This window comes from Oncorhynchus mykiss, chromosome 3, assembly GCF_057628025.1.
Source record: "Oncorhynchus mykiss isolate SJ-2025 chromosome 3, ASM5762802v1, whole genome shotgun sequence".
Taxonomy (NCBI): Eukaryota; Metazoa; Chordata; class Actinopteri; order Salmoniformes; family Salmonidae; genus Oncorhynchus; species Oncorhynchus mykiss.
The window spans coordinates 26,799,270-27,087,627 of NC_143024.1; the positions used below are offsets into that span (position 1 = coordinate 26,799,270).

Sequence of the window (288,358 nt, forward strand, 5' to 3'; positions counted from 1 at the left end):
TGGTATCGTAAATGTTAGTAACTCCTCCTCCTTTGCGGGATGCGTGAGGGATATGGTCACTAGTGTAACCAGGAGGAGAAGCCTCGTTTAACACAGTAAATTCATCAGGCCTAAGACATGTTTCAGTCAGGCCAATCACATCAAGATTATAGTTCATTGACTATAACTGCCTTGGAAGTGAGGGATTAAGTAGCACTATTTTGAGATGTGAGATATCACAATTTCTTTCAATAATGACAGGAATGAAGGAGGTCTTTATTCCAGTGAGATTGCTAAGGCGAACACCGCCATGTTTAGTTTTGCCCAAACTAGATCAAGGCACAGACACAGTCTCAATGGGGATAGATGAGCTGACTACACTGACTGTGCTAGTGGCAAACTACACTAAGCTGATTTATTAATTTTCCACTGATGGATATAATTAACTGAAGCAAAATAAAATGTACCTGGCAGGGAGAGTAGAGTTAACATAGATAACTAGACTGTACTGACAGTGCATAGTGGCTTTAGCCCTGTAGGAAAAAGAGTTGTATTCCAGAAAATATATCATCAATACAATCTTTGATCCAAGAACGTAGTACCAACATCTCTGCTGTGTTATCTGACCAGCAGTGGCTGGGCAAATTATTCTTATTGAAGACTGGAAGGTTGTGGAGAAGTACCGATGTCAACATAAAACATCTATTTTGCTGAAATTTCTGTCAAACTTCTGCTTTTTGGAGAGAAAAAAATTCAAACGGCCACAACAATATAATAGCTTAACCATCAAACTGATTTCTGTTATTTTGCAATATGACCCACTGGCAAAAACCTATTGAATCGATGTTGTTTCCATGTCATTTCCACCCCCCAAAATCAATACTATGACATTGAATCAACGTGAAGAACAGATTGGATTTGCAAAAAGTAATCAATGTAAGGGGATTGTCTTTTTTCACCAAACTTTTAACCTAAATCCAATGACATGGTGACGTGTTGTTGATTTCACGTTGAATTCAAATCAGTTGACAACTCAATACCTCGCAAGTAATAATTCAAAACTAGATGTTGAACTGACATCTGTGCCCTGTGGGCAGAGGCAGTATATAATATGGCATGGCATATACAAGATTAATATACTCAACCGTTTTGTTTGAATGAATTACTTGAGAGGTTTTGAGTTATCTGACTAAATCAAAACTGTTGTATTTCCAACTAAATGCTTGATAAACAGATGACACAGACTCATTTAGCTGCAATATGTTTATTATTAGGCTTTTGAAAGTTGTAAAGGATAGACAGAGATACACGCGTACAGAGATCATCTCAGTTTTAGTAATACACAACTCTGGGATTATATTTGAATTTTAATGAATATAGAGTTCAATAACAATTTCATGCATGAATACTCATAATCCCTCACAACATTATATAGTTTGGAATATGTTATCAAATACAGAAGGTCATTTTAAGGTACTTTTACGATTTTATGTCGAAATGCTCTAGCCTACAACCAGGACATGGAAGGAACATTTGAATTTTTAAAGGATATTTTGGAGCCATGAGAGTTTAGTTGAAAATTAAGCCTCCAAACTTGATATGTACAGGTTTTACATATTTGTTCAGGAGTTTTTCATTCAGCCACACCCTGACACCTTGATGACACATTGTTCACCACTGAGCATGTAACCCTTGTTGCACTGGCAGCCCTCCACACAGACTTTGGAACAGATCTCTGGGACATTGAGATCGGCACAGGTAGCAGGGCAGGCTGTGCCACATAGCTCATAGTGGCTGTGGTATGGGCAGTCCAGGGCTGTTCACGTTAAGAATAAACAAACATCACAAATGTAGTCCTAATACATTCTGCAAATGCACAAGTGGTTATATCGTGTCATTATACACATTTGAGGATGTCTGAGTTCCTAAATGTGATGTTTTGTTATAGCTGAGTACTAACGGCAGTTGGAGGCCTTTCTCCACAGTGGTGAGACAACAGCCCCAGCCTGCTGACATTCGGCCACGTAGTTAGCCAAGGCCTCACACAACACCTCCTGTCGACCCTCATTCAGACACACATCATAGAGGCATTTTGAGGCAAACTCCTTCACCGGCACATTCTTATGACACTGTTCCAATGCCCCCCCTCTGTCTGTCATCAAACCACAGTACTTTGGTCCAGTATAAAGTGCCCGGTCTGAATCTGAGCATGTGGGGCAGTTGCTGTTACAGACGTGCCAGCAGAATGGGTCACCGTCGGCAACACTCCAGGATGCCACCCACGCCGTGGCATTTGATGAAAGCACACCTGTGGGAGTGGTGAAGTCATCTGCTTTGTTACCATTGTAGTTGCCACAGATGCCACCGAGGTTGTCGTAGTAACTGCTGCTGATGGTCACCATGAAGAAGGCTGTCCAGTCAAAAGTGATCTTCAGGCCGACATCTGTCTGGATGGTCCCTTGGATACCAGACTCTGTGATTCTGATGCTGTCAGACTCCAAACTCAAAGGGAGGGCAGACCTAATGCCATCAATCTGAGACGATAGAGAGATGAGGATTTAAAGAGGACTTAAAGTGGATGGAGAGCATACAGGATTCTTACATTCAACTTCAACATGGAAAATCTGTATCAAGTATAACTGGAAGCCACCCACCTCCACTGTCCCTCTTTGGCCACTGAGAATGGTGATCCTGTGACCACTCAGGTCTATGTTGGCTGACTTGAGGAAGGAGCCTTTGGAGTTGACGCGCAGCTCGTTCTTAGTCTGGATGCTGAACTGAGGTAGGGTGGGATCTTTGCCAGTCGTATTCACCAGAATGTAGGAGCAGGTGCCCATGAAGGAGAATGGCTGGCCGTCGAACGTGCTGTAATGAGGGTCACCGAACAACCAGCAGCTGGCCTTGGACTGGGCCACACATACCGCCTTATTGTTCATCACCGCACAGTTTTCCTTCTCACGGCACTCGGTATCCTCACAGGGGTCTAACAAAATGTGCATTAGAGACATTAGCAAATCCTGATCATAGTAATATTAAAATAAGAACATTGACAAAGTTCATAATTCCACATCCAAATTCACTAACACAAAGCCATATCTGTTTGGTTGCATTATTATTAATGTTTTTTACCTGTGCTGTAGCAGTCCATGACTCCATTCTTCAACGCACATTTCTGACCCTCTTTGCACTGTGAGTTCTTGCAGGTGAATACTCCTGCTGCACAGCTGCAGGTCTCAGAACAGTTGCGCAGCATCACAGACTGGCCAGACTGAAAACCAGCAAGACATGTAAATGATATCATTGAGTTTACACTATGGTGGAAACCATAGGACGACTGTAAACAATAAATATTTAGGATAGTGATTGATTATATTATTTGCACTTTATATTTGAAGATGGCGTAGAACAGATGCAGGCCTTTAATTGTAATAATCACTTTAGGATACCATTGAATTTTTGAGATATGAAAAAACAATTTACTTGTCAATACACAATAAATCAGTAATCACCTTGTAATAGTGTCCATCAACCACACAGCCACAGTTCTCCCGTAGGACACACTTGCCACCATCAAACACAAAGCCGTCATCACACTGGCAGCCCTCCTGGCATAGTGGGCATTTGGGAGACTCACTCAGAGAGTCACAGGTGGAAGAACAGGTGTCGGCACACAACTCATAATGACTGTTAGCTGGACACGTCAGAGCTAGAGGACAGATGAAAATGGGAGGAAATGCATGTTATCAAAAAACTTAAATCAGCTTCAGCTTCAATTGTTTTTCAGCAGAGCATTAGGTCAGATAAATATTACACACTAAGATAAACCAGGATAAGGTAAATCAACTTTCAATATCAAAATTTACTCACAACAAAACTGGTCAGATCTCCAGCTGCTGACAAGGCCACCGGATGCCTGACAGAAAGTCACATACGTCTGTAAGTGGCGGCACAGGGCATCCCCACCCTCTCCCTCCTTCGTGCACTCCTCAAAGTGCTCTTGTGGTGGCACAACAGCATGGCATTGGGCAAATGGACCCTTGGTTGACTTTATGATGCTACAAGCCGGCGGGGGTCCACTGGTGGGAGGACACTTCAAGCCACCGTCACATCCTGTCTGACATTTGACCCCTTCCTGAACCACCAACCACCCCGCTGCAAACTTCTCCACAGACGGCTCCTGCAGCCCACTGGGCAGCAGGAAGTCATCCTCCTTCTTGTCATTATAGTTGCCACAGAGACCACCGGTAACACCTTTGTAAGTGGATGGAAGCTGTATGATGGCGCCAGCAACGGTGTCGTAGGTCACCATCAAGCCAAAGTCTGTTACCACGACGATGTTAATGCCGTTCTGGTAGGCCCTGACCTTTCCATCTCCGAGTGACAGTGGGAGATTTGTTGCAACGTCATCCACCTGTGAAAGGAGGAAAAATTGAAAACATCCGTTTTTCGAAGTGTTACTTTTTAATACTGAATTGAGTAGATCAAGACAGAAAACTACCGTTATTTCCCATATAACTCTGGGAGACATAGATATCTTGTATTTGTAGGCCTGTATTTCAACCCTCCTGGTGACCATTGCATCATCCATCTTGGTCAACTGCTGCACTGACACAACAAACGGAGCCATCGATCTGTCTTTCTCCACAACCTCCGACATTTTGTACACACAGTCCCCGTGTAGGCTGAAGCAGCTGCCATCGAATGAGTGGAATCTCCTGGCCCCGCTCACATGGCAGGTGCCCGTACTCATGGGTATACAAGCCTGCACCCCGTCTTGGACCTGGCACTTCTCATTGGGACCGCAGGCAAACTTCACATTACACTCCACGTGTCCATCCTTTTTACACACACAGCGCTCTTTGCACTGGCCGCTGGGGAAGAACACCTGGCCCATCTGGTAGTATTGGCCTTGGTGAATGCAGCCACATTCAGCCAGCGGCACACACTCGCTGTCGCTCTGTATGAAGCCGTCGTCACAGACACAGCCCTCGGTGCACAGGGAGTTCCAACAGCTCTCAGGCTCATCGAGGCCACTGCAGGTCTGTGGGCAGCCTGAGGCACACACCTCATAGTGGCTGTTGACCTTGCAGGAAGATGCTACAACACATTAGGTCAAATTTAGAATTACATTTTGGTACCAGGAGCTGCTAGCTAGACAAACCACTTCTGACTTATTGTAATGATCATAATTGTTAGTCATTGTTTTGAAACACACATCTGATGAGATGTGTCTGTGCACTACTTACGACAGAAGCTGTCCGACCTCCACTGTTCCACCTTGGCAGGGGCATCCTGGCAGGCAGTGGTGTAGGTGCTGAGGGCGTTACATAGGGCAGAGGCATGGCCACGGTACATACACATGTCAAACACACAGTCCTCATAGTACTCTGTGGGGTTCACCTTGGCGTGGCAGTGCTTGAACGGACCGTTTTTGTCTGTGATCCTGCCGCAGTACTTCCCTGTTTGGTAATCAAGCATCAGGCTGTGGTCACAGGTGGGGCACTTCTTGCCGTTGCAGTCGCTGGAGCAGCCAGGATCGTTCCCAACTTTCCAGCTGTCCCCAAATACTGTTGGAGTGTTGGCAGGGCTCTTGTCTGGTTTGAGGAGGTCATCGTTCCGTTGGCCGTTCCAGTTTCCGCAGAGCCCTCCGATGAGGTCTGAGTAGGTGCTGGGGAGGGTTAGGGAGACGTGGCTGTTCCAGTTGAACTTCAGTGTCAGGCCAAATTTGGTCTTCACCACCCCGAAATACCCACTGCGGAAGATGGACAGTTGGCCATCTTCTACATCAAATGGCAAGTTCACATACTGGTTGTTGACCTGGGAAGATATAAAGAAATGTTGATGAAACACGAAGGATGATACTGTCCTGATATTTCCTCTTACATTAAGTAGTATAATCATAAAAGCTCATTGACCAAGTAAACCCAGAATGCAATTATGTCATTCATTTGGAATGGATAACATTTTAAGGTAGCTTACCAATACTTTGCCAGGGTTGTCCCTACTCATGGTGATGATGTTTTTGAAGACAATGATGGTGACTGTCTTTGTGTAAGACACTGCCGTGTTCCTCCCCCTATTCTGATTCTTTACAAGCACCTCAAAAGGCGCCAGAGACTTGTCATCTTTGCTGACCGATTTGGAGAGAACGTAAGTACACGTTCCCTGGAAGTCGAACCTCTTGCCATCAAATGTGCGGTAGTGGGGGTCGCCTGAACCTTGGCAAGAGGCATATGATGTTGGGTAGCACTCTCTCTTACCGCTCTGCAGGCCACACACCTCTGATTTCTTGCATGCTGTTGCTTTGCATTCAACCTTGGCTGTTCCTGGATTGCATTCACACTGCTTTGTGCATTTGTCATCTTCCCAGAACTTCATTCCAGACGGGTAGTATCGTCCTTCATAAGAGCAGCCACAGCTCTCCTTGGAGACGCATTTGTCTCCACTGAGGACAAAGCCCTTGTTGCATTGACAAGTCTCCACACAGGGTTCCTTGCACTTTGCTTCGGCATCTAGATCTGAACAAGAGGCAGGGCAAGCTGTGCCACACGCCTCGTAGTAGCTGTTTGACGGACATTCCAGTGCTGCAAATGTGAAATGGGAAAATATATTTCAATAATTGTGAAATGTACAATCTAAAAATCTTTATGAAATGTCTGGAAAGAAGAAAACTCACAGCATCCAGTGATTGTCCTCCACTCAGGGCTAATTTTGACCCCCTCGGCCAAACAGGCATCATTGTAGCTTTTCATGTTCTCACAGAGGAACTGATAGATGCCTTTATTGATGCAGACGTCATAGACACAGTTGTCCATGAACATGCCTGGGTCCAGGACCTTGTGGCAGCTGGCGAATGGGCCGTCTTTTTTGGCCAAGAGACCACATAACTTCTCTCCCTTGTATTTCTGTTGGAGAGCCGGAGTGCAGCTAGGACATTCCCCTTGGCAGTCATCATGACAGAACAAGTCACCGTCTTCAGTTCTCCAGCTCTGGGCAAACTTCACCACTGTGGGTTCCTTGTTACCTTTGGGGTTAGTGAACTCGTCATTGTGATCCCCGTTGTAGTTCCCACAGAGCCCACCCAGGGTGCGGAAGTAGCTGCTGGGGACAGTGATGTAGAACTTCATGTTCCAGTCGTACATAACCTTCAGGCCAAAGTTTGTCTTCAGAACAGCATAGCTGCCACTATACACCACCGTTAGGTTTCCTCCGGCCAGGGTCACAGGCAGGTAGACATTCTCACCATTCACCTAAGAAAATATCAATAAGCATATGGAAAAACCATTCAGTTCACGTCCTGGGTTCACCAAATTTACCATGGAACCGACCCCAGTCCTGATAATATCTCTCTGGTCTCTTGTTACTTACCTCAACCTTCCCTTTATGCGTGCTCATCACCACAGTCAGCCCATAGACCGTGACTGAGACTTTCCTTACGAAAGACACCCTCTTGTTCCCTCTGTGGTTGTTCTTGGTCAGGACAGTGAACGGGATGAGGCCAGGTTCAGATTTAACAACCGTGGCCATGACGTAAGAGCAGGTGCCCTGGAAGTCAAATCGCTCCCCATCAAAGGTGAGGTAGTGGGGATCGCCCACGGCCCTGCAGATTGCTTTGGAGATGTGGGCACAAACCCCCTTTGTACATTCTTCCTTTTCTCTGCATTTGACTTTCTCACAGGGGTCTGGTGGTGGAGTGGGTGGTGCAGTGCCTGAGGGAGTACAGAAGCAACATTCAAGACTAACACTAGTTTTCATGCAGTGCATTTGTTGTGTTTTGTTTAATTGTGTTGCGTAGAATTGCGATGTGTTGCGTTGCATTGGGGTTGTTGAAGAGTTGTCCTCTTTAACAGGAGGTATTGAGGGGCAGTTGATAGGCCATTTAAGTGTATGTGTCAATTAAACAGCGTACCTTTGGAACATACTCCTGTTGTTGCGTAGCCGTCTCTTGGCATGCCACCATAAACGTAAACAGCCATGAGGCAGTCGCCTTTGATGGAGAAATGTTGTTGCTGCTCTCCCAATGGAACATTTACCCACATGTACCTAGGGTCTGAGTTGAATGATGTCCATTGGAGAGATTTCACACAATTATTTTTTTCACAGACTTTAACGGTTTTGATCCCTTCCCCCTCGGAGACAATGACCAATGTGCTCTCGAATTTGCTCTGCGTGTCCACCGACCACTCTTTGGCTAGATCAGACGTTGGGAGGATGTTGGTGAGGAATGGATCATAGGGCTTGTTGTTGCTGAAGTACATCACCATGACCTTCTTATCGCTTTTGATGATCAGCGGATATTTGGGTTGGACAGATATCACATACGCCTGCCCCTCATTCAGCTCTTTAGCAGTGGATACCTTTCCCTCAAAGATCTTCACTAGAGTGTTGTCCTCTGAGGCCACAATGTTGACAAAGTCTGTTGATTGGGTCATGTGCATGGAAGGAACCAGGTAATTGGTGGAGAGGCTCTGTACCGGTAGCAGTTGTTCGTATACGTGATTGCAGCGGCCTCCATCTGCAATGCACTCGTGTCCCCCGAGGACTGCCACAGGGTGCTTAGCTTTTACCCTGGTCCCAGTGAAAGTGGTGTAGCTTTGGTAGAGGTAGACCTGGTATGGTTCCATGGTAACAATCATCGCCTGTCTTTGCTTCCAGGAATCCACGCCACTGACATTCATGTTGGAGACAGGGATGATCGTGATCTTGTTGGGCTCTTTGCCATTGATAATAGACATAAGCTTGTGCATGTTGCTTGGACCCCCTACAGGGGTGAAGGCCACATAGTCAGTACCCAGCTGGTCAGTTGGGAAGACCACACTGCCGTCTCCGGTCGAGAACTTGTAGTTGAAGGCCACCACCGAGATGTCAGAGTTAGAGGTGACCTGCACTGTTTTGGTGGAAGCTCCTGGACCCCCAATTTCAGCGGTACCAGGTATGCTGATCCATTTGGTGTTCTGTTTCTCTATTTTCACAGAGGTCGAGAAGCCGATTGCATTGACCTGAATTTGAACAATGGCTGGATAATCCTGTGTGGTTATGGCCAGTTTAAGACTCTGATCATCTTGGTAGCTCAGCAAATAGTTAGGCATAAAGGCAGTAATGAACTCCCGCCCCACTGGGCATGATCCACTGACCACTAAACATAAAGGAAGAAAGACAATTTTACAGATGAGCACCTGCATTCTTTTCGCAACCATTTGACTAATGTAATATCAGTTTAATAAGGAAACATATACTATAGCTTAATTAAGTACAGTACAATTGTCTTGCTCCGACTGCTCTTGCTGAATTCATTGACTGTCAAGTGTCATTTTAGTAAGGCACAAAATAATTTGTTTTTGCTTGAATGACATGACCTTATACAAATGTTTGTGTACATAACAATACACATGCTGTCGCTTCCCCCTGCATAGCTTTATAACCAGTATTACATGTCTATATAGTGTGCCTTGCAGAACAAACTACATGAATGTACTTTCAAATTAGAGGAGTCTAGAAATATTTAATTTGCCAAGCTACGGTACAGTATTTGTTTACCCATAATGTTAGACAATAATAAATGATCAACTTGCTAAATTCTGGTAGTGATTACATGACATGTAATATTGAAAGGTAAACTGTGATTCTTACCTATGAATAGGGTGACAGCCACACAAAGCAGGAAAGTTGTCCCCATGGCTACTGACAGGAGAGAAGACAAGTGTAATTAATAGTAAAGGCATTTACTTTCATTAATTAATATCCATCAATAAATTACATTCACAAAAATAATGAGATTACTATGCATTAGTACATTGTACATGCATCTACGAAGACAGGAAATAGTTTATTTCAAATCACTTTCAGCTCCATAATAATTTGGTCTTCAACTGATACTTTTCACCAATATTTCTAATGCAAAATACTGACTTAATGTCCATACTTTACCTGTTGGTGGGACCATGAAGGATATAACAGACAGACAGGGATGAGAGGGTGTCTTATATTGTGAAGACGATGGATAAAAAATAACACATCCTTGCCAAAATATTTAATTACCGTACTTATTAAGTCAACATAGCGTATATATGACTGTAATGCATATATTGACAACTTTGCATCTTTAGATTCCATCTAACCAAAACATTTACATAGGCTTTGTCACTTCTACTCCCACTCCTTCCCTCTGGCGTTTGAAGTCGCCAGTATACTAACCACTGGTCCTGGGATCCTTCATTATGCACACCTGGCATCCATCATTATGTGCACCTCCAGATCATTAGGATACTCACCTGGACACATTGTTCCTGTGTTCATGCTTTATTGACACTGTTATGCTGTCTCATTTCATGTTTCTTGTTTTATTAAATGTTTCACCTGCACCTGCTTCTCGACTCACAACGTCTACTTTTGTCGCACACACCCTGATCTGTTTCACCTGTCTTTGTGCTTGTCTCCACTCCCATCCAAGGGTCACCCATCTTCCCTGTTATCCCCAGTGTATTTATACATATGTTCGTTTGTTGCCCATTTTTTTGGTTTCGTGAAACCAGCGTTTTTCCCCTTGCTCCTATCTGTTCTAGTTCCGGTTTTCACGGTTTGGCTTTTCTGCCTGCCCTGACCCTGAGCCTACCTGCCGTTCTGTACCTTTCCACACCACACTGGATTACTGATCCCTGCCTACTCTGATCCTGAGACTGCCGTTGTGGATCTTTTGCACCCTGTCTGGATTACTGACCTATGCCTGCCCCTGTACTAGTAATACACTTTTTTTTCTGACAATGTCTGCATCTGGGTCTTACCTGAAACATGATAGTACCAACTGGCCATGACCGTCCCAGCAGACTCAGACCAGCTCCACAATACTGTCTCCCTGCAAGGAGCCACCATTGGACGACACGAGAAGTTACTGCAATGTCTTTTGGAGGGACTCCATACCCTGGCAGAATGCCATGACCAGGCAATCAATACTTTGCTGGAGCAATTCCGCGGGTCACACACATAATAAACAAGCAAGCATTGTTCCTTCACGGATTATCGGAGGTGGTCAAAGATGAGTTTGCAGCCCGGGAGCTGCCCATGCACCTTGACTCCCTCATAGCCTTGACCATCCTGTGACCTGTCGCTCTCGATTCCCACCTCGCCTCCGAAGAATCCCGGAGACCCCCAAATTCTATATGTCCGAGTGAACCCGACGTCACCTGAGTTCTCTCGGGACTCACCATGGGCTAAAGACTCGCCTACTTTGGAGTCCAAGCACCCGAGCAGGGCGAGATTAACTCCGGCTGAGCGCATACGCCGACTCAACACCCAGAGCTGTCCATATTGTGGAGCTACAGGACATTTCGTAGCTACCTGCCCATTAAAAAAACAGACTCATCAAGAAGGAGCGAGTACTCTGGTGGGCCTTATGGAGAACTTTTCCTATCCCCTTACTCGCAGTCCTTTCCATGCCATCCTGCTGTTGGGGAACCAGTCTAAATCTCTCCGGGTACACATCGACTCTGGGGCCGATGAGAGTTTTTTGGACGCTACCCTGGCATCTGAGCTGGGCATCCCCACTCAGCCCTCTCCATTTCCATAGACGTTAGAGCACTGGACGGGTACTCTATAGGCCACAATACCACCCCCATCAAACTACGTGTGTCAGGGAACCACAGCGAGACAATCCAATTCCTGCTCATTAAGTTTCCTCAGGTTCCCGTGGTATTGGGATTGTCCTGGTTCCAGTGACCCAATCCCCTCATTGACTGGTCTGCTGGTGCCATCATGGGCTGGAGCCCATTCTGCCACGCCCATTGCCTGAAGTCAGCGCAGCCTGCCCCAGGACGTCTTCCTGAGGGCTCGGAAGTTGCCCCAGACCTCTCAGCCATTCCTGCGGAGTACCAGGACCTCTGGGAGGTGTTCAGAAAGGCCCTGGCCACTTCGCTTCCACCGCACCGACCATATGACTGTAGGATTGACCTTCTCCCAGGCACCACTCAGCCCCGGGAACGACTGTACTCTCTGTTGGGTCCAGAGACAAAGACTATGGAGACCTACATTGAGGACTCCCTAGATGCAGGGTTCATCCGTCAACGACATCACGGTGAAGAACCGCTACCCACTACCCTTCATCTTCTTGGCCTTCAAGATGCTCCAGGGGGCCACTGTGTTCTCCAAGCTGGACCTACGGAATGCCTACCACCTGGTGCAGATACGGGAAGGGGACGAGTGGAAGACTTCAACACGGCCAGCGGTCACTAAGAGTATGTGGTCAAGCCATTTGGCCTTACCCACGCCCCTGCTGTGTTCCAGGCTCTGGTTAATGATGTTTTCCGCAACATGTTGAACTGGTTCGTCTTCGTCTACCTCGATGACATCCTCGTCTTCTCCACCCAAGAACACATGCTCTACGTCCAACAGGTTCTCCAACGCGTCCTGGAGAACCAGCTTTTTGTAAAGGCAGAGAAGTGCGAATTCCATCACTCCACCATCCCCTTCCTGTGTTACACCATCACTGCATGTAGTGTACAGATGGATCCCAGGAAGGTCAAAGCAGTGATGGATTGGCCCCAGCCTAAGTCCAGGGTACAGCTGCAACATTTCCTGGGATTCACCAACTTTTATTGTTGCTGTTGCCGGGGCTACAGCAGCCTGGCTTCCCCCTTGTCTGCACTCACCTCTCCCAAGGTTCCATTCATATGGTCCCCAGCTGCAGACCGGGATCTCAAACACCACTTCACCACAGCTCCCATCTTGGTTTATCCTGACACGTCCCACAAGTTCGTGGTGGAGGCTGATGCTTTGGATGTTGGTGTGGGGGCTGTCCTGTCCCAGCGTTCTGGCTTGGACCTCAAGTTACATCCCTGCGGTTTCTTCTCCCACCACCTCAACGCCATGGAGAGGACCTACAATGTGGGGAATCGTGAGGTTCTCGCGGTGATGGTGTTGGTGGAGTGGAGGCACTGGCTGGAGGGGCCGGAACATCTGTTCATTGTGTGGACAGAGCCCGCACCACCAAGCGCCTCAATTCCAGGAAAGCTAGGTGGGCCCTGCTGTTCACTCGGTTCAACTTCTCCCTCTCATACCGGCCGGGATCCAATGTCAAGCAGGATGCGCTGTCACGCCGCTATATCCCCACGGCTACATCTCCAGAAACCGAGACCATCCTTCCCAGTTCGTGTCTGAAGACGGCACTCAGCTGGTGAATAGGGAAGCAGGTTCGTGAGGCGCAGCGTTCCCAGCCGAACCCTGGTGGGTGCCCAGATAATCGGATGTTTGTTCCTGACACGGGTCACCCCTCGTTCCTGGAGTGGGCCCACTTGTTTTCAACCCGGGCTCCTGTCGGACCCTTGTCTTTGTGTGACAACACTTTTGGTGCCTACCGTGGTTCCTGACATCTCCGCATTCGTCGCCACATGCACAATCTGTGCACAGAACAAGGCTCCTCGGCAAGCTCCGGCTGGCCTCTTTCAACTTCTACCTGTCCCTCACCATCCCTGGTCTCACATATCCCTGGACTTTGTCACATGTCTCCCTTGTCTGATGGCAACACCACCATCCTGACCTTAGTGGATCGGTTTTCCAAAGCCGCCCACTTAATTTCTCTCCCCAAGCTACCCTTCTGGAAGGCGTTCTGCTCACTCATTGGGCCGTCGGCCAGCCTGTCCTCCGGTTTCCACCCCAGTCCAACGGCAAGTCGGAGCGAGCCAACCAAGACCCGGAGACGACTCTGCTCTGTCTGGTCTCCGCCAATCCCACCACCTGGCGCTAGCAACTGGTTTGGGTCGAAAACACCCGCAACACCCTTCCTTGCTCTGCCACGCCGCTGTCATTGTACCTGGATGAGAGCCCGGTCGGCCCTTCTCAAGACCTCCTCCAGGTATCGATGACAAGCGGTATCGTCTCGGGCAGAAGGTATACCTTCAGTGATTCTGAACACTCGGAATCAGAGCCTGAACCCATGGAGGTAGGGGTCACACAGAACGAAATATGTTCAATAGGAAACCGATTTTAGCAGGTGCGTAATGTCTTCATGGCGTGCGCAAACACGAATTTCCAAGACTGTGTCCCTCTACTAAAACTGATATTTCTTATTCGTTTTTGAAGTTACAAGCCTGAAACCTTGAACATAGACTGCTGACACCCTGTGGAAGCCATAGGAATTGCATCCAGGGAGCTCATTTTCAATATGACCTTTCTCTTGCATTTTTAAGAGGATGGTCGCTCCAAAAAAAAAACATTCTGGTTGATTTGTCTTTGGATTTTCTCCTACCATATCTATTGTGTTATATTCTCCTACATTATTTTATCATTTATATAAACTTCAAAGTGTTTTCTTTCCAATGGTACCAATTATATGCATATCCTGGCTTCAGGGCCTGAGCTACAGGCAGTTTACTTTGGACACGTCATTCAGACAGGAAGTGGAGAAAAAAGGGGCCTAACCCTTCCTCTGTCCTCTCCTTTTCCGGTTCAAGTCCATGAAAGTCGGCCCTTAGGATCCAGAACCATCACCCACATCACTCAACCACTCACACTCACCGTGGAGTCCACTCATCAGGAGAACATCCCCTTCTTCATTACTAGTGAACCAGTCCACAAGATCATCCTTGGTTGATTGGTCACCCGAATGCTGGAGGACCTGATTCCATGTCCCCTGTGGTTCCACGACGGTTGAGAGGCCTGTGGATGCCCTTCAGCCCAACATCCCAGAAGTATACCAGGAACTCCTCCTGGTAGACAATAGCTGGAGGGCGCCAAGGAGTCATTCGTCATTCTCACCTACCATCGGAACCTGGAGTACATACTGACAGCGAGGAGGCTGAATACGCTCCAAGCTAGGTTTTCTTCATAAGGTTTGACTTCACGCTGATCTATCGTCCAGGTTCAAAGAACACCAAGGCCGATGCCCTGTCCCATCTCTACGATTTGGGAGAAGGTCCAGAACGCGCCTATAATCCCATCTTCCTGAGTCGTAGCTCCTGTGGTCTGGGATGTAGATGTGGACATCCGCCAGGCTCTGGAGAGGGAGCCCGCACCCATTAACTGTTCTCCCGAGCGTATTTACATTCCCACAGAGATAAGGGACCGACTGCTGACCTGGGCGCACTCAGCTGTCGTCACTGGACATCCATGTATTTCTCGCACTACCCAATCAATCTCTGGGAAATACTGGTGGCCCACATTAACGCAGGATGTCACTTGTTACATCAACACCTGTTCCATATGTGCCCAAACCAAATCCCCCCAGAACGCTCCAGCAGGGAAGCTCCTCCCACTTCCCGTGCCTCAGCGACCATGGTCACATCTATCCATTGACTTTGTAACTGATCTCCCCTCCTCTGACGGTTTCACAACCATTTTGGTGGTTTCAGATAGATTTTTAAAGTCCTGTCGAATCCCTCTTTCTGGTCTCCCTACTGCTATCCAGGTCACTGAGGCACTCTTCGGGCAGGTCTTCCAGCATTATGGCCTTCCGGGGGACATAGTTTCCGACAGTGCCCCTAAATTCACATCATGCGTATGGAAGTCCTTAATCGAAAAGCTCGGGGTAACGGTCAGCCTCACTTCCGGGTACCGGCCTCAGTCCAATGGGCAGGTAAAGAGGATGAACCTGGAGCTGGGGAGGTTCCTGATGAGTCACTACTGTCAGGACCGGCAGGGAGAGTGGGCGCAATTCCTTCCATGGGCAGAGTGCGCCCAGAACTCGCTACATCACTCCTCCACTGGGTTGACCCCCTTCCAGTGTGTTCAGAAGCTCCTGTGGTGGATGAGTGGTTCCAGCGCGCAGAAGAGGTGTGGAGCGATGCTCACGTGAGACTCCAGTGCGCCGTACACCGGCAAAAGGAGCAAACAGACTGCTCGTAGTGCGACCGTAGTGCGACCCCTGTGTTAAACCCTGGAGATTGCATCTGGCTTTCTACCAGAAACCTCCCACTCTGCCTGCCCTGCAAGAGTCCCTAGTTTGTGGGTCCATTCAAGGTTCTCCGGAGGGTCAACGAGGTGACGTATAGGTTGCAGCTTCCCAGTCACTATTGTTTCTCACCTTCTTTTCATGTCTCCCTTCTCAGGTTGGTGGTTCCTTGTCCACTAGCTGATGCTGTCCCCACGACCATTGAGGGGAATCCAGCATATGCTGTCAGATCCCTACTGGACTCCCGGCATCATGGGGGTCTGCTCTAGTACCTGGTGGACTGGGAAGGGTATGGCCCAGAGGAGCGGTGTTGGGTTCCGGTGGAGGACATTCTGGATCCCAACATCATCCGTGATTTCCACCTTCACTGCCCAAACCAGCCCGCTCCTCATCCTCTGGTCGGTGAAGTCCTGCGGCGTGAGCCTCGTGTCTGAGGGGGTGTACTGTCACGTCTAATCCCGCTCCTCCCCTCCGGCGTTCAACGTCGCCAGTACACTAACCACTGGTCCTGGGATACTTCATCACGCACACCTGGCTTCCATCATTACGTGCACAGGCAGATCATTAGGATGCTCACCTGGACTCCATTGTATTCCTGATTACCTCCCCTGTATCTGTCACTCCCTTAGGTTCCTTCCTCAGTTGGTATTGTTCATGCCTTATCGCCACTGTTATGCTGTCTCATCTCATGTTTGTTATTTTATTAATTCTTTCACCTGCACCTGCTTCTCGACTCACAGCATCTCAGTTAGAGGGTAGTGAGGTCTGCACAACGCATCACCGGGGGCAAACTACCTGCCCTCCAGGACACCTACACCACCCGATGTCACAGGAAGGCCATAAAGATCATCAAGGACATCAACCACCCGAGCCACTGCCTGTTCACCCCGCTATCATCCAGAAGGCGAGGTCAGTACAGGTGCATCAAAGCTGGGACCGAGAGACTGAAAAACAGCTTCTATCTCAAGGCCATCAGACTGTTAAACAGCCACCACTAACACTCAGTGTTAGTGGTGGCTGTTTAACAGTTGGCTGCTGCCAACACACTGACACTGACTCAACTCCAGCCACTTTAATAATGGGAATTGATGGGAAATGACGTAAATATATCACTAGCCACTTTAAACAATGCTACCTTATATAAATGTTACTTACCCTACATTATTCATCTCATATGCATACGTATATACTGTACTCTATATCATCGACGGTATCCTTATGTAATACATGTATCACTAGCCACTTTATACTATACTATGCCACTTTGTTTACATACTCATCTCATTTGTACATACTGTACTCGATACCATCTACTGTATCTTGCCTATGCTGCTCTGTACCATCACTCATTCATATATCCTTATGTACATATTCTTTATCCCCTTACACTGTGTACAAGACAGTAGTTTTGGAATTGTTAGTTAGATTACTTGTTATTACTGCATTGTCGGAACTAGAAGCACAAGCATTTCGCTACACTCGCACTAACATCTGCTAACCATGTGTATGTGACAAAATAAAATTCGATTTGATTTGATTTGATTAGAGGTTTTTTCCTTACACAAACAAAGCCAACCATGGATACCATTACAGAAACATTGATCTTGAAACAGGATATGAGAGCCACATCCCAGTTAACAAAGAAAACTCTCTTTATTTACTGTCAGCCCAATCAAGAATAGGGTGACAGAGGTCAGAACAAGAATTGACTATGGATCCTTATGATGATTTTGGGGGTGTGACGAGAGGGGTGAGGTGAGGATTTATTTGTCTTAAATACACATCATGTCATGGGTGTGTGTGTATAGGTTAAGAGGGAGGTGAGTATGTGAAACGCATTACAGAGCTGCCAACATACTTACAACCAACAGTAGGCATACATGGCACTGCAACTCACAAACAAAACACTCCTCCTGCTTAGTTTCTTTGACACTTTGAAATGATGGGCACAGGCAGGCCTCATCCCTGTCAACAATATAAGTAAAGGGCAAATTATTAATATGCATGTATGGTTTCACAGTCTAGCTCTGAGGGTGACGTGTCAGAGGGCACCTTTTTGAACTGCTATCACTAGGGTCGAATGTCATTCTTTATCTAAGTGACAGTGCAAATTCCTCCCATAAAATGAAAGTTCCTATTAGTAACCTTTTCCTGGTGGGTCAATGTATGGATTTACAAAACTATTATACTTAAGGTGGTGATGGAGGAGTAGGTGTGTTGTATTTGTACGTTGTGTGGGTGGCTCAAGGTTAGTCGAGCATGTCTTGTAATGTAATGAACTGTCTCACAGAGTGACACCAAGTACCATGTAATAACGTGAAATATTTCTGTAATATGCCCCAGAAGTTGCAGTTACATCCACAACGTCATGTAGCATCAACTTTACAACCAGCCCAACTGTAAGGTGGATAGTACTTTTCCCACAGTTGTTGGGAACCCTTTGACAATAACATTGGGCAAAATGTCCATAAATATTGATTAGAGTAAACATGCTCTACATTTCAGTTATGTAAAAACATTATGTGATCTGACTGCTTACTGTTCGCTAAGATACTGTAGTTGTTATGGGGTTGCAGGCCTACATCTCTCCAAATGGTGAAGTTTTACTGGCAGCAGCATCCTTGCCTGTGAAGCCCTTTTTGTGCAAAGCAATGACGGCATGCTTTTCCTTGTAGGTAACCATGGTTGACAAAGGAAGAACAATGATTCCAAGCACCACCCTCCTTTTGAAACTTCCAATCTATTATTCAAACTCAATCAGCATGACAGAGTGATCTCCAGCCTTGTCCTCGTTAACACTCACACCTGTGTTAACGAGAGAATCACTGACATGATGTCAGCTGGTCCTTTTGTGGCAAGGCTGAAATGCAGTGGAAATGTTTTTGGGGATTCAGTTCATTTGCATGGCAAAGCGGGACTTATCCCTAATAATATCAAAGCAGGTCTGCCCCCGGTTGCAAGAGGCAGCTCACAGCATTCTGTTGAAGAGGAGGAGAAGAGAGAAAGAGACAGGCTTTCAGCTTCACATCCCAAAGACCTGTTTCCTCTAGTAGTACTGCCTGGTCACTGAACCTTTCATTGAGGGCATTGTAAACAGTTCCTGTCATGGAAAGTTGCACTCTGCAATGGTGTTATTCTTGCATGAAGTACATCTATACACAATGCTCATGACTCATTTGCCCTCAAAGTGAAATGTCAAATCCATATTTAGGATGAATCCGTCCACCACACATCAGGCTGGGAGAAACCCTGGGAGGAGTTGAGGGTGATGATGAAGCTGTCACGGGATGACTGTACTCAACAAATACAGGTGTGCGAAGCTTGTAGCGTCATACGCAAGAAGACTCGAGGCTGTAATCGCTGTCAAATGTGCTTCAACAAAGTACTGAGTAAAGAGTCTGAATACTTATGGAAATATTATATTTTAGTTGATTTATTTTTTAACATTTGCACAAATGTGTAAAAAAAAGTTTTTGCTTTGTCATTATGGGATATTGTTTGTAGTTTGATGAGGGGGAAAAAACGATTTAATCAATTTTAGAATAAGGCTGTAATGTAGCAATATGTGGTCTATACTTGGCATGAAGGTTTCTCACTCATGGGTGGCACAAATTGGAATATTGGGGAGGGAAATGGGCGGAGTATACACAAACAAAATATTAGTATATACATTTATGTGGGTGACCATCCAGCTAGGCCAGACAAGTTTATGTGTGGTGTGCAGCTCCCATTCATATGATTTTGAGTTAGTCCGAGTCCTGTAAGGAATCAGTCAACTGTATTGTGTTGAACTTTGTGTATAATGTATTGTCCATGAAAATGGACTTTGGTGTAAAAGTTTGTCCTCCCTTTATGTTTTCTCTGTAAACAAGCAATGATAGTTGCTCTGGCATAAAGCCTGTTGACTGAAGGTCATTCTGGGGAGGTAGCCTAGTGGTTAGAGTGTTGGACTAGTAACCGGAAGGTTGCAAGTTCAAACGCCTGAGCTGACTAGGTACAAATATGTCGTTCTGCCCCTGAACAGGCAGTTAACCCACTGTTCCTAGGCCGTCATTGAAAATAAGAATTTGTTCTTAACTGAAGATTGTTGTTTTAACATGCCTGGTTAAAAATGGTGTTTTCTTATCCTTTTTGGTCTCCTGCTCAGACCTCTTCCAACAGCATTAGCAGCAGTGGATACATCAACAATCTTCTCCTCTGCTCAGCAGGCATCACACAGCACACTGTGGAAGGGAGGAGAGAAGAAAGGAGCACTCAACCTCAGTCACTGAAATAGACAACATTTCCCTCTATATCTGACTAGTACTTGATCATGAACTGTAGTATAGTATTGTGAACAACACAATCACATCTTGCTTTGGAGAAGGACATGGTTAAAGGGGGTGGATGTGGTGGTGGAGCCAGCTGCAGGCAGCTTAGCTTCGCACATAACATCACCTTCTGAGACCTGCAGCTCCCTCTAAACACTATGTGCAAGTATGGTATCACATCTCGATGGACTGTGTTAGGTACATACAGCACCAAAAGAATAAAACAAATGAATGATGAAAAAGATCAAATCGCAAAAAGAACTGTAAATTAAGTATCTGAAAACAACACTGAGTCAACGAACAAACCTTGGAACCCTGATATTGTACCTGGTGGTGGGTGGAGTGTGAGAGACTTAGTAAAACTCTGGTCCAGAACCCTCAGTCTCAGCTTGGCTGTAACAGTCAGAGTGCTGTTCAGCCTCAGGGTCACCTCACTCTCCAGGTCATAGCGCCCCCTGCTGTCCAACTCCATAGTGGTGATGTCATTGCCCATCACACCTTCCCATGGTACCTCTGGCTGGGGATACCGCTGAGAGGCAGGGAGAGTGACAATGAAGCCATCACAAGTGGCTTAGACGGATAGCCTGGTATCATCATAAGGGGCTGGATTGAGATATTATAAATACTTTTGTAAGGTCAGTTGTCACCATTTAAGTTTCATTATAAAGATGCAGCAACAAAATTAGGTTTCTGAATTTTTTTTATCTACATGTTCGTGTGTTATATGCTAACACTGTTGCTATGGTGTCTACTAATGGCATACACTCAAGTCTGTTCCCTATTTTTCAGGGGTGTAGACAAGGTGATGGTCTATCCCCAACATTATTCATTCTGTCACTAGAGCCTTTAGCCAAACATCTAAGGCAGAATGTAATTTCTTCTCCTATACTGCTTAAATTATCCACTCATATAATATCACTATATGCGGATGATATCCTGTCACTTCCCTCAACAATTCCTATGAAAACTCAGTTCACTTATTTGAGTATTAGTATACAAACATCTCTGCACTGTCTGCTGAATTGGAATTGTGATCAAATTTAACGAGATCTAACCATTTGGGAGGAGTTGCATGCTTCCTTATAAACTAGGGTTGCTTCCATAAAGATGAATGTGCTGCCACATATTAGTTTCCTGAGCATGATGATCCCACTCCCTCCATCACTAGGTTATTGGGGAATGATTGATACATTTATACGTGAATCCCTTTGGAATGGCAAGCATCCAAAGATCAGGTTTGAGGTGTTACAATGAAAGAAGTGTAATGGTGGACTTGCATTACCAAATTTGAGTATTGACCACCAGTTACGCCCACTTAGATCATGGTTTGATCAGTCTGCATCAGTCTCCTGGAGAGCTATTGAGGAAGAACTTGTTTCACCTATTAGACTGCAGGATGCGTTCATTTCTGGTATATCTAACAAGAATATTGTATTTTGGTCCTATTATTTCTAATTCAATTGAGAATTTTAGGAAGGTTGAGAAGGGTTCTAGGTGGTAACTGGAAATGGCATCTCCATACACCTCTGTGGCATAACAAGGCTATTACTTCCAGTAGTAAACCAATTGAGCCTGGTCTGCAAAAGGGGTCAATAACCTAGGGGATATATTCAACTCAGAGGGTGTCCTTACGTTTTGATTTACCAGGGTCGTCATTCTTTCTATATCTTAGACTGCGGTCAGCACTTGTGCCTATGGGGTCCCATTGGGTACAAGTTTGGGAAGGCACCCGATGATAGTGTGGATTTTTACATTCTTGTCCAGAGGTTGTGTATTTACTGTCATCTTCAATTACTAAAAGGATAAACATTTTTCAAATGTTTAAAGCATTAAAACATGGGTATAGGATTCGCTGTCAATGATAAGACTATTGATTGAGCGAATGTCTGGGAGAAAATATTTCATTAATCAAAGAACACAAACAGCTAATTCATTTTAAACATTGTCATCGATCGTAATGGACACCACTTGTAAGATTTGATGCAAAACAGGCTCCAAGTCCATACAGTGACCTATGTAACCTCAATACATTTGGCACATACAAATATATGGTATGGGATTGTCCTGAGGTTTATGAGTTGGAGGAAAGTGTCATCTATTCTCTCTGACATGATTGATAAAACTGTACCGCTTGAACCAATTCTGCAGTTGCTTAACGATAATACTGGCATGCAGCTGAATGAGAAACAGCGAAAGGTTTGGCTGGCTGGGTTGACTGCTGCCAAAAGTTGTTGTTCAGTGCTGGTTGTCTCCACATGGCTGGCATATTTTCAAGATGTAGTTACAGTGCCTTGCGAAAGTATTCGGCCCCCTTGAACTTTGCGACCTTTTGCCACATTTCAGGCTTCAAACATAAAGATATAAAACTGTATTTTTTTGTGAAGAATCAACAACAAGTGGGACACAATCATGAAGTGGAACGACATTTATTGGATATTTCAAACTTTTTTAACAAATCAAAAACTGAAAAATTGGGCGTGCAAAATTATTCAGCCCCTTTACTTTCAGTGCAGCAAACTCTCTCCAGAAGTTCAGTGAGGATCTCTGAATGATGCAATGTTGACCTAAATGACTAATGATGATAAATAGAATCCACCTGTGTGTAATCAAGTCTTCATAGAAATGCACCTGCACTGTGATAGTCTCAGAGGTCCGTTAAAAGCGCAGAGAGCATCATGAAGAACAAGGAACACACCAGGCAGGTCCGAGATACTGTTGTGAAGAAGTTTAAAGCCGGATTTGGATACAAAAATATTTCCCAAGCTTTAAACATCCCAAGGAGCACTGTGCAAGCGATAATATTGAAATGGAAGGAGTATCAGACCACTGCAAATCTACCAAGACCTGGCCGTCCCTCTAAACTTTCAGCTCATACAAGGAGAAGACTGATCAGAGATGCAGTCAAGAGGCCCATGATCACTCTGGATGAACTGCAGAGATCTACAGCGGAGGTGGGAGACTCTGTCCACAGGACAACAATCAGTCGTATATTGCACAAATCTGGCCTTTATGGAAGAGTGGCAAGAAGAAAGCCATTTCTTAAAGATATCCATAAAAAGTGTTGTTTAAAGTTTGCCACAAGCCACTTGAGAGACACACCAAACACGTGGAAGAAGGTGCTCTGGTCAGATGAAACCAAAATTGAACTTTTTGGCAACAATGCAAAACGTTATGTTTGGCGTATAAGCAACACAGCTGAACACACCATCCCCACTGTCAAACATGGTGGTGGCAGCATCATGGTTTGGGCCTTCTTTTCTTCATCAGGGACAGGGAAGATGGTTAAAATTGATGGGAAGATGGATGGAGCCAAATACAGGACCATTCTGGAAGAAAATCTGATGGAGTCTGCAAAAGACCTGAGACTGGGAGGGAGATTTGTCTTCCAACAAGACAATGATCCAAAACATAAAGCAAAATCTACAATGGAATGGTTCAAAAATAAACATATTGAGGTGTTAGAATGGCCAAGTCAAAGTCCAGACCTGAATCCAATCGAGAATCTGTGGAAAGAACTGAAAACTGCTGTTCACAAATGCTCTCCATCCAACCTCACTGAGCTCGAGCTGTTTTGCAAGGAGGAATGGGAAAAAATTTCAGTCTCTCGATGTGCAAAACTGATAGAGACATACCCCAAGCGACTTACAGCTGTAATCGCAGCAAAAGGTGGCGCTACAAAGTATTAACTTAAGGGGGCTGAATAATTTTGCACGTCCAATTTTTCAGTTTTTGATTTGTTAAAAAAAGTTTGAAATATCCAATAAATGTCGTTCCACTTCATGATTGTGTCCCACTTGTTGTTGATTCTTCACAAAAAAATAGTTTTATATCTTTATGTTTGAAGCCTGAAATGTGGCAAAAGGTTGCAAAGTTCAAGGGGGCCGAAAACTTTCGCAAGGCACTGTATGTGGAGTTATCCACTGCCGTGTGAATAAAGCCAGACTTTGTAAACGTGGAAAGTAGCTGCCTCAGAAAACTCTGAATTGCAGTAGATGATGCAGGTGTGTGGTGTAAAATGTGTTATATTGGCAAACATCTTTTCTGTTTATAATTTGTACTCTTGTGTAGTGTGTGTTGTTTATTTATATTTTATTATAACTTCAGTTTTTAGTTTAATATAATGGGTTGTCCAAATTTGGGGATAGGCTGTGGCTGCCAGGGGTATGCTTGGGATGGATGGGATGGGAGGGTGTGTTTGTTCAAAAAAGGGGGAGGTGTAATGTTCTTTGATGATTGTATTGATCTTGTGACCCAATAAAAACCATTGTTCAGGGCCTCCCGAGTGGTGCAGAGGTCTAAGGCACGCAGTGCTAGAGGCGTCACTACAGACCCGGGTTTGATCCCGGGTTGTATCACAACCGGCCGTGATCGAGTGTCCCATAGGGTGCCGCATAATTGGCCCAGGAGTCATCCGGGTTAGGATGCGTTTGGCTGAGGGGCCATTACTTGCCTCTTATGCTCTTGTGACTCCTTGTGGCGGACCAGGAGCCTGCAGGCTGACCTCGGTCGTCAGGTGAACACCCGTCAGGGCGGGTGTTAAGAAGCAAGGTGTGGTGGGTCATGTTTCGGGGGACGCATGACTCGACGTTTGCCTCCCAAGCCCGTTAGGGAGTTGCAGCAATGAGACAAGATCGAAATTGGCGAGAAAAAAGGGGTGAAATACAAAAAAATATATAAAGAATAAATAAATAAAATTGTTCACCAAAAGAAACACGCAGCAACAATGGAACTTAACTGCAACTAAAACTAGCAGCTTTTCCTGGGTGCTAGCCTGTTCATCTGTCACATCACAGGTGTATTGGCCCTAGTCACTCAGTCTAAGTGAGGCATTTCCCACAGCGAGCTGGTCTTCAAACAGATGAGTCCCTTGTAAACAACACTGTCTTTCTAGCTGACCTCTCCCTTGTTAATAGCTGTGGACCACCTCGGATTCTTCACGCTGCCAGTTGATGACCAGGTGGTTGAGATTCAGGTTTTTAGATGAAGGGAAAGAGCAGCTAAGGGTGAAGTCACTGCCCGGAGCTGCCACTTCTCTGGGTTGTAGACTGGTTGTAGTTAGCACCGATGATATCACTTGTATATGGAATAGGTGGAAAGAGAGAAGGATGATGTGGAAGAGAGAATGGTATTGGTAATAATTAATAAAAGATCATTAAATTGTTGCAATTTAGCTAGCAACAGCAAGCTAGCTAGCTAAATTGCCATAAATGTTTGCTCATCGACCTGTCTCCAAATTAATATAATTGGTTAGGAGTTCGTTTTGATATTTCAACCTGCGTGTCTTGATCGCGTCTGGTGTGGGGGGAAAAAAATCAACATGCGCACGCAGACGCTCGCACGCGGTCTGGTCAGCATGTAAGGTACCTCTGTCAAGTATTGAATTTCAAGCACAGATTAAACTACAAAGACCAGGGAGCTTTTCAAAAGCCTCCTAAAGAAGGGCAGTGATTAGTAGATGGTTAACAATAACACATAAGAGAATAAATATATCTTTAAGCATGGTTAAGTTAATAATTATGCTTTAGATTATGTATTAAACCACCCAGACAAAGATACAGTCATACTTCTGAACTGATCTGCAGGACAGGAAGGAAACTGCTTAGGGATGTTAGTGAAGAAAAAAATATATACAGCAACAAGGCACTAAAGTAATACTGCAGCAAATCACAACAAAGGAATACACTTTTTGGCCTCAATGTTTGGGGCAAATATAAAACATCACTGTATAACGGCTTCCTTATTTTCAAGCATGGTGGTGGCTGCATCATGGTATGGGTATGCTTGACATCGGGAAATACTGGGGAGTTTTTCAGGATGCAAAGAAACGGGATGGAGCTATGCACAGGCAAAAATCCTAGAGGAAAACCTGCATCAGTCCACTAGACACTGGGAGAGGAATTCACCTTTCAGCAGGTGTTACAGTTTTCTTCTATCTCCTCCTCTGAAGAGGTGTAGCAAGGATCGGACCAAAATGCAGCGTGGTAATTTTGATACATGTTTAATAAACGAATAAACACGAACAATACAAAACAAGAACCGTGAAAACCTAAACAGCCTTATCTGGTGCAAACAAACAGAGACAGGAACAATCACCCATGAAACACTCAACAAATATGGCTGCCTAAATATGGTTCCCAATCAGAGACAACGATAAACACCTGCCTCTGATTGAGAACCACTCCAGACAGCCATAGACTATTCTAGATAACCCCACCATATCACAATCCCAATACCTACAAAAACCCCAAGACAAAACACACCACATAATAAACCCATGTCACACCCTGGCCTGACCAAAATAATAAAGAAAACACAAAATACTAAGACCAGGGTGTGACAGCAGGACAATAACCTACAACACGATGCCAAATATATACTGGAGTTGCTTACCAAGAAGACAGTGAATGGTACTGAGTGGCCAAGTTACAGTTTTGACTTAATCTGCTCTTATGATACTTACCCAAGAAGAGTCACAGCTGTACTGACTCCAAAGGTGTTTCTAACATGTAGACTCAGAGGGGTGAATACTTATCTAATGAAGGTATATTACTATCATATTTTTCATTCATCTTTAAAAAATGTTTGAATTTTCCTTTCACTTTGACAAAGCAATTTGTGTAGATCATTGACAAAAAAAGGCATTTAAATAAATTTTCATTCCACTTTGTAACACAATAAAATGTGAAGCAATCCAAGGAGTGTGTAGACTTTCTATAAGCACATATGTTTACCTGGGCTTGTTAAGGCTTTTATTATTTGTTTTCATCAAAAAATGTGGAATATGTGGTTCATTTTTTAAAATTTGAGGCACACTAATGCACTAATCAAGCCCTGTGATCATTGATGAGGGATGCCATTTATTTAAAGGGTATTTGTAAAAGTTGTAGGACCTACTACCGGTACTAGTCCATACAAACCATATGGTAACACTTTTTTACTTACTGATAATAAGAGGTATGGAGACCACGTGCAACCTGAAAGACAAAGACAGAGAGACATACACTCTTTGAAATCGGCTTCTACAAATCCATGGACTTGTTGAACATTTGTGGAATGCTATGTTAACACGTACCCCATTTTCTGAGAACAAGGAACAAAAAGTCCCATTCTTTTCTTCAGTGGATTGATATTGCGGTCGGAACCAACTTAAAGGTGCGTTACTGCCACCAACTGGACGGAAGTGTGGACTAGGGTTTAATATTTTCCAGGTATTTTACAAATGTTCCATCCCGAGAAGAAATCACTTTTCTCCAAGTTATACAGTATTTCCCTCCAAAGCCGGAAGTGTAATTCAAAAGCATATAAATAGGCCTATGTCTTGATTTGATTAGAGATTTAATCTAATATTCAAGCCTGATGCTACCTAAGCCTGATGAGCCATACATTAAATACATTTTATGAGCACTAAATGAAAGAAATTTTATGAGCCCAAGTTAAAAAATACCAAATGATTGTGATGTTATCCAATACATATATGACATATAGGCTACTGCGCATTACGCATGCTGCTCATGCTCCCAGATGATTTTATTATAACAACGTTTTGACCCTTAGCTCTCCATCAGGCATTAATATCCCAGGTGGAGGTAGAAGGTCCTATAGGGGCAGTACTCAGTGACATCACTTCCTGAAGCAGGAGTGTTACAAATTCAAGGAGGCTTGTTGTGCAATTAAACTGAACGTTTTTACTTCAGATCAACATGTTAACTACTCTACAACACTCACTCATCCTATCCTTTTACGCACAACCTCCTTTTGCGCACAACGCGCCTGATTGTCACGAGAATTATGTTCTCAATGTTCATAACCCAATTCAATTAAACGACTCGGACTGCAACCCATAATTTGTAAGATACTGGTTGAATGAAACAGACAGAGGCCCAGCTAAAATAGTCTAAATGTTTATTCACGAGAGCGCTGGTTCGTTGTACAAAACATTCATTTTATACTAGCTCCTTACACACATTCTTTTGCACACAAACAGACTCCTTATGCACATACTTTCACACACAAACAGAAGGTATCCTATGCACATACTGTCTCCCTACCCAGCCGACATAGATTATGGAGACCGTGAGAAACACTCCCTGTCCTCTCTCAAGGTTAGGGAGTACTCACTGCCCTCTCCCAAATGTCTCAGAAGCCCCTAGCAAGGTCGGCACCGAATTTTGCTCAGACAGTCTGTGTTTAAGATACTATAAAGATATATTGTACAGATATATTGTTTTACCCTAATTCTGACTAAAACTACACACATCATTAATAATAATTTTATGATTATACTCAATTTCATACAATGATATGGTTTCAGGGTGGAATATTGTAATCATTCATTTAAACATGAATTCCATTAACACTGATACATTTTTAAAGCAACAGTACTCAATACTGAACTAGGCTACGACACCATATTACTGAACACGACATTCAGACGGTCTGAAAAGCCATAGAGGCTTGTGTCCAGAACCCTGTGAGGCCAGCAGTGCTGTGAGGGCTTGATGGTCTGTGCAGAGTTTGAATGGTCTGCCGTACAAGTACAAGTGCCAGTGCTCGCTCTCCCACAGAGTATTTTTGTTCAGTCAGAGACAAGACCCATGAGGCAAAAGCCACTGGCCGATCCACGCCTTCATGCAGTTGAGACAAATCGCTCCAAGGGCGAGTGCAGAGGCATCACAGGTGACAATCGTTGGTGCTGATGTGTTTCGAAGTGAGCCAGTGTTGGGGTCGGTGTGAGCTGCACCTTGAGCTCCTGCACAGCATCCTGGCAGTCCATCTCCATGATGAGTCTTTTTTCAGAAGCCGTCGAAGAGGAGCAGTTGTCTCAGCGTAATTTGGAAGAAACCGTAAGTAGTATGTTGCCATGCCGAAGAATGACGCTAGCTGTGCTGTGGGTTGAGGCCCAGGGAATGTGAGAATGGCATCCACATGGGACAAGATGGGGGTGATGCCCTGGCTGGAGAGCCTGTATCCAAGAAACTCAACGTCTGACACCCTGAACATACACTTTTCAGTGTTGAGTCTGGCCCCGTTCTCAAAGAGCTGACAAAACATCTGCTGTGTGTTATAAATGCAGTGAGATCTCGACTCTCATGTGCTAGGGCAACCTGCGTTTGCTGAATAACGTGGATCCATAAAAATGGGTTGTGAGCTCCTCAGCAGTTGGTAGCGGGTACTTGTCGACAATAATAGCTTTGTTCACGGCCCTGAGGTTCATGCATATCCGAAGATCGCCGAAGGACCCTATTCCAACTAATCTACTGAAAGAGCTGCTTCCTGTGCATAATAAACGGCTCTCTATCCACCGGATGTGTACCAAACTCACTAAAAGTGGCAGTAATAAAGCCTCTCTTGAAAAAGCCAAACCTTGACCCAGAAAATATAAAAAACTATCGGCCTATATCAAATCTTCCATTCCTCTCAAAACATTTTAAAAAGGCTGTTACGCAGCAACTCACTGCCTTCCTGAAGACAAACAATGTATACGAAATGATTCAGTCTGGTTTTAGACCCCATCATAGCACTGAGACGGCACTTGTGAAGGTGGTAAATTACATTTTAATGGCATCGGACCAAGGCTCTGCATCTGTCCTCGTGCTCCTAGACCTTAGTGCTGCTTTTGATACCATCGATCACCACATTCTTTTGGAGAGATTGGAAACCCAAATTGGTCTACACGAACAAGTTCTGGCCTGGTTTAGATCTTATCTGTTGGAAAGATATCAATTTGTCTCTGTGAATGGTTTGTCCTCTGACAAATCAACTGTAAATGTTGGTGTTCCTCAAGGTTCCGTTTTAGGACCACTATTGTTTTCACTATATATTTTACCTCTTGGGGATGTCATTCGAAAACATAATGTTAACTTTCACTGCTATGCGGATGATACACAGCTGTACATTTCAATGAAACATGGTGAAGCCCCAAAATTGCCCTTGCTAGAAGCATGTGTTTCAGACATAAGGAAGTGGATGGCTGCAAACGTTCTACTTTTAAACTCGGACAAAACAGAGATGCTTGTTCTAGGTCCCAAGAAACAAATAGATCTTCTGTTGAATCTGACAATTAATCTTAATGGTTGTACAGTCGTCTCAAATAAAACTGTGAAGGACCTCGGCGTTACTCTGGACCCTGATCTCTCTTTTGAAGAACATATCAAGACCATTTCAAGGACAGCTTTTTTCCATCTACGTAACATTGCAAAAATCAGAAACTTTCTGTCCAAAAATGATGCAGAAAAATTAATCCATGCTTTTGTCACTTCTAGGTTAGACTACTGCAATGCTCTACTTTCCGGCTACCCGGATAAAGCACTAAATAAACTTCAGTTAGTGCTAAATACGGCTGCTAGAATCCTGACTAGAACCAACAAATTTGATCATATTACTCCAGTGCTAGCCTCTCTACACTGGCTTCCTGTCAAAGCAAGGGCTGATTTCAAGGTTTTACTGCTAACCTACAAAGCATTACATGGGCTTGCTCCTACCTATCTCTCTGATTTGGTCCTGCCGTACATACCTACACGTACGCTACGGTCACAAGACGCAGGCCTCCTAATTGTCCCTAGAATTTCTAAGCAAACAGCTGGAGGCAGGGCTTTCTCCTATAGAGCTCCATTTTTATGGAACGGTCTGCCTACCCATGTCAGAGACGCAAACTCGGTCTCAACCTTTAAGTCTTTACTGAAGACTCATCTCTTCAGTGGGTCATATGATTGAGTGTAGTCTGGCCCAGGAGTGGGAAGGTGAACGGAAAGGCTCTGGAGCAACGAACCGCCCTTGCTGTCTCTGCCTGGCCGGTTCCCCTCTTTCCACTGGGATTCTCTGCCTCTAACCCTATTACAGGGGCTGAGTCACTGGCTTACTGGGGCTCTCTCATGCCGTCCCTGGAAGGGGTGCGTCACCTGAGTGTGTTGATTCACTGATGTGGTCATCCCCCCCCGGGTTTTGCCGTTGCGGAGGTCTTTGTGGGCTATACTCAGCCTTGTCTCAGGAGGGTAAGTTGGTGGTTGAAGATATTCCTTTAGTGGTGTGGGGGCTGTGCTTTGGCAAAGTGGGTGGGGTTATATCCTTCCTGTTTGGCCCTGTCAGGGGGTGTCCTCGGATGGGGCCACAGTGTCTCCTGACCCCTCCTGTCTCAGCCTCCAGTATTTATGCTGCAGTAGTTTATGTGTCGGGGGGCTAGTGTCAGTTTGTTATATCTGGAGTACTTCTCCTGTCCTATTCGGTGTCCTGTGTGAATCTAAGTGTGCGTTCTCTAATTCTCTCCTTCTCTCTTTCTTTCTCTCTCTCGGAGGACCTGAGCCCTAGGACCATGCCCCAGGACTACCTGACATGATGACTCCTTGCTGTCCCCAGTCCACCTGGCCGTGCTGCTGCTCCAGTTTCAACTGTTCTGCCTTATTATTATTTGACCATGCTGGTCATTTATGAACATTTGAACATCTTGGCCATGTTCTGTTATAATCTCCACCCGGCACAGCCAGAAGAGGACTGGCCACCCCACATAGCCTGGTTCCTCTCTAGGTTTCTTCCTAGGTTTTGGCCTTTCTAGGGAGTTTTTCCTAGCCACCGTGCTTCTACACCTGCATTGCTTGCTGTTTGGTGTTTTAGGCTGGGTTTCTGTACAGCACTTTGAGATATCAGCTGATGTACGAAGGGCTATATAAATAAATTTGATTTGATTTGATGAACACCACTGGAGGCAGGAGTAGAGGGGGCAGAGGTAGAGCGGGCAGCTTGGCACCAGGGCTCCCAGTCTGAGTCTGGGACGACGAGACAGCCGATAGGGAAGAGGTCAGAGACCTGGCCGTGTGGTGCCAGGACAACAACCTCTCCCTCGTGTGATCAAGACAAAGGAGATGTTTGTGGACTACAGGAAAAAGAGGACCGAGCACGCCCCCATTCTCATCGACGGGGCTGTAGTTGAGCAGGTTGAGAGCTTCAAGTTCCTTGGTGTCCACATCGACAACAAACGAAAATGGTCCAAGCACACCAAGACAGTTGTGAAGAGGGCATGACCGAACCCATTCCCCTTCAGGAGAATGAAAAGATTTGGCATTAGTCCCTAGATCCTCAAACAGTTCTACAGCAGCACCATCCGAGAGCAACCTGACTGGTTGCATCACTGCCTGGTATGGCAACTGCTCGGCATCTGACTGCAAGGCACTGCAAAGGGTAGTGCGTACGGCCCAGTACATCACTGAAGTCATGCTTCTTGCCATCCAGGATATCCATACCAGGCGTGTCAGTGGAAGGCCCTAAAAATGGTCAAAGACTCCAGCCACCCTAGTCATAGACGGTTCTATCTACTACTGCACGGCAAGCGGTACCGGTGAACTAAGTCTAGGTCCAAGAGGCTTCTAAACAGCTTCCAGCCCCAAGCCATAATACTCCTGAACATCTAATCAAATGGCCACCCAGACTATTTGCCCGCCCTCTCTTTTACACCGCTGCAGTGCTCTGTTGTTATCATCTTTACATAGTCACTTTAATATCTCTACCTACATGTACATATTACCTCAACTAACCGGTGCACCCGCACATTGACTTTGTACCGGTACCCCGCTGTATATAGGTTCACTATTTTTTACCTGGTCATGCCCTTTGGCCTCACCAACGCCCCTGCTGTGTTCCAGGCTCTGGTAAATTATGTCCTCCGCGACATGTTGAACCGGTTCATCTTCGTCTACATTGACATCCTCATCTTCTCCCGCTCCCCTCAAGAACATGTGCTCCACGTCCGGCAGGTCCTTCAACGCCTTCTTGTGAAGGCGGAGAAGTGCAAGTTCCATCGCTCCACCATCCCCGTTCTGGTTTACATCATCTCTGCTGGAAGTGTCCAGATGGATCCCGGGAAGGTGAGAGCAGTGATGGATTGGCCTCAGCCTACATCCAGGGTGGATCTGCAATGTTTCCTGGGGTTCACTAACTTCTATCGCCACTTTATACGTACCCTGGTTTCCCCCCTGTCAGCACTCACCTCGCCCAAGGTTCCGTTCATGTGTACTCCACCTGCTGACCGGGCATTCTGGGACCTCAAAGATCGCTTCATCACAGCTTCCATCCTGGTTCATCCTGACCCATCTCATTAGTTCATGGTGTAGGCCGACGCTTCGGATGTCGGAGTGGGGGCTGTCCTGTCCCAGCTTTCTGACATTGACCTCAAGCTACATCCCTGCGTCTTCTTCTCCCATCTTCACAATGCCACGGAATGGAACTACGATGCAGGGAATCGTGAGCTTCCCGTGGTGAAGATGATGTTGGAGGAATGGAGGCACTGGCTAGAGGGGACGGAACATCCGTTCATCGTGTGGACTGACCACAAGAACCTGGAATATCTCCGCACCGCCAAGTGCCTCAACTCCAGTCAAGCCAGATGAATCCTGCTGTTCACACGGTTCAACTTCTCCCTCTCATACTGGCTGGGATCCAAGAATGCCAAGCCAGATGCACTGTCCCGCCGCTGTAGCCCTATGACTACTACCCCAGAACCCGAGACCATCCATCTGGCACTCAGCTGGGAAATAGGGAAGCAGGTCCGTGAGATGCATCGTCCCCAGCTGAACCCCGGGGGGAGCCTTGATAACCGGATGTTCATTCCTGAAGCCGTCCGTTCCACGGTCCCACTCCTCCAGGCTTGCCTGCCACCCGGGCGCCCGTGGGACTCTGGTCTTTGTGCGACAGTGCTTTTGGTGGCCTGGTGTTCCTGATGTGTCCGCATTTGTTGCTGCTTGCACGGTGTGTTTACAGAACAAGACTCCTTGGCAAGCTCCGGCTGGTCCCCTCCAACCTCTACCTGTCCCCCACTGTCCCTGGTCTCACATCTCCCTGGACTTTGTCACGGGTCTTCCCCCGTCTGATGTCAACACCGTCTTCCTGAACGTGGTGGATTCCGGCCAACAATGTCCAGTTGAAGCAAGCCATCCAGAACCTCAAAACTATGCTGCACTGCCTGGTCTCTGCCAACCCCACCACCCGGAGCCAGCAGTTGGTGTGGGTCGAATATGCCCGCAACACCCATCCCTGCTCTGCCACGGGCAATGTTTCCTGGGGTTCACTAACTTCTATCGCCACTTTATACGTACCCTGGTTTCCCCCCTGTCAGCACCCACCTCACCATGTTCTTTGGGGTATCAGCCCCCGCTCTTCCCTGAGCAGGAAGAGGAGGTCGGCATACCTTCTGCCTTGATGTTTGGTCAGCCGCTGTCGTCGTACCAGTAGGATTGCCCGGTCGGCTCTCTTCAAGACCACCTCCAGGTACCGACAACAAGCGGATTGCCATCAGACCCCGGCTCTCCAGTATCATCTCGGGCAGAAGGTATGGCTGTCCACCCAGGATCTGCCCCTTTGGGTGAAATCTCGCAAACTGTCCCACTGGTTTATCTGCCCTTTCCCCATCTGCAAGATTATTAGCCCCTCTGCTGTCCACCTTCTGTTGCCCCATACCCTTCATATTCATCCTATATTCCATGTGTCTAGAATTAAGCCCGTGTCTCACAGCCCTTTATCTTCTATTTCCAGGCCCACCCCTCCACCCCATGCCATCGATGGCCATCCGACGTACACAGTGTGATACCTCCTGAGGGTTTGACCACGGGGCAGGGGTTGCCAGTACCTGGATGACTTGGAGGGTTATGGCCCAGTCAACATTGTGATACCTTGCCTGGTAAAAATACGCCCCAAATAACTTGCCATGAAGACGGAAACGCCTTTTGTGACCCGGGGGTATAAAACATGTGAGTTAAGAATGTGGCGTACTGCATTAGCATCAAATAGCCCCCACGATATATGCAACTTTTCAGGGAAGATAGGAACCAATAGACACAGGCAGTTAGGAAAGCAAAGGCTAGCTTTTTCAAGCAGAAATGTGCATCCTGTAGCACAAACTCCACAAAATTCTGGGACAGTGTAAAGTCCATGGAGATTAAGAGCACCTCCTCCCAGCTGCCCACTGCACTGAGGCTAGTAAACACTGTCACCACCAATAAATCCATGATAATTGAGAATTTCAATAAGCATTTATCTACGGCTGGCCATGCTTTCCACCTTGGCTACCCCTACCCCGGTCAACAGCCCTGCACAACCCACAGCAACTTTGGGCAAGTTGCAAGCCTCCCCATTTCTCCTTCCAAATCCAGATTGCTGATGTTCTTAAAGAGTTGCAAATTCTGGACCCCTACAAATCAGCTGGGCTAGACAATCTGGACCTTCTCTTTCTAAAAATGATCTGCTGCAATTGTTGCAACCCCTATTCCTAGCCTGTTCAACCTCTCTTTCGTATCGTCTGAGATCCCGAAAGATTAAAATGCTGCCACCGTCATCCCCCTCTTCAAAGGGGGAGACACTCTACACCCAAACTGTTACAGACCTTTATCTATCCTACCTTGCCTTTATAAGGTCTTCGAAAGCCAAGTTAAACAGATCACCGACCATTTCGAATCCCACCGTACCTTCTCCGCTATGGAATTTGTTTTCTGAGCTGGTCATGGGTGCACCTCAGCCACACTCAAGGTCGTAAATTATATCATAACCGCCATCAATAAAATACAATACTGTGCAGCTGTATTCATCGACCTGGCAAAGGCTTTTGACTCTGTTAATCACCACATTCTTATCGGCAGACTCAACATCCTTGGTTTCTCAAATGACTGCCTCGCCTGGTTCACCAACTACTTCTCAGACAGAGTTCAGTGTGTCAAATCGGAGGGCATGTTGTCCAGACCTCTGGCAGTCTTTATGGGGGTGCCACAGGGTTCAATCAATTCTCCGGCCAACTCTTTTCTCTGTATACATCAATGATGTCGCTCTCGCTGCTGGTGATTCTTTGATCCACCTCTACGCAGACGACACCATTCTGTATACATCTGGCCCTTCTTTGGGCACTGTGTTGACTAACCCTCCAGACGAGCTTCAATGCCATACAACTCTCCTTCCGTGGCCTTCAACTGCTCTTAAATACAAGTCAAACTAAATGCATGCTCTTCAAACGATCGCTGCCCGAACCTGCCCGCCCGTCCAGCATCACTACTCTGGACGGTTCTGACTTAGAATTTGTGGACAACTACAAATACCTAGGTGTCTGGTTAGACTGTAAACTCTCCTTCCAGACTCACAATAAGCATCTCCAATCCAAAATTAAATCTAGAATCGGCTTCCTATTTCGCAACAAAGCATCCTTCACTCATGCTGCCAACATACCCTCGTAAAACTGACTATCCTACCGATCCTTGACTTCGGCGGTGTCATTTACAAAATAGCCTCCAACACTCTACTCAGCAAATAGGATGCAGTCTATCACAGTGCCATCCGTTTTGTCACCAAAGCCCCACATACTACCTACCACTGCGACCTGTATGCTCTCGTTGGCTGTCCCTCGCTTCATATTCGTCGCCAGACCCACTGGCTCCAGGTCATCTATAAGTCTTTGCTAGGTAAAGCCCCGCCTTATCTCAGCTCACGGGTCCCCATAGCAGCACTCACCCATAGCACACGCTCCATCAGGTGTATTTCACTGTTCACCACCAAAGCCAATTCCTCCTTTGGCCGCCTTTCCTTCCAGTTCTCTGCTGCCAATGACTGGAAGAAATTGAAAAAAATCACTGAAGCTGGAGGCTCATGTCTCCCTCACTAATTCTAAGCATCAGCTGTCAGAGCAGCTCACAGATCATTGCACCTGTACACAGCCCATTGGTAAATAGAAATATCACTCCAGTGTTTAATTGCTAAATTGTAATTACTTCGCCACTACGGCCTATTTATTGCCTGTATATAGATTTTTTTCTATTGTGTTAATGACTGTACGTTTGTTTATTGCATGTGTAACTCTGTGTTGTTGTTTGTGTCACACTGCTTTGTTTTATCTTGACCAGGTTGCAGTTGTAAATGAGAACTTGCGCTCAACTGGCCTACCTGGTTAAATAAAGGTGAAAAAAACAATAAAAAACATAACAGACTTAAACAGACCACAGCTGCAGCGTGATCTAAGATAGTCACAACCCCACAAACGCAACACGAGGAAGAAGACAAAGTAACCTCTTAACAATTATGGCTACGGTTGTCATCGGTTGTCTACACGGCTGGGAGCTTCGATATGCAGAGACGTAGACCCGTTAACGAATGAGACGCGGTCATCAAAATAAAATTTGTCAGTGTTGTAATAACATATTAAAACATGTAATGACGCATTCACTGACTGTTGTCTGCCTGGGCTTAACCATACAATTGTGTCTTGTACTCTGTGTTATACCCTCCCTCTCTCTCTGTTTCTCAATATACTAACTGCACGGGAAACCCCCACCAGGGTGGGGGTTTATGTAACGATTCTCTTGTTGTGAAGTTGAGGCGGACCAAAACGCAGCGTGGTGGTTGTTCATTGTAATTTAATGAAGACACTATACATGAACAAACTAACGAAAACAAGAAACGTGAGAACTCAAAACAGCCCTATCTGGTGCAAACACAAAGACAGGAACAATCACCCACAAACACACAGTGAAACCCAGGCTACCTAAATATGGTTCCCAATCAGAGACAATGACGAACACCTGCCTCTGATTGAGAACCATATCAGGCCGAACATAGAACTAGACAAACTAGACATGAAACATAGAATGCCCACTCAGATCACACCCTGACCAACCACAACATAGAAATATACAAAGTAAACTATGGTCAGGGTGTGACAGTACCCCCCCCCCAAGGTGCGGACTCCGGCCGCAAAACCTGAACCTATAGGGGAGGGTCTGGGTGGGCATCTGTCCGCGGAGGCGGCTCTGGCGCTGGACGTGGACCCCACTCCATAATAGTCTTTGTCCACCTCCTTAGCGTCCCTAGATAGGTGACCCTCCTAAGAGACAGCTCGGGACAGAGGGACAGCTGCTCGGGACAGAGGGACAGCTGCTCGGGACAGAGGGACAGCTGCTCGGGACAGAGGGACAGCTGCTCGGGACAGAGGGACAGCTGCTCGGGACAGAGGGACAGCTGCTCCGGGCGGAGGGGCTCTAGCGGCCCCTGGCTGACTGGCGGCACTGGCGGCCCCTGGCTGACTGGCGGCCCCTGGCTGACTGGCGGCACTGGCGGCCCCTGGTTGACTGGCGGCGCTGGCGCTGGGCTGACTGGCGGCACTGGCGGCCCCTGGCTGACTGGCGGCACTGGCGGCCCCTGGCTGACGGGCGGCACTGGCGGCCCCTGGCTGACGGGCGGCACTGGCAGACGGGCGGCATTGGCTGCCCCTGGCAGACGGGCGGCACTGGCGGCGCTGGGCAGACGGGCGGCACTGGCGGCGCTGGGCAGACGGGCGGCACTGGCGGCGCTGGGCAGACGGGCGGCGCTGGGCAGACGGGCGGCGCTGGGCAGACGGGCGGCGCTGGGCAGACGGGCGGCGCTGGCGGCGTTGGGCAGACGGGAAGCTCCGGCAGAGGCGCCGGACAGGCGGGAGGCTCCGGCAGAGGCGCCGGACAGGCGGGAGGCTCCGGCAGAGGCGCCGGACAGGCGGGAGGCTCCGGCAGAGGCGCCGGACAGGCGGGAAGCTCCGGCAGAGGCGCCGGACAGGCGGGAGGCTCCGGCAGAGGCGCCGGACAGGCGGGAGGCTCCGGCAGAGGCGCCGGACAGGCGGGAGGCTCCGGCAGAGGCGCCGGACAGGCGGGAGGCTCCGGCAGAGGCGCCGGACAGGCGGGAGGCTCCGGCAGAGGCGCCGGACAGGCGGGAGGCTCCGGCAGAGGCGCCGGACAGACGGGAGGCTCCGGCAGCGCTGGAGAGGAGGAAGGCTCTGGACGGATGGGCCGGAGAGACAGCCTGGTACGGGGAGCTGCCACCGGAGGGCTGGGGTGTGGAGGTGGTGACGGATAGACCGGGCCGTGCAGGCGCACTGGAGCTCTTGAGCACCGAGCCTGCCCAACCTTACCCGGTTGAATGGTCCCGGTCGCCCTGCCAGTGCGGCGAGGTGGAATAGCCCGCACTGGGCTATGCAGGCGAACCGGGGACACCGTGCGCAAGGCTGGTGCCATGTAAGCCGGCCCAAGGAGACGCACTAGGGACCAGCTGCGTAGAGCCGGCTTCATGGCATTAGGCTCGACGCTCAATCTAGCCCGGCCGACACGCGGAGCTGGAATATACCGCACCGGGCTATGCACCCGCACTGGAGACACCGTGCGCACCACTGCATAACACGGTGCCTGCCCGGTCTCTCTAGCCCCCCGGTAAGCACAGGGAGTCTGCCCAGGTCTCCTACCTGGCGTAGCCATACTCCCTGTTAGCCCCCCCCCAAGAATTTTTTGGGGCTGCCTCTCGGGCTTCCTTCTGCGCCGCCGTGCCTGCTTCGCCAACTCCATTCTCTGATAGCCTTCCGCGCACTGCTCCATCGAATCCCAGGCGGGCTCCGGCACTCTCCCTGGGTCGGCCGCCCACCTGTCGATCTCCTCCCAAGTAGTATAACCCATGCCATTGCTGTCCATAACGTCCTCCCATGTCCATACCTCCTCGCGCTGCTCCTGCTGCTGCTTTCTCCGTTGCCCATTACCACACCGCTTGGTCCTGTTGTGGTGGGTGATTCTGTAACGGCGTTCGTCTGTAGGAGGAGGAGAAGCGGACCAAAACGCAGCGTGGTGGTTGTTCATTGTAATTTAATGAAGACACTATACATGAACAAACTAACGAAAACAAGAAACGTGAGAACTCAAAACAGCCCTATCTGGTACAAAGACAGGAACAATCACCCACAAACACACAGTGAAACCCAGGCTACCTAAATATGGTTCCCAATCAGAGACAATGACGAACACCTGCCTCTGATTGAGAACCATATCAGGCCGAACATAGAACTAGACAAACTAGACATGAAACATAGAATGCCCACTCAGATCACACCCTGACCAACCACAACATAGAAATATACAAAGTAAACTATGGTCAGGGTGTGACAGTTTAAGATAAAACACACTGACAACCCATAAATATACACTGCTCAAAACCCTTTGGGATGGGCTCCAAAGACAAAGAACTCTGTCGAGAACCAATGGGATACTGACGCCAGGCTGGAGAGGACTGTCTATCACCTACGAACAACCAACCAGGAGCCAGGACTACTAGAATCTACCTACATCATTTCAATGTATAAATGTACTGCCCAAATATGTCGTACCTCCTCTTTTTCCGAAAGCTCCCTAAGGGTTGGACGAATAGGAGCCGTGCTGCACGTTTGCCAGATATTATTATGCTTGATTAAAGGCCTCTAATATACCGTATCCGCCTTGTCCAGAGTCTCATCTTGGTCTTGTTTCTCCAATAACTAATAATTTACAAATTGGTAGCTAGAGGATGGTAGAAATCCATGAATTCGGTCCATAGATTTGATGAGAGAAAAGACAAGTTGACGACAGATTCTAGAAGGACGGGCGACCTGTCTACAGGAGCCATCGGGGATTCAACTCGCCTCAGGAAACTGACCAAAGAGCTCGACACTATAAAGGTAAGCAGAACCTGTTTAATCGAAATCTGCATATTATAGTATAATCAGTATCCAAATTATGGTCAGAAGTACTGAGTGCGTGAGTATGAATTGCCGTTAAATTTATGAAAAATGTTCCGATAACCAAAGGCATTTGCATAATAATATCTGTGTAAATATATTGTTCAAATCTGATTCAAATAGTCCAGCAACAGTAATATGTAAATTTGCTGGGTGTCATGGTGAGGAATTGGAGGACAGAATGTGATATATTGTTTAAAATCTAATCCATATAGGCTGGCAGTAGTTGATATGTAAATCGACTAGGTGTTACGGTGAAGGATTTGATAACAGAATTTGATGGAATGTGATGCACTGTTTTAATCGGGTCCAAATAGTCTGGCAATTTTCGATGTGGCAATCGTTTAGGTGTTACGGTGAGGGATTCGATAACTCAGTGAAATGAAATATGAATGAGATGATGAAATGTTTTGTTAATTGATCGAGACGTATATTTAAGACTGTAACTAGTGGAGTAGCATCCCACTAGGAGCATCAGTTAATAAGCTAAATAATTGGACTAGGAGTGAAGGAATTAAACCTGATCTCTCCTGATTAATGTCACTGATTCACCGTTCCATGAGACCGAGGGATACTGACCACCGGCTCTAAATTTGACCGCCGAGTCAAAAGTTTGGGCGGGGTTGTGCGGCCGCCGTGCCGAGTAACGAATTGATTTCTGTTCTCTTTGTGCTGTTGGGGTTGCCTAGATTTAATTTGACAAATATTATAGAAGGCATCTGAATGTATTGACATCGACCCAAAAGTAGGCGTTTGGGACACTAACATTTCGCCAGGCAGTAGAAATGTGTGAACCTGTAAAATTACTCCAGTAAAATACCCTAGACGCATAATTATCTCGCGAATATCCCTTTGCGATATTATAGTACAGTAATTCTACAAAACTCTGTGTGCACGAGGGTGAGACACGAGAGATAAGTCTGTGTGGGCACCAGGGATACATCGCTGGTTTCGACCAAGTGACGGGCTAAGTGCACATAGTTGCGGAGGGCCATAGTGCAATGTCTTGTTAGCACATTTAGTTGTTTTTAATTGTTTTACATAATTTTTTATCGGACCCAGACATAGTGAATCGTCAATATGGCCTCAATTACCGTTCCCAAACTCAAATTCAATGAATATTTAGATCAGAGAATACAGGAAAGGCCAGGAGGAAAACAGGAATATAAATCAATAAAGAAGATATGGGGGGAAATTAGGCTAAGATGGACCCAGGCAGGTTACACTAGTGGAGTTGCCCCATCAAGGGAACAACTCAGCACTATGGAAAGAGAGTGAGGCAGAAAAGAATAGCAGCCATTTTTTCAAGAAAAAAGGAACGAAGGAGAGAGAGAGAGCGGAGGCGGAGCTGAGAATAGGGACATGGGCAATAGAGGAGACAAAAAGGACACGCCCACAAAATAAACCTGATATGATGGGGGTGCTTGCTGGGGCCTCAGATGACGTCAGAGAAGGCACAATCAACAACCACAACACACCACCGCCCACCGTGACCACCCCATCGGCCCCGCTCTCTCTATACCCGCCACTGACACAGGAAGAGAAGACTGAAGTGCCACCTCCCTATTCACAAAATCCATTCGCATACCTCCCACACAACCCATTTAAAAACCCACACCACACCAGCAGCCATACAGGCCCCGGTCTTCATGGTGCAGGGAGGACAGCTAAAAGGGAACATGACTGTGGGGATTCAAGAAGGCCACCTCGTCTGTGAAGAAAGGCCCGATTGCTCAAGCCCCACAGCACTACAAGGCCCAGGTGGGTCCCTGCTGAACTACCCACAAGGAAGGGAAGGTGGATCTCAACCGGGCCTCCTAAAGAGAGAAGGTCACGATCTTATTCAGTTCTCCTCTACTCCAAACACAGACAATTAGCTGAAATCATAGGCTTGACACAAGCACTGAAAGGAGCAGGAAGGGGCCTGCCAACTTCCCCTACGCCCAGCAGCTGATCCATGCTTCGTTGAGTACCAGCCTTGGAAGACCGCTTTGATGGGACAGATGCCCAGCCTACATGGAGGAGCCTCTACATGGCTACACCAACTGCAATGAAAACACTACTACCCAAAGCCACGAACACAGGATGAGGAGGGGGAAGAGGACCCCCTCCTCTACAATACAACCACCCAGGGCCCAGCCACATGCAGCAGCAACAGCAAGATTACAACCAACCACAGTTTCAAGGTATGGCAGGGAACACCATGCCCTGGCCATAAAAGATGCCCACACTGTCTGAAACCCCAGAAGTGTACTGGCCAAAATGCCTGAAACATCAACAGCCATAGCACTCCTGAAAACAGATCTATCAGCGGCAGCAGCTCTGACTGCACCTGACTACAAGAACAAGTTCCATTTGGATGTTTCTGAAAGGGAAGGATTTACCTCATCCGTCCTATTCCAGAAACAAGAGGGGGAGAGAAGGGTCTTGATGTACTACTCTTCCAAACTTAACCACATTGAGGTAGAACAGACAACATGCTCCAGATACGTTGCTGCAGTAGCAAAAGCTATTGAAAAAAAAACAGCTCACCTCGTGATGTCACCCTTCAATCAGCCATCATCCCTCAACCAGCATCGGCCCAATTAGCTGAAATCATCGGATTGACGCAGGCCCTCATCAGAGGAAAAGGAAAGACTGTGAATATCTATAGAGACTCAGCCCATGCCCATGAAGCAGTCCACACTGATGGACCCAGAACTTTTATGAGAAGCACATGGCCCCACACACACGAAGGCAAACTAAAGACCCTCCAAAAGGCCCTCACATAAAAAATATGACTGACTTATTTATTTTATGATTTATTTTGTGACGAATGCAATGTTTGTGACAGACACAACCCAAAGAAACCATATCGAACACCAATGGGCTCATACCCATTACCTAATGCATGATTTCAGGATATTAGCATAGAATACACAGACATGGGGGCGGATAAGGTGGTTAATGGGAAACAATACCTATTAGTGATGGTGGATAGGTTTTCCAAATGGGTAGAGGCAATTCCAGCGGCGGGGGAGGATGCGAAGTCAGTTATAGGCCACAATCCCAAGATCTCATGGAACGCGCAAGTCAAACGTATGTGCCGGGTCGAAGTTGAAATGGGTCGAAGCCCTGCCCCTGGCGTTGATGGCCATGAGAGCCTCACCAGGATCAGGCACCCATCTCTCTCCTCATGAGATAATGACTGGTAGAGTCATGCCTGGCCCACCAAGGGAGGGAGGTCATATGCCCGCCCTTGATGTGCAATAAATTGTAATGTCTAATTATGTGAAAAAACTGACGGTTCTCTCTGCAGCACTCTCTACCCAGGTTCACAAGGTCCAGGAGGGGGAGCTGCCGGGGGACACGCCACCACTGAAGGTAAAACTTGGAGACTGTGTAAGGGGAAAGGTCCACAAGAGAAAGTGGCTGGAACCCAGGAGGACTGGTCCGTACGAAGTGAAGGAGGTTACTTCACACTCAGTCCAGGTCAAAGGTAAATTGGGCGCACCTTGGCACCACCTCACACATTGTACACCAGCTCCAACCCCTTCCCGCACACTGACGGAAGTCAGAACCGACCTAAGTGGTCTACATTCGGCCCCAAATCTTGCACCTCCTTAGTCAGGGAAAATGGGAGGTTCAGCCCCATATTCACTGACTAAGTCACACCGTACTCCTTGGGAACGGTTGGGGATCTCCGGACCCCTGTTTGTTATTTTTCTTCTCATGGGAGGAGTCGCTGTATGTACACTCACATGGCTTATAGACCAACAGATGCACCCACTACAGACTCACACACTGAATTCTACTCTGCCAGGTGAAACTAACTCTCTCTCTTTTCCCTCTTATCTACCACAAGACCATACCGTTTCTAGGCGTGAGGTGGGGGTCACTAAGTGCACCCCCCAGGAGTTGAAGAGCACCACCTTGTGTTTGCCTTTCAATGCCACCACCACCGTTTACCTGCCTTGGGGCCTTTTGGGTCATGCGCAAAATAGTTTGGGGCTACCTGCCTGGACCTATTCCAGTTTTAACTGGTATATAACCAAAGGGGGATATGGTGAGTGGTCTTGGAAAAACCTGGTGGCGGAAACAGGGCATGACTGGTCCAGCTATTCCAAGGGACGGGTTGTTCTTGCCTGGCGCAAACGGCTTACATTTTCACGCACTGGTTTTCAACTAAAGCTGATTGTACGACCTGGGACCACTATGGGTTGTCAGGTTTTTACGTTGGCCCCATATGTAGATACCGACAGGGCTGAAGTCCATTTCACACTATATATCTGTGTTACGCCGCAACCACAGCCTACTTCTGTGACGGTGCGTGACGATATGGCAAAGCCACATACCCTACCCCAGCACAGGGATGGGTGGGGTTCTGCTGTTTTAGTGGTCACCACCCCTACCCCGGATGAGAACATTCGGGTTGCTACAGGTATCTCAGGTTTGTCTAACAATTGGCTATTATTGACCGAACAAGCAGCCAATACAACCCCCAATAGTTGTGTAGTTTGCATGGGTGCCCGACCATTGCTCCGCATTGTCCCGGCTACTGTCGAGATCGGATGTTTAATGCCCCTTATGGACCAAGACAATCCGACTGGTAATTGTTTCTTGTGGGATGCAGTTTACCCTGTTGTCTCCGCTACGGACAGGGCACCAGTATTTTCCTCTGATGTTGCCAGGGCCGAATTCTCCTGTATCAACATGACAGGGGGTATACTACAGTTAGGTTTGCTCCCTGTTGGTTGGTGTACTAATACTATCGTAGTAGTTGGTGTTTTTAAGCCAGTGATCAGGGCTGACATCTGGTGGTGGTGTGGGGGACCTCGGCTTTTTGACAGACCTCCCAATAAGGCTACGGGTACTTGTGCGCTTGTAACACTTCTACTGCCTATCTCTGTTTACCCTATAGGTGTGGGTGATTTGGTGACCCGGATACAGGCTGTGGACCCACAGTTTCTGCCTACCAGAACCAAGCGGGAAGCAGCCCTGACTGTTGGGGATCCCACATATATTGATGCTATAGGTGTTCCTAGGGGGGTCCCTGATGAGTACAAGCTGGTGGACCAGGTCGCCGCAGGTTTTGAATCATCTCTCTGCTGGTGGTGCACTGTGAATAAAAATGTTGACCGCATTAACTATATACATTTCAATGTCCAAAAATTAGGAAACTGGACTCAACAAGGTTTTGAGGCCGTACATGGTCAACTGGCGGCTACCTCCCTTATGGCTTTTCAAAATCGCATTGCCGTTGACATGTTGCTGGCTGAGAAGGGTGGGATATGTTTTATGTTTGGGGAGCAATGTTGCACATTTATCCCCAATAACACAGCCTCTGATGGCAGTCTCACTGTTGCGTTAGAAGGACTACGTACCCTGAATGGTAAAATGAAATCCCACTCTAGGGTTGATACCAGCACGTGGGACTCCTGGATGGATGCATTTGGTAAATATAAGGTCCTGGTCTCTTCTATTCTGGTCTCTATCTCTGTGTTTGTTGCAATATTAACCCTCTGTGGCTGTTGTTGCATCCCATGTGCCCGCTCCCTGCTTTCTCGAGTTATTACTTCTGCTATTGCACCAAATAATGCACCAAATAATGACCCTGCACTGATGTTCCCCCTCCTACAACAGGAGGATCCTCTGGTGGAGTTTGAAACATGCACATATGAGTAATTTTCACGTCTCTTTGGAGACGTGAAGAGGGGGACTACAAATTTCCTAAAATTGACTATTCTATTTTTCTTACTTTTAGTTTTTGTCACGTCTAATAGACGTGAAGAGGAGGTGTTGTAATAACATATTAAAACATGTAATGACGCATTCACTGACTGTTGTCTGCCTGGGCTTAACCATACAATTTTGTCTTGTACTCTGTGTTATACCCTCCCTCTCTCTCTGTTTCTCAATATACTAACTGCACGGGAAACCCCCACCAGGGTGGGGGTTTAAGATAAAACACACTGACAACCCATAAATATACACTGCTCAAAACCCTTTGGGATGGGCTCCAAAGACAAAGAACTCTGTCGAGAACCAATGGGATACTGACGCCAGGCTGGAGAGGACTGTCTATCACCTACGAACAACCAACCAGGAGCCAGGACTACTAGAATCTACCTACGTCATTTCAATGTATAAATGTACTGCCCAAATATGTCGTACCTCCTCTTTTTCCGAAAGCTCCCTAAGGGTTGGACGAATAGGAGCCGTGCTGCACGTTTGCCAGATATTATTATGCTTGATTAAAGGCCTCTAATATACCGTATCCGCCTTGTCCAGAGTCTCATCTTGGTCTTGTTTCTCCAATAACTAATCATTTACATCAGCCAAATCTTTTCCACTAAGCGGAACTCGGTCCAAGAGATACTTAACGGAGACCTTCAACAAGTAATTACATCATTATAATTCTGAACCATAAGAGCAGCAGTTTGGGGCAAGATGTTGGGGCTAAACTAAGCGTAGTTTATAAATGTATCCAAGTGTGCTTTTCTCTCATGCGCTCTCTTTCTAAATCCCCATCTCGTGTAACACCTGTCACATTGTGTTGGTCTGCTAGGAGCCTGTTTCATTGTATGATGTTCTAATCAATAGCCTAGACTGTGTGTTCGTGTATGTGTATCTTATATTATCATTTAGATTGTTAGTAAATAAATAATCAACTCAATTGGTGTGGTACGGTATGATTAATTAGACCCGGGTTTGTGCAGTTTTACGAATTATGCAACGTTCAGGATGAGACTGTAGAGCAGCATTTCTTAAAATATGGTGGGTCGCGACGTGTCAGTAAATGTATAACTATTTCATTAATTACTGGAATTGATTTGTCCAAGTGCATCTGCACCCTCTGTTCAGTGCACTCTCTGCTTAGCAGCGGTTTCTGCTCAGTTTGGCAGCTGCGCAAGTGTGAGAGGGAGATGCCCGTTTGCTTCGCAGTTTACCTGATATTTTTGAAGGCAGTTTTCTTGAAGATCACTCCGCGACACACACGATGCAGTGCTGTCGTTCAAGCCACTGACTTGATATTCCCACTCGCCATTACTCACCCCTGTCATGAAATGGACTCATGCTAGCCACAAGTTCTGACTGAGCTCAATTGTCATGAAACGCATGTACAGTGATGAGTTTCTCTCTCTTTCATACAAACTTATAACGAGGAGCGCCCACAATGTGTATTATGCTGGGAAGTGCTTTGTAATGAGTCTCTCATAACGAACAAATTGATAAAACGACACATCCTGACCAAACATCCACTGCATGATGGTAAACCCAGGGAGTTCTTTCAGAACAGGGCAGAATGCTTCAGTTGACAGTGCTTTGACAGTTGGAAAGTAAGTCAGCTAGCAAGGCATTGCTGTCATTTTATAACAGGTGATGGATGATAAGCAGAAAAAAGGGAGTACTAACTCTCATAGTAATGTTAGTAGATGTAAGTTTCTATTTCAAAGAATCCCCTGGCCTTGTACACAGATAATAGCTAACATTCGCCAAAGCAAGCTAGTAACAGTACAGATGAAGATGAAAAGTGATCAGGCCTACTTTACATCTTACTGTAGAAATTATTGTTGAAAACTGGTCTAGTTTGGAACTGTCGCTGTTAAAATACAATAATCATTTTTATTCTTAACTTTCAACAATATAACAATAATTTATCCAGTAAGATGTACAGTAGGCCTGATAATTTTTCATCTGTACTGTTACTTAGGGTTACACTATCAAAAAGCATGTGGGTGTGTTCTGTTATTCATCTGTGTGATGTGATCAATCAGTTTATTCCAATTCAGAATAAAATATTGATTGTATTTTAACAGCAACAGTTCTGACATAGACCGATATGTACAGTGCCTTGCGAAAGTATTCGGCCCCCTTGAACTTTGCGACCTTTTGCCACATTTCAGGCTTCAAACATAAAGATATAAAACTGTATTTTTTTGTGAAGAATCAACAACAAGTGGGACACAATCATGAAGTGGAACGACATTTATTGGATACTTCAAACTTTTTTAACAAATCAAAAACTGAAAAATTGGGCGTGCAAAATTATTCAGCCCCCTTAAGTTAATACTTTGTAGCTCCACCTTTTGCTGCGATTACAGCTGTAAGTCGCTTGGAGTATGTCTCTATCAGTTTTGCACATCGAGAGACTGACATTTTTTCCCATTCCTCCTTGCAAAACAGCTCGAGCTCAGTGAGGTTGGATGGAGAGCATTTGTGAACAGCAGTTTTCAGTTCTTTCCACAGATTCTCGATTGGATTCAGGTCTGGACTTTGACTTGGCCATTCTAACACCTGGATATGTTTATTTTTGAACCATTCCATTGTAGATTTTGCTTTATGTTTTGGATCATTGTCTTGTTGGAAGACAAATCTCCGTCCCAGTCTCAGGTCTTTTGCAGACTCCATCAGGTTTTCTTCCAGAATGGTCCTGTATTTGGCTCCATCCATCTTCCCATCAATTTTAACCATCTTCCCTGTCCCTGCTGAAGAAAAGCAGGCCCAAACCATGATGCTGCCACCACCATGTTTGACAGTGGGGATGGTGTGTTCAGCTGTGTTGCTTTTACGCCAAACATAACGTTTTGCATTGTTGCCAAAAAGTTCAATTTTGGTTTCATCTGACCAGAGCACCTTCTTCCACATGTTTGGTGTGTCTCCCAGGTGGCTTGTGGCAAACTTTAAACAACACTTTTTATGGATATCTTTAAGAAATGGCTTTCTTCTTGCCACTCTTCCATAAAGGCCAGATTTGTGCAATATACGACTGATTGTTGTCCTATGGACAGAGTCTCCCACCTCAGCTGTAGATCTCTGCAGTTCATCCAGAGTGATCATGGGCCTCTTGGCTGCATCTCTGATCAGTCTTCTCCTTGTATGAGCTGAAAGTTTAGAGGGACGGCCAGGTCTTGGTAGATTTGCAGTGGTCTGATACTCCTTCCATTTCAATATTATCGCTTGCACAGTGCTCCTTGGGATGTTTAAAGCTTGGGAAATCTTTTTGTATCCAAATCCGGCTTTAAACTTCTTCACAACAGTATCTCGGACCTGCCTGGTGTGTTCCTTGTTCTTCATGATGCTCTCTGCGCTTTTAACAGACCTCTGAGACTATCACAGTTCAGGTGCATTTATACGGAGACTTGATTACACACAGGTGGATTGTATTTATCATCATTAGTCATTTAGGTCAACATTGGATCATTCAGAGATCCTCACTGAACTTCTGGAGAGAGTTTGCTGCACTGAAAGTAAAGGGGCTGAATAATTTTGCACGGCCAATTTTTCAGTTTTTGATTTGTTAAAAAAGTTTGAAATATCCAATAAATGTCGTTCCACTTCATGATTGTGTCCCACTTGTTGTTGATTCTTCACAAAAAAATACAGTTTTATATCTTTATGTTTGAAGCCTGAAATGTGGCAAAAGGTCGCAAAGTTCAAGGGGGCCGAATACTTTCGCAAGGCACTGTAGGCCCAACTATTTGGGAGCCACGTCCACTCACTGGGGAGCCAAGCCCAGCCAATCACAAAATAATTTTTTAAAGACAGAAATACTCCTCAGGACCCCCCTCTCCCCCCTCCTCAGCTGATCCGCACAGATGAAGAAGCCATATGTGGAGGTCCTGGGCTGGTGTGGCTACATGTGGTCTGCGGTTGTGAGGCTGGCTGTATGTACTGTCAAATTCTCTTAAACAACGTTAGAGGCGGATTATGGTAGAGAAATGAACATTCAATTCTCTGGCTATACAGATCTGTTGGACTTTTCTGCAGTCAGAATGCCAATTGCACACTCCCTCAAAACTTGTGGCATATTATTGTAACTTGAAGAGCTTTCACACTGTTTGTGTCAGGTGAAGGGTGAAGATAATATTTTTGTTAAGATATGAACATTATTTTTTGTTTTCTAACGAGATCATGGTTTTGTTGATGCTTTGCCTCATAACTAGCCATGCCCGAGAGCTCAGAGAGAGTTTCACTATGATGAAAAAGCCCCTCTTTTTACCCGAGTGTTTAGGTCTACATTGGTTACGACCCAGAAAATCAACACGAGGTGAAGACGACAAAGTAGCCTCTAACAATCAATGTTACGGTTGAGTAGCTACACTGCTCTCATCGCCCCTCTGGGGGACATCAAGCCTGTAGACAGTGTATTTTCATTTGTATACACAGCTAAAGAGGGAGGGGAATGGAATTATGTACATTTCTAAAGAAGATAGGGGAGAGGGGGCCCTTCAGTGCACTATAATATATGTTTAGTTCTTTGTTACGCATTTTCAAAACACTCACCTTTTTATGTAAATGTTGAGCACCACAATCACCGCTGTGACAAGGAAGAGAGCCCCAAATGCTGCCAGGACCACCATTAAATGGGCTGATTCTGGAACACAAGAGAAAATACACTACTAAAACTGATCAGACTATGGTTTTGTATATAAAATATTCACTCCAAAGATATTCCACAGATGACATGCAACATCATATACTGTAACTTCATATCCCTGTCTGCATGCCATTGTTTTGTTGAGATACACAGGACAGACATAACAACAGCGTGACATAAAATAAGTGCAGAAGTGTTGCAGTACCTTTAACTTTCACCTCCAGGTCTGTGATCCAAGGGCTTTCTGGGCCATACAGAAGTACAGTCCACTGTCATCAGAATCGATTTTGTTGAAGGTGTGTTCTTTCCCCGTCCCTAATCTTAGTGTAGTTAGTGCTTAGTGCCGTCCTGACCTCTGAAACCAGGTGTAGGTCTCTGCTGCAGGGTTGGCATTATTGCTGCCGGTCATAGTCAGATGACTGCCTTTCACTACCTCGGGGCTCGGGCTGACCTTAACAGAAATGCCCCTTGGAGCATCTGGAAGCAGATGTACATTGTGCTTTGTGTATTAATTTGACTGTATATTAATAGTACTGTGTTTATACGTAAATACAGACAATGAATCAACCAAGCCAACTGAAATTTACATTGGCCACTGCGAAGAGAATGCAACAACTTGAAGATAGCTGACTACTGAAAAAATCGCTTCAAACCAACATTTATTGCTGACTTACATCTCACATCCAGCAGTATTGGTGTAGATATGCCTTACCCCAGACCACAGGAGTAGCACCCAGTGTCATTAGGGGAAAGTGGACCTAGGAAATACTGCCCACCAGGGACACCAGGGAGTGGGCGGCCTTCTTTAAACCAGAGGAACTCCATTTGAGGAAGTTTACAGGTGGAGGTGCAGGCCAGGGTGACGTTGTCTCTCTCCTTAACAGGACCATTTTCATTTAACTTTAGGGATAAGACTGACATGAAGAAGAAACATTTCTAACAAATATAGGACATGTTGAAGGGTTATTAACTGGCCACCCTACTGTACATTAGGTAATACCTTAATTGTTTAGTATGATGACATGTACAGTAGGGTGACCAGACGTCACCGTTTCCCGGGGACAGTCCCCGTTTTTGGCGGCCTGTCCCCGGCTGGAGCTGTCCCCGGAAATGTCCCCGTTTTTAACTGTGCAATAAAAACAGACCGCAAAGTGAAATATTTTACTTGGCAAGAAAGACCGGGCAGCAGAGCCTATGGGTTGACGTCTCAATCGCGTTGTGCTTGTTTAGGCCAACAGAGGGGGCTGCTCTCTATAGCAGCTTCATTCACTCTTCTTCTTCTACTAACTTCTTGCTCGCGATAGTTTTAGAGAAAACTGCTGTGGAAAACTTGGCCAGAAGCTAGCAAGTATCAAGTGAATCCACAACATCACCACAAACGTCTTTTCAAGCCAGGTAAATTACAATCGTTTGAGATACTAGGTAGTGATGTTATAATGTCACAATTTATTATATAGATAGATTATCTGCTCTATAAGGTTTTAAATAGGTTATGCTAGCTAACGTTAGCTATGTAGACTAAGTTAGCTAGCTAGGTTATACTTTGGTTATCTAATAGTATGCTATTTATTAATACAGATTGGAGAGGAAGGAGAAGGAAAAATGAAGGGAGTAAAAAGAGTGAAGCAATGAGTGTAGAAGAGTGAGGTGGAAAGGTGAAGAGAAGGAAAGGAAGACGAGTGAAGAAAAGAGGAGGAGAAAGATTGGAGGAGAATAAAAAGCCAAGAGAGTAATTAAGAGTGGCACAAGGAGAGCATGATAAACATGATGAGAGGATTTCCATTTAATACGCTCAGGTCAAGACGATCGAATGGTTCACTGCATCCTCTCTTTCAACTGGCAGCCGGGGAAGAACAGCAGTGGTAGAACATCAGCAGACGAAAAGCATAAAGCCTCTCTGATTGCCCGTGTTGGTATGTTCTCTGTCACCACATTCTTCAAGAAGGTAGAGCCTTCCCAAGAAGAAAATGGTTTAGCTGTGCAGGAGGGTATCTTTGCATACCACACTATGAGACACAATCATAGTTACAGCTCTATTCGCTGCACAGCACAACTTACAAGGAAGCTTTATGAACCAGGACAAACTAGGACAAAATGTGACGCCATAGTGAGTAACATGGGCAACTACTTTGGTAACACAGGACCTAGACCAGGTTGAATTTGTGTCCCTGTCCATTGATGCGTCCAATCATGGACATGTAAAGCTGCTGCCAATAGTAGTCAGATATTGTAAGATAGATGATGGCAGCACACCTGTGGAAACAAAACTGCTTTGTTTTGTTGAATTGAATGGAGAAACAGCAGAGGAAATTGCAGCTGAGGTCCTGGTGGTCATCCAAAAATGTAAGCTGGAAAACATTCTCTGCCGACAACAAATACCAACTTTGGAGGGCTGAATAGGCTGGGAGGGTCAATGTCCATACCAAAGTTAAAAATGCTCTGCAGCGGGAGGTGATTGGTTTTCCTACACAAATCATTCATAACACGGTCAGAACAGCTTTGGATATGATGTTGAGTACCTGCTCACAAAGATATTTGAATATGTTCATATTTTCACTTTCAGAGTAGAAAGACTGAAGGGCTTTTGTGAGTTTGTTGGCCAGGATTACCATAACATGTTAGGACACAGCGATGTTCGCTGGATGTCCTCGCTCCCTGCTCTATAAAGAGTGCTGAAAATGTATGTGCCATTGAAATCCTTTTTTATTTCTGAAGACAAATGCCCTGTTGTCCTGCGAACAATGTTCGAAGATCCTCTGATTGACCTTTGGCTGGACTTTGTCCATGGAAACTTGACTGTATTCAGTGACATGCTCAAGATGCTTGGAGGCTAGGACCACTGTGCTGTGGACTCCGCTGCAATTCTGAGAAACGTTGAGGCAAAATTGACTGCAAGACGTGATGACAACTTAATTTCAGTTTTGGTCAGAGGACTTCTGAGAGATCTAGAGGAAAATGGAGCCATGTCTAAAGAGAGCTTTCTCAAAACATCCCAATCATTCTTCACTATGGCTGTGAACTACTTGCAAGCATGGGGAAAGCACAAAGATAATCCAGTGTCTTCACAAGGTCCTTTTCTGTTGTTCTGGGATTGATTTGCACTTTTCACACCAAATTACGTTAATCTCTAGGAGACAGAACGCTTCTCCTTCTTGAGCGGTATGGCGGCTATGTGGTTCCATGGTGTTTATACTTGCGTACTATTGTTTGTACAGATGAACGTGGTACCTTCAGGCGTTTGGAAATTGCTCCCAAGGATGAACCAGACTTGTGGAGGTCTACAAATTTTTTTCTGAGTTCTTGGCTGATTTCTTTTGATTTCCCATCATGTCAAGCAAAGAGGCACTGAGTTTGAAGGTAGGCCTTGAAATACATCCACAGGTACACCTCCAATTGAATCAAATGATGTCAATTAGCCTAACAGAAGCTTCTAAAGCTATGACATCATTTTCTGGAATTTTCCAAGCTGTTTAAAGGCACAGCCAACTTCGTGTATGTAAACTTCTGACCCACTGGAATTGTGATACAGTGAATTGTAAGTGAAATAATCTGTCTGTAAACAATTGCTGGAAAAATTACTTGTGTCATGCACAAAGTAGATGTCCTAACTGACTTGCCAAAACTATAGTTTGTTAACAAGAAATTTGTCGAGTGGTTGAAAAACAAGTTTTAATGACTCCAACCTAGTGTATGTAAACTTCCGACTTCAACTGTACATAAATCTAGATTTACCTGATATTTTCAGGTGCACACCCAATGATCCTGTAAATCCTTGAGGGGTGTGATTACTTGTATTTGACTTAAATCTGAAGAAAAATCGTCCACTGTCATCTTCAGTCACATTGTTGAGTTTCAGTGTGAAGTTATTGTCTTGATCATAAAACTGTTCTTCCATTCTATCTTGTCTTAATCAGTCCAGATGTGTTATACACTCCATCTCCTTGCTGTGAGCTGTCTAGTTTTGTATTGCCTCTCAGAGTGAACCATATCCTTCTTCTAACTATCGGTTAGCTGGGTAGCTTTGGTTGTGGAATTGTTGTGGCTGTTGCAATTTTTTCTCTCTCCAAAAAGCAGAAGTTTGACAGTCATTTCAGCTAAATCAATGTTTTATGTTGACATCAGTACTCCTACACCATTCCCCAGTACTCAATAAGAATAATTTGCCCAGCCACTGCTGTGCAGATAACACAGCAGAGATGTTGGTACTACGTTCTTGGATCAAAGATTGTATTGATGATATATTTTCTGGAATACAACTCTCCTTCCTACAGGCTAAAGCCACTATGCACTGTCAGTACAGTCTAGTTATCTATGTTAACTCTACTCTCCCTGCCAGGTACATTTTATCTTTGTTTCAGTTAATAATATCCATCAGTGTTTTTTCTCATCACAAGGTCAATGACGTTTTCAATCGCGGTTTTCAGGCACACTGGCCCAGAACTGGTCTGTTTGGTACCATGACAGGGACAGGACTACCGTTATCTGTGCATCAAAAGGCTCATCAGTGGTATTTGACTGTACATACAAACTGATTTGAGTTATTTTGCATTAACACCCACTGGGCAAAACCTGGTTGAATCAACGTTGTTTCCATGTCATTTCTACCCCCCAAAATACATATTATGACATTGAATCAACGTGAAAAACTAATTGGATTTGCAAAAAGGCATCAATATAAGGAAATTGTCTTTTTTCACCAAACTTTTAACCTAAATCCAATGACATATGGTGACGTGTTGTTGATTTCACATTGAATTCACATCAACTCAATACCTCGCAATACCTCGCAAGTAATAATTCAAAACTAGATGTTGGCATGGCATAGAATACTAGAATATGGCATGGCATATACAAGATTAATATACTCAACCGTTTTGTTTGAATTAATTACTTGAGAGTTTGTTTTTTTTTTCCCTTTTTTTCCCCAATTTCATGGTGTCCAATTGTTGTAGTAGCTACTATCTTGTCTCATCGCTATAACTCCCGTACGAGCTCGGGAGAGACGAAGGTTGAAAGTCATGCGTCCTCCGATACACAACCCAACCAAGCCGCACTGCTTCTTAACACAGCACACATCCAACCCGGAAGCCAGCCGCACCAATGCGCCGGAGGAAACACCTGGCCACCTTGGTTAGCGCCCAGCCCGCCACAGGAGTCGCTGGTGCGCTGAGACAAGGACACCCCTACCGACCAAGCCCTCCCTAACCCGGGCGACGCTAGGCCAATTGTGCGTCACCCCACGGACCTCCCGGTCGCGGCCGGTTACGACAGAGCCTGGGCGCGAACCCAGGAACTCTGATGGCACAGCTGGCGCTGCAGTACAGCGCCCTTAACCACTGCGCCACCCGGGAGGCCCCTACTTGAGAGGTTTTGAGTTATCTGACTAAACCAAAACTGTAGTAATTCCACCATTACTACTAAATGCTGGATAAACAGATGACAGACTCATTTTGCTGCAATATGTTTATTATTAGGCTTTTGAAAGTTGTAAAGGATAGACAGAGATAATCTCAGTTTTAGTAATACACAGCTCTGGGATTATATTTGGATTATAATGAATACAGTTCAATAACAATTCCATGCATGAATACTCATAATCCCTCACAACATTATATGGTTCGGAATATGTTATCACATACAGAAGGTAATATTAAGGTAATTTTGCGATTTTATGTTGAAATGCTTTAGCCTACAACCTGGACATGAAAGGAATGTTTTTAAAGGATATTTTAGATCGATGAGATCTTATTTGAAAATTAAAATGTTCTAGCCTCCAAACTTGATATGTACAGGTTTTACATATTTGTTAAGAAGTTTTTCGATCCATGACTGGTTGTTTGAATCTTTGCTGTTGATAATGTAACAGCCCCTGACCCCCTTCACCACCGCACACGTGGTCTTCGGACCGCAGGGCGCCACCTCACAGGCCATCTCGCCGGAGTTACAGCTGCAGCGGTGGTGGCAGTTCTCCTTATAGAAGACCTCACCGGACACAAAGTAGCGACCCTTGTGGTGACAGCCACAGTTCTTCATGTGGACACACTTGTTATCACTCAGCAGGAAACCAGGTTTGCATTGACAGCCCTCCCCTGGAGGAGTGGTGCATCCTGGGGCGGAGGTCATGGAATAGCATGTGGCCGGGCACCCGGAGGCCGAGAGGCTGTAGACACTGTTCTCTGGACAGGGGAGGTCTGAAATCACACAGGGAGAAAGAGAGGTCTGTGGAATCAGTTACAATTTTAAAGTTTCAGGATTTCATTTAAAATGTAGGGTTTAGAATTTGCAGTCTTATTTTACTGTCAGATTCCTGTTTTAAATAATTTATGAATTGCGACTCATCATAAACCTGAAGATTAGTGATACAAAAAGCAGAGGACTTACGGCAGAAGTCTTTACTCCTCCAGACCTCAATTTTCCCTCCCTTCTCCTGACACTCTTCTACATAGTTGGTGATGATGTCACAGGCTGCCGTCAGTAGGCCGTTGTTGAGGATCATGTCATAGATGCAGTCTTCTTTGTACTCATCAGAGTCCACTCTACCAATACAGTCTCTGAGGGGACCACTCTTATCCACAATGACATCACAGGCGCTGACATATTTGGGCTTTATAAGGGGGATGTCTACAACGGCACAATCTTTGCACTCGTGGGAGCAGCCCGGTACGTCAGCTACCCAGTAACTGTTTCCAAACTCCTTGGGACTCATGGGCTTTTTCCCGTTGGGCAGAAGCAGGTCGTCATCAGGGTTGTCATTGAGGTTGCCACAGAGACCACAGATGGCGTTGTGGTAGGTGCTCGGGACCTTTACCCTCACCTCGCTGGACCAGTCGAAGGAGACCTTGAGACCGAAATGAGTCTCCAGAACAGCAAAACGTCTGTTTCTGTAGATCTGAACCTCAGTGTTGTTGGAGTAGTACGGCAGAGATGTCAGGACATCATCCACCTAAAATACAGTCCAGTGAAAAAAGAGAGTGGAATTCCATTAGAGCAATTTTTTTCAAAACAATATATTATACAAAATAGTTAATAACAACAACTAGTAAAGGACCTGTACTACTCACCAGGACTTTGCCGTGATAATCACCTGTGACGGTGTAACTACTTCCCAACACAATGACAGTCACCACCTTGGCGTAGGAGACTCTGGTGCTGCCCCTGTTGTTGTTCTCCAGAGTCACCTCAAAGCTCTCCAGATCGGGATCTTTGGAGCAGACCCCCGCCAGCTTGTAGATACAGTTTCCCTGGAAGTCGAAGCGCTTCCCATCAAAGGTGCGGAAGTGGGGGTCCCCCTGTGCTGAGCAGGTCTTGAAGCTGAGGGGGTAGCAGTCCTGAACCCCATTGACCACTGCACAGTGCTCACTAGCCTTGCACTTCCTAGGCATACACACCACCTTCTGTGTGGCTCCATCGCACACACACTTACTCTGACACGTGTTGCCCTCCCAGAAGGTTTCTTCGGGCAGGTAGTAGTGGTCATTGTGTGTACAGCCACACCCTGTCTCCTTGACGACACAGTGTTCACCACTGAGCACGTAACCCTTGTCGCACTGGCAGCCCTCCACACAGACTTTGGAACAGATCTCTGGGACATTGAGATCGGCACAGGTAGCAGGGCAGGCAGTGCCACATAGCTCATAGTGGCTGTGGTATGGGCAGTCCAGGGCTGTTCACATTAAGAATAAACAAACATCACAAATGTAGTCCTAATACATTCTGCAAATGCACAAGTGGTTATATCGTGTCATTATACACATTTGAGGATGTCTGAGTTCCTAAATGTGATGTTTTGTTATAGCTGAGTACTTACGGCAGTTGGAGGCCTTTCTCCACAGTGGTGAGACAACAGCCCCAGCCTGCTGACATTCGGCCACGTAGTTAGCCAAGGCCTCACACAACACCTCCTGTCGACCCTCATTCAGACACACATCATAGAGGCAGTTTGAGGCAAACTCCTTCACCGGCACATTCTTATGACACTGTTCCAATGGCCCCCCTCTGTCTGTCATCAAACCACAGTACTGCGGTCCAGTGTAAAGTGCCCGGTCTGCATCTGAGCACGTGGGGCAGTTGCTGTTACAGACGTGCCAGCAGAATGGGTCACCGTCGGCAACACTCCAGGATGCCACCCACACCGTGGCATTTGATGAAAGCACACCTGTGGGAGTGGTGAAGTCATCTGATTTGTTACCATTGTAGTTGCCACAGATGCCACCGAGGTTGTTGTAGTAACTGCTGCTGATGGTCACCATGAAGAGGCTGGTCCAGTCAAAAGTTATCTCCAGGCCAACAGCTGACTGGATGGTCCCTCGTATACCAGACTCTGTGATTCTGATGCTGTCAGACTCCAAACTCAAAGGGAGGGCAGACCTAATGCCATCAATCTGAGACGATAGAGAGATGAGGATTTAAAGAGGACTTAAAGTGGATGGAGAGCATACAGGATTCTTACATTCAATTTCAACATGGAAAATCTGAATCAAGTATAACTGGAAGCCACCCACCTCCACTGTCCCTCTTTGGCCACTGAGAATGGTGATCCTGTGACCACTCAGGTCTATGTTGGCTGATTTGATGAAGGAGCCCTCGGAGTTGCCGCGCAGCTCATTCTTGGTCAGGATGCTGAACTGAGGCAGGGAGGGATCTTTGCCGGTCGTATTCACCAGAATGTAGGAGCAGGTGCCCATGAAGGAGAATGGCTGGCCGTCGAACGTGCTGTAATGAGGGTCACCGAAAGCCCAGCAGTAGGCCTTGGACTGGGCCACACATACCGCCTTATTGTTCTTCACCACACAGTTTTCCTTCTCACGGCACTCGGTATCCTCACAGGGGTCTGACAAAATGGGTATTAGAGATGTTAACATATCTTGCTCATTGCAATATCAAAATAGAAACATCAACAAAGTTCATAATTCCACATCCAAATTCACTAACGCAAAGCCATATCTGTTTGGTAGCATTATTATTCATGGTTTTTACCTGTGCTGTAGCAGTCCATGACTCCATTCTTCAACGCACATTTCTGACCCTCTTTGCACTGTGAGTTCTTGCAGGTGAATACTCCTGCTGCACAGTTGCAGGTCTCAGAACAGTTGCCAAGCCTCACAGACTGGCCAGACTGAAAACCAGCAAAACATGTCAGTGATATCATTGAGTGTTTATACTATGGTGGAAACCATAGGATGATTGTAAAACAATAAATATTGACCAAGAATAGAGATTGATTATATTTTTTTTGCATTTAGAATAGAACAGATATAGGCCTATAATTGTAAAAATGACTTTAGTATATTATTGTATTTTTGGGATATGAAACGGCAATTTTTGTCAATAAATCAGTAATCACCTTGTAATAGTGTCCATCAACCACACAGCCACAGTTCTCAAGTAGGACACACTTGCCACCATCAAACACAAAGCCGTCATCACACTGGCAACCCTCCTGGCATAGTGGGCATTTGGGAGACTCACTCAGAGAGTCACAGGTGGAAGAACAGGTGTCGGCACACAACTCATAGTGACTGTTAGCTGGACACGTCAGAGCTAGAGGACAGATGGAAATGGGAGGAGATGCATGTTATCAAAAAACTTAAATCAGTTTCAGCTTCAATTGTTTTTCAGCAGAGCATTAGGTCAGAGAAATATTACACACTAAGATAAACCAGGATAAGGTAAATCAACTTTCAATATCAAAATGTACTCACGACAAAACTGGTCAGATCTCCAGCTGCTGACAAGGCCACCGGATGCCTGACAGAAAGTCACATACGTCTGTAAGTGGCGGCACAGGGCATCCCCACCCTCTCCCTCCTTCGTGCACTCCTCAAAGTGCTCTTGTGGTGGCACAATAGCATGGCATTGGGCAAATGGACCCTTGGTTGACTTTATGATGCTACAAGCCGGCGGGGGTCCACTGGTGGGAGGACACTTCAAGCCACCGTCACATCCTGTCTGACATTTGACCCCTTCCTGAACCACCAACCACCCCGCTGCAAACTTCTCCACAGACGGCTCCTGTAGCCCACTGGGCAGCAGGAAGTCATCCTCCTTCTTGTCATTATAGTTGCCACAGAGACCACCGGTAACACCTTTGTAAGTGGATGGAAGCTGTATGATGGCGCCAGCAACGGTGTCGTAGGTCACCATCAAGCCAAAGTCTGTTACCACGACGATGTTAATGCCGTTCTGGTAGGCCCTGACCTTTCCATCTCCGAGTGACAGTGGGAGATTTGTTGCAACGTCATCCACCTGTGAAAGGAGGAAAGATCACAAAACATCAGTTTTTCTAATCAAGTGTTGCTTTTTAATACTGAAATGAGTAGATCAAGACAGAAAACTACCGTTATTTCCCATATAACTCTGGGAGACATAGATATCTTGTATTTGTAGGCCTGTATTTCAACCCTCCTGGTGACCATTGCATCATCAATCTTGGTCAACTGCTGCACTGACACAACAAACGGAGCCATCGATCCGTCTTTCTCCACAACCTCCAACATTTTGTACACACAGTCCCCGTGTAGGCTGAAGCAGCTGCCATCGAATGAGTGGAATCTCCTGGCCCCGCTCACATGGCAGGTGCCCAGCATGGGTATACAAGCCTGCACCCCGTCTTGGACCTGGCACTTCTCATTGGGACCGCAGGCAAACTTCACATTACACTCCATGTGTCCATCCTTTTTACACACACAGCGCTCTTTGCACTGGCCGCTGGGGAAGAACACCTGGCCCATCTGGTAGTATTGGCCTTGGTGAATGCAGCCACATTCAGCCAGCGGCACACACTCGCTGTCGCTCTGTATGAAGCCGTCGTCACAGACACAGCCCTCGGTGCACAGGGAGTTCCAACAGCTCTCAGGCTCATCGAGGCCACTGCAGGTCTGGGGGCAGCCTGAGGCACACACCTCATAGTGGCTGTTGACCTTGCAGGAAGATGCTACAACACATTAGGTCAAACATGATACAATTGAATAATGTCGGAACCAGGAGCTGTTAGCTAGACAAGCCACTTCTGACTAATTGTAATGACCATAATTGTTAAAGTCGTTGTTTTGAAATACACATCTGATGAGGTGTGTCTGTGCACTACTTACGACAGAAGCTGTCCGACCTCCACTGTTCCACCTTGGCAGGGGCATCCTGGCAGGCAGTGGTGTAGGTGCTGAGGGCGTTACAGAGGGCAGAGGCATGGCCACGGTACAGACACATATCAAACACACAGTCCTCATAGTACTCTGTGGGGTCCACCTTGGCGTGGCAGTGCTTGAACGGACCGTTTTTGTCTGTGATCCTGCCGCAGTACTTCCCTGTTTGGTAATCAAGCATCAGGCTGTGGTCACAGGTGGGGCACTTCTTGCCGTTGCAGTCGCTGGAGCAGCCAGGATCGTTCCCCACTTTCCAGCTGTCCCCAAATACTGTTGGGGTGTTGGCAGGGCTCTTGTCTGGTTTGAGGAGGTCGTCGTTCCGTTGGCCGTTCCAGTTTCCGCAGAGCCCTCCGATGAGGTCTGAGTAGGTGCTGGGGAGGGTTAGGGAGACGTGGCTGTTCCAGTTGAACTTCAGTGTCAGGCCAAATTTGGTTTTCACCACCCCAAAATACCCACTGCGGAAGATGGACAGTTGGCCATCTTCTACATCAAATGGCAAGTTCACGTACTGGTTGTTGACCTGAGAAGAGAGAAAGAAACGTTGATGAAACACGAAGGATGATACTGTCCTGATATTTCCTCTTACATTAAGTAGTATAATCATAAAAGCTCATTAACCAAGTAAACCCAGAATGCAATTATGTCATTCATTTGGAATGGATAACATTTTAAGGTAGCTTACCAATACTTTGCCAGGGTTGTCCCTACTCATGGTGATGATGTTTTTGAAGACAATGACGGTGACTGTCTTTGTGTAAGACACTGCCATGTTCCTCCCCCTATTCTGATTCTTTACAAGCACCTCAAAAGACGCCAGAGACTTGTCATCTTTGCTGACCAATTTGGAGAGAACGTAAGTACACGTTCCCTGGAAGTCGAACCTCTTGCCATCAAACGTGCGGTAGTGGGGGTCGCCTGAACCTTGGCAAGTGGCATAAGATGTTGGGTAGCAATCTCTCTTACCACTCTGCAGGCCACACATCTCTGACTTCTTGCATGCTGTTGCTTTGCATTCAACCTTGGCTGTTCCTGGATTGCATTCACACTGCTTTGTGCATTTGTCATCTTCCCAGAACTTCATTCCAGACGGGTAGTATCGTCCTTCATAAGAGCAGCCACAGCTCTCCTTGGAGACGCATTTGTTTCCACTGAGGACAAAGCCCTTGTTGCATTGACAAGTCTCCACACAGGGTTCCTTGCACTTTGCTTCGGCATCTAGATCTGAACAAGAGGCAGGGCAAGCTGTGCCACACGCCTCGTAGTAGCTGTTTGAAGGACATTCCAGTGCTGCAAATGTGAAATGAGAAATAGATTTTAATAATAGTGAAAATTGCAATCTAAAAATCTGCATGAAATGTCTGGAAAGAGGACAACTCACAGCATCCAGTGATTGTCCTCCACTCAGGGCTAATTTTGACCCCCTCGGCCAAACAGGCATCATTGTAGCTTTTCATGTTCTCACAGAGGAACTGATAGATGCCTTTATTGATGCAGACGTCATAGACACAGTTGTCCATGAACATGCCTGGGTCCAGGACCTTGTGGCAGCTGGCGAATGGGCCGTCGTTTTTGGCCAAGAGACCACATAACTTCTCTCCCTTGTATTTCTGTTGGAGAGCCGGAAGGCAGCTAGGACATTCCCCTTGGCAGTCATCATGACAGAACAAGTCGCCGTCTTCAGTTCTCCAGCTCTGGGCAAACTTCACCACTGTGGGTTCCTTGTTACCTTTGGGGTTAGTGAACTCGTCATTGCGATCCCCGTTGTAGCTCCCACAGAGCCCACCCAGGGTGCGGAAGTAGCTGCTGGGGACAGTGATGTAGAACTTCATGTTCCAGTCGTACATAACCTTCAGGCCAAAGTTTGTCTTCAGAACAGCATAGCTGCCACTATACACCACCGTTAGGTTTCCTCCGGCCAGGGTCACAGGCAGGTAGACATTCTCACCATTCACCTAAGAAAATATCAATAAGCATATGGAAAAACCACTCAGTTCACCTCCTGGGTTGACCAAATTTACCATGGAACCGACCCCAACTCGGATAATTTCCCTCTGGTCTCTTGTTACTTACCTCAACCTTCCCTTTATGCGTGCTGATCACAACAGTCAGCCCATAGACCGTGACTGAGACTTTCCTTACGAAAGACACCCTCGTGTTCCCTCTGTGGTTGTTCTTGGTCAGGACAGTGAACGGGATGAGGCCAGGATCAGATTTAACAACCGTGGCCATGACATAAGAGCAGGTGCCCTGGAAGTCAAATCGCTCCCCATCAAAGGTGAGGTAGTGGGGGTCGCCCACAGCCCTGCAGGTGGCCTTGGACTGAGCCACACATACCACCTTATTGTTCTTCACCACACAGTTTTCCTTCTCACGGCACTCAGTATCCTTACAGGGGTCTGACAAAATGGGTATTAACATATCTTGCTCATTGCAATATCAAAATAGAAACATCAACAAAGTCCATAATTCCACATCCAAATGTACTAACACAAAGCTATATCTGTTTGGTAGCATTATTATTCATGTTTTTTTACCTGTGCTGTAGCAGTCCATGACTCCATTCTTCAACGCACATTTCTGACCCTCTTTGCACTGTGAGTTCTTGCAGGTGAATACTCCTGCTGCACAGCTGCAGGTCTCAGAACAGTTGCCAAGCCTCACAGACTGGCCAGACTGAAAACCAGCAAAACATGTCAGTGATATCATTGAGTGTTTATACTATGGTGGAAACCATAGGATGATTGTAAACAATAAATATTGACCAAGAATAGAGATTGATTATATATTTTTGCATTTAGCGTAGAACAGATATAGGCCTATAATTGTAAAAATGACTTTAGTATATTATTGTATTTTTGGGATATGAAATGGCAATTTTTGTCAATAAATCAGTAATCACCTTGTAATAGTGTCCATCAACCACACAGCCACAGTTCTCAAGTAGGACACACTTGCCACCATCAAACACAAAGCCGTCATCACACTGGCAACCCTCCTGGCATAGTGGGCATTTGGGAGACTCACTCAGAGAGTCACAGGTGGAAGAACAGGTGTCGGCACACAACTCATAGTGACTGTTAGCTGGACACGTCAGAGCTAGAGGACAGATGGAAATGGGAGGAGATGCATGTTATCAAAAAACTTAAATCAGTTTCAGCTTCAATTGTTTTTCAGCAGAGCATTAGGTCAGAGAAATATTACACACTAAGATAAACCAGGATAAGGTAAATCAACTTTCAATATCAAAATGTACTCACGACAAAACTGGTCAGATCTCCAGCTGCTGACAAGGCCACCGGATGCCTGACAGAAAGTCACATACGTCTGTAAGTGGCGGCACAGGGCATCCCCACCCTCTCCCTCCTTCGTGCACTCCTCAAAGTGCTCTTGTGGTGGTACAACAGCATGGCATTGGGCAAATGGACCCTTGGTTGACTTTATGATGCTACAAGCCGGCGGGGGTCCACTGGTGGGAGGACACTTCAAGCCACCGTCACATCCTGTCTGACATTTGACCCCTTCCTGAACCACCAACCACCCCGCTGCAAACTTCTCCACAGACGGCTCCTGTAGCCCACTGGGCAGCAGGAAGTCATCCTCCTTCTTGTCATTATAGTTGCCACAGAGACCACCGGTAACACCTTTGTAAGTGGATGGAAGCTGTATGATGGCGCCAGCAACGGTGTCGTAGGTCACCATCAAGCCAAAGTCTGTTACCACGACGATGTTAATGCCGTTCTGGTAGGCCCTGACCTTTCCATCTCCGAGTGACAGTGGGAGATTTGTTGCAACGTCATCCACCTGTGAAAGGAGGAAAGATTGAAAACATCAGTTTTTCTAATCAAGTGTTGCTTTTTAATACTGAAATGAGTAGATCAAGACAGAAAACTACCGTTATTTCCCATATAACTCTGGGAGACATAGATATCTTGTATTTGTAGGCCTGTATTTCAACCCTCCTGGTGACCATTGCATCATCAATCTTGGTCAACTGCTGCACTGACACAACAAACGGAGCCATCGATCCGTCTTTCTCCACAACCTCCAACATTTTGTACACACAGTCCCCGTGTAGGCTGAAGCAGCTGCCATCGAATGAGTGGAATCTCCTGGCCCCGCTCACATGGCAGGTGCCCAGCATGGGTATACAAGCCTGCACCCCGTCTTGGACCTGGCACTTCTCATTGGGACCGCAGGCAAACTTCACATTACACTCCATGTGTCCATCCTTTTTACACACACAGCGCTCTTTGCACTGGCCGCTGGGGAAGAACACCTGGCCCATCTGGTAGTATTGGCCTTGGTGAATGCAGCCACATTCAGCCAGCGGCACACACTCGCTGTCGCTCTGTATGAAGCCGTCGTCACAGACACAGCCCTCGGTGCACAGGGAGTTCCAACAGCTCTCAGGCTCATCGAGGCCACTGCAGGTCTGGGGGCAGCCTGAGGCACACACCTCATAGTGGCTGTTGACCTTGCAGGAAGATGCTACAACACATTAGGTCAAACATGATACAATTGAATAATGTCGGAACCAGGAGCTGTTAGCTAGACAAGCCACTTCTGACTAATTGTAATGACCATAATTGTTAAAGTCGTTGTTTTGAAATACACATCTGATGAGGTGTGTCTGTGCACTACTTACGACAGAAGCTGTCCGACCTCCACTGTTCCACCTTGGCAGGGGCATCCTGGCAGGCAGTGGTGTAGGTGCTGAGGGCGTTACAGAGGGCAGAGGCATGGCCACGGTACAGACACATATCAAACACACAGTCCTCATAGTACTCTGTGGGGTCCACCTTGGCGTGGCAGTGCTTGAACGGACCGTTTTTGTCTGTGATCCTGCCGCAGTACTTCCCTGTTTGGTAATCAAGCATCAGGCTGTGGTCACAGGTGGGGCACTTCTTGCCGTTGCAGTCGCTGGAGCAGCCAGGATCGTTCCCCACTTTCCAGCTGTCCCCAAATACTGTTGGGGTGTTGGCAGGGCTCTTGTCTGGTTTGAGGAGGTCGTCGTTCCGTTGGCCGTTCCAGTTTCCGCAGAGCCCTCCGATGAGGTCTGAGTAGGTGCTGGGGAGGGTTAGGGAGACGTGGCTGTTCCAGTTGAACTTCAGTGTCAGGCCAAATTTGGTTTTCACCACCCCAAAATACCCACTGCGGAAGATGGACAGTTGGCCATCTTCTACATCAAATGGCAAGTTCACGTACTGGTTGTTGACCTGAGAAGAGAGAAAGAAACGTTGATGAAACACGAAGGATGATACTGTCCTGATATTTCCTCTTACATTAAGTAGTATAATCATAAAAGCTCATTAACCAAGTAAACCCAGAATGCAATTATGTCATTCATTTGGAATGGATAACATTTTAAAGTAGCTTACCAATACTTTGCCAGGGTTGTCCCTACTCATGGTGATGATGTTTTTGAAGACAATGACGGTGACTGTCTTTGTGTAAGACACTGCCATGTTCCTCCCCCTATTCTGATTCTTTACAAGCACCTCAAAAGACGCCAGAGACTTGTCATCTTTGCTGACCAATTTGGAGAGAACGTAAGTACACGTTCCCTGGAAGTCGAACCTCTTGCCATCAAACGTGCGGTAGTGGGGGTCGCCTGAACCTTGGCAAGTGGCATAAGATGTTGGGTAGCAATCTCTCTTACCACTCTGCAGGCCACACATCTCTGACTTCTTGCATGCTGTTGCTTTGCATTCAACCTTGGCTGTTCCTGGATTGCATTCACACTGCTTTGTGCATTTGTCATCTTCCCAGAACTTCATTCCAGACGGGTAGTATCGTCCTTCATAAGAGCAGCCACAGCTCTCCTTGGAGACGCATTTGTTTCCACTGAGGACAAAGCCCTTGTTGCATTGACAAGTCTCCACACAGGGTTCCTTGCACTTTGCTTCGGCATCTAGATCTGAACAAGAGGCAGGGCAAGCTGTGCCACACGCCTCGTAGTAGCTGTTTGAAGGACATTCCAGTGCTGCAAATGTGAAATGAGAAATAGATTTTAATAATAGTGAAAATTGCAATCTAAAAATCTGCATGAAATGTCTGGAAAGAGGACAACTCACAGCATCCAGTGATTGTCCTCCACTCAGGGCTAATTTTGACCCCCTCGGCCAAACAGGCATCATTGTAGCTTTTCATGTTCTCACAGAGGAACTGATAGATGCCTTTATTGATGCAGACGTCATAGACACAGTTGTCCATGAACATGCCTGGGTCCAGGACCTTGTGGCAGCTGGCGAATGGGCCGTCGTTTTTGGCCAAGAGACCACATAACTTCTCTCCCTTGTATTTCTGTTGGAGAGCCGGAAGGCAGCTAGGACATTCCCCTTGGCAGTCATCATGACAGAACAAGTCGCCGTCTTCAGTTCTCCAGCTCTGGGCAAACTTCACCACTGTGGGTTCCTTGTTACCTTTGGGGTTAGTGAACTCGTCATTGCGATCCCCGTTGTAGCTCCCACAGAGCCCACCCAGGGTGCGGAAGTAGCTGCTGGGGACAGTGATGTAGAACTTCATGTTCCAGTCGTACATAACCTTCAGGCCAAAGTTTGTCTTCAGAACAGCATAGCTGCCACTATACACCACCGTTAGGTTTCCTCCGGCCAGGGTCACAGGCAGGTAGACATTCTCACCATTCACCTAAGAAAATATCAATAAGCATATGGAAAAACCACTCAGTTCACCTCCTGGGTTGACCAAATTTACCATGGAACCGACCCCAACTCGGATCATTTCCCTCTGGTCTCTTGTTACTTACCTCAACCTTCCCTTTATGCGTGCTGATCACAACAGTCAGCCCATAGACCGTGACTGAGACTTTCCTTACGAAAGACACCCTCTTGTTCCCTCTGTGGTTGTTCTTGGTCAGGACAGTGAACGGGATGAGGCCAGGATCAGATTTAACAACCGTGGCCATGACATAAGAGCAGGTGCCCTGGAAGTCAAATCGCTCCCCATCAAAGGTGAGGTAGTGGGGGTCGCCCACAGCCCTGCAGGTGGCCTTGGACTGAGCCACACATACCACCTTATTGTTCTTCACCACACAGTTTTCCTTCTCACGGCACTCAGTATCCTTACAGGGGTCTGACAAAATGGGTATTAACATATCTTGCTCATTGCAATATCAAAATAGAAACATCAACAAAGTCCATAATTCCACATCCAAATGTACTAACACAAAGCTATATCTGTTTGGTAGCATTATTATTCATGTTTTTTTACCTGTGCTGTAGCAGTCCATGACTCCATTCTTCAACGCACATTTCTGACCCTCTTTGCACTGTGAGTTCTTGCAGGTGAATACTCCTGCTGCACAGCTGCAGGTCTCAGAACAGTTGCCAAGCCTCACAGACTGGCCAGACTGAAAACCAGCAAAACATGTCAGTGATATCATTGAGTGTTTATACTATGGTGGAAACCATAGGATGATTGTAAACAATAAATATTGACCAAGAATAGAGATTGATTATATATTTTTGCATTTAGCGTAGAACAGATATAGGCCTATAATTGTAAAAATGACTTTAGTATATTATTGTATTTTTGGGATATGAAATGGCAATTTTTGTCAATAAATCAGTAATCACCTTGTAATAGTGTCCATCAACCACACAGCCACAGTTCTCAAGTAGGACACACTTGCCACCATCAAACACAAAGCCGTCATCACACTGGCAACCCTCCTGGCATAGTGGGCATTTGGGAGACTCACTCAGAGAGTCACAGGTGGAAGAACAGGTGTCGGCACACAACTCATAGTGACTGTTAGCTGGACACGTCAGAGCTAGAGGACAGATGGAAATGGGAGGAGATGCATGTTATCAAAAAACTTAAATCAGTTTCAGCTTCAATTGTTTTTCAGCAGAGCATTAGGTCAGAGAAATATTACACACTAAGATAAACCAGGATAAGGTAAATCAACTTTCAATATCAAAATGTACTCACGACAAAACTGGTCAGATCTCCAGCTGCTGACAAGGCCACCGGATGCCTGACAGAAAGTCACATACGTCTGTAAGTGGCGGCACAGGGCATCCCCACCCTCTCCCTCCTTCGTGCACTCCTCAAAGTGCTCTTGTGGTGGTACAACAGCATGGCATTGGGCAAATGGACCCTTGGTTGACTTTATGATGCTACAAGCCGGCGGGGGTCCACTGGTGGGAGGACACTTCAAGCCACCGTCACATCCTGTCTGACATTGGACCCCTTCCTGAACCACCAACCACCCCGCTGCAAACTTCTCCACAGACGGCTCCTGTAGCCCACTGGGCAGCAGGAAGTCATCCTCCTTCTTGTCATTATAGTTGCCACAGAGACCACCGGTAACACCTTTGTAAGTGGATGGAAGCTGTATGATGGCGCCAGCAACGGTGTCGTAGGTCACCATCAAGCCAAAGTCTGTTACCACGACGATGTTAATGCCGTTCTGGTAGGCCCTGACCTTTCCATCTCCGAGTGACAGTGGGAGATTTGTTGCAACGTCATCCACCTGTGAAAGGAGGAAAAATTGAAAACATCCGTTTTTCGAAGTGTTACTTTTTAATACTGAATTGAGTAGATCAAGACAGAAAACTACCGTTATTTCCCATATAACTCTGGGAGACATAGATATCTTGTATTTGTAGGCCTGTATTTCAACCCTCCTGGTGACCATTGCATCATCCATCTTGGTCAACTGCTGCACTGACACAACAAACGGAGCCATCGATCCGTCTTTCTCCACAACCTCCGACATTTTGTACACACAGTCCCCGTGTAGGCTGAAGCAGCTGCCATCGAATGAGTGGAATCTCCTGGCCCCGCTCACATGGCAGGTGCCCGTACTCATGGGTATACAAGCCTGCACCCCGTCTTGGACCTGGCACTTCTCATTGGGACCGCAGGCAAACTTCACATTACACTCCACGTGTCCATCCTTTTTACACACACAGCGCTCTTTGCACTGGCCGCTGGGGAAGAACACCTGGCCCATCTGGTAGTATTGGCCTTGGTGAATGCAGCCACATTCAGCCAGCGGCACACACTCGCTGTCGCTCTGTATGAAGCCGTCGTCACAGACACAGCCCTCGGTGCACAGGGAGTTCCAACAGCTCTCAGGCTCATCGAGGCCACTGCAGGTCTGTGGGCAGCCTGAGGCACACACCTCATAGTGGCTGTTGACCTTGCAGGAAGATGCTACAACACATTAGGTCAAATTTAGAATTACATTTTGGTACCAGGAGCTGCTAGCTAGACAAACCACTTCTGACTTATTGTAATGATCATAATTGTTAGTCATTGTTTTGAAACACACATCTGATGAGGTGTGTCTGTGCACTACTTACGACAGAAGCTGTCCGACCTCCACTGTTCCACCTTGGCAGGGGCATCCTGGCAGGCAGTGGTGTAGGTGCTGAGGGCGTTACATAGGGCAGAGGCATGGCCACGGTACATACACATGTCAAACACACAGTCCTCATAGTACTCTGTGGGGTTCACCTTGGCGTGGCAGTGCTTGAACGGACCGTTTTTGTCTGTGATCCTGCCGCAGTACTTCCCTGTTTGGTAATCAAGCATCAGGCTGTGGTCACAGGTGGGGCACTTCTTGCCGTCGCAGTCGCTGGAGCAGCCAGGGTCGTTCCCAACTTTCCAGCTGTCCCCAAATACTGTTGGAGTGTTGGCAGGGCTCTTGTCTGGTTTGAGGAGGTCATCGTTCCGTTGGCCGTTCCAGTTTCCGCAGAGCCCTCCGATGAGGTCTGAGTAGGTGCTGGGGAGGGTTAGGGAGACGTGGCTGTTCCAGTTGAACTTCAGTGTCAGGCCAAATTTGGTCTTCACCACCCCGAAATACCCACTGCGGAAGATGGACAGTTGGCCATCTTCTACATCAAATGGCAAGTTCACATACTGGTTGTTGACCTGGGAAGATATAAAGAAATGTTGATGAAACACAAAGGATGATACTGTCCTGATATTTCCTCTTACATTAAGTAGTATAATCATAAAAGCTCATTGACCAAGTAAACCCAGAATGCAATTATGTCATTCATTTGGAATGGATAACATTTTAAGGTAGCTTACCAATACTTTGCCAGGGTTGTCCCTACTCATGGTGATGATGTTTTTGAAGACAATGATGGTGACTGTCTTTGTGTAAGACACTGCCGTGTTCCTCCCCCTATTCTGATTCTTTACAAGCACCTCAAAAGGCGCCAGAGACTTGTCATCTTTGCTGACCGATTTGGAGAGAACGTAAGTACACGTTCCCTGGAAGTCGAACCTCTTGCCATCAAACGTGCGGTAGTGGGGGTCGCCTGAACCTTGGCAAGAGGCATAAGATGTTGGGTAGCACTCTCTCTTACCGCTCTGCAGGCCACACACCTCTGATTTCTTGCATGCTGTTGCTTTGCATTCAACCTTGGCTGTTCCTGGATTGCATTCACACTGCTTTGTGCATTTGTCATCTTCCCAGAACTTCATTCCAGACGGGTAGTATCGTCCTTCATAAGAGCAGCCACAGCTCTCCTTGGAGACGCATTTGTCTCCACTGAGGACAAAGCCCTTGTTGCATTGACAAGTCTCCACACAGGGTTCCTTGCACTTTGCTTCGGCATCTAGATCTGAACAAGAGGCAGGGCAAGCTGTGCCACACGCCTCGTAGTAGCTGTTTGACGGACATTCCAGTGCTGCAAATGTGAAATGGGAAAATATATTTCAATAATTGTGAAATGTACAATATAAAAATCTTTATGAAATGTCTGGAAAGAAGAAAACTCACAGCATCCAGTGATTGTCCTCCACTCAGGGCTAATTTTGACCCCCTCGGCCAAACAGGCATCATTGTAGCTTTTCATGTTCTCACAGAGGAACTGATAGATGCCTTTATTGATGCAGACGTCATAGACACAGTTGTCCATGAACATGCCTGGGTCCAGGACCTTGTGGCAGCTGGCGAATGGGCCGTCTTTTTTGGCCAAGAGACCACATAACTTCTCTCCCTTGTATTTCTGTTGGAGAGCCGGAGTGCAGCTAGGACATTCCCCTTGGCAGTCATCATGACAGAACAAGTCACCGTCTTCAGTTCTCCAGCTCTGGGCAAACTTCACCACTGTGGGTTCCTTGTTACCTTTGGGGTTAGTGAACTCGTCATTGTGATCCCCGTTGTAGTTCCCACAGAGCCCACCCAGGGTGCGGAAGTAGCTGCTGGGGACAGTGATGTAGAACTTCATGTTCCAGTCGTACATAACCTTCAGGCCAAAGTTTGTCTTCAGAACAGCATAGCTGCCACTATACACCACCGTTAGGTTTCCTCCGGCCAGGGTCACAGGCAGGTAGACATTCTCACCATTCACCTAAGAAAATATCAATAAGCATATGGAAAAACCATTCAGTTCACCTCCTGGGTTCACCAAATTTACCATGGAACCGACCCCAGTCCTGATAATATCTCTCTGGTCTCTTGTTACTTACCTCAACCTTCCCTTTATGCGTGCTCATCACCACAGTCAGCCCATAGACCGTGACTGAGACTTTCCTTACGAAAGACACCCTCTTGTTCCCTCTGTGGTTGTTCTTGGTCAGGACAGTGAACGGGATGAGGCCAGGTTCAGATTTAACAACCGTGGCCATGACGTAAGAGCAGGTGCCCTGGAAGTCAAATCGCTCCCCATCAAAGGTGAGGTAGTGGGGATCGCCCACGGCCCTGCAGATTGCTTTGGAGATGTGGGCACAAACCCCCTTTGTACATTCTTCCTTTTCTCTGCATTTGACTTTCTCACAGGGGTCTGGTGGTGGAGTGGGTGGTGCAGTGCCTGAGGGAGTACAGAAGCAACATTCAAGACTAACACTAGTTTTCATGCAGTGCATTTGTTGTGTTTTGTTTAATTGTGTTGCGTAGAATTGCGATGTGTTGCGTTGCATTGGGGTTGTTGAAGAGTTGTCCTCTTTAACAGGAGGTATTGAGGGGCAGTTGATAGGCCAGTTAAGTGTATGTGTCAATTAAACAGCGTACCTTTGGAACATACTCCTGTTGTTGCGTAGCCGTCTCTTGGCATGCCACCATAAACGTAAACAGCCATGAGTGAGTCGCCTTTGATGGAGAAATGTTGTTGCTGCTCTCCCAATGGAACATTTACCCACATGTACTTAGGGTCTGAGTTGAATGATGTCCATCCGAGAGATTTCACACAATTATTTTTCTCACAGACTTTAACAGTGTTGATCCCTTCCCCCTCGGAGACAATGACCAATGTGCTCTCGAATTTGCTCTGCGTGTCCACCGACCACTCTTTGGCTAGATCAGACGTTGGGAGGATGTTGGTGAGGAACGGATCGTAGGGCTTGTTGTTGCTGAAGTACATCACCATGACCTTCTTATCGCTTTTGATGATCAGCGGATATTTGGGTTGGACAGATATCACATACGCCTGCCCCTCATTCAGCTCTTTAGCAGTGGATACCTTTCCCTCAAAGATCTTCACAAGAGTGTTGTCCTCTGAGGCCACAATGTTGACAAAGTCTGTTGAATGGGTCATGTGCATGGAAGGAACCAAGTAATTGGTGGAGAGGCTCTGTACCGGTAGCAGTTGTTCGTATACGTGATTGCAGCGGCCTCCATCTGCAATGCACTCGTGTCCCCCCAGGACTGCCACAGGGTGCTTAGCTTTTACCCTGGTCCCAGTGAAAGTGGTGTAGCTTTGGTAGAGGTAGACCTGGTATGGTTCCATGGTAACAATTATAGCCTGTCTTTGCTTCCAGGAATCCACGCCACTGAGATTCATGTTGGAGACAGGGATGATCGTGATCTTGTTGGGCTCTTTGCCATTGATAATAGACATAAGCTTGTGCATGTTTCTTGGACCCTCATTGGGGGAGAAGACCACATAGTCAGTACCCAGCTGGTCAGTTGGGAAGACCACACTGCTGTCTCCGGTCGAGAACTTGTAGTTGAAGGCCACCACCGAGATGTCAGAGTTAGAGGTGACCTGCACTGTTTTGGTGGAAGCTCCTGGACCCCCAATTTCCGCGGTACCAGGTATGCCGATCCATTTGGTGTTCTGTTTCTCTATTTTCACTGAGGTGGAGAAGCCGATTGCATTGACCTGAATTTGAACAATGGCTGGATAATCCTGTGTGGTTATGGCCAGTTGAAGACTCTGATCATCTTGGTAGCTCAGCAAATAGTTAGGCATAAAGGCAGTAATGAACTCCCGCCCTACTGGGCATGATCCACTGACCACTAAAACATAAAGGAAGAAAGACAATTTTACAGATGAGCACCTGCATTCTTTTCACAACCATTTGGGTATTGCATTATACATTTAATAATGAAACATATACTATAGTTTAAGTACAGTACAATTGTCTTGCTCCGACTGCTCTTGCCGAATTCACTGACTGTCAAGTGTTAATTTAGTAAGGCACAAAATCATTTGTTTTTGCTTGAATTACATAATCGTCTAGAATAAATTTTTGTGTACATAACAATACTCATGCTGTCGCTTCCCTCTGCATAGCTTTATAACCAGTATTACATGTCTATATAGTGTGCCCTGCAGAACAAACAACATAAATGTACTATCTAATTAGAGGAGGCTAGAAAGATTTCATTTGCCAAGCTACTGTATGTTTATGTTTCCCCATCATGTTAGATAATAATAAATGATCAACTTGTTCAATTCTGGTAGTGATTACATGACATGTAATATTGAAAAGTAAACTGTGATTCTTACCTCTGAATAGGGTGACAGCCACACAAAGCAGGAAAGTTGTCCCCATGGCTACTGACAGGAGAGAAGACAAGTGTAATTAATAGTAATTAATAGTAAAGGCATTTTGGCTGGAAACTAAAATGCACAGTCAACAAATTATATGGAAAAAATGGAAAATGGATGTAAAAACTAAATCAGTTTTGTTTTAGTTTAGATTATAGAGTAGCTACTGACAGGGGAGAAAACATATATAATTATTTTTATATCCATCAATAAATTACATAAATATTTTGTAAATATAAATGAGCTTGCATTAATACATTGTACATGTATCTACAAAGACAGGAAATAGTTTATTTCAATTCACTTTCATCTCCGTAATAATTTGGTCTTCAACTGATTTTATTCACCAATATTTCTAATCCAAAAGACTGATCTGATGTCCATACATTACCTGTTGGTGGGACCATGAAGGATATGACAGACAGGGAGGGATGAGAGGGTGTTTTATATTGTGAAGAGGATGGATTTTAAAAAACACATCCTTGACAAAATATTGAATTACCGTGCTTATTAAGTCAACATATCGTATGCATGACTGTAATGTATATATTGACAACTGTGTGTCTAAAGTTTCCATCTAACCAAACCATTTACATAGTGTTTTTCCTTATAAGCAATACTTTTAAAAGAAATTGGAAACAAACATCTGTTTCATAAAATGTTACCTCAATCTACCTCAATATATATAAAATAAAACATGTATTTAAGCAGGTTTAGCCCGTTTAGATTTTGTAAGAGAGACCTGGTAAATAATATTGCCAAACATTTTTCCTAGACTCATTGAATATGGCCTACTGACCAGAAACAGTTATTTATTTTTTTGCAATAGAATATAACTTTAAAAAAGGTCCCACTTTATTATTACGTATTACATAATGTTAATATAGCAGCATAATGTAACTAGTGTGGGTAGTTGTGACATGGTACTGTAAACTATTTTACCTCTGTCATGTATTGTCATGTTGTGTCCTGTTCCTGTTCTTTCTCTTCACCCTGTCTCCCTCTGCTGGTCGTATTAGGTTACCTTTTCTTCCCCTCTTTCCCCCAGCTGTTCCTTGTCTTCTCTAACTACCTCGTTCACCCCTTTTCCCACCTGTTCCCTTTTTCCCTCTGATTAGGTCTCTATATCTCTCTCTGTTTCTGCTTCTGTCTTTGTCGGATTCTTGTTTGTGTTTTTCATGCCTGAACCAGACTATCGTCATGTTTGCTGCAACCTTGTCCTGTCCTGTCGGAATCTGCCGGTCCATCTGAGCCTACCTATGTTTTGTTATTAAAGAAGTTCTGTTTACGTTAATTCGCTTTTGGGTCCTCATTCTCGCACCGTAACAACCTCTTATAATGTATGTAAACCATGTAATTATTATATGGTTTTTAGCATCACTATGAAGTGATGTTAATAATAATTTGTTCTTAAGTAACTTGGCCGGTTAAATAAAGGTTAGATAAAAACGTAATAAAAATTGGGACCATATAAAATAACAATGTATTTTAAAATTACTAAAAATATCATGGGCATTTAATTCATTGTTTTATGGAATTATTTAAACATGGATTACAAGAAGTGCTCATTACATACACGTGGATGTTTTAAGTGTATGTCAACAGAACCTGGCTTAAGTGTATGTCATTAGGAGACGGGCGAGGAGAGCTTACACAAACCATGGATACCATTACAGAACATTTTTTATTGAAACAGGATATGAGAGCCAGATCTTATTTACTGTTAGCTCAATAAACAATAGGGTGACAGAGGTCTGAACAAGAATTGACTATAGAACCTCATGAGGATTTTGGGGGTGTGACGAGAGGTGTGAGGATTTATTTTACTTAAATACACATGTCATGGGCGTGTTTGTATAGTTTAAGGGGGGGGGGGGTGAGTAACTGAAATGCATTACAGAGCTGCTAACATATTTATTCAACTTTAAAATGTCTTGTAACCAACAACTATTGGTTGATATCCTGGTTGAATAGTTGCTTTTCAAAATGCCTGTGTTGCAGCAACGGTATATCATTAATGTAATGAACTGTCTCACAGAGTGACTCCAAGCACCATGTAATAACGTGAAATATTTCTGTAATATGCCCCAGACGTTGCAGTTACATCCACAACGTCATGTAGCATCAACTTTTACAACCAGCCCAACTGTAAGGTGAATAGTACTTTTCCCAGTTGTTGTTACCAGGCCACATTTGACAGTAACATTGGACAAAATGTACAGTACCAGTCAAATGTTTGGACACACCAACTCATTCAAAGGTTTTTCTTTATTTGTACTATTTTCTACATTGTAGCATAATAGTGAAGACATCAAAACTATGAAATAACACTTTATGAAATCATGCCGTAATCAAAAAAGAGTTAAACAAATCTAAATGTATATTTGAGACTCTTCAAAGCAGCCACTCTTCGCCTTCATGACAGCTCTGCATCCCCAAAGAAAACAAAATAGTCTGGATTACATAGGGCTGCAGAGAGTAGCAAAGTCTACTGCTAGCAGTACTCTATAATACATTACCAATAGGGAGTGGAAATATTTCAGAAGGCAGCAACACACACACCTATATTTGTGACATTGAAACAGTCCTGTAAGCTTAGACTTTTATAACTAATTTTTGTTCATGATGTATCAAGTCTCTGTTTCATGAGCTTCATCTTGTCCTGTTGTATAGTCATGTGGGATCAGCTGGTGTTGGTGTGTTTCAGACGTCTGAAGCTGCTAAGAGAACTATCCCTAATAATACCAAAGCCGGTCTGCCCCCGGTTGCAAGAGGCAGCTCACAGCATTCTGTTGAAGAGGAGGAGAAGAGAGAAAGAGACCGGCTTTCAGCTTCACATCCCAAAGACCTGTTCCTCTAGTAGTACTGCCTGGTCACTGAACCTTTCATTGAGGGCATTGTAAACAGCTCCTGTCATGGAAAGTTGCACTCTGCAATGGTGTTATTCTTGCATGAAGTACATCTATACACAATGCTCATATGACTCATTTGCCCTCAAAGTGAAATGTCAAATCCATATTTACGATGAGTGTTTGACTACAAATTTTGTCTAGAATTCATACATTGCAGAATTTGTGTAAGAGTAATCTCTATTCAGGGGTTAGCCATTAGTGATTATGAAATGGTTTAATATTTCATCACTAAATCAGTGATCCATGCTTGGTCACATTGCTCTACCCTTAAACCTGTTGGTAGGTCGCACCTTTACCTGGGAGTGGGTGGAGGGTGAGCAAGCGGGTGAAGCTTTGATTGAGATCCTCCAGTCTCATTTCAGCAATGATGGTGAGTGTACTGTTTGGCCTGACCTCCATGGAGCTGTGGACCTCATAGCGCCCCCTGCTGTCCAGACCGATACGGCCGTGGCTCTAATTGTAGATGTCTCCTCCAATGGAGTCTGTCCACCACACATCAGGCTGGGGGAAACCCTGGGAGGAGGTGAGGGTGATGATGAAGCTGTCACAGGATGACTGTATAGACAGCTGAGCTGTGGATTCTTGAAGGGGGCCAGGGGTAAACAGAAACAACAATACTCATATTCAACTCTTAACAAAGGAGAATTCTGACTGCAAAGGGCTTTAGGCAAGTAGATAACTAAGTTGATTTTGTGCAGATAGTTTAATACTTTTATGTCTATTTATCCCCCATACATGCAAGATTCCTAAAAGATCTGAACGGACAAAAATACATACTTTCTAACATCTCACTAAAAGTATTAGGTTTTCCAGGGTGCTAGCCTGTTCATCTGTCACATCACAAGTGTTTTTGCCCTGGTCACTCGGCTGCACACCACTCAGTCTAAGTGAGACATTTCCCACAGCGAGCTGGTCTTCAAACAGATGAGTGCATCCTTTGTAAACAACACTCTGTCCAGCTGATCTCTTCCATGGTAATAGCTGTGGACCACCACTGATTCTGCATGCTGCCAGTTGACAATCAGGTGGTTGAGGTTCAGGTTTTTAGAAGAAGAGAAAGAGCATCTAAGGGTGATGTCACTGCCCGGAGCTGCCACTCCCATAAGTGAAATAGGCAACTGAACCTCAATAATGACTAAGGAAGGAGACAGACAATACAGCCATAGATTAGGGAGAAACTTAAATTATCTTGTATTTGATCACCAAAGATACTGTGATACTTTTTTGCTTCATAGTGACGGCATTCTAAATGATGCTTTACATTCGACTCTAAATACAACATTGTGATAGCTTCTAGCCTACCTACATCTTTTTTATTTAACCCCCTTTTTCTCCCCAATTTCATGATATCCAATTGCAATCCAATTATGATCTTGTCTCATCGCTGCAACTCCCCAGCGATGAGACAAGATCATAATTGGATTGCAATTGGATATCATGAAATTGGAGAGAAAAAGGGGGTTAAATAAAAAAGAAGCTGTAGGTAGGCTAGAAGCTATCACAATGTGTCCCCCGAAACATGACCCACCAAACCGTGCTTCTTAAAACCCGCCCGCTTAATCCAGAAGCCAACCGCACCAATGTGTCGGAGGAAACAGTGTTCAACTGACGACTGAAGTCACCCTGCAGGTGCCCGGCCCGTCACAAGGAGTCACTAGATTGAGATGAGCCAAGTAAAGGCATAGTAAGTAAAGGCATAGCAGTCAGACGTCCTTTGTCCTCGTCTTGTCGTGTCCCGTATATGGATAAATATATTTACAACTTTCTTGCATACCTTTTTATATATACATTTTTTTTCTCCATAAACTGAACTTCAAAACACTCTCCTGCAACCCGCCTCACCAATTTATTTTTACAAAAAAGAAAGTATTATTTACCTCAAGAAGCTAACCAGAAGCTAGCCAGAAGCTAGCCTGAAGCTAACCAGAAGCTAATCAGAAGCTAGTCAGAAGCTAGTTAGCTTCTTTACTGGCTAATTGTTAGTATTCAGCTAACTATGGTTTGTGGTCATCAGGTATCCTTTAGCTATAAAATCTATCGCCAGTTTTGTAAGTCGCGGCTCGGACCGGAACATACCTGACCTATTTTTCTCTCCATGTCCCCGGATTTCAACCGCAAGCTCTGGACATTTATACCTGGATCTCGCAGCTAGCTAGCGGCTATCCGTGTGACTATCGGCTTACGTCGATCCCGGAGCAAACATCAATTATTCCAGAGCTTGCCAGCTGAAGAGTTCCATCAGCCACTCCTGGGCTACAATCACCTATCCGGACCCGTTTTACTGCCAATGCGGAGCCCCACCGGGCCTTCACAACTGGACTACCGACGTTATCTGCCCGAGGGAGTTATCCAGCTGGCTCCTCTGTCGTGACGTTACCTGAACGCCCATCTGCGGCCCGCTAATCGTTAGCTGACTTATCGGCTGCTATCTGAATAGATCTATCGGACAATTTTTTTTCTTGGGCCTCTACAACTATATCTTGTTTTTGGCGAATTGGATTGATCCCCTCTACCACACGGAACCCCACTAATCCTACCAATGGAAAGCACAAGGTGGCTAAAAACAGACCTCCATCCTATGCTAGCTTGCTACTGATGGCCCGGCTAGCTGTCTGAATCGCCGTGACCCCAACCAACCTCACTACTCACTGGACCCTTTTGATCACTCGACTAAGCATGCCTCTCCTTAATGTCAATATGCCTTGTCCCTTGCTGTTCTGGTTAGTGTTTATTGGCTTATTTCACTGTAGAGCCTCTAGTCCTGCTCACTATACCTTATCCAACCTATTAGTTCCACCACCCACACATGCAATGACATCTCCTGGTTTCAATGATGTTTCTAGAGACAATACAGTGCCTTGCGAAAGTATTCGGCCCCCTTTGCGACCTTTTGCCATATTTCAGGCTTCAAACATAAAGATATAAAACTGTATTTTTTTGTGAAGAATCAACAACAAGTGGGACACAATCATGAAGTGGAACGACATTTATTGGATATTTCAAACTTTTTTAACAAATCAAAAACTGAAAAATTGGGCGTGCAAAGTTATTCAGCCCCTTTAACTTAATACTTTGTAGCGCCACCTTTTGCTGCGATTACAGCTGTAAGTCGCTTGGGGTATGTCTCCATCAGTTTTACACATCGAGAGACTGACATTTTTTCCCATTCCTCCTTGCAAAACAGCTCGAGCTCAGTGAGGTTGGATGGAGAGCATTTGTGAACAGCAGTTTTCAGTTCTTTCCACAGATTCTCGATTGGATTCAGGTCTGGACTTTGACTTGGCCATTCTAACACCTGGATATGTTTATTATTTAACCATTCCATTGTAGATTTTGCTTTATGTTTTGGATCATTGTCTTGTTGGAAGACAAATCTCCGTCCCAGTCTCAGGTCTTTTGCAGACTCCATCAGGTTTTCTTCCAGAATGGTCCTGTATTTGGCTCCATCCATCTTCCCATCAATTTTAACCATCTTCCCTGTCCCTGCTGAAGAAAAGCAGGCCCAAACCATGATGCTGCCACCACCATGTTTGACAGTGGGGATGGTGTGAGCTGTGTTGCTTTACGCCAAACATAACGTTTTGCATTGTTGCCAAAAAGTTCCATTTTGGTTTCATCTGACCAGAGCACCTTCTTCCACATGTTTGGTGTGTCTCCCAGGTGGCTTGTGGCAAACTTTAAACAACACTTTTTATGGATATCTTTAAGAAATGGCTTTCTTCTTGCCACTCTTCCATAAAGGCCAGATTTGTGCAATATACGACTGATTGTTGTCCTATGGACAGAGTCTCCCACCTCAGCTGTAGATCTCTGCAGTTCATCCAGAATGATCATGGGCCTCTTGGCTGCATCTCTGATCAGTCTTCTCCTTGTATGAGCTGAAAGTTTAGAGGGACGGCCAGGTCTTGGTAGATTTGCAGTGGTCTGATACTCCTTCCATTTCAATATTATCGCTCGCCCAGTGCTCTTTGGGATGTTTAAAGCTTGGGAAATCTTTTTGTATCCAAATCCGGCTTTAAACTACTTCACAACAGTATCTCGGACCTGCCTGGTGTGTTCCTTGTTTTTCATGATGCTCTCTGCGCTTTTAACAGACCTCTGAGACTATCACAGTGCAGGTGCATTTATACGGAGACTTAATTACACACAGGTGCATTGTATTTATCATCATTAGTCATTTAGGTCAACATTGGATCATTCAGAGATCCTCACTGAACTTCTGGAGAGAGTTTGCTGCACTGAAGGTAAATGGGCTGAATAATTTTGCACGCCCAATTTTTCAGTTTTTGATTTGTTAAAAAAGTTTGAAATATCCAATAAATGTCGTTCCACTTCATGATTGTGTCCCACTTGTTGTTGATTCTTCACAAAAAAATACAGTTTTATATCTTTATGTTTGAAGCCTGAAATGTGGCAAAAGGTCGCAAAGTTCAAGGGGGCCGAATACTTTCGCAAGGCACTGTATTTCTCTCATCATCAATCAATACCTAGGTTTACCTCCACTGTATTCACATCCTACCACACCTTTGTCTGTACATTATACCTTGAAGCTATTTCATCGCCCCCAGAAACCTCCTTTTACTCTCTGTTCCAGACGTTCTAGACGACCAATTCTCATTGCATTTAGCCGTACCCTTATCATACTCCTCCTCTTTTCCTCTGGTAATGTAGAGGTGAATCCAGGCCCTGCAGTGCCTAGCTCCACTCCTATTCCCCAGGCGCTATCTTTTGATGACTTCTGTAACCGTAATAGCCTTGGTTTCGTGCATGTTAACATTGGAAGCCTCCTCCCTAAGTTTGTTTTATTCACTGCTTTAGCACAATCTGCCAACCCGGATGTTCTAGCTGTGTCTGAATCCTGGCTTAGGAAGACCACCAAAAATTCTGAAATGTTCATCATCATTAACTACAACATTTTCAGACAAGATAGAACTGCCAAAGGGGGCGGTGTTGCAATCTACTGCAAAGATAGCCTGCAGAGTTCTGTCCTACTATCCAAGTCTGTACCCAAACAATTTGAACTTCTACTTTTAAAAATCCACCTCTCTAAAAACAAGTCTCTCACCGTTTCCGCCTGCTATAGACCACCCTCTGCCCCCAGCTGTGCTCTGGACACCATATTTGAACTGATTGCACCCCATCTATCTTCAGAGCTCGTGCTGCTAGGCGACCTAAACTGAAACATGCTTAACACCCCAGCCATCCTACAATCTAAGCTTGATGCCCTCAATCTCACACAAATGATCAATGAACCTACCAGGTACCTCCCCAAAGCCGTAAACAAGGGAACCCTCATAGATATCCTCCTAACCAACTTAATACACCTCTGCTGTCTTCAACCAAGATCTCAGCGATCACTGCCTCATTGCCTGCATCCGTAATAGGTCAGCTGTCAAACGACCTCGACTCATCTCTGTCAAACGTTTCCTGAAACACTTCAGCGAGCAGGTCTTTCTAATCGACCTGGCCGGGGTATCCTGGAAGGATATTGAGGATGCCTGTTTTTTTTATGCCTTCCAAACAATCTTAAATAAGCATGCCCCATTCAAGAAATTTAGAACCAGGAACAGATATAGCCCTTGGTTCTCCCCAGACCTGACTGTCCTTAACCAACACAAAAACATCCTATGGCGTTCTGCATTAGCATCAAACAGCCCCCGTGATATGCAGCTTTTCAGGGAAGCTAGAAACCAATATACACAGGCAGTTAGAAAAGCCAAGGCTAGCTTTTTCAAGCAGAAATTTGCTTCCTGCAACACTAACTCAAAAAAGTTCTGGGACACTGTAAAGTCCATGGAGAATAAGAACACCTCCTCCCAGCTGCCCACTGCACTGAGGATAGGAAACACTGTCACCACTGATAAATCCACTATAATTGAGAATTTCAATAAGCATTTTTCTACGGCTGGCCATGCTTTCCACCTGGCTACCCCTACCCCGGGCAACAGCACTGCAAACCCCACAGCAACTCGCCCAAGCCTTCCCCATATCTCCTTCTCCCAAATCCAGTCAGCTGATGTTCTGAAAGAGCTGCAAAATTTGGACCCCTACAAATCAGCCGGGCTAGATAATCTGGACCCTTTCTTTCTAAAATGATCTGCCGAAGTTGTTGCCACCCCTATTACTAGCCTGTTCAACCTCTCTTTCGTGTCGTCTGAGATTCCCAAAGATTGGAAAGCAGCTGCGGTCATCCCCCTCGCCAAACTGCTACAGACCGATATCTATCCTACCCTGCCTTTCCAAGGTCTTCAAAAGCCAAGTCAACAAACAGATTACCGACCATTTCGAATCTCACCATACCCTCTCCGCTATGCAATCTGGTTTCAGAGCTGGTCATGGGTGCACTTCAGCCACGCTCAAGGTCCTAAACGATATCTTAACCGCCATTGATAAGAAACCTTACTGTGCAGCCGTATTCATTGATCTGGCCAAGGCTTTCGACTCTGTCAATCACCACATCCTCATCGGCAGACTCGACAGCCTTGGTTTCTCAAATGATTTCCTCGCCTGGTTCACCAACTACTTATCTGATAGAGTTCAGTGTGTCAAATTGGAGGGTCTGTTGTCCAGACCCCTAGCAGTCTCTATGGGGGTGCCACAGGGTTCAATTATTGGACTGACTCTCTTCTCTGTATACATCAATGATGTCGCTCTTGCTGCTGGTGAGTCTATGATCCATCTCTACGCAGACGACACCATTCTGTATACTTCTGGCCCATCTTTGGACACTGAGTTAACAACCCTCCAGGCAAGCTTCAATGCCATACAACTCTCCTTCTGTGGCCTCCAATTGCTCTTAAATACAAGTAAAACTAAATGCATGCTCTTCAACCGATCGCTGCCTGGACCTGCACGCCTGTCCAACATCACTACTCTGGACGGCTCTGACTTAGAATACGTGGACAACTACAAATACCTAGGTGTCTGGTTAGACTGTAAACTCTCCTTCCAGACCCACATCAAACATCTCCAATCCGAAGTTAAATCTAGAATTGGCTTCCTATTTCGCAACAAAGCATCCTTCACTCATGCTGCCAAACAAACCCTTGTAAAACTGACCATCCTACCAATCCTCGACTTCGGTGATGTCATTTACAAAATAGCCTACAATACCCTACTCAACAAATTGGATGCAGTCTATCACAGTGCCATCCGTTTTGTCACCAAAGCCCCATATACTACCCACCACTGCGACCTGTACGCTCTCATTGGCTGGCCCTCGCTTCATACTCGTCGCCAAACCCACTGGCTCCAGGTCATCTACAAGACCCTGCTAGGTAAAGTCCCCCTTATCTCAGCTCGCTGGTCACCATAGCATCACCCACCTGTAGCACGCGCTCCAGCAGGTATATCTCTCTGGTCACCCCCAAAACCAATTCTTTCTTTGGCCGCCTCTCCTTCCAGTTCTCTGCTGCCAATGACTGGAATGAACCACACAAATCTCTGAAACTGGAAACACTTATCTCCCTCACTAGCTTTAAGCACCAGCTGTCAGAGCAGCTCACAGATTACTGCACCTGTACATAGCCCATCTATAATTTATTTATTTATTTTGCTCCTTTGCACCCCATTATTTTTATTTCTACTTTGCACATTCTTCCACTGCAAATCTACCATTCCAGTGTTTTATTTATAGTATGTGTCAAACTGCTTTGTTTATCTTGGCCAGGTCGCAATTGTAAATGAGAACTTGTTCTCAACTTGCCTACCTGGTTAAATAAAGGTTAAATAAAATAAAATAAATAAATAATTCCCCACAGAAATGTTGAGGAACTTGCAGGTGCCTTGGTGGAAGAGTGGGGTAACATCTCACAGCAAGAACTGGCAGAAGAATCTGGTGCAGTCCATGAGGAGGAGATGCACTGCTGTTCTTAATAATGCAGCTGGTGGCCACACCAGATACGGACTGTTACTTTTGACAACCCCTTTGTTCAGGGACACATTATTCAATTTCTGTTAGTCACATGTCTGTGGAACTTGTTCAGTTTATGTCTGTTGTTGAATCTTATTATGTTCATACAAATATTTACACGTTAAGTTTGCTGAAAATAAACTAATATGACAGTGAGAGGACGTTTCTTTTTTTGCTGAGTTTATATGCTTTGAGTTAAACTTGTCTCAGGCAGACATCAATTTCATGATAACTTCATTTCATTGATAAAGTATTAGTTTGCGTTGTGGGTGAAATTTAACAATGTTACAAAGAGATTGGCTAACTAACTACAACAAGAAGAAACCCCACAAAGGTTAAAAATTATTAAGGTATACATTTTAATATACTACTTACGTTTTGTAGACTCGCAGGTCGATTAAGACCTGTGATTAGCTGAATTTTGAGAAAAACAACAACATCCCCACTACTAAGGGGACCCAAGTAAATCTTATCTGTATACCCATCTGTCTAATCCTGTCATGGGTTTGTAACACCTCAAACAGCAGGCCTTGTCTGCTTAGCAAGCTAAATGAATGTAGACTCATTAACACTGCACATGAATCAGAGCAAATAACTACTGTGTCTGGCTTGATTCCTCCACCCACTGAAAGGCCAACAGTATGGCCATCAGCTCTGCCGTAAATACAGCCAGATGGTCTGTAATACGTTTCCTGACACCCACCCCAAATGTGGTGTTCCGTTATCCACTAGGTTGCCTGATGAGACTTCCCCACCCTCACCTGGATAGACCTTCCAAACAGGAAATCCTTTATCCAGCTGTACGTTTTTCCTCCTATCCCCATAATATCAATCTTGATTAACAACCCCTCCTTCCGCATCATATCATACGCCTTCTCCACATCAAAAAGACAGCAACAACAGTCTCCTTGTTCACCTGAGCCTTCCTGACCTCTGCTTCTAAGCAGAGCCCTGGGTCCATAGTTCCCCTACCTTTCCTGAACCCACTCTGATGTGCCGATACTAGCAGCCTGCTCTCCAGGAAGAAATGTAGCTTCTCCGTAACAATACGTTCCATAATCTTACGTACAGTTGAAGTCGGAAGTTTACATACACTTAGGTTGGAGTCATTAAAACTCGTTTTTCAACCACTCCACAAATTTCTTGTTGTCACGCCCTGACCATAGTAAGCTGTTTATTCTCTATGTTGGTTGGGGTGTGATAGTGACTAGGGTGAGTCATCTAGGATTTTTGTATATCTATGTTGGCTTGATATGGTTCTCAAATCAGAGACAGCTGTGTATCGTTGTCTCTGATTGGGGATCATATTTAGGTAGCCATTTCCTAATTTGTGTTTGTGGGATCTTGTCTACATGTAGTTGCCTGAGTGCACACCAGTAGCTTCACGTTTTGTTTGTGCTTTATTGTTTTTGTTTTGGTGAGTTTCAGTTTTATTAAAATATGTGGAACTCTATTCACGCTACGCTTTGGTCTAATCATTACGACGAACGTACAGAAGATCCAACCACCAACGGACCAAGCAGCGTGATCAGGAGGACTGGATCTGGGAGGAGATCCTGGATGGAAAAGGATCCTGGACGCAGGCCGGGGAGTATCGCTGTCCAAAGGAGGAGATAGAGGCAGCGAAAGCAGAACGGCGACGTTAGGAGGAGTTATACCAACAAAGCAAGCACGAGAGGCAGCCCCCCCAAAAAATGTGGGGGACACATGAGGAGATTCAGCTGGCACACGGAAAGCTGGCACACGGGGGTTCAGACCTGAGCCAACTCCTCGTGCTTACCGTGGGGAGTGTGTGACCAGTCAGGCACGGTGTCTCCAGTGCGCATTCACATCCCGGTGCGCTCTGTTCCAGCTTCAGGACGGATCGGCTCAGCCGAGGTCTCCAGTACGTCTCCTCGGTTCAGGATATCCTGTGCAGATTCTACGCACTGTGTCACCAGTGCGCCTTCACAGCCCAGTGTGTCCTGTGCCAGCTTCCCGCACTTGCCGGGCTGGAGTGAGCATCCAGGGTTGTGCCAGCTCTGCACTCTAGACCTCCAGTGCGCCTCCACAGTCCAGTACGTCCTGTGCCTCTTCCCCGCACTCACACTGAGGTGCGTGCCATCAGCCCAGTACCACCAGTGCCGGCACCACGCATCAGGCCTCCAGTTCGCCTCCACAGTCCAGTACGTCCTGTGCCTCGTCCCCGTACTCGCCCTGAGGTGCGTGTCACCAGCTCGGTACCACCAATGCCGGCACCACACATCAGGCATCCAGTGCGCCTCCACAGTCCAGAGCTTCCGCTGACAGTTCCCAGTCCAGAGCTTCCGCCGACAGTTCCCGGTCCGGAACCTCCAACGACGGTCCGCGGTCCGGAGCCTCCAGCGAGACGGTCCGCGGTCCGGAGCCTCCAGCGAGACGGTCCGCGGTCCGGAGCCTCCAGCGAGACGGTCCGCGGTCCGGAGCCTCCAGCGAGACGGTCCGCGGTCCGGAGCCAACAGCAGGGGTTCTCAGTCCAGTTCTCACTCCAGCGACGGTCCGCGGTCCGGAGCCTCCAGCGACGGTCCGGAACCTCCAGCGACGGTCTGCGGTCCGGAGCCTCCAGTGGCGGTCCAGAGCCAACAGCAGGGGTTCTCAGTCCAGTTCTCACTCCAGCGACGGTCCGCTGTCCGGAGCCTCCAGCGACGGTCTGCTGTCCGGAGCCTCCAGCAACGGTCCGGAGCCTCCAGCGACGGTCTGCTGTCCGGAGCCTCCAGCAACGGTCCGGAACCTCCAGCGATGGTCTGCGGTCCGGAGCCTTCAGTGGCGGTCCAGAGCCAACAGCAGGGGTTCTCAGTCCAGAGCCAACAGCAGGGGTTCTCAGTCCAAAGCCAACAGCAGGGGTTCTCAGTCCAGAGCCTCCTGCGACGATATACGGTCCGGTTCCTCCGGCGACGATCCACGGTCCGGTGCCTCCAGCGATGATCTCCGCACCAGAGCCACCATGGAGGAAGACGTCGGATCTGCGAGCGGAGTGGGTACTTTGTCCTGCACCGGAACTGCCCCCGACAGTAGATGCCTACCCGGACCCTCCCCTATTGAGTCAGGTTTTGGGGTCGGAGTCCGCACCTTTGAAGGGGTGGGGGGGGGGGGGGGGGTACTGTCACGCCCTGACTTGACTGTAAGCTGTTTATTCTCTGTTGGTTGGGGCGTGATTGTGACTAGGGTGGGTCATCTAGGTTTTTTGTATATCTATGTTGGCCTGATATGGCTCCCAATCAGAGACAGCTGTTTATCATTGTCTCTGATTGGGGATCATATTTAGGTAGCCATTTCCTCATTTTTGCTTGTGTGATCTTGTCTACATGTAGTTGCCTGAGTGCACACCAGTAGCTTCATGTTTCGTTTGTGCTTTATTGTTTTTGTTTTGGTGAGTTTCAGTTTTATTAAAATATGTGGAACTATATTCACGCTGCGCCTTGGTCTAATCATTATGACAAACGTGACACTTGTTAATTAACAAACTATAGTTTTGGCAAGTCTGTTAGGACATCTACTTTGTGCATGACACAAGTCATTTTTCCAACAATTGTTTACAGACACTTCACTGTATCACAATTCCAGTGGGTCCGACGTTTACATACACTATGTTGATTGTGCCTTTATACATCTTGGAAAATTCCAGAAAATGATGTCATGGCTTTAGAAGCTTCTGATAGGCTAATTGACATCATTTGAGTCAATTTGAGGTGTACCTGTGGATGTATTTCAAGGCCTACCTTCAAACTCAGTGCCTCTTTGCTTGACATGTGAAAATAAAAAAAAATCAGTCAAGAACTCAGAAAAAAAAATTGTAGACCTCCAAGTCTGGTTCATCCTTTGGAGCAATTTCCAAATGCCTCAAGGTACCACGTTCATCTGTACAAACAATAGTATGGAGGTATAAACACCATGGGATCCCGCAGCCATCATACCGCTCAGGATGGAGACGCGTTCTGTCTCCTAGAGTGAAACGTGCTTTGGTGCGAAAAGTGCAAATCAATCCCAGAACAACAGCAAAGTACCTTGTGAAGCTACTGGAGGAAACAGGTACAAAAGTACAGTATCTATATCCACAGTAAAACAAGTCTTATATCGACATAGCCTGAAAGGCAACTCAGGCAGGAAGAAGCCACTGCTCTAAAACCGCCATAAAAAACCCAGACTGCGGTTTGCAACTGCACATCGGAACAAAGATCATACTTTTTGGAGAAATGTCCTCTGGTCTGATGAAACAAAAATAGAACTGTTTGGCCATAATGGAAAAAGGGAGAGGCTTGCAAGCCGAAGAACACCATCCCAACCGTGAAGCACGGGGATGGCAGCATCATGTTGTGTGGGTGCTTTGCTGCAGGAGGGACTTGTGCACTTCACAAAATAGATGGCAAAATGAGGGTGGAAAATTATATTGAAGCAACATCTCAAGACATCAGTCAAGAAGTTAAAGCTTGGTCACAAAATGGGTCTTCCAAATGGACAATGACCCCAAGCATACTTCCAAAGTTGTGGCAAAATGTCATAAGGACAACAAAGTCAAGGTATTGGAGTGACCATCACAAGCCCTGACCTCAATCCTATAGAAGATTTGTGGGCAGAACTGAAAAAGCGTGTGTGCAAGCTAGGAGGCCTACAAACCTGACTCAGTTACACCAGCTCTGTCAGGAGGAATGGGACAAAATTCACCCAACTTATTGTGGGAAGGTTACTCGAAACATTTGACCCAAGTTAAACAATTTAAAGACAACACTACCAAATACTTATTGAGTGTATGTAAACTTCTGACCCACTGGGAATGTGATGAAAGAAATACAAGCTGAAATAAATAATTCTCTCTACTATTATTCTGACATTTAACATTCTTAAAATAAAGTGGTGATCCTAACTGACCTAAAGCAGGGAATTTTACTAGGATTAAATGTCAGGAATTGTGAAAAATGAGTTTAAACCTATTAGGCTAAGTTGTAAACTTCCGACTTCATCTGTCCATATGTTAAACCTGCTGGCCGATAGCTTGTTGGTCTCATTGGGTTCTTCCCTGGATTCCGGATTGGGTACCTCTACTGCTTCCTTCCTACTCCTCACCAACGCTCCACACTCCTCCATCCAGCATGGGACTGCTTTCTTACTCCCTGAACTCTTAGGATTAGCAACAGTAGCTGCCCCCACTAATGCTGTTCTCATCCAGTTATTCAAACTATCCACATCTCCTCTCATATCCACCTGAGTCATCACCATCAAACTGATCCCACTTTGCCCTTCCAAACACCCACCTGCCTACTCCATCCTTAGACACTTCCTCCTCCCTCCGGCCTATTGTATATACTATGGGGTAATGTTCACTCCCTACTGTCGACTCTGGTCGCGATGGTCCGGAACTCCAGGACAGTCCTAGATCCCTGGTGTACTCGTAGTAGGCGCTCACCCTCTTCTCGGTCCTCCACAGGATGATCGAACACCAAACGGAAGAGGAGGGTGAAGTGCTCATAGGATTCGACTTCGGGTCCGCCCGTCTCCCAGACCGTGGCACCACAGTTCAGGGCCCATCTGGTCAGTGCCGAGATGATGTGGCAACCCTGTCTCTCTCGGAGATAGCATCGGCGTAGCGAGCGAGGTAGAGGTCGATGACGCGCCGTCAAATTGCTCTGGGAGGGACAGGGGTATTCCACAAACCGGCTTAGATGGAACGAAGGCAGGTAGTGGTGGTGTGGAGGCTGGTGTCTGGGTTCACAGTCTAGCTCTGAGGGTGATGTGTCAGAGGGTATCCTTTTGAACTGCTATCACCAGGGTTGTATTCTTTATCTAAGTTACAATGCAAATTCCCATAAAATTAAAAGTTCCTATTGGTAACCTTTTCCTGTTGGGTCAACATACGGCTTTATAAAACAAATATACTTAAGGTGGTGATGAAGGAGTAAGTGTGTTGTATTTGTATATGTACCTTCTGTGGGTGGCTCAAGGTTAGTCAAACATGTCTTGTTCCAACAGCTTGTAACAACTATTGGTTGATATGCTGGTGAATAGTTGCTTTTCAAAATGCCTGTGTTGCAGCAACGGTATATCATTAATGTAATGAACTGTCTCACAGAGTGACTCCAAGCACCATGTAATAACGTGAAATATTTCTGTAATATGCCCCAGACGTTGCAGTTACATCCACAACGTCATGTAGCATCAACTTTTACAACCAGCCCAACTGTAAGGTGGATAGTACTTTTCCCAGTTGTTGTTACCAGGCCACATTTGACAGTAACATTGGACAAAATGTACAGTACCAGTCAAATGTTTGGACACACCAACTCATTCAAAGGTTTTTCTTTATTTGTACTATTTTCTACATTGTAGCATAATAGTGAAGACATCAAAACTATGAAATAACACTTTATGAAATCATGCCGTAATCAAAAAAAGTGTTAAACAAATCTAAATGTATATTTGAGACTCTTCAAAGCAGCCACTCTTCACCTTCATGACAGCTCTGCATCCCCAAAGAAAACAAAATAGTCTGGATTACATAGGGCTGCAGAGAGTAGCAAAGTCTACTGCTAGCAGTACTCTATAATACATTACCAATAGGGAGTGGAAATATTTCAGAAGGCAGCAACACACACACCTATATTTGTGACATTGAAACAGTCCTGTAAGCTTAGACTTTTATAACTAATTTTTGTTCATGATGTATCAAGTCTCTGTTTCATGAGCCTCATCTTGTCCTGTTGTATAGTCATGTGGGATCAGCTGGTGTTGGTGTGTTTCAGACGTCTGAAGCTGCTAAGAGAACTATCCCTAATAATACCAAAGCCGGTCTGCCCCCGGTTGCAAGAGGCAGCTCACAGCATTCTGTTGAAGAGGAGGAGAAGAGAGAAAGAGACCGGCTTTCAGCTTCACATCCCAAAGACCTGTTCCTCTAGTAGTACTGCCTGGTCACTGAACCTTTCATTGAGGGCATTGTAAACAGCTCCTGTCATGGAAAGTTGCACTCTGCAATGGTGTTATTCTTGCATGCAGTACATCTATACACAATGCTCATATGACTCATTTGCCCTCAAAGTGAAATGTCAAATCCATATTTAGTTAGGATGGGTGTTTGACTACAAATTTTGTCTAGAATTCATACATTGCAGAATTTGTGTAAGAGTAATCTCTATTCAGGGGTTAGCCATTAGTGATTATGAAATGGTTTAATATTTCATCACTAAATCAGTGAACCATGCTTGGTCACATTGCTCTACCCTTAAACTTGTTGGTAGGTCGCACCTTTACCTGGGAGTGGGTGGAGGGTGAGCGAGCGGGTGAAGCTTTGATTGAGATCCTCCAGTCTCATTTCAGCAATGATGGTGAGTGTACTGTTTGGCCTGACCTCCATGGAGCTGTGGACCTCATAGCGCCCCCTGCTTTCCAGACCGATTTAGCAGTGGCTCTAATTGTAGATGTCTCCTCCAATGGAGTCTGTCCACCACACATCAGGCTGGGGGAAACCCTGGGAGGAGGTGAGGGTGATGATGAAGCTGTCACAGGATGACTGTATAGACAGCTGAGCTGTGGATTCTTGAAGGGGGCCAGGGGTAAACAGAAACAACAATACTCATATTCAACTCTTAACAAAGGAGAATTCTGACTGCAAAGGGCTTTAGGCAAGTAGATAACTAAGTTGATTTTGTGCAGATAGTTTAATACTTTTATGTCTATTTATCCCCCATACATGCAAGATTCCTAAAAAATCTGAACGGACAAAAATACATACTTTCTAACATCTCACTAAAAGTATTAGGTTTTCCAGGGTGTTCACAAGTGTTTTTGCCCTGGTCACTCGGCTGCACACCACTCAGTCTAAGTGAGACATTTCCCACAGCGAGCTGGTCTTCAAACAGATGAGTGCATCCTTTGTAAACAACACTCTGTCCAGCTGATCTCTTCCATGGTAATAGCTGTGGACCACCACTGATTCTGCATGCTGCCAGTTGACAATCAGGTGGTTGAGGTTCAGGTTTTTAGAAGAAGAGAAAGAGCATCTAAGGGTGATGTCACTGCCCGGAGCTGCCACTCCCATAAGTGAAATAGGCAACTGAACCTCAATAATGACTAAGGAAGGAGACAGACAATACAGCCATAGATTAGGGAGAAACTTAAATTATCTTGTATTTGATCACCAAAGATACTGTGATACTTTTTTGCTTCATAGTGACGGCATTCTAAATGATGCTTTACATTCGACTCTAAATACAACATTGTGATAGCTTCTAGCCTACCTACATCTTCTTTTTTATTTAACCCCCTTTTTCTCCCCAATTTCATGATATCCAATTGCAATCCAATTATGATCTTGTCTCATCGCTGCAACTCCCCAGCGATGAGACAAGATTGGATTGCAATTGGATATCATGAAATTGGAGAGAAAAAGGGGGTTAAATAAAAAAGAAGCTGTAGGTAGGCTAGAAGCTATCACAATGTGTCCCCCGAAACATGACCCACCAAGCCGTGCTTCTTTAAACCCGCCCGCTTAATCCAGAAGCCAACCGCACCAATGTGTCGGAGGAAACAGTGTTCAACTGACGACTGAAGTCACCCTGCAGGTGCCCGGCCCGTCACAAGGAGTCACTAGATTGAGATGAGCCAAGTAAAGGCATAGTAAGTAAAGGCATAGCAGTCAGACGTCCTTTGTCCTCGTCTTGTCGTGTCCCGTATATGGATAAATATATTTACAACTTTCTTGCATACCTTTTTATATATACATTTTTTTTCTCCATAAACTGAACTTCAAAACACTCTCCTGCAACCCGCCTCACCAATTTATTTTTACAAAAAAGAAAGTATTATTTACCTCAAGAAGCTAACCAGAAGCTAGCCAGAAGCTAGCCTGAAGCTAACCAGAAGCTAATCAGAAGCTAGTCAGAAGCTAGCCAGAAGCTAGTTAGCTTCTTTACTGGCTAATTGTTAGTATTCAGCTAACTATGGTTTGTGGTCATCAGGTATCCTTTAGCTATAAAATCTATCGCCAGTTTTGTACGTCGCGGCTCGGACCGGAACATACCTGACCTATTTTTCTCTCCATGTCCCCGGATTTCAACCGCAAGCTCTGGACATTTATACCTGGATCTCGCAGCTAGCTAGCGGCTATCCGTGTGACTATCGGCTTACGTCGATCCCGGAGCAAACATCAATTATTCCAGAGCTTGCCAGCTGAAGAGTTCCATCAGCCACTCCTGGGCTACAATCACCTATCCGGACCCGTTTTACTGCCAATGCGGAGCCCCACCGGGCCTTCACAACTGGACTACCGACATTATCTGCCCGAGGGAGTTATCCAGCTGGCTCCTCTGTCGTGACGTTACCTGAACGCCCATCTGCGGCCCGCTAATCGTTAGCTGACTTATCGGCTGCTATCTGAATAGATCTATCGGACAATTTTTTTTCTTGGGCCTCTACAACTATATCTTGTTTTTGGCGAATTGGATTGATCCCCTCTACCACACGGAACCCCACTAATCCTACCAATGGAAAGCACAAGGTGGCTAAAAACAGACCTCCATCCTATGCTAGCTTGCTACTGATGGCCCGGCTAGCTGTCTGAATCGCCGTGACCCCAACCAACCTCACTACTCACTGGACCCTTTTGATCACTCGACTAAGCATGCCTCTCCTTAATGTCAATATGCCTTGTCCCTTGCTGTTCTGGTTAGTGTTTATTGGCTTATTTCACTGTAGAGCCTCTAGTCCTGCTCACTATACCTTATCCAACCTATTAGTTCCACCACCCACACATGCAATGACATCTCCTGGTTTCAATGATGTTTCTAGAGACAATACAGTGCCTTGCGAAAGTATTCGGCCCCCTTTGCGACCTTTTGCCATATTTCAGGCTTCAAACATAAAGATATAAAACTGTATTTTTTTGTGAAGAATCAACAACAAGTGGGACACAATCATGAAGTGGAACGACATTTATTGGATATTTCAAACTTTTTTTAACAAATCAAAAACTGAAAAATTGGGCGTGCAAAGTTATTCAGCCCCCTTAACTTAATACTTTGTAGCGCCACCTTTTGCTGCGATTACAGCTGTAAGTCGCTTGGGGTATGTCTCCATCAGTTTTACACATCGAGAGACTGACATTTTTTCCCATTCCTCCTTACAAAACAGCTCGAGCTCAGTGAGGTTGGATGGAGAGCATTTGTGAACAGCAGTTTTCAGTTCTTTCCACAGATTCTCGATTGGATTCAGGTCTGGACTTTGACTTGGCCATTCTAACACCTGGATATGTTTATTATTTAACCATTCCATTGTAGATTTTGCTTTATGTTTTGGATCATTGTCTTGTTGGAAGACAAATCTCCGTCCCAGTCTCAGGTCTTTTGCAGACTCCATCAGGTTTTCTTCCAGAATGGTCCTGTATTTGGCTCCATCCATCTTCCCATCAATTTTAACCATCTTCCCTGTCCCTGCTGAAGAAAAGCAGGCCCAAACCATGATGCTGCCACCACCATGTTTGACAGTGGGGATGGTGTGAGCTGTGTTGCTTTACGCCAAACATAACGTTTTGCATTGTTGCCAAAAAGTTCCATTTTGGTTTCATCTGACCAGAGCACCTTCTTCCACATGTTTGGTGTGTCTCCCAGGTGGCTTGTGGCAAACTTTAAACAACACTTTTTATGGATATCTTTAAGAAATGGCTTTCTTCTTGCCACTCTTCCATAAAGGCCAGATTTGTGCAATATACGACTGATTGTTGTCCTATGGACAGAGTCTCCCACCTCAGCTGTAGATCTCTGCAGTTCATCCAGAATGATCATGGGCCTCTTGGCTGCATCTCTGATCAGTCTTCTCCTTGTATGAGCTGAAAGTTTAGAGGGACGGCCAGGTCTTGGTAGATTTGCAGTGGTCTGATACTCCTTCCATTTCAATATTATCGCTCGCCCAGTGCTCTTTGGGATGTTTAAAGCTTGGGAAATCTTTTTGTATCCAAATCCGGCTTTAAACTACTTCACAACAGTATCTCGGACCTGCCTGGTGTGTTCCTTGTTCTTCATGATGCTCTCTGCGCTTTTAACAGACCTCTGAGACTATCACAGTGCAGGTGCATTTATACGGAGACTTAATTACACACAGGTGCATTGTATTTATCATCATTAGTCATTTAGGTCAACATTGGATCATTCAGAGATCCTCACTGAACTTCTGGAGAGAGTTTGCTGCACTGAAGGTAAAGGGGCTGAATAATTTTGCACGCCCAATTTTTCAGTTTTTGATTTGTTAAAAAAGTTTGAAATATCCAATAAATGTCGTTCCACTTCATGATTGTGTCCCACTTGTTGTTGATTCTTCACAAAAAAATACAGTTTTATATCTTTATGTTTGAAGCCTGAAATGTGGCAAAAGGTCGCAAAGTTCAAGGGGGCCGAATACTTTCGCAAGGCACTGTATCTCTCTCATCATCAATCAATACCTAGGTTTACCTCCACTGTATTCACATCCTACCACACCTTTGTCTGTACATTATACCTTGAAGCTATTTCATCGCCCCCAGAAACCTCCTTTTACTCTCTGTTCCAGACGTTCTAGACGACCAATTCTCATTGCATTTAGCCGTACCCTTATCATACTCCTCCTCTTTTCCTCTGGTAATGTAGAGGTGAATCCAGGCCCTGCAGTGCCTAGCTCCACTCCTATTCCCCAGGCGCTATCTTTTGATGACTTCTGTAACCGTAATAGCCTTGGTTTCGTGCATGTTAACATTGGAAGCCTCCTCCCTAAGTTTGTTTTATTCACTGCTTTAGCACAATCTGCCAACCCGGATGTTCTAGCTGTGTCTGAATCCTGGCTTAGGAAGACCACCAAAAATTCTGAAATGTTCATCATCATTAACTACAACATTTTCAGACAAGATAGAACTGCCAAAGGGGGCGGTGTTGCAATCTACTGCAAAGATAGCCTGCAGAGTTCTGTCCTACTATCCAAGTCTGTACCCAAACAATTTGAACTTCTACTTTTAAAAATCCACCTCTCTAAAAACAAGTCTCTCACCGTTTCCGCCTGCTATAGACCACCCTCTGCCCCCAGCTGTGCTCTGGACACCATATTTGAACTGATTGCACCCCATCTATCTTCAGAGCTCGTGCTGCTAGGCGACCTAAACTGAAACATGCTTAACACCCCAGCCATCCTACAATCTAAGCTTGATGCCCTCAATCTCACACAAATGATCAATGAACCTACCAGGTACCTCCCCAAAGCCGTAAACAAGGGAACCCTCATAGATATCCTCCTAACCAACTTAATACACCTCTGCTGTCTTCAACCAAGATCTCAGCGATCACTGCCTCATTGCCTGCATCCGTAATAGGTCAGCTGTCAAACGACCTCGACTCATCTCTGTCAAACGTTTCCTGAAACACTTCAGCGAGCAGGTCTTTCTAATCGACCTGGCCGGGGTATCCTGGAAGGATATTGAGGATGCCTGTTTTTTTTTATGCCTTCCAAACAATCTTAAATAAGCATGCCCCATTCAAGAAATTTAGAACCAGGAACAGATATAGCCCTTGGTTCTCCCCAGACCTGACTGTCCTTAACCAACACAAAAACATCCTATGGCGTTCTGCATTAGCATCAAACAGCCCCCGTGATATGCAGCTTTTCAGGGAAGCTAGAAACCAATATACACAGGCAGTTAGAAAAGCCAAGGCTAGCTTTTTCAAGCAGAAATTTGCTTCCTGCAACACTAACTCAAAAAAGTTCTGGGACACTGTAAAGTCCATGGAGAATAAGAACACCTCCTCCCAGCTGCCCACTGCACTGAGGATAGGAAACACTGTCACCACTGATAAATCCACTATAATTGAGAATTTCAATAAGCATTTTTCTACGGCTGGCCATGCTTTCCACCTGGCTACCCCTACCCCGGGCAACAGCACTGCAAACCCCACAGCAACTCGCCCAAGCCTTCCCCATATCTCCTTCTCCCAAATCCAGTCAGCTGATGTTCTGAAAGAGCTGCAAAATTTGGACCCCTACAAATCAGCCGGGCTAGATAATCTGGACCCTTTCTTTCTAAAATGATCTGCCGAAGTTGTTGCCACCCCTATTACTAGCCTGTTCAACCTCTCTTTCGTGTCGTCTGAGATTCCCAAAGATTGGAAAGCAGCTGCGGTCATCCCCCTCGCCAAACTGCTACAGACCGATATCTATCCTACCCTGCCTTTCCAAGGTCTTCAAAAGCCAAGTCAACAAACAGATTACCGACCATTTCGAATCTCACCATACCCTCTCCGCTATGCAATCTGGTTTCAGAGCTGGTCATGGGTGCACTTCAGCCACGCTCAAGGTCCTAAACGATATCTTAACCGCCATTGATAAGAAACCTTACTGTGCAGCCGTATTCATTGATCTGGCCAAGGCTTTCGACTCTGTCAATCACCACATCCTCATCGGCAGACTCGACAGCCTTGGTTTCTCAAATGATTTCCTCGCCTGGTTCACCAACTACTTATCTGATAGAGTTCAGTGTGTCAAATTGGAGGGTCTGTTGTCCGGACCCCTAGCAGTCTCTATGGGGGTGCCACAGGGTTCAATTATTGGACTGACTCTCTTCTCTGTATACATCAATGATGTCGCTCTTGCTGCTGGTGAGTCTATGATCCATCTCTACGCAGACGACACCATTCTGTATACTTCTGGCCCATCTTTGGACACTGAGTTAACAACCCTCCAGGCAAGCTTCAATGCCATACAACTCTCCTTCTGTGGCCTCCAATTGCTCTTAAATACAAGTAAAACTAAATGCATGCTCTTCAACCGATCGCTGCCTGGACCTGCACGCCTGTCCAACATCACTACTCTGGACGGCTCTGACTTAGAATACGTGGACAACTACAAATACCTAGGTGTCTGGTTAGACTGTAAACTCTCCTTCCAGACCCACATCAAACATATCCAATCCGAAGTTAAATCTAGAATTGGCTTCCTATTTCGCAACAAAGCATCCTTCACTCATGCTGCCAAACAAACCCTTGTAAAACTGACCATCCTACCAATCCTCGACTTCGGTGATGTCATTTACAAAATAGCCTACAATACCCTACTCAACAAATTGGATGCAGTCTATCACAGTGCCATCCGTTTTGTCACCAAAGCCCCATATACTACCCACCACTGCGACCTGTACGCTCTCATTGGCTGGCCCTCGCTTCATACTCGTCGCCAAACCCACTGGCTCCAGGTCATCTACAAGACCCTGCTAGGTAAAGTCCCCCTTATCTCAGCTCGCTGGTCACCATAGCATCACCCACCTGTAGCACGCGCTCCAGCAGGTATATCTCTCTGGTCACCCCCAAAACCAATTCTTTCTTTGGCCGCCTCTCCTTCCAGTTCTCTGCTGCCAATGACTGGAATGAACCACACAAATCTCTGAAACTGGAAACACTTATCTCCCTCACTAGCTTTAAGCACCAGCTGTCAGAGCAGCTCACAGATTACTGCACCTGTACATAGCCCATCTATAATTTATTTATTTATTTTGCTCCGTTGCACCCCATTATTTTTATTTCTACTTTGCACATTCTTCCACTGCAAATCTACCATTCCAGTGTTTTATTTATAGTATGTGTCGAACTGCTTTGTTTATCTTGGCCAGGTCGCAATTGTAAATGAGAACTTGTTCTCAACTTGCCTACCTGGTTAAATAAAGGTTAAATAAAATAAAATAAATAAATAATTCCCCACAGAAATGTCGAGGAACTTGCAGGTGCCTTGGTGGAAGAGTGGGGTAACATCTCACAGCAAGAACTGGCAGAAGAATCTGGTGCAGTCCATGAGGAGGAGATGCACTGCTGTTCTTAATAATGCAGCTGGTGGCCACACCAGATACGGACTGTTACTTTTGACAACCCCTTTGTTCAGGGACACATTATTCAATTTCTGTTAGTCACATGTCTGTGGAACTTGTTCAGTTTATGTCTGTTGTTGAATCTTATTATGTTCATACAAATATTTACACGTTAAGTTTGCTGAAAATAAACTAATATGACAGTGAGAGGACGTTTCTTTTTTTGCTGAGTTTATATGCTTTGAGTTAAACTTGTCTCAGGCAGACATCAATTTCATGATAACTTCATTTCATTGATAAAGTATTAGTTTGCGTTGTGGGTGAAATTTAACAATGTTACAAAGAGATTGGCTAACTAACTACAACAAGAAGAAACCCCACAAAGGTTAAAAATTATTAAGGTATACATTTTAATATACTACTTACGTTTTGTAGACTCGCAGGTCGATTAAGACCTGTGATTAGCTGAATTTTGAGAAAAACAACAACATCCCCACTACTAAGGGGACCCAAGTAAATCTTATCTGTATACCCATCTGTCTAATCCTGTCATGGGTTTGTAACACCTCAAACAGCAGGCCTTGTCTGCTTAGCAAGCTAAATGAATGTAGACTCATTAACACTGCACATGAATCAGAGCAAATAACTACTGTGTCTGGCTTGATTCCTCCACCCACTGAAAGGCCAACAGTATGGCCATCAGCTCTGCCGTAAATACAGCCAGATGGTCTGTAATACGTTTCCTGACACCCACCCCAAATGTGGTGTTCCGTTATCCACTAGGTTGCCTGATGAGACTTCCCCACCCTCACCTGGATAGACCTTCCAAACAGGAAATCCTTTATCCAGCTGTACGTTTTTCCTCCTATCCCCATAATATCAATCTTGATTAACAACCCCTCCTTCCGCATCATATCATACGCCTTCTCCACATCAAAAAGACAGCAACAACAGTCTCCTTGTTCACCTGAGCCTTCCTGACCTCTGCTTCTAAGCAGAGCCCTGGGTCCATAGTTCCCCTACCTTTCCTGAACCCACTCTGATGTGCCGATACTAGCAGCCTGCTCTCCAGGAAGAAATGTAGCTTCTCCGTAACAATACGTTCCATAATCTTACGTACAGTTGAAGTCGGAAGTTTACATACACTTAGGTTGGAGTCATTAAAACTCGTTTTTCAACCACTCCACAAATTTCTTGTTGTCAAGCCCTGACCATAGTAAGCTGTTTATTCTCTATGTTGGTTGGGGTGTGATAGTGACTAGGGTGAGTCATCTAGGATTTTTGTATATCTATGTTGGCTTGATATGGTTCTCAAATCAGAGACAGCTGTGTATCGTTGTCTCTGATTGGGGATCATATTTAGGTAGCCATTTCCTAATTTGTGTTTGTGGGATCTTGTCTACATGTAGTTGCCTGAGTGCACACCAGTAGCTTCACGTTTTGTTTGTGCTTTATTGTTTTTGTTTTGGTGAGTTTCAGTTTTATTAAAATATGTGGAACTCTATTCACGCTACGCTTTGGTCTAATCATTACGACGAACGTACAGAAGATCCAACCACCAACGGACCAAGCAGCGTGATCAGGAGGACTGGATCTGGGAGGAGATCCTGGATGGAAAAGGATCCTGGACGCAGGCCGGGGAGTATCGCTGTCCAAAGGAGGAGATAGAGGCAGCGAAAGCAGAACGGCGACGTTAGGAGGAGTTATACCAACAAAGCAAGCACGAGAGGCAGCCCCCCCAAAAAATGTGGGGGACACATGAGGAGATTCAGCTGGCACACGGAAAGCTGGCACACGGGGGTTCAGACCTGAGCCAACTCCTCGTGCTTACCGTGGGGAGTGTGTGACCAGTCAGGCACGGTGTCTCCAGTGCGCATTCACATCCCGGTGCGCTCTGTTCCAGCTTCAGGACGGATCGGCTCAGCCGAGGTCTCCAGTACGTCTCCTCGGTTCAGGATATCCTGTGCAGATTCTACGCACTGTGTCACCAGTGCGCCTTCACAGCCCAGTGTGTCCTGTGCCAGCTTCCCGCACTTGCCGGGCTGGAGTGAGCATCCAGGGTTGTGCCAGCTCTGCACTCTAGACCTCCAGTGCGCATCCACAGTCCAGTACGTCCTGTGCCTCTTCCCCGCACTCACACTGAGGTGCGTGCCATCAGCCCAGTACCACCAGTGCCGGCACCACGCATCAGGCCTCCAGTTCGCCTCCACAGTCCAGTACGTCCTGTGCCTCGTCCCCGTACTCGCCCTGAGGTGCGTGTCACCAGCTCGGTACCACCAATGCCGGCACCACACATCAGGCATCCAGTGCGCCTCCACAGTCCAGAGCTTCCGCTGACAGTTCCCAGTCCAGAGCTTCCGCCGACAGTTCCCGGTCCGGAACCTCCAACGACGGTCCGCGGTCCGGAGCCTCCAGCGAGACGGTCCGCGGTCCGGAGCCTCCAGCGAGACGGTCCGCGGTCCGGAGCCTCCAGCGAGACGGTCCGCGGTCCGGAGCCAACAGCAGGGGTTCTCAGTCCAGTTCTCACTCCAGCGACGGTCCGCGGTCCGGAGCCTCCAGCGACGGTCCGGAACCTCCAGCGACGGTCTGCGGTCCGGAGCCTCCAGTGGCGGTCCAGAGCCAACAGCAGGGGTTCTCAGTCCAGTTCTCACTCCAGCGACGGTCCGCTGTCCGGAGCCTCCAGCGACGGTCTGCTGTCCGGAGCCTCCAGCAACGGTCCGGAGCCTCCAGCGACGGTCTGCTGTCCGGAGCCTCCAGCAACGGTCCGGAACCTCCAGCGATGGTCTGCGGTCCGGAGCCTTCAGTGGCGGTCCAGAGCCAACAGCAGGGGTTCTCAGTCCAGAGCCAACAGCAGGGGTTCTCAGTCCAAAGCCAACAGCAGGGGTTCTCAGTCCAGAGCCTCCTGCGACGATATACGGTCCGGTTCCTCCGGCGACGATCCACGGTCCGGTGCCTCCAGCGATGATCTCCGCACCAGAGCCACCATGGAGGAAGACGTCGGATCTGCGAGCGGAGTGGGTACTTTGTCCTGCACCGGAACTGCCCCCGACAGTAGATGCCTACCCGGACCCTCCCCTATTGAGTCAGGTTTTGGGGTCGGAGTCCGCACCTTTGAAGGGGTGGGGGGGGGGGGGGGTACTGTCACGCCCTGACTTGACTGTAAGCTGTTTATTCTCTGTTGGTTGGGGCGTGATTGTGACTAGGGTGGGTCATCTAGGTTTTTTGTATATCTATGTTGGCCTGATATGGCTCCCAATCAGAGACAGCTGTTTATCATTGTCTCTGATTGGGGATCATATTTAGGTAGCCATTTCCTCATTTTTGCTTGTGTGATCTTGTCTACATGTAGTTGCCTGAGTGCACACCAGTAGCTTCATGTTTCGTTTGTGCTTTATTGTTTTTGTTTTGGTGAGTTTCAGTTTTATTAAAATATGTGGAACTATATTCACGCTGCGCCTTGGTCTAATCATTATGACAAACGTGACACTTGTTAATTAACAAACTATAGTTTTGGCAAGTCTGTTAGGACATCTACTTTGTGCATGACACAAGTCATTTTTCCAACAATTGTTTACAGACACTTCACTGTATCACAATTCCAGTGGGTCCGACGTTTACATACACTATGTTGATTGTGCCTTTATACATCTTGGAAAATTCCAGAAAATGATGTCATGGCTTTAGAAGCTTCTGATAGGCTAATTGACATCATTTGAGTCAATTTGAGGTGTACCTGTGGATGTATTTCAAGGCCTACCTTCAAACTCAGTGCCTCTTTGCTTGACATGTGAAAATAAAAAAAAATCAGTCAAGAACTCAGAAAAAAAAATTGTAGACCTCCAAGTCTGGTTCATCCTTTGGAGCAATTTCCAAATGCCTCAAGGTACCACGTTCATCTGTACAAACAATAGTATGGAGGTATAAACACCATGGGATCCCGCAGCCATCATACCGCTCAGGATGGAGACGCGTTCTGTCTCCTAGAGTGAAACGTGCTTTGGTGCGAAAAGTGCAAATCAATCCCAGAACAACAGCAAAGTACCTTGTGAAGCTACTGGAGGAAACAGGTACAAAAGTACAGTATCTATATCCACAGTAAAACAAGTCTTATATCGACATAGCCTGAAAGGCAACTCAGGCAGGAAGAAGCCACTGCTCTAAAACCGCCATAAAAAACCCAGACTGCGGTTTGCAACTGCACATCGGAACAAAGATCATACTTTTTGGAGAAATGTCCTCTGGTCTGATGAAACAAAAATAGAACTGTTTGGCCATAATGGAAAAAGGGAGAGGCTTGCAAGCCGAAGAACACCATCCCAACCGTGAAGCACGGGGATGGCAGCATCATGTTGTGTGGGTGCTTTGCTGCAGGAGGGACTTGTGCACTTCACAAAATAGATGGCAAAATGAGGGTGGAAAATTATATTGAAGCAACATCTCAAGACATCAGTCAAGAAGTTAAAGCTTGGTCACAAAATGGGTCTTCCAAATGGACAATGACCCCAAGCATACTTCCAAAGTTGTGGCAAAATGTCATAAGGACAACAAAGTCAAGGTATTGGAGTGACCATCACAAGCCCTGACCTCAATCCTATAGAAGATTTGTGGGCAGAACTGAAAAAGCGTGTGTGCAAGCTAGGAGGCCTACAAACCTGACTCAGTTACACCAGCTCTGTCAGGAGGAATGGGACAAAATTCACCCAACTTATTGTGGGAAGGTTACTCGAAACATTTGACCCAAGTTAAACAATTTAAAGACAACACTACCAAATACTTATTGAGTGTATGTAAACTTCTGACCCACTGGGAATGTGATGAAAGAAATACAAGCTGAAATAAATAATTCTCTCTACTATTATTCTGACATTTAACATTCTTAAAATAAAGTGGTGATCCTAACTGACCTAAAGCAGGGAATTTTACTAGGATTAAATGTCAGGAATTGTGAAAAATGAGTTTAAACCTATTAGGCTAAGTTGTAAACTTCCGACTTCATCTGTCCATATGTTAAACCTGCTGGCCGATAGCTTGTTGGTCTCATTGGGTTCTTCCCTGGATTCCGGATTGGGTACCTCTACTGCTTCCTTCCTACTCCTCACCAACGCTCCACACTCCTCCATCCAGCATGGGACTGCTTTCTTACTCCCTGAACTCTTAGGATTAGCAACAGTAGCTGCCCCCACTAATGCTGTTCTCATCCAGTTATTCAAACTATCCACATCTCCTCTCATATCCACCTGAGTCATCACCATCAAACTGATCCCACTTTGCCCTTCCAAACACCCACCTGCCTACTCCATCCTTAGACACTTCCTCCTCCCTCCGGCCTATTGTATATACTATGGGGTAATGTTCACTCCCTACTGTCGACTCTGGTCGCGATGGTCCGGAACTCCAGGACAGTCCTAGATCCCTGGTGTACTCGTAGTAGGCGCTCACCCTCTTCTCGGTCCTCCACAGGATGATCGAACACCAAACGGAAGAGGAGGGTGAAGTGCTCATAGGATTCGACTTCGGGTCCGCCCGTCTCCCAGACCGTGGCACCACAGTTCAGGGCCCATCTGGTCAGTGCCGAGATGATGTGGCAACCCTGTCTCTCTCGGAGATAGCATCGGCGTAGCGAGCGAGGTAGAGGTCGATGACGCGCCGTCAAATTGCTCTGGGAGGGACAGGGGTATTCCACAAACCGGCTTAGATGGAACGAAGGCAGGTAGTGGTGGTGTGGAGGCTGGTGTCTGGGTTCACAGTCTAGCTCTGAGGGTGATGTGTCAGAGGGTATCCTTTTGAACTGCTATCACCAGGGTTGTATTCTTTATCTAAGTTACAATGCAAATTCCCATAAAATTAAAAGTTCCTATTGGTAACCTTTTCCTGTTGGGTCAACATACGGCTTTATAAAACAAATATACTTAAGGTGGTGATGAAGGAGTAAGTGTGTTGTATTTGTATATGTACCTTCTGTGGGTGGCTCAAGGTTAGTCAAACATGTCTTGTTCCAACAGCTTGTAACAACTATTGGTTGATATGCTGGTGAATAGTTGCTTTTCAAAATGCCTGTGTTGCAGCAACGGTATATCATTAATGTAATGAACTGTCTCACAGAGTGACTCCAAGTACCATGTAATAACGTGAAATATTTCTGTAATATGCCCCAGACGTTGCAGTTACATCCACAACGTCATGTAGCATCAACTTTTACAACCAGCCCAACTGTAAGGTGGATAGTACTTTTCCCAGTTGTTGTTACCAGGCCACATTTGACAGTAACATTGGACAAAATGTACAGTACCAGTCAAATGTTTGGACACACCAACTCATTCAAAGGTTTTTCTTTATTTGTACTATTTTCTACATTGTAGCATAATAGTGAAGACATCAAAACTATGAAATAACACTTTATGAAATCATGCCGTAATCAAAAAAGAGTTAAACAAATCTAAATGTATATTTGAGACTCTTCAAAGCAGCCACTCTTCGCCTTCATGACAGCTCTGCATCCCCAAAGAAAACAAAATAGTCTGGATTACATAGGGCTGCAGAGAGTAGCAAAGTCTACTGCTAGCAGTACTCTATAATACATTACCAATAGGGAGTGGAAATATTTCAGAAGGCAGCAACACACACACCTATATTTGTGACATTGAAACAGTCCTGTAAGCTTAGACTTTTATAACTAATTTTTGTTCATGATGTATCAAGTCTCTGTTTCATGAGCCTCATCTTGTCCTGTTGTATAGTCATGTGGGATCAGCTGGTGTTGGTGTGTTTCAGACGTCTGAAGCTGCTAAGAGAACTATCCCTAATAATACCAAAGCCGGTCTGCCCCCGGTTGCAAGAGGCAGCTCACAGCATTCTGTTGAAGAGGAGGAGAAGAGAGAAAGAGACCGGCTTTCAGCTTCACATCCCAAAGACCTGTTCCTCTAGTAGTACTGCCTGGTCACTGAACCTTTCATTGAGGGCATTGTAAACAGCTCCTGTCATGGAAAGTTGCACTCTGCAATGGTGTTATTCTTGCATGCAGTACATCTATACACAATGCTCATATGACTCATTTGCCCTCAAAGTGAAATGTCAAATCCATATTTAGTTAGGATGGGTGTTTGACTACAAATTTTGTCTAGAATTCATACATTGCAGAATTTGTGTAAGAGTAATCTCTATTCAGGGGTTAGCCATTAGTGATTATGAAATGGTTTAATATTTCATCACTAAATCAGTGAACCATGCTTGGTCACATTGCTCTACCCTTAAACCTGTTGGTAGGTCGCACCTTTACCTGGGAGTGGGTGGAGGGTGAGCGAGCGGGTGAAGCTTTGATTGAGATCCTCCAGTCTCATTTCAGCAATGATGGTGAGTGTACTGTTTGGCCTGACCTCCATGGAGCTGTGGACCTCATAGCGCCCCCTGCTTTCCAGACCGATTTAGCAGTGGCTCTAATTGTAGATGTCTCCTCCAATGGAGTCTGTCCACCACACATCAGGCTGGGGGAAACCCTGGGAGGAGGTGAGGGTGATGATGAAGCTGTCACAGGATGACTGTATAGACAGCTGAGCTGTGGATTCTTGAAGGGGGCCAGGGGTAAACAGAAACAACAATACTCATATTCAACTCTTAACAAAGGAGAATTCTGACTGCAAAGGGCTTTAGGCAAGTAGATAACTAAGTTGATTTTGTGCAGATAGTTTAATACTTTTATGTCTATTTATCCCCCATACATGCAAGATTCCTAAAAAATCTGAAAGGACAAAAATACATACTTTCTAACATCTCACTAAAAGTATTAGGTTTTCCAGGGTGCTAGCCTGTTCATCTGTCACATCACAAGTGTTTTTGCCCTGGTCACTCGGCTGCACACCACTCAGTCTAAGTGAGACATTTCCCACAGCGAGCTGGTCTTCAAACAGATGAGTCCATCCTTTGTAAACAACACTCTGTCCAGCTGATCTCTTCCATGGTAATAGCTGTGGACCACCACTGATTCTGCATGCTGCCAGTTGACAATCAGGTGGTTGAGGTTCAGGTTTTTAGAAGAAGACAAAGAGCATCTAAGGGTGATGTCACTGCCCGGAGCTGCCGCTCCCATAAGTGAAATAGGCAACTGAACCTCAATAATGACTAAGGAAGGAGACAGACAATACAGCCATAGATTAGGGAGAAACTTAAATTATCTTGTATTTGATCACCAAAGATACTGTGATACTTTTGTGCTTCATAGTGACGGATGTTGTAAAACCAGCATTCTAAATGATGCTTTACTAAATGTTAGTATACAAATGAACACATGATAAGAAGATGATATATGATAAGTAGCTACCTGAGAAAAGCAATGAAGTCAGAAGAAGCTGTGAGATGACAATTGTCTTTTCATCCCACATGCTTTTGAGTGGACCTGTAAAAAGAAAGCTTATATGTGGAAAAACAATGGGGATCACATCCATATATTGAAAATACTATATGCCTTGTGTTACAACATGCAAGTATATACTTGTCTCGGCCAGATGTACCAAGAGTCATGATAACTGATGAAGTAGGCCTAGTTCCACTTTATCAGTTATATGTGGGTGAAACGTGTCAAGAGGTGGGTTAACTACAGCCTTTTTCACATTGGCAGTTTGAAGTGACTCAAATCCAATTTTTTTGCATATCCAATTAGAACCTGCGCTTTTTTATGCAGTCTGAACTGCCTTAAAGCACATGCAATCAGATATGTCAAGCCACATTTCAAACCAGCATCGTAGATTGTTTGAAGTCAGATACAAATCTGATTCCTGGCCATTCGACTCTAAATACAACATTGTGATAGCTTCTAGCCTACCTACATCTTTTTTATTTAACCCCCTTTTTCTCCCCAATTTCATGATATCCAATTGCAATCCAATTATGATCTTGTCTCATCGCTGCAACTCCCCAACGGGCTCGGAGAGGCAATGGTCGAGTAATGTGTCCCCCGAAACATGACCCACCAAGCCGTGCTTCTTTAAACCCGCCCGCTTAATCCAGAAGCCAACCGCACCAATGTGTCGGAGGAAAAAGTGTTCAACTGACGACCGAAGTCACCCTGCAGGTGCCCGGCCCATCACAAGGAGTCACTAGATTGAGATGAGCCACGTAAAGCCCCCCCCCCTGGCCAAACCCTCCACCAACCCAGATGACGCCAATATCCAGCAACTTCGCACAGCCATTGAAGAGGAGTGGGACAACATTCCACAGGCCACAATAAACAACCTGATCAGCTCTATGCGAAGGAGATGTGTCGCGCTGCATTAGGTAAATGGTGGTCACACAAGATATGACTGGTTTTCTGATCAACGCCCCTACCTTTCTTTTTAGTTGTCTGACCAACATATGCATATCAGTATTCCCAGTCAAGTGAAATCCATACATTAGGTCCTAATGCATTTATTTCAATTAACTGATTTCCTTATATGAACTGTAACTCAGTACAATCTTTGAAATTGTGGCATTTATATTTTTGTTCAGTATAATTTGTATCCCAGATTTACTTTCACTATGTTACGTCTAGTCTATGACACCAGGCTGCATGGTGGCCTAACACCATATTAAGACACTTTATAATGGTCTTTCCATTATTCCGGCAGTTACCTGTATCCAAACTTTGGGTTTTGTAACTTAACTTTATCTTTAAAATATCATCACTGAGTGCAATCAGAGCCCATGTGAACTGAATTAAAATGGAATAGCATGGCTTACTTAAAGAGATTAAATATATCATTTAAAGATGGATATATACTAGTGTGGGCATCATCCCGTTATAATGATGTCAGATGAGTTTACCTAAACTGCAGCGCAATATCTGACACACCCTGCATGTTTACACTTGATACAATTATGGAATATGATAGCTATAGCTACCTGAGAAATTCGGTGAAGCCAAACAAAGCTTTGAGATGACTTGTCTTCATCCTACATGCTTTTGAGTAGACCTGTAAAAAGAAAGCTTCAATGTGAAAAACAATGTGAGGGATCACATCCATATTTTCAACTAAATACTATATGCTTTGAGTTAAACATGACTACTTGTCTCAGGCTGACATCAATTTCATGATAACTTCATTTCATTGATAAATCGATTGCGCAACCAGGGGAGGAAAGACCTTGGACCATTGTTACTCTAACTTCCGCGACGCATATAAGGCCCTGCCCCGCCCCCCTTTCGGAAAAGCTGACCACGACTCCATTTTGTTGATCCCTGCCTACAGACAGAAACTAAAACAAGAGGCTCCCACGCTGAGGTCTGTCCAACGCTGGTCCGACCAAGCTGACTCCACACTCCAAGACTGCTTCCATCACGTGGACTGGGAGATGTTTCGTATTGCGTCAGATAACAACATTGACGAATACGCTGATTCGGTGTGCGAGTTCATTAGAACGTGCGTTGAAGATGTCGTTCCCATAGCAACGATTAAAACATTCCCTAACCAGAAACCGTGGATTGATGGCAGCATTCGTGTGAAACTGAAAGCGCGAACCACTGCTTTTAATCAGGGCAAGGTGTCTGGTAACATGACCGAATACAAACAGTGCAGCTATTCCCTCCGCAAGGCTATCAAACAAGCTAAGCGCCAGTACAGAGACAAAGTAGAATCTCAATTCAATGGCTCAGACACAAGAGGCATGTGGCAGGGTCTACAGTCAATCACGGACTACAGGAAGAAACCCAGCCCAGTCACGGACCAGGATGTCTTGCTCCCAGGCAGACTAAATAACTTTTTTGCCCGCTTTGAGGACAATACAGTGCCACTGACACGGCCTGCAACGAAAACATGCGGTCTCTCCTTCACTGCAGCCGAGGTGAGTAAGACATTTAAACGTGTTAACCCTCGCAAGGCTGCAGGCCCAGATGGCATCCCCAGCCGCGCCCTCAGAGCATGCGCAGACCAGCTGGCCGGTGTGTTTACGGACATATTCAATCAATCCCTATACCAGTCTGCTGTTCCCACATGCTTCAAGAGGGCCACCATTGTTCCTGTTCCCAAGAAAGCTAAGGTAACTGAGCTAAATGACTACCGCCCCGTAGCACTCACATCCGTCATCATGAAGTGCTTTGAGAGACTAGTCAAGGACCATATCACCTCCACCCTACCTGACACCCTAGACCCACTCCAATTTGCTTACCGCCCAAATAGGTCCACAGACGATGCAATCTCAACCACACTGCACACTGCCCTAACCCATCTGGACAAGAGGAATACCTATGTGAGAATGCTGTTCATCGACTACAGCTCGGCATTCAACACCATAGTACCCTCCAAGCTCGTCATCAAGCTCGAGACCCTGGGTCTCGACCCCGCCCTGTGCAACTGGGTACTGGACTTCCTGACGGGCCGCCCCCAGGTGGTGAGGGTAGGCAACAACATCTCCTCCCCGCTGATCCTCAACACTGGGGCCCCACAAGGTTGCGTTCTGAGCCCTCTCCTGTACTCCCTGTTCACCCACGACTGCGTGGCCACGCACGCCTCCAACTCAATCACCAAGTTTGCGGACGACACAACAGTGGTAGGCTTGATTACCAACAACGATGAGACGGCCTACAGGGAGGAGGTGAGGGCCCTCGGAGTGTGGTGTCAGGAAAACAACCTCACACTCAACGTCAACAAAACTAAGGAGATGATTGTGGACTTCAGGAAACAGCAGAGGGAACACCCCCCTATCCACATCGATGGAACAGTAGTGGAGAGGGTAGCAAGTTTTAAGTTCCTCGGCATACACATCACAGACAAACTGAATTGGTCCACTCACACAGACAGCATCGTGAAGAAGGCGCAGCAGCGCCTCTTCAACCTCAGGAGGCTGAAGAAATTCGGCTTGTCACCAAAAGCACTCACAAACTTCTACAGATGCACAATCGAGAGCATCCTGGCGGGCTGTATCACCGCCTGGTATGGCAACTGCACCGCCCTCAACCGTAAGGCTCTCCAGAGGGTAGTGAGGTCTGCACAACGCATCACCGGGGGCAAACTACCTGCCCTCCAGGACACCTACACCACCCGATGTCACAGGAAGGCCATAAAGATCATCAAGGACATCAACCACCCGAGCCACTGCCTGTTCACCCCGCTATCATCCAGAAGGCGAGGTCAGTACAGGTGCATCAAAGCTGGGACCGAGAGACTGAAAAACAGCTTCTATCTCAAGGCCATCAGACTGTTAAACAGCCACCACTAACACTGAGTGGCTGCTGCCAACACACTGACACTGACTCAACTCCAGCCACTTTAATAATGGGAATTGATGGGAAATGATGTAAATATATCACTAGCCACTTTAAACAATGCTACCTTATATAAATGTTACTTACCCTACATTATTCATCTCATATGCATACGTATATACTGTACTCTATATCATCGATGGTATCCTTATGTAATACATGTATCACTAGCCACTTTATACTATACTATGCCACTTTGTTTACATACTCATCTCATTTGTACATACTGTACCCGATACCATCTACTGTATCTTGCCTATGCTGCTCTGTACCATCACTCATTCATATATCCTTATGTACATATTCTTTATCCCCTTACACTGTGTACAAGACAGTAGTTTTGGAATTGTTAGTTAGATTACTTGTTATTACTGCATTGTCGGAACTAGAAGCACAAGCATTTCGCTACACTCGCATTAACATCTGCTAACCATGTGTATGTGACAAATAAAATTTGATTTGATTTGATTTTATTAGTTTGCGTTGCGGGTGAAATGAAATAATGTTACAAAGACATTGGCTAACTAACTACAAGAAGCAGAAACCCCACAAAGGTTAAATATGATCATGATATACATTTTAATGCCTTTCATACGCGCATAGACTACATCATCCAGTACATATATATAACATAGAGGACAGGTGATTTTCGAGAAAAAATGTATTGTGTTCGCATTCTTCATTGCTCTTCATTGGGCTGCTTCTTCTTCGGTGGGGTTTATCGACAGTTGGCATCCAACGTTATGGTGCATTATTGCCACCTACCTAAATCCTACCTGCCAGCCCTGTTGCTCTTAAAAAAAGATAACAAAATATTTGCGACGATATCCAATAACGTTCTACTCAATATACTCTTTAAACTAATTGCCTGTATCCCCTTCTCCCTCATACTAGATCTCCACCTCTCGTTTCCGAGTGGCGCAGCAATCTAAGGCACTGCATCTCTGTGCTAGAGGCATCACTACAGACCCTGGTTTGATCCCGGGCTGTATCACAACCGGCCGTGATCGGGAGTCCCATAGGGCTGTGCACAATTAGGGGAGGATTTGGCCATCATTGTAAAATAAGAATTGGTTCTTAACTGACTTGCCAAGTTAAATAAATACAAATAAATACTCCAAAGTCTCTGTTTCCTGGCAATAATCACACTTTCCTAACACATTTAAGGTCTTATTCAACTGGCTGTGTCCCATCCTTAATCTTGTAAAAAAAAAGCCTCCTCTCTTCTGTCCCTTCCTTTCTGTCCCTTCCCACCCCCGACTTTCCTCTGTCCTTGAAATAAATGCCTGCCCTTAATATCTCTATTCCACTGATCCTGTAATTTTCATCATAGGTACACATCAACTATGACAGACAAAATGAGAAAAAAAATCCAGAAAATCACATTGTATAATTTTTTTAATGAATTTATTTGCAAATTATGGTGGAAAATAAGTATTTGGTCAATAACAAAAGTTTATCTCAATACTTTGTTATATACCCTTTTTTGGCAATGACAGAGGTCAAACGTTTTCTGTAAGTCTTCACAAGGTTTTCACACACTTTTACTGGTATTTTGGCCCATTCCTCCATGCAGATTTCCTCTAGAGCAGTGATGTTTTGGGGCTGTTGCTGGGCAACACGGACTTTCAACTCCCTCCAAAGGTTTTCTATGGGGTTGAGATCTGGAGACTGGCTAGGCCACTACAGGACCTTGAAATGCTTCTTACGAAGCCACTCCTTTGTTGCCCGGGCGGTGTGTTTGGGATCATTGTCATGCTGAAAGACCAAGCCACGTTTCATCTTCAATGCCCTTGCTGATGGAAGGAGGTTTTCACTCAAAATCTCACGATACATGGCCCCATTCATTCTTTCCTTTACACGGATCAGTCGTCCTGGTCCCTTTGCAGAAAAACAGCCCCAAAGCATGATGTTTCCACCCCCATGCTTCACAGTAGGTATGGTGTTCTTTGGATGCAACTCAGCATTCTTTGTCCTCCAAACACGACGAGTTGAGTTTTTACCAAAAAGTTATATTTTGGATTCATCTGACCATTTGACATTCTCCCAATCTTCTTCTGGATCATCCAAATGCTCTCTAGCAAACTTCAGACGGGCCTGGACATGTACTGGCTTAAGCAGGGGGACACGTCTGGCACTGCAGGATTTGAGTCCCTGGCGGCGTAGTGTGTTACTGATGGTAGGCTTTGTTACTTTGGTCCCAGCTCTCTGCAGGTCATCCACTAGGTCCTCCCGTGTGGTTCTGGGATTTTTGTGATCATTTTGACCCCACGGGGTGAGATCTTGCGTGGAGCCCCAGATCGAGGGAGATTATCAGTGGTCTTGTATGTCTTCCATTTCCTAATAATTGCTCCCACAGTTGATTTCTTCAAACCAAGCTGCTTACCTATTGCAGATTCAGTCTTCCCAGCCTGGTGCAGGTCTACAATTTTGTTTCTGGTGTCCTTTGACAGCTCTTTGGTCTTGGCCATAGGGGAGTTTGGAGTGTGACTGTTTGAGGTTGTGGACAGGTGTCTTTTATACTGATAACAAGTTCAAACAGGTGTCATTAATACAGGTAACGAGTGGAGGACAGAGGAGCCTCTTAAAACCTCTTGCGGATAGGGAGACGCTAGCATCTCAACTGGCCAATTGCCTGGGGAAATGCGGAGCTCCAGATTCAAATAAAACGCTATAAAATTCAAACTTTCATTAATTCACACATGTAAGATACTCAATTAAAGCTACACTTGTTGTGAATCCAGCCAACATGTCAGATTTTAAAAATGCTTTTCGGCGAAAGCATAAGAAGCTATTATCTGATAGCATGCACCCATCTGAACCAGTAGTAAACAAAAGAGCTAGCGTAGCAGTCGCTACACAAAACGCTGAAATAAAATATAAAATATGCATTACCTTTGAGCTTCTTTTGTTGGCACTCCAATATGTCCCATAAACATCACAATTGGTCCTTTTGTACGATTAATTCCTTCCATATATGTTGAAAATGTCCATTGATAAAGCCTGTTTGATCCAGAAAAAAACAGCTTAGAAAAACGCAAATTCACTACAAAATATTTCAAAAGTTGCCTATAAACTTTGCCAAAATATTTCAAACTACTTTTGTAATACAACATTGGGTATTTTTAAACGTTAATAAATTGATCAAATTGTAGACGGGGCAATCTGTATTCAATACATGAACGAAAAGAAAAAAGCTCTGCTCTACACATCTTGTGCAACTCACAAAAGGGTCCCCCGTTCCGAGTTGGCCTACTTCCTGCTAAGACAAATAAATAACCTCAGCCATATTCCAAACACTGGCAATATCGTGTGGAAGATATAGGAACTGAAAGTATATTTCTATTAAATTTCCAATGGCAAAGACAATATAGGGAAGAGAGATGGGAGGAAAAAAAAATTCTGAACAGTTAGTCCTCTGGGTTTTGCCTGCTAGATAAGTTCTGTTATACTCACAGACATGATTCAAACAGTTTTAGAAACGTCAGAGTGTTTTCTATCAAAATCTATGAATAATGTGCATATCTTATATTCTTGGCACGAGTAGCAGGAAGTTGAAATTGGGCATGCTATTTATCCAAAAGTGAAAATGCTGCCCCCTATCCCAAAGAGGTTAAAGAAGAAGTTACAGGTCTGTGAGAGCCAGAAATATTGCTTGTTTGTAGGTGACCAAATACTTATTTTCCACCATAATTTGCAAATACATTCATTAAAAATCCTACAATGTGATTTTTTTTCTCATTTGTCTGTTATAGTTGAAGTGTACCTATGGTGAAAATTACAGGCCTCTCTCATCTTTTTTAAGTGGGAGAACTTGCACAATTGGTGGCTGACTAAATACTTTTTTGCCCCACTGTAAGTAAAGAAATAAAAAACAACAGTAAATAGACAGTGAAAAATAACAGTAGCAAATTGCTGTGTCCTCACATCCTCCACCCACTCTGCAGCCAAGAGTATGGCCAGCAACTCCATTGTGTATACACTATTTACCAAGAGTTTTTATCTATATTTTCCATGGCTGTCTATTTACCACCACAAACCGATGCTGGCACTAAGACGGCACTCAACGAGCTGTATAGGGCCATAAGCAAACAGGAAAATGCTCATCCAGAGGCGGCACTCCTAGTGGCTGGGGACTTGGATGCAGGGAAACTTAAATCCATTTTACATCATTTCTACCAGCATGTTCAATGTGCAACCAGAGGGGAAAAAATCTAGACCACCTTTACTCCACACACAGAGATGCGTACAAAGCTCTCCCTTGCCCTACATTTGGAAAATCTGACCATAACTCTATCCTCTTTTCCTGCTTACAACCAAAAACTAAAGCAGGAAGTACCAGTGATTCACTCAATAAGGAAGTGGTCAGAGGACGCAGGTGCTAAGCTACAGGACTGTTTTACCAGCACAGCCTTGAATATGTTCCGGGATTCTTCCGATGGCATTGAGGAGTACATCACATCAGTCACTGGTTTCATCAATAAGTGCATCGATGACGTCGTCCCCACAGTGACCATACGTACATACCCAAACCAGAAGCCATGGATTACAGGTAACACCCACACTGAACTAAAGGGTAGAGCTGCCGCTTTCAAGGAGCGGCAGCTCTAACCTGGACGCTTATAAGAAATCCTGCTATCCCCTCCGACAAACCATTAAAAAGACAAAGCATCAAAACAGGACTAAGATTGAATTGTACTGCTCGATGCTCGTAGGATGTGGCATGGCTTGCAAACTATTACGGACTACAAAGGGAAGCACAGCCACCTGCTGCCCAGTGACACAAGCTTACCAGACGAGCTAAATAACTTCTATGCTCACTTCGAGGCAAGCAACACTAAAGCATACATGAGAGCACCAGCTGTTCCGGACGACTGTGTGATCACACTCTCCGTAGCCGATGTAATTAAGACCTTTAAACAGGTTGCAGAGCCAGACGGATTACCAGGACGTGTACTCCGAGCATGCGCTGACCAACTGGCAAGTGTCTTCACTGATATTTTCAACCTGTTCCTGACCAAATCCGTAATGCCAACATGTTTCAAGCAGACCACCATAGTCCCTGTGTCCAAGAACACCAAGGTAACCTGCCTAAATTACTACCGACCCATAGCTTCAGGCATATTTCCTCCCCAAACTTCCTTCTATAAAGTCTTCATTGTGCTTTCTCAATGGAGAACTTGAAGACCCACCTGAGGCACCAATGATCAACTTGTCATATCGCTCCTTGAACTCTCCATGCTATATCGGGAATATTTCTCCCTCTCTTCCACAGTGCCCCATCATCGGCAAACAAAGACCTCCCATTGTCATGACTTCTACCGAAGTCGGTCCCTCTCCTTGTTCAGGCGGTGTTCGGCGGTCGACGTCACCGACCTTCTAGCCATCACTGATCCATTTTTCATTTTCCATTGGTTTTGTCTTGTCTTCCTTCACACCTGGTTCCAATCCCATCAATTACATCTTGTGTGTTTCCCCTCATGTCCTTGTTGGAGATTTTTTGTTTGTATGTGATGTGCTACTTAGTGTTGGTGTGCGACGGGTTTTGTACCCACTTTGTTATTTTGTACATTTTGGTTGTTTTGGAGATTGGTCAGCATTTATTAAACAACTCCATTTATACCAAGTTCGTTCTCCTGCGCCTGACTTCCCTGCCACCAACACGCACCCCTTACAGAATCTCCAACCACCTATGGAGTCATCAGGAGAAGGTACCCCGGCCATGGAGGTGGAGGAACGCGTCCAGGAGCCTGCGGTAATGATTTACCATCTGGGTGCCACCATGGATCGCGTTGTCCAGACAATGGACCGCTGGGAGAGACAGGGAGTTCTTCCAGCGCCACCACCAGCACAACCGGGGTCTATCCTGAGCGCCCCTTTCCCGCCTGAACCCAGTGGGATCCGTCTCTCCATGCCACAGGAGTACGACGGGAGTGCTGGCAACTGCCAGGGTTTCCTCCTCCAACTAAACCTCTATCTGGCCACGGTCCAACCAGCTCCATCGGACCGTGAGAGGGTGTCCGCCCTCGTCTCGTGCCTCACTGGGAAACTCCTGGAGTGGGCAAACGCTGTGTGGAGAGAGGGAGATGCGTTGTTGGACCATTTGAGGAGTTCACCCGCCATTTCCGGGCAGTCTTCGACCACCCGCCCGAGGGCAGAACAGCGGGCAAGCGCCTCTACCGCGCAGTCTGCGCGGGGATGTCCGTCGGGAGCTGGCCTGCAGAGACACCACCCTCACTTTCGACCAACTGGTGGACCTGTCCATCCGGCTGGACAACCTGCTGGCTACTTGCGGACGTCCAGATCGGGGTCTGGTGGTTCCATCCTCCCACACCCCCTCTCCGATACCCATGGAGCTGGGAGGGGCGGTGCGCAGGGAGACCGGAGGGGGTTTCTGCTCGTGCACCATTTGTGGCCGCAGAGGTCACACTGCGGGTCGGTGCCAGGTTGGTTCCTCTGGGAATCGAGGCAGCAGGCCGGGCAATCTGGCGCCATCCCAGGTGAGCTGGCACCATTCTCACCCAGAGTCCTCTGTTGCACATATGTTTGTGTCTGTCACTTTTCCTGAGTTTTCCCCACATTCCCAGAATAAGGAGCTTGTAGATTCAGGCGAGGCTGGGAATTTTATTGATAGAGTGTTAGCTCACAGTTTAGGGAGCCCCATTGTTCCCGTGGATGTTCCCTTCCCCGTCCATGCCTTAAATAGTCGACCATTAGGGTCAGGGTTAATTAGGGAGGTCACCGCTCCTTTGGGCATGGTGACGCAGGGGAGTCAAAATTAGTATTTTCCTTATTGACTCTCCTGCGTTTCCCGTGGTGCTGGGCCTACCCTGGTTAGCTTGTCATAACCCCACTGTTTCTTGGCCACAGAGGACTCTCACAGGGTGGTCGCGAAAGTGCTCAGATAGGTGTTTAGGGGTTTCCGTTGGTGCTACAATGGTGGAGAGTCCAGACCAGGTCTCCACCGTGCGCATTCCCCCTGAATATGCCGATTTGGCTCTCTCCTTCCCTAATAAGAAGGCGGCTCAATTACCACCTCGTCGACGGGGCAATTGTGTGATAGATCTCCTGGTGGATGCTGCACTTCCCAGGAGTCACGTGTATCACCTCTCACAGGCAGAGACAGAGGCTATGGAAACATATGTCTCCGAATCCCTGCCTCAGGGGTACATTCGGTTCTCCACTTCACCAGTCCCCTCAAGATTATTTTTTGTGAAGAAGAAGGAGGGAGGTCTGTGTCCATGTATTGACTACCGGGGTCTAAATCAGATCACGGTGAGATATAGTTACCCGCTACCGCTCATAGCCACAGCGATAGAGTCAATGCACGGGGTGCGCTTCTTCACCAAACTAGATCTCAGGAGCGCTAACAACCTGGTGCGTATCCGAGAGGGAGACGAGTGGAAGACGGCTTTCAGTACCACCTCTGGGCACTATGAGTACCTCGTCATGCCATACGGGTTGATGAATGCGACATCAGCCTTCCAAGCCTTTGTAGATTAGATTTTCAGGGACCTGCATGGGCAGGGTGTAGTGGTGTATATTGATGAAATTTTTATATACTCCGCTACACGCGCCGAGCATGTGTCCCTGGTGCGCAAAGTGCTTGGTCGCCTATTGGAGCATGACCTGTAGGTCAAGGCTGAGAAATGCCTGTTCTTCCAACAGTCCATCTCCTTCCTAGGGTATCGCATTTCCACGTCAGGGGTAGAGATGGAGAGTGACCGCATTGCAGCCATGCGTAATTGGCCGACTCCCACCATGGTTAAGGAGGTGCAGCGATTCTTAGGGTTTGCCAACTACTACCGGAGGTTTATCCGGGGTTTTGGTCAGGTAGCGGCTCCCATTACTTCAATGCAGAAGGGGGGCCCGGTGCGCTGGCAGTGGACAGCTGAGGCGGACAGGGCTTTCAGTCACCAGAGGGCTCCATTTACCTCGGCTCCCGTGCTGGCCCAACCGGATCCCTCTTTGGCGTTCATAGTGGAGGTGGACGCGTCCGAGGCTGGGATAGGAGCGGTGCTCTCTCAGCGCTCGGGTACGCCACCGAAGCTCCGCCCTTGTGTCTTCTTCTCGAAGAAGCTCAGCCTGGCGGAGCGAAACTATGATGTGGGGGACCGGGAGTTGTTGGCTGTCGTCAGGGCCCTGAAGGCGTGGAGACATTGGCTTGAGGGGGCTAGACACCTTTTTCTCATTTGGACTGACCACCACAATCTGGAGTATATCTAGGCGGCGAGGAGACTGAACCCTCGCCATGCAAGGTGGGCCATGTTTTTCACCCGTTTTGTTTTACCCTTTCTTACAGAACAGGCTCCCAGAACGTTAGGGCAGACGCATTGTCCCGGCTGTATGACACAGAGGAGCGGCCCATGGATCCCACTCACATACTCTCCCATTGTTTGGTGGTGCCGGTAGTGTGGAAGCTGGACGCGGACATTGAGCGGGCATCAAATGCAGAGCCCGGTCCCCCTCAGTGTCCAGCTGGGCGTCTGTACGTTCCGTCTGCTGTTCGCGTCCGGCTGATCTATTGGGCCCATACGTTACCCTCCTCTGGTCATCCTGGGATCGGTCGGACGGTGCGCTGTCTTAGTGGGAAGTACTGGTGGCCCACGTCAGCTAAGGACGTGAGGGTTAATGCTTCCTCCTGCTCGGTGTGCGCCCAGTGCAAGGCTCCTAGACACCTGCCCAGAGGTAAGTTACAACCCTTACCCATTCCACAACGGCCGTGGTCGCACCTGTCAGTGGATTTCCTAACCGATCTTCCACCTTCACAGGGAAACGTAGTTTTTCTAAGTCCTGTCGTCTCCTCCCTTTGCCCTGTTTACACACATCTTCCGGCACTACGGGGTGCCTGAGGATATAGTGTTTGATCAGGGTCCCCAGTTCACGTCAAGGGTCTGGAAGGCGTTCATGGAACGTTTGGGGGTCTCGGTCAGCCTTACCTCAGGTTTTCACCCCGAGAGTAACGGGCAGGTGGAGAGAGTTAACCAGGATGAGGGTAGGTTTCTGAGGTCTTATTGCCAGGACCGGCCGGGGAAGTGGGCGGCAAAGAACTCGCTCCGCCACTCCTCCACTAATCTTTCTCCCTTCCAGTGTGTATTGGGGTATCAGCCGGTTCTGGCTCCTTGGCATCAGAGTAAGACCGAGGCTCCTGCGGTGGACGACTTTTTCTGGCGCGCAGAAGAAACATGGGACGCCGCCCATGTCCACCTTCAGCATGCCATACTGCACCAGAAAGTTGGTGCAGACTGTCACCGCAGTAAACACCGGGGGACCAGGTCTGGCTCTCGACTCGAAACCTGTCCCTCCGCCTACCCTATCGGAAGCTGGGTCCGCAGTTTGTGGGGCCATTTAAAGTCCTGAAGAGAGTGAATGAGGAATGTTACAGGTTACAGCTTCCCCCCGATTACCTCATTAACTCCTCGTTCCATGTGTCTCTCCTCAGGCCGGTGGGGGCTGGCCCACTCCAGGAGTGGTGAGGTGTGGGAGGTGCGGGAGGTTCCTCCACCCCCTCTGGATCGAGGGGGCCCCGGCGTACTGGCGAGGGGCCTTCAGTCCCTTGTGGACTGGGAGGGGTATGGTCCGGAGGAGAGATGCTGGGTTCTGGTGGAGGACGTGTTGGATCCTTCCATGCTGCGAGATTTCCACCATCTCCATCCGGATCGCGTTGTGCCTCGCCCTCCGGGTCGTCCCCGAGGTCGGTGCCGACGAGCTGATGGAGCCGCATGTCGGGGGGTTGGGGGGGGTTACTGTCACGACTGTCACGCCAAAGTCGGCCCCTCTCCTTGTTCTTGTGTATTAAACCCTCCGTTTCCCCTCATGTCCTTGTCGGACATTGTTTTGTTTGTATGTGATGTGCTATTTAGTGTTGGTGTGCGACGGGTTTTGTACCCACTTTGTTATTTTGTACATTTTGGTTGTTTTGGAGTTTGTTCAGCATTTATTAAATGTTTATACCAAGTTCGTTCTCCTGCGCCTAACTTCCCTGCCACCAACACACACCCCTTACACCCACTATTTGGTCTAACCTTGGAGAATACATTGTCTATAATAATGGAGAACAGAAAAGGCCTATTGACACTTCCCTGGGGGATACCATTATCCACCTCATACCTTTCTGACATAGAGCTCCCCACCCTCACTTGTATTGATTGTCCAAAAAGAAAGGCCTTTATCCAGTTAACACTTTTCCTCCAAGCCACATGATTTCCAGTTTGATAAGCAGACCTTCCTTCCACATCATATCATAGTCCTTCCGTATGTCCGACTCTAAGGACAGTACAGGATCCACCGTTCCCCTGCCTTTTCTGAACCAACTTTGGTCTGGTGACAATAGGCCTCTACTCTCCGGGAAGTAAGTTAGCCTTTCTGTTATTATCCTTTCCATACATTTACAGACAAGAGATGTTAACACTATCAGCCTATAGCTTGATGGATTAGTAGGGTCTTTCCCTGGTGTCCGTATCGGCACCACCACAGCCTGGCCCGTTCCTGACACACACAATATTTTCCCCAATTACAGTGCCACTGTGATGAGCCATCATGATGTAACACATCTCATCCTTCCCAGGAGATGTTAGACCAGCTTCAACTATCGCTCTCTTCATCTCAGCCAATGTAAAAGGGGCAGGCAATGCCTCCTCCACCACCTCTCTGATCCAGGACCCCCAGATGTTCTCTTCTGACCCTCTTTCTCTCTCACACAAACTGTCCCTTCTCTGCCAAATGATTTGATCTGTGCACCTTCACAAATGCCTGGGCTAAAATCTCTGCCTTCTCCATGTTTCTCAATGCAACAGTTTTCCCCACTTGTCAGCACAGGGAGATTCCAATATCGTCTGTCCCCTCCCCACTTTTAATTATCCCCAATACCTCTCCCACTGGGGTAGTCCTGCCTATGTTTCATCAGAACTGGTGCCAATACTCCCTCTTTTCTGTCCTAATGGTCCTCCTTACTACTGCTTGTGCTAGCTATATCAGGTGCTAGTAGTTATTGGACCTTTTCAATATCTTGAAAGAACCATTCCTACTCTTTGCAGCTTCTCTGCACTCTTCAGTCCACCAGGAACTGCCTTTCTCCTTCTCCCCCTGTACCTGTGGGTATCACCTGCCTTGAGGCCTCTACTATTGCTCGTCTTACTACATCATTCACTGTTTCTATATCTGCACTGAGATCAACCACAGACCACAACCTGTTCACTCAACTCCTGAAACTGACCACACTCCACTTTTTGTCAAATATCCATCTCCTCAATCAATTTCCTGTTGTATCTCCCACCCTCATTCCTACAGTACATTAATGATAGGGTAGTGATGAATACTCCCTGTAGATTCCTCCCGTACCTCCCAACTACATCTGCCTGCCATTGAACTTGAGATCAGAGTAAGATCCAGAGCAGATTCAATTCCAGTTACTGGGTCAATCCTGGTTCCCCAGCCATCATTAAGGCACATAAGCCCTTTCTCATCCAGGAGTTCCTCAAACACTTGTCCATTTACATCAGTCCGAAATCCCCACATCACATCACCCATCTCATATCTTGATCTTTTACACTCCCAATGGCCATCAACTCTTACGTGGGTTGTAAAAGTTCACTATTAACAGATTCCCCTCTCCCGACCACACTTCTACCACTACATACTGCTGCTCAACTCTTTCTCCCACAAGCCTATATGGGATCCCCCACTTTATAAAAGGTAGCACACCCTGCCCCTCCCGCTGCCAGCCCATCTCTATGGACTGAAATTTAACCAAAATCTAGGGCCGTTTTAATCCCTGTCTACGGGACACATATCACATATGGTTTATCTGGTAAATCCTCAAGAAACTGTTTGAAATTTTGCCCATTGGCTATCAAACTTCTCACATTCGATTGGAGGATAACACCATTATAAAACTAACCAAGACATGATTCATAGGTGGACTGATTCTCAATCTCATTGAGGTCATCCTGTACATTTTCCCATGTCAGTCCTGTGATCACAAGATATTTCACAGCCTCATCCACAATGATCTGTATCTCAGTCTTAGATGGCCCTTTTCTGTGCAATTGATAGCTGCTGTTACAAATGTAACAACCTTTTGCATATCTACCATTCTTGTGATATCCCCCATTCTGCTCGCTACATCACACCCAAACTGCTCTATCCTGGAGGTGCCACACCCTATCATATCACTTTATGTTGGTGTTTCCTTTATTTTGGCAGTTACCTATTGCCGGGCAGGTCAAACAGGCTGTTGACATTTATCAATGCACAATTTATTTTTATTTTTTTTGGGGGGGGGGGGGTGTAATGCAATTACGTCCAACTGTTCTTATAGACAAGACAGTTCAATGGAAATGCACCGTGAACAGGCAATTCTCGCATCTACTAGCCATGCAAACTTTCTAAATATCGACAAACATCACTGGATAAATTTATGGAAACCTAGCTTATAAGGTCATTTTGATGTAGTGAACTACTTTTTCAAAGTAACTAGTTAAATAAAACTATATTTTTCTTAAAGACTTGCTCTGGTACTTTGGGACTAAGAAAGTATTTTTTAAACCTGCCGCTTTGGGCTGGATGTGTCAATGTGTACATACATTCATTATCTATGAGAAGACTTACTGTCTAACTTCACGAAATCCCTAGTTTGAAAGCGACTGAGGCCAGATGAGGCGCATGACAGGTGTGCGCAATAATCAGCAGCCTGGTGACCGAGAGCGCAGGAGAGGGAGCATGTGACAGGACCCCCTCCCCAACGCAGGACGGCGACCAAAGGGATGATCCCGAGGATCAGGAGCGGACAGGTCACTTCTGCTGAGGCTGTCGAACCGGCTGAGGCGCAGGAGCCTGGCGACCTAGAGCGCCGGAAAGGGAGCATGCGTGACAGTACCCCTCCCTGGCATGTGGCTCCAGCCGCAGGACGCCGACCAAGAGGACGATCCCGGGGATCAGGAGTGGACCGGTTGTCTCCGCTGAGGCGCGGAAACCAGACGAACCGGCTGAGGCGTGAGAGCCTGGCGAGATGTAGGAGCCCAATGAGCCAGCTGATGCGGGAGAGTCCGACGAACCAACTGCGGCGTGAGAGTCCGATGAACCAACTGAGGCTTGAGAGTCCAACGAGCCGGCTGAGGACTCCCCGGGAGATCCGGTACTGACACCCGGACCCAACGTCCCTTCCAACACCAAAAAAAAACACTCCCTGGTGCTTCCCTTAGGTGAGGCGTTATTCTCTAACGTGTGCGCTGGGAATCAAGTTCAAGGAGTGAATAATTGAATAAATTAACGAAACATAATACAAACCGTGAACAACGCACAAACCAGAAACAATAACACCGGTGGAAGGAACCAAATGGATTTACATAAATAGGGCAGGTAATCAAGGAGGTGATGAAGTTCAGGTATGTGTTATTAGGTGCTGATGCGCGTTACGAAGGTGACAGGTGTGCGCAATAATAATCAGCAGCCTGGTGACCTAAAGGCTGGAGAGGGAGCACACGTGACAGTCCTAGGGATAATAATCAACTAATCATCAAGCATTGATTATTTGAACCAGCTCTGTAGTGCTAGGGCAAAAAACAAAACCTGGGAAATATTGGTGTAGCTTAACTTCCTCCAGTGATAAGTAATTGGTAGCCTGTTCAACTATAGAGTAGCTGTTGGAGGCTATGTTGGACTATCGTTCTGCTTTTTAGATGATGGGTACTGTACATCATGCTGCTACAGTGGAAAATAAATCCAGGCATCCCTACATGAATTCTGGAATTCTGTGCAGTCTAAGCACATGAGAATGAGAAATCCCCTGGCTTTGATCAATGTTGCCCCCTGCATCCCACTGGAACACCAAAACAAATCTAGTTGCTCTGGGTATAATGAAATAAAACTATAGTTTCATGTCATTATTTGACCAAGAGGACTCTACTAAAATAAGAAATGTTACAGGAGAAAATTACACTCTCCCTGTGCTGCTGGTATACTGCCAACATGCCAGTTCTTTTCTGTAAAATAGATTTAGCAAAAAGACATCACAATTGGGGTTTCATCTCCTTGTATTACAAAATAACAAATTCTGGAAAGTATGATACACTGACTGGAACACACATGTAACAACTTTCATTAGACGCTATAGCTGCCATAATTTCAATCAATATATACATGTAATTTATAAAGCCCAGTAAGACATCTGCAGATGTAAAAGGTGATTTACACAGTAACCTGGGCTAAATCCCTGAGCAAGTAGCAGTAAGCAAAAACTCGCTACATGGAAGAAACCTTAAGAGAAAGTAGATTAGGAGTAGAGGTGCATATGACCATCTAGTGGTGTGGTGTGCAACTCCCATTGTCTATCTTTAGTGAGTGTGTCGTCTGTATTGTTTGACAATACAAAGTGTCAACTCTATCATGTTGAACTTTGTGTATAAAGTATTGTAGTGTAATTCAGATTTTACCAAATGACTTCCCATGAAAATTGACTTTAGTAAACAAGGCTGTCCTCCCTTTATGTTTTCTCTGTAAACAAGCAATGATAATTGCTCTGGCATGATGCCTGTTGAGTGACCATGGACTGAAGGTCATTCTATTCTTGTGTTTTCTTATCCTTTTTGGTCTCCTGCTCAGACCTCTTCCAGGACAACAGGAGCACTAATCCCAGCAGCATAAGCAGCAGGGGATACATAAAAAATCTGCTCCTCTTCTCGGCAGGCAACACACAGCACACTGTGAGAAGAAAGGAACACTCAACCTCAGTCACTGAAATAAGCAACATTCCCCTCTATATCTGACAAGGGTTTTATCATGAACTGTAACAAAGTATTGTGAAAACCACTCACAAATATTTGGAGAGACACATACTGTTTGAAGCCCATGGTCAACGGCCATTGTGCAAGTATGGTATCATCATTCATCACATCCCAATGGACTAGGTAAAAACTACACCAGAAGAATGATAATAAGAACACATGTACTGTATGATCAATAATCCAAAATACCCAATTCCAAAAGAACTGTAAACAATTGTTAAAAGTATCTGAAAACAACATTGAGTCAAGGAACAAACTCTGGAACCCTGATATTTTACCTGGTGGTGGGTGGAGTGTGAGAGACTTGGTGAAACTCTGGTCCAGAACCCTCAGTCTCAGCTCGGCTGTAACAGTCAGAGTGCTGTTCAACCACAGTGTCACCTCACTCTTCAGCTCATAGTGCCCCCTGCTGTCCAATTCCATAGTGGTGTTACTGTCCATCACACCTTTCCACACTAACTCTGGCTGGGGAAACCCCTGAGAGGCATGGAGGGTGACAATGAAGCCATCACAAGTGGCTTGGGCGGATATCCTGGGCTCATCATAAGGGGCTGGTTTGAAATATTATAAATAATTTTGTAGAGGCAGTTGTCATAATTTAATCTATACAAAAAAGATGCAGCACCAATGGAATTTACCTGCCACTAGAAGTTGTAGCTTTTCCAGGGTGCCTCCCTGTTCATCTGTCACGTCACAGGTGTATTGGCCCTGGTCACTCGGCTGCACACCACTCAGTCTAAGTGAGGCATTTCCCACAGTGAGCTGGTCTTCAAACAGATGAGTGCGTCCCTTGTAAACACCACTCTGTCTTTCCAGCTGATCTCTCCCATGGTAATAGCTGTGAACCACCTCTGATTCTCCACGCTGCCAGTTGATGACCAGTTGGTTGAGGTTCAGATTTTTAGACGAAGGGAAAGAGCAGTTAAGGGTGAAGTCACTGCCCGGAGCTGCCACTTCTCGGGGTTGTAGACTTGTTGTAGTTACCACTGATGATATCACTGATATATGGAATAGGTGGAAAGAGAGGTTTGAGAGGGAGAGTGGTATTGGTAATGTAATGCGCTGTTTGGAGGATTCAGAGTGGAAGGTCAACTATAATGAAAGTTAAGACTAGCTATCTATCCGAGTTGAGTGGCGACTAGTGTGGGCAGACTGGAGTGCCGACGACACATAAAATAGTTTTTTTTAATAAAAAAAACAACTGATTTCAGTACCCAAAGAATAGCCCACAATTACACAGACAAATGTTGTGTGTAATTGCGGCATGTTTTTGGGGTCCTGAAATCAGTCTTTTGATAAAAAAGTAATTTTATGTGACATCGAGCTCCAGTCTTCCCACACTAATCTCAGCTCAACTCCATCGTAAATCATGGAGTTGAGTTTAATCGACTAAATTAAGACCAGCTCTACAAAATGGGTCTTATTCTCTAGAAGCAACCACCATCTCAATCATTTCCGTGAAAGACAAGAATTCATAGACAAATGCCAGGCATTAGCCTACTAATTAACTGTTCCTTACCTACAATTCTCGCTCTTATTAATAGAGCTGGGACGATCAACTGTAGGCCTACTTATGTTACTTTTCTGAGTCAATTCAGAAGGCATCATTAAATGTCTGTTTTTTTAAGAAACACAATTTATTTCAATCTCTAGAGACTAAGTTTGGGAAACCCCAGTCTATAGGCCTACTTGGTGAGTGGCAGTGACTCCTGCTATTAAAGTACTTGCCCAGGAGGCAGTCGGCGGCTGTCCTTTATCTGCCACATTTATCTGGTGAATCTGGATCCTATTTTGATAGGTTGAACATCAAAATATCATGCATTCCCTGGATATTTTAGATGAAACAGATTACTTTATAAATTCTAGACTACCATCTGAGTTGATTTAGCCTACTGTACTTGGCACTCTGAAAAAAAATGTCTAGAGCCTTGCCGCTAATAATATAATGTAAAGTAACTGTCCATTAAAAAGTGATTTCATCATTGTAGGCCATTTATTGTTATCGAACAAATTAGTTAGATTTATCACAAAATTACTTTTTGCACAGCCATTCTTATTACAGTAATATTTGCAGAAAATCAATCATTGTTACAATATTGTATCCCTACTTCTTTGCTGTGTAACCAAGAAAGGACAGAATGGTTTAAATGACACAATTCATGATATCGGTTGTCCTGGGCTTGTTTATGCATGTATTATTTGTTTTCATCAAACAGTGTTGAATATGTTGTAAATAAATAACAGACTTGAGTACTGCACACTAACGTACTAATCACTGTACACGTGGTCGTCGATGAGGGATGCCATTTACCAACACATAAAAATACGTAGTTTTTACTTACTGGTAATAAACAGTACTGAGACCACATGCAGCCTGAAAAACAAATATATACAGAGAGACACATACTGTTTGAAACTGGCTTCTAATAATCCCTGTACTGACTATTCTTTATTTTCTTTCAACTTTGTGGTGAAGGAATGACATTTTAGCTCATACCCCATGTGCCGAGAAGGAAGCATAAAGGAAGTACTGCAGTGGGTGAGTTCGTTTTACTCCGGGTGGGCGGGTTTATCACATTTTAAACCATTCCATTGGCCCTTAAGTAAAACCTCAAGAGAGAAGAACTGAACCATAAACCTATGTACCGTGAACAGCCAGTGGTGTAAAGTACTTAAGTAAAAAATACTTTAAAGTACTACTTAAGTAGTTTTTGACAACTTTTACTTTACTACATTCCTAAATAAAATGGTGTACTTTTTACTCCATACATTTTCCCTGACACCCAAAAGTACTCGTTACATTTTGAATGCTTAGCAGGTCAGGAAAGTGGTTTAATTCACACACTCATCAAGAGAACCTCCCTGGTCATCACTGCCTGTAGATCACCTCAAGATAAAAACGCAATATCGGTAAATTAGACTAAATAGTAGCACTTCACAAACTGGTGGGCTATAACCTTCAATCTGGATAACAACACAAATCATAAGACTAGTGAAATGTATCGACAAATATTACAAAAACAAGCAACACCCAAACATGACGTAGAGTAAAACAGTGGAACCAATCCCAAAACGTGACTCTTCTACAGACACGGACGATTTATTATTTTCACCACCGGGAATGGTAAAGGTCGAACCCGAGCTGTTAAAATCAAAACATGACAAACTGGGCATACTTTAATGAATTAGTAAATATATAAAGGAGTTGAAGGCAAGCCTCAAGATGAGTGACGAAAAAGCTGCGACATTGGAGTTGAAGGCAAGCTAAAAGGGACAGTCAATAAGATTTAAACCGATATAAATGCATTTAAAAAGGGGTGGGTATAATTTGTGGAACGTTCCAACAGGAATCCGTTCCAAAAATTTCGGAAATAACAAGGTTGCCAACAAACAACGCATACAAAGTCGTATAGCGGTAGAATGAGATTCCGGATAGGGAGTGGGCTATGTAATTCAGTGTAACCACGTTTATTCCGAAAAATATCTGTCTTCATTCTGGTAGCCTCCACCATTTCTCGTTCGTTGTTTTAGTTATTTCCGGTGTGTCGGCATTCGGCGGATGAACTCTACTGCGCCTCAATTAGGCTATCGCTATGGTTAACATGTAACTTAACTAATGACTGCTAGCGCCAATATTTTACTAGTTAGGTTGTTTGAAAACAATTGTTACCGATGATACTGTATATATCAGCCCACTCGTAATACATAAACATGCATTGTATTTTGCCAAGTTCTCCCTGTGTTAAACCTGTTCCCCATTTAGCAGGTAACGTTAACTTGTGTCTCTGTCCTCAAGATGCTTGACTCACTACAGCTGCTTTTGAAGAACTTTGAGGTCGTTTGTGCTTTACATTCCGAATTTTGAATGTCTGTTTATTGAACATATATATTAGTGTGTAATAAAAAATAGCAATGTATGTAAAGCATCCCCTCTGTTTTAAGGTTAGTGTGTGTGGTGTAGTCTCTCTTGATGTCCACTAGGTGTCAGCAGTTTCAATAATGCTACACCAGGTTCACATGTTTCCATGTGTAACAAATCAAATTGTATTGGTCACATGCGTCGAATTCCACAGGTGTAGACCTTACAGTGAAATGCTTACTTACACGCCCTTAACCAACAATTGAGAGCTAAAAAAAAATCTGTGTTAATTAAAAAATAAGAAATAAAAGTAACAAATAATTAAAGAGCAGCAGTAAAATAACAATAGCGAGGCTATATACAGGGGGTACAGGTACAGAGTCAATGTGCGGGGGCACCGGTTATTCGAGATAATTGAGGTGTTCCTTTCAAGTCCAGTGGTGTAAATTACTTAACAAAAATGTATTTAAAGTACTCCAATACATTCCGTTTATATATATATATATATATATATAATGCAGAAAAATACCGTGTGTATGTATATACAGTATATACATACTGTATTTTTTGGCAGTTTTCATTTCACAAATATTTCATCTAGATGAAATATCAAATAATTTCATACTGTGTGTGTGTATGTATATATATATATATATATATATATATATATATATATATATATATATATATATATATATATACACACAGATTCAGATGGGTCATATACATTCAAGGACATTAACATTTTTACATTGCTAGATGGAAATGCTTCTCAACTACTGGCCTTGGGAATCCACTACATTCCTAAAGAAAATGTACTTTTTACCTTTATTTAACTAGGCAAGTCAGTTAAGAACAAATTCTTATTTTCAATGACGGCCTGTTCAGGGGTAGAAGGACAGATTTGTACCTTGTCAGCTTGGGGGTTTGAACTTGCAACCTTCCGGTTACTCTAACCACTAGGCTACCCTGCCACCCTACAGCTTCCATGATGTAATAATACTTGAAAGTACTACTTAAGTCGTTTTTTTTGTATCTGTACTTTACTTTTTCTATTTTTTTACAACTTTTAATTTTACTTCACTACATTTCTAAAAATAATAATGTATTTTTTTACTCCATACAGTTTCCCTGACACCCAAAAGCACTTGTTACATGTCGAATGCTTAGCCGGACAGGAAAATGTTCCAATTCACACACTTATCAAGAGAACATCCCTGGTCATCCCTACTGCCTCTGATCTAGCGGACTCACTAAACACATGCTTCGTTTGTAAATTATTTCTGAGTGTTGGAGTGTTCCCATGGCTATTTCTTAAATAAAAAAACAAGAAAATCGTGCCATCTGGTTTGCTTAATATAAGGAATGTCCAATAATTTATACTTTTACCACTGATACTTAAGTATATTTTAGCAATGATGTTTACTTTTGATACTTAAGTATATTTAAAAACAAATACTTTTAGACTTTTTCTAATGTAGTATTTTACTGGGTGACTTTCACTTTTACTTGAGTCATTTTCTAGTAAGGTATCTTTACTTTTACTCAAGTTTGACAATTGGGTACTTTTTCAACCACTGTTCAAGACATTTAGCACCCCAGACCCAACGTTCACTTGGTGGCTTGAAGTAGGAGTGCTGAACTAGGATCTGTTTAGCATTTCTAGGCATAGAAATCCATCAACCATTCCATAGTCTTCTTCTGATGACTACAAGTATATATTATGAACCTTCAAAACCTACACTATAGGATGGATGTGTTTAGGAATGGGGGACGCAATTCGAAAGTTTCATGTTTCCAATTACCAGCAAATAGACGCAATAAATATTATACCATCATCATAATATTGTACCTTTTTCCCTTCATTTGGCTACTACTGTTTCTAAGCTATCATAACATGTGGGATTCTTCACGGGGACCAGGAATCGGAACACCTTTGAATGGTCTACAAAGCATCCCCCCAGGTAAAAGTAGGCTTTTGCAGAGAAGGGTTATATTGTTACTCTACGACATAATATGTTACCACAACTCTATTAAAAGGACATTCTATACATCATTCGTGCTATTTGATGGGAACTAGCCCCTGTCCCCCTACACACCTCAGGTTTGCTCTTTCAGGCCCCACAAAGACAAGAAAAATGTTGCCCCATAAATTGCTCCTCTGGGATTTAAACGCTCAAACCCTCCTTTGGAGATCAACCAACATAACCACTACTCTACCAGTCAGACAGATTTAACTTAGAGAATTTGGATGTATTTAGACTCCTTCCCTGTCTTACAGATGTATTTTAAAATAGATTACATTTAAATTTTCTCTCTATCTACACACAATAGACAAAGTGAAAATCAGGTTTTTACATTATAGCTAATTTATTACAAATAAAAAACAGAAATACCTAATTTACATAATGATTCATACCCTTTGCTATGAGACTTAAATTGAGCTCAGGTGCCTCCTGTTTCCATTGATCATCCTAGAGATGTTTCTACAACTTGTTTGGAGTACAGCTGTGGTAAATTCAATTGATTTGACATGATTTGGAAAGGCACACACCTGTCTATATAAGGTCCCACAGTTGACAGTGCATGCCAGAGAAAAAAACCAAGCCAAAATAACTAAAATTGTATCGGTCACATGAGCCGAATACAACAGCTGTGGACCTTACCGTGAAGTGCTTACTTACAAGCCCTTAAAATTAATAAATCCTCTTAGGGATAGGCGGGATGCAAATGTCTCAACTGGCCAATTGCCAGGGAAAATGCAGAGCGCCAGATTCAAATAAAATACTATAAAATCAAACTTTCATTAAATCACACATGTAAGATACTCAATTAAAGCTACACTCGTTGTGAATCCAGCCAACATGTCAGATTTTAAAAATGCTTTTCGGCGAAAGCAGAAGAAGCTATTATCTGATAGCCTGCACCATCTGCACCAGCAGTAAATAAAGGAGTTAGCATATTTCAACCCTGCAGGCGCTACACAAAACGCTGAAATAAAATATAAAGCATGCATTACCTTTGACGAGCTTCTTTTGTTGGCACTCCAATATGTCCCATAAACATCACAATTGGTCCTTTTGGTAGATTAATTCCGTCCATATATATCCAAAATGTCCATTTATAAAGCGCATTTGATCCAGAAAAAAACAGCTTACAAAAATCGCAACGTCACTACAAAATATTTCAAAAGTTGCCTATAAACTTTGCCAAAATATTTCAAAATACTTTTGTAATACAACTTTAGGTATTTTAAAACGTTAATAATCGATCAAATTGTAGACGGGGCAATCTGTATTCAATTACAGGAAAGAAAACAAACCAGCGCTGCTTTTCACGTCTTGCGCAACTCACAAAAGTGTCCCCAGTTCCTAGTTTGCCTACTTCTTCATGGCACAAAGGAATAACCTCAAACAAATTCCAAAGACTGGTGACATCCAGTGGAAGCGGTAGGAACTGAAAACAGGTTCCTATGAAATATCCCTTGACAGCTCAGGGAACAGAGAGGGGAATAAAATAAAATAAATTCTGAACAGTTAGTCCTCTGGGTTTTGCCTGCTACATAAGTTCTGTTATACTCACAGACATGATTCAAACAGTTTTAGAAACTTCAGATTGTTTTCTATCCAAATCTATGAATATGCATATCTTATATTCTTGGCATGAGTAGCAGGAAGTTGAAATTGGGCACGCTATTTATCCAAAAGTGAAAATTCTGCCCCCTAGCCCTAAGAGGAACAATGCAGGTCAAGAAATAGAGTTAAGAAAATATTTCCTAAATAGTATAAAGTAAAAAAAAAAAATGTATTCATAAGTAACACAATAAAATGACGTAACAATAACGAGGCTATATACATGGGGTACCAGTACCGAGTCAATGTGCGGGGTACAGGTTAGTTGAGGTCATTTGTAAAGTGACTATGCATAGATATTAATGTCAATAGTGTGGGTTGCAATTTGATTAAATGTTCAGCAGTCTTATGGCTTGGCGGTAGAAGCTGTTAAGGAGCCTTTTGGTCCTAGACTTGGTGCTCCTGTACCACTTGTCGTGCGGTAGCAGAGAAAACAGTCTATGACTTGGGTGACTGGAGTCTTTCCTCTGACACCGCCTATTATATAGGTCCTGGATGGCAGGAAGCTTGGCCCCAGTGATGTACTGGGCCGTATGCACTATCCTCTGTAGCGCCTTATGGTCAGATGCCAAGCAGTTGCCATACCAGGCAGTGATACAACCTCTCAGGATGCTCTCGATGGTGCAGCTGTAGAAGCTTTTGAGGATCTGGGGACCCATGCTAAATATTGTCAGTCTCCTGGGGGGAAAAGATTTTGTCGTGCCCTCTTCACAACTGTGTTGGTGTGTTGTGACCATGATAGTTCATTGGTGATGTGGACACCAAGGAACTTGAAACTCTCGACTTGCTTCACTTCAGCCCCATTGATGTTAATGGTGGCCACATCGCTATATTTGTTCATGTAGACATACTTTGAATATGTTTAATATCTGGGTGAAGCATTTCATTTAGTCTTTTTAATTTGTCGTTTTGAGTGGCCTGCAAATATTTTAACATCATTTGGAGGGATGTCTGTAAGAAATCACTTATGATGATCATTATTTAATTGTTTTAATGACATCACTCACTTCTCCTGAAGGGCGCACATAATATGATTCACTATTCGCCACGAATGTAAAAGCATCAGATTGGCATATGCATGGCCCAAAAGGAGTTTCCACCATATTTCCTGTTCATGCAGAGAATTGAAAGGGGGCACTTTGGAAGAACTGAGATGTTTGGTACAAATTACTGCAACTCCTTTCTCCCTCCTTGAAGTAAAACCAAGGCCTCCACTACACGGCTTTAACCTGTCTAGTCATTTCTAATCAGTGATTACTTCTAGGCAGGAAGAAAGGAGGGAAAACATGTAAAAGATTGAGCAAGCCACTATTGTCAGCTGCACAACCCAATCCTGTTATTTGCATGTAATATACTTTTGACCTCTCACCTGTATATTGTCTGCAACCATTCCACAGATATCTCGTACAGTGGAAACACTTGCACCTCGTCCACGTCGGCAATAACTCATCACTCCTACAGCATACCACCCTGCATACCACTGCTGGCTTGCTTCTGAAGCTAAGCAGGGTTGGTCCTGGTCAGTCCTTGGATGGGAGACCAGATGCTGCTGGAAGTGGTGTTGGAGGGCCAGTAGGAGGCACAACATTTTGCTGCACCTGCGATAACATATGTGTATGTGACAAACTTTTATTTGCTAACCAACTGCTGTTGCACAACCAAATCTCTAAATTTCACCTTGTGTATTTTACTATTGTAACACAACAGTAACTGACTGTTGTTAAAAATTAAATAAATTATAGTAATAGTCAGTGGCCACCTAGCTACTGCCTGCAGCCCGCTGTGGTTATGTGTCATAGTGCAATTTCATCCTCCCTGGAAGTAATCATTGCTTAGACACGATTGGGCAAGTCATGTATTTAGAAATGATCATTGATTACAGGGGGGATTTTTTTTTTAACTAACATAATTCACTTTCAATCCATGTTCTTTACATTCAATGTCAAATTCTGCACACTGATTATTTCCATTCAAAATTAAGTAACTGATGTAGAATGTAACAGGTCTCAATTTAATTCTGAATGGACCCCAATCTGGCTTGGTAAACTATTTGAAGCACTAGGAGACATTTTTCAATGTACTGTAACATTTCATATAGTTAGCCTATAACTGTCTGGAAAACTTGTCCTCTCCATACTTATCCTAATGTAATTTCCCTTATCAGAATACCAAAAAGGAAGAGGGCCCCAACTGTTGATGACATTGCCTCAGTTGTTAAAAGGCTAGGCCTCTCACCAGACGAAGTTACAGCAGCGGGCTACCATCAAGAACACTTAGTATTTTCTGTGCTTGTCATTGAACTGGAAAGGTTGAACACCCTCTGCTATCGTTGTCAACTCTACAACATGTGGAGTAAGGGAAGGATAGCCAATGCACCACCCCCCTCCATCTCACAGATTGCCCCATCTCTACCCCCAGGTCCCCCAATCAATACCCCAGCAAGTATACACCACACGCCTGCTGCCTTTAACACCAGCACAAGCAGCTGAAATGTTTGAAATGGTTGATCCTGATAACGTATCCCACCTTCCACCACTCCACCCCAAGCCTGGAGACATTTTTATGTTTGCGGGTAGTTCCTTGTCATGTGAGTACCGGAAGACGGACCAAAAGCGATGGATTCAGAAGGGATCCCACAGCCTTCCTCGCCGATCACCAAAACGAAGGTACTATGCAGGGAAGGAAGCACCAGGGCTTCGTAAAGGGAGTACGAGTTGCTGCATCAGCCTCATACTGTGCTCATTCACTACTTTGATGAGGAGGCACACTCCGCTGTCCCCCACGCCAACAGCAGCAAGCAAGGGATTTCATCTGATCGGCTCCCTCAATTATGAAATGTCCAAGCGAAAGACAGAAACATCTGGCAAAGTACACTCGGAAATGACCAATAACCCACCACCACCCCCAAATGCATCATTCATGACAGAGTACCAACCTCACAACTTGGCACAAGTGAAGAACACAATTCGTCATGCAATGGAGGTCACTGTTTTGGACCGGGATGAGTTGGTGGCAACACATATGAGGGGTGACATTCTCCTCGGATTTGTCACCCATATGGAGACTCGACCCACAAACCTCCTGGTGGTGGCAGCACCAGAAATGATTGAAAAGGCCAAGGCAGTCATTAAAAGCAAACACCAAGGAGCACACATTTTTCACTATGACACCACATTTTACCTGGGCAATTTGTTTCACCCCTTTTCCATCATGTACTGTTTCAAGAGACACCTGTCCTTCCCCTGGCCTTCCTCATTCACATCACCCGGCACATGGAAAACCACGAACAGTTCTTTCGCACCATCCTTTCACTCCTTCCTCAACTATCAACAGCAATCTTCTGCACAGACCGTGAGGTGGCTATTGAGGAAGCAATCCAGTCTGTGATTCCGCAAGCCAGGATTGTCAATTGCTGGAACCACATCTCAAACAATGTGAAGCACAAGATGGGGTCAGAGGGTGCCCAAACTTTGGCCGATTACCAGCAGACCATCAAAAAGCTCTTGGCATCGAAATCAAGGAGTGACTCCAAATGCACACTGGAGAGTGTGTGTCCACTGGAGCCCTGACCTCAGGGCTTATTTCCATCAGTCGTTGTCCGACGCCATGGACAAGAGCGCACAATATGTGCTAAACAGCTTGGGCATCCAGTCAGACGGCATTACAAACAACTGCTCAGAGAGCTTCAATGCTGTCCTCAAGGCAAAGGTTGGATGGAAGAAGTTCAGAGTAGATCAATTGGGTTATCTACTCTACCAACTCCAAACCAATGCCTTGAGGGAAGTGCTGCGGGGCTACTGTAACCTAGGGAATTTCCACCTGACCTCTGAGTGCCATGAACAATTTTCCAGGTGAATGCCCACCACCAGTTTCCCCTACCACATGTTGGAGGATGACAGGGTTTCCTTTGCTGAAGGCATCCAGTCCTGTGTGGCACAGGAAGAATATGACATGGCAGAAACTGGAGCGGAGGCCTTGGCCAGGATGATTGTGGCAAAGGGACGATGACTCCTGGTGCCAAGCACCCAATCATTCCTCTACCAGGGCTTCTCAGACAAGCAGCACGGCGTTACTCTGTTACCAATGGAGACGTGCTCCTGCTCTGCATCGGAGAGTGCCCAGAGGAGTGTCCACCGACTGGCAGCTGTACTGGCCATTGGCGGAAGTGTGGACAGTCCTATGCCAATAAAGCTAAGGACAAGGCATCTGAGCGCAAAACGCTCTGGCCATAAGTGTGCCACCAAGGAGCATGTCCAGATGGCCGCCAAACGCCAGGAAGAACAATCAACCGTTGATCAATAGGTCTGTCTTATTTGTTCCTAGATTTTGTCTTATTTGGGTACATCACAAAATGTTGACCAAAATGCAGGCCTGTCCCAAACTGAACTGTCAACATTATTCAATAGGGTGACCAATTCCAACGGTCTCTGAAACACCCCAGCAGGGATGACGAATAGAGTAAGTGGAATGTGACTGTTTTGGTTACATTCTGCATGTTTTCCTATTGCATGTTGATTGCATCTGTACAGTCTGGCAGTTTGGACACAATTTTTATGACCATAATCTGTTTGTATAGGTGAAGAAACTGTGGGAAATGTCGTCGGATGGCGTGGACAGGGCAAACGCAAGGATTTTGTTGGAGGGATCCATTGCCATCCTGCACCTCCATGACTTCCTTATGTTGAAGCCCAATGAGTGGCTTAGTGGGGAGGTATGTTCAGGTTGCCTACATGTTATGGTTGAATTGTATGACATTTCCATGGGTGCAGTTGGTATAAAGTACAATTAGACTGTATTGCCTGGGAATCATGTCAACTTTGACCGACCATATGCCATTCTGCTTTAGGTCATTGACTTCTACCTCCAACTGAAGAGGATTGCCTTTCAAGTGGAGAGGGATGTTTTTATTTTGGATCACCTTCTGGCAGGGAATATCCTGCATGAGGATAAGATGGTGATGCGCAAGAACACCTTGTCAAAGGTAAATGCATGTCTGCAGAGTTGCTTTTGTGTCATGGTTCTAAATAAGAGGCTAGAGGGGTCAATGTGTGGAGAGGTGCCACCTTCCTGACAAAAAATGGCCTGCCACACTATATAAATGTATCTTCATTCCTCTTCCTGTAGACCAGTCTGGAGCAGCGCAGTTGCTTGATTGGAGCTTGCAACGTGGCAAACTACCACTGAATACTCTTGGTAAGCTGCACACGATGGACCATCTACTGTACTGTGAGAGATTGGACAGTACTATACTTGAATATGTTATGATTGAGGCCATTTTGATATACTGACTTGGTATTACTGCTTGCGTTTAGTATGCCAATCACAAGGACCCACTCTGCCATTGTCCTGGACCCCTAACGCGGAGCGCCATATGAGCGAGAACCTGGTCAAGCACATCAGGTTTGGTAAATCCAGTTGTGTAAAAATACTTGAAAGTAGTTTTTTGGAGTATTTGTACTTTACTATTTATATTTTTGACAACTTTTACTACATTCATAAAGAAAATAATGCAGTTTTTACTCCATACATTTTCCTTGACACCCAAAAGTGGTTGTTACATCCTGCTTAGCAGGACAGGAAAATGTTAGAACATCCCTGGTCATCGCTACTGCCTTTGATCTGGGGGACTCACTACACACAAATTCTTTGTTTGTAAATTATTTTGGAGTGTTTGAATGTGCTTCTGGCTATCTGTAAATTTAAAAAACAAGAATCTTTCCTTCTGGTTTGCTTAATCTGAAGAATTTGAAATTATTTATCCTTTAACTTTTACATTTGTTACTTAAGTATATTTTACTAATTACATTTGCTGTTGATACCTAAGTATATTTAAAACCAAACACTTTTGGACTTTTACTCAAGTAGTATTTTATGCATATTAATGCCTCAATTAGCCTGTGTATTCATGTTAGGAATGTTGTAGGCTATGAAGAGATAATTATGCCTCAATTAGCCTGTGTATTCATGTTAGGAATGTTGTAGGCTATGAAGAGATAATTATGCCTCAATTAGCCTGTGTATTCATGTTAGGAATGTTGTAGGCTATGAAGAGATAATTATGCCTCAATTAGCCTGTGTATTCATGTTAGGAATGTTGTAGGCTATGAAGAGATAATTATGCCTCAATTAGCCTGTGTATTCATGTTAGGAATGTTGTAGGCTATGAAGAGATAATTATGCCTCAATTAGCCTGTGTATTCATGTTAGGAATGTTGTAGGCTATGAAGAGATCATTATGACACATTATGTATTTCTGTTCAAGCATCCCGTCTCAATCCTGAGCAGCCATTCATGTGTTATGCGACTCTATGCAGGTGTATGAATGTTGTTGGAACTATAACAGTGAGAAGAGAATGTCATAGCCTATGTATAAACAAACATCTTGGCCATGTACTGTTATAATCTCCACCGACACAGCCAGAAGAGGACTGGCCACCCCTCAGAGCCTGGTTCCTCTCGGTTTCTTCCTAGGTTCCTGCCTTTCTAGGGAATTTTTCCTAGCCACCATGCTTCTACATCTGCACTGCTTGCTGTTTTAGGTTGGGTTTCTGCTCTTTGTGACATTGGCTGATGTAAAAATGGCTTTATAAATACATTTTATTTTTTTACCCCTTTTTCTCCCCAATTTCGTGGTATCCAATTGTTTAGTAGCTACTATCTTGTCTCATCGCTACAACTCCCGTACGGGCTCGGGAGAGCACCCTCCAACCCGGAAGCCAGCCGCACCAATGTGTCGGAGGAAACACCGTGCACCTGGTTAGCGCACACTGCGCCCGACCCGCCACAGGAGTCGCTGGTGCGCAATGAGACAAGGATTTCCCTACCGGCCAACCCCTCCCTAACCCGGACGACGCTAGGCCAATTGTGCGTCGCCCCACGGACCTCACGGTCGCAGCCGTTTACGACAGAGCCTGGGCGCGAACTCAGAGTGCCCTTAACCACTGCGCCACCCGGGAGGCTATTTGATTGATGTTTTAGGGCTGTCACCGACAGAAAAAAATATTGGTCGACTGAGTCCTGTTCTTTCGACCAATCAATTGGTCGCAATGTTTAAATGTATTTAAACACGCCTTATGTGTTTGAAGAAACCCACTACAAATGCTTTGAGCTTGTCTGATGCTTAAGCACCCTGTTTGATTAAATAATTTGGCTGTTGCATGAGGCTTGGCGCTCACGGAGTCAGTTGGCTATTAAACACAAACAGCCAACAGAAGCCGGAACTGTCTTTCTGTAGAGATGTAACAGTTAGGCTATTGATTATATAACTAATTAAGTGTGTTTGCGCTCTCCTCAATTTTCTTAGAGAATTAGGCTTAGCAATGTTGGCACAGGACTAGTATTACTAGAGAACATTGGTTATGTAATTATTACCCCAAAATGTCCCTTATTCCAGAGGATGATTGGGACTGGATTTGTTTTTTCCAAACTGCCCCCTTTAATTCGTATTTTAATCTTTTAAAATGAATACTTATGATGGAAGCCTGAAGTTTTTTTTGATCTTCACGGCTAGAAGGGAAAAATAACTTGGGAATCGGTTGAAGTTCAACTTTGTTGTTCATGCAATTGAAATTGTATTACTTTGGATTTGTCAAATGTACTATTAACATTCAGAGTTTTTTTGGACACACAGATGTGCCTTTGTTGCAACAAATTGAATTACTTCCTACAGCACATTTGTTACTTGTCGCGTAAAGTTTATGTGTGGAAAAGGTCATGTGTGACAACGTTCAGGTAACAGAAAAATTGGGAAAATATCAATGTCCATGTTTGATTTTAAAAAGTAACTATTTTTACTCAGTACTTTTGTAAATTAGATACTTTCCACTTTTACTTGTAGTTTTTTTACCACAGTAAAATGTAATTAAAGTAACAGTACGATAATGTCATAATATTGCAATACTCCACGGTTTATGGTTGAGCTGGCCTAAACGAATGATTGTGGATTTCAGTGGTTTCGTTTTAAGTTGTCTCACTGAAATTTACCTCCAGGTTCTTAGAGAAGTGCATAATATATTAGTTTAATTTGGATTTTTTTTAAACTACACTACCGTTCAAAAGTTTGGGGTCACTTAGAAATGTCCTTGTTTTTAAAACTAAACTTTTTTTTGTTCATTACAATAACATCAAATTGATCAGAAATACAGTGTAGACATTGTTAATGTTGTAAATGACTATTGTAGCTGGAAACGACAGATTTTCTAAAGGAGGCTATCTACGTAGGCGTACAGAGGCCCATTATCAGCAACCATCACTCCTGTGTTCCAATAGCACATTGTGTTAGCTAATCCAAGTTTATCATTTATAAAGGCTAATTGATCATTCGAAAACCTTTTTGCAATTGTTAGCAGAGCTGAAAACTGTTGTCCTGATTAAAGAAGCAATAAAACTGTCCCTCTTTAGACTAGTTGAGTATCTTGAGCATTAGCATTTGTGGTTTTGATTACAGGCTCAAAATGACCAGAAACGAAGCACTTTCTTCTGAAACTCATCAGTGTATTCTTGATCTGAGAAATGAAGGCTATTCCATGTGAGAAATTGCCAAGAAACTGAAGATCTCGTACAATGCTGTGTACAGAACAGCGCAAACTGTCTCTAACCAGAATAGAAAGGAGTGGGAGGCCCCGGTGCACAACTGAGCAAGAGGAAAAGTACATTAGAATGTCTAGTTTGAGAAACAGTACCTGCAAAACACCAGTCTCAACGTCAACAGTGAAGAGTTGACTCAGGGATGATGGCCTTCTAGGCAGAGTTGCAAGGAAAAAGCTATATCTCAGACTGGCCAATAAAAATAAAATATTAAGATGGGCAAACGAACACAGACAGAGGAAGATTGGAAAAAAGTGTTATGGACAGACAAATCTAAGTTTGAGGTGTTTGGATATGTCTGTTGCCCAAAATAAATTAAGCATTGGGTGAATAAATAAATAAAGCATTGTGTGAAATCTCTTAAGATTATCCCAACAAATTTACAACTAGAATGCCAAAGGTCTGCAAGATTGTGATTGCTGCAAATGGAGGATTCTTTGACGAAAGCATAGTTTGAAAGAAACAATTATTATTTCAATTAAAATCATTATTTAGAACCTTGTCAACGTCTTGACTATATTTCCTATCATTTTGCAACTAATTTCATGTATGTTTTCATGGAAAACAAGGACATTTCTAGGTGACCTCAAACTTTTGAACGGAAGTGTACGTATTCAGTTTTTTTCTTTTGAGTGACAACAGATAGCCTGCATAGCTACAGTAGGTATTTTAGTTTCTGCAACTTCTACAGAGAATGTTAATCATGATATTGATGAAAAAGGAATTTGGACAAAAAGTTGGTGTTTATCGGTGGCCTTATAAAGCCTTACTCTGCAACTTTTCCTGAGGTAATAGCAGTGAGGTAATGGCAGTTTCAATTACCATAATGGTATAAAGTCAATGACTCTTGATTAATCTAATGTATTGGAACAATTTGCTAAATGTCTTAAGTCTTAGGTATGATAGGATACATTATACTATCCTAACTGTATTAGTCTCAACTTACCATTCCAGAATGTCTATGATAAAATTTAAAAAAGTGACTTATCAATCAATATACAGTGCATTTGGAAAGTATTCAGACCCTTTGACTTTTTCCAAATGTTGTTACGTTACAGCCTTATTTGTACAATTGATTACATAGGTTTTCTCTCATCAATCTACAAACAATAGCCCACAATGACAAAGCAAAAACAGGATTAGAAATGATTGCACATTAATTGTATAAAACTCTGATGCTACAAGGTTGGCACACCTGTATTTGGGGAGTTTCTCCCATTCTTCTCTGTCGATCCTCTCAAACTCTGTCAAGTTCTATGGGGAGTGTGGCTGCACAGCTATTTTCAGCTATTTAAGTCTCTCCAGAGATGTTTGATCGGCTTCAAGTCCTGGTTCTGGCTGGGACCAGGGGCGGAGCCTGAGGGGTGTCCGGGGTAGCACTGAACACCCCTGACATCTGATTGGCCACCCCGGGTGCCACCCCAAAATTTCATTCACTACTGGCAGTATGATGCTGATTGACATCTCATTTCACCTCTTTTTGAAAGAAGCATTTATTTTGATGTTCGGCGGAGCATTTTTCAAATTGAGGACGAGGAAGAGAGAATATTAACGTTGGAGCTCCACAAGCTCTTTTCGCAATTGGCGAAAGCATCATATTTCAAGTAAGTTTTAAGGTTTAGTATCGGGTTTAGGTTATCCTGAACAACTTTTACGAAAGTTGAGTTGCTATGTAAGTTAAATGTTAGACCATTGGCTCCATTAACAGACAGTTAATCAGATAAGAGAGATCGGTTCCCAATTTAGCCTCACATTGTTTAGATCTGTCCTAGTAATACACGAATATACAGTGCAGTGTCGTAAATTACAGTATATGAATGTTTAACTAATGTGGGGTTACTAGTAGGCTACAGCTGTCAGTGTTCAGCAAGTTAACATTCAGAAATTTCAAATCCATTAACTCAGTTATATTTTCGTACTTGAACTCAAAACAAGCAATTGTTATTATCAATCTGTTAATGTTACTCAAAAGATTACCACAATTTGCAGATAGCCTGTTTGCTATCGTAACGGTGTAAGAAATAATAGCTAGCTAGCTAAGTTACTTACTGCAGAGTAGGGCTAGCCATGATCTAACTAGTAACTTGTAGTTGATTTTAAGGTACAGTTATGATAATGGGGATTTGTAATTAAGATTGAGATTGGACTAAAATGAGGGTAATTGGATGCATAGAATGTCTTATTTTTGCATAGGGTCAATTAAACATGAAAAGAAAGGGAGAGATATCAGACTTCTTTTTAAAGAAGCACAAACAGGCAGATCAGGTGCAAAAGGACCCCAGGCCTTGCATCACCACCGGACTCCAGAGCAGCTCCCTACATGAGGCTTGTCAGAGTCAGTGTGGTCAGACTTCACAAGGACCCAGTCTACCACCACCAGGTCAGAGCATCTTTCAGACAGTCACATGCCCAGTTCAGAATTTAAGGTTAGCTTCTGCTTGTAATAGATGATTTTGTCAGATTAAGCCTCACTTAAAATTTATGAAACCAATGTCTTTAGGTGTGGGATACTATTACAGCGGGGACATCCACGAAAGCTTTTACACTTTCAGTCAGCTGAAGCTGAGATGCAGCAGGTCTCACAAAAATGATAATTGATTGCCTTGAAAAACATGGTCTGGACTTCTGAAAGAATCTTGTGGGGCAAGGCTATGACGGTGCATCTGTCATGAGTGGAAAGTATTCTGGTGTGTGTGCACGGATTAAAAACAGTGCAAGATTTGCATTTTATGTGCACAGTAATGCACACTGTTTGAATTTGGTTCTTGTCGATGCTGTAAAATCAGTGCCTGAGGCAGTTAACTTTGCTCTACTGCAGAAGATTTATAACTTGGTATCTGGTTCGTACGTTCATCTTGAGTAGCTTGCAGTTCAGAAAGAGCTGTATCAACAGCAGCAGCCCAGGGAACAACAGAGACTTACGGATGTAAGGTGGGCACGCAGATACAATTGAAGTTGGAAGTTTACATGCACCTTAGCCAAAAACATTTAAACTCAGTTTTTCACACTTCCTTAATTTAATCCTAGTAAAAATTCCCTGTTTTAGCTCAGTTAGGATCACCACTTTATTTTAAGAATGTGAAATGTCAGAATAATAGTAGAGAGAATTATTTATTTCCGCTTTTATTTCTTTCATCACATTCCCAGTGGGTCAGAAGTTTACATACACTCAATTAGTATTTGGTAGCATTGCCTTTAAATTGTTTAACTTGGGTCAAACATTTCAGGTAGCCTTCCACAAGCTTCCCACAATAAGTTGTTTAATTTTGGCCCATTCCTCCTAACAGAGCTGGTGTAACTGAGACAGATTTGTAGGCCTCCTTGCTCGCACACACCTTTTCAGTTCTGGCCACAAATGTTCTATAAGATTGAGGTCAGGGCTTTGTGATGGCCACTCCAATACCTTGTATTTGTTGTCCTTAAGCCATTTTCCCACAACTTTGTAAGTATGCTTGAGGTCATTGTCCATTTGGAAGACCCATTTGCGACCAAGCTTTATCTTCCTGACTTGTGTCTTGAGATGTTGCTTCAATATATCCGCATAATTTTCCTGCCTCATGATGCCATCTATTTTGTGAAGTGCACCAGTCCCTCCTGCAGCAAAGCACCCCCACAACGTGATGCTCCCACCCCCGTGCTTCACGGTTGGGATGGTGTTCTTCGGCTTGCAAGCCTCCCCATTTTCCCTCCAAACATAATGATGGTCATTATGGCCAAACAGTTCTTTTTTTGTTTCATCAGACCAGAGGGAATTTCTCCAAAAAGTATGATCTTTGTTCCGATGTGCAGTTGCAAACCGTAGTCGGGCTTTTTTATGGCAGTTTTGGAGCAGTGGCTTCTTCCTTGCTGAGCGACCTTTCAGGTTATGTTGATATAGGACTCGTTTTACTGTGGATATACAGTGCCTTGCGAAAGTATTCGGCCCCCTTGAACTTTGCGACCTTTTGCCACATTTCAGGCTTCAAACATAAAGATATAAAACTGTATTTTTGTGAAGAATCAACAACAAGTGGGACACAATCATGAAGTGGAACGACATTTATTGGATATTTCAAACTTTTTTAACAAATCAAAAACTGAAAAATTGGGCGTGCAAAATTATTCAGCCCCCTTAAGTTAATACTTTGTAGCGCCACCTTTTGCTGCGATTACAGCTGTAAGTCGCTTGGGGTATGTCAGTTTTGCACATCGAGAGACTGAAATGTTTTCCCATTCCTCCTTGCAAAACAGCTCGAGCTCAGTGAGGTTGGATGGAGAGCATTTGTGAACAGCAGTTTTCAGTTCTTTCCACAGATTCTCGATTGGATTCAGGTCTGGACTTTGACTTGGCCATTCTAACACCTCAATATGTTTATTTTTGAACCATTCCATTGTAGATTTTGCTTTATGTTTTGGATCATTGTCTTGTTGGAAGACAAATCTCCCTCCCAGTCTCAGGTCTTTTGCAGACTCCATCAGGTTTTCTTCCAGAATGGTCCTGTATTTGGCTCCATCCATCTTCCCATCAATTTTAACCATCTTCCCTGTCCCTGCTGAAGAAAAGCAGGCCCAAACCATGATGCTGCCACCACCATGTTTGACAGTGGGGATGGTGTTCAGGGTGATGAGCTGTGTTGCTTTTACGCCAAACATAACGTTTTGCATTGTTGCGAAAAAGTTTAATTTTGGTTTCATCTGACCAGAGCACCTTCTTCCACATGTTTGGTGTGTCTCCCTGGTGGCTTGTGGCAAACTTTAAACAACACTTTTTATGGATATCTTTAAGAAATGGCTTTCTTCTTGCCACTCTTCCATAAAGGCCAGATTTGTGCAATATACGACTGATTGTTGTCCTATGGACAGAGTCTCCCACCTCAGCTGTAGATCTCTGCAGTTCATCCAGAGTGATCATGGGCCTCTTGGCTGCATCTCTGATCAGTCTTGTCCTTGTATGAGCTGAAAGTTTAGAGGGACGGCCAGGTCTTGGTAGATTTGCAGTGGTCTGATACTCCTTCCATTTCAATATTATCGCTTGCACAGTGCTCCTTGGGATGTTTAAAGCTTGGGAAATATTTTTGTATCCAAATCAGGCTTTAAACTTCTTCACAACAGTATCTCGGACCTGCCTGGTGTGTTCCCTGTTCTTCATGATGCTCTCTGCGCTTTTAACGGACCTCTGAGACTATCACAGTGCAGGTGCATTTATACAGAGACTTGATTACACACAGGTGGATTGTATTTATCATCATTAGTCATTTAGGTCAACATTGGATCATTCAGAGATCCTCACTGAACTTCTGGAGAGAGTTTGCTGCACTGAAAGTAAAGGGGCTGAATAATTTTGCACGCCCAATTTTTCAGTTTTTGATTTGTTCAAAAAGTTTGAAATATCCAATAAATGTCGTTCCACTTCATGATTGTGTCCCACTTGTTGTTGATTCTTCACAAAAAAATACAGTTTTATATCTTTATGTTTGAAGCCTTAAATGTGGCAAAAGGTCGCAAAGTTCAAGGGGGGCGAATACTTTCGCAAGGCACTGTAGATTCTTTTGTACCGGTTTCCTCCAGCATCTTCACAAGGTCCTTTGCTGTTGTTCTGGGATTGATTTGCACTTTCGCACCAAAGTACGTTCATCTCTAGGGAACAGAACGCGTCTCCTTCCTGAACGGTATGACGGTTGCGTGGTCCCATGGTGTTTATACTTGCATACTATTGTTTGTACAGATGAACGTGGTACCTTCAGGTGTTTGGAAATGGCTCCCAAGGATGAACCAGACTTGTGGAGGTCTCCAATTTATTTTCAGAGGACTTGGCTGATTTCTTTAGAATTTCCCATGATGTCAAGCAAAGAGGCAGTGAGTTTGAAGGTAGGCCTTGAAATACTAGAATAAAAAGAAATGCACACCTATTAAGACGAGGTGCTGGCTAGCGGAGTAGAAACTTGAAAATAAAATAAAAGAGAGCCGCACACTCTAGGAGCTCAGATGCAAAAATGTAATACCAACGTTTCAACAGCCAAGCTGTCTTCATCAGGGTATAAATACATGGCCCCGCCATACATCCACAGGTACACCTCCAATTGACTCAAATTATGTCAATTAGCCTAACAGAAGCTTCTAAAGCCATGACATCATTTTCGGGAATTTTCCAAGCTGTTTAAAGGCACAGTCAACTTTGTGTATGTAAACTTCTGACCCACTGGAATTGTGATACAGTGAAATAATCTGTCTGTAAACAATTGTTGGAAAAATTGCTTGTGTCATGCACAAAGTAGATGTCCTAACCAACTTGCCAAAACTATAGTTTAACACTAGTTTTAATGACTCCAACCTAAGTGTATGTAAACCTCTGACTTTAACATGCTGTAATCTGAAGGACAGGCTTCCATCAGTTCTGAGAGTGTTACAGGATAACACACTTGAAAATAGTGGTGATAGATCAGTGGAGGCAAGGGGCCTTCTTTCTCAGATTTACATTTCATAGGGCTTTTGGTGACCTTTTGTAAAGTGCTTGGTGATGCCAAATGTTTTTCTGACATGCTCCAATCAAGCTTACTTGACCTAATAAGAGCTGTGGACCTAGTAGGTGCCCATACAGACACATTACAGGACTACAGAAGTGAGGATTACTTTGGAGAACTATGGAACGAGGTTGAAGAGATTGCAGAGCACTGCAAAATAAGTGTACAAACAGTGTGTAAAAGAGCCTAAAACAAGCTTAAAATTTCACAACTCATTGATGATGAGCAATGTAGGACAGAAAAATAGTGACCAAAGTGGTAGTGAGATCATCCAAAGAGCTATCTTTTATCAGGTGCTTCCAGACTAGTTTCTCATGGTATGAGAGTCCTTTAGGTGCCTTCTGGCAAACTCCAAGCGGGCTGTTGTGCATTTTACTAAGGAGTGGCTTCTGTCTGGCCACTACCATAAAGCCTGATTGATGGAGTACTGCAGAGATGGTTGTCCTTCTGGAAAGTTCTCCAATTTCCACAGAGGAGCTCTGTTAGAGTGACCAACGGGTTCTTGGTCACCTCCCTGACCAAGGCTCTTCTCCCCCAATTGCTCAGTTTGGCCTGGCAGCCCGCAGAATGATGGAGGCCACTATCTTCTTGGGGACATTCAATGCTGCAAAACTTTTGACCTACCCTTCCCCAGATCTGTGCAGATTCTTGCCAAAGTGTCAATACAGGACTAAGATTGAATCCTACTATACCGGCTCTGATGCTCGTTGGATGTGGCAGGGCTTGGAAAATATTATCGACTACAAAGGGAAACCAAGCTGCCCAGTGACGAAAGCCTACCAGACGAGCTAAATGCCTTTTATGCTTGCTAAGAGGCAAGCAACTCTGAAGCATGCATGAGAGCACCAGCTGTTCTGGACAAATGTGTGATCACGCTCTCCGTAGCCGATGTGAGCAAGACCTTTTAAACAGGTAAACATTCACAAAGCAGCGGGGCCAGACGGATTACCAGGACGTGTACTCAAATCGCACTCCACACTGCCCTTTCCCACCTGGACTAAAGGAACACGTATGTGTGAAACCTGTTCATTGACTACAGCTCACTAAGCTAAGGACCCTGGGACTAAACACCTCCCTCTGCAACTGGTTCCTGGACTTCCTGGCGGGCCGCCACCAGGTGGTAAGGGTAGGCAACAACACATATGCCACGCTGATCGTCACGATCGCCACGCTGATCGTCAACACTGGGGCCACCAAGGGGTGTGTGCTTAGGCCCCTCCTGTACTCCCTGTTCACTCACAACTGCGTGGCCAAGCACGACTCCAACACCATCAATAAGTTTGCTGACGACACAACAGTGGTAGGCCTGATCACCGACAACGATGAGACCGCCAATAGGGAGGAGGTCAGAGCACTGGCAGTGTGGTGCCAGGACAACAACCTCTCCCTTGATGTGAGCAAGACAAAGGGGCTGATCATGGACTATAGGAAAAGGAGGGCCGAACAGGCCCCCATTATAATCGACTAGGCTGAAGTGGAGCAAGTCGAGAGTTTCAAGTTCCTTGGTGTCCACATTACCAACTAACTATCATCGTCAAAACACACCAGCACAGTTGTGAGGAGGGCACGACAAAACCTTTTCCCCTCAGGAGACTGACATTCAGCATGGGTCCCCAGATCCTCAAAAAGTTCTACAGCCGTACCATCGAGAGCATCCTTAGAGGTTTTGTCACCGCCTGGTATGGTAACTGCTTGGCATCTGACCATAAAGCGCTACAGAGGGTAGTGCGTGCGGCCCAGTACATTACTGGGATCAAGCTTCCTGACATCCAGGACCTATATACTAAGCGGTGACAGAAGAAGGGCCAAGAAATTGTCAGGGAGCACCAAGTCTAGTACCAAAAGGCTCCTTAACAGCTTCTACCGCCAAGCCATAAGACCCCTGAACAATTAATCAAATGGCAACCCAGACTACTGACATTAATGTCTATGTGGCCGATGTGAAATGGCTAGCTAGTTAGCGGTGGTGCGCGCTAATAGTGTTTCAGTCGGTGACGTCACTCGCTCTGAGACCTAGAAGTAGTTGATCCCCTTGCTCTGCAAGGGCTGTGGCTTTTGTGGTGCGATAGGTAACGTTGCTTCGTGAGTGACTGTGGTTGATGTGTGGAGAGGGTCCCTGGTTTGAGCCCAGGTTGAGGAGAGGGACGGAAGCTTTACTGTTACACAAAGTCACTTTACAAATTACCTCAACTAACCTGTACCCCGCACATTGACTCGGTACCGGTACCCCATGTATATAGCCTCGTTATTGTTACGTCATTTTCTTGTGTTACTTATGAATTTACTTCTTTTTTTTTTACTTTAGACTATTTAGGAAATATTTTCTTAACTCTATTTCTTGACCTGCATTGTTGGTTAAGGGCTTGTAAGTAAGCACTTCACGGTAAGGTCCACAGCTGTTGTATTCGGTGCATGTGACAAATAAAATGTTATTTGATTTGGCTTGATTTTTGCTGTGGGGTGCACTGTCAACTGTAGACAGGTGTGTGCCTTTCCAAATCATGTCAAATCAATTGAATTTACCACAGCTGTACTCCAAACAAGTTGTAGAAACATCTCTAGGATGATCAATGGAAACAGGAGGCACCTGAGCTCAATTTGAGTCTCATAGCAAAGGGTATGAATCATTATGTAAATTAGGTATTTCTGTTTTTTATTTGTAATGAATTAGCTATAATGTAAAAACCTGATTTTCACTTTGTCTATTGTGTGTAGATTGAGAGAAAATTAAAATGTAATCTATTTTAAAATACGTCTGTAAGGTAATAAATAGCGTGTGAAAACAGGGAAGGAGTCTCAATACATCCAAATTCTCTAAGTTAAATCTGTCTGACTGGTAGAGTAGTGGTTATGTTGGTTGATCTCCAAAGGAGAGTTTGAGAGTTTAAATCCCAGATGAGTAATTAATGGGGCAACATTTTTCTTGTTGCCTTTGTGGGCCCGAAAGAGCAAACTTGAGGTGTGTAGGGGGACAGGGGCTAGTTCCCATCAAATAGCACGAATTACGTGACACCTTGTACAGCGTATAACCAGCCAGCTGTATGTTGATAGTGTCGTCGTTCAGCCACGAATCCGTGAAGCATAAGATATTCGTTTTAATCTTCCGCATAAATTAGTTTAATCTTCTGCGTAAGTAATTTATTTTATTCTCCAAAGATTGCAGGTTTGCTAGCAGAATGTAAGGAAGTTGGTGTTTATTCGATTCCTAACAAATTCTCAGAAGGCAGTCCGCCCTTCGGCCCCTTTTTCTCCATCTCCTCTTCACGCAAATCACGGGGATCTGGGCCTGTACCCCAGAAAGCAGTATATCTTTGGCGTCTTGCTTGTCGGACTCGTGAAAGGAAAAAAAGGATTCTACTAGTCTGTGGTGAGTAATCGCAGTCCTTGGTCCAGAAGTTATTTTCAGTTATAAGAGATGGTAGCGGCAACATTATCTACAAAATAAGTAAAATAATAAGTTACAAACAACGAAAATAAACAAACAAAAAAACACAATTGGTTTTGCGGGTACTATTTAATGAGGCTGCCAGTTGAGGACTTGTGAGGTGTCTGTTTCTCAAACTAGACACTCTAATGTACTTGTCCTCTTGCTCAGTTGTGCACCAGGGCCTCCCACTCCTCTTTATATTCTGGTTAGAGCCAGTTTCAGCTGTTTTGTGAAGGGAGTAGTACACAGCGTTGTACAAGATTTTCAGTTTCTTGGCAATTTCTCGCATGAAATAGCCTTCATTTCTCAGAACAAGAATAGACTGACAAGTTTCAGAAGAAAGTTATTTAATCTGTAATTTAACCCACAAATGCTGATTCTCCAGATACTCAACTAGTTTAAAGAAGGCCAGTTGTACTGCTTCTTTAATCAGGACAACAGTTTTCAGCTGTGCTAACATAATTGCAAAAGTGTTTTCTAATGATCAATTAGCCTTTTAAAATTATAAACTTGGATTAGCTAACACAACGTTCCATTGGAACACAAGAGTGATGGTTGCTGATAATGGGCCTCTGTATGCCTATGTGGATATTCCTTTAGAAATCAGCCGATTCCAGCTACAATAGTCATTTACAACATTAACAATGTCTACACTGTATTTCTGATAAATGTTATGTTATTTTAATGGACAAAAAAATGTGCTGTTCTTTCAAAAACAAGGACATTTCTAAGTTACCCCAAACTTTTGAACGGTAGTGTATGTGAAAAATTGGATCAGGTGGTTGGTGCACACCGATTGACCCGCATGGTGGAAGGAAACAGGAATCCCACTCCATCCATTCTCCCTTCTCACGTGTATTTGGGTTTTATGAGATACCCTGTGAGAGCTTTTGTACCCAAACCCATGCAGTGTGATAAATGCAAAATATTTGTCCGTGTGTCAAGTGTATGTAGACAGGAGGACTATCATATGCCAGCTGAGCCTAAATGCTGCAATTGTGGTGATGATCACGTGCCCGAATCCCTGAAGTTCCCTGTTAGTGTGAAGGAGACAGAGGTGGCAAGAATAAGGGCTGTCCAGCATGTCTCCTATCCGGAGGCGGTGAGAAAAGTAGAAGAAAGGAGTGATGTTGAAGAAATAATGGTAGTAGGAGTACTGACACCAGAAAATATTCCTTGTCAATAGAGGGACCCTGACATGTTGCATGTTAAAGAAGATGGACGTAGTAACGTTGATTACATTGGTTATCATCAACTGCACAACTGCACAATCGGATAGGAAATCTGAGGAAATATGCATTGTTGTGAGTGTGGCTGAACGTTTTGTGGGACTCTGGGATTTTACAGAAGGAATCGTGGCGATGAATGCTCCATCCTCACAGGCCCCGGAGCCTGTATAGGAATGTATTTAACTTCTGGCTTCCCAAGGACTGTTTTTTGTGCAACCCAATACAATAGGGAGCAACGCTAGTTTATGTATACACCCGCAACATGTACTTCAGTTTGATGTTTCATTGATTGCCATGTGGATATCAATACATCTTGAACTTGACAGCTTTTTGTGTGATTATCAGACCCCCTGGAAAAAGTTGTGTCTAGACATGGACAGCTTGAGGTGGAGTTGGAGCAAGCTAGCTAGTGGACTTGCGGGAAGATGGAGAATGGCGAGATGACACGAGGCAGAAAAAAGAGTGAGATGACGTGAGGCAGAAAGAAGGGGGCGAGGTTCAAACCCAAGACGACATCTGCTAAATACAAGCCGAGTACTTTCTCCTTTGACTCAAGTACAGGAGAGATAATTACATGTTACACTCCTGAAACTGTGAGCAGTCTAATTGAACCTGACAGAAGTGAAGAGGAAGAACCTGCACCGTTAGGTGAACGCTTTTGAGACTCATTCCAATGATCAGGAAAATGCCTAAGATGACTCTGGCCCAGTGGGGGTATGATTCATTTAGAAAGTGGATCTATGCCTTTAGGCCGATCCGTTTGTGGTATCTGGCTGGGTGAAGAAGTCAAAATATCCAGAAGTGGACTTGTGTTGATTTTTGTGTGTGTCTGCTGCCCAGAGGGAGAGGGCCTGCGCACTGAAAGGAGCGCTAATGGCGTTTCAATTGGTGACGTCACTCGCTCTGAGACCTTGAAGTAGCAAGGGGAACAATCCATCGCTTTTTGTGGAGCGATGGGTAACGATGCTTCGTGGGTGGCTGTTTATGTGTGCAGAGGGTCCCTGGTTCGAGCTCAGGTAGAGGAGAGGGATGGAAGCTATACTGTTACATTGGGGCCGTGACCCGGCTCACTGGTTGCTGTGGAAAAGGGGGGTGAGTGTAACCGATATGAAATGGTTAGCTGGGTGCGCGCTAATAGCGTTTCAATTGGTGACGTCACTCGCTCTGAGACCTTGAAGTAGTGGTTCCCTTTGCTCTGCAAGGGCCATGGCTTTTGTGGAGCGATGGGTAACGATGCTTTGAGGGTGGCGGTTGTCTATGTGTGCAGAGGATCCCTGGTTCGGGGCGAGGAGAGGGACTGAAGCTATACTGTTACAAGAGCAGTGCAGAAAGCGTTATGCTGAGGCAGTGAGTAAAGTAGAGGATGGTGGACAAAGCATGAGGGAGAGGATCCCTGTGAGTAGTAGGCCTGTACAGAATGACTTGAACAGTTCTCTGCACCAGCAGAGAAGTTTTGGGGTGTCAGAGATTTTACTGCAGAAGAACCACAGGGTTTTTTTAGAGAAGGGGACACAGGCTCCCTGGCCAACGGCATGGTGTAGGATCTGTGAGGGCCAAAGTAGTGGGGAGGGGTGGTGTGGTGCGTTGAGGATAGTGGTATATATTTAAGCAATGAGGCAGGAGGGGCTGTGGTATTTGGCCAATATACCACAGCTAAGGGATGTTCTTGGATATGGCCATATACCACAAACCCCTGAGGTGCCTTATCTGTATTTTAAACTGGTTACTAACATAGTTAGAGCAGTAAAAATACATGTTTTGTCATACCCGTGGTATACGGTCTGATATAACATGGCTGTGGTCAATCAGCATTCAGGGCTCAAACCACCCAGTTTATAAATAGGGTTAGATGGTGGTGCAATTTATCCTTTTTTTTGTGAACAAATGTGCAATGCACTTTCCGAACTGTGAAAGGCAACAATATTCAACAGTGTCTTGTCTGCCGGAAAACCACACGAAGAAGATCAGACACCCTGGAACAGACCCAACCACACCGTCGGAATGGAACGCAACCAAGACACTCACGTCATAATAATGCGACTAGCTATTTTGGACAACGTTGGCCTCGGTTTGTAGGGACGGACAAATACAACAATTCATGCTTTATTTAAATAGCTAGTTAAGATTCAAGAGTTTTGGAACGTCACGATTTAGGGTAATAACGTTTTGTATGTATACGTTCTGTACTAACTTGTTGAATTTTAAATTGACATCCTGGTTAACGTTAGCCAGACAACTAGCGATAACTATTAGCAAACAGTTCACGTTACTAGCCAATACAGTAGTTATAACGTAAACAAGCCAACTATCAATGCCTTTGGTGTTAGCCAAACGATGACTGTACACATTTTCAGTAGCTCTCTAGATGTGTTTAACACCAAATAATGGACTACCAACAAAACGTTTGTCTTTGCAGTAAGTATGGCGATGAAATCCGGAGAGGAGCGGTTGAAGGAGATGGAGGCTGAAATGGCTCTGTGAGTACAAGAGTTCAGGCATGACACTTCGGTTACCTTCAATAAGATTGCAATGACGTGTGTGGTAACTATGCCAAAACAACCCCTACGAAATTGTCTTTCTTCTCTGTCAGGACAGGCAAACAATAGCTCATGACAATCGTCATCTATTGGTAACTCTTGTGTTGGTTCTGATCCAGGTTTGAGCAGGAGGTCCTGGGGGGTCAAGTGGCAATGACTGCAGGAGACCCTGTAGTGATGGAGGTGCTCCCTATGGGTGTTCCTATGGCTGTTCCTATGATCCGGCCCATCATCGGCACCAACACCTACCGACAGGTACAGAGATCTTGAGGAAAGATAGATTGAACATTATATAGGAAAGATCAATCGTAGAATGAACGAACTCAAACCTATCTTCTGCTAAAAGCAAGCAAAATGTGGTGTTAGCCGGATGCATCCAACTCCTTCAAATCCCCTTTCTCTCTCAGGTCCAGCAAACCTTGGATGCAAGGGCTGCCACTTTCGTGGGACCTCCACCCCCTGCATTTGTAGGCCCAGGTGACATGGTTTGATTCAGGTTTATTAACATAATACTTTGCATTCGGAATGTATTCAGACCTCTTCCCTTTTTCCAAATTTTGTTACAGCCCTATTCTAAAATTGCTTTAAAACTTTTTGCCCCTCATCAATATACACACAATACCCCATAATGACAAAATGAAAACAGGTTTGTAAGTTTAGCAAATTTAAGTAGAAAAAAAACTGGTACCTTATTTACTTAAACATTCAGACCCTTTGCTATGAGACTCGGAATTTAGCTCAGGTGCATCCTGTTTCCATTGATCGTCCTTGATGTTTCTACAACTTTATTGGAGTTCACCTGTGGTAAATTCAATTGATTGGACATGATTTGGAAAGGCACACACTTGTCAATATAAGGTCTCACAGTTGACAGTGCATGTCAGAGCAAAAACCAAGCCGTGAGGTTGATGGAATTGTCCGTAGAGCTCTGAAACAGGATTGTGTCAAGGACATGTCTGGGGAAGGGTACGAAAAATTTCTGCAGCATTGAAGGTCAAAGAACACAGTGGCCTCCATCATTCTTAAATCGGGGGAGAAGGGCCTTGGTCAGGGAGGTGACAAAGAACCCAATGGTCACTCTGACAGAGCTCCAGTTCCTCTATGGAGATGGGAGAACCTTCCAGAAGGATAACCATCTTTGCAGCATTCCACCCATCAGGCCTTTATGGTAAAGTGGCCAGATGGAAGTAAAAGGCACATGATAGCCCACTTGGAGTTTGCCAAAAGCCACCTAAAGACTCAAACCATGAGAAACAAGATTATCTGGTCTGATAAAACCGAGACTGAACTCTTTGGCCTGAATTTTTTATTTATTTATTTTGTACCTTTTATTTAACTAGGCAAGTCAGTTAAGAACAAATTCTTATTTTCAATGACGACCTAGGAACAGTGGGTTAACTGCCTTGTTCAGCATCACTTCTGGAGGAAACCTGGCAACATCCCTACGGAGAAGCATGGTGGTAGCAGCATCATGCTGTGGGTATGCTTTTCAGCGGCAGGGACTGGGAGAGTAGTCAGGATTGAGGAAAGATGAATGGCGCAAAGTAGAGATCCTTGATGAAAACCTGCTCCAAAGAGCTCAGGACTTCAGACTGGGGTGAAGGTTCACCTTCCAACAGGACAACTACCCTAAGCTCACAGCCAAGACAATGCAGGAGTAGCTTCGGGACAAGTCTCTGAATGTCCTTGAGTGCCCAGCCAGAACCCGAACTTGAACCCAATCGAACATCTCTGGAGAGACCTGAAAATAGCTGTGCAGCAATGCTCCCCATCCAACCTGACAGAGCTTGAGAGGATCTGCAGAGAAGAACATGAGAAACTCCCCAAATAGAGGTGTGCCAAGCTTGAAGTGTCATACCCAAGAAGACTCAAGGCTGTAATCACTGCCAAAGGTGCTTCAACAAAGTACTGAGTGAACGGTCTGAATACTTATGTAAATGTGATATTTCAGTTTTTATATTTTTATATACATTTGCAAAAAATGTGTAACCTGTTTTTCCTTTCATTATGGGGTATTGTGTGTAGATTGAGGATTTATTTTTAATCAATTTTAGAATAAGGCTGTAACGTAACAAAATGTGTAAAAAGTCAAGGAGTCTGAATACTTTCCGAATGCACTGTATATGCCATTTAGCAGACGCATTTATCCAAAGCGACTTAGTCATGCGTGAATACATTTTTCATTATGGGTGGTCCCGGGAATCAAACCCACTATCCTGGCATTGCCAGCACCTTGCTCTACCAACTGAGCTACAGAGGACCACATAGTACATTACTAGACGTACTTAAAATACCTATTTTACCCAAAAACAATGTTGATCATTTACACCACCACGTCTACAGGTCTCTTCAGTTTATGCTGGTCTTTTTCTTCTGCTCTTCAGCTGTAACCCCAGGTGTCAGACCACCGCCAATGATGAGACCAGCGTTTATGCCGCACATCCTGCAGAGACCAGGTCATTTATCTCTACTGTTGCTGACTTCACCTCAGTGCTAGCTAAATGAAATAAGAAATATGATCAAATCTCTACGGCAATTTAGTCTTCAAATTAAAAACAATGTATTGGGAAGCTAATTTGAAATCTCTCTGTCAGGGGGTCCAAGGATGCCTATGATGCGTGGTCCCCCTCCACAGGGTATGATGGCTCCCCCACTGCCACGCCCTCCTCCTCCCCCGCCCATGATGATGGCACCCCCCATGCAAGGACCCCCTCAGCATCCCATGGACCCAATGGGGCATATGAGCTCAGGAGGACCCCCGGTTAGTTGCTACAGTGCCTTTTTCTTCCTCCGAGGCTTTTAGGACAACGAATATCAATGTTCTCCATAAAGGCCCACACAGACTGTACGATTTTAGCCATCTTATGCCACGATTTGGCCCTCCCAGACAACATTTCCATGTTGTTGGAAAATTCTTAGGTCGTAGACGATTTTCTTTGCTCGTTCAGTGTGACATGGTCTAGGTCTGCCGATTTTAAGTACCACTACATGCAGTCATAGGCTCAGACAAAGTTCTGGCGGTGTCAGAAATGTTGAGCCTTTATCGTGTAGTGTGGCTGGTGTCACGAGCCGATCCCGGTGACTTACCAATAGGAACACGGCCGGCACTGAGTATGCACACAACAGTACGATTATTGTGAATAGTCAGATTAATATACAGTGAGTGCCCATGAATGTGGATGCTACCATGATTACAGAAAGTCCTGAATTGTGAATAAGAAGTGAGAGAGAAATGCTAACCTCCCGTTATTGTAAAGGTGAGAGGTTAGTCTTGGAAGTATGGTATTTGTGCATCTAACTTTCTCACTCATCATTATTCACGATTAATTTTTTATTCATTTTTTATTTCACCTTTATTTAACCAGGTAGGCTAGTTGAGAACAAGTTCTCATTTGCAACTGCGACCTGGCCAAGATAAAGCATAGCAGTGTGAACAGACAACAGAGTTACACATGGAGTAAACAATTAACAAGTCAATAACACAGTAGAGAAAAAAAAGAGTCTATATACATTGTGTGCAAAAGGCATGAGGAGGTAGGCGAATAATTACAATTTTGCAGATTAACACTGGAGTGATAAATTATCAGATGGTCATGTACAGGTAGAGATATTGGTGTGCAAAAGAGCAGAAAAGTAAATAAATAAAAACAGTATGGGGATGAAGTAGGTAAAACTGGGTGGGCTATTTACCGATAGACTATGTACAGCTGCATCGATCGGTTAGCTGCTCAGATAGCAGATGTTTGAAGTTGGTGAGGGAGATAAAAGTCTCCAACTTCAGCGATTTTTGCAATTTGTTCCAGTCACAGGCAGCAGAGAACTGGAACGAAAGGCAGCCAAATGAGGTGTTGGCTTTAGGGATGATCAGTGCGATACACCTGCTGGAGCGTGTGCTACGGGTGGGTGTTGCCATCGTGACCAGTGAACTGAGATAAGGTGGAGCTTTACCTAGCATCAGGATGATTCGTAATCATGGTAGCATCCACATTAAAGAATGTAGAAACATTCTATTCTTATTTATAATAAACGTGACTCTAAAATGACACACTACATATTTACCATAAATGTTTATTGGGCACAACCTAATCTGAAACAACCAAAACAAAGACCAAATGCATCCAACAAATTTTTAATAACTGACAATCAATAGCTCTGACCTATCCCCGAGATCTGTAAGACCATGGGTTTAATAATAATTAGTCAAAGACTCAGCTTATGCAAAAAGATAGTACAGTTTATTCAGAGAACGTTCAACAGCCTATTATACAAAGACATCCACTTTATAGCTACGCACATACTTCCATACAAACAGTAGGTATCCTACGCACATACTTCCATACAAACAGTAGGTGAGTTGTATCCTTCTCCGGAGTTCTCACCACTGTGTATCACTACCCAGCCGACAGTTCCATTCCCCCGAGATTAGGGAAACCTTGAGAAGTACTCCCTATGCCCTCATAAATTCCTCAGAGGCCTAGCCAGGTCGGTCCAAACACAGTTTAACTGTTCTCTGTTTTTTTCTTTGGCACACGCATACAAGTTCAAATCCTAAACTACGCCTTGCTCAGACAGTCTGTGTTTTTCCACTATACAGATACATTGCTTAATCTAATTCTGACTAAAACTACACACATCATCAGATTAGAATTTTATGATTCTAATCAATTTCATACAGTTATAAGGTTTCAGAGTGGAATTATTTTATCATTATCTTTCAACATATACATTGTTTTATCACAGACATATCAAGTTTGCATATAAAACTATTTCTAAGATGCATACCTTCAGTTTTTTCCGAACTCACTTCACTCACTCATAAGCAGAGGGACACTCGTGCTGGCTCAGGTGCAGATCAAATACACTGCTGCAGTTGACATAGCATACATCGGCTGACGTAGCCTCGCAAGCCAATCACAGAATGTGTCGGCAGTACTGAAGCAAATCGTACAATCTAGCCAGGTTGATAAAGATTTAAATTCGGTAAGATCGCACAGTGTGACATGTAATAATCGGAGAAGACTGAATCCGACGTACAGTGTGGGAAGGCCTTTAAGGAAATTCAGCGTTAACTGTGTCTTCAATTAGGAATGTGAACAAGCTTGGTCAATCTTACCCCGTTCTGTTGTGCTTCATTATCTCCATTTCTCTATATGCTGTTACCATATCTTACCATCTACAGGTGGGATCGACACATGGTACACCCATGGGACACTCCATGGTGTCTGCACCCTCAAGGTCTGTGACCCAGGCCCCTCCCAAGCTCACCCCCTCCATCATCTCTGCGGCCCCCACTGTCTACACGGCTCCCTCCGGACCAAAGATACCAGACATCCATGCCCAGAGAAAGGCTCGCATGGTAAGTACACTCACTTCTACTCTTTTTAGTTGAATGCCCTTTGTATTCAAAAGAAATTCAGCGACTACTTAAAATTTGCATTCTACATACTTTCCAAGTCTGCTGCTGTTTGCTGCAAATTCACACTGAATCTCATCTATCATCATATCTCTGATTTGTTTTTTTTCTCTCTCTGTTCTCCCTCTGACTTCATCAGGAGGAGCTGGCAGCGTCTGTAGCAGAACAGCAGGCAGCGGTGATGGCCGCCGGACTGCTGGAGGCTAAGAAGGAGGCCAGCCTAGCCGCCTCAGATGACAACGTTATCGGACCCAGCATGCCAGAGCCCGAGCCCGTCCACACTGAGGTACAGAACACTCTGCCTTGTTTATCAGCCCTAGCCCTAGTTAAAGGGTTTAAACTTTTCTGCATTCAAAATGCTTGTACAATTCAGTTGGTGTATTGTACAATTTAGTTGGTATAGACTTGACCCAAACCTTACAAAGGGCCAGTATTGCAGCAATCTCTAGAATATGTCTGACTCTAGAATCTTGTGTTTCTCTGCAGCCAGTGGATAGCACAGCAGAGGAGAAGAAGAAGGGTAAGCAAGAGAAGGCGAAGAAGTGTATCCGTACAGCCGCAGGCACCAGCTGGGAGGACCAGAGTCTACTGGAGTGGGACTCGGGTAAGATAGCTAATGATTTCAGATTACACTGAGATGATTAATTAATTCCTAGTTCAATTTCTTTTTTAGCAACTCTAGTATTTACACACTAGCGTTGCTGGGAAGTAGCGTGCAAAAAAACTGAATAGCCCGCCGAATTCCAGAAGTTCAATCAACTTCAATTTCAACTTACTCTGTCAATTGTCCATAGGGTTGGTCCTTATGCAAGGGGGAAATTGAGAAAAAACATCTAATAGAACATAAATGAAAGACTTTCCAAATGTTGGTCTGTTGTAGACCCGCTTACTTCATGTCAAAATAAAAGTCCTGCATGTGCGCCATACCTGCAACAAAAAAAGCAAGATCTTGTGGGGGACTTATTTTGACATGAGGTAAGTAGAGGAACTGACCTCTTATTTAATTATTTAATCAGGTAGGCTAGTTGAGAACAAGTTCTCATTTACAACGGCGACCTGGCCAAGATAAAGCAAAGCAGTTCGACACATACAACAACAGAGTTGCACATGGAATAAACAAACATACAGTCAATAATACAGTAGAAAAAGTATATATACAGTGTGTGCAAAGGAGGTAGGATAAGGGAGGTAAGGCAATAAATAGGCCATGGTGGCGAAGTAATTACAATATAGCAATTAAACACTGGAATGGTAGATGTGCAGAAGATGAATGTGCAAGTAGAGATACTGGGGTGCAAAGGAGCAAGATAAATAAATACATACAGTATGGGGATGAGGTAGTTCGATGGGCTATTTACAGATGGGCTATGTACAGGTGCAGTTATCTGTGAGCTGCTCTGACAACTGTTGCTTAAAGCTAGTGAGGGAGATATGAGTCCAGCTTCAGTGATTTTTGCAGTTCGTTCCAGTCATTGGCAGCAGAGAACTGAAAGGAAAGGCGGCAAAGGAGGAATTGGCTTTGGGGGTGACAGTGAGATATACCTGCTGGAGCGCGTGCTATGGGTGGGTGCTGCTATGGTGACCAGTGAGCTGAGATGAGGCGGGGCTTTACCTAGCAGAGACTTGTAGATGACGTGGAGCCAATGGGTTTGGCGGCAAGTATGAAGCGAGGGCCAGCCAACGAGAGCGTATAGGTCGCAGTGGTGGGTAGTATATGAGGCTTTGGTGACAAAACGGATGGCACTGTGATAGACTGCATCCAATTTGTTGAGTAGAGTGTTGGAGGCTATTTTGTAAATGACATCACCGAAGTCGAGGATCGGTAGGATGGTCAGTTTTACGAGGGTATGTTTGGCAGCATGAGTGAAGGATGCTTTTTTGCGAAATAGGAAGCCAATTCTAGATTTAATTTTTGATTGGCGATGCTTAATGCGAGTCTGGAAGGAGAGTTTACAGTCTAACCAGACATCTAGGTATTTGTAGTTGTCCACATATTCCAAGTCAGAACCGTCCAGAGTAGTGATGCTGGACAGGCGGGCAGGTTCGGGCAGCGATTGTTTGAAGAGCATGCATTTAGTTTGACTTGTATTTAAGAGCAGTTGGAGGCCACGGAAGGAGAGTTGTATGGCATTGAAACTCGTCTGGAGGTTAGTTAACACGGTGTCCAAAGAAGGGCCAGAGGTATACAGAATGGTGTCGTCTGCGTAGAGGTGGATCAGAGAATCACCAGCAGCAAGAGCGACATCATTGATGTATACAGAGAAGAGAGTCGGCCCGAGAATTGAACCCTGTGGCACCCCCATAGAGACTGCCAGAGGTCTGGACAACAGGCCCTCCGATTTGACACACTGAACTCTATCAGATAAGTAGTTGGTGAACCAGGCGAGGAAATCATTTGAGAAACCAAGGCTGTCGAGTCTGCCGATGAGGATGTGGTGATTGACAGAGTCGAAAGCCTTGGCCAGGTCGATGAATACGACTGCACAGTAATGTCTCTAATCGATGGCGGTTATATCGTTTAGGACTTTGAGCGTGGCTGAGGTGCACCCATGACCAGCCCTGAAACCAGATTGCATAGCGGAGAAGGTACGGTGGGATTCGAAATGGTCGGTAATCTGTTTGTTAACTTGGCTTTCGAAGACCTTAGAAAGGCAGGGTAGGATATACGTCTATAGCAGTTTGGGTCTAGAGTGTCTCCCACGTTGAAGAGGGGGATGATCGAGGCAGCTTTCCAATCTTTGGGGATCTCAGACGATACGAAAGAGCGGTTGAACAGGCTAGTAATAGGGGTTGCAACAATTTCTGCAGATAATTTTAGAAAGAGAGGGTCCAAATTGTCTAGCCCGGCTGAGTTGTAGGGGTCCAGGTTTTGCAGCTCTTTCAGAACATCAGCTATCTGGATTTATGTGAAGGAGAAATGGGGAGGCTTGGGCGAGTTGCTGTGGTGCATGCAGGTCAGTTGATCGGGGTAGCCAGGTGGGAAAATGCTTATTGAAATTCTCAATTATAGTGTTTTGATCGGTGTTGACAGTGTTTCCTAGCCTCAGTGCAGTGGGCAGCTAGGAGGAGGTGCTCTTATTCTCCATGGACTTTACAGTGTCCCAGAACTTTTTTGAGTTTGTGCTACAGGATGAACATTTCTGCTTAGGAAAGCTAAGGCTAGCTTTTTCAACTGCCTGTGTATATTGGTTCCTAAGTTACCTGAAAAGTTGCATGTCACTGGGTTTATTCGATGCTAATGAAGAACGGCACAGAATGTTTTTGTGCTGGTCAAGGGCAGTCAGGTCTGGAGAGAACCAAGGGCTATATCTCTTCCTGGTTCTAAATGTTTTGAATGTGGCATGCTTATGGAAGATGGTGAGGAAGGCACTTTTAAAGAATAACCAGTCATCCTCTACTGACGGGATGAGGTCGATATCCTTCCAGGATACCCGGGCCAGGTCGATTAGAAAGGCCTGCTCGCTGAAGTGTTTTAGAGAGCTTTTGACAGTGATGAGGGGTGGGCGTTTGACCACAGACCCATTACGGATGCAGGCAATGAGGCCTCTGAGGAACTGCAGGGTCTACAACAGACCCACGTTTGGAATCCTGTTTAATTATATCTTCCATTAACATCTAAAGGAATGTATAGTTCGACAGAATTTCGATAGGTGGATCAGTTAAATAAGTCCCTGCTTTTTTTTATTCTTCAAATTCCCCCCTGCATAAGGACCATAAGGACAATTAACAGAGTACGTTGAATTGTATTTCTTTTGCAAGCTAATTCCCAGCAACACTAGTGTGTAAAATACTAGCATTGCTAAAAGCAGCTACCTGCTTACCTGTATATAGAATAGTATAATTTTTGTTTTCACTACAAACAGGCGACTGTCCCATTCCCTTTTTGTCCCTCCCTCTTTGCTCAGCATCACACCTCATCTGACTTTCCTCCTCCATCCAGATGATTTCAGAATCTTCTGTGGAGACCTTGGCAATGAGGTGAACGACGACATCCTGGCAAGGGCATTCAGCCGCTACCCCTCCTATCTGAAAGCCAAGGTGGTGCGTGACAAACGCACTGGCAAGACCAAGGGCTATGGCTTTGTCAGCTTCAAGGACCCCAATGACTACGTCCGCGCCATGAGGGAGATGAACGGTGAGCAATAGTATGTGTGAAAGGGCCAACAAGTTTTGTGTCCAACCCCAAGATGTCATTTTAAAATGGGGAGTAACTCCTGATCTGGATCTTTTAATTCTGAGGCTCTGTAGTAAGTAATATCTTGTGGGAACATGGCCTTTTCTTTTTTCATGCAAACACAGGATTAGCTGCATAATTTAGCAAGAAAGTATAGGTAGAAAGCTAAGGAAGGTGACAAATGCACGACCAAGGGCTACAGCTTTGTCAGCTTCAAGGACCCTAATGATTACATCCACACCATGAGAGAGATGAATGGTGAGCAGTTGTGTGTTGAGAATGACTTCTCCTTTCCTAACACCTACCTGTGTGGTGGCACCAGTCCAATTCTAAACTGATCATAAACTGTTTTTTTTCACAGGGAAGTATGTGGGCAGCAGACCCATCAAACTGAGAAAGAGCATGTGGAAGGACAGGAACATGGAAGTTGTACGCAAGAAACAGAAGGAGAAAAAGAAACTGGGACTGAGATAGACAATGTTTCCCTTGTGTATGTATGTGCAAGTGTTTTTTGACTGGGAGTGTGTGAGAATCACACTGATGGCCTAATACAGTTGCCAGGCCACTCATCCAACTATCTGACATGTTTTCAATTACCACATAGTAGGGATGTCATTTTACTCATGGAACATGGTTAAACTAGGCTACGAAACACTGTACATGGCACTGGCCCTGGTTGCAATGGTTAGACATGAACCATGCCCGTATGAAGTTTAGAATTTACTGATTTCCAATTTTTTTTATTTTAACATTTTAATTTGTAAATAATTTCTGAACATCACTCAGATTTCCTTAGTTGGTATGGCTCCTATGCATCTCAGATGTCTGAAATGTGAGATTGGTGATCTCATGTATGTATATGCTATTGTGGAAACTACTTCCAATGGCAATTATGTATTTCCGGGTAGCCTCTGTTATTCATACAGCAAACCATTATTTTTTTTTAAATATAAAATCTAAATGTTTGTACATTAAAGTGGCTTATTTTGAAGCAGTGGATTCAAACCAATGCAACGTTTTTAAAATAAACCAAATAGCTTGACATATTTGCCTGGCACTCACCTTTCCTGTCCTCCAGCCCAGGCAATGAAAGCGTTTACTGAGGTGAGGTGGGATAGTTCATAAATTGGTCACAAGATGGGGCTCCAATACCATCTTGATTCTTTAATAAACCGACCGTTGAAAGGTAGGGTTGCTATACCTTGCTTTAAATTGTAACGGTATACAAAATGGACGAGAAGGTCAGCTTTTAAGATAACTGATATTGAATATTTTGTCCAACTACCATTTGGAGTATTCAACGTTACCATAGCCTGAGGCATAAGGCATTCTCAATTATGCCATACATTGGGGAGAATATAGGATAATACTGTTGGATTCTATTTGAGATTAGAAGTATTGTGGAACTAAAACCTTTTGCCCTCCGTGCACAATTTCTAGGAAATAGCAATGTGTTAAAGCAGATTAGGATGTCTGTCTTGGGAAGTAATTGGATGATAAAGAATGCTTGTATCAAGTCTCACCAATCTAAATATAATGCGAGGAAAAAGACAGCTAGCTGAATATATTTAGATTTAACTTGAAAGCATAAATAAAGGATAGCCAGTCTGCTTCTTACGCCTTTGTCCGATCAGGGGCATCAACTGGACCTCAGCATTTACACAAAATAGGGGAGCTCTGTTTAAACGAGTCTTTTTGCCTGATCAATGAAGATACAAAAATTGTTTATCATTGTTGGCGTTAAAATAATGTTATCTTATTTACGATTAACTAGAGCCTTACACTCAATCTTTACGTTTCCATAAAATACACATCACTTTGAGATTTGGTATCGGCGGATAGACACTGCTTATCCACATTTCAACCACACGTGTGTAGAAACATCTCATTGCCTGAACTGAGGCAATGAATGCAGCCTACTAACGATGTAGAAAGGACGATTTTGCATGAACCGAGAACTTCTTCAGATTTCTAACTAGCAAATTATGTCGTCTATAATATGGAGACAGTTGTCTACATTTTCATCAGGATCTCGCTGAAAATTTGTTTTTTGCCAAGGCAACGAACTAGATTTCGCCACCCCCTCGTTGTTCCAGTCACTCCTCACAGTCCTGTCTTGGAGGGCTGGTTAGGAGGTTCTTTTTCGTGTTAGATTCACAACTAGCAATGATGCTTCAATATTTTCTAAATGTGAGGTAAACTGTTGGCATAGTTTGCTAACGTTATATATCAAGAAGCGGAGGGCCACTTTAACGAATGCACCAATCAAACATTAATATACACCAGTGAGATTGGAATTTGAAGACGGAGCCCATCCGACCCTTTTCCCCCGAACCTGGATATCGGAATGGTGGTAAGTCATCATTTTTGTCTTAGTTCAGGCTGCATGTGAACATGACATGACATGACATGAGGCAAGTGAAAAAAACGTTTTTTTAAGTTTGGCAACAAAACATGTGATAGCTAGTTTGTCGTACCATGTCTGTCACATATGGCTAGTCTGTGTGGCAAACAAACAGAAGATGCTGTCCAGTCCGTTGTTGCCATTAGTTACAGGGACACTGCTGAACCTTGGCCTGTCACTGCTTCGCTCAAGTCATTTGATATGGTTGTCTTTATCTGACTAACTAAATCTTATAGCTAATGCTATAAAGCCAAATCCCATGTGGCTATGCCGTTTATTAGCTCAATTTAGCTAACTAACTAGTTACGTTATTTATTTAATCTAGTGTGTTAGCTAGCTCAAGTTAGCCACATCGCGCGCCCCTCCCTTGAAATGCAAGCATGAATGGCGGTGTTGTCTGTCAGCCAGACAGGGTGATTCGGTTTTACTGGGCATTCATCACTTGCCTTAATTCGAATATTTACGTGCTGTACGGCGTGTCATCGTTTAACACAATCTAGCAAAGCTAGCTAATACTATTATGATTGCCTTGTTCGTTGCTAGATTGGCAGCTCAAAACAGTTTTGAAAACGGACAGTCTTTTGTCTACTCCGGCTGGGGCTTCCATTTCATTAATTGCGCGCAAGCCACAGTGATGAACAAACGTCATTCTCATAACAAAGGCACGGGATACTAATGTAGCTAATATCATTTTAAATGAGTTAGTACTAAAGAAACGAATGTTATATGCGCAACATAATACAACTAATCTGTTTCCCATTGTTGGGCTGCAACGTTTTCAGATATAATATTGTTAATGTCCCTCTCAGGCGTGTAGATACAATCGGTTCCAGGTAACTGTGTCAGCGTGATGAAGTAACACTTCAAACCGTTCCAACGCTATGCTGTCGTCTCGCGCTATAACATCACTTCACTGACTTCATGTTTTCTTAATGTAAAAGCGCTTTAGACTTGATGGTTAATCATAGCTGTGCAACTTGAAATGGTCTTTCATTGAATGGAGTGATTGGCCTGCCAACTCCATTTTGATATATTGTCTACTCCCCTGGAGTTTTGCCGCGTTCATGTGCTAGTCAGATCTAGGAAACTCGGAAATGTCTGACTTCCTATATCTGACTAGCACATGAACGTGTCATTATTCTTACATACAGCTGTGTTTGCAATAGACATGGGTTTTGCATACCAGTGGAACAGGTCGTTCTACCAGAGAATATGGTGGTTTATGATCAGAGGATACAAATCCCCTCCATCCACTAGTCTCCTGCTCTCAAGACTGGCAATTACTAATCTGGGTTAGGTCCCAAGACTGGCTCTTTGCCACAGCATAGGGTATTTCTGTCATTAATGATCAATCCATCATTAATCTACCCAACCGCAGTGGACCCAGTATGTTACAGCTGAAACAGGCTGAACTAGTGCTTAGCTTCAGATTATGTCACCTATGTTTATTCTCAGACTGTTTTCCCTTGGAAAATTAGGAATAGCAAGGCCTATTTTATGCTTCTGTATTCTCTAATGCCTGGCCAAACAAGGCATGTGTGTCATTACTGCTTTTTTCTTTATGGAACTCAATCTTATGGTCTTCATTCTGGCTCTGTTGGATTGACTCACTTGCTTCAGATAGATAGTTGGTTCCATGTTCTAGAGAAGCATTACTGTGTTGTCAGTCCTGAGTCTAAAACTTCACTCAAGGCTATAGTTTAGCCTCCATCTCACAATCTCAAGACCCATTGGTTACGTTGACCTCCCTGGTCTGAACCCTTTCTAAGTATCCTTGTATGTTGTCATTCAGATTCCATGTCCAGCTGGTGTAGCGTATCTTGGCCTGCTCTCCCCAATAGTCAGTTTGAGGATTAGCTCTGCCTCCAGTGTGAGCAGCAGTGGGCGATCAAGGTGTTTAATTACAAACCCAGCATCTTCATAACTCTGTCTGGCAGGAGCTGTGTGTTTCAGAGATTGAATGAGACTAAGACTGAGGGCATGTGTGTCTGTGTGTATACCATACAGAGACTGAGCGACTGAGACCGAGTGTGTGTGTCTGTGTGTATACTGTACAGAGAATGAGGCGGAGACAGAAAAATACTGTGTGTCTTTGTTTCGGACAGACTGTTTATTTACAGCTGTTGGATGGACTCACTGGCTACATACCTAATTGATTTCCATTTAATCGTCTCATGTACGGTCACTTGCAATGTTCGGTAAGAGGAAAATCAATGCAGACTGATGGTAATGTTGTGTTAAGAGCCTTTTACGCTTGGACATTACATTTGCCGAACAAGAGTTATTCTGCTTCCTTTGCGTTGTTGGCGCAGTGTGCAGCCGGCTGCAGTTCAATGTGTGTGTGTGTAGTTTTTCTGTACACATTTGGATTTGTAGTAAGACTATTATAAAGATTAGGCTTCCGTTGCAGCACAAATTAGCCTATCCCAGCCCCAACTGAACTCAAATGCTAGTTGTTTTCAACACACTTGATTTAATGTAAATGCTCCCCTAGGATGCTCACTTGCCGACAGGAGAATGAAATGCTTGGCCTGTGGCTGCCAACAGCTGAATGATAGGGGGCTCTTACTGTACAGAAAGGAACTCTCTAATAATACATCCTTTTTATTTATGCATCATGCCCTGATGTGCTCTGGTTAATTTAATCCTATTGAAGCTTGTTCCCAGCTGTTGTCCCTTCTTGCTACCATTGATGACCTGAGGAGTTCGTGGTAAGGGAAGTGCCTCAGTACACACACACACACACTCCCTCCCTGTCCTCGGTGCACCAGCGTTATTATCGCAAGAAAACATGAGAGGAATGGTTGATTTTGATGTTTGTCAGAATCAGCACTGCTGTTGTTACATAACCTCACATTCTATTCCACTATTCCCTCCCCCCCTCTGCCACTTGGGCTGCACAAATTACATAAAGATGTCCTCAATGTACAAATTTGGTAGGGATAGAGAGAGACCCTAGACAGGAAGATGGAGAGAAAGGTAAAAAGCAAAGAGTTGGCACAGCAGGGCCACGCCCACCAATAATCCTCTCCATCGCTTCCTGTTTACTGTGAGGCCCTCCTACTCCCTTCCTCTCTACCCTCATATCTTGCTCACTCTATCTTCCCTAGATATAGACACCTGTGTGGATCTGCCTGTAATGGAGAACAAACACAATATACACACAAATCAATGGCTGCTTACGGACTCTGTAACACTGGCGTTCTGGCCACACCACCTCTGTCATTGGCCACTGGTTTGGTTCTTCACTGACCGATCATTATTTTATCACATACCGTATAATGAGAAACGAAACAAGCCTGGCTGCATTAACAACAACGTTCAGCCACCAAGCAAGCGGTTTATGTTTGAGCTGAAATGAGGATGTGGAGAGTGGCACGGGGGGACTGGTTTAGGCAGCGCACAGCTCGTTGTCAGGGGTGACGGTCAGACAGTCCCCCTGTGTGCTCAGTGCTGCTCTCTGCTCGTCTCTACTTCCCCCTGCATGTGGACTCACCGTGAGGACAGATGTTTAGAAAGATCTAGTTTGACCACCTCGGAGCACTACTACGCCTATTGTTTGTCCTGTGTGCTTTATTCCGTGGGATATTATTCAAGCAGATCGCCAAAATGTGCGTCCTCCATGTAGCCTAGTGTAGGCTATGTTATGGACTCATAACCCTAACCGACACGCAACACATGTCATCACCTCAACTAGCTGTCTGCTAGTTTTATTTATTAAATGAAAATGATTTTTTCCTACAGTGATAATGGTGAATTGAATTACCTCTAGGCTACAGCCAGGGGGCTGTTTAGCTGAGCATGTTAACATGTTGAGCATCTTTCAAGCTGCTCTCAAAGCAGGCCCTTTAGAGAGGTGCTGCGTCTCATGTGAGCCATCACTATGTTATTACCAGGCACTTTCTGCTGTACCTCATGCCATGTGAATAGTAAAGGGATATTTGATCCCTGGTAGGTCTAGAGGTGAGCTATAAGCTGAGCTAAAGAGGCCTGACTGGGGACACCAGCCCTGTCCCTGACCCTTTTCCCAGGGCCTAAAGCTGGAACTGGGCTCACAGGGCTGCTGCTGACAGCTTGGGGGCAAGGGGCGTCACAGAGTCCCGCCTCAGGCCAGAGAAGGTCTGGGCGAGGGCACTGCCTCACGCCCTGTCACCCATCATCTCCTCTAACGCCCTCATAGAGGAGAAGCCAGCCGGCACCAGCCACGCCCAACGTGCGCACACACACACACTACTCACCCTGGAGACTCTTTAATGGGTGCTTAACATTAGATCTCTGTGCTAATACTGCGTACGATCAGATATGGTTTATTTACAGTACATTAACCTGTATACAAACCTACGACTTTCTTCCCTTCCCCCTCTTACTACTCCCCTCTCTCTGTCTGTTTTGGCCTGGAGGCTGGAATGTGTGATATGCCAATATCTGTTTTGCCTCATGGGTCACCCTTCTATCCATGACTTACAGTACAGTCAGTGCCTTCAAACCGGTTTTGCATTATGATTCATATCCTGGTTGTCCAAGCCCATATACAGCAGCTTGAAGAGACACTGACTAAACAGACAGCAAACCTGCCTATGCAGTACAGCCACCAAGTCACTATCCTGGAGTGTAGCCCTCTGTCCATATACTATACATGCTAGCTCTCTAGTTTAAAATCTTTCATGTTGCCTTGACATCCTCCAACTTGTTGAAGTAAGTCTTCAGAACCCCTCCCCTTTACTGTGGCTAGCGACCTTGTTTCCCCCCACCAGACCTAGGCTCCACATATGGATAGTTTTTCTCCTGTTAGTGTTTTCATTCAGCCATTCTCTCTTTCCCTTTATGGTTTTTCTCTCTCTCCGCTGCAGTCAGATGCTCTGGGTGCCAGCTGTCTGCCCCTATAGAAACATCTGTTCTGAAGCCATGCCCACATTGTTCCGTACCAACACAAACGGCCCCCTCGTCCACTGTCCCTCATGTCTCGCTACACACACACCACACACTTGTTCACAACAGTCAGGCTTCTGACGAATTCACCCTCTCTTTCTTTCCTCTACTTCTTTCTTCCCCCACCTCTCTTTTTTCTTCTTTTTAGTCTTTTCTCTCCCTCTCTTGTGTGTCTCTATCTCACGTGGCTGCAGCTGGGATGAGGGCAGTGTTTGGTGTTTAGTATGCTGCCGGTGGCTCTGTGTCTTTCCTGTCGCATGGAAGAAAGAGGACAGGGCTCCCAGAGGCGCTTTTTGGGTAACGGGCGGTGGGGGGTGACAGGGGGACTGTCTGTTTCCCAGGGACCCTCTTCTGGAATGTCCATGATAGAGCCCACCTTGCTCCATTCTTACACAGCCTAGACCCTCCCCAGTCTTCCATCTCAGCTATCCTTCGCTATGGCTTCCCATGCTTACTCGGGGAGATGGGAGAAGATTTGGGGGGCAGTGTTTGTTGCATTAGCCTGAAGGAGTACAGGGAGGGAGGGATGGGTGAGTGCGGTTCCTTTTTTGGGGTGTCGTTGGGGGTTGGGTGGGATCTATAGGAGGTGAGGGGATGGTGGGGCATGGCTGAATGGGAAGGCCTGTTTTGTTCTGTGAAAGGGGGAGCTAACGGAGCTCATGCGTTAGAAACACACTCCCAGTAAAAGTTGTTTTGAGGCTGGGAGACAGAAGCACCCCTCTGGTACACCTCTACAGTGTTAGTGATGGCATACTACATCAATAACCAAGGGGCCTAATGTTGCGTGAAACATGAAAAGTAATCATGTGCAGTCTAGTGTTGTGGTGACTATCTAACTGTACCTCACTGAGTGTGTTTACATGTGCCATTGGGCTGCCAACCTGCTGAATGACTTGACCCCTGGCCTCTCGTGTCTGGATCCAGGCTGATGCTTCTCCCCCATGTCCAGTCCCCAAGCTCCTGTCACCGTAGTAGCCCCTGGATTTGAACCACACAGTCCCTGTCTGTCTGTCACCTCCTCCCCCCCATATGTGTGCAGTGTGTCCGGCGTGACAGATCAACACTTGTAGCCACGACTACTTGCCCCAAACTGGCCCATTCACGTCACATTAGCCCAGCCGCGACCACTTGCAGATGATGACAATAAGGAAAAGAGCAGATTTGTAATGCCGTTCCTCCTCACCCCGCCTCCCCCGAATTCTCCCAAGATCCGTCTCCCAACATTACCCACTTATTCAGTCCTCAGCCCCTCTTTCTCTGACACTTCTATTACACTGGGTCGCTACGAAAGAGAGGAGGAGCGAGAGAGTGAGCATGAAAGGACACTCTTTGAACCTATTGTTCCCCCTGGAGAAAGAGGGAAGGAAGGAACGAAGGGTGGAGAAGTGTAGGGGATTCTCATTGTCTTCTTTCATACAGAAAGTGAGTGAAATGGAGGAGTGAGAGAAGCAGGGGATGGGGCATGGAGGAGTAGCAGGGGGAGTTCTAGACAACGAGCAAAACTGTTGGAGCAGCTGGGTTACACAAACAGACATTTACCTTTTGGGCTGTAGTATTCTCTGTTGGTAAGCCTGTTGGCAAGCCAGACCCACCCAACCAACCCAAGCCAACGTTGTGCTGTGACCTGAAGAGGACAGACCCAAGACTCCTTGACTGTGAAGACAGCGTCGCTTGGAGTGGGGCGGTTTACTGACCGTGGGAGAAAAGGGACAATAACAAATGGCTCTTCTTCTACTTGACTGACCCTCTATCCTATTGTCTTCTTTTGGGGTCAAGATCCAGGACACCTGCTGAGCCTCAGAGAGCAGAGAGGCAGAGACAAAACAATCATCGTAATAATAGCCAGCCAGAGATTTAGTTATGAGAGATTTGTCAGGATTGATTTATGCAGAGTGGTTTTGAGCTTGTTTTTCAGTCGTCATATATATGTCATATATGTGTGTGTGAGACCCACTTCACTCAACACACCTACAGGCATGACGGAGTTGCTTGCCACTGTCGCTACACCAACGTCTGTGTCAAGTTCAGAGTCTGTAGAGGAATGAGAGAAGCTCACACACCCCTGCACACACACCGTCCAGTTCACCCCACATAGTCAAGCACATTTGAGCCTTCTTTTAAACCCTCTCAATCGCACAAGCATAGAAGTAGTTGAATCAGACTCTCACACCATTATTTTTCATTCCCTGTGACACACTCTAGCATGCACATCCACACACACACACTCTAGCATAGACATCCACACACACTCTTATCCTACTCTGACATCCTGTCCACCTAAATCTTATCCATGCAGTCCTTTTATAAGCTCGAGAAAGCACACAATCTCCCTCTCATGGCCTGACATGCAAAAACACGCTGCGTTACCATAGCGACGCTGCCCACATGACGGAAGATCTCGGCAACTGTTGGTAAGGCTCTGGCTGACTAGAAAGCATGGAGCCTCACTTCCCACATCACAAACACCAACGTCTGCTCTGCACAGACCAACAGGCTGCCCACTGACTCTAGTCAACATTTTAAGCACACCCGATGCCTGTGACTTAGTAAGGTTAGTAAGGAACAGTCTCACTCTTGTGATTCATAGGGTGGAGTAGGCCTAGCCGAACTCCCTACATTTACGAAGCCTAACCATGTGACTTGGGACTGTTGTAGGAGTTGAATGGCAGAGGCTATAATATAATGATCATTGGGCAGATTCACTTGCAGAGAATTCCCTCCTACACACACATTCAAATCAATGGCATTGTTTTTGCATTGTTACATAGCAGCAGAATACTCCCCCTCCCAGAGAAAGCTTCACTGATACTCTTTGATACTTTTCTAATGTGCCTTGAACCTCAAGCCCCCCCCCCCCCTCACACACACACACGCAAACACGCAGCATAGGCACGCCAAATCTTATACACACACACACGACTTAGGCATACTCTAGTCTAGAAGGAACAAAACTGTCACATTTAACCCATTTCCTCAGCGTGTTGACCCCTGTGTGTGACCCATGTCTGTCTGCTCCTCTCCCACCTCCAACTAACTAGATTAGCCAACTCCCCTGAGACAGACAGACAGTGTGACAACACTTCACTCTGCTGTAATACTGGGAAGCCCAAGCACAATGATGCTGTCCGTGCTGGCAATCTCACAGGTTATACTGTTAGAAATGGTATGCGACTGACTTATCAAATACCAAGGGTTGTTGTCAACAAAGAGTATTCAAAACCAGCATAGGTATTTGAGATACGTTTCTCTCTGTGGGTTATGGGTTAGATGGCGCTATTATAGGGATGGTTCTGTATGGGAATCAAGTGACCTTTTAATTGTGTCAGAGTTGAGAAGGCTTTCAGAGCAGTGGTGTTGATGCATGGCCTTGTTACGTTAAATCAGAGCTGGTTGGTTAAGGTTTGGCTCTTTCTGATGGAGCGTGAACAGTCAGCCAAGTCCTCTCGCTCCAGCTCTCAACACAGGCCACTTCGTGTTACAGCAAAGCTCAATAGAATTGTTTTTATTTATTTATTCATGTTTTTATTTTATTTTTTACCCTCAAACAATTAGGCTAAACAAAAGTCTGACCTTCTCTCCAGAATCAACTTTGAACTCAACTTACTCAAATCCCTCAAGGAAGCAGTCTAGAGTGTATTGTCTCTTGACTACACACAATAAGCCTCTTGTATGAAGGGACGGAAATGAAATGTGCTTCCTTCGTTTTCTTTTTCTGTGTGAAGTGTCGTGACCCCAGTGGGTTGGGAAATGCACCATGTTTATACGCGCTATGAGCTGGACAGTCATGTCTGGTAAGTCTCCGTCTACCCAAACTGTCTGTATGCACCTCTTTATGTCTGTGGGTACGTATTGTGCCTGTCTATGCATGGTATGGTGGTCTGTCTGCACATGTGTGTAAATATACATACTTGTGCATGCGGTCAACAATTATTACAAGTATTGTCTACCTCTGTATGTCGTCAGCGCGATAAATTATCATATCAAAATCTGAAATGTCATTGACTACAATTTGTTAAAGCAGATCTCTCTGAAGTAAGATAACAGAATGTGCATATTAAACACAAACTGTCTTTCAAATGAGAATTAGGGGAAGAGCTGATAGGAAATTCTTGTCTACTTCAGCCATATCTTTTCTATTTGCAAGAAGAGTAGTGTATAGTTCCAGTAGTTAGCTACACTGCTACATGGCAACAAAAAAAATAAAAAATAAACTATGTACTAAAACACTACTAAGATTGGAATTTAGTCAACTACATTTTGAAGGTGGTGGTAGTTTCAGTTACTTGTTGAACTACATGTAGTTCACTACTCCCCAACACTGGGTAGACTCTGGGTAGATGCTGGGTAGAGCTGGTGCTGAACAACTGCAGCCGCTCTTCCCAAACAAGATCAGAGTTCCTGTTTTCCCGGTCCCTAAAGAGAGGAAGGAATACCAGGCATGCATTATATGGACTGTTGTTGGATCAGGGCACAAACATTCAAACTATGAGGTGAGATCTGGTGACAGCGGCCTTACTGAGAACCAGGGCTTATCATTTAAAGATGTCTAAACTGAGAGGGGGTTTATATAGCATGCTGGATCCTCTAGACTCAACAGAACATGGTTTCTAGGTCAGCCTACTATACAGTTCTTCTCTGTACCACCAAGACTCCCTCCTCTTGGTCTTGTCGAAGCATTAAACGTGACACCTTTTTATTGCCCCCTTATGTGGTTTCGCTATGATGTGGAGGTTGTGTTGCCCTGTGTAACTGGCAGTTGTCACCAGATAGATTAGGAAGGAAACCAAGCGTTTATATAAAGCGACCGACCGCCCGTCAGTCTGTCTCCTGCCCCTCTCACAGAACAGCTGAGAAGCCTGAGCTCTGGCAATGGCCCAGGGTTCAGATCGCTGTGTGTGTTCACACCATGAAATATTCAACAGTCAAGTATGTGTCTGTGCACACGCACACAGACGTAACCGCCAGGTATGCTAGGTCCACTTACCTGTCCTTCTGAGCAGAATGCACTGAGAAGGGACAGTGATGGCTTGGCGGAGGTAACCATGGGAGACCGATGGTGACAGACAGATGGATGGACAGAGGAGATACATAGCACTGGAGATGGACTACACCAACATCTAAAAAGAACCCCCGCCCCCCTTGAAAGGGGTCCTCAATATGTTCAAGAAGAGGAGGATGCAAAAGGTAGAGAACAGGAGGTGGAGAGAAAGTGGGCTGCTGTGGAATCAATGAGGGGGGTGAGAGTGAATGCCTGCAGGGGTTATTACCCTGCCTTAATGCCATTAGGATTCTCATGTCTTTGGTTTTGGTCTGAAGAAGACCTGTCTGCGTTGTTGCTGTACAACAATACCTACTAGAGCCTAGTCTCTTAGGATTAACTCCTGCTATTGTCCCTGACTGTTGTGTGTGGATACTGCCCTGCTCTGACCGCCTGCCTGTGTCTCTGACCGTCTAGCTAACTGTTGTTTGGAAGCGGTGGCTTCCATGGCAGATCCAGTTTCAGGTGTCTATTGTGCCATACCGGCTGCCCGTGAAACTCTAGCCTGGTGTAGAGTGAAGAGGGGTGTGGAGTTACTGGAAGGGCAACGACATGACGTGGTCCGCTAATGACCTTTAGCATCCATTAATGTACCAGTCACGTGGTGATCTAAGGTTTTACAATGTTGGAGATGGAATGAATGCATGTTGCAGACAGTCAGTTCAGACTGGATACAGGCCAGGGTTCTTGTCTATAAATACCTTATCCCCTGCTTTGTAATGATGGACTCTCAGCTCGTTGAGTTTCTCTGCTGTTGCCACGTTGTCAGAGGGATTGAGTCGAGACTAAGGGGCCGGCCTGTACTGAGGGCTGAACAGACACATCTTGGTGTGTGATACGCTCAATGCTGAAGTGATGCAGCGCTGATGTATTCTGGTTAAGCCTAGCTGTGCCCAGTTTAGCCCCAGTGCTTTCAGCCTCTATGGGCCCCGCTGAGTGCGTACACACACACACACACACACACACACCAGGTGGAGGCAGGTTTGTCCAGGCTTACTGTTAACAGTCAATTTACCACAGCAAGCCTATGCCAGGTGCTCGCTCGCCCACTCTCCCACTCACTCACCCAGGAACGGTGAGGGTGTCAGTTGTCCCTAAGCGATTGACCAGGACCAGTTTGGGTTTGTGTGGGTAAGGTCAATCCCGGGAGGAGTAGTACTGATCCTAGGCCAATACTCTGAGTAGTAATGTTTTTCCCTGGAGCTGCAGTACTCTATCCAGCTCTGCATCCTCTGCTTCTGCTGAGGAATAACCTGTGAACAGACACGCTGTCCCCAATCACAAGTGATTCACAACTGGGAAGGTTTTAAAAGCCCAGGTGTTTTCATTGCTGTATCCTTTAAAGGTGTTGCAGGAGCCCATGACAGGCCGAGTAGTGGAGAATCTGATCTTCAACCTGGCTTGCACCCTTCCAAACTGTATCCAGTCTGCTATTGTCACAGTTGCTGTTGGCATGTGAGAGTGAGACATTGTAAGATAGTACAACTCTCTAAGGAAGCGGTAGATTCTCTTACACTTGTTCAGGTAGAGGCCTTTAGCATCTGAACATGGGGTTTTGATATTTGATCCCATTTGAGTATTTGAAGGAGATTCGGGAGTCACTCATCCACATACTTTTAGCCTAATTTCCATCTCATCCTCCCTCCATCTGGGCAAAACCATTTCTCACTGTCTATGTTGTGAATGGAGATGGTTGTCACCAATTCATCTCATGGGGGTTACAACCCTGCCTATTTTACTTATTTATTTTTATTTAACTAGGCAAGTCAGTTAATAACAAATTCTTATTTACAATGACGGCCTACCAGGGAACAGTGGGTTAACTGCCTTGTTCAGGGGCAGAATTACAGATTTTTACCTTGTCAGCTCGGGGATTCGATCCAGCAACCTTTTGGTTACAACGCTCTAACCACTAGGCTACCTGCTGCCTCTGAGTCTATTTGGGACATATTTCCCTGACAACAGACAAATTACTTCAGTTAGCCTCTACCAAAGCCTTATGGGTGTAATATACACTGGTCATGTGTGAAAAATGGCTTGTTTACGTACACACACACAGTAAGTGATTGATGTTCGTTCCCTCTGGTGGTTGACAGCTCATCATTGCTGCTACCTGTTTGTGTAGGAGTGGGTGTGTTGTGTGTTGGTTTGCATTCATCAGCTGGATAATATGGAAAGGAGGTGGATATTGACATTGAGAGAGGGAGAGCAAGAGAGGTATGAATGAAAAGAGGGACAAATATTTGTCTTTTGTTCATTTGTGATAACGATTACATGGCTGTATGCTGGTTTTAGAGATGAGTGAAGGCAGACCTAAAGCCAGAGGGAGAGGAGGGGTGTGTGTCTGGCTTGCCGTAGGGCCTGTGAAGGTGTGAACCGTGTGATGGTTAGAGCTGTGTTTCCACCTGCTGTTGAGTCAGTATGAGTCAGTGCGCATTCAGCTCCGCTGTTTGACGGCTGCTGCATCGTCATGCAGATCCTGACAGGAAGGACTGGATACGCGCAGGGGACAGGGATTTACTAACTAACAGCTTATATATGCTACAGCATGTGAAGTAGAATCAAACACAGCTACCACTACTACAGTTTGCTCTGTCCTCTGCAGTGGTGTTAGTTGTGCTGTGTTTGTGTAAGTATCTTCTGCATGTTCTGTACTGTAGTCAGGAGTGACATCATGGGGCTGAGGAAGTTGCTTTGACCAAGTCAAATCACTGTCAAGAAGGAAGAGATTTTGTAGATGGTGTAGCCTATAAACCATACTTTGACGATAGTAGATATCTAGATATCTCCTGGTTGATGTCCTCCCAATCTCCCTTTGAGGTACAGTCTTGACCACCACCCCTGGAGACACAGACACCATGTAACGTGGCCTGTTGACTATTGTTTTTACTAACCATCTTTTTCCTCTTTCTCCCTCCCAAAGGCTTGGAGCACCGATAATCTGGACACTTCCGGGGAGCCCACTACCCGCTCCGTGGGCACCACTGCCAACTTGAAGGGGAAGATGAGCAAGAGGTGAGACTGCCACTTAGACTGGCACACTGCCCTCCGGGTCTTAATCGTTTCACTGAGGATGGATTGGAACAGTTAAAGATCATTTTAAAGAGGGTGGAACAAGTACACTGCTGACCTGCACAAGGGAAATGTGACTGCAGTGTAGTTACAGGACGCAGAAGTGGTGTGAAAGGTGACTGCAGTGTAGTTACAGGACGCAGAAGTGGTGTGAAATGTGACTGCAGTGTAGTTACAGGACGCAGAAGTGGTGTGAAATGTGACTGCAGTGTAGTTACAGGACGCAGAAGTGGTGTGAAATGTGAACCATTAGGCACCGATGGAACTTTGGTGCCAGACAAGGGATGCCAAGCATAGACTGAGAGGAAGGGTGTATATTATATATATTGTAGTATTTCAGGTTAACTATACTTTGTAGCTGTGCTCTGTGATGAATGCCCTTGTATGGACATCCCTGTCAGGTATTAAACCACTTCTGTGGAGACACGGTCGGAGAGAAGTTTATACACAAACACATACAGGGAACCTCAGAACTTCCCTTACAGACCACGCAGTGCTGTGAAACAGGACGTTCCCCAGTTTCATTTCCCCCTGGCTGTGGTGAGATTATGTGGTAGTTGATAGTGGGAGGTTGATGTGATGTGAAGCTTAGAGGAGTGAGTGGTGTCACTGATGAAGTCTGGCCCTGGTCACCGCAGGTTGGCATGAAACCTAACCTTAACAACACCGCTAAACCTAATGCCTAACCTTAAATTTAAGACCAAAAGCACATTTTTGTTTTCATACATTTTTACAATATAGCCAAATTTGACTTTGCAGCTGGCCCATCTAGCAGAAGTCGCTCACTTTTGCCTGCAGGGCAAGATTCATGACAAACATCGAGCTGCAAAAATCACCATGCAATGGACCTGCCACAGTCAGTGTGTGCATTTGAGAGTAGGGACATGCAAAGCAGTCTGCTCAGGGTTGTTTCTGTTCACACGAGAACCACTGTCACTGTCAAGCTCCCATAGCTACAGCTTTGTTTGTCCTGGAGCTTCTCCTAACCTAAGTGTATGTCTACTAATTCACCCAAACATAGACCGACTGTATACAGGGCTTCTACTGCTGCACTAACGTTAGAACAGTGTTGGTCTGCTGCTGTTCAAGACAAATACATTCTCTGTATTGTGACTCTCACTCTGTGACTGTATAATGCTGTTATTTCATCTAATCTGACTGCTGTGTGTGTTTCTATCTCAGGCTGTCTGTTGTGAAAGGTCACTTCCCTAAGCTCGTTGACTGTGCCCACTTCCACTATGACAATGTGGAGTTTGGCTCCATCGAGGTAGGTTTCGACGCAATCAATCAATCAAATGTATTTATAAAGCCCTTCTTACATCAGCTGATGTCACAAAGTGCTGTACAGAAACCCAGCCTAAAACCCCAAACAGCAAGCAATACAGGTGTAGAAGCACGGTGGCTAGGAAAAACTCCCTAGAAAGGCCAGAACCTAGGAAGAAACCTAGAGAGGAACCAGGCTATGAGGGGTGGTCAATCCTCTTCTGGCTGTGCCGGGTGGAGATTATAACAGAACATGGCCAAGATGTTCAAATGTTCATAGATTACCAGCAGGGTCAAATAATAATAATCACAGTGGTTATTGAGGGTGCAACAGGTCAGCACCTCAGGAGATTAATGTCAGTTGGCTTTTCATAGCTGATCATTCAGAGTATCTCTTCTGCTCCTGCTGTCTCTAGAGAGTTGAAAACAGCAGGTCTGGGACAGGTAACTAGACTGGACACAAGACTGTGCGTGCGGGCTAAAATGCCCATTTTAGAAATGTAAACTACAAAGATGTCCTGCTTGGCTGACTGTAAATTAAGTGTGTTTTAACTATGTCTATTACTAACGTCATAGGTCCTCATGGATGTTCCAGTGGCCTGCATTAGAATCCCAGCCTCATGTTGTAATGTTACTGCAGTGACGACAACCCCAGCCTCATGTTGTAATGTTACTGTAGTGACGACAACCCCAGCCTCATGCTGTAATGTTACTGTAGTGACGACAACCCCAGCCTCATGTTGTAATGTTACTGTAGTGACGACAACCCCAGCCTCATGTTGTAATGTTACTGTAGTGACGACAACCCCAGCCTCATGCTGTAATGTTACTGTAGTGACGACAACCCCAGCCTCATGCTGTAATGTTACTGTAGTGACGACAACCCCAGCCTCATGTTGTAATGTTACTGTAGTGACGACAACCCCAGCCTCATGCTGTAATGTTACTGTAGTGACGACAACCCCAGCCTCATGTTGTAATGTTACTGTAGTGACGACAACCCCAGCCTCATGTTGTAATGTTACTGTAGTGACGACAACCCCAGCCTCATGTTGTAATGTTACTGTAGTGACGACAACCCCAGCCTCATGCTGTAATGTTACTGTAGTGACGACAACCCCAGCCTCATGCTGTAATGTTACTGTAGTGACGACAACCCCAGCCTCATGCTGTAATGTTACTGTAGTGACGACAACCCCAGCCTCATGTTGTAATGTTACTGTAGTGACGACAACCCCAGCCTCATGCTGTAATGTTACTGTAGTGACGACAACCCCAGCCTCATGTTGTAATGTTACTGTAGTTACTACAACCCCAGCCTCATGTTGTAATGTTACTGTAGTGACGACAACCCCAGCCTCATGTTGTAATGTTACTGCAGTGACGACAACCCCAGCCTCATGTTGTAATGTTACTGTAGTGACGACAACCCCAGCCTCATGCTGTAATGTTACTGTAGTGACGACAACCCCAGCCTCATGTTGTAATGTTACTGTAGTTACTACAACCCCAGCCTCATGCTGTAATGTTACTGTAGTGACGACAACCCCAGCCTCATGCTGTAATGTTACTGTAGTGACGACAACCCCAGCCTCATGTTGTAATGTTACTGTAGTTACTACAACCCCAGCCTCATGCCTGTAATGTTACTGTAGTGACGACAACCCCAGCCTCATGCTGTAATGTTACTGTAGTGACGACAACCCCAGCCTCATGTTGTAATGTTACTGTAGTGACGACAACCCCAGCCTCATGTTGTATTGTTACTGTAGTTACTACAACCCCAGCCTCATGTTGTAATGTTACTGTAGTGACGACAACCCCAGCCTCATGTTGTAATGTTACTGTAGTTACTACAACCCCAGCCTCATGTTGTAATGTTACTGTAGTGACGACAACCCCAGCCTCATGTTGTAATGTTACTGTAGTGACGACAACCCCAGCCTCATGTTGTAATGTTACTGTAGTGACGACAACCCCAGCCTCATGTTGTAATGTTACTGTAGTGACGACAACCCCAGCCTCATGTTGTAATGCTACTGTAGTGACGACAACCCCAGCCTCATGCTGTAATGTTACTGTAGTGACGACAACCCCAGCCTCATGTTGTAATGTTACTGTAGTGACGACAACCCCAGCCTCATGTTGTAATGTTACTGTAGTTACTACAACCCCAGCCTCATGCTGTAATGTTACTGTAGTGACGACAACCCCAGCCTCATGCTGTAATGTTACTGTAGTTACTACAACCCCAGCCTCATGTTGTAATGTTACTGTAGTGATGACAACCCCAGCCTCATGCCTGTAATATTACTGTAGTGACGACAACCCCAGCCTCATGCTGTAATGTTACTGTAGTAATTATCACATGTGAACAGGACTGACAGACTCTCCTAATGACCTCACAATACAGGTCTCACTGGGTTACGCTGTGTGTTACTGCATGTCTGTACTGTGTGTGTGTGTGTGTTCCTGCATGTCTGCACTGTGGGTGTTTCAGTCAGTATGCATCAGGACTGTGGGCTTGATGTGGAAGGGGGTGGGCACAGTGGCGAGATGAGAGCAGCAACATCTCCAGGGCTGAGGCTGGCTCTCTTTCTTTGTGCATGACCTACACACTCAGTCACTCACTCGCACGCACACACGCGCTCACTCACTCACTACTGGGCACACAACCACAACTGGACTCACAAATACAAACTCAGTCAGATTTTCTGTCCATGGGCATCGGAGTGGAAGAGCAGCAGTACTCTCCCTTTTCTCTGACATTCACACTGAGCACATTCTCATACCTCTCTAGATACTGTTCATTGTAACGTAGTTGGTTAATTCATATTCACATTCTTATGTTCATAAACTTGTCGTTTACTTATACAAGCACACACATTGTACAATTCCACCCCCCCTAAAAAAAAATCTAAATGCACACTGTTAAACATACGCTACTTCAACAGAAATCATATAACATCATCCTATAACAAGGATTTTGTAACTAATGCCATTTTAAACACGGTCATGATGATTAACTCCATATACCTGATGTTGTGAGTGACATCATCACCTCCATGTCTCTCCCCACCCAGCACAGCTGTTAGTGCTCTCTTTCTCTGTGCTGGAGCGTGTGTGTGTGTGTGTTGAGCAGAGGGAGCACTGCTCATTAGTGTCTGAAGCCCCTGAAGAAAAGAGATCTCACTGTCCTTGCTCTCTGAGTCAGAAACAAACACACGTCAAAACCCTCTCTATTCTTCCTCTTTCTTGCATTTGCTTTCTTTTTTAAGCCTCTCTGGCTACTTTCTCTTTACCTCTCCTTCTCTTCCTACCTCCCTCCTCTTAGTCTCTCCTCTTTATCCCTCGCCCCCTCTTTCCACCTCTCTCCATTGTCTGTCCTCTCTATCCCTCTCCTCCTCTTTATCCCTCTCCTCCTATTTCTACCTCTCTCCACTGTCTCTCCTCTTTATCCCTCTCCTCCTCTTTATCCCTCTCTCCACTCTCTCCTCTTTATCCCTCTCCTCCTCTTTCTACCTCTCTCCACTCTCTCCTCTTTCTACCTCTCTCCACTGTCTCTCCTCTTTATCCCTCTCCTCCTCTTTATCCCTCTCTCCACTCTCTCCTCTTTATCCCTCTCCTCCTCTTTCTACCTCTCTCCACTCTCTCCTCTTTCTACCTCTCTCCACTGTCTCTCCTCTTTATCCCTCCTCCTCTTTCTTCCTCTCTCCACTGTCTCTCCTCTTTATCCCTCTCCTCCTCTTTCTACCTCTCTCCACTGTCTCTGCTCTTTATCCCTCTCTCCACTGAGTCTCTCTCCTCTTTATCCCTCTCCTCCTCTTTCTACCTCTCTCCAATGAGTCTCTCTCCTCTTTATCCCTCTCCCCCTCTTTCTACCTCTCTCCAATGAGTCTCTCTCCTCTTTATCCCTCTCCTCCTCTTTATCCCTCTCTCCACTGTCTCTCCTCTTTATCCCTCTCTCCACTGAGTCTCTCTCCTCTTTATCCCTCTCCTCCTCTTTCTACCTCTCTCCACTGAGTCTCTCCTCTTTATCCCTCTCCCCCTCTTTCTACCTCTCTCCAATGAGTCTCTCTCCTCTTTATCCCTCTCCCCCTCTTTCTACCTCTCTCCAATGAGTCTCTCTCCTCTTTATCCCTCTCCCCCTCTTTCTACCTCTCTCCACTGAGTCTCTCTCCTCTTTATCCCTCTCCCCCTCTTTCTACCTCTCCACTGAGTCTCTCTCCTCTTTATCCCTCACTCTCTGTCTCTCTGTGTATCCCTCTCTGAGGCGTTAGTCATAGTGGATGTGATGTGAAGGTCCGAGGTCCACAACACTGCCTGTCTCATTTCAGATGAAAGTATTTTCTCTTTTAATCTGCCTGGAGCCTCAACACCGCCCTCACTTCTTCCTCCTCTTCCCCAAAAAGAGAAAAGACAAAAAAAACACACCGTTTTCCTTTTGTGCTTGTTTGTAGGAGCCCATTTTGTTTGTTAATCCGGGTCATCAGAACCCCATGGGTGTCCTACGGCTCCACCCGAGGCTTTCTATTAGCTACACATGGCTCTGATGTCACTAGTTTAGCAGGTGTATCTTTTCACAGCTTTCTCTGCATTAAGTCCATTAAACGTTAATACTGTTTGTTGGCTGAGATGTTGTCGGCCATTTTGAAAGATCTCCTCTGATTTAGTTGGCTGCTTTATTAGAAGATGCAGAATTTGGGCGACTAGGAGGGAGGTTGCGTAAAAGGTACCAGGCAAGGATTGCAATTTCCCTGGATATAATGTATCCTGATCGTGTGTGTAGGTATAGGAGAGTGCTTTGTAGTATCCTTGTATGTGTGTTTGCTTATTCTGTGTGCAGTAGGCTGTATGTTTTGTATAGTTACATATAGTTGCTCCTCCTGTTCCTCTGACCCATGCTTGAGTATGTGTGTGTTTCTGTTCCTCAGTTGCAGTTTGCGAACGAGCAGAGCGATGCCAGCTGGATCTCGGGCTCTGCCAAAGACCTGGTTTTCCTGGTGCAGGTGTCCTGCCAGGTGAGTGGTCACGGCCACATACCCTCGCCAAACACGTGCACACACACTCACACATCTCCTTGCCAGGGCTATATCTAACCCAGACACATTCACACCAATACGTACACTTCGACAGAGTGGGAATATATTTCCCCCTCTCTCTTCCTCTCTCCTCCTGTCTGACTTATCCCCCCCCCCTTCCTTGCTCTCCTCCTCACATGAATATTTCTGTCCCCTCTTCTTTCCCTCTCGCTGTCTCGCGTGCTCTCTCTCTCCGTCTGTCTGTGTGATGTAGGCTAAGACGTGGATGGTTCGGCGCTCCTATGAGGAGTTCCGTACTCTGGACGCTCACCTTCACCAGTGTATCTACGACCGGCGTTACTCCCAGCTGCTGCCCCTGCCACCCCTCAGCGAGATCGGGGACAGGGTAGAGGTGAGTGGGGACTGTGGGAGAGCTTATTTGTTGATGTGGTTATGTAGCATTCTGGCTGAATTAGCTGTAGAATGTTTTTCTGTACTGTATGGAGGTCAATGGTACCGCTGTAGGTTAGCATGACAGCTCTGAGAATGACATGAAATTACCTTCATCGAGGTGATGTAGTCATGGTTGTCTGTGACCTGTCTGTCTCTGCACATTTGTTCTCTGATTCTAGCAGGTGTTGATATTTGGGTCACCTGTCTTCATCTATGGTATCTGGGAGTAGATGTATGTAAATGGCTGTCGGCTCCTACAGTAGCTGTGTGTTAAAAGTCCTGTGTCAGTTGTTTTTGTTGTTTATCAGATCTTCACCCCGCTGCTGTCGGAGTACCTGAGCCGCCTCTCCATGATCGTGGACAACAAGCTCAACTGTGGGCCTGTGCTCACCTGGATGGAGGTGAGACTAAGTATCTTTAGAAAACATGGCCTGTGTGGTCCAGTGGTTACAGCCGCTGACCCCGGCTCACATATATGCCAGAGTCAGCATGGGTTCGAATCTGGCCCACTGCCTTTTGATTCTCCCTCCCCATCTTTCACACGGTAGTACGATCTCTTCAATAAAGATAAAAAACAAAACATAGTGGGACTGGTTTTTACTTTTTTTTTGAAAGAGTGGGGCTGCCCCTCCCCCCAAAGAAGTTGAAAGAAAGAGTGAAGGTGAGAATAAGCTGTAAAGACACGGAAACATAAGAAATTGGCCAGAGAAAGAAGACAATTGTTGGGGAAGACCAAAGAAGAGTGGGAGAGAGAAAGACAGCTAGAGAGACAGGCTTTATCTTACCACCTGTGCATTAGCCCTACTACTATAATTAAGGGATATTGAGAGAATGGTGTAATTATTTGCCTGTCTATTCCTTAAACAACAGAGGTTTGTGTTTGCTGTTCCTCCCAGATTGACAACCGTGGGAATCGGTTCCTCCTGAAAGAGGAAGCTTCGCTCAACGTTCCCGCCATCGCCGCTGCTCATGTCATCAAGCGCTACACGGCGCAGGCCAGCGACGAGATCTCCATTGAGGTATGGAGCTGCTGCAGGGATACACAGAACCAAATGAGATTTACATTAGTGGCAGTCATAGTTTTCAGATTTCTATGTCACCTCTGTCTGGGCCTTAGTCTCTCTGTTTGGCTGTCACCTTCCTTTTCCTTCTCTTTTTCCTCCATCTTCCTGTTCTGTCTATTCCTGTCCTCTTCTCCTCCTACTGCTCTACATACTGCTCCTCTTTCTGTTTCTGGGCCACAGCACCCCGGAATGGGGTGACCCAAACACAGAGGCACATTTTAGCGCTTCTCCGTCTCTCTCTTTCCGTCTCTCTCATTTTCTCTCTCGTGCTCTCCATCTCTCTTTCCGTCTCACTCTCTCGCGCTCTCTCTCTTTCTGTGTCTGTTTCTCTCTCTCTCTCTCTCTCATCTCCTCTCTGTCCTGTCCTCCTTGCAGTGAGCAATGGCAACTGTTTCTCATCTGTTATCTGAAATAAGTGTGAGTGGAGTTCAGCCAAATCAGGCAGGACTACATTATGCCCTGATCCAGCTTGTTGTGTCTGGATAATGTTTAATTTTGGGGCTGGTGTTTTGACTGCTGAGGCTGTATTATGTGTGTTGATTTTTTTTTTGGGGGGGGGGGGTGATGTTAAATGTAGTCATCTGGCTTGTTTGCCTGTAGAATTTGTCTGAAGTCGGAGGTTGTTTAATGTCTTTGTCTAATGTGTGTGTGTGTGTGTGTGTGTGTGTGTGTGTGTGTGTGTCTCTCCAGGTGGGAGATATCCTGTCTGTAATTGATATGCCACCCAAAGAGGACTCCAACTGGTGGAGGGGGAAGCATGGCTTCCAGGTACACAACACAATCACAGGAGAATTCCACCACTGGCTGTCTCTCACACACACGCCTGTCTTTCTCACACACACGCCTGTCTTTCTCATACACACGCCCGTCTTTCTCATGCACACGCCCGTCTTTCTCATACACACGCCCGTCTTTCTCATACACACGCCCGTCTTTCTCATACACACGCCCGTCTTTCTCATACACACGCCTGTCTTTCTCATACACACGCCTGTCTTTCTCATACACACGCCTGTCTTTCTCATACACACGCCTGTCTTTCTCATACACACGCCTGTCTTTCTCATACACACGCCTGTCTTTCTCATACACACGCCTGTCTTTCTCATACACACGCCCGTCTTTCTCATACACACGCCCGTCTTTCTCATACACACGCCTGTCTTTCTCATACACACGCCTGTCTTTCTCATACACACGCCTGTCTTTCTCATACACACGCCTGTCTTTCTCATACACACGCCTGTCTTTCTCATACACACGCCTGTCTTTCTCATACACACGCCTGTCTTTCTCATACACACGCCTGTCTTTCTCATACACACGCCTGTCTTTCTCATACACACGCCTGTCTTTCTCATACACACGCCTGTCTTTCTCATACACACGCCTGTCTTTCTCATACACACGCCTGTCTTTCTCATGCACACGCCCGTCTTTCTCATGCACACGCCCGTCTTTCTCATGCACACGCCCGTCTTTCTCATGCACACGCCCGTCTTTCTCATGCACACGCCCGTCTTTCTCATGCACACGCCCGTCTTTCTCATGCACACGCCCGTCTTTCTCATGCACACGCCCGTCTTTCTCATGCACACGCCCGTCTTTCTCACGCACACGCCCGTCTTTCTCACGCACACGCCCGTCTTTCTCACGCACACGCCCGTCTTTCTCACGCACACGCCCGTCTTTCTCACGCACACGCCCGTCTTTCTCACGCACACGCCCGTCTTTCTCACGCACACGCCTGTCTTTCTCACGCACACGCCTGTCTTTCTCACGCACACGCCTGTCTCCCTCACGCACACGCCTGTCTCTCTCACGCACACGCCTGTCTCCCTCACGCACACGCCTGTCTCCCTCACGCACACGCCTGTCTTCCCCACCCACTCTGAAGGGACCCGCTGCAGAACAACAGTTCTCCAGATGGCTACATTCACTACCTCACGTCTCCATGTTTCTGTACTTCCTTTTCCCTTCTCATTTTGTTCCCTCTATTTCTTTCTTTCACTGTTCTCTATTTTCACTGAGCTTTTACTTTTCTTTTAACTCATTTGTTCTTGTTTTTTAACATATGTGTAAGCTATTGTGTGTGTGTGTCCATGCTTGTCATCCTCAGTTACTTTGGTCTTTCCAAACTTTAGGTGGGCTTCTTCCCCAGTGAGTGTGTGGAGCTCATCAACGAGAAGCCTCAGTCCGCCGCTAAAATAGGTGGCTTACACACACACACACACACACACACACACACGTTATGACACCAACATACTAAATCCCACTTACTGTACATTATCACATACAGTGCCTTCGGAAAGTACTCGGACCCCTTGACTTTTTCCACATTTTGTTACGTTATTCAAAAATTGATAAAATACATGTTTTTCCTCATCAATCTACAGACAATATACCCCATAATGACAAGGCAAAAACAGGTTAAAAAATACAGAAATACCTTATTTACATAAGTATTCAGACCCTTTGCTATGAGACTTGAAATTGAGCTCCGGTGCATCCTGTTTCCATTAATCATCCGTGCGATGTTTCTACAACTTTATTTGGAAAGGCACACTGTCTATATGAAGGTCCCACAGTTGACAGTGCGTGTTAGAGCAAAAACCAAGCCATGAGGTCGAAGGAATTGTCCATAGAGCTCTGAGGCAGGATTGTGTCGAGGCACAGATCTGGAGAAGGGTACCAAAGAACACAGTGGCCTTCATCATTCTTAGATGGAAGAGATTTGGCACCACCAAGACTCATCCAAGAGCTGGCCCACCCGGAGAAGGGCCTTCATCAGGGAGGTGACCAAGAACCAGATAGTCACTTTGACAGGGCTCTATAGTTCCTCTGTGGAGATGATTGTCCTTCTGGAACGTTCTCCCATCTCTGCAGCACTCCATCAATCAGGCCTTTATGGTAAAGTGGCCAGATGCAAGCCACTCTTCAGTAAAAGGCACATGACAGCCCGATTGGAGTTTGCCAAAAGGCACCTAAAGACTCAGCCCATGAGAAACAAGATTCTCTGGTCTGATAAAACCAGGATTGAACTCTTTGGCCTTAATGCCAAGCGTCAGGTCTGGAGGAAACCTGACACCATCCCTACGGTGAAGCATGGTGGTGGCAGCATCTTGCTGTGGGGATGTTTTTCAGTGGCGGGGACTGGGAGACTAGTCAGGATCGAGGGAAAGATGAACAGAGCAAAGTACAGAGAGAACCTTGGTGAAAACCTACTCCAGAGCGCTCAGGCATGACCTCAGACTGGGGCAAAGGTTCTTCTTCCAACAGGACAAAGACCCTAAGCACACAGCCAAGACAACGCAGGAGTGGCTTCGGGACAAGTCTCTGAATGTCCTTGAGTGACCCAGCCAGAGCCCGAACTTGAACCCTTGAAATAGCTGTGCAGCAATGCTCCCCATCCAACCTGACAGAGCTTGAGAGGATCTGCAGAGAAGAATGGGAGAAACTCCCCAAATACAGGTTTGCCAAGCTTGTAGCATCATACCCAAGACTCGGCTGTAATCACTGCCAAAGGTGTTTCAACAAAGCACTGAGTAAACGGTCGGAATACTTATGTAAATGTGAGATTTCATATTTTTTTTGTCTTAATACATTTGTAAACATTTATGAAAAGCTGTTTTTGCTTTGTTATTATGGGGTACTGTGTGTAGTTTGAGGGATATATATTTGTTTTAAATCCATTTTAGAATCAGGCTGTACCGTAACAATGTGGGAAAAAGGTCAAGGGGTATGAATACTTTCCGAATGTCCTGTACACCTGCACTGTGTCCCCCGATCAATGTCAGATGTATTGAGTGACGTTTGTGTTTCCAGATGGAGATCCAGCCAACTCCAACGCACCAGGACCTCCCTCTCCTACATCCGGTAAACAGACGCAATCAACCAATCACTGCTGTATGAGTATTTAGTCTCCACAGAGTGTGTCGAAGGTGTTGCAGGAGCTTGAAATGAGGTTGACAACATGCAGTACTAACTGTCATGGTTACTTTTTTTCTTTCTGGCATGCAGCATATATCGCTTATTATATTTAATTGAACTGTATATAACAGCCACTTTTCCTCCCTGTCCCTTGTATCTTCGTCTTGTAAACATTCAAAAATGGTATCTTTCTCTCAAAATGTTTTTATTTAAGGATACATGACCTTGTGGTGTTAACCAGATGCACACAGCAGATCACGTGACATTACATAGTTTCAGAATTACTCAGCCCATAGGTTGTTTTTCTTGCTTAATGTGGTCACCACAACATCTTTGCAATCTTCATATTTGTATCTCTGACCACAGTATATCTTTGTTGTTCTGTACTTCGCATTCCCAAAACAATGTATTTAGCTGGTGTTCCAACCGCCTTCCTGTTGTATCTATTGCCTTTCTCTCTTTCTCTCTCTCTCAGTTCCTCAGCCTTGGTACCTAAGACTTGCTGGTAACAACAACTGAAATGGAATTACTCTCATTAATCCATTTGTCATCTAATCAGAGTCCTTCCACCGTCGTTATCTTTCCTAACGCCTCATCTCTCCCCTTAATGCAAGGCCTGTATAACACACATTTCCCCTTAAGCCAACCAGGAAACTTACAATAGCCATTTATACAACTAGCCAAGCCTAGGGCTGTTCACATGCAGCATGGCAGGAGTGGCGAGGATGTTTTTAGAGTAGAATTAGTGTACATGTATTTTAGAGTCACCCATAAATCATAGGAACACAATGGAGCTTGTTGTATAAATGAGAAGCAAGTCGTTGTTTTAGAGGAAGACGATACAGGTTTATTATGACCAATGACAATCGTTATTTCCTTGTTCTTAATCCTAGTCTTCACCATGCGTCCAAGTAATCTGCTGCTGCTTATTGTTCTAATGATGTTGGTGGTCGTGGCTCATTGGTCTAGAACACGACCCAGCCTCCTACTAGTGTCCATGCTCCAGCTCCCACTAAACTCTCCTATTTTCTGATGTCTTTTCACCCGTTTTATATTCGATGACGATGATGACATTCATGTTAAACATTCACGCCCCTCACAGAGATGGACCCCTCACCCACCACAATAGTCTCCCTTTCCCACTGTAGTGTCAATACTCAGCAGCTCTCTGTCGCCCCCCTCTGACAGTTTCTAAGAAGCACGGCAAGCTGATGGGATTCCTGCGCAACTTTATGAAGTCCAGACCCACCAAGCAGAAGCTCAAACAGAAAGGAATTCTTAAGGAGAGGGTGTTCGGCTGCGACCTGGGAGAGCACCTCCTCAACTCAGGACTGGACGGTACATAAAACACACACTTATCCTCACGTAACCATTTGGGGATGTAAAGGAGTTGTCAGTATCTTTGGCCTTGTGATTGTTATAGTAACATAAGAGTGAGTTGCTGGCTGCAGAGAGTGAGCGGTTTTGATGTGTCAAGTGAACTCAGTACAATATTAAAATCAATCATGCCATTTTAGGATCACATTAGTGCTTCGGAGTTGATGAAATGGGCCAATTGCCCTAGTTAGAGTTCTACAGTTCTAATTCTAGAGTCTCAGGGAGTCATCTCTGTGTGTCCTTGAGAGCATGGTCTGGTTTGGTGTACTACTGTAACATGTGACATGGATCTTTGTGTGCTTCTCCAGTTCCACAGGTTCTGAAGAGCTGCTCAGAGTTCATAGAGAAGCATGGTGTGGTGGACGGCATCTACAGGCACTCTGGAGTCTCCTCCAACATTCAGAAACTCCGGTACCACTCCTCATGCTAACCCTAACCCTGCATGTCAGGCCCTGAACCTGTAAAGACTTAAGACTACATAGATCATTGACTGCGTGCATGAAATACAGTGGGGCAAAAAAGTATTTAGTCAGCCACCAATTGTGCAAGTTCTCCCACTTAAAAAGATGAGAGAGGCCTGTAATTTTCATCATAGGTACACTTCAACTATGACAGACAAAATTAGAAGAAAAAAATCCAGAAAATCACATTGTAGGATTTTTAGTGAATTTATTTGCAAATTATGGTGGAAAATAAGTATTTGGTCAATAAAAGTTTATCTCAATACTTTGTTATATACCCTTTGTTGGCAATGACAGAGGTCAAATGTTCTCTGTAAGTCTTGACAAGGTTTTCACACACTTTTTCTGGTATTTTGGCCCATTCCTCCATGCAGATCTCCTCTAGAGCAGTGACGTTTTGGGGCTGTTGCTGGGCAACACGGACTTTCAACTCCCTCCAAAGATTTTCTATGGGGTTGAGATCTGGAGACTGGCTAGGCCACTCCAGGACCTTGAAATGCTTCTTACGAAGCCACTCCTTCGTTGCCCCGTGCGGTGTGTTTGGGATCATTGTCATGCTGAAAGACCAAGCCACGTTTCATCTTCAATGCCCTTGCTGATGGAAGGAAGTTATCACTACAAATTCTCACGATACATGGCCCCATTCATTCTTTCCTTTACGCGGATCAGTCGTCCTGGTCCCTTTGCAGAAAAACAGCCCCAAAGCATGATGTTTCCACCCCCATGTTTCACAGTAGGTATGGTGTTCTTTGGATGCAACTCAGCATTCTTTGTCCTCCAAACACGACGAGTTGAGTTTTTACTAAAAAGTTATATTTTGGTTTGATCTGACCATATGACATTCTCCCAATCTTCTTCTGGATCATCCAAATGCTCTCTAGCAAACTTCAGACGGGCCTGGACATGTATTGGCTTAAGCAGGGGGACACATCTGGCACTGCAGGATTTGAGTCCCTGGCGGCGTAGTGTGTTACTGATGGTAGGCTTTGTTACTTTGGTCCCAGCTCTCTGCAGGTCATTCACTAGGTCCCCCCGTGTGGTTCTGGGATTTTTGCTCACCGTTCTTGTGATCATTTTGACCCCACGGGGTGAGATCTTGCGTGGAGCCCCAGATCGAGGGAGATTATCAGTGGTCTTGTATGTCTTCCATTTCCTAATAATTGCACCCACAGTTGATTTCTTCAAACCAAGCTGCTTACCTATTACAGATTCAGTCTTCCCAGCCTGGTGCAGGTCTACAATTTTGTTTCTGGTGTCCTTTGACAGCTCTTTGGTCTTGGCCATAGTGGAGTTTGGAGTGTGACTGTTTGAGGTTGTGGACAGGTGTCTTTTATACTGATAACAAGTTCAAACAGGTGCCGTTAATACAGGTAACGAGTGAAGGACAGAGGAGCCTCTTAAAGAAGAAGTTACAGGTCTGTGAGAGCCAGAAATCTTGCTTGTTTGTAGGTGACCAAATACTTATTTTCCACCATAATTTGCAAATAAATTCATTAAAAATCCTACAATGTGATTTTCTGGATTTTTTTTTTCATTTTATCTGTCATAGTTGAAGTGTACCTATAATGAAAATTGCAGGCCTCATCTTTTTAAGTGGGAGAACTTGCACAATTGGTGGCTGACTAAATACTTTTTTGCCCCACTGTACATATAGGCAAATATGCAATACTTTTTTGGCATTCAACCCTATTTGACACTCTCTCTCCCCACCAGACATGAGTTTGACAGTGAGAATGTTCCAGACCTGACCAAGGATATGTACATGCAGGACATCCACTGTGTGGGGTCCCTGTGTAAACTCTACTTCAGAGAGCTGCCCAACCCCCTGCTCACCTACCAGCTCTACGACAAGTTTGCTGTGAGTACATGGCCGTAACCCAACACAACTCCCTCCAACTGAAAGTGCTGTCCATTGTCAAAGGCTAAACTTGCCATCTGTTTTTTTCCCTGGTCTTCCTCCGTAGGACTGTATGGGAGAGATGACGGACGACGAGCGCATGGTGAAAGTACATGATGTCATCCAGCAGCTCCCACCACCGCACTACAGGTATACACAGCCATGGAGACAGAGACTACAGGTATACACAGCCATGGAGACAGAGACTACAGGTATACACAGCCATGGAGACAGAGACTACAGGTATACACAGCCATGGAGACAGAGACTACAGGTATACACAGCCATGGAGACAGAGACTACTGGTATACACATAACACAGCCATGGAGACAGAGACTACAGGTATACACAGCCATGGAGACAGAGACTACAGGTATACACAGCCATCCCAGATTGTGGACTAATGTTGTCTTTCTCTCTCTCTCAGGACCCTGGAGTACCTCATTAGACACCTGGCTGGTCTGGCCACCTGCAGCGGAGAGACCAGCATGCACATCAAGAACCTGGCCATTGTCTGGGCCCCCAACCTGCTCAGGTGTGTGTCTATGCCTACCTACTGTACCTACATGTGTGCGTTGTGGATCGTTCATATAGAAATATATCGTTTAGAACAGGTGTGCCTCTGACATGTACAGTAAGGAATCATGTCAGCTCTATTCATGACATTCCTGTCTGCAAAACCATCCTGGAGGTGACCCTGGTGTGGCTGTGTGTTGTCTCCGTGGCAGGTCTATGGAGATCGAGGCGGTGGGTCTGAGTGGTGCTGACCCGTTTAAGGAGGTGCGGATCCAGTCTGTGGTGGTGGAGTTTCTCCTCGGTCACGTGGACGTGCTCTTCAGTGACTCCTTCACCTCTGTAGGACGCTTCACAGGCACAGGTATGTACATCACCATAACCCAAACGCTGGCTTCTTTAACGCTCACTGGACACAATCCTCCGAACTTGAGTTCCATTTGTGTGGATACACACATTCCCCATTAAAATCAATGCATGATTTGCATCAGTCGGCAATCGTCAGTGACATGTGTTGATTTCAAGTTAGGATTCGACTGAAAATGTCTTCTCTCCTTCAGAGTGCTCCCTCTGTCCTCTCTCCCTCTGTATCAGCTCTGTGGTTTTGTGTTATCAATGCCACACACAGAGCATTTACCTCAGAGCCTCAAAGCCTCTTTTTAGTACCTACAGTAACTAGGTTTACTACTCAGCCAGCCAGGCTTCCTCTATCCTCTACTTAAGGCTTTTAGGTGTCTGGTTAAATGGAGAGCTTTGGTTAAAGCCCTGTATATAATGGATGACACTTCTACCGCCATTACAATTGTCACCACCGCCCGCTGTCCTCCGCTTTTTACCCCGCAAATGCTGTAAGTCTGGGAAAGCAACTCTACTTGAATGACTCTGTGATACTAATATTTCATTGCACTCTTTGTCTTGCCTCGCAGCACAGTATAACATGTGTATGAATAGTCTAAAATGGCAGTTATGTAAGTGAATTAAGCATGGAAAGATTTTTCCACTGTATCCATTTGCTCCAAAAAGTAGTACAATATTTGGCAACATTTTGTTCTTTACTCTTGATTAACATCTGTATTAAATATGGAATAAAACTGTGAGCACTGAAAGTGAGCACTGATGATGTAGCCATCCCACTGGGCACAGACTTCAATTCAACGTCTATTCCACGTTGGTTCAATGTAATTTAATTGAAATGATGTGGAAACAAATGTTGATTCAACCAGTGTATGCCAAGTGGAATGGAAGCAGCAGCAGACAGTGAGCGAGAGCTGTGTGTCTCCGTAGCAACGGGCAAGCTGGAGTGTAAGGTCTCTCTGCAGCACCAGAGAACCAGGCTGCAGGAGGCCAGGGGTGAGGAGGTGGAGGAGGCCAGGGGTGAGGAGGTCCCTAAGGCCCCCAGGCATCCTCTTTTGGAAGTCACCGTAGCGAGGCGACACTACTCCATGTTCTGACCGTCCGTGCCTTCTCTCTCTCTCAATGTAGGATGCTTACAAGCGCTCTATAGCGTTGATTGGTTTAGTTTAGGCTTGGTCTACTTTTGGCTTCTGTGTGACCCATTTGTCCTGAGATCTCTGTACGATATGCACAAGAAAGAGTTCATGAGGAATGTGTCTCATCCTATTGGGCTTTTGTCTGTTGTTTTCCAGTAGATAGTAAGTATAGCCAAGCAGAAATGATTAAATATTAAAGCATTAGACCTCTCACTAAAGGCATCAGTCATACAAAAGTTCAACTTAAATCCAAACTGGTTCTCTAGTAAATTGGTGCGCATGTCTCATCCTATGTTCAAGAAGGGCCCTTTTCCCTTTATTCAGATTACACCGGCCCACTTTAGATTATTTCCTTTTCAAACAATCTCCAAAATATCTTTAGTTTTTAAACAAGCCATAGAAAGTTGGTTGCAATTTCAGTTTAATCCACCTGAAAAGACAGAACAAATAATACAACAAGTATTGTGGTTAAATTCAAATATACTAATTGATTTTATTTTTTTTACTATTTTTGTAGTAATGTTTATAAAATGTATAATTTTAGTGAATGATATCATAAATAGTACTGGTGGAGTTATGTTACACATGCAGCTAACACAGACATATGGAAATGTCTGCTCTACCCAAAATTACAACCAACTAATTGCAGCATTACCACAAAAATGGGAGAGGCAAGTAGAAGGGGAACAAAGTAAGGAACTTGTATGTCGGCCCTGTATTAAAGAACATAAATGGTTAAAGAAAAGTGTGATAAATAAAAACAAATACCAATTTCATTTATGGACCAAAAACGACAGCTATGCCATATAAATTGCAAAATAGTTGGGAAGATATTTTTGATGTACGCAAAACAACTCCGGATGCAAAACAAAAAATGTAATTACTATACAAAATTCTTGAAACTAATAGAATGTGTGTGTGTGTGTGTGTGTGTGTGTGTGTGTGTTATAATTTACAATCTGTAGAAGCTATGAGAATAGAAAGGTTCAATTCGTTTGTGAAGCATCACAACACAGTTGAAAAATATATGGCAAATAGAAATCCAAAATGGATGCTGTTGAGAGATGGATGGGAGAGGTTGAATGGAGCTGAAGGGTGGGACTAATAACAAGATAAAACATGTAAATATACGGGGTCTGTAAAATGTATATAGGTTCAGAACTTTTGTGAAATAGCACAGTTACAAATAGAAATCAAACTGGATGGACACAGGAGTCGCTCTCTAGCGACTCCTGTGGCGGGCCGGGCGCAGTGCATGCTGACATGGTCGCCAGGTGTACGGTGTTTCCTCCGACACATTGGTGCGTCTGGCTTCCGGGTTAAGTGGACATTGTGTCAAGGAGCAGTGCGGTTGTGCGCGTTCTCTGAAACGGCTCTCAACCTTCGCCTCTCCCGAGTCGTCTGTACGGGAGTTGCAGTGATGAGACAAGACTGTCAATTACCAATTGGATTTTTAAAAAACAAGAATTTAATATAGCCAAGTTTTGTGCGCACATGCTGACATATGTTTGTATAAACCCAGTGTCTCTTCAGGGTCAATCGTGAACTCACATTATTTTTCAGGTTGTATTGACAGTTGAATAGGCAATAAACTTCCATCCTGGTTCCAATTCATCCTATCTTGAAGTAAATGTGGTCGGTTACATTTTGTGTTTACTCCAATATTTGTTTTTGTCATTTTAAATAGTTATTAAAGTAACTTGTAGGTTTTGTGCTGTATTGCTCAAAATATTAAAGAATAGACGTTGTTTTGATCAATGTGTCACATGCTGTGGATGTTTCTTTTAAGAGGATTACATTGAGCCAGAACCACCAGGTAAAACAACTGTTGCATTGATTATTCCCAGCTTCCATGATCTGTTTTGTCTTGTCAGCTAGCTCAATAATCAATAGGCCCTATAGCTAAAATGTTTAACCTTAGTATTGTCTACAGATCAGCAGTATCTGTGTGCTTCTCCAGCTGAAGAGATTTTGTCAGCGTCCCAGCCAGGGCTCAGTTAGATGCTTTGCTTTGTGTCTCAGACTCAGATCCATGCCAGGAAAGTCAACAAATATTTTGGTTGTCTGATTTGTTCTAGCTATTCTCACAGAAACTTAATTGGGAGGATGACTGTTTGTTTGATATGGTTTTTACATTTGTATCACAAACCATTTGTGAGGGGAAAAAAAGACCCTATGATCTGTGAACGGTACATGATAGTGTGCTCTAAAACATGGATTATGTCGAGATTATGAGATTTTATTTTTCAACATATTCTATTATTCACATATTCTATTATTTATTCACATATTAATTCAACATAAAACATTAGTGAATATCTCATACCGTTTACATTTTGTACATTTACATTTTTAGACATTGTTTTAAACTATATACCGGTACTATACAAGTACATCAACTTTCCAACGTTCTGCTACTTATGAAGTTATGATAAATTATGTGAGCCCCACCAGCGAATGGGAAAATGGATTCAAATTGAACTCCTTCTGCAGGTGATTTGCTAAATGTGATTGCTTAATGACCTGTCAGTTTTTATGTATAAAATGGTCAGGTCTTCAAAAGTAGCAGAGCACAGACAGAAATTTGACCTATTTGAATAGTGTTTGACTTGTTGTTCCAAACAATATGCTAAATCAAAAAGGGTACTTTTGAAATATTAACATGAATACTTTAATGAGTCTTTTTAATGTGAAAAATTTGTATTGCAGTATATTAATGTGGGAGAAATATTTTTGGGCTTTCCTGGCATGGAATTGCCCTATAAGACACTGTTACAGTACTCTGTTAATTGCATTTTAATACATATTTGTTTAGGTGTCAAACCTGTCTGATGACCCATGCCCTGCTCTCCCCTGACGGGTGTCCTGTTTTACTTTGGTTGCTCTTTAACTGGGAGTTTCAAATGAAACGGTCCAACTTCCTCTTCATACCTCAGCCTTCCCTCCCTTTGTGTTGTTTACTCCATGTGATTTCTGATTTGAAAGCGTGTCTGTGTCTTATTCGCTCTCGTTGGGTAAATCTGAAATGACACCCTATTTCCCATATAGTACACTTTTTATTTTAATGCCACTTAGGGGCTTTGGCCAAAGGTAATGCACTACTATACAGGGAATAGGATCTCATTTGGAACAAAGCTTTTGGCCACCGTCACCGATGCCTCCTCACTCTGCCTCCTCACTCTCCCACCCTCTATCTATTACTAACGGTAGGTCCTCTCTCTGCCTGCAGGGCGGCACTCTCTGACCAGGCCCAAGTCCTTTGTGTCCACCAGGCTGCTCTCCCTAGAAGAGGCCCAGGCCAGGACACAGGCTCCTCTGCTCCTCCAGGGGGCGCCAGTCCAGTTCCAGGGCCAGTTCCACACCGTGCTGGACCACCCTGTCGACAGGTGAGTGGGAAGCCAGGCTTATTCCAGACCATGCAAGTTTCTGTAGTTTCACTATCACATGCAGTTGATTTAGCAGTCTCACCCACCTAAATCTCTCTCTCTCTCCTCCCCCTACAGGAGGAAGAGAGGGCTGAAGGTACGGAAGACAGCTGGAGGGAGCTGGAAGACGTTCTTTGCTATCGGGAAGCCCCTGGGGGCGGGGCAACGTAAACCAATGAGGATCAGCTCCCTGTTCCAGCCCGCCACCTCACATGCAGGTAGATATCATGTCTGATTTGGACCACACATACACCAGGGTTATGTTCAGTCAATTTAACTGGATGGATGGAGGTAGAAAGGAAAATAAATACCAACTTTACAGTTTATCACCCCTTTTGATCCTCTCTTTGTATGACAGATCTCTTTCTCTGACTGTCTCTTTCCCTGGTCTCTCCTGCAGGTTGTCGTGTGGACAGTGTAACCCTGCGTTCAGCTAAGAGTGAGGAATCCTTATCATCCCAGCACAGTGGAGCAGGTACACCACAGTAGGCCATAACTCACTGACGCTAATACTGATACTCATCTCAGCAGGTTAAGTCCTCGCAGACTGATCAATAGCAGAGCCTCTCTCTTCTTGTCCGTTAAGTATAGAGTATGAGATTTCTCTTTCGGGGAAGGCTGTGGAAGACCAGGAATATGTCTGGAAGCAGTGATGATAGTTTGAGTGATTTTGGGACAGTCGGAGTAGAATGGGTCCTTTGGGAGCTGGTGGAGCTGTGTGTTAGTCACTGAGCACTACAGAGACGCTTAGTTTAAACCCTGACTATTCTTTTTTTTCCTACCTCTCCTCCTCACTCTCTCAGGACAGTCTATCCGTCTGCGGCGGCCCCGCTCCAGCAGTGACGGTCTGTCTTTGGCTGCCTCCATGGACCCCCAGCACCTGCCCCAGCGCCCCCCGTCCCGCCTGCCTTCCAGCCGCTCGTATGACAGCCTGCTGCCTGAGGACCGCCGGCCCAGGGATGATGGAGACGATGAGCAGGATGAAGACGAGGAAGGCATCTACATGCTGCCCGACTTCTCCAACCAGGACCCGGCTGCTTCCTGGATGGCCGAGGACGTCATTGACTTCAGCCCCACCTTCCTGGAGGACGGACCAATCGGCTTGGGCAGCAGCATAGTCACCGCGGGTGGCAGGGAGTCCCCGCCCACTGCCACGCCCCCTCCCTACCGCTGCCTCAGCCACCAAGGACACTCTCACTCCAGCAGCCAGCGCTCAATCACAGAGGACCCCGACTCTGTGCTCAACCAATCGGATGCGGCCGTCAGGAGAAGTCTGATCATTGCCGCCACAGCCCCGCCCCTTCAGGTGTTCTGTCAACACAGACCGGCCAATACCAGCCCATCTGCCGGCCAATCAGGAGAGGGTGCCAACCTGAGTACCTCACACAGTCAAGGCCAGGGCCAGCCCACTACACCTGTGACCTCTGCTCAGCCCCCGCCAGAGAGAAGATCTTTCACCCGGAAGATGGTGAATGCCTTCTCACAAAAATCTCCCAAGTCCCCTACACTGGACATCTCTGACCCTGTATCCATCAGTGTCCCAGCTAAGGTACTTCCTCCCTCTCTGTGTCACTGCTGTCCCTGTATTTCTGTATCTCAGGATTGGCTAAATACTCTGTATGATAAATTTGCCTCACCAAACTTGACTTTCTCCCTCGTAGGTGTTGGACATGATTGGTGGGCGAGCTGGTGAATTACAGCCTGGCATCCCGAGCTGCGGCCCCTCCCAGTCGCAGCCTCCTCAGATGATTTCCATGCTGCTGAGGTCATGTGACTTCCAGCTGACGGAGAGCTGCCAGCAGGAGATCCGCAGCAAACTGGGCCCCGAGGCCAAGATCAGAGGACAGGGTGAGTAAACAGGAATGGACTCGGCCAACACGTTTGATTGATTGAATGTATTAGTTGATTAGTTTGTTTTCAATGATTTGAGGTTTTACTGCAGACCATAGTCATGTAATTTAACCCTCTCCCTTCTACAGGTATAACGGGACCCACCGGTCCCCCCCTGTTCGCCCAGCCTCCCCCTCCCCCTCCAAAAAACCCAGCACGCCTCATGGCCCTGGCCCTGGCTGAGAGTGCCAACAAGGCCCTGAGACAGGGCGCCTCACCCCCCTACCGCCCCCCTCAGTCCCGGTCCCAGGACGCAGCCGACACCCGCTACCAGAGGTCCCTGTCTGCCGACGCAGGAGAGCTGCTGTCCTCTGACCCCAATCAGCTCTACTCCACAGTGCGCCCCCTGTCTGTGTGGATGACCGAGGGAGAGGGAAACGCGACAGAGACTGCAGCAGATACAGGACACGGCCAGGGAGAGAGGACTCCAGGACAGGTGTGTGGGAGTGTGCACATGTCTGTAAGTGGCACTGTATGGGTGTAACTTTGTGTAAACTGTGTCCGTTTGTACTGTGGTAAATTCTAAGTGGTGGATATGTTGTTCTGACTGTGCTGGAGCAACAGCAGTGCTGTCAGGTCATTTTCAGCAGAGCCTTCATTTCCTAACCATAACAAGCACAATGTTTACAGTTGCCTGGGCAAAATTTGATTCCTTTTTTTACCTGTCATTGTTATGAAGAGACTGTAACTTACTCTATGGTGGTAAAAAGGTTATACTTTTTTATTGCAGGATACGGGGACCCTGTCCTCTGAGACGTCTGACTCTGTGGCGTCCAACTCGGAGCTGTCTGGTGGGAGCGCCTCTGGAGACGACCAGACCCCCAGCCCCATCTACAAGAACCAGAAGCAGCTGCCCCAGTCACAGCCCACCAAACCAGGCCAGTCTGGGGAGAGACCTAGCCCCACTGAGTCCCAGTCTCAGAGGAAGCCCCCAGCCTACTCACGCCAGTTCTCTGCCCCTCACCTTCAACAGAAATCAACCTCCACTCAGTCCAAGCCGTCCTCAGCCCACCCCCAGCTCCTGCACTCCAAGTCAGAGTCCCCTCTGACTCAGGTCCGTGCCTTCCAGCCCACCCGCCCCAAAGTACCCCCTAAGCCCCTGGATCTGGAGCGTCCCCACAGAGCACCATTGGCCCAGACTGAGATGCGTCGCTCCCTGGACTCAGGGCGCATCAGGCGGATCTTTGGTCAGCAGGGGAACCCTCCTCTGGCCAGAGCCTTCTCAGAGCGTCTGAGTGGAGCTCCAGACCACCTCACCCGCTACCTCGCAGCCAGCCAACCATCCCCGGGTCAGCAACCACCTCAGCAGGCCCAGATCCGGCCCGTGCCCCTCTCCTCCACCTCAGAGGACCAGGGAAGGATGGAAAACTTCTACTACGAGATTGCCGGGCCTGAGAACCCGCAGGGCCCCCCCAGCTACGCCCGCCACAGCTACCAGAACATGAGGCTGGACCTGGAGGGTAACTTCCGCCCAGCCCCCCACCCAGAGGCCAACAAAAGGCCCATCTCTCGGGGGAATCACCAACACCAACCCCAGCCTCTACACCACAACCAGGGTGGACCCAGGGAGAGTGGGCCCCAGCTCTGGTCCAAAGAAGCCACGCGGGCTTGGGCAGCCGCTCACTCCCAGTCCCATTCATTCTCCCACGGACACTCTCACTCTCACCACCACTCCCAGGACGGCTCCACCCACCACCATCACCCCTCTCACCCCCGACCCCAGCGCCAGACCTCCTCCTCAGTCCGGCTGGCCCGTAGTGAGATGCACCCCCTCCCCTCCTCCTCCATGGTTCCCCTGGCGCTCTACCAGCACCAACACAACCTCCACCGCTCCAACAGGTCAGCCTCTACAGACCTCACCGCCTCCAAGCTACACCCCTATTTTGAAAACGGGAAGGTGTGCTATCGTAAGCCAGAGGATGCTCCTCTGAGTCTGAGCCAACCTCCCCAGGGCAAGTCTCTCCAGGGCCAGCTATCCCAGCCCTCTCCTCCCCATGCCCACAGACCGACCTCCAAGGACCTGTCTGAGCCCATCTACGTCAACTTCCCTTTCCCCAGCCCCTCTACTGGGGCCCAAAAGAGCTGGACCAGCACAGACCTGGATGGAGACTCTCCACAGGATTTTGAACCTCTTGCCTTGCCAAACGACCCCCCTCCCCCAGAGGACCAGAGACAGTCCTCCCCCCACCTGGCCCCTGACCAGGCAGGCTCCACCAGCGTCAGCCTCACCCCCTCCACTCCAGACAGCCCAGCCGCCCACAATGACTCGGCAGCAACGACCCCAGGGAGCATCCAGGAGAGTGACTTCCTCCCAGCGCCCACAGCGTCTACATCGACAGGGATCCACTGCCTCAGCCGCTCAGACCCCCAGAGCTCCAGCTGTAGTACGGAGCCCATCCAGGGCCTGTCGGGGAAGGAGATTGCCTCCCTGCTGATACAGAAGCTGGCTGAGGAGGAGAGGGCTGAGGGTCCCTCCACAGTCACCTCCTCCTCTGCCTCCACCAGCTCCTCCCCTGCCATGGAGCACCCTGCCAACCCTTACCCCAGCCAGCAGCACAACCAGTCGCCGCCTGCCTATAATGTCTACACCCCGGGCCCCTCACGGATCAGGGCTCCTCAGAGGGCTGGGGCAGGGGGCTTCCAACGCCAAGACCCGCTCCGGAGGTCCTCGCCGGGGGGCCAGTACAGGCAGGCCTTTGACGTCATGCCCTCAGGCGATCAGGTGCTCAAATACTACCGGACTCCAGACTTTACCCAGGGAGAGCACCAGAGCTCTGGCGCTAACCCCTACCCCCCATCGCAGCACTACCAGGAGCCCCCCTACCCCATCCAGAGCCCCCAGGACCCCTGCTCCTCCAGCTACCCCAGCCAGACCCTCTTGGAGCCCTCAGACTCCCCGTCTGCAGCCCTCTCCAACCTGACGCTGGGGGCCCCCAGGCCCTACCCCGGCCAGCCAGGAGGCGTCCAGTACAGCCGGTACCCATTCCATCCTGGCCCGATGCTGGGCCAATACCCCAACCCTCCCCCCCGCAGAGATGTGGTCCACGAGCCGGTGCTGCGGCCGCAGGGTCTGAGGAACCAGAGAGGGCTGGCACGGCAGGGCAGCTTACCTGGACCATCACCCAACTGGACCATCCATACTGAGGGTCAGACACGCAGCTACTGCTGAGGAGGAGCGCAAAGTAGACTTTTACACACGGTACCCTATCAGACTGAAAGAGAGAGAAAGAGCTAGGAAGAGACCATGTAAAACTCTCATGGTCCACAGAGAAAGGGAACAGGACGATAGAAAGTCTTCCTGGAAACGTGAGACAACAGGTCATGTCTAGAAATGGGACCACGGGCAAGGCATTCTGGGGTAGCTAGACATACAGTCCAGTTTCCTGTTTGAACATTCCCTGGGGCCTATCACCACTTCCCACCTGCAACCACTGGACCAATGAGAAAGAAGGGAACAATGATGGAAGGCGATAAAGAGATGAACCGAAAAGTGGCTTAGATTTGAAAACATTCCAGAGCAGACTGTTGTTGTGAACATTGAGAAAGAATGGCGAATAGCTGCCAGGGTCTTTTCTGGATCAAAATGGGGCTTACGTGGTGGGCGTGACTTACGTGGTGGCCGAGCGACAATTTTAGAAGCCCTTCTGTTGGCCGCAGTGACAAAATGTAGCGGTTTTCAAGCGAATTTTGTGCAATTCTACTCATTTTGCCATGTGACGGAGATACAATTTGACAGTTTTAAAGCATATTTTCTCCAATTCAAAAAAATTTGGTGGCCCCCATGCTATGACAAAAATTCCTGAATGCATAATTTGGGGAATTTTAGATTCTCCCTGATTGTCTAGCTTTTATTTAGGTGATGCTTAGTTCTCAAAGATGATCTTATTTAAAAAAAAATATATATATATATATATATATATATATATATAGGTTCATTATCTTTTCTACGTACTTCACATCTCATTTTAGTCATTTAAGTTTACAAATTGAAAATGTTTTCCATTCCGAAAATTATTTATTATATATATATATATTTACAGTACCAGTCAAAAGTTTTGACACAGCTACTCATTCAAGGGTTTTTCTTATGTTCTACATTGTAGAATAATAGTGAAGACATCGAAACTTTGAAGAATCTTAGATCTGTTTAACATTTTTTGGTTCCTACATTATTCCATGTGTTATTTCAAAGTAACCACCCTTTGCCTTGATGACAGCTTTGGCATTCTCTCACCTGGAATGCTTTTCCAACAGTCTTGAAGGAGTTCCAACATATGCTGAGCACTTGTTGGCTGCTTTTCCTTCACTCTGCGGTCCAACTCATCCCAAACCATCTCAATTGGGTTGAGGTCGGGTGATTGTGGAGGCCAGGTCATCTGATGCATCACTCTCCTTCTTGGTCAAATAGCCATTATACAGCCTGGAGGTGTGTTGGGTCCTTGTCCTGTTGAAAAATAAAAGTATAGTCCCACTAAGCGCTTGAAGAAACTTTGAAAGTTCTTGACATTTTACGTATTGACTGACTGACCATGTCTGAAAGTAATAATGGACTGTTGTTTCTCTTTGCTTATTTGAGCTGTTCTTGCCATAATATGGACTTGGTCTTTTACCAAATAGGCCTATCTTCTGTATATCACCCCTACCTTGTCACAACACAACTGATTGGCTCAAATGCATTAAGAAGAAAATAAATTCCACAAATTATCTTTTAACAAGGCACACCTGTTAATTGAAATGCTTTCCAGGTGACTACCTCACGAAGCTGGTTGAGAGAATGCCAAGAGTGTGCAAAGCTGTCATCCAGGCAAAGGGTGGCTACTTTGAAGATTCTAAAATATTTTTATTTGATTAACACTTTTTTGGTTACTTCATGATTCCATATGTGTTATTTCATAGTTCTGATGTCTTCACTATTATTCTACAATAGTAGAAATAAAGAAAAACCCTTGAATGAGTAGGTGTGTCCAAACCTTTGACTGGTACTGTATATATCATAATTTTGAGTCTTTTTTTTCTTTTTTACATAAGCGGCCTGGAAAAGCACTTAGGCAGCCCGCCCAAGTCTTTTCTATGCAGAAAAAAACCCTGGCTGCTGTACTTTTTAACAGAGTATTAGGTATTCTGCACAGTGGCTGTTAGACTGGCTGTGGGTTAGGTTTGATTGGGTTTGCCTTTATTTTTTACAATGTTGTAGTACTGAAAAAGGACTACACAGGGAAATAACCTCAGTCTGTCTCCTTTTTTAAAAAGAAGAACCTCAGCAGCTTTTGAGTTGGTTTAGTGGTTTTCAGAAGGTTGATTTTACATGTTATATTTATTTAATTTTTTAGTTTCGAGGAATGCGTGTAATATAAATAATTTGTTTGAAATAATAAGTCTGTCGTTCCACCAATTCGGTGCCTTTTGAGATGTGTATTATTTGTTGATTTCTCCTACTTTAGTCATAAAGATCACATGTTCAACTTTCCCATCTCAAGGTTAAATTTAAAAAATGACTAGCAAGTGCCAAATATAGTAACAAGGTTGACAAGTTCATCTTTAATCGGCCATCAATCCCCTAGTGGCAGAGGAAATGTAAGCTTGTTGTGTGCAACAGGGAGGGGCAATTGAATGCACACTTCACAAAATAATACAATTATCTAGCCTAGTTATCTGTGGTTAACAGGGTTATGCTCGGCCCGCTCAGTTTTCCACCAGAAATGTTTTCAGAAGAACCAGCTGAACTGCTCTTACTCAATTATGTTCAATGTTTATTATTATTTAAAAATGAATATTATTTTAAAAGTTTCACCATATTAAAACAAGTTCAGTTCACATAACCGGGTTGCGCTTAAAATTAGGGAAAGGTTTATTTTTTTCTTAAATGAATGATTAATCACATTTTTAAATGAATACTAATCAGAAATGACTGTCAAAGCAACAAAATTATGGAGAAATGTTAATCTTCTTGGAAGTCACAGAGGGACATATCAAATGCAGAATCTTGGCATGTTAGCAAGTCTTTATTCACATAAAAAAAATATTTATTGAATTCTCCATGTGGTCTATATTAAAGGGCACTTCATTAAATATAACGCTTTTAAAATTCGGTATTGGTGCACAATTTTGTACTTAAAATATCGAAAGGGCGCAAAAGGCACTTATTTCGTGGAACGACCCAAGTAGAATTTGATTTGTTTTCATTTTTATCCCTGGACAGAATGTGAGTGTGTGAATGTATGTACGCATGTCTAAATGTGTCCATGTAACCAATGACGAGTGTATCTTATGGTGAGCTAAAAAGCACATAATTCAGCAAATGAAAAACTGAATCAAAACATTGCCTTCTGTTTTAGGGAATCTGTTTTTACAGACAGTACTTTGTCGTTTTAGGATTAGTGGTACTACACTAGTTTGCGCTTTCATTCTGAATGCTGTGTGTGTGTCTCTGTCTGACTGCAGAACGTTTGTACTGTGTGTCTTATCTAATGTACTTATCCTTGAAGGATGTTTTTGTACATGTTAAGTCTAACAGATGCTTTTATCCAAAGCAATGTACTGCGCTGAAAATACAATACCACACACTGGTCCTCGGTTGTTTTTCTGTATCCAGATGTCCTTACCTCCATTTTGGGAGTTGTACTCACTGCCTGCCCCTATGCAACATATACCTGACACGTACAACACATTACTAAAGGTGTGATGTGATGATTCAGTGGAGGCAGAAACCAATTTCATTCCATTAACAAACCACCATGTCTTAATTCATGCAACTCCCCCATTCTGGCGTTGGGACTGCAATACTGTTATTGGACAGCAGGGGGAGACACTTCATCTCTGTAGATCATAACCTATACTGTAATGGTTTTTGCACAGACTTCCACTATATTGAACTGGGTGTGTGCACATGTATATCACTTCACTTCTGTCCCAATGACTGTGTTGGTTAAAAAAAGTGGTTCAATCCTTTCCCAGTCGTTGGTATGTCTCACTAATGTCTTTGTGGATACTTTTCCATCACAGATAGACAAATGTCCCAGTGTAGTTGTATTGTAGGAGAGCTAAACAAAGGACAAGGTTCTATTAGGCTAGTTTAGCTGTCCATTGAACATTGGGAACTATACATCTTTCAGGGGTGTTTCCTCAACTGTGTTTTAATGCTGTGATACCACTGTAGTGAAGTGCGAGGGAAGGAAGAGCTGTTTTGTAATGGGGGTGAGAATGTGAAAAATGGTGCCACTTCTGAGATGTACTTTGGGTTTTTGTTTAACGTGCCTTTTTGATGAACAATCATTTGGTTCCATAAAGCATGTTAAGGCGGTAACTTTCTCTCTTTAGGTCCAGGCTGGTAACATTGAATGGTATCTTGCCACGTGCACTATAGCTCTTTACTATGACGGTACAAAGCAGCATACAGGACCTGGTACTCTTTGTGTCCCTAAACTCCTTAGATTAAAGAAAATTGCACATTTTTCATTGAACTCCCTAATGACTCTGGACTTGGGCTTTTTGAAGGATAATTGTTTGTGTGAACGCATGTGTGTTCTCTGTTACTGTGTGGGTGTGTGTGAGTATGGTCCTGTTGTGTGAGCAAGCATGCATCCCTCCCTCCCTCTTCTCTTTTATATCTATGCAGTGACCAAGTACATTGAAGTCCATATAAGTTGGAAAAACCTAAAATGGCTATACTACCTATGTGTGTATTACAGGTGTGTGTGGGTGTAACCTGAATTTTCAGTCCAATACGATCCCTTTCAGCCTTATAGCACTTGGCAAAAGGCAGTTCATCTTATTTTGTAATATTTTCCGAGGTGTGAATTAAAAACCTGATGGTTACATCACAGATGAAACAATTTGTCCTTGTTTTTTTCCTAAACTGCAGATTTTGTAATTGAATAGAATACTAAAATAAGAATTGTATAATTGTAACATACAATATACATTTTTGAAGATTAAAACATTTAAAGTTGCAGTTTCATCAGTGATTTTAAATTAAATGTATTCTTCATCCATATATTTACTTTACCATTATGCAGCCTTGAGATTTCACCTTCTACCTATTGTTTGACTGAAGCTAAACTGGTTCTGCATTCTAGCTGTAACCCAGAGATCAGAATAGCAGAAAACTAAGGTAACATTGTCCTTCAGCTACATAGATGGCCTTCAAACAGTTATTCTTTATACCAGGAGACTATTCTCCTGACCCCTCCTGTCTCAGCCTCCAGTATTTATGCTGCAGTAGTTTGTGTCGGGGGGCTAGGGTCAGTTTGTTATCTGGAGTACTTCTCCTGTCCTATCCGGTGTCCTGTATGAATTTAAGTATGCTCTCTAATTCTTTCTTTCTCTCTCTCGGAGGACCTGAGCCCTAGGACCATGCCTCAGGATTACCTGACATGATGACTCCTTGCTGTCCCCAGTCCACCTAGCCGTGCTGCTGCTCCAGTTTCAACTGTTCTGCCTGTGATTATTATTATTTGACCATGCTGGTCATTTATGAATATTTGAACATCTTGGCCATGTTCTGTTATAATCTCCACCCGGCACAGCCAGAAGAGGACTGGCCACCCCACATAGCCTGGTTCCTCTCTAGGTTTTGGCCTTTCTAGGGAGTTTTTCCTAGCCACCGTACTTCTACACCTGCATTGCTTGCTGTTTGGGGTTTTAGGCTGGGTTTCTGTATAACACTTTGAGATATCAGCTGATGTACAAAGGGCTATATATATCGATTTGATTTGAGGAGACACCATTTTGTTGTCTTTGGTCCCTTGTCCTGATATTTCTTCATATGAAATGTGAACAGTGGGGCTATCTTCAATGTACAGGGTGTGTTTGTGTAGTAGTTTGTCTCTTGCTTATACCTGCGATGCCACCTAAAGTTTGTTGTACATCCTGACCAAAAGGCACTCCTACTTTTGATAACAGGGTTTATGTGATGTATTCTAAAGGTGTGCAGGTAAAGCCATGTCCATACACGAAACAGCGCATTGAGTTCTCCATGTTTTTGCTTTTGGCACACCCAGACAGCAAATACTGGTAAAACCAGAAAATAATACCTGATATTGCAAAATGTTTATATTTTGTCATCCTTTTATGACTTATATATATTTTTTACAGTATATGACATAAGTACAATTTCCAAAGGAAGGGTTAGACCATTTAGGATAGTTTGAGTACAACAGTTATGCAGTGCCTAGCAAAGTATTCAGACCCCTTGGATTTCTGTGTGATTAAAATGGATTTAGTTGTCTTTATTGTAAAAATCTACACAAAATACTCTTAAAGTGGAAGAAAAATTATATATATTTTTTAAAGATCAATACAAAATTCATAACTAAGTATAGTATAAGTATTCAGAATCTTTGTTTAGGAAATCCTAAATGATTTCGGGAGTACAATTTGGCTTAACAAATCACATAAGTTATATGGACTCATTCTGTGTGAAATAATAGGGCTTGATATGATTTCTTTTTTTTAACCTTTATTTAAAGGTCAGTTAAGAACAAATTCTTATTTTCAATGACAGACTAGGAACAGTGGGCTAACTGCCTTGTTCAGGGGCAGAATGACAGATTTTTACCTTGTCAGCTCGGGGATGTGATCTTACAATCTTTTGGTTACTAGTCCAACGCTCTAGGCTACCTGCCACCCCAGGTAGAATGATTCCTCTGACTTAAGAAAATATTCACACCCCTGGACTTTTTCCACATTTTGATGTGAAATTAAAATGAATTAAATTGAAATGTTGTATCACAGGCCTAAACACAATACCCCATAATGTAAAAGAGGAATTATGTTTTTAGAAATGTTTACAAATGAATTAAAAATAAAAACCTGATATGTCCTGAGTCAATAAATATTCACCCCTTTGTTATGGCAAGCTTAAATAAGTTCAGGAGTACAAATTTGCTAAACAAGTCACATAAGTTGCATGGACTCTGTGTGCAATAATAGTGTTTAACATGTACCCCATACATACAAGTATCTGTAAGGTCCCTCAGTCAAGCAGTGCATTTCCAACACAGAGTCAATCACAAAGACCAGGGAGGTTTTCCAATGCCTCGCAAAGGAGGGCACCGATTTGGTAGATGGGTAAAAAGACAAAAAGGTTCTTACACATTGGATGATGTATCAATACACTCAGTCACTACAAAGATAGAGGCGTCCTTCTTAACTCAGTTGCCGGAGAGGAAGGAAACTGCTCAGGGATTTCACCACGAGGCCAATGGTGACTTTAAAACAGAGTTTTTAATGGCTGTGACAAGGAGAAAACTGAGGATGGATCAACATAGTTACCTCACAATAGTAATCTAAATTAAAGTGTGAAAAGGAAGCCTATACAGAATAAAAATATTCCAAAACATGCATCCTGTTTGCGATAAGGATCTCCTGAACACAGAGTTATGTTTTGGGAAAATCCTAAGTACCACTTCAGATGTTCAAGTATGGTGGTGGGTTAATCATGTTATGGGGATGCTTGTCATTGGCAAGGGATTTTTATTTTTAGAAACAGAATATAGCTAAGCACAGGCAAAATCAGAGGAAAACCTGAATCAGTCACACTGGAGCTGCTTATCAAGACATTGAATGTTCCTGAGTGGCCTAGTTACAGTTTTGACTTAAATCAGCTTGAAAGTCTAGGGTAAGACTTGAAAAGGACTGTTTAGCAATGATAAACTTGACAGAGCTAGAATAATTTTTAAAGAATGTGTAAGTATTGTACAATGAAGGTTTGTACAAAGCTCTTAGACTTACAGCTGTAATTGATGCCAAAGTTGTTTAACATGTATTTAATCAGGGAGCGGTTATTTACATTTTGTTCATCTTAAAAAATATGTATAATTTCTCCTTCCACTTTGACATTACAGAATATGTTGTGTAGATTGTTGACAAAAAATGACAGTACATTTTAATCCCATTTTATAGCACAATAAAAGTGAAGAAAGCCAAGGGGGCTGAATACTTCTGCAAGGCACAGTAGCGCAGAGATTCTTTAAAGACGGAACACTCAACTTTTCAAATACATTTAACTACTTTAGAGGATCAACCATTTTTGAAAATTTTTTGAAAATGCAATAAACTGGATTCATGTCAACTCAGTCAGACACCCTAAAAGGAATGTTATTTTTACATTTATTGTCCAACTGTTTAAAGGCCTTGTTTTATTCTAACATGAGATTATTCAAATATGTAATACAAATCTCCCAAATTTTTTCTATTGCACTATATAGATTCAGAACATAGTTTAAAATTATCACTTAGTGTCACGCCCTGGTCTTAGTATTTTCTTCATTATTTTAGTTAGGCCAGGGTGTGACATGGGTTTATGTGGTGTGTTTTGTCTTGGGGTTTTTGTAGGTATTGGGATTGTGGGGTTATCTAGAATAGTCTATGGCTGTCTGGAGTGGTTCTCAGAGGCAGGTGTTTATCGTTGTCTCTGATTGGGAACCATATTTAGGCAGCCATATTCTTTGAGTGTTTCGTGGGTGATTGTTCCTGTCTGTGTTTGCACCAGAGACGCTGTTTAGTTTTTTTTTTTTCACGTTTGTTTTTGTTTACGGTTCGTGTTTTCATCTTTATTAAAAGATGTATACAAATAACCACGCTGCATTTTGGTCCTCTCCTTCACCGCAAGAAAACCGTAACACTTAGGTATATCTCAGCAAATACTTCAACAGTTTAAGCATATATTTATTCCCGAATATTGACAAAAACATTTATTTTTAAGGGGGTTACCCATCAGTGACAGAGTTGAAATGACGCTAATGGAGTACAGATACTTAAGACATTTTTTAAGATCAATACAAACACTAAATACATTAGAAATTCCCCAATAAAACAAAAAAAAAACTGTTCCATCAGATCTTTCAGCACTCTGGCAAAGTTGATCTGATGCGTGGGACCGGTACAGGTGGCACCGGGCTGATGACACGCACTTCAGGGCAAGTGTGGAGGAGGCGGCACAGGACGTACTGGACTGTGGAGGCGCACTGGAGGTCTGGTGCCGGCAACGGGCTGGTGACACGCACCTCAGGGCAAGTGCGGGGAGCAGGCACAAGACATACTGGACTGTGGAGGTGCACTTGAGATCTGGAGCGTAGAGCTGGCACAATGCGTCCTGGCTGGATGCTCACTTGAGCCTGGGCTGGGCTGTGCAGACGCACCGGAGACACAGTAAGCAGAGCCGGCGCAGGATATCCTGGTCCAAGGAGGTGTACTGGAGACCAGGAGTGCTGAGCCGGCACCATCCGTCCTGGCTGGATGCCCCCTCTAGCCCGGCAAATGCGAGGAGCTGGAATAGAACGCACCGGGCTATGAATGCGAAATGGAGACACCGTGCGCATCACTGCGTACCACGGTGTCTGACCAGTCACACGCCCCCCACGGTAAGCACGAGGAGTTGGCTCAAGTCTTCAACCTGACTCAGCCAATCTCCCTGTGTGCTGCCTCATGCTTGTCTCGTTGGTACAACTCCTCGTAATATCGCCGTTCCGCTTTCGCTGCCTCTATCTCCTCCTTCGGACGGCGATAATCCCCCTCCTGCGTCCAGGGTCCTGCTTCATCCAGAATCTCCTCTCAGGTCCATTCCTCCTGAACACGCTGCTTGGTCCTTTGTTGGTGTGATCTTCTGTCACGTTCGTCGTATGAAGGAGACCAAGGCGCAGCGTGGTATGCGTACATTCTTATTTATTTTAAAAAATGAACACTGAACAAAATAACAACACGAAGCTATACAAACGAGTGCTGACAGGCAACTACACATAGACAAGATCCCACACCAGAAAGTGGGAAACAGGGCTGCCTAAATATAAATCCCAATCAGAGACAACGATAAACAGCTGTCTCTGATTGAGAACCATATCAGGCCAACATAGAAATACAAAAACCTCTAGACCTACAACAACCCTAGACATACAAAACCCTAGACATACAACACTACATACAACATCATGTAGTAACCAAAAAAGTGTTGTTTTTTTATACATGATTCCATATGTGTTATTTCATAGTTTTGATGTCTTCACTATTATTCTACAATGTAGAAAATAGTACAAATAAAGAAACAGCCTGGAATTAGTAGGTGTGTCCAAACTTTTGACTGGTACTATACAATTAATGACAAGAACTATATATATATCCCATTTCCAAAGCAGTTAGGACATTGAAATTCTCAGGCCAATCCACATTTGTTCATCTAGCATTTACAGTACAATAAACCATTAAATATATGTATATATATATATATATATATATATATATATACACACACACACACACATATACACACATTTGAATCCCTACACAGTGTTCATTCTCTAGATATCAGAAAACTTTTCTGTTATCATTCCCACAGTCATTTGTTATTTAAGAAATGAGGTAGTTGCTGAAGTGAGGGTTGGTGTTGCTTCAGCAGAAAGTATAAAACATGGTTAGAGACATCACCTCCAGACTTCTCACAGCATCAGGTAGTACACCATGGCCAGGATCAACAGCCAGAACTGAATCAAATAAAGACAAGGGAACGTTAGACTTACAGCAACAAAGTGCAAGTGTTGTTGGACTTTATGTTCTGATAATGTCTCTACTGTATGTTGTGGAGTATACAAAAGTGTCCGATAAATTGTTTTCGGGTAATAAATCTTGCAACTGAATACAGAACTATTTACCAACCTAAGTAGACCAACTGAAAACTCACCATAAACATTAGCACAGCGAAACCATACCAGCTGATAGCCCATGTATATCGACTGAACACAGACTCAATGTGGTTGAAGCAGCCCTGGGTAGAAAGATAGAGGGTATAAACAGGATAGCCTGTGCCAAGGTGGTTCAAGGACAAGCAACAATGTGCTTACTTCAAGTGGGAGGTATAAATGACCCCTAACCACTGATACTGTACAGGGTCAGATATTTTCCATACTGTTATTAGTTACAGTACAGTTATAATTCATGGCAGGTACTGTATAATCAGATCCTAGATCTGTGGTTATGAGCTACTTAAATCTTGAGCCTTCAAGTGAGAATCAGAGAACCAGAGAATCTCTTAGGTTTTAGGCAATGGGGATGTGTTTTCTCACCTTAGTGAACATGGTGGTGTTCTGGCCATTCTTGCAGGCCTCCACATTCACCACATCGTAGTTGTTCTTCCTCTTGCAGCAGTGGGTGGGCCAAGGGTAGTCTGTACCAAACTTCTCCCTGAAGGTGGAGTTGTACTCTATCCAGTCCACTGGGCCATCCGTTCCACAACACTCCACCTGAAATAGGAGAGGAGAGGATGTCGTAGAAACAATGCATGGGTGAGGAATATTCTTCAATCAAACAGGAATAGTTTAGTTAGTCAGTGGACAAACTGATGTTGTGACAGACTGAACTCACTTCACTCAAACTGAGCCAGCTACTGTATAAGTATTTGTAGAACGTGCAGCTCTACATTCTTTATCCTAGCTACATCAACATAGCCTGCAGAGGTTGTTTCTATCTCTGTGCAGCAAACTGATCCCATCCCTTGTCTTTCACACACTATGGGGCTGTCCAAACCGGTTCACCCAGCAGAGACACATCGGGACTCTGGCATCGATGATGGAGAGAGAGGGACATGCTATGTCATGTCAGAGCTGACAACTCATCTGCTACTCCCAAGGGTGTGTGTGTGTGCGTGCGTGCGTGCGTGCGTGTGTGTGTTAGTGGAATGTGATACCTTTCCCTAACAGATACTCCACACAATAACATAGGCTTAGTCGGTCTTCGTGCTAGTCGTCTGTTTGGAATGTGTGGTGTGGCTCTGATTAGTCAGATGATCCTATGACAGATTCCTTTGATTTGGTGACCAGTCACCTCTTTCATCACTTTGTTCCATGTCAGTGTGATCCGACTGCCAGAGTCACCGTCGGCTGCATAGTACTTCAGCATCTGCTTCTTCACCAGATTACTGTTTCCAACCAGCTACAAACAGCACATAGGAGAGGATGAGAGAAAACAGGAGAATACGTTTCAAAGTGGAGTTTCTAGAATGGTGCTGTTCAAGCAATGTGAAGATCTGAAGGTACCCCAAGGTGCCCATTTCCCATGTACTCACATAGTCTCTGTGGGTGACTGCAGTGATACACGAGGCACACTCAAATATGTAGATGATCAACATCAGGATCAGATACTGTCAAAATTCCAAAATAAATATTATCCTTTACTTGAAAAGAACAACAGGGAAAGAGATATAGACATACCATATATTCCACTTGAATTATATATTTTGAATCAGTGTTCAGATGAACAAATGAAGAACTTCGGTGACCAAAGAGATTGTGATGAATTTAGTATCAAAGTCTTACTGTTAGCATTAAGGCACGGCTCTTCTTCGCAGCAGCCAAGATACCAAAGACACACATGCAGAAGAAGGCAAAGCCTGTGAAAATGGCAATCCAGGCCCCGGCAAAGATGTCATCTTTCCCCGACACACCAGATATAGGGTAGAGCTTGAATTGATCTACTGCAACCCAGATGGCCAGAGCGCAAAGGGCAAGACCTGCTGCCTATAATAAGGTAATAACATGTATATTAAAAGTTGTTATAACAAATTGTAAACATTATTATAACAGGATCCTACATTACAATTGAAAGTGTCAATAACCCGTACAGTGTAGTGCTGAAAAGGACCAGAAATCTAATGTACTGTAGTAAACTTCTGGATTAGGACAACACCATAGATCTACACACCATTTGTCTACTATATGATTACATATGATTAAACAAATACTTTCAAAATACAGCTACTATAGGAATCAAATCAAGTGCAACTCTTACAGCTCCAAATATATTCCCCAGGATGAGAATGACCATAAAACAGGTGAATCCCTTTCCATCAGCCATAGTAGCGGTCCTTCTGTCAGCTCCTTCTAAACCCACTGCTCCTGAGCAGAGAAGAAGAAGACAGTGAAGAAATAACAGAGCCAAGTACAAGCGTTCCTAACAGATCCAAGAGAATGTAGGGTCTGGCTGGATGTAATGTATTGTTGACATGGGAATGTGTCCAGGGAGTGGCTTGATCTTATTCATACTAGCAGCAACAAAAGTGGTCCAACCAGTCTGGGGCAGCAAGAGATTGCATTGTGGTCCTTTTGAATGGAAACACTGAGATATTGACTACAAAATATGACACAAGAAATGAATTCATGATCAACTTAGACTACATCTGGCCCAGACAGAAAGTGAGCAGTTCTGCCTGAAGCCATCAATCTTCAGTCTACCCCTAGGCTGTATGATGTTACACCTTTAGCAACTGGTATTTAACCATTCTTGACCTTTTTAGGTTACAGCAGTCTCTTAAATTAGCAGGTTTAAAGACTGTTAGAGTTAGAGCAATCATCACATCATCTATTTTTTCACACAACAAACATTACCTCCCCTGCAGTGATGTCAGGCCCTGAGCATCTTTTTCTGTTGACCAAACAGCTGTCGTTCTGTTGTGCCTGCTGTGCTCAGCACCTGTCTCAGCTTTCTGTTAAATGTAGTCTACTTCCATGATGTCATGGGGCATGTCTGCACATGTCTTGATCCCAAGTTCCTAAAAAAAAAGAATTAATACAAATCTTTGTCCAGTATGTTTACATGCATCTTCATTGTTTTGTATCTGTGTACTGTATATTGACTAATTGGGGTGTTTCCAACATTGAATTTATTGTCAACAGGCCTATTTGACATAGCTCAATAATACACTATTCCAGTGGACTGTGGCGTTACTATTAGTAGGTTGAAATGAAAAGCAATGAGGACATCTGCTGGGGAGAAGTGCCATTGCTCTTCTTAACTGTTCACACTCAAACAGGACACAGGACAATTTTATTAGGTAGTAGGCTACATTGTTGACAATGGTGTTTCTCATGAATGGATCATTAAAAACCTCTAGAAAGTCATTTCATTGCACACATGTCATAATAATGATTTTTTTTGGCTCTACATTACATTTGGCCTATGAAGGAACTCGTAGGTTATTGTCTTAAACGTACAGTAAAATAAGTGGCATTTGTAATTTTATTGTAATAATTATGATCTGAATATCAAACAACAAATTTTATCTTGCTTCATACCAAGTAATATTCTTGTCATGTTTTTTATTCATGTTTCATATCAAGTAATATTCATGTCATATAAGCAGCCAGTTCTTGTGTTTTCCAATAAGTCACCAGTTTGTCTCTCTGTATTCACACACCGTAGTCTTGCTAACAGCAGCCTCTCTAGCTCGTTGTAATGTCCCGTGGGTCGTGGCCAGCCAGACTACACACACCTTGCTCCACCTGAAAAAAAATCTATATCCTGGAAGCAGGTTCTGTGGTTTATTTACAATGCAGCATGTGACTGACTTGGTCAACATTGAAGTGAATGGGGTTCAGATGTTATTCCTAAAGAACTTACCACCTCGGCAAACCTCCAGAAGACAAGGATTACTCAATACAAGAGGAAAAAACACTGTAGTGATATTAGCCTTAAAATCAAGTCTGCAAATTATTTTATTTTATCTCTGCAAGGTAAGTAGTCTGTCATTATTTATGCTTAAGTATTCTCCATCCTCCATCCAACTAAATCAGTATCTCTTTACATTACAGTAGACGGGATAAAGTGCTGTAATGTAAAATGCAACCCTCAAATCACATTATTTCTTACTCCATAGTGTTATGTAGTAGGTAGTGTAGTGTAAGCACACAGTTAGGAAACACATTGACAGGATACACTTCCAAACTCCATTCCCCCAGGAGGCAGCAGGTGCTGTCAATGAAGGTGATAGTCAGTTCAGTAGGTGTCAGGAATGGAACATAAAGTTGGATGCCAACCGCCAAAAAAGTATTGTTGGTGGTGGTGTAATGCTAGATTAAAAAACATGAGCTGGCGTACACCCAGAAAAAAAGTTTGTGTGGAGGTGCTGACTAATGGCGAATAAACTATAAACTATCAAAATAAAGAAAGTAACACACAAATTGCTGGGAGTTTATATATGGAGTGTGCAAATACCCATTAAATTACTGGGAGTTGATGTATGGAGTGTGCAAATACCCATTAAATTACTGGGAGTTTATATATGGAGTGTGCAAATACCCATTAAATTACTGGGAGTTGATGTATGGAGTGTGCAAATACCCATTAAATTACTGGGAGTTTATATATGGAGTGTGCAAATACCCATTAAATTACTGGGAGTTTATATATGGAGTGTGCAAATACCCATTAAATTACTGGGAGTTTATATATGGAGTGTGCAAATACCCATTAAATTACTGGGAGTTTATATATGGAGTGTGCAAATACCCATTAAATTACTGGGAGTTTATATATGGAGTGTGCAAATACCCATTAAATTACTGGGAGTTGATGTATGGAGTGTGCAAATACCCATTAAATTACTGGGAGTTTATATATGGAGTGTGCAAATACCCATTAAATTACTGGGAGTTTATATATGGAGTGTGCAAATGCCCATTAAATTACTGGGAGTTTATATATGGAGTGTGCAAATACCCATTAAATTACTGGGAGTTTATATATGGAGTGTGCAAGTACCCATTAAATTACTGGGAGTTGATGTATGGAGTGTGCAAATACCCATTAAATTACTGGGAGTTTATATATGGAGTGTGCAAATACCCATTAAATTACTGGGAGTTTATATATGGAGTGTGCAAATACCCATTAAATTACTGGGAGTTTATATATGGAGTGTGCAAATACCCATTCAATTACTGGGAGTTTATATATGGAGTGTGCAAATACCCATTAAATTACTGGGAGTTTATATATGGAGTGTGCAAATACCCATTAAATTACTGGGAGTTTATATATGGAGTGTGCAAATACCCATTAAATTACTGGGAGTTGATGTATGGAGTGTGCAAATACCCATTAAATTACTGGGAGTTTATGTATGGAGTGTGCAAATACCCGTTAAATTACTGGGAGTTTATATATGGAGTGTGCAAATACCCATTAAATTACTGGGAGTTGATGTATGGAGTGTGCAAATACCCATTAAATTACTGGGAGTTGATGTATGGAGTGTGCAACTACCCATTAAATTACTGGGAGTTTATATATGGAGTGTGCAAATACCCATTAAATTACTGGGAGTTTATATATGGAGTGTGCAAATACCCATTAAATTACTGGGAGTTTATATATGGAGTGTGCAAATACCCATTAAATTACTGGGAGTTTATATATGGAGTGTGCAAATACCCATTAAATTACTGGGAGTTTATATATGGAGTGTGCAAATACCCATTAAATTACTGGGAGTTTATATATGGAGTGTGCAAATACCCATTAAATTACTGGGAGTTTATATATGGAGTGTGCAAATACCCATTAAATTACTGGGAGTTTATATATGGAGTGTGCAAATACCCATTAAATTACTGGGAGTTTATATATGGAGTGTGCAAATACCCATTAAATTACTGGGAGTTTATGTATGGAGTGTGCAAATACCCATTAAATTACTGGGAGTTTATATATGGAGTGTGCAAATACCCATTAAATTACTGGGAGTTTATGTATGGAGTGTGCAAATACCCATTAAATTACTGGGAGTTTATATATGGAGTGTGCAAATACCCATTAAATTACTGGGAGTTTATGTATGGAGTGTGCAAATACCCATTAAATTACTGGGAGTTTATATATGGAGTGTGCAAATGCCCATTAAATTACTGGGAGTTGATGTATGGAGTGTGCAAATACCCATTCAATTACTGGGAGTTTATATATGGAGTGTGCAAATACCCATTAAATTACTGGGAGTTTATATATGGAGTGTGCAAATACCCATTAAATTACTGGGAGTTTATATATGGAGTGTGCAAATACCCATTAAATTACTGGGAGTTGATGTATGGAGTGTGCAAATACCCATTAAATTACTGGGAGTTTATGTATGGAGTGTGCAAATACCCATTAAATTACTGGGAGTTTATATATGGAGTGTGCAAATACCCATTAAATTACTGGGAGTTGATGTATGGAGTGTGCAAATACCCATTAAATTACTGGGAGTTGATGTATGGAGTGTGCAACTACCCATTAAATTACTGGGAGTTTATATATGGAGTGTGCAAATACCCATTAAATTACTGGGAGTTTATATATGGAGTGTGCAAATACCCATTAAATTACTGGGAGTTTATATATGGAGTGTGCAAATACCCATTAAATTACTGGGAGTTTATATATGGAGTGTGCAAATACCCATTAAATTACTGGGAGTTTATATATGGAGTGTGCAAATACCCATTAAATTACTGGGAGTTTATATATGGAGTGTGCAAATACCCATTAAATTACTGGGAGTTTATATATGGAGTGTGCAAATACCCATTAAATTACTGGGAGTTTATATATGGAGTGTGCAAATACCCATTAAATTACTGGGAGTTTATATATGGAGTGTGCAAATACCCATTAAATTACTGGGAGTTTATGTATGGAGTGTGCAAATACCCATTAAATTACTGGGAGTTTATATATGGAGTGTGCAAATACCCATTAAATTACTGGGAGTTTATGTATGGAGTGTGCAAATACCCATTAAATTACTGGGAGTTTATATATGGAGTGTGCAAATACCCATTAAATTACTGGGAGTTTATGTATGGAGTGTGCAAATACCCATTAAATTACTGGGAGTTTATATATGGAGTGTGCAAATGCCCATTAAATTACTGGGAGTTGATGTATGGAGTGTGCAAATACCCATTAAATTACTGGGAGTTTATATATGGAGTGTGCAAATACCCATTAAATTACTGGGAGTTTATATATGGAGTGTGCAAATACCCATTAAATTACTGGGAGTTGATGTATGGAGTGTGCAAATACCCATTAAATTACTGGGAGTTTATATATGGAGTGTGCAAATACCCATTAAATTACTGGGAGTTTATGTATGGAGTGTGCGACTTTCTTTATTTTGATAGTTTATGTTGGTGGTATTGCAACCGCCGTTAAACCTCATTGAAGAAGAAGAAGAATATGAAGAAGGTGATCGTCAGTCAGTATCCCAGCCATAAAGCCATAAAGGCTGTGGGTTTTGTTTGGTGGCCATGAGGCCTTTTGTTTGTTTTTAGCCTTTAGTTTGGACATGCCTTTGGTATTTTTCCTTTTGGTACATTTTATGTTTAGTCACCAACTGAAAAAATATATAATACGCTTGGACTGGCTGACCAAGAGGTCAAGAGCCTAGGACCTCTAGACAAAGAGAGTGCAACAATATTCGTAGGCTAGTTATTGGTTTTGTAACAAGAGCATCTTGTACAATATCAAGTCTTAGGAACACATAATTGTGACAAATACCTTTATACTCATTTGTTTTTTCTCAGGGAGATGAACTGAGCTCATGATGACTGGGAAACTGAGTGAAGAAATGGTGGAGCTGCTGCTTGCACCATGGCGATCGTCTCCACGGGCGACGGGACTGGAGGGCAAGCTGGTGGCGGCGTTGGAACTGTATGACCACTTCCCTTTAGATGTGGCTGTTACTGGGGGAACCCAGGAGGCCAACACTCAACTGGCCAGAGCACTGTGTGGGTTAGGAAATGAGGAGGAGGAGGAGGAGGAAGAGGAGGAGGAGGAGGAGAAAAGTGAGGATGAGGAAGCTAGTGATGATGATGAAATTGAGATTTCGGGGACTCTGACTAAAGTGTTTGAGAGAGAAGGAAAAGGACAGGTTAAGGAAAGTGAGCAGGACGACAACAAGAGAGATGACCCTCCCACTGAGAACCAACCGATCGTCCTGCACCCCAAATCACCAATGGTCCTGCACCCTAAAATCCCCAACATTCGGATTTGGACAATTCCAAGCCTCGATGGCCAAAACCACCCTATTGAACACTTCGATGTGTTGGTGGTCCTCACCTCAGTGCAGCACCAGGACAACCTCTCAGGGCCTATCATGGAGCTCCGCGACAGGGACCAACCGCTGTTCTTAGTCAGAGCTGAACAGGAGTGGGACCTGGTCCAGGAGAAGCTCACAGGACCCTGTAAGACCTGTGCCTGGGAGAGAATGAGAGCCCGTCAGATGGAGATTGAGAGGAAGAGGCTGGCAGCCACAGCTGGAGATGCTGAAGTCCCAGAGGATGTGAAGCAAACGTTACTAGAGTTAAGGGAAATTGGAGCGACCATGACTACAGCTCTGCCTGAGCTGAGAAAGAAAGCCTTCTGTCAGTTCATGGTGGATGTTTTCAGAGAAAACAGAGTTCCAAAACTGCTGAGGAATGACGAACAGTGAGTGTGTGTTTAGTCTCATGTTATGGTTAATTGTGCAAACAGTGTGTACAGATCATTCATATTCATGAAGCTACATGGCAATTTTCCAGATTCAGAGTAAATAATCAAGTTTGTACCTTGAGGAGATACTGTAAAACAAACCATAATTATTATTTTTTTACCCAAATCACACTTCTTTGTATCATTGCATCCTTGCTTGTATCCTTCCCTGCAGGTCTCTGCTGTCAGCTGGACTGAGAATGGACAAGCTGCATCCGGGGGACATTGATCAGAATGGACACCTGTTCCAGTCCAGAGATCTGACCAACCCTCCATCCAGACTTCTCTCCGCCCTCACGGCCTTGGAGCACCTCCGACTGGACCTGGGGGTCCTGGGGCAGACGGGTTGCGGAAGCTCCAGCCTAGTCAACTCCCTCCTGGGCTTGAAGAACCAGGACGAGAGGGCGTCTCCCACTGGAGTCACTGAAACCACCATGGAGGCTCTGGGGTTCCCACACCCTGAGCTGCCTAATGTCTGGCTGTGGGATCTACCAGGCATGGGCAGGGTGGGGGAACTGGCTCCCTCATCGACCAAGACAGATCAGAAGGCTCTTTCATCTTCTCCGCAACCTCCATCTCCATTCCCTCCGATGTCGCTGACTCCTCTGCACCCACTATGTGATGTCTACATCCTGGTCTCGCCTCTCAGGCTTAGCCAGGTCTGTGTCCAGCTGCTGCAGAGTCTGTCAGCTCAGGGGAGGATGTGCTACCTGGTCCTCTCCAAGGCTGACCTAATGGGGGAAGGAGCTGTTGAAGAGGTTAGAAGGTGGAGTGAGGAGGCCCTAGGTCGACTAGGCCTCAAACATACCACTTTCCTGGTGTCAGCTCTCCACCCAGGGGAGTTGGACTTCCCCAGGCTGCAGGAGCTGTTGTGTAGTGCACTGACTTCCCACAGAAAGGCTGCCCTTGTTCATTATGTTGTAGAACTTTTGGAATCAGAGGTGTGGGGGGGAAAGGACCAGGCAGACCCTTGTAAGCTTCAGTGACATGTAATTTCAACAAACTATATTTGTTTTGTTTTATTTAACCTTTAATTAACTAGCTATATAGCTAGGTACATTGTTTTTTTTATCTGTCTCCTGTTGTATCAAAGCCATGATGTGAGACGTCAGAGGCTCTGGATAATCTGAATGACTGGGTCCATGTTCTATATTAAAATCTAAATCAAATCTAAGTTTATTGGTAGTGTACATGAATTTAAAATTGAATCAAATTGTATTTATCACATATGTCAAATACAACCTTACAGTGAAATGCTTACTTACAAGATTTGCAGGTGTTATGGCAGGAGCAGCAAAACACTTATATCTCCAACAGTGCAGTAGAATGTCTCACAAATACAATACAAATGTACAAATAATCATTGTATGGTAAAGTTGTATCCAGTTTATGAAGGTATGGGTCATTGTGGTTTTAAGCAAATAAAAATAAATAAATTAAATACAATTACCGGTATTCAAATGAGTCATTGTATTTATGAACGGTTATGAACTCCACATAGCAATACAAGAAAGCAGCCATGTTGTAAGTGCTTTCCCATACACTAGATGGCAGCCATACAGAAAACAGAAAGAACAAGCAAAGGATTTCCAGCAAAAAAGACGAAATCGGTGATTGTAATTGGTTGTTCAAAGCAGCGACGAAGTCCTCTGTCATCAACGTTATGTCACGGAGGTTCATATGAGTCGTGACTCCAACTTTAGACCGCACAAGGTAAATTCTAGACATTTCTACATTTATTCCAATAAGCATATCGATATGTCTGTTTACCTCTCGTGAAGTTGTGCCTTCCTTTGCAACGTATGCTACACTTTTCCCCCAGTTGTGTTGCTTGCTAACCGGCTAACAACGTTTACGGTTATTTTGAATGCATTGGATAACACCTGACAACAGGTGTTGTGAGCGAAGACTCCTTCAAAACAACTAACGTTACTTTGTTGAATTAGATATGTTGCCGGTGTATTGTCATTTACAGTAAAACTGCACACAACCGAATGACTGCCTTTGGCCCCTAGTGGAATTTGGCATCATTCCTTTGCACGTTCACTGGCCTTACTTACCAACTAGAGAAATAGCTAGAAAATCAACCTTTGTCACATACGCCGAATACAAGTGTAGACCTTACCGTGAAATGCTTACTTACAAGCCCTTAACCAACAGTGCAGTTCAAGAAGAGTTAAAAAAATATATATTTACCAAATAAACTAAAGTAAAACATTATTTTAAAAAGTGTTCACAATAAAAAATATAATCTTCAAGCTAGCTGTATTTAGGCTATTGCTGTATCCAGCTACTGCTAGACATATACTCAACTGTTTCCCGACTGAAAACTGTCACTGACTGTACAAGAAAGTATTTATTTCAATAGTACATTTCTCTTGTTTCTCTGAGTCTCCAGACAGCAGATTAAAAGGGACTGTCATTATGTCATCTTATCAGGGGCCACCACCCAGACCCAACCCTCCTTCTCCACTCAGATTAGTGGGAGACATAGGCTACAACTCTCTGTCAGTCATCTGTTTGATGAGTGAGAGACACCGTCATATTGTTTTAGTAACGGGCCCTTGTAGCTAACTAAACTCAACTCCGTGGTGAAGGAAGTTTCTGATTATCTCCACCAATGGAGTTGAGCAGGGACCAGGCTTTGTGGAAGTCAGTCACTGACTACATCGATTCGGCCAAAAATTTAAATTATGAAACACTTACCTTGTACCTATGTTTGTCCTCTGTAGTTGGGTGCCTTTGTCCATACTTTTTACCAAAACGTTTGTCAAATACAACCACTGACCATTTCCACATTTTCTATTGTTCAAAGATTGCTCTAAAACGTACATTATCCTGCCTAATCTGAGATTCAATTGGCACATGACATACCATTTTAGAGCAACAGAAAATAGGAAACGGTTGGTGGTTGTATTTAATGAACGTTTTATTAAAAAGTATGGATTTCAGCGAACAGGCACAGAACTACAGAGGACAAACATAGGTACACGGTAAGTGTTTAACAATTACACTTTTTAGAAGTATTGACCTTGAGCGAATCGATGTAGTCATAGCTGAATTCCACAAACCCTTGTCACTGCATCACCCTGTGGGGAAGCTCATCTTCAAAAACACTTCCTCATGGGGTCAAGTAGGCTTGGCCAGGCCACTTGACAGTTACCGGTCTGATAGTGTGCAGCTGTCCTTGTTTCCCCCTTCGTTAACCAAAGCCAAGCGTGGTCCCTTCACTGAAGTTTCTACTAACATGACTTGGCTTGCTCAGTTGCTCTTAATGCCATTTGTCTGGTACAGAATAGACACTACAGCCCTGTTCTGTCCCATTGCACAGAGCTGGGCATCGTAGGGCTAAATGCAGAAGACAGTGGCTGTCCTGGGAGGGGGGATCGGGGGCTTGTCAGCCTGCTTCCACCTCAGCAAGAGCCCCCAGGTCTCCAAGGTAAATATCATTACCACAACTATCTCCACATATGCTGCATGCAGGTAGACTACATCTGTACTGTAAGGCCAAACATACTGTAATTTAGCTGTTATTACACTATTATGAGATGCCCTGCACAGGTACAACATTGTCTGTCTGTGTAGATAGTCCTGCTGGAGAGGGCTGGACGGTTCGGAGGCTGGCTAAGCTCAACTCGTAGGGAGGATGGAGCTGTGTTTGAACATGGACCCAGAGGGATTCGACCTGCAGGAGCCGTGGGACGAAACACACTCAACATGGTAGGCACTGTGTGTGTGTGTGTGTGTGTGTGTGTGTGTGTGTGTGTGTGTGTGTGTGTGTGTGAGAGAGAGAGTAGGTAAAAATCGAAGTCTGTTTTCTACAGGTGGAAGAGTTGGGGCTGGAGAGCGAGGTCCTCCCAGTCACCTATGATCACGTGGCCTCTAAGAACCGTTACCTCTACGTGGGAGGCCAGCTACACAAGATGCCTTCTGGCTTAGGGTAAGGGGGGGTAAGGATGAGTGATAAAATAGTACCATGTTAGACACAAACAGCTATGTTCATGCATTCACAACATGGTGAAATGAATCAACTGTAGGTAGTCCGTCACCCTCTGTCCCTCTCTCTCCCTCCATCCAGTGGAGTAGTGCGTACAGTCCCTCCGTTCTCTCGTCCTCTGGTCCAGAGCGTACTGAAGGAGATACTGATCAGCAGAGGAAAGGAGGAGGATGAGTCTGTTCATTCCTTCGTGTCGAGAAGGCTGGGCACTGAGGTGTGATGGTGTTAAAAAAAGACCCTAAATGATGTCCACACAACTTCCACATCAGTTCAGAGTGACAGTATGCTCCTCTTCTCTCTGCAGCTTGCAGACATTGCCATCGACAGCCTGTGCAGGGGAGTGTTTGCAGGGGACTGCAGGAAGCTGAGTGTGCGCTCTTGTCTCCCACCACTCTACAACGCAGAGAAGGCCAGAGGTTCCATCGTCCTGGGGATGTTGCTGGGCTCAGGTGAGAGAGAGTCCGCCACCACACCGAAGCTACATAGGAATTCTGAGAGTCTAAAAGGTCCCCATAACAGTCATATTGCTGACCTGTCTAAATGAGTAGATGAATAACAAGTGTGACTGTCACCCCAGGCCCTGAACCAGACGTACCCCCCTCTACCCTGGCCAAGAGGGCCGCTCAGGAGAACTGGGCCCAGTGGTCACTAAAGAGGGGCTTACAGAACCTTCCAGAAGCCCTGGAGGAGAGGATGAGGAATGGGGGACGTGTAGAGGTGCACAAAGACACCCCTGTGATGGGGCTAAGTACTAATGGGACTGGCTGGGAGGTGAGACTGCTGGAGACCTGGGGGTTGGGACACGTGTGTGTACTGTCATTGCACTGGAGTTGTGGCGGTACAGTGGGGCAAAAAAGTATTTAGTCAGCCACCAATTGTGCAAGTTCTCCCACTTAAAAAGATGAGAGAGGCCTGTAATTTTCATCATAGGTACACTTCAACTATGACAGACAAAATGAGGAACAGGTGTCTTTTATACTGATAACAAGTTCAAACAGGTGCCATTAATACAGGTAACGAGTGGAGGACACAGGAGCCTCTTAAAGAAGAAGTTACAGGTCTGTGAGAGCCAGAAATCTTGCTTGTTTGTAGGTGACCAAATACTTATTTTCCACCATAATTTGCAAATAAATTAATAAAAAATCCTACAATGTGATTTTCTGGATTTTTTTTCTCATTTTGTCTGTCATAGTTGAAGTGTACCTATGATGAAAATTACAGGCCTCTTCTTTTTAAGTGGGATAACTTGCACAATTGGTGCCACTGTATATGCATTTTTAAGTTGTTTATTAAATTGAGTAAATTAATCAACTGATGTCTGTGGAATTGATTTTTTTAACAAAGATTCAACTGGAGGTCGGCACCATCAAAGCTGATCATATCATTTCTGCTCTACCCGCAAAAGGTAAATTAACTTTTACTAAACTTGACCTCTGAACCTTTTAACTTCAAACAGTGATTCTAAATTCAGTCCCTGCCGTTCTGCCTGTGGACCTGGAAGCCTGTGTGGTGTTGGTCTTCAGTTGTGAGTGTGTTTTGTTTTAGCTCTGGCCTCAGCACTGCCCTCTGCTGCACAGCCCCTGTCACAGCAGCTACTGGAGATCGCCACAGTGACCGTTGCCGTGGTAAACCTGGAGTACGAGGGTTCCGTCCTGCCTGTCACTGTGAGAACACTCAATGAGAATGAAGCAATTTGTTTTAGAAGATTCTCTGTTATTTTGTATGGGTATGCGTGTGTGTATCTGAGTGTTGTCTTGTGTGGCCTCAGGGCTTTGGCCACCTGGTGCCATCCTCAGAAGACAGAGGTCTCCTAGGGGTGGTCTATGACTCTGTGCCCTTCCCCCAGCACAACCGCACTGGAGGACACACCACCAGACTAACAGTAAGAGACACACAATATATATGTACTATATTCTCTCTCATACACAAACAATTACATAATGTGTGTGTTATAGGCCTTGCAAGAATATTTTCCTATGTTAATAATGCACAGCATGGCAGGGACCAACCTACCATGTATAAACCAAAGTGGAACCCATCAAGATATACAGGATTACACTCAGTGTAAATGATTCATGCTTTAGACGTGATGATGACAGATCCCCATGTCCCTTACACAGTCCAGCCCCATCCTCATTTAGGCTTATTGGGTCATGTCACAGGGAGGTTGTGGAGGGAGTTTCTGTTTGGAATACCCTGGTGTGGGAAGACATACTGTAAACTAACTGCAAATAGCCTCTGGTGCCATGTGACTTGACTTCTACAACATATGTCACTCCATTATTGATGTTCCTCCTCACCTTCTTAAGACATTATTTGTTTACTGGGCAGATGCCTGTTTCTCTAGACACGTCAGTTTATGCAAACAGACAAGCTGCTGGCCAAGGCAAATATGGTGCAGCCATCCGTGGGACTTCAACTCAGTAGCCCTGAACAAGGCTGTTGTTGGAATGTAGTTCCATTTCTTCACTGATGGTCTTATAGGTCCTTTAGGACAAAGGATGTTTGATTCATTTATTATTAAGCTGGCTGGCAGGCAGGCAGACAGACAGTTTTCTAAATCAGGGGTTCCCAAACCCAGTCCTGGGGCCTCGCCTGGGTGTACGCTTTGGTTTTTGCCCTAGCAGTACACAGCTGATTAAAATAACCAACTCATCATCAAGCTTTGATGATTTTAATCCGCTGTGTGTGTACTGTCTGTGTTCCCTAGGTGATGATGGGCGGGGCCTGGTTCCAGGAAGTGTTTGGGAATCCAGAGAAAGTGACTGAGCAGCTCCTCCTGGATAGGGCTACCCAGGCCGTGACATCACACCTGGGCGTTACCACACCACCTATCTGGAGCATTGTTGCATTACTCAAGGTAAGGTGTGTGTGTGTGTGTGTGTGTGTGTGTGTGTGTGTGTGTGTGTGTGTGTGTTTGTTTCAAGAGACTTGAATCAAAGGCCTCTTGTTCAATTTCATTCATTAACCACTATATATCACAAGAGGTCCTCATTGGGCCCTGGATTCAATTAGTATTCGAACCAACCTACCATGTATAAACAATCTATTCAGTTGAGCTCCACTATCATAACTTAGCCCTGTGCCAGGGGAGCAAGACTGGAGCAAACAGATCAACAAGCCTGTTGATGATCACTATCTCACCAGATAGATGGCTCTTCTCTGTTTCTGTATTGGTCTTTCTCCCTCTTTCCTTCTATGGAACTAGATAGGCAGGATGGAGAGAGGCACTGGGATGTTAGATCCTCTTCCCCTACTCCTACACACACATCTTCACAGACACGCACTACCCCAAGTCAGCTACATCAGTATTCATAGTGCTGCGTCTCCCTGATTCTAGCTCAAATCCTGATGCTCGCTGCGCTCCCATGTCAACCAACAACCAGGCAGCAGAGATAGCAGGAAGTTTTGAGCAAGACAAAGAGTTGAATTTGAATGGTATGCTCTGTATAGATAGACGACGCGATAATCACTTCCGAACTGACATTGTAGAGGAACAAATGTCCTATTTTTTAAATTTGTTGACAGGATGGATTCATCTTTCACTGCTATCTTCCATAAATGTGATCTGAGTGCCTGCTTTCCTGTCCAGTCACTCTTAGTTTTAACGTCCTCCACCATTTGTCGTCTGGTTCCAGGTCTGTATGTGCTTAGCCAACTCCTTGGCATTACGATGATAGTTAAGCGACGGCTTTAGCTCATACAGGTCTGGGATCAGGACAGCTAATATAATTGTTGTCTTAATATGTAATTTATCTTCTCTAGGACTGCATTCCTCAATATTACCTTGGACACTGGAAACGACTTGGTAAGATGAGGACAGTCTTCATTTAATAGATTCGACTTTTGCTTTTGTGCTGGGTATCTCTGATCTCTGTGCCCTGTATCGAAAAATAGGGTTCGTTTTTTTAATATACCTATCTACTGTGAATATCTGTTGATTTGGGCTTGGTTTTTCTATCAACAGAAAATATGAGACAGTACATCAGAGACCACAATCTACCCCTTAGTTTGGCTGGGTCCTCTTATGATGGCGTCTCGGTCAATGATGTCATCTTCAGTGGACGGATGGCAGCAGAGGGCCTTGTGGGAAAAGTCTAACCAGACGTTCAGGTTCCAACCATGGATATAAGCTTATATTGTTAAGAGATCTTGTTTTTTTTCCCCCAATCGCATTGCGTTCTACATTTAGTTTTGGTTTTACACAACTGTATCACCGGCCATGATTGGGAGTCCCATAGGGCGGCGCACAATTGGCCCAGCGTCGTCCGGGTTTGGCCGTCATTGTAAATAAGAATTTGTTCTTAACTGACTTGCCTAGTTAAATAAAGGTTAAATAAAAATTTGAATAAAATGTACATACAACTTACTAGTCACCCTCTGCATTTAAGCCCTCTGCAAAGGGATGTCATTTTCACGCACTATCCTTGATTTATAAGCAGCATATTTACGAAGTTTTCCATTTCTATCTCATTTCGACAAAGTACAGCTTGAACCTCGAGATGATTCTATCAGAAACAAAACTCTGTCTGAGACATCACCACTAGCCTGGAAATCACAGGTAACCCACAGAACAGTTCTCGTTCTTATAAAATATTGTTTTTGAAATAAAGGGCTGAATGAAGTCATATGTAGTCACTACGTAAAAGGGAACCACAATCTGAACTGTTTTAGGGTGATCTGTCCCCAAAAGCTTACTTCAAAGATTTCATTTTCAGAATGTAGATGTAACATTTTAAATTCAGGATGAGATTTCATCTTTTAGTTATGGTGCCTTTTTGCTAACAGAAATCACCGCCCCTTCATGAATGTACAGGCATATTTGATGTGGGAGACATGTAAATTATGTGATAATCAGTGGTGTGTATATCCCTACTCTAACTGTACTTTGCAGCCATCTATTTTTTACCCTATCCTCTCTGAATATAGCAGACAAAAATCTATTATTAATATTATGGTAAAGTATGTGCGCTGATGTTTCATCACCGTGGTAACAGAACCACACACACTGATGTGATGATCTCGATATGGTGATCTATCATGTATTTGGAATCTAATTACCATAAAGGAAACTTTTAATTTATAGAGTGCACGTACCGTGGCAAGTGGATGGCTTGATAATGTATTTTTATACACATGTGTTAAATGAAACTTTATTATTTGGAGAATGTTGCAGAGCAATAAATATGATGCTTTATCATCTTTTTGTCTACGTCATGGACTGTCTTAGTGAAGGTCAAAATGTTTGTTTAAAAAAAAAGAAAGATATTTTTTGACTTGCTTCAGGTCCTTTTCAACTGACATTGAATACTAATATATTTTACTGCCCATAGCCAGAGTCAGAGGAATGATCCTGCAGAGAAACAGCTTTACAACAGTGAGCTGATGACAGATTTAGGCCACAAGTCACTTCCCTCTGTGATCTACTTCACAGAATGAAATAAGAAAGCAACTTGAGGCCTTGAAAGTCAGTCGCATAAACGAGAGAGCAAGCAGGAGAGAGAGAGAGAGCTTTTGTCACTGCTGCCTCTCCTTAAAGCTATCTTACGGACAGTTTAGATGCCAAATTTATGGCGAGTCGAACTGAATAGAAATTAAGAGCGGCCTGGCACGGTGAAGAGCTTTGCTTGACATACTAATTGGTTTTATACAACCGCTCTCAACACTGGAGCAGACTTCCTCGTTGGTTTGGGGTCGAATTCAGGCATAACAGTGGCCTCTCACAGAAGTCCTCCACCTGCGAATCCAATACCATTATTTTTTTTCCCGTTGTGGGTGTGGTTCTAAACTATTGGGAAGTCGGAAATCTCTGACTTCCGACTTGAGTGCGTTCAAGACAATTGTGAACCCCCCTCCCCAAAAAAACGGGCTCCGACTTGGAAAATCATTTCGGAAACTCTGGCGTCTTTATAGAACTCCCGACATTCCGACCCGAAGATCACTAACGTCATGATTTGACCTCGTTTTTTTAATTGAGTTCTCACCTTTCGATCTTTCTCACCAAGGCCAATCACATCGCACCGAATGTGGATCTAGCGGTCGTCTGATTATTGATAATTGGGTGATGGAAGGCCTTTGCTGCTATAACAGCCAAACTCTTCTGGGAAGGCTTTCCACTAGATGTTGAAACATTGCTGCGGGGACTTGATTCCATTCATCCACAAGAGCATTAGTGAGGTCGCGTACTGCTGTTGGGCGATTAGGCTTGGCTCGCAGTTGGCGTTCCAATTCATCCCAAAGGTGTTCGATGGAGTTTAGGTCAGGGCTCTGTGCAGGTCAGTCAAGTTCTTCCTCACCGATCATGACAAACCATTTCCATTTGGACCTCGCTCTGGGCATGAGGGCATTGTCATGCAACAAAATTGGAACCACAGAATCGTCTAGAATGTCATTGTATGCTAGCCCTAGACATTATTCCTCCTCCACCAAACTTTACAGTTGGCACTGCGTTGGGGAAGGTAGCTTCCAGAGGCAGTTTGAAACTCGATAGTGAGTGTTGCAACAAAGGACAGACGATGTTTACGAGCTTCAGTACTCGGGAGTCCCGTTCTGTGAGCTTGTGTAGCTTACCACTTTGCAGCTGAGACGACGTTGCACCTAGACGTTTCCACTTCACAAGAACAGCATTTACAGTTTACCGGGGCAGCTCTAGTAGGGCAGAAATTTGATGAACTGACTTGTTGGAAAGGTGGCATCCTGTTGTATGACGGTGCCACGTTGAAAGTCACTGAGCTCTTCTGTAAGGTCATTCTTCTGCCAGTGTTTGTCTATGGAGATCGCATGGCTGTGTGCTCAATTTTATACACCTGTCATACCCAAATTTACTAATTTGAAGGGGTGTCCACATACGTGTGTGTGTGTGTGTGTATATATATATATACATACATACATACATACATACATACATACATACATACATACATACATACAGTTGAAGTCAGAAGTTTACATACACCGTTGCCAAATAGATTTAAACTCATTTTTTCACAATTCCTGACATTTAAACCTAGTACAAATTCCCTGTCTTAGGTCAGTTAGGATCACCACTTTATTTTAAGAATGTGAAATGTCAGAATAATAGTAGAGAATGATTTATTTCAGCTTTTATTTATTTCAACACATTCCCAGTGGATCAGAAGTTTACATACACTCAATTAGTATTTTGTAGCATTGCCTTTAAATTGTTTAACTTGGGTGAAACGTTTCCGGTAGCCTTCCACAAGCTTCCCACAATAAGTTGTGTGAATTTTGTCCCATTCCTCCTGACAGAGCTAGTGTAACTGAGTCAGGTTTGTAGGCCTTCTTGCTTGCACACACTTTTTCAGTTCTGCCCACATATTTTCTATAGGATTGAGGTCAGGGCTTTGTGATGTCCACTCCAATACCTTGACTTTGTTGTCCTTAAGCCATTTTGCCACAACTTTGGAAGTATGCTTGGGGTCATTGTCCATTTGGAAGACCCATTTGCGACCAAACTTTAACTTCCTGACTGATGTCTTGAGATGTTGCTTCAATATATCCAGATAATTTTCCTCCCTCATGATGCCATCTATTTTGTAAAGTGCACCAGTCCCTCCAGCAGAAAAGCACACCCATAACATGATGCTGAAACCTCCGTGCTTCACGGTTGGGATGATGTTCTTCGACTTGCAAGCCTCTCCCTTTTTCCTCCAAACATAACGATGGTCATTATGGCCAAACAGTTCTATTTTTGTTTCATCAGACCAGAGGACTTTTCTCCAAAAAGTACACATGGGGACAAAATCTTTGTCCCCATGTGCAGTTGCAAACCATAGTCTGTTTTTTTTATGGCGGTTTTGGAACAGTGGCTTCTTCCTTGCTGAGCGGCCTTTCAGGTTATGTCGATATAGGACTCGTTTTACTGTGGCTATAGATACTTTTGTACCTTTTTCCTCCAGCATCTTCACAGGGTCCTTTGTTGTTGTTCGGGGATTGATTTGCAGTTTTCACACCAAAGTACATTAATCTCGAGGAGACAGAACGTGTCTCCTTCCTGAGCGGTATGGCGGCTGTGTGGTCCCATGGTGTGTATACTTGCGTGCTATTGTTTGTACAGATGAACGTGGTACCTTCAGGCATTTGGAAATTGCTCCTAAGGATGAACCAGAGGTCTACAATGATCATGTCAAGCAAATACGCACTGAGTTTGAAGGTAGGCCTTGAAATACATCCACAGGTACACCTCAAATTGACTCAGATTATGTTAATTAACCTATCAGAAGCTTCTAAATCCATGACATCATTTTCTGGAATTTTCCAAGCTTTTTAAAGGCAGTCAACTTCGTGTGTTTAAACTTTTGACCCACTGGAATTGTGATACAGTGAATTATAAGTGAAATAATCTGTCTGTAAACAACTGTTGGAAAGCTTACTTGTGTCATGCACAAAGTAGATGTCCTACCTGACTTGCCAAAACTTTAGTTTGTTAACAAGAGATTTGTGGAGTGGTTGAAAAACAAAACAAGTTTTAATGACTCCAACCTAAGTGTATGTAAACAGGTCAGTGACACAATTTTCCAGTTCAATAATTCCTGCTTGTTTATCATCCCCGGGGCGCTGGCTTCTGACTGAAAACAGACTAGCACATTGCCACAGACGATTCACTGTTGGAATGTGACATGGCGGCGGGGTAGAACATGGAACGGCATGAAAGGTGCCCTAGAACTGTTGTTGAATCGTTTCATGTTTGACTGTCTTCAAATTCCATCAGGACCGTTTGGCGGACCGATCGTCCTCTCTTGGATTCTAGACACAACCTGCTTAACTAGCCTACTGCTTCTGGCATCTACTGTATGGAGAGCAGTGGCAGATGCCGCTGCTGTTGAAAACTTTTAAATGGTTCTGGACACTGGCTTCCTCCACAGCGGATGGCCCTCATCTCGAAGAGAAGGAGAGAAGTTATTGTGCTTCTATTTGATTAAAAAAATCTATTGAGGAGGAAGTCAGGAAGACAATGAGATTTTTTCCATCTATCTGCTGTATTGCTCTCCAAGAATAGGCTGAAGGTAATTTCCTCGCTTTCTGTTCCCTGTCCATAAGTCTTAGGGCAGTGTGTCAGCATTAAAAATACATGTAGGCTATGAAGATTTAAAATTATGTAGGCCATCAAGAAAGTAAGATTTCATTTTAGATTTGGGAAGAAAGTTTAAAGTTGGTGGCTTGATTTTTGTAGCCAGTGTGTTTGTCATAAGTTTGTACTCTTTCTCCCTCTGACCCCTCTTCTTCCTCCTCTCCTTTTGAGTGCTCTGTAATTCACACGTTGGTGGAGTAGCAGGAAGCCAAGAGGGGAGAAGACTGAGAAACAGGGTTAATTATCTCCCCACCACCCTCCTCTAAAAGGAATATTCCACCCAAAACGATCGTTTGGTATTTGTTTCATTAGTCCATTGTTGACATAGTCCCAAAATGTTTTGTTTGTCAGCAATCAAGTTTTCAAGATACGGGGACAATTTCTGTATTTTGAAAGTTACTTATCTTGAACACTTGATTGCTGACAAGCAAAACATTTTGGGACTACACTCTTAAAAGAAAAGGTGCTATCTAGAACCTAAAAGTGTTCCTCCGGTGTCCCCATAGGAGAACCATTTGAACAACTATTTTTTTGGTTCCAGGTAGAACCCTTTACATGGAACCCAGAAGAGTTCTACCTAGAACCAAAAAGGGTTCTCATATGGGGACAGCTGAAGAACCCTTTTGGAACCCTTCTTTCTAAGAGTATATGTCTCTCACTGTTGCCACCTGCTATAGACCACCCTCTGCCCCCAGCTGTGCTCTGGATACCATATGTGAAATGATTGCCCCCCATCTATCTTCAGAGCTCGTGCTGCTAGGTGACCTGAACTGTGACATGCTTAACACCCCGGCCATCCTACAATCTAAGCTTGATGCCCTCAATCTCACACAAATTATCAATGAACCTACCACGTACAACCCCAAAGCCGTAAACACGGGCACCCTCATAGATATCATCCTAACCAACTTGCCCTCTAAATACACCTCTGCTGTTTTCAACCAAAATCTCAGTGATCATTGCCTGCATCCGTAATGGGTCAGCGGTCAAACGACCTCCACTCTAATCACTATCAAACGCTCCCTGAAACACTTCAGCGAGCAGGCCTTTCTAATCGACCTGGCCTGGGTATCCTGGAAGGATATTGACCTCATCCCGTCAGTAGAGGATGCCTGGTTATTCTTTAAAAGTGCCTTCCTCACCATCTTAAATAATCATGCCTCATTCAAAAAATTTAAAACCAGGAACCAATATAGCCCTTGGTTCTCTACAGACCTGACTGCCCTTTCCCAACACAAAAAAATCCTGTGGCGTTCTGCATTAGCATCGAACAGCCCCCGTGAAATGCAACTTTTTAGGGAAGTTAGAAACCAATATACACAGGCAATTAGAAAAGCCAAGGCTAGCTTTTTCAAGCTGAAATTTGCTTCCTGCAACACAAACTCAAAAAAGTTCTGGGACACTGTAAAGTCCATGGAGAATAAGAGCACCTCCTCCCAGCTGCACACTGCACTGAGGATAGGAAACTCTGTCACCACCAATAAATCCACTATAATTGAGAATTTCAATAAGTATTTTTCTACGGCTGGCCATGCTTTCCACCTGGCTACCCCTACCCCGGTCAACAGCACTGCACCCCCCACAGCAATTCGCCCAGTCCTTCACCATTTCTCCTTCTCCCAAATCCAGTCAGCTGATGTTCTGAAAGAGCTGCAAAATCTGGACCCCTACAAATCAGCCGGGCTAAACAAACTGGACCCTTTCTAAAATTTGCCGAAATTGTTGCAACTCCTATTACTAGCCTGTTCAACCTCTCTTTCGTGTCATCTGAGATTCCCAAAGATTGGAAAGCAGTTACGGTCATCCCCCTCTTCAAAGGGGGAGACACTCTTGACCCAAACTGCTACAGACCGATATCTATCCTACCCTGCCTTTCTAAGGTCTTCGAAAGCCAAGTAAACAAACAGATCACCAACCATTTCGAATCTCACCGTACCTTCTCCGCTATGCAATCTGGTTTCAGAGCTGGTCATGGGTGCACCTCAGCCACGCTCAAGGTACTAAACGAAATCTTAACCGCCATCGATAAGAAACAATACTGTGCAGCTGTATTCATTGACCTGGCCAAGGCTTTCAACTCTGTCAATCACCACATCCTCATCGGCAGACTAAACAGCCTTGGTTTCTCAAATGATTGCCTCACCTGGTTCACCAACTACTTTCCCGACAGAGTTCAGTGTGTCAAATCTGAGGGCCTGTTGTCCGGACCTCTGGCAGTCTCTATGGGGGTAATCTAGAAGAAAAAGAAACGCACACCTATTTAGGCGAGGTGCTGGCTAGCGGAGTAGAAAACTTGAAAATAAAAGAGAGCTGCACACAAATTGAATTACCAACGTTTCGACAGCCAAGCTGCCACAGGGTTCAATTGTTGGGCCGACTCTCTTCTCTGTATACATCAATGATGTCGCTCTTGCTCCTGGTGAGTCTCTGATCCACCTCTACGCAGACGACACCATTCTGTATACTTCTGGCCCTTCTTTGGACACTGTGTTAACAACCCTCCAGGCAAGCTTCAATGCCATACAACTCTCCTTCTGTGGCCTCCAATTACTCTTAAATACAAGTAAAACTAAATGCATGCTCTTCAATCGATCGCTACCTGCACCGGCCGTTCAGCATAACTACTCTGGACGGTTCTGACTTAAAATATGTGGACAACTACAAATACCTAGGTGTCTGGTTAGACTGTAAACTCTCTTTCCAGACTCGCATAAAACATCTCCAATCCAAAGTGAAATCTAGAATTGGCTTCCTATTTCGTAACAAGGCATCCTTCACTCATGCTGCCTAACATACCCTTGTAAAACTGACCATCTTTCCGATCCTCGACTTCGGCGATGTCATTTACAAAATCGCCTCCAACACCCTACTCAACAAATTGGATCTAGTCTATCACAGTGCCATCCGTTTTGTCACCAAAGCCCCATATACTACCCACCACTGCGACCTGTACGCTCTCGTTGGCTGGCCCTCGCTTCATACTCGTCGCCAAACCCACTGGCTCCAGGTCATCTACAAGACCCTGCTAGGTAAAGTCCCGCCTTATCTCTGCTTGTTGGTCACCATAGCAGCACCCACCCGTAGCACGCGTTCCAGCAGGTTTATCTCACTTGTCACCCCCGATGCCAATTCCTACTTTTGGAGCAGACCCCGTCTACGTAAATCAACAGCCTCTTCAATGTTTGTCCTCCCTCATCTGAATGGTTATACTGAAATGAGAATACTTGAAAGGTTATACTTTATTAGTTGATTTCATCTTCGGACACTCTGCACAAGTTTTATGTCAACTTAATTGGTTGTTTTGCCTCACTTTGACAAGTTTTGTTTTCCATTATCACAATCTGGTGGTTAGGCGTTTTCTTTCGCCTCGAGGGGTTAACTGTTGTTTTTTTACAGCCGTTTTCAATACATTGAAGTGAAGCACCTGTTTTCATTAATTAGGCGCTAACCCTCTATCTTCTGAGGCGTTGGCTAAATGAGCCAAATGTAATGGTCTACTCTCTCTCCTCTGTGACTGTCAATCAAATATGTACAGTGCCTTGCAAAAGTATTCGGCCCCCTTGAACTTTGCGACCTTTTGCCACATTTCAGGCTTCAAACATAAAGATATAAAACTGTATTTTTTTGTGAAGAATCAACAACAAGTGGGACACAATCATGAAGTGGAACGACATTTATTGGATATTTCAAACTTTTTTAACAAATCAAAAACTGAAAAATTGGGCGTGCAAAATTATTCAGCCTCTAATACTTTGTAGCGCCACATTTTGCTGCGATTACAGCTGTAAGTCGCTTGGGGTATGTCTCTATCAGTTTTGCACATCGAGAGACTGAATTTTTTTCCCATTCCTCCTTGCAAAACAGCTTGAGCTCAGTGAGGTTGGATGGAGAGCATTTGTGAACAGCAGTTTTCAGTTCTTTCCACAGATTCTCGATTGGATTCAGGTCTGGACTTTGACTTGGCCATTCTAACACCTGGATATGTTTATTTTTGAACCATTCCATTGTAGATTTTGCTTTATGTTTTGTATCATTGTCTTGTTGGAAGACAAATCTCCGTCCCAGTCTCAGGTCTTTTGCAGACTCCATCAGGTTTTCTTCCAGAATGGTCCTGTATTTGGCTCCATCCATCTTCCCATCAATTTTAACCATCTTCCCTGTCCCTGCTGAAGAAAAGCAGGCCCAAACCATGATGCTGCCACCACCATGTTTGACAGTGGGGATGGTGTGTTCAGCTGTGTTGCTTTTACGCCAAACATAACGTTTTGCATTGTTGCCAAAAAGTTCAATTTTGGTTTCATCTGACCAGAGCACCTTCTTCCACATGTTTGGTGTGTCTCCCAGGTGGCTTGTGGCAAACTTTAAACAACACTTTTTATGGATATCTTTAAGAAATGGCTTTCTTCTTGCCACTCTTCCATAAAGGCCAGATTTGTGCAATATACGACTGATTGTTGTCCTATGGACAGAGTCTCCCACCTCAGCTGTAGATCTCTGCAGTTCATCCAGAGTGATCATGGGCCTCATGGCTGCATCTCTGATCAGTCTTCTCCTTGTATGAGCTGAAAGTTTAGAGGGACGGCCAGGTCTTGGTAGATTTGCAGTGGTCTGATACTCCTTCCATTTCAATATTATCGCTTGCACAGTGCTCCTTGGGATGTTTAAAGCTTGGGAAATCTTTTTGTATCCAAATCCGGCTTTAAACTTCTTCACAACAGTATCTCGGACCTGCCTGGTGTGTTCCTTGTTCTTCATGATGCTCTCTGCGCTTTTAACGGACCTCTGAGACTATCACAGTGCAGGTGCATTTATACGGAGACTTGATTACACACAGGTGGATTGTATTTATCATCATTAGTCATTTAGGTCAACATTGGATCATTCAGAGATCCTCACTGAACTTCAGGAGAGAGTTTGCTGCACTGAAAGTAAAGGGGCTGAATAATTTTGCACGCCCAATTTTTCAGTTTTTGATTTGTTAAAAAAGTTTGAAATATCCAATAAATGTCGTTCCACTTCATGATTGTGTCCCATTTGTTGTTGATTCTTCACAAAAAAATACAGTTTTATATCTTTATGTTTGAAGCCTGAAATGTGGCAAAAGGTCGCAAAGTTCAAGGGGGCCGAATACTTTCGCAAGGCACTGTATCCTTTCACTTTGCCTGACTATATTCTCTTACTGTATCTCAATGAGAGAGATTTATACTGTATATTTACTATTTCTTTACTAAAGCCTGTTGTAACACATTCTGCATTATGAGAGAATCATTGACTTTCTGTGGGAGTGGAAAACAAATGAAGATTGTCATCACGCTGTTAATTCTGACTCCCCACGTGAAGGTGAACATTAGAAATTTACTGCCTTTATCCAAAATGAGTTTTCCTTCCCTTTTATTTAGAATACAAATATTGATAGCAGATGGCCAATGTTGTCGACCTCCAGGTTATTGCGCTCGAGTTGATATCATTATGAAGTCTTCGTAGGTGATTGATAGCTGGTGTATTTGCATTGTGATCCTATGAAAGTCAAAGGTCATAAAACGGTCCTCAGGTGTTGTGTACTTAAGATTATCTGAGTACTACAGTAATTATGGCTGCAAAAATATTTGCAGCTGCCACACTGGAAAGGGGAGATGTATTGCATTATATAATATGGTGGTGTGAACCATAACACATTTTTGTAAAGCTGATAATCCAGATGGTTTATCTTTCTGAGTGGTTTGATTTCCATTTTGGCTGCTGCTTTTCTGTTAGCTCGAGGTTGTATTGTATTTCCCAATCAATCAGAACTGTCTAAGAGACACATCAGTGCTGTAAACTGTAAATGGCCATTTGTGTGGAGCCTTGTTTTCAGCTGAGCCAACTCTCTCTGCAGGTCTCCTAGGACGATTCAGTTGGACTAGTTTGTCAGTGCCCTGGACAGCCAGTTTATCTGGGCTTCCCCTCATAACCCACCCTTTCTATTTCAGTCGGACCAACACTATACAATGATCTCTGCTCTGCTGCAGTACACCGAGTCTGTCAGGCCACACCATGGACAAGAGAGGAGAGAGAGAGAGAACTCTCCCTCTGAGCCTCATTAGGGCTAGATTATATAAAATACAGGGGAGCTAACTGCTTCACTGCAGCCGAGCCTGATTGCTGGGAGAAGAAAAGGGCCCCAGCAGTACTAGAGTGGATATGGTCTGCAGTGCAGCACATGAGATGAAGTTTCTCAGCAATTAAAACCAAAGACAATGTCCCACTCCTTTGAAATGCGGCTAAGAGGTTACCTTTTCCACATTTCCTTACCATCTTATCTATGTTGGGATGGCAAGTAGCCTAGTGATTAGAGCATTGGATTTGGAACCGAAAGGCTAACAAGGTAAAAATCTGTCGTTCTGCCCCTGAACAAGGCAGTTAACCCACAGTTCCTAGGCCGTAATTGAAAATAAGAATTTGTTCTTAACTGACTTGCCTAGTTAATTAAAGGTAAAATAAATTTAAAAAAATGTTTAACATGCAATCAAGACAGAGGTAAGTAGATGGAGCATTCCCACTCGGCACACACTGGTTGTTTCAATATCAATCAAATTTCAAACAAATGTATTTATAAAGCCCTTCTTACATCAGCTGATGTCATAAAGTGCTGTACAGAAACCCAGCCTAAAACCCCAAACGGCAAGCAATTGAATTGACGTTTGTGCTCAGCGGGTTGTGACGGTTGTAAATGTATCTAGGCGCTAGGCTCATCAACATCACCCTCAAACCGCTGTCGAGTGCTGTTGGGCTGTGTGTTTAGTGGGGTTATACACTGCTCAAAAAAATAAAGGGAACACTTAAACAACACAATGTAACTCCAAGTCAATCACACTTCTGTGAAATCAAACTGTCCACTTAGGAAGCAACACTGATTGACAATAAATTTCACATGCTGTTGTGCAAATGGAATAGACAACAGGTGGAAATTATAGGCAATTAGCAAGACACCCCCAATAAAGGAGTGGTTCTGCAGGTGATAACCACAGACCACTTCTCAGTTCCTATGCTTCCTGGCTGATGTTTTGTCACTTTTGAATGCTGGCGGTGCTTTCACTCTAGTGGTTGCATGAGACGGAGTCTACAACCCACACAAGTGGCTCAGGTAGTGCAGCTCATCCAGGATGTCACATCAATGCGAGCTGTGGCAAGAAGGTTTGCTGTGTCTGTCAGCGTAGTGTCCAGAGCATGGAGGCGCTACCAGGAGACAGGCTAGTACATCAGGAGATGTGGAGGAGGCCGTAGGAGGGCAACAACCCAGCAGCAGGACCGCTACCTCCGCCTTTGTGCAAGAAGGAGCAGGAGGAGCACTGCCAGAGCCCTGCAAAATGACCTCCAGCAGGCCACAAATGTGCATGTGTCTGCTCCAACGGTCAGAAACAGACTCCATGAGGGTGGTATGAGGGCCCGACGTCCACAGGTGGGGGTTGTGCTTACAGCCCAACACCGTGCAGGACGTTTGGCATTTGCCAGAGAACACCAAGATTGGCAAGTTCGCCACTGGCGCCCTGTGCTCTTCACAGATGAAAGCAGGTTCACACTGAGCACATGTGACAGTCTGGATACGCCGTGGAGAACGTTCTGCTGCCTGCAACATCCTCCAGCATGACCGGTTTGGCGGCGGGTCAGTCATGGTGTGGGGTGGCATTTCTTTGGGGGGCCGCACACCTCCATGTGCTCGCCAGAGGTAGCCTGACTGCCATTAGGTACCGAGATGAGATACTCAGACCCCTTGTGAGACCATATGCTGGTGTGGTTGGCCCTGGGTTCCTCCTAATGCAAGACAATGTGGCTGGAGTGTGTCAGCAGTTCCTGCAAGAGGAAGGCATTGATGCTATGGACTGGCCCACCCGTTCCCCAGACCTGAACCCAATTGAGCACATCTGGAACATCATGTCTCGCTCTATCCACCAACGCCACGTTGCACCACAGACTGTCCAGGAGTTGGCGGATGCTTTAGTCGAGGTCTGGGAGGAGATCCCTCAGGAGACCATCCGCCACCTCATCAGGAGCATGCCCAGGCGTTGTAGGGAAGTCATACAGGCACGTGGAGGCCACACACACTACTGAGCCTCATTTCGACTTGTTTTAAGGACATTACATCAAAGTTGGATCAGCCTGTAGTGTGGTTTTCCACTTTAATTTTGAGTGTGACTCCAAATTCAGACCTCCATGGGTTGATAAATTTGATTTCCATTGATCATTTGTGTGTGATTTTGTTGAATGTCAGCGCATTAAACTATGTAAAGAAAATATTTAATACGAATATTTCATTCATTCAGATCTAGGATGTGTTATAGGATGTGTTATTTTAGTGTTCCCTTTATTTTTTTGAGCAGTGTATATCACTCTCCCTGTTTCCTTTAATGTTAGGGATCATATTAACACACTTATTACCACTGCATGCAATTACCCGGCCGTCTGCGAGGAACATAAAAAAAACACAGCTGTCGAGTTTGCAGCCAACCTCTTCATAAACATGATCCACAGGAGTCTAATTAATCAGCTAATTGCACTATCTCTGTCTGAGAGAGAGAGGTGCCATTCATGTGTGACAATCTTTCTGCTTTTTACCCAAGCTGCCTACACTCACTCTGGTAGATCTGAAATAATAATGGATTGCCCTCATATTTAAAGCGTGGTTTTACATCCTGTTAATGAATGTATTATCATCACCCTTCACCCGCTCATCCAGCGCCCCTCCCACCACGCATTACTAATGGTCCCGAATCATTACTCCTTTTTCCCTCCTCCTCCACTCATCTTCTCCACTCACCTTATCTATCTTTTAGAGGCTGTAAGTGACTGATGGGAAGGGATAGACATTCGGGATGTTTCCCTGGGTATTCAGAGGGGAATATGGGGAAAAGATATGGACAGTTTCAATGAGACGGCCTACCACTCACCCTAGCCAACAGCCCCCATCAGGACTCATGGAGTTTAACACTGGTGTGGAGGTGAAGACCGTGATACCATACATTACTAACTCACTATCTCTCCTGTATGTCCTTTGAATCAGGATTCTGCCTGTAAGAGGGTCTATTGTGTGTGTGTGTGTGTGTGGCAGCGGTACTCAAGTACTATTTGAGAAGGTCTGGTCACACAAATGTCCTAAGTGGCAAAGATCCGAATGGATAGTCATTTATCAGCATAGTAACAAGCCCCCACCTCACAACCCATGCAACCTCAAATTGTTCACACCCACTTGTTGGCACAGAGACATTTTTGCAGTTTAAAAGCACATTTCCTGCAATTCTACACATTTTGCCATTCCTTATGTGTGTTCATATACCAGGAGTCGAAGCTCAACTGAGTTCCCCAAAAAATGACAAAAGTGTCCGCAGTCCACCTGTTGAGCATGGCTGTAATGGTCTTCATGTAAGACTCCATGGACTGTAGAGTAGTGCTTTTAACAGCCATATAATAACTCCAGCCGTGTGGTTGGAATATAGGAGCAGCTAGGACATCAATAGCGGGCATTATAGTTAATGAGTGGTGTATGTTTCTCACTTTAAATGAATCCTGAGACCCTGAGTATCCTACGTAATGCTGCTGTGGTAATCTTGCTCCACACCGTACCAAATGGATACTGTACTGAGTGTACAAAACATTAGGAACACCGTCCTAATATTGAGTTGCACCCCATTTTGCCCTCAGAACAGCCTCAATTTGTCAGGGCATGGACTCTACAAGGTGTCACGAGTTCCACAGGGAAGCTGGCCCATGTTTACTCCAATCCTTCCCACAGTTGTGTCAAGTTGGCTGGATGTCCTTTGGGTGGTGGAACATTCTTGATACACACACAGGAAACTGTTGAGTGTGAAAAACCCAGCCGCATTGCAGTTCTTGACACACTCAAACCGGTGCACCTTGCAGCTACTATCATACGCCGTTCAAAGGCACTTCAATCTTTTGTCTTGCCCATTCAATCTCTGAATGGCACACATACACAATCCATGTCTCAGGGCTTAAAAATATTTTGTTAACCTGTCTCTTTCCCTTCATCTACACTGATTGAAGTGGATTTAACATGTGACATCAATAACGGATCATAGCTTTCACCTTGATTCACCTGGTCAGTCTGTCATGAAAAGAGGTGTTCCTAAATGTTTTGTACACTCGGTGCATATGACTGTGGGAAATTGATTTAGGTATACACACACACACACACACACACACACACACACACGCAGGTATACAGACACAGACACACAAAGGTGTACGCACAGACACTATGCAGACACACACATGGTATGCTTAATTCCCTGTTGGATCCACCAAATGTTCTAGATTTCATTCTTTTCATTTTGAACTACAGCAGAATTGTTTCAAGTCACCCACTTGAGCACTGCATTATATTACTATGGGATTAAACATTTATTACGTTTTCTTGCAATGTTAACTCAAAAGTCAGAAAAGGTCAAATTTAAATGCTGTTTTGTATTTTCCTCAAACTGGACCGTCCCAAACATGACTAATCTACATCAAACAGCCTCTGTGAGTTGAAGCAGTGACTTGCTTTCAAGTCTTTGAAGATATTTCTGAAAATACTCTCCTAAATCTGTATCTCCTGAGAAGCTGTGCTAGCAGTGGCTTTTCTGTTGACTTTGTGCTTAGCCTGGAGTCTTTAAGTGCAGTGCTGCGGCTGCCTCCCCCAACCTCTCCTTAAGCCCTTCTGTGGCTTCAATTCAGTTCCTGTCTGGCTTGCGGGTGAGGTTAAAATGTCTATTCTTAATCTTTAAGTACCTCTGATATCAGCCAGGAATTTTTAATAAAACTCACTGTGACCTAAAGGCTTTATAAAACACCCACCTTTTCTGTTTTCATATCTGGCCATTCTAGTTTCATTACTTCATTCAAAGTATTATAATGTAAAGTAAGGCCAAACCAAGCCTCCTTGATGATCTCTTCTACTGTCTCATTTGTTTGAATGAAATGTAGCCCTGTGGGTGTTTTCATCCGGTGTAATTACTTTGTAAAATTGTTATGAGTATGAATTATTATAAACATAAGACGTGTTATATTATGGTCTGTATCTTTTGCCATGGATGGCATTTTCTGAGGAGGCATTCATGGATGAAGTGCAGTAACAGTACAGCATGTTGCCAGCCTGCCTGCTTCCTTAGAGAGCTGGAGTTGCTTAACATCTATCCATGTCCTTAGTCAAATCATGAGGAGGACTGGGGCCTCACCAAAGCCCCTCTTCAAATACATTTAACTATGTACCCATGTGCAAAGTAACAAACTGGAGAGGTTGTCAGGGTTTATGTGAATTCCTTTGTGTCCTGTTGGCTTTCAGACCAATGGCTCAATTTCATGGCATCATGTTTTGTTTAACCTGCACTCAATCTGTCTGTTTTACAAATAGATCTAAAGAGTTTGTAGTATGTGACAGTGGGGTGGTGTTAAATCACATATATTACTTGGACTTGTAATCAGCTAAGGGGATCCGAAAGAATCAGAAATGGGAGGGGGGGCAGAAACTCAAGGGGAGAAATGTTTGCATAATTTGCCACTAGTCTGTCATTGATTTCAAGATTAAACATTTGAGGGGCATTGACAAGAATAAATAGCAGTTCTTTCCCTGATAATCACTGGTCATTGGCATTTACACTTAACTGGGTCTCTCTGAAGTGACTGGGACGCGGCTGGCATTAAACGAGACCGCAGAGATCTTTACTGCTCTCTCACTGGTCACGTCAGGAGTCTATTGAGAAGACTGAGAGGGTAGGAGAGGATGGATGTGAGAGAAATTTAAGGTCCTGAGAGAGGCATTGATTTAACACCAGTAGCAACACCAGGACAGTGTTTTTCCTAGTAAGAACCATTGACTGTAGGGTATACATGTCTAAGTAAAATTAAGGTTAGATTACTTCTTATTTTTTATACAGAAGGATATACTATCTGAGAATGCCTTTTCACATCAACCAAACTATATCAGTCCAGGTGGTAATGTCCATTATTAGATGACTCCTGGGTTTAACTCCTGTGCTATTTCATACAACCATCTGGACTCTTGGTATGAACCATTCCCTTAGCTGCAATTGGACATTTGCTCTTCATTTCCAAAGGTTAGCGTATTCAGTAATGTTAGTAACAGTGTTTAGATCCCATCTTTCCACCCACACTGTTGTCAACTTGATTAACAAGGCTGATGAACGTCATGCCTTTTACTAAGAAATAGTAATCCACCTGGTATGAAGTGTATCTTCCTACAGACCTGAATGTACCACCTAATTAGATAAGTGCATCGCTGCATTAATCCCATGTTCCAAACAGCTTGTTAGTAAGCAGATGCACAGAGACACAGAAACATTCTGAAGAGGGATTTTCTGAAATAATTCCCTTATTTGTAAAATGCTTTAGTAATTCTGTGTGTGTTTGTGCGACTGCCTGCCTATAGGTTCTGAGTCAGTAGTTTGCTTGCAACATACCGAAGAAGTAGATTCTCAGATCCATGTGAAAGGGGAGAGTTGTTTCGATTGTGTGCCACGGTGTATTCAGAATCACCTAATTAAACTGGTCTAAAATTGGAAGTAATTGGACCGCTTCCAACTCTCATCAGGACCGTTTCCAATTCTTGAAACGCTTCCCTGCATGTGGTATTCTAAACATCTGATCTCTGTCAAATAGCAACTAGTACCTCTATCTCCACAAGCCAAAATACTTGTCACTTAATTCGGTTTAATAAACACACACACAATCAGCTTCAGATATGTTTTTTTATGATTTATGAAAGAATAAATCCCATCTACCACAATCCAGGGAGATTTGCATGAGTGGATCCCTGCTCAGATGCAGCAGCTTACCTTGCAGGCAGAAAGGTGTGGAGGATCACCAGTGAATCCACATGGGCACTGAGTCCATCAGCTCCTAGGGGTATTTCTCCACATCTATTAGGCCTGTAAATGTGATGTACACACCAACACGCCACTGTGTTGGTGTTGTACTATTTTTGCAAACATCCTTCATCATAGGATTATACAACAGACCCCGGTATTATTATTATTATTTTATTTTTTTTACCCCTTTTTCTCCACAATTTCGTGGTATCCAATAGTTTTTTAGTAGCTACTATCTTGTCTCATCGCTACAACTCCCATACGGGCTCAGGAGAGACGAAGGTTGAAAGTCATGCATTCTCTGATACACAACCAAACCAAGCCGCACTGCTTCTTAACACAGCGCCATTCAACCCGGAAGCCAGACGCACCAATGTGTCGGAGGAAACACTGTGCACCTGGCAACCTTGGTTAGCGCGCACTGCGCCCGGCCTGCCACAGTAGTCGCTGGTGCGCGATGAGACAAGGATTTCCCTACCGGCTAAACCCTCCCTAACCCGGACCACGCTAGGCCAATTGTGCATCGCCCCACGGACCTCCCGGTCGCGGCCGGTTACGACAGAGCCTGGGCACGAACCCAGAGTCTCTGGTTGCACAGCTGGCGCTGCAGTACAGCGCCCTTAACCACTGCACCACCTGGGAGGCCCGGTATGAATTTTTTATGATTTCTGTGAGAGAACGATGAGGAGTCTCTGAATGTGCTCTCATGAGAATTGAGATACAGGGGAGGGGAAGTTGAATAAGGGATGGGGAGAGGTGAGGAGAAGGAGAGGGGGAATGATGAGGAGAAGGAGAGGGGGAATGGTGAGGAGAAGGAGAGGGGAAATGGTGAGGAGAAGGAGAGGGGGAATGGTGAGGAGAAGGAGAGGGGGAATGGTGAAGAGAAGGAGAGGGGGAATGGTGAAGAGAAGGAGAGAGGGAATGGTGAGGAGAAGGAGAGGGGGAATGGTGAGGAGAAGGAGAGGGGGAATGGTGAGGAGAAGGAAAGGGGGAATGGTGAGGAGAAGGAAAGGGGGAATGGTGAAGAGAAGGAAAGGGGGAATGGTGAGGAGAATGAAAGGGGGAATGGTGAGGAGAGGAGAGGGGGAATGGTAAGGAGAAGGAGAGGGGGAATGGTAAGGAGAAGGAGAGGGGGAATGGTGAGGAGAAGGAGAGAGGGAATGGTGAGGAGAAGGAGAGGGGGAATGGTGAGGAGAAGGAGAGGGGGAATGGTGAGGAGAAGGAGAGGGGAAAATGGAGGGAAAGATAAAATTAAATATCAGTGGAGTGTTTGTGTGCACTGCACTAAGCTGACTGTCTGGGTCCAGTGGCAGTGAAGTGTGTGAAACAGAGAGAGGGAGAGGTACAAGCTGAATAATGTTTTGGCAAAGAGATGGAAACAAGAACAGTGGTGTCTCCAGTCCTGAGTGTGCAAGGTAAATGCTCTGAAGCTTAAGTGCATATAGCCAACCACACAAAATTAAACATATGTCTCATATCAGCTCGCTATTTGCATATAAGCAGGACAAGAAATAAAAATGAATTATCAGGGTTGTGTGGAGGAAGGAAAACCACTAATTCTACCCCAACGGATTGTTCTTTCAAATTGAATAAATGTGCTTAATGCAAGCAAACATGCAAATGCAAATTAGTGTAGACAGTTTGTTTGTATGGGGGATCTTAGGACTGAGATGTCATTTTGTAGCTCCCCATTAGCTTCCAGTGAACAGTACAGAACAACAGCATTGTGGCATGAGGTGGCAGCTCGGTCTCTGAATGTACAAACACATCCTGCCAGCACCCCTCTGATCCCTACTCGAGTAAATGGAGAGTGGGCAATTTCCCACCCGTGTGTGTGCATGTTAGATGTTTTCTTTTTTTTCCAGAGCATAAAAACACAGCACAAATGGAGACCAATCATGCACTGGGAATTTATGGAGTGCTTTTAACATGGCTGGTTTTCAGGCATTTAGAAGGACCAAGTGAGACAGACCAGAGGGTAGGAGGATGAGGGGTGGAGAGAGAGTTGGGAGGTAGTGGTGAAAATCAAATCAAATTTTATTGGTCACATACACATGGTTACCAGATGTTAATGCGAGTGTAACGAAATGCTTATGCTTCTAGTTCCAACAGTGCAGTAATATCTAACAAGTAATCTAACAATTCCACAACAACTACCTAATACACACAAATTTAAAGGGAAGGAATAAGAATATATACATATAAATATATGGATGAGCGATGACCGAGTGGCATAGGCAAGATGCAATAGATGGTATAAGATACAGTATATACATATGAGATGAGTAATGTAAGAGATGTAAACATTATTAAACTGGCATTATTTAAAGTGACTAGTGATCCATTTATTCAAGTGGCCAATGATTTGAGTCTATGTAGGCATCAGCCTCTGAGTTAGTGATTTCTGTTTAGCAGTCTGATGACCTTGAGATAGAAGTTGTTTTTCAGTCTCTCGGTCCCAGCTTTGATGAACCTGTATTGACCTTGCCTTCTGGATGGTAGAGGGGTGAACATGCAGTGGTTCAGGTGGTTTGTTGTCCTTGGTGATCTTTTTGGCCTTCCTCTGACATCAGGTGTTCTAGGTGTCCTGGAGGGCTGGCAGTTTGCCCCTGGTGATGCGTTGTGCAGACCGCACCACCCTCTGAAGAGCCTTGCAGTTGAGGGCGGTGCAGTTGCCGTACCAGGCGATGATACAGCCTGACAGGATGCTCTCATTGTGCAACTGTAAAAGTTTGTCAGGGTTTTAGGTGACAAGCCTAAAGAATAGGAGAGGGGAGGATAATTGAGCTGTACATCTAATGTACATATCTACTGTATTTGCAGTGTAAAACTAGCTCTCTGGCTTCCTGGAAGAGTTGAAGGTGCTTTAAACCTAGAATCTGCAGTTGAAACAATAACAAAGCTACCACCGCACCTTGGTTTTGGTAAAAATTGAAGGATGGTCTTGGAGAAGTGTAACCACTCTCAAATTCATAGACGGAGCTATGGATGCAAGGACTGATTAACCATGGTATAAAAATGATAGTTTCAACCATGTTTGAGGCTATACAGTGTTAGTTATTTACAAACATTGGAGTAAAAACAAAATTATATTGTAGGTTCTGATGGGGTTCGACAGTTGAACTAAGCTCATGAGGCATGTACAAGTTATATTCTTGAAGAATCAATGGGTATACAGTATATAATTAAAATTGAAATGATACAAATAACAGCTGCAGGAGAACAGAGAGAAGAGAGGGGGTGGGAAGATGGGACAGTGGAACTCAGTTTGAGGTCAGTGCTGTAGTGCTAACATATCACATTTTACAAGGTTGTCATGGAAGGTAAATCAATGGTATACTAGAGCCTATTGTAAGACTGTTTGTGTCTGGGACATTCGTGTTCCAAGGGAAGTTTGTCTGTGTTGCTAGTACCAATACTTTTTTGCAGAGCAATATACTGTGTTTCTCTATACATGGCTCTAAAGTTTTTGGTATTTGATGTTGTCACTGCCATAGTTAATTTTGTGCGGCACTGTTGACATGAGTTATTTAATTCAAAGACTCTGACTCTCTCTCTCTCGCTCCCTCCCCCCTTCTCTTTCTCTCTTTCGCTCTCCCTCTCATCTCTATTGCACTGCTCTGTCCTGCCCCGCCTGTCTTCTGTTCATCTTGTCTTTTCCTCCCCTCCTCTTCCCCCTTTCACTCTGTAATTTTAAAGGTGCAATTCCACACACACACCAGCGCTGGCAAGATTTCTTCCCATTCATTACTGACCAAAGTGTTCTCCCCTCACAACGCAACTTTGCAGATTAGATAATGCATGAACTACCTCAAGACAAGTTCTTTCAACACTCATCATCCCTTTAGGAAAAGGAACAGATGCTAATGCTTAGTGGAAGGAGATGGATGAAATGAGACCAAGGGTATTCTCAACATGGAACTCTGAAAGTGTAGGTCTTAAGTCAAACAAAAACAAAAATGTGTAGCATGTCACAACAAGAAGAAGAAGATTGGCCAGCTGTGCCACCAGAGACTCTGAGTTCGCGCCCAGGCTCTGTTGTAACCGGCCGCGACTGGGAGGACCGTGGGCGACACACAATTGGCCTAGTGTCGTCCGGGTTAGGGAGGGGTTGGCCGGTAGGGATATCCTTGTCTCATCGCACACCAGCGACTCCTGTGGCAGGCCGGGTGCAGTGCGCGCTAACGAAGGTTGCCAGGTGCACAGTGTTTCCTCCGACACATTGGTGCGGCTGGCTTCCGGGTTGGATGCGCGCTGTGTTAAGAAGCAGTGCGGCTTGGTTTGGTTGTATATCGGAGGACGCAAGACTTTCAACCTTCGTCTCTCCCGAGCCCGTACGGGAGTTGTAGCGATGAGACAAGATAGTAGCTACTAAAAACAATTGGATACCACGAAATTGGGGAGAAAACGGGGTAAAATTCAACAAAAAAGAAGAAGAAGAAGATTGGGCAGGGAAAAAAACTGCCTGACAGCACTTCAAGTTCCCAGAAGCACCGGCTCCTCTGTGAAATAGAATACAATAATTTTGGAGAAAACTACCAGACTTCATCCTCAATGAACTTGCATGAATGCATCGATGTGCTTGAGATTCTGCAATTAATAATCTCGGATCAAAGCGGTGATGTCACTGTAACATGGTGCCAGAACTTCTGAGGCTGCATCAAAGGCCATCATCCAATAAAACGACGGCTTCATAAAGACATAAAATTCATCCCTCAAACTTCTTCATTGATTGCCATCTTTCTTCACTCTCTCCCTCTCCCCATCTCTCCCTCTCCCCATCTCTCCCTCTCCCAATTTCTCTGTCTCTCTCATCCTCATGATGTCTCCTCACACTATGGAGCTTCAACCACTGCATATCCTTCACAGGAACCTCCTGGAGGCAGGTACTGTAATAGCCTCATTTCCACCATTTCGGCATTGTACAGTCATTGTGATGGGAAATTTGGTGGTAATTTACGCTGGGCTGTGGCCCCTGAAGGAATCACATTTCACAGTGATGAAGGCTGTCTCCGGGATGACTGTGTACCTCGCTGAGCCGCAGAATGGGCTACCCCCCCCCCCCCCTTGCATTTTATCAGGGATAATTGGCAGTAGCCAAGGCTTTTCCACTGGCCTTGAAAACAAAGTAGAGCAGAGGGTTATACCTACAGTACTATATGTAGCGTTAGTGTGTAACTCTGGAGGACATTCTCAGCACAACTGTCTCAGTCCATCAGATGGAGATATTAAGAATGGATTGTGGTCATGGATCATACCCTGCAGACAGGCATCCTAGCTAAGTGAGCCTGCTGGTATTATAGTTCTTCTGTGTGTGGAGCTGGTCTCTAGTAATGACATCCATGGAGAATGGTAGCTAATAGCCACATCATTGACTGTGAGTTGAGTGTTTGGCTCAGTAACAGGGAGGCAGAAGCAGGTGTGTATTCTGTAAACCACGTTAAGATGCCATTTTCATAATTATTCTCAGGTTGGGTGCAGTTACATGTAATGTTGTGTGGAGACAGAGCGGGCAGAGGGCCCTCTTAGTGTAATGTTGTGTGGAGACAGAGCGGGCAGAGGGCCCTCTTAGTGTAATGTTGTGTGGAGCCAGAGTGGGCAGAGGGCCCTCTTAGTGTAATGTTGTGTGGAGCCAGAGTGGGAAGAGGGCCCTCTTAGTGTAATGTTGTGTGGAGCCAGAGTGGGCAGAGGGCCCTCTTAGTGTAATGTTGTGTGGAGCCAGAGTGGGCAGAGGGCCCTCTTAGTGTAATGTTGTGTGGAGCCAGAGTGGGCAGAGGGCCCTCTTAGTGTAATGTTGTGTGGAGACAGAGTGGGCAGAGGGCCCTCTTAGTGTAATGTTGTGTGGAGACAGAGTGGGCAGAGGGCCCTCTTAGTACTCTTCAAAAGGCCCTCGTCACTCATAATTAGGGGAGACATTTGAAGACGCGCTGAGAAGAAGAAACAGCACCACAAGCTCCTCAAGGGGGACGGCCTCAGAGTGAGTGAGTGAGAGTGAGTGAGTGAGTGAGAGGGGCAAGAAAGTATTTAGTCAGCCACCAATTGTGCAAGTTCTCCCACTTAAAAAGATGAGAGAGGCCTGTAATGTTCATCATAGGTACACTTCAACTATGACAGACAAAATGAGAAAAAAAATTCCTGAAAATCACATTGTAGGATTTTTAATTAATTTATTTGCAAATTATGGTGTAAAATAAGTATTTGGTCAATAACAAAAGTTTATCTCAATACTTTGTTATATACCCTTTGTTGGCAATGACAGAGGTCAAACGTTTTCTGTAAGTTTTCACAAGGTTTTCACACACTGTTGCTGGTATTTTGGCCCATTCCTCCATGCAGATCTCCTCTAGAGCAGTGATGTTTTGGGGCTGTTGCTGGGCAACACGGACTTTTAACTCCTTCCAAAAATGTTCTTTGGGGTTGAGATCTGGAGACTGGCTAGGCCACTCCAGGACCTTAAAATGCTTCTTACGAAGCCACTCCTTCGTTGCCCGGGCGGTGTGTTTGGGATCATTGTCATGCTGAAAGACCCAGCCACGTTCATCTTCAATGCCCTTGCTGATGGAAGGCGGTTTTCACTCAAAATCTCACGATACATGGCCCCATTCATTCTTTCCATTACACGGATCAGTCGTCCTGGTCCGTACTGTACTGGCTTAAGCAGGGGGGCCACGTCTGGCACTGCAGGATTTGAGTCCCTGGCGGCGTAGTGTGTTACTGATGGTAGGCTTTGTTACTTTGGTCCCAGCTCTCTGCAGGTCATTCACTAGGTCCCCCCCGTGTGGTTCTGGGATTTTTGCTCACCGTTCTTGTGATCATTTTGACCCCACGGGGTGAGATCTTGCGTGGAGCCCCAGATCGAGGGAGATTATCAGTGGTCTTGTATGTCTTCCATTTCCTAATAATTGCTCCCACAGTTGATTTCTTCAAACCAAGCTGCTTACCTATTACAGATTCAGTCTTCCCAGCCTGGTGCAGGTCTACAATTTTGTTTCTGGTGTCCTTTGACAGCTCTTTGGTCTTGGCCATAGTGGAGTTTGGAGTGTGACTGTTTGAGGTTGTGGACAGGTGTCTTTTATACTGATAACAAGTTCAAACAGGTGCCATTAATATAGGTAACGAGTGGAGGACAGAGGAGCCTCTTAAAGAAGAAGTTACAGGTCTGTGAGAGCCAGAAATCTTGCTTGTTTGTAGGTGACCAAATACTTATTTTCCACCATAATTTGCAAATAAATTCATTAAAAATCCTACAATGTGATTTTCTGGATTTTTTTCCCTCATTTTGTCTGTCATAGTTGAAGTGTACCTATGATGAAAATTACAGACCTCTCCACCAATTTGCACAATTGGTGGCTGACTAAATACTTTTTTGCCCCACTGTATATGAAAAGGACCACTTCTTGTTTGTTATGTACAATGACATAAATGTCTGTTGCACTTTTGAGTGTTAGAAAATCATTTGGCTAAATAATGCTCATGGTAAGAGACAGCAGATCTCTCTGGACCTTAACAGTTTTTCTCTTTAAAAACAGGGTTTATTCCCACATAAACTACTTGACATTACTCAAGCTACAAATTACGGACACACACACAGAGCACTGTCCTCACCGTTAAGGTCATTGTGGATGCGGTAAATTGGAGGGAGGTATGAGGGAGGTTTGAACAATGTGAAATTTAGGACATGAGTAAAATGTCTGACTTTGTCAATTACTAATCTGGGTAAATTATGCACTAGAGATTAATAAAATATGACACCTGCTTGATTACCCTGTCATTCAGTCTATCACTCAAATATCTATTCCTTAACCATGAGGAAATATGCTTGAATCAAAATATATATTTTTTTAAACATACCACATATGCTAATTGATATTCCTTAGTCTAGAATTGACTCCACAATTGTCTGGTCATGTATCACATTCATTACCTCTCATGAGCAGTCTCTCTCCATCACTCTGTTCTCACTCACACACTCTCGCCACTCCTCTTCTCTCCCTCCTTCTCCTTCTCTCCCTTCCTTTTCCCTCTCCATCTTATGCTCCCCCCCCCATCAGTGATGTAAAAAATACTATTTAAGTTCGTTTTTTAGGGTATCTGTACTGAACTCTACTATTTATATTTTTGCCAACTATTACTTCACCACATTCCTAAAGAAAATAATGTACATTTTCCCTGACACCCAAAAGTACTCGTTACATTTTGACAGGAAAATGGTCCGATACACATATTTATCAAGAGAACAGCCCTGGTCATCCCTACTGCCTCTTATCTGGTGAACTCACTAAACACAAATGCTTCATTTGTAAATTATGTCTGAGTGTAGGAGTGTGCCCCTGGCTATCCGGCCATAAATCAAATAAATACAATTGTGCTGTCTGGTTTGCTTAATATAAGGAATTTGAAAATATATATAACATTTTAGCAATTCCATTTACTTTTGATACTTAAGTATATTTAGAGTAGACCAAATACTTTTAGACTTTTACTCAAGTAGTATTTTACTGGTGACTTTCACTTTTACTTTAATAATTTTCTATTAAGGTATCTTTACTTTTACTCAAGTATGACAATTGAGTACTTTTTCCACCACTGCCCCCATAGCTCTCTCTTCGACCCCCTTGCCATCTCTTTCTTCATCTCTCTCTGGCTTGATTCAGTGAGGTTATCATTTACCAACTATATGAGTTCTACTAGCTGCTCATCTCTGGTCTCCTGAGGATGTGCTTGTGCTGAAGGGAGTGATAATGGCCACACCACACTACACTACCTTTTCCCGGAGCGCCACAGGATTTACCGTCCTCCTCTCCTCCCCTGGCTGTCACTCTCGCCCTCTCTCCCCTCAGCCAGGTGATGTATAATTAAAGCCATGGATCAATACCGACCAATGGGAGAAATGTATCATTAAGTCTCCTCGCCCCCCGTAACCTCTTTGACCTTTAGAAGATCAGTTCCGCGTACTTCTCTACACCCAAGCCCCACTCTGTTCCCTACTGAGGACATGGTCTATACTGTGTATCTACTACTGTGAACAGCCCTCTGAGGTATGCGCGAATTGAATGTGAGGCTGGGCTGTCTGAGGACATGGGTCTCTACTACTGTATGTAGCTACTACTGTGTTTCCCTCTCTGAGAACATGAGTCTATACAGATGAAGGATCTTAATTTGAGCCAGTTTGCTACAGCAGCAAAATAATTGTGCAGCAACAGGAAATGTGAATTATCATATGGATTATAATTAATGGGCATTTTTGTCGGGGTTGATACAGTTTTTGTAAGGGAAAATTACAAACTTCAGAAGCCTTTTTAAAATCTCAAATACACTACACATTTAACATTTTCTGCATATACTCTGTAGCTAATACTGTGAACAGATTAGGAGCCCTAAATTAGCCTTTCCACACTGCTTTCACCCAGTGTGATGGAATGGAGTCATTAAACAGATTGTGACAGTGCTTTGGGGACTCGTGTGCTGCACGACTTCAACTGGGAATGGAAAAGACGGTAAGCCTTGAGTGAGCAAGATCACTGATTTACTCTTGTGGGTATTAGGAGGACTGATGGTATTCAACTTGAACACTTGTTTGGGAGTGTACAATTGGATAGATAGGCGTAATACTGCCTGTGTACAGCATTGCGAGGCTGAATAAACATTAAAGCCCTCTGAATCCTCTGTGAGAGTCTAATTCCATATTCCATATCTGCAGCAGGCATATATCTCTTCCATAGAATTATCATGAAATCTATATTCTGGCGCTATAATTTGGTTCTGAAGTATATTCACAAATAAGGTGCATGTAGATTTGAAGATGTAATGTTTTTTTTTACTGGGGAAAAATAATAATTCAGTCACTACTACACAGCAGTCATAAAAAATAGATGTGATTTCAGTGAAAGCCCCACGAGCCAATTAGCAACGGTAGTTTGAACAGGAGAGTGGGTCGATTGCTCACAGAGAAATGTGTGGGAGGGGTTGGGGGCATTCATATACAGAGAGAAGTGTAATTTCGAGAAAATAAAATAATGTTCCAACCTTGATTCATTGTCAATAGGTACTTGTCTGCACCTGTGATTCAAGATGGAATTGGAAAGTGGCATCTCTCTTTCTTTCTCTCTAAATCATTAGGCTACACAAGAAGACACTGGCATCTCTTTCTTTCTCTCTAAATCATTAGGCTACACAAGAAGACACTGGCATCTCTTTCTTTCTCTCTAAATCATTAGGCTACACAAGAAGACACTGGCATCATTTTCTTTCTCTCTAAATCATTAGGCTACACAAGAAGACACTGGCATCATTTTCTTTCTCTCTAAATCATTAGGCTACACAAGAAGACACTGGCATCATTTTCTTTCTCTCTAAATCATTAGGCTACACAAGAAGACACTGGCATCATTTTCTTTCTCTAAATCATTAGGCTACACAAGAAGACACTGGCATCATTTTCTTTCTCTCTAAATCATTAGGCTACACAAGAAGACACTGGCATCATTTTCTTTCTCTCTAAATCATTAGGCTACACAAGAAGACACTGGCATCTCTTTCTTTCTCTCTAAATCATTAGGCTACACAAGAAGACACTGGCATCATTTTCTTTCTCTCTAAATCATTAGGCTACACAAGAAGACACTGGCATCATTTTCTTTCTCTCTAAATCATTAGGCTACACAAGAAGACACTGGCATCATTTTCTTTCTCTCTAAATCATTAGGCTACACAAGAAGACACTGGCATCATTTTCTTTCTCTCTAAATCATTAGGCTACACAAGAAGACACTGGCATAATTTTCTTTCTCTCTAAATCATTAGGCTACACAAGAAGACACTGGCATCTCTTTCTTTCTCTCTAAATCATTAGGCTACACAAGAAGACACTGGCATCATTTTCTTTCTCTCTAAATCATTAGGCTACACAAGAAGACACTGGCATCTCTTTCTTTCTCTCTAAATCATTAGGCTACACAAGAAGACACTGGCATAATTTTCTTTCTTTCCCCAGCCACTTACTCATTTTTTTACATAACAGTTGAAATACAGTATATTCCATGTTTTGCATGATAGACAGGTGAATCTGACAGTATTGACCCAGGGTGTCTGTGCAACTTCAAAGACTATTTGAGCTCAGTTAACTAAAGCCCAAGGCATCCGCTCAGGGAGCTTAAAATTAACCTTGAGACTTTAGATATAGTTACGTGACAATGTAGTCAAGAAAACTTCCTACACTCCCCTTAACCCCCCTTGAACCACCTCCTCTCCACAGTCATCCCAGGCCATCTGTATGTCAGAAGATGGGTGAGCCCACTGAACTATAGCTGTACCCACTGGGCAAAAACTGGTTGAATCAACATTGTTTCCACTTCATTTCAACAGACAAATCCTATGTGATGATGTTGAATCAATGTGGAAAACTGAATGGATTTGAAAAAAGTCATCAAAGTAAGGGAATTTCTTCATTTTTTCACCCAACGTTTAACATAAATCTAATGACATGGTGACCTTGTTTTGTTGACTTCAAGTTGAATTCAGGTTAGTTGACAGCTAAACCAAATGTAAATCAAAACTAGAGGTTGAACTGAGGTCTGTGCTGTGCCCAGTGGATAGACATTAGCTTGGGGAGTTAAAAGCAAGTTTTTGGTCTCAGCCAAGGTTTTTCATCATGCAAGAGTGCCTCACACTCGGAGTGCCTCATACCTCTGCATTTATGGCTGAAACAATGTAATGTATCTCATAGATAGGTCATGCAGTCACCTACCTCTGCATTTCTTATTGTCTACCATTTTTCAGAAGGTAATCTTAGCATTCCCGCTGAGAAAAAATGATTACTCTTATTAATGAAAGTAGATCAGAGGGAATGATTTGCACGGAATCAAATGGGACTACTGATGCCACTGCAGAGAGCAGTCAAAGCCGAATAGTAATGTTATCTATCATACTGAGCACTGAACACAGCACGGAAGCACATATATTAGATCGTACATAATGAGAAAAGCTTAGTAGTCTGTAAAGTACAGGGGGCGGATGAGGGGGAGGGGAGTTTTGCATTACGCGTAGGAGTGGCAAGTCTAGTCCGTTCCTTCGCGCACAATGAACTGTAGGCTACAGCTGGCTGTTACGTCTAGTCTATGAGACCAGGCGGAGCTACAGGAGGAACAAAAAAAGTCGCAGTTTACTGTAGTGGTCTTACCTACTGTTTTAAAACCGCCACCAGATCTGCTATGGCAGCGATCATGGGACTCTCAAATCCAGTTCGGAAAGAAGGTAAGCACAGCGCAAACAGAGGATGCCTTGCCCCACTCATGGATAACCACCGAGCCAAAATAACCAGACGTGTTAATTCCAAACTACTATAGCGATAGTAAATGCAACTTATTATTTTTATCAATTCCGTTTTCTGTCAATTTACAGGAATAAGATGTGTTGATATGTGGACACGCACTGGCGGCGCGCTCGGTGGTCGTGTTTGATGTAACCTACCTTTGGTCGTGCAGTCGAACCAAGCACCGTTGTATAACCGAGGTGAGGTATTTTATTAACTACATAATTATTAAATGCTTAATACAGTAGTAACCCTGCCAACGTTGTATATATGTCCGTAGTAGCCTATATGACTGAATAGACAAGGCTATTAGGCAACCAAACTGGGTTAATGTATGCTCGGGTCTGTTAGGGGTTGCAAACTTTATTTGCTTCAGTTTTGCGTAGCCTTTATGACGCCGGGTTGTTAGGCTATGTGTCTATTAAACTAGATAAAGTCAACATGCGGACAACTTCGTTTATTGAGGTTTCCATTTTTTGTGGTTTTAATTCAAATCAGCGGGTAATGTGAGTTAACCTAACCATGTCAATCAGTTAGGCTGATTAGTAGGCAACTAGAAGCCTAGCATAAAACATTTTAACAAATGATTGCGAAAGAAATCCACTTAAATTTGGGTATAAAATTTGACTAATTACAGATACAATGTTGACGCCAATGAACAATTTAAAACATTGTAATACATTGTTCATTTATAGTGTATCTATTTTCTTATCCTCATTCATCCATCCCCAATTTGTCTACGCTCTTTCTTTCACTCTCTTCCCCGCTCTCTCTCGTCTCCGGTCTACCCTCCCGTTTTTATTCTCTCGGCGGCTTTTGGTGTGTTGCGTTATCGCCCTGTTTTCATGTTGTTTTTCAGCAAGTGAGTGAACGTGCCCATATGTTCCTCTTATGCTCCAATGCGTTTCACGCTCGACTATAATTTTGACAGCTAGTCCAATTCTTTAGCCTACCCAGTACCCACTTGTAAGCTACAATTTTAAACAGCCCCACTCTTCCCAACTGCACAGCATGAAGTATTCGTGCATTATTTCTTACCCCATTATTAACGCGCCTTGCTGCTGTTCGTCATCAACGATTCACGTTCTAAATAAATAATCATTCCAGAACTAACAGTCAACTGCGACTATGCCCTGGGCGCTGTGTGTTCAACACATCCTGTTATCCATGTCAAATATGTTTAGAATATATTTTCTATAACTATTCACACGTTGTCAAATTGGTTATATTTTTTTACATAAAGCATTCTAGAAATTCTAAAAGGAGGGCATGGCTGCTCAAGAGCAATTGACATGCTTCAGATTTGATGACAGCGAATTGGATATCATGGAACCATTGGAGTAGCATATGGGCATCAGATGGAATGGTTTAGATTTGTTCTTGAATATTAAATATGACTGGGAATTGCTAGATGGTTACACTACCTACCCAGCTTAACCACTATTCATGGCTATGAAGATGACTCCAATGTCAGTGGGGTGTTCATCTACCAAGGCTTTGTAATGGGTTGAATTTAAAGCCTTGATGAAATTAACCTTGAACATATTGCGAGAACTTATTTTCAGTATGTTTTAACTACGTTTAATATCTGTTTTAGTTCAGAAGATATGATATTCCAAAAGTGAATGTGTGGTTAATAATTATATCAAGAACTTTCAGCTAAAATGCATTAGGAAACTCCCAAGAAGTATATGTGAGCTCTGAAAATGTTACGTTTCTGTTGTTTTTTCAAGGCCATTTCAGTCATAATATTTTCTGGCCAGTGCAGAAATAGCCTCTGTTTTATTCTAGGGATGTATACCTTTCCAATCAATTTGTTTTGTGTCTTTGTTTTACAGTATTGTGATTTGTATTCTATTGCTAATTTAATTATATTACTTGGCATGCATGCCTACACCTAAGGGGTAAACACATTGAGGGGCTATGCGTTCTATGGAAAATAATGAAGCATGTGGAAAGTGGAACTGACCTTCTGTGGAGTTGAATTCTTTTCTAGAGAACATATAGCGCCCCGAGTTTATTATCCCTTCACCATCCACTGAAGTAGCTAGCAAGTTGACTAGATAGCTACAGTAGTTGCCATGGTGACCAAACAAACAGACTTGCTAGTTTAGCTAACCCTAGCTTGCCGTTATGAAAATCCAATTCAACAATGTCAATAATGTTTTCGTTTCAACCTTTGCTTTCAAAGCAGCTCAGACATAGAATGTGTAAGAATTAACTATAGCCATTGAATTCTACCGTGCAAATGTACTGTGCGTTATAGGGAAATAATGCACGCTCTATAATGCCCTTCAAGCCAATCAGAAACAAGTATTCAACAATGCCATGGTATAATTAAGCAATAAGGCATGAGGGTGTGTGGTATATGGCCAATATACCATGGCTAAGGGCTGTTCTTACGCATGACGCAATGCGGAGTTGCCATATACCACAAACCCCTGAGGTGCCTTATTACTATTAGAAACTGGTTACCAACGTTATTAGAACAGTAAAAATACATTTTTGTCATACCACTTTCAGCCAATCAGCATCCAGGAGCCAAACTATCCGGTTTATAATATTATGTTAACACCAGTTGGAGAATTTTTCATTTTTCACACCTAAACCAGCTTTTTCCTGCAATCTAGAGTCATAATCATTATGCTTAATTCTATTTTAAATACATTTTCCTGCATATTCTAAGCATACGTCTTAAACTGTATCTTCCTGTCTGGGGGTTATTTTTTTAAAGAAACAAAATATGCTTCTCTGCGTCTCTGCTAAAATCTGGGTAAAAGATTGAAAGGAATGTGATCCGAGGGCCACGTGCCACTGTGTCCCCTATGGGCATGACTCCTCTGACTATTACCATGTCAGGGGCATGAAGCATCTGACTCTAACCATGTCAGCCTGCCAGGTTTGGCTTTGGACATTGTTCAGTTCACCAACAGCCATAACCTCATAATATATTTTTCATATTTACTTTCCATTAATGCTGTTAACTACACATTTCTTGTGATTCTAAACTTAATCTATATGGTTCACAGAGAGAACATTTGTTCCATTCAAGGTTTAAACATTCTCTCTCTCCCACCTCCTTATCCCATCATCATTCAACCTATCGCTGGCTGGCTTTCTATTTCCCTAACATAAATTAAAGGGTTTTCTTGTATCCCTCATCTGCCTGAACTTGTCAATTTGAGTTCATTGGGGTGGAAATGAGGCAGTGAGGGAGAAAGAGGGGGAGAATATTAGGGGCTATAGGTGTTGGCAATGACAGTGATTTGATTAAGAATACAGAGGTGCTGCTCTAGCTTACTGCTCATGCTCAGCCACCACAGCCCATTATCAGCCGCACTCAGCAGAGTACCGTGCGTTGGCGGAGGAGAGGATCACGTATTGAGTTGTCCTTTTCACTTTCAAATTGCCCTCAAATGAATGTCAGAAGTGGTTTACGACACAATCGCTGTGAAGAGCAAATACGTTTATACCATTTAATTCTGTCAATTTGTATTCTGTGTGCGGAGGAAGTGTAGACGAAAACAGGACAAAACCTAACCTGAGGCTTTAATTAAAGATACTAAACGCGGGAAGCGGCAGGACCTCCCACCGTACCGTGCTTATTTACCCAAGGGAAAACCAGGATTGTTTATTGTAAAAGAAGCTCCCGTAGTGGGTTTGAAACAAGTGCCAATTCTAGAGCAGTAAATCACTCTCAGGTATCAACCATCTTCCTGAACAAAAAAAAACATCCCTTCTGAACCCTCATTAGTATTCTCTGCAGTGCATTTGTAGCTGACCATTACATCCCATGCCCTGGGACAATAACAAGGGGGCGTGCGGTATATTTGAGGAGGCCAAAGATGTTGAGCAAAGCCCCTGGAGACCAGCTGCACGGAACCTGACTCCCTCTGCCCAAACTAAAGCCAATCAACCATGATTTAACTGTGACTAGGGTTGCAACATTCTGGGAACTTTCAATAAATTCCCTGGTTTTCCAGAAATCCATGTTGGAGGATTTTGGATTTCCTGCTTATTCTTTCCTGATTCCGGGAATCCTCCGACCAGGATTTCGGGAAAACCAGGGAATTTATTGAAAGTTCCAGGACTTTTGTAACCCTAAATTAGTCATTGTGTCACGCACTACTGTCAATGGCAGATGTATGGAGCAGGTTGAATCATGGTCTGTTGACCTTTTATGGAGAGGCAAATGTATGTTGCAGTATGTATATTTGAAATATGGAACATCCAGGGGGGCTTTACTGTCAGTATTCATCAGTAATGATGTACAGCACCTGTCACATTCTGACCATAGTTCTTTTGTGTTTTCCTTGTTTTAGTGTTGGTCAGGACGTGAGCTGGGTGGGCATTCTATGTTTTGTGTGTCTAGGTTGTTTGGTTCTCAATCAGAGGCAGGTGTCGTTAGTTGTCTCTGATTGAGAATCATACTTAGGTAGCCTGGGTTTCACTGTGTTTTTGTGGGTGATTGTTTCCGTGTCTGTGTTTTACACCACACGGTACTGTTTTCGGTTTTGGTTATTCACGTTACGTTTATTGTTTTTGTATGGAGCGTTCAGTTTGTGTGTTTAAATAAATACCATGGACACTTACCACGCTGCGCTTTGGTCCTCTCCTTCCATGGAAGAAAACCATTACAGCACCAGTTAAAACTTTGGACACGTGCTTATTCCAGGGTTTTTCTTTATTTTCTACATTGTAGAATAATAGCGAAGACATCAAAACTATGAAATAACACATGGAATCATGTAGTAACCAAAAAAGTCAGGAAAATGTAAAGAATTTTGAAAGTTTCTTGAAGTGCAGTTGCAACCATCAAGCGCTATGATGAAACTGGCTCTCATGAGGAACGCCACAGAAAAGGAAGACCCAAAGTTACCTCTGCTAAGTTCATTAGAGTTAACTGCATCTCAGATTGCAGTCCAAATAAATGCTTCACAGAGTTCAAGTAACAGACACATCTCAACATCAACTGTGCCGAGGAGACTGCTTGAATCAGACCTTCATGGTCGAATTGCTGCAAATAAACCACTACTACTAAAGGACAGCAATAGTAAGAAGAGACTTGCTTGTCCAAGAAACATGTGCAATGGACATTAGACCTGTGGAAATCTGTTCTGATGAGTCCAAATTTGTGATTTTTGGTTCCAACTGCTGTCTCTTTGTGAGACGCAGAGTAGGTAAACGGATGAGCTCCGCATGTGTGGTTCCCACCGTGAAGCATGGAGGAGGAGGTGTGAGGGTGCTTTGCTGGTGACACAATTTGTGATTTATTTAGAATTCAAGTCACACTTAACCAGCTTTGCTACTACAGCATTCTGCAGCGATACGCCATCCCATCTAGTTTGCGCTTAGCGGGACTATCATTTGTTTTTCAACAGGACAATGACTGAAAACACACCTCCAGACTGTGTAAGGACTATTTGATCAAGCAAAGTAATGGAGTGCTGCATCAGATGACCTGGCCTCCACAATCACCTGACCTCAACCCAATTGAGATGGTTTGGAATGAGTTGGACCACAGAGTGAAGGAAAAGCAGCTAACAAGTGCTCAGCATATGTGGGAACTCCTTCAAGACTGTTGGAAAAGCATTCCAGGTGAAGCTGGTTGAGAGAATGCCAAGAGTGTGAAAAGCTGTCATTAAGGCAAAGGGTGGCTCCTTTAAGATTCTAAAATATATTTAGATTTCTTTAACACTTTTTTTGGTTACTACATGATTCCATGTGTTATTTCATAGTTTTGATGTCTTCACTATTATTCTACAATGTAGAGAATAGTAAAAAATAAAGAAAAACCCTTGAGTGAGTAGGTGTCCAAACTTTTGACTGGTACTGTATATGAGACAAAGGCTTACTGTGATACATGCTTAAATCATAGCCAGGAAGTATCATTAAAGGCCCAGTGCAGTCAAAACTGTACTTTCCTGTGTTTTTATATATATTTACACACTAAGAGGTTGGAATAATACTGAAATTGTGAAAATAAGGATCATGCACATTCAGCTTAACAGCTGTTTGAATAGACAGCCTGAAATGTCAGCCTGGTGGCATCACCAGGCAGTCAATAACAGCTGGTGCGCGATGTCTAATATTAAGGTAGTCTCGAGGTGTTGCTCGCCTGAGGTATAGTACCTCATGATAAGCTGTAGATCACACCATCTACCAAGAGAGTTTTCATCTATATTTTTCGTAGCTGTCTATTTACCACCACAAACCGGCGTTGGCACTCAATGGGCTGTAAGGCCAATAGCAAACAAGAAAATGCTCATCCAGAAGCGGCGCTCCTAGTGGCTGATGATTTAAATGCAGGCAAGCTTAAATCCATTTCACCTCATTTCTACCAACATGTCACATGTGCAAACATAGGGAAAAAAAACTGTAGACCAGCTTTACTCCACACAGAGTTCAAAGCTCTCCCTCGCCCTCCATTTGGAAAATCTGACCATAATTCTATCCTCCTGATTCCTGCTTACAAGCAAAACCTAAAGCAAGAAGTACCAGTGACTCGCTCAATACGGAAGTGATCAGATGACGCGGATGCTATTGTACAGGACTGTTTTGCTAGCACAGATTGGAATATGTTCCGGGATTCATCCAACGGCATTGAGGAGTATACCACCTCAGTCACCGGCTTCATCAATAAGTGCATCGACAACATCGTCCCTACAGTGACCGTATGTACATATCCCAATCAACAGCTATGGTTTACAGGCAACATCCGCACCAAGCTAAAGGCTAAAGCTGACACTTTCAAGGAGCGGGACACTAATCCGAACGCTTAAAGAAATCCCGCTATGCCCTCAGGCGAACCATCAAACAGGCAAAGCATCAATATAGGACTAAGATTGACTCCTATGACACCGGCTCTGACGCTCGTAGGATGTGGCAGGACTACAAGGGAAACCCAGCCGCGAACTGCCCAGTGAGGGGAGCCTACCAGACGGGCTAAATGCCTTTTATGCTCGCTTCGAGGAAAGCAACACTGAAGCACCCATGAGAGCACCAGCTGTTCCGGGTGACTTTGTGATCAAGATCTCCGTAGCTGATGTGACCAAGACCTTTAAACAGGTCAACATTCACAAGGCCACCGTGCCAGACTGATTACTAGGATGTGTACTCAGAGCATGCACGGACCAACTGGCAAGTGTCTTCACTGACATTTTTAACCTCTCTCTGACCGAGTCAGTAATATCTACATGTTTCAAGTCGACCACCATAGTTGCTGTGCCCAAGAAAGCGAAGGTAATCTGCCTAAATGACTACCACCCCGTAGCACACACGTCTATAGCCATAAAGTGCTTTGAAAGGCTGGTCATGGCTCACATCAACACCATCATCCTGAAAACCGTAGACCGACTCCAAATCGCATACCGCCCCAATAGATCCACAGATGACCCAATCTCAATCACACTCCACACTGCCCTTTCCCACCTGGACAAAAGGTTCACCTATGTGAGAATACTATTCATTGACTACAGATAACACCATAGTGCCCACAAAGCTCATCACTCAGCTAAGGACCCTGGTACTAAACACCTCCCTCTGCAACTGGATCCTGGACTTCCTGATGACCCACCCTCCAGGTGGTAAGAGTAGGCAACAACACATCTGCCACGCTGATCCTCAACACGGGGGCCCCTCAGGGGTGCGTGCTTAGTCCCCTCTTGTACTCCCTGTTCACCCACGACTGCGTGTCCAAGCATTACTCCAACACCGTCATTATGTTTGCTGACGACACAACGGTGGTAGGCCTGATTACCGACAACGATGAGACAGCCTATAGGGAGGAGGTCAGAGACCTGGCAGTGTGGTGCCAGGACAACAACCTCTCCCTCAACGTGAGCAAGACAAAGGAGATGATTGTGGACTACAAGAAAAGGAGGGCCTAGCATGCCCCCATTCACATCAACAGGGCTGTAGTGGAGTGGGTCGAGAGTTTCAAATTCCTTGGTGTCCACATCACCAACAAACTATCATGGTCCAAACACACCAAAAAAGTTGTGAAGAGGGCACGACAACAACTTTTCACCCTCATGAGACTTAAAAACTTTGGCATGGGTCCCCAGATCCACAAAAAGTTTGACAGCTGCACCATCGAGAGCACTGGTTGCATCACCGCCTTGTATGGCAACTGCTCGGCATCTGTCCGTAAGGAGCTGCAGAGGGTAGTGCGTACTGCTCAGTACATCACTGGGGCCAAACTTCCTGCAATCCGGACCTATAAACTAGGCGGTGTCAGAGGAAGGCCCAAAAAATTGTCAAAGACTCCAGTCACCCAAGTCATAGAGTGGCGCAGCGGTCTAAGGCGCTGAATCTCAGTGCAAGAGGTGTCACTGCAGTCCCTGGTTCGAATCCAGGCTGCATCACATCCGGCTATGATTGGGAGTCCCATAGGGCAGCACAATTGGCCCAGCGTCGTCCAGGTTTTGCCGGTAGCCGTCATTGTAAACAAGAATTTGTTCTTAACTGTCTTGCCTGGTAAATATTTTTAAATATATACCTATAAAAAAAAAAATAGGCTGTTCTCTCTTCTACCGCACAGCAGAGAGAACAGCAGACTGTTTGCTTTGACCCCCCTTTGTTTTTACGCTACTGCTACTCGCGGTTTATTATCTATTCATGGTCACTTTACCCCTACTGTACCTACATGTACAAATTACCTCGACTAACCTGTACCCCCCGCACATTGACTCGGCACCGGTACCACCTGTATATAGCCTCGTTATTGTTATATATTTTTTTAACTTTAGTTTATTTAGTAAATATTTTCTTAACTCTATTTTCTTAAAACTGTTGTTGGTTAATCGCTTGTAAGTAAGCATTTCACGGTAGGGTCTACACCTGTTGTAGTCGGCACAAGTGACAAATCTAATTGGATTTGATTTACAATTAGTTAAAGACGTCCTCCAGCTAACTTTAACTGTTGAAAAGTCTCAAGTATAAATACTGTAAAGTACACACACTAAGGGGTAAAAAAAAATCTGTTTTGAGCAATATAGTGTTTTTTTAGACAAAACTGCAAACTTCAAGGAGTAGGGCATTCAAGGAGTTGGTCTAATGGGAATCTGTGATGTCATCGGCCTCCCCTCTTGCTTGAGGAATAATAGAGGAGCAATAGGTACATTTAAGATCATGTCTAGCCATGTAAATGATTATGCTCATATCTAATGATGCTACCTACACAAGCTGTTTTAAAATAAAAATAGCCATTACAACTAATTTTCTGCCCTCCTAAGAGGAAGTTCTCTGAAGGGCAGAGTGTTTAAATGTGGTACAAAGCCTTTAAAGATAGTGTGTAGACTACAGTGTGAAGTGGGAATGCAGTGAGTCTGCCTGGCTCTCGTTTCAGCCTCACCACTTCCTAATTATCTCCACTCCATTCTCTTTCTTTTCACCTCTTATTTCTGGTAGTATTCTTTAATTCCCATCTACTCATTCTCTCTCCCAACTACTGTTCTCTTTGGCTGTGTAATTTAATGGCTGAGGGGAGTGAGCTCAAGCATCCTCTCTCTGTCCTGGCAAGTCTGTCGGTCTCTCTGTCTGTCTGTGGCTCTCAGTTTGTGCTGGACAGGTCATTTCATCATTATAAAGCATTAGTCTTCAATGAGGCCATTATACCCTCATCATCCTGAGCCAAAATGGGAACCCAGATGAAATGAGAAAAGTGACTAGGGAAAGAGACTGAGGAGCAGGGGAGAGTGATAAATGGAGTGCGAAAATAATAAGAAAAAAGTAAAGAATCACTGGTGCTCACGACAAGATTCTCACATAGGCGACACAGAGAATGAGACTTCATCTTTTCCTCATACTGGTGACATGACATTTCATCCCAGAAGGCTGGCCTCCATCCCTTATGCCTGACAGAACTATTCTTTATTCTGGGTGGCATTAGTGCTGTAACATGCTGTGCCAGTGGAGCTGTGCTGAGGAAGCAGATGCTGCCTGGCTACTCTGAACTGAGGTCAGTCCTGTCTTTAGGATTAAGCCATGTTGGTTGACTGAGCCTCTGGGGAAGCTACTGTGATCAGAATGCAAACTTGGAGAGAAGCCTGTAAAAACACACACACTGCTACTAGCAGTAGTGGTACTGGTGTCAACACTAGGCCTAGCACTCACCGATTCACTTCACACCTGGCTGCTCCAGCCTCTACAACCAGTCATCATCTCTCTTCTCTGACCTTTCCAACCACACCTGTCATTTCCTTTCAAACCATTAACCCCTTCTCTCTTTCTGGCCCTATTAAACTATTCTTTACTGTCTCTCTCATTATCTCCCTTCCTGAAACCCTCTACTCGACCGATCTGCTCGCCAATCAACACTATCATCCTTGCCTTTTGCCCTGTCCAACACTACTCCTTACTCTCTTTCCTTATCATTTTCACTCATTTGTTTTTCTACCTCATTTCTCTTTATCTACTTCATTCTCTCTGTTTGTTTTCTTGTCCCCGTCCCTCATTCCCTTGCTCTCCCTCCCCTGCCAGTCCTTGGCTAATGTCTCTCCTCCCAGTCATACATGTAGGCAGCATGTTGTCCCCATGTCTCTTTAATCTTCTCGTCAGGCGGGCCCACCTCTAGATGGATCAGTGGCTGATTTGTGGCCTCCCAGCGTGTTCCGTCTGTCTCTGCCTGTCCTCCCCCCACGTACCCCACAGAGCCCTGCATCATTAATATGGCTTTCAGCTTTCACACATTTGCTGCTGACTAACAGGCAACTCCTCATCACATCCACACCTACTGCCAGTGTTCTACCACTGGACGGAGCATGGGGAATGGAGGCTGATCATTTTAAGCGTATAACTTCAAAGAGGTTTCATCGGGAGTGTGTGTGTGGCAGAGAATGTTTTCATCTCAACATCTAAACTCAGGGACTTAATGAATCTCTGCTGTCTAATAGGGGTCACAGGGGAAATATGCTGAGAGTAGGTGGTGTTGGTAATGATGAATTGTTTGTCAATTATAAATGCTGGCTGGTAGTTTATAGAACAGGGGCAGTCTGGCTCAAAAGAAAGATGACTTGAGCATTCACCTTCAATGTGCCACTCTACTCTATAATTAAGATCTATTTATTTCAAGTGTTGGGTGTTTTGTTCCAGAAGCTCTGTGCCCTGTAAAAATGTTTTAAGCTATGACACTGCTGAACTGAGAGAGAACAATTGAAAAAAGTGGGAATGAGAGGGCTACTCCACTCTGTTGGAAAGGGATCACAGCAGTGATTGAATGAGGGTATGAGGCATGAGTTGATCAGAGGCTTGACTTCAGTGCAGGACAGGGGTTGAGGTGTGCATAGCCTTCAGTGCAGGACAGGGGTTGAGGTGTTCACAGCCTTCAATGCAGGACAGGGGTTGAGGTGTTCATAGCCTTCAGTGCAGGACAGGGGTTGAGGTGTTCATAGCCTTCAGTGCAGGACAGGGGTTGAGGTGTTCATAGCCTTCAGTGCAGGACAGGCTCTGAGGTGTTCATAGCCTTCAGTGCAGGACAGGGGTTGAGGTGTTCATAGCCTTCAGTGCAGGACAGGCTCTGAGGTGTTCATAGCCTTCAGTGCAGGACAGGCTCTGAGGTGTTCATAGCCTTCAGTGCAGGACAGGGGTTGAGGTGTTCATAGCCTTCAGTGCAGGACAGGGGTTGAGGTGTTCATAGCCTTCAGTGCAGGACAGGGGTTGAGGTGTTCATAGCCTTCAGTGCAGGACAGGCTCATCATGGATGGTGTTGGAGAAGAGTTCAACTCTTCCACTGAGGGCAGGACAGGATTTGACTGGGAAGTAAAAAAAAATTTTTTTAAAACACACACACTACACTCCACAGTTAGACAAAATAGTTAAAAATGAGTTAATCCATGCAATGAGTAAAATCATTGATGTGTAAAAATATGATTGTTTTTGTGTAAGTGATTGACTCTACATACAGTAATGAGAGAAAATTGACAGGGCTACTCAGTGCTTGGAGAGGAAACATTCAATGTGCCAGTGGATGAGTGGGCACATGAGACATGGCTTCAGTTCATGGAAAGAAAGAAAGGAAAGAAAGGAAAGAGTTGGCAATGTTAGTGGAGTGGTCATCACCTCTTAAATCAGGGTACAGGAGGGGACTTAGCTGTAAATAGCAGATACATTCCATTACAGCTGCGCCATCGTAGGTTTGGACAACAGGTTTCTCCATGAATTCACAAAGTCAAACACAGACTGTGCATCTCGCCCATTTGACACAAAGTAGCCCAAGAAACATTCCTGAATAAAGCACTTGGAAAAATGGTTCTGCCTGGGGCATGGACCCTATAGGGTATGGCAGTGATTACATCTGGTCTATGAGACCAGGCTGAGCTACAGGACTATTGTAAAAAGGTTTTATATGGGCTATGATGGGACCAGTTTTTCTAATCAGGTCACATGGGTTTTTTTTTTTAACTCATGAAGAAAACCCTGTCAAACTGCAGCAACCTTATACTTGTTCATATTAATTATACTTAGACTAGACTAACAGGGGAGTTTCCTCTACCCAGACACAGAGACAACAACTGATAGACAATAGAACTCACAGGGCTGATGTAACAGTTGTCGTTGGTGGAAGAAGGAGAGGACCAGGGTGCAGCGTGGTACGTGTTCATGATCTTTTAAATACACTAGAACAAACAGGAACGAACAAAACAGCCCTGTCTGGTACTGGTACAGAGACAGAAAACAACTACCCACAACCCAAGGGTGACAAAAGGCTGGCTAAGTATGGTTCTCAATCAAAGACAATGATTGACAGCTGCCCCTGATTGGGAACCATACCAGGCCAAACACATAGAAATACAAACATAGAATGCCCACCCCAACTCACGCCCTGACCAACCTAAAATAGAGACATAAAAAAAGGAACTAAGGTCTGGACGTGACAGCTGAGCTTTTCTTTATGCATGTTTGCAACTGTAGGCCTCATTAAAAATGAACTCACAGTCTATGTCATTACTATTGTGTTGATTGATTAATTCCAGTTAATCATTTTGGATTGAAAAGGTATAGGCAGCATAGCCAGCCCAAGTTTGAATATAAATCAAATTTGATCACATTCACATTTTCTTCTGACAAACAAATGGGCTATATATACATAACATTACCAATTTGTTTACCCTGACCAGATGGACAGGGCGCATAGGCTGTATGCACCTGCTATTATTAGTAGCCTACAGTTGATCAGACTGAAAAAAAATCTCATTTTCATCCCATACAGCATGTCAAATCTCTAATGTTTAGGTGTAGCCTAGGCTGCTGAAACATTTATGTAATGAGTTTTTGCTTGTGCCTGTCCGGAGTGATTATGTGTATTCTTTGATAAATAGCCTAAATACCAGATCAGAGTATTTTCATTTTTAAAACATTTTTATTTCACCTTTTTTTAACTAGGCAAGTTAATTAAGAACAGTTCATATTTACAATGATGGCCTACCGGGGAACAGAGGTTTAACTGCCTTGTTCAGGGGCAGATTTTTTTCTTGTCAGCTTGGGGATTTGATCCAGCAACCTTTCAATCCCTGGCCCAACACAATGACGGTCTACCCCGGCCAAATCTAACCCAGACAACGCTGGGACAATTGTGCGCTGCCATATGGGCCCCCTGAATCACGGCCGGTTGTGATACAGCCCAGTATCAAACCAGGGTCTGTAGTGACGCCTCTAGCACTGAGATGCCATAGACCACTGCACCACTCGGGAGCGATGTTAGTGCTTGCTACTAAAGTTAGCAAGGCAAATTGAAATAAATTGCACTAACTCCACACAAAAATAAAGTTCTAAAACCAAGAAAACAACATATAATCTACCTCCTCTATCTCCTGTAGTTTGAAAAAACAAATTTGAATGGAATAATATCCTAACAATGCTCAACTATTACTCTTCACTGTCAATCTCTATCCAATATGTCACCAACTCACCAAGATTCTCAACACATAGAACCCCCATAATGCTCTGTGGCACAACCCCGATACAACACACTAGGTTCGTTCTCTGATTCTAATCCTATGATTTGATGGCAAAACAGTGTGTTTTAATCAGGTATTTGGTGACGTGAATATATTTAGTATAGTTTTGTCTAAAAGGATATCTTTTTTAATGTTTCATTATTTTAAATTTTTCTGAAATTCACTGAGTAAGATGGTCCTCCCCTTCCTCCTCTGAGGAGCCTACACTGGCACACACATACGTACACACACGGACACGCATACTCACTCTTGTCATTAGTTTATCTTAAACGCTGCTTGTAGACCTTTATAACAACAGCAGTGCAATGAGCTGACATGAGGTCAGTGAGATTGTGAGAGTGTTGCTGAGGGAGAGAGAGTGTGGCTTTCTGCCCTGTCCCCTCCCCTGCCCCCCACACTGACCACAGGAGACTGGAACTAGGAGCTTTGAACTCCTGTCATTACAAAGGAGCACATGGCCATGGAGCAGTATCCTTGGACTATCTGAGTAACCCTGAAGCTCACTCCCTCTCACATTACATCTGTTATACTCCCTCAAATCTACATAATGACAAATGAGGAAGCTGAGTTGTTTTGTTTTGCTGGTGGCAGACATTGCAAGTCGCAGTGCAACTAACTGAGATAAGTCTTAGGTTGCTGATCATGCAATCTACATCTCCAGTAGGCTACAACCCATCTGAAGTTCAGTCGATCTCATCTTTAGAATCTTGCAAGTCACCCACCGCGGTGGTGGATAGATCTGGATTGACTGGAGCGATTTGGGAGGATGACAAAAGGCATAATGAGGCAGATTCACTTAAAAGGGTTTCACTTGATCCTTTCTACAGTGAGCCAGGAGTCACGTAGTTAGATGTGAAAAAGAGAGGGTCATGTGGTGTGTGTGTGTGTGCTTGTGTGCGTGCCAGTGTTTGTGCCCCAGTCTGTATGTGGGAAGATGGTATTTAAAACTGTGAAGTGGTTCTGAGCTTAATGAATTACTGGCGTGTTCTCTGTTTGGCTTGAGGGTGTCTGCTTTTGCCGATCAATGGCAGAAATGAACCATGTCTCTGAACCTTGCCTGTCCAGGCTGACAGAGGTGAACAGCAATAATGAGTTGATATGGAGAGCTGTTCATAAAAGCTTGCGTTGGCTCTTTTATATTTTATGATGGATTTCTGATGTTACTAAAAAACCACCACACCTCATTTCAGTTTGATATGAAATGTCACAGGTTTGTCGCTAGTCCGCTACACAGTGGAATTTGAATAATCTTTCATGTAAATATGCTTTTATGTTTTCCAGCTAGAAAGCGTACGTACTGTTTGGGGACAGAAACAGCGACTGTGGCCCAACGCTTCGAGGCCATGAATTGCTTCAAAGGGCGTTTTGGACAGGATGTGGAGAAACAGGACCAAAAGCTGTCAAAACCAAGATGGGATACTACCAAAAACAAGGTGACGGAAGTTTTGATGGAAGTGATCAATTTAGCAATAACTTACTTTGTTAAATCACACAGTCATTAACCCTCTTCTTTCTTTCTTTCTTTCTTTCTTTCTTTCTTTCTTTCTTTCTTTCTTTCTTTCTTTCTTTCTTTCTTTCTTTCTTTCTTTCTTTCTCTCACACGAACAACACACAGGTGCCCACAGACCGGACCATGGTGGTGGGCGGCAGGCAAGGTGGGGGCGGTAAAGGTTCCAACCATTCAGGAGGTACCCTGAGAAAACGGCGCCAGCGCTACGTGGAGAAGGACGGCAAGTGCAACGTGCATCACGGCAACGTGCGCGAGAAATACCGCTACATGACAGACATCTTCACTACCCTGGTGGACCTGAAGTGGCGCTTTAACCTGCTGGTGTTCACCCTGGTCTACACAACCACCTGGGTGTTCTTCGGTCTCATCTGGTGGCTCATCGCCTACATCCGCGGAGACCTGGACCACACCGACGATGGAGACTGGATCCCCTGCGTCAACAACCTCAACGGCTTCGTCTCCGCCTTTCTCTTCTCCATCGAGACGGAGACCACCATCGGCTACGGCTACCGGGTCATCACTGATAAATGCCCAGAGGGGATTCTCCTGCTTTTAGTCCAGGCCATCCTGGGCTCCATCGTCAATGCCTTCATGGTGGGATGCATGTTCGTCAAGATCTCCCAGCCCAAGCAGCGAGCCGAGACTCTCATGTTCTCCCACAAGGCGGTGATCTCTGTGAGGGACAGCAAGCTGTGTTTGATGTTCAGGGTAGGAGACCTGAGGAACTCACACATTGTGGAGGCCTCCATCCGGGCCAAGCTGATCCACTCCAAGCAGACCAAGGAAGGGGAGTTTATCCCTCTCAATCAGACGGATATCAATGTGGGCTTCGATACGGGGGACGACAGGCTCTTCCTGGTGTCTCCACTCATCATCTGTCACGAGTTCAACGAGGGCAGTCCCTTCTGGGAAATCTCACAGGAACAGCTGGAGAGAGAGGAGTTTGAGGTAGTGGTCATCCTGGAGGGCATGGTGGAAGCCACAGGTGGGTTCTTCTAATTTAAGGTCAGATTTGCATTTTCTGCCTAATGATGAAGATTCATTCTGGTGGAGGGTAAGCTGATCCTAGATCTGTGCCGACAAACTTCTACCTGGAGAGATTTTTATTGTAATCATAATGATGTAGAAAATGATTATTAAAATAACATTAATAACACTATAATTACAGGTACTTTAACATATAATATGAGAATCTAATGCAGGTTTGTGTGACCCTGTTTATAAGCATTCATTCACTTGGTTGGATAAAGAGGATGCAGTCGACAGGAATCACTTGAGACTTGCAGGGTATCACCAATTAATGTTGGCTGTGAATGCACTTGACAAGGACTGCAATTACACTGTCCTAAATGGCCACAGCATTGTCCTGTATGCTAATATCCTCTATTAGGGTCTTCTGGCTGCTGTGAGAAGCAGGAGGGACTCAAGGAAAGCCCGTCTGTGTGTTTGTGAGAGAATCCCAGACCTGTCAATAGTACAGCCTCTGGGAAATTAAACGAGTAGAAGACGTTGAGGGAATTCAGGTTGGAATGGGGATTGAATTGGGTCGTTCTACCAATTTGGTGCCCTTTGTGAAGTGTAACTTGGTCAAAATAAATGTTTGATTTAACCTAATTCTGTCATAAAGAGCACATTTTCAATTGAATAAAAACTTGTTTTCCCATCTCAAGAGGATAAGGAAATATATATATACACTATAGTAAGTGCCTATTAAGTGCAAAATAAAGTAACAGAGTTGAACGTAACAGGGTTGTGTCACGGATCCCTCTGGAACTTTCATTGCGCACACCTGGTCCCTATTCCTACTGATTGTATTTGTATATATGTGCCCTTTGTTCACAATGGTGGGGTTGATTATTGTTACCATGTCCGTTGGTGCGTGTGAGTATCTGTGCTGTGTGTTTTGGGCTTTCGTGCCCTTGTGGATTGCACAGATGATTACAGGTCTCGTCCCATGTGTTAAATCATTGTTTGAGTGTGCTATTTATTCGAGATACTCCTCTCTCTTTTGTTTTGAGTTTCTACCCTGTGTTTTGTTACGCGTTTGTTTGGTCTTCTACCCTGTGTTTTGTTACGTGTTTGTTTGGGTTTCTACCCTGTGTTTTGTTACGTGTTTGTTTGGGGTTTCTACCCTGTGTTTTGTTACGTGTTTGTTTGGGGTTTCTACCCTGTGTTTTGTTATGTGTTTGTTTGGTCTTCTACCCTGTGTTTTGTTACGCGTTTGTTTGGTCTTCTACCCAGTGTTTTGTTACGTGTTTGTTTGGGTTTCTACCCTGTGCTTTGTTACGTGTTTGTTTGGGGTTTCTACCCTGAGTTTTGTTACGTGTTTGTTTGGGGTTTCTACCCTGTGTTTTGTTACGTGTTTGTTTGGGGTTTCTACCCTGTGTTTTGTTATGTGTTTGTTTGGTCTTCTACCCTGTGTTTTGTTACGTGTTTGTTTGGGTTTCTACCCTGTGTTTTGTTACGTGTTTGTTTGGGTTTCTACCCTGTGTTTTGTTACGTGTTTGTTTGGGTTTCTACCCTGTGTTTTGTTATGTGTTTGTTTGGGTTTCTACCCTGTGTTTTGTTATGTGTTTGTTTGGTCTTCGTCCCCGTGCCTTTACACGGCATGCCGTAATTTGGGTAAAATACAAAACCCTATTACACATTCCTGCGTCTGTCTCCTGAATCTCTTTATACCAACGTGACAGGTTGACGATTTCTTCTTAAATCAGCCATAAATCCCCCTGTGACAGGGGGAATGAAGCTTGTTGTGTGCAACAGGGAGTGGCAATTGAATGCAAGCTACACAAAAAAAATTGTTTTGTTAAAACATGTCTAGCCTGCCTATCTATGGGTAACACGGTTGACGTGTATGATCGACCCTTTCAGTTTTCCACCACAAAACACCAGAAAATGGCTAAGAAGATTAGAACCAGCTCACCTGCTTTTACTCTAGGATTTGACTATTAGATGTTCAATGTTTCTGTTTAAAAGGGAATAGTTTCACCATATTAAAATGAGAGTTCAGTTCACGTAACAGGGTTGACCTTAAAATGCAGGACAGACGTAAATGAATCACTAATCACATGAAATAAATGATAATCTTCAGAAATGACTAGGGCTTTATCATGATGATGAAACTTGGAGACATTTTGGGGATAAGTGGGTTAAAATCTTCCTAGAAGTGACAGGGTTGACAGATTTTGGATTTTGGCACATTAGCAAGCCTTTACTCATTTTAAAATGTGGATTAATTGAATTATCCATATGGTCTATATTAAAGGGAACTTCATTTAATATAACATGCTTTTAAAATTCAATATTGATGCACAATTTCTACTTAAAATATCAAAGGGACGCAAAAGCACTCTTCATGGAATGACCCAATTCCCTTTTCCCATCCCACCCACTGTCAATGATTCTCGGTCCAGGAGTGAACTGAACTACTGCTCAAAGACATACTGCTTTTTATACTGTTCAACATACCTTGTGTCAATTGAAGCTGATCCTCAATACTGACAAAACTAAACTAATGGTGTTTTCTAATGCAAGAAATAGACCTCTGAACCTTTCACCTATTACTACCTGTCAGGGCGAGGAGATTGAGGTTGTAACCTCATATAAATATCTTGGAATTTTAATTGATGACGGCCTCTCTTTTAAATTGCATATTCAACAACTTTGAAAATTGAAGCTGAAATTGGGATTTTATTTTAGGAATAAGGTCTGTTTTTATTTTGAAGCCAGAAGGAGGCTAGTATCAGCTACATTTATGCCTTTACTAGACTATGGGGATATTTTATATATGAATGCTTCCGGCTCAGGCTCAGTCACTGGTATACTTTTATTTACAAAGCCATTTTGGGTTTACTACCTTTTTATTTGTGCATTTTTATTGTTCAGAAATGTGGTGGGTACACTCTTCGTTCGCTGGACTTTATCCTGCTAACTGTTCCAAATGTCCAAACTGAATTTGGTAAAAGGGCTTTTATGTACTCTGCGCCATCGTCTTGGAACACCTAACAAAATACTTTTAGACTGGAAGAACTTGTCCCGATTGGTGCTTTTAAATCACTGATGAAGGATTTTGAGGCTGATTCCCTGACCTGTCAATGTTTTTAATTTGCTGTTTTATACTTTAGTGAATTCAATGGTTTTTACTAGATTACTTGTAGTTTTTCATGTTGTCTGTCTGTCTAATTTTTTTGTAATGATTTAGTGCTGCCTATCTTGGCCAGGGCGCTCTTGAAAAGGAGATTTTAATCTCAATGAGCCCTTCCTGGTTAAATAAAGGTTAAATAAATAAAATAATACTGCAGGCAATTTAGTTTTGATTTTGTTTATGAGGATGCAGACCGTGTGGGTGTTATTGCTTCAGATTTGGTTTTGATATTCTACTCAATATATAGACTTTGATTTAACAGAGGAAGAATGTTTGATCCATCGAACAGCAAGGGCTGTTTTTTCCTCAGTATCCCATGTCAATATTGACGGTTTAGTCAAAGGACAAGCTAAAAGCTGATGCTTTATTTCATTTTTTTAATCTATCGACAACAGTGTTGTTTTGCTCTTTTCCCTCGGGGATCAAACCCAATCAGGCCTTGAAGTGGGATTTGCTTGAAGTAGGAAAGAGTTTATTGGTTTGCTGTTAATCTTGTAACTACCCATCCCGGATCCGGGAGCGTAATCATCAACTGACACTAATTAGCATAACGCAACGGACATAAATAATACTAGAAAATATTCATATTCATGAAATCACAAGTGAAATATATTGAAACACAGCTTAGCCTTTTGTTAATCACCCTGTCATCTCAGATTATGAAAATATGCTTTACAGCCAAAGCAAGACAAACATTTGTGTAAGTTTATTGATAGCCTAGCATAGCATTATTCCTAGCTAGCAGCAGGCAACCTGGTCACGAAAATCAAATTAAATCGTTTACCTTTGATGAGCTTCGGATGTTTTCACTCACAAGACTCCCAGTTAGATAGCAAATGTTCCTTTTTTCCAAAAATATTATTTTTGTAGCCGAAATAACTATTAAATATTCCAAATTAGCTCCATAATATCAACAGAAACATGGCAAACGTTGTTTATAATCAATCCTCAAGGTGTTTTTCAAATATCTATTTGATAATATATCAACCGGGACAGATGGCTTCTTAGTAGGAAAGAGAGAAACAATGGCCGCATGTGTCCCTTAAGCACAAAACACTCTGAGAGACTCCAGCTGACCACTGACGCAATGTTGACGTTTTTCTTTTTTTTTCAAAATAAAAGCCTGAAACTATGTATTGTGACACTAGACACATTAGGGAAGCCATAGAAAAAGGAATCTGGTTGATATCTCATTCACTGCTCAATAGGGACGCATAGGAACGCAGAGGTTTCTAAATAAGAGTCACTTCCTGATTGGATTTTTCTCAGGCTTTCGCCTGCAATATCAGTTCTGTTATACTCACAGACAATATTTTTACAGTTTTGGATACTTTAGAGTGTTTTCTATCCTAAGCTGTCAATTATATGCATATTCTAGCATCTTGTCCTGACAAAATAGCCCGTTTACTTTGGGAACGTTATTTTTCCAAAAATGAAAATAGTGCCCCCTAGATTCAAGAGGTTTTAATCTCTCAGGTGCTTAAAGAATGGGAGCAGGGAGTCAGGAAACAAGTGCAGTTGAGAGTTTAATAAGGAAGAACATGACGATATACAAAACAAGAGTAGCGTACTGGGCATGACCAAGACTGCCTGAAGACTGAGGGCTAAATAAAAGGGAAGTAATCAAAGTACTGAAGTCCAGGTGTACATAACGATGGGGAGCAGGTGTGCGTAATGATGGTTGTCAGGTGTGCATAATGTGGGTTGCCAGGACCGGTGGTTAGTAGACCGGCGACGTCGAATGCCGGGGCGGCAGAAGGGGTGACAGCTGCTTTTATCTCTTATTCACACGCTGCTCAAAGGCTTTGTTTCGTTTTTCTAAATGCTTCATGAAAATACGTAGGCTAATTGGTATGTTAATTGTATATTAAATATCATCATCAGGCACAGTATGTAGGTATCCCACTGTATACATGATACCATTGAATTGCCAGTATTTGTTTTATTCATTTAGTGTGCTGTTTACATTCAAAGAATTACAGCTATATCATTATAATTTAATACATTTGCTGCAGGTGAAATGCAAATT

The 288,358-nt window shown here is 44.4% G+C and overlaps 9 protein-coding genes and 1 long non-coding RNA gene across 22 annotated transcripts in view; 5 read left to right on the forward strand and 5 right to left on the reverse strand.

Moving 5' to 3' along the window:
- Positions 1-1,227: 1,227 nt before the first annotated feature.
- On the reverse strand, positions 1,228-10,170 carry si:dkey-65b12.6 (IgGFc-binding protein). The gene is made up of 13 exons (XM_090226857.1): positions 9,907-10,170; positions 9,610-9,657; positions 7,889-9,115; positions 7,348-7,688; positions 6,656-7,229; positions 5,959-6,563; positions 5,226-5,796; positions 4,478-5,076; positions 3,847-4,390; positions 3,489-3,685; positions 3,109-3,247; positions 2,634-2,962; positions 1,228-2,513 (listed from the first exon to the last, which is right to left on the reverse strand). Exons 1-13 carry the CDS (start codon positions 9,920-9,922, stop codon positions 1,935-1,937), a joined length of 5,769 nt encoding a protein of 1,922 aa, XP_090082983.1. The 5' UTR covers positions 9,923-10,170; the 3' UTR covers positions 1,228-1,934.
- A 9,872-nt stretch (positions 10,171-20,042) lies between these two features.
- On the reverse strand, positions 20,043-131,143 carry LOC110512327 (CD276 antigen). Of its 8 annotated transcripts, none has more exons than XR_016493299.1 (6): positions 131,094-131,133; positions 130,939-130,970; positions 129,235-129,594; positions 128,875-129,147; positions 128,627-128,726; positions 20,043-20,079 (listed from the first exon to the last, which is right to left on the reverse strand). XR_016493299.1 is itself a non-coding variant. In XM_021592782.3 (5 exons), the coding sequence occupies exons 1-5, from the start codon at positions 131,114-131,116 to the stop codon at positions 128,374-128,376; spliced, it is 828 nt and encodes a 275-aa protein (XP_021448457.2). In that variant the 5' UTR covers positions 131,117-131,143; the 3' UTR covers positions 127,829-128,373. The 8 variants fall into 8 exon arrangements, 2 of the variants coding, with proteins under 2 accessions (XP_021448457.2, XP_090083009.1); XR_016493302.1 differs by lacking the exon at positions 20,043-20,079 and adding an exon at positions 127,829-128,513 and having other exon boundaries at positions 128,875-128,940; positions 131,094-131,138; XR_016493303.1 differs by lacking the exon at positions 20,043-20,079 and adding an exon at positions 127,829-128,513 and having other exon boundaries at positions 128,875-129,073; positions 131,094-131,136.
- LOC110519926 (IgGFc-binding protein) lies at positions 56,496-75,951 on the reverse strand. Its single transcript, XM_090226854.1, has 31 exons — positions 75,904-75,951; positions 74,184-75,410; positions 73,643-73,983; positions 72,951-73,524; positions 72,254-72,858; positions 71,521-72,091; positions 70,773-71,371; positions 70,142-70,685; positions 69,784-69,980; positions 69,419-69,557; positions 68,955-69,280; positions 68,263-68,836; positions 67,567-68,171; positions 66,834-67,404; positions 66,081-66,676; positions 65,446-65,989; positions 65,088-65,284; positions 64,723-64,861; positions 64,259-64,584; positions 63,567-64,140; positions 62,871-63,475; positions 62,138-62,708; positions 61,385-61,980; positions 60,749-61,292; positions 60,391-60,587; positions 60,024-60,162; positions 59,549-59,877; positions 58,855-59,428; positions 58,109-58,710; positions 57,429-57,990; positions 56,496-57,238 (listed from the first exon to the last, which is right to left on the reverse strand). Exons 1-31 carry the CDS (start codon positions 75,947-75,949, stop codon positions 56,814-56,816), a joined length of 14,439 nt encoding a protein of 4,812 aa, XP_090082980.1. The 5' UTR covers positions 75,950-75,951; the 3' UTR covers positions 56,496-56,813.
- Positions 131,144-146,136: 14,993 nt separating the features above from the next.
- Positions 146,137-168,997, forward strand: rbm42 (RNA binding motif protein 42). Of its 3 annotated transcripts, none has more exons than XM_036970322.2 (11): positions 146,137-146,277; positions 158,246-158,306; positions 158,486-158,621; positions 158,774-158,843; positions 160,751-160,822; positions 160,961-161,127; positions 163,546-163,722; positions 163,919-164,065; positions 164,266-164,383; positions 167,720-167,914; positions 168,315-168,997. In XM_036970322.2, exons 2-11 carry the CDS (start codon positions 158,251-158,253, stop codon positions 168,425-168,427), a joined length of 1,251 nt encoding a protein of 416 aa, XP_036826217.2. In that variant the 5' UTR covers positions 146,137-146,277; positions 158,246-158,250; the 3' UTR covers positions 168,428-168,997. The 3 variants fall into 3 exon arrangements, with proteins under 3 accessions (XP_036826217.2, XP_021448451.3, XP_090083043.1); XM_021592776.3 differs by lacking the exon at positions 146,137-146,277 and adding an exon at positions 157,810-157,984; XM_090226917.1 differs by lacking the exon at positions 146,137-146,277 and adding an exon at positions 157,860-157,997.
- Positions 168,998-169,557: 560 nt separating this feature from the next.
- Positions 169,558-214,010, forward strand: LOC110503812 (uncharacterized). Of its 3 annotated transcripts, none has more exons than XM_036970308.2 (23): positions 169,558-170,306; positions 183,248-183,339; positions 184,579-184,663; positions 189,594-189,680; positions 189,955-190,092; positions 190,442-190,534; positions 191,030-191,152; positions 191,888-191,965; positions 193,342-193,408; positions 195,023-195,073; positions 196,316-196,465; positions 196,813-196,915; positions 198,679-198,823; positions 198,930-199,012; positions 199,291-199,398; positions 199,592-199,740; positions 204,096-204,252; positions 204,370-204,509; positions 204,692-204,766; positions 205,095-205,840; positions 205,953-206,139; positions 206,271-206,641; positions 206,912-214,010. In XM_036970308.2, exons 1-23 carry the CDS (start codon positions 170,301-170,303, stop codon positions 209,348-209,350), a joined length of 5,673 nt encoding a protein of 1,890 aa, XP_036826203.2. In that variant the 5' UTR covers positions 169,558-170,300; the 3' UTR covers positions 209,351-214,010. The 3 variants fall into 3 exon arrangements, with proteins under 3 accessions (XP_036826203.2, XP_036826204.2, XP_090083029.1); XM_036970309.2 differs by having other exon boundaries at positions 206,271-206,617; XM_090226903.1 differs by lacking the exon at positions 169,558-170,306 and adding an exon at positions 178,911-179,077.
- A 4,817-nt stretch (positions 214,011-218,827) lies between these two features.
- On the reverse strand, positions 218,828-222,794 carry upk1a (uroplakin 1a). Of its 2 annotated transcripts, XM_021592768.3 has the most exons (8): positions 222,552-222,794; positions 221,956-222,062; positions 221,484-221,684; positions 221,234-221,308; positions 220,993-221,100; positions 220,236-220,412; positions 219,854-219,937; positions 218,828-219,656 (listed from the first exon to the last, which is right to left on the reverse strand). In XM_021592768.3, exons 2-8 carry the CDS (start codon positions 222,019-222,021, stop codon positions 219,612-219,614), a joined length of 756 nt encoding a protein of 251 aa, XP_021448443.3. In that variant the 5' UTR covers positions 222,022-222,062; positions 222,552-222,794; the 3' UTR covers positions 218,828-219,611. The 2 variants fall into 2 exon arrangements, with proteins under 2 accessions (XP_021448443.3, XP_090083061.1); XM_090226935.1 differs by lacking the exon at positions 222,552-222,794 and having other exon boundaries at positions 221,956-222,255.
- Positions 222,795-223,555: 761 nt separating this feature from the next.
- On the forward strand, positions 223,556-229,903 carry zmp:0000000951 (uncharacterized). Its single transcript, XM_021592762.3, has 3 exons — positions 223,556-223,676; positions 227,514-228,417; positions 228,635-229,903. Exons 2-3 carry the CDS (start codon positions 227,531-227,533, stop codon positions 229,443-229,445), a joined length of 1,698 nt encoding a protein of 565 aa, XP_021448437.3. The 5' UTR covers positions 223,556-223,676; positions 227,514-227,530; the 3' UTR covers positions 229,446-229,903.
- A 104-nt stretch (positions 229,904-230,007) lies between these two features.
- Positions 230,008-237,658, forward strand: ppox (protoporphyrinogen oxidase). Its single transcript, XM_021592753.3, has 13 exons — positions 230,008-230,172; positions 231,791-231,898; positions 232,045-232,179; positions 232,284-232,399; positions 232,538-232,670; positions 232,761-232,905; positions 233,034-233,227; positions 233,801-233,861; positions 234,002-234,120; positions 234,225-234,338; positions 235,167-235,316; positions 236,222-236,264; positions 236,424-237,658. The coding sequence occupies exons 2-13, from the start codon at positions 231,812-231,814 to the stop codon at positions 236,555-236,557; spliced, it is 1,431 nt and encodes a 476-aa protein (XP_021448428.1). The 5' UTR covers positions 230,008-230,172; positions 231,791-231,811; the 3' UTR covers positions 236,558-237,658.
- Positions 237,659-266,470: 28,812 nt separating this feature from the next.
- kcnj21 (potassium inwardly rectifying channel subfamily J member 21) overlaps positions 266,471-288,358 on the forward strand; it is a 25,263-nt gene continuing 3,375 nt past the window's right edge. Inside the window, exons 1-4 of the mRNA XM_021592745.3 lie at positions 266,471-266,659; positions 266,807-266,917; positions 281,957-282,108; positions 282,291-283,170. Of these exons, the coding sequence (XP_021448420.1) occupies positions 282,019-282,108; positions 282,291-283,170 (970 nt within the window). The 5' untranslated portion in view covers positions 266,471-266,659; positions 266,807-266,917; positions 281,957-282,018. The remainder of the gene's footprint in view (positions 266,660-266,806; positions 266,918-281,956; positions 282,109-282,290; positions 283,171-288,358) is intronic.
- On the reverse strand, positions 275,550-279,391 carry LOC118946067 (uncharacterized). Its single transcript, XR_005041232.2, has 3 exons — positions 279,251-279,391; positions 278,621-278,708; positions 275,550-278,470 (listed from the first exon to the last, which is right to left on the reverse strand). It is a non-coding gene; the product is annotated as an uncharacterized LOC118946067 (long non-coding RNA).

What these genes read in the sequence shown, in the direction of transcription:
- LOC110512327 (XM_021592782.3), bottom strand. Translation starts at nt 131,116, where the DNA reads ATGCTTCCTTCTCGGCACATGGG. An exon ending in CTCAGTACTGTTTATTACCA is followed by an intron (nt 129,595 to 130,938) that starts GTAAGTAAAAAC and finishes TCCATATATCAG; the next exon opens with TGATATCATCAGTGGTAACT. An exon ending in GCTACAACTTCTAGTGGCAG is followed by an intron (nt 129,148 to 129,234) that starts GTAAATTCCATT and finishes ATTTCAAACCAG; the next exon opens with CCCCTTATGATGAGCCCAGG.
- LOC110519926 (XM_090226854.1), bottom strand. Translation starts at nt 75,949, where the DNA reads ATGGGGACAACTTTCCTGCTTTGTGTGGCTGTCACCCTATTCAGAG. An exon ending in GAGTTATATGGGAAATAACG is followed by an intron (nt 61,293 to 61,384) that starts GTAGTTTTCTGT and finishes CTCCTTTCACAG; the next exon opens with GTGGATGACGTTGCAACAAA. An exon ending in GAGATCTGACCAGTTTTGTC is followed by an intron (nt 60,588 to 60,748) that starts GTGAGTACATTT and finishes TCTGTCCTCTAG; the next exon opens with CTCTGACGTGTCCAGCTAAC.
- upk1a (XM_021592768.3), bottom strand. Translation starts at nt 222,021, where the DNA reads ATGGCTGATGGAAAGGGATTCACCTGTTTTATGGTCATTCTCATCCTG. An exon ending in GGAACAAAGTGATGAAAGAG is followed by an intron (nt 220,413 to 220,992) that starts GTGACTGGTCAC and finishes CTCCTATTTCAG; the next exon opens with GTGGAGTGTTGTGGAACGGA. An exon ending in TCGCTGTGCTAATGTTTATG is followed by an intron (nt 219,657 to 219,853) that starts GTGAGTTTTCAG and finishes TATTTGATTCAG; the next exon opens with TTCTGGCTGTTGATCCTGGC.
- ppox (XM_021592753.3), top strand. Translation starts at nt 231,812, where the DNA reads ATGCAGAAGACAGTGGCTGTCCTGGGAGGGGGGATCGGGGGCTTGTCA. An exon ending in GACGAAACACACTCAACATG is followed by an intron (nt 232,180 to 232,283) that starts GTAGGCACTGTG and finishes TGTTTTCTACAG; the next exon opens with GTGGAAGAGTTGGGGCTGGA. An exon ending in GCATTGTTGCATTACTCAAG is followed by an intron (nt 235,317 to 236,221) that starts GTAAGGTGTGTG and finishes TATCTTCTCTAG; the next exon opens with GACTGCATTCCTCAATATTA.
- rbm42 (XM_036970322.2), top strand. Translation starts at nt 158,251, where the DNA reads ATGGCGATGAAATCCGGAGAGGAGCGGTTGAAGGAGATGGAGGCTGAA. An exon ending in TGAGCTCAGGAGGACCCCCG is followed by an intron (nt 161,128 to 163,545) that starts GTTAGTTGCTAC and finishes TACCATCTACAG; the next exon opens with GTGGGATCGACACATGGTAC. An exon ending in TCTACTGGAGTGGGACTCGG is followed by an intron (nt 164,384 to 167,719) that starts GTAAGATAGCTA and finishes TCCTCCATCCAG; the next exon opens with ATGATTTCAGAATCTTCTGT.
- LOC110503812 (XM_036970308.2), top strand. An exon ending in AGATCGGGGACAGGGTAGAG is followed by an intron (nt 190,093 to 190,441) that starts GTGAGTGGGGAC and finishes GTTGTTTATCAG; the next exon opens with ATCTTCACCCCGCTGCTGTC. An exon ending in CCTCAACTCAGGACTGGACG is followed by an intron (nt 196,466 to 196,812) that starts GTACATAAAACA and finishes GTGCTTCTCCAG; the next exon opens with TTCCACAGGTTCTGAAGAGC.
- si:dkey-65b12.6 (XM_090226857.1), bottom strand. An exon ending in GGCTGTCACCCTATTCATAG is followed by an intron (nt 9,116 to 9,609) that starts GTAAGAATCACA and finishes CTTTATGTTTAG; the next exon opens with TGGTCAGTGGATCATGCCCA. An exon ending in GCCAAAGAGGGACAGTGGAG is followed by an intron (nt 2,514 to 2,633) that starts GTGGGTGGCTTC and finishes CTATCGTCTCAG; the next exon opens with ATTGATGGCATTAGGTCTGC.
- zmp:0000000951 (XM_021592762.3), top strand. Translation starts at nt 227,531, where the DNA reads ATGATGACTGGGAAACTGAGTGAAGAAATGGTGGAGCTGCTGCTTGCA. An exon ending in CTGCTGAGGAATGACGAACA is followed by an intron (nt 228,418 to 228,634) that starts GTGAGTGTGTGT and finishes CCTTCCCTGCAG; the next exon opens with GTCTCTGCTGTCAGCTGGAC.